A 259,560-nucleotide genomic window follows, 5' to 3' on the forward strand; every position below is an offset into this window, starting at 1 on the left:
TCAAGAATAAAGAAGCTTGTGAAAGAATGTGTTGATGTCTGTGATGTTTACTTGAAATTCAGATGAATCTGAATGAAATCACAAGAAGAGATGTCTTCTTTATCAATTCTCAAAAAGTCTTGAAAACACATCACAATGAATGTGATTATGAATCTTCTGTTAAGTCAGAATTTTGAGAGAGTGGAATTCAACTGTATTCTGATCATTATGAATCAGTTTACAAAGATGTCTCACTTTGTTTCAGTCAGAAAAGAGCTGACATCTGAACAACTTGCTGAATTAATTATGCATGAGCTAGTCAGATTGCATGAACTTCTCTCAAGCATAGTCTCTGATTATGAGTCAATATTCATAAGTGAGTTCTGAGAAGATCTGTTATATTTTCTTAAAGTTAATAGAAGAATGAGCACAGCATTTCATTCTCAAATAGATGATCAGATTGAAAGACTGAATAGTACTCTTGAACAGTACTTACAAAGCTTCATCAATTATGAACAAGATGACTGAATTGAGAAATTGTCTCATGCAGAGTTTGCTTACAACAACTCTAGACAATTCTCAACAGAAAAGAGTCTCTTTGAGCTTTTGATGACAAGTCATCTATGAATGGATTTTCTGAAAGCAGAAATATCAGTGCCAGTCACAACTGAGTCTCATAAACTGACAGATCAGTTGGAAGAGCTGCATAAGACAGCTCAGAAGAGTCTTACAAAGATGCAAGTCTATCAAAAGAGCTACTATGACAAGAAACATACTGTGATATCATTTTACAAAGATGATCAGATGTGGTTAGATCTTCATAACATTAGAACAGTACATTCTAGCAAGAAGTTGAATGTTCTTCAGCACAGATCATGCTGAATTGTGAAAAAATTGAAGTCTCAAATCTATCAATTAAAACTATCATCAGAACTGAAAGTACACAATGTGTTTCATGTGTCTCTCTTAATTAAACACAAGAAATGAAAGGGAGTGAATAGTCAATCACATCACTCAATTCATGAGATATTCTCTGTGAAGCAAGAGTATCAGATACAGAAGATTGTTGACTCTCATAAGAATGACTGAGTGATTGAATATCTTGTGCAGTGATAGAGATATGAGAAAAGAACTTGAAAGTCTTCAAAGAATGTGAGACATCTAGATAAGAAGCTGTTTAAGTTTCATAGAAAGCATTTAGATAAGTTCAGTCTACACTGTATTCTGAGAATGTGCACTTAGAGAGATCTTGTTAGATTCATAAAGACATTTATGAAGCAGTTAGAGATTGATTCATGAAGCAGAAGAGCAGTGACTTGAGTAGTGAATTAATTTAGAAGAAAACTCAGTCTGTAAAAGCATTTACAACTGTCAAGAAGTAGTTCATGAAGCAGAAGTAGTGAATTTACTCTAAGATAAAAGAAAGAACTAGACTATTAATGACTGAAGTCTGCAAGAGAAAGAGAAAACTAGACTATTAGTGATCAAAGCTCACAGTAACAAAAGAAAGAAAACAAGAGAGCAACTCTAAGAATTGAAAGAATAAATTTTGTGTGTCTGATAGACACAGTTATTACATCTGTCTCTATTAAGAGAATTTGTGACACACTGTCTCAATGAGAGATTTGAGTTACTTCAGCATGCTGTACATGACTGCTAAAGATAATTGTCTGTCATGGTGATCAGAACTTCTTTTCAGAGCTGGACTCTATTTCTCAGCCAAACAGAGTCTGTTGGATCAGTAAGAGTTGCAGATCAAAGAGAAAGAAAAGCAAGAAGTCATCTCTCACAATCAGATGAATTCTGATCTGAAATTAAGAGTGAAAGATGGCTCATAGTAATCAGTGTCCTGGCTGGCAAGTTAACAGCCAGAGCAGGGGCCAGGGGAGCAGAAGCAGAAGCAGAAGCAGAAGCAGAAGCAGACACAGTAGACAGAGAAGAAGTTGATGAGGTCAACTTCTAGAGAAAGAAAAAGCATTAGCTGAGACTCTCAATATCACTTCATAAATGAATTTATGAAGCAGAAACTGTCTTATAAGTCATGTAACAAAGCAACTTAACATATCTTGGGTGCATTGAAGACAGAACCAATGCTTGAGAATGAGCACAGCATAGAAAAGAGCACAGATCAAGAACATGAATGTGATAGAAATGAATCAGACTGAGAAAAACAGAGTGGTGCATTATTAACAAGAATTTTAGATTTGGAAGATGAGTAATCATTCTCTCACAAGATCTGACCAACTGAGACAACAGAGCTAGTAGTCAAAAAAGAATTATTACTAGACATAGTAGACATCATTGAGTGTTCTCATCAAGCTCAAATATTAGTGCCCTGAATATGCCATCAGTCATGCACACAGAAAAGAGAATTATGGAGTGAGAAAACACTTCATAAAGAATATTTCAGACTTCATAAAAGTAATTACAAAGCATTAAAAGAAGAAGAAATGGAAGAATATTACTTACATCATCATAATCAGAATCAGACTGACTGAGTCATAATGTCTGAAAAGAAATCTCAAAGTCTTCAGAGACATAACTCTCTGTTGCATAAATAAAAACTGACAGCAATGATGTCTCTCCACTTTAATTTTCTTAAGAAATAGAAGTAGTTGAGAACTCTGCTTCAGATGAAGTAGAAGATTCTAAAGACATCTCTTGCATTGTCTCTGAAGAGAGTCTTGGACAATGACTGATTGAGATTTTATCTTCAAACTTATTGAGTCATTGTTGCTCACATTTTGACATCTTAATTTAAATGAAAGAGAGACATGGCAAATTATCTCTCTGCATAATGTATTAGCACTGAGAAAAGTCTCTACAAAGCCTCTCAAGATTTATAACCATCAAGAAGAGAATGCTTGTCTAGAACTTTTATCAAAATAAAGAAGAATGTTGTTGAAAAAGAAAAAGAAAGAGAGAGAGAGAGAAGATCAAGAAAGAGATATTTATATTCAAGAGATTGCTGAGTATCACTAGATGAATCATAAAAAATGACAGTCACTACAGCAACTACATTACAATCACAGAGAAGCTGTCACTCTTGCTGTGATCTTACTGTCACATCTACATCTAGAAACTGAGATTGAATTAAGACTCTGTGCTGTGGTCTTCTTACATTCATCACACCAAAAAGAGATTTTGTATAAAATTGTTACAATCACAGTGAAGCTGTCACTCTCACTGTGATCTTGATCACATTAACATCTTGAGAATCAAGACTTGTGAAGAGAAGAAAATTTGTAAGACTTCACACTGCAGTCTTCTTACATTCATCTCATCATCTAAAAGAGATTCATAAAATCTTCTTGATGCTTAGATGATCATACTTCATGACATCTGAAATTCATAAACTTCATGACTGATTATATAATCACACTAGCAAAGCTGAACACACAAAATCTGTCACAGATGCTTCTTTACAAAAATCAGTGACAATATATCTAGAGATTCTAGATACTGTTGTAGCAATATAAGTTATCTCTCTCTCTCTCATGCTTAGATCTCTTTGTAATCACTTCTCACTCAATCTAATCTCATTTATGAAGACTGTAAGCTATTGCCACATTACCTGCAACCATCTGATCCTCACAGAGAGCAAATGAAGAAGAAAAATAAAGGCAAAGATAGAGATAATGGTGAGTCTTCTAAGACTTTAAATGTGCCTTCTTCAAACACTGCTTCTACTGTGGTTTTTGGGCCTCCAGCTCCTACTAATGACATGAATTTAAATCTCATGCAAATCATGCTGTTAAAGCATTTTACTAGCAACTCTAATCAGTGAAATGCAGTGTCTATCTACTCATACTATTCTTCTTCTTCAGTATCTGCTCCAATGCCAGTGCCAGATTCAGCTCAATATACAATGAACTGGACTTCTCCAGACAATTCTATAACCCCCAAATGAGAGCCTGCCAGCATAGAATTCCTACATATGTCACAGTTAATTAGCAATTTGCTCATGGCAAGTATTTCTTATTTCTCTGGCATGGAATCTTCAAATTCTCCAAGTGTGGAAGAGTTGTCTGCACAGTCTGCACCTGTATTGGAGGATTCAACAAGCAAAATTGCTGCTTTGTGGCAGAATATTCCATTTTGACCCAGCAGTTCTGTATCACACTATGAAGAGTATAATGACAGTATATTTGATGCCTACACTCAGTGACTTATAGCAAAGAGATCTGCACAAAAGCAGGCAATATTGAAGACTCAGGCATCTCTACAGGCACAAAATTATGAATTAGATCAAGTATGAGGCCTGAAACCTGAGCAGCTTATCTGATTAGGCATTTGCATGGGCACATTTAACATTCTATGTGCAGATTTGAAGGATCCAACATGGAAGGCTCTTGCATGGGCTAGATTTGTTGAAATGGAGGCATGATTGGAGGCACAAATAACTACTCAGGAGAAAGAGAATTCAATGGACAATATGATGGTGTAAATTACTATAAATTCTGTCTGTATATATCAGATTATTCAACTAATCAATGTGGCTATTCTTGAAGAATTCTCAAGCATCCTTCCTCTCCATGAAACTCTGTACAGCATGGTGTAGGAAGGCTTCAAAATCTTCATCAAATGTGCCTGTAACTGCCATATTCTTATTTCTCCATAACCATGCTTTTAATGAGTGAAATGACTGTTCAATTGGATTGTAATCTGGTGAATATGGAGATAGGAATAACAGCTTTACCTCTGCTTCACTGCACATTATATGGAGCTCATTTGAACAGTGGATTGCACAGTTATCCATTACTAGAACCAAGAAATCATGCTGACACTGAGATAGAACTCTGTGCTGAACAAATTCATTGAACCTCTCTGTTGTGTAGAAGTCATGGAAGATATTGTACACCCTGTAATCTTCTATATTCAATGCTGGCAGAATGCTCCAACACCTGGATTGAGTACAGAGTCTTTGAACACAGCAAGAAAACTCTCTAGAAGATCATTCATAATGTCTATCAACTGTATGTTCATTGGCAGCACTTTCATCAATAAAAATAAAGAATTCAGATGCATATTGAGCAATAGTAACCATTCAGTTCAACTGAAGAGTCTCATTTCATTGGCTTGCAATAGGGTGGATCTATAAATGCAATAACAGATCAGTAATCTTCTACAATTCTACTACTATAGGAAATTCACTCTTTTATGTGTTATTTGATGAGATTCCAGAGCTCTGCTGATTGTGGAAGTGCTAACTTTGACATCATATTCTTCACTAACAAAAGCTGCTGCCTTGTTCAAATAGGAAGTGGAATATTCAGCAAAGAAATCCTCCAAACCATCAATTATATTCTTAGTGAGCTTTCTAGGTCTTCCAATTACAGATTTTGGTCTGTATGGCACCTGGAAATGACAAATATGCTGTGCTATGTGATATACTGTTGTGATGTGGCATCTGGCTACTCTAGAGATCTCTCGGATGTTAGTTTTAACGCGTAGGAGCTCAAGAATAAGCCGTAAGGTTGAGTCTGATAATCTAGGTGCCATTGAAACAGTTTTACTAACAAAATATATGAGAAATAGATCGCAGTTGATCGTACAAGCCGAATTCGAGCAAAATCGGGTTTCTACATATCTACGTTTTGTGTGGAGTTCCTAGGGCACGCTAAAAAACGCGAATTTGGCACATTTCGCAATACTTTTGCAACCAACTGTATCTGAGATGATACAGAGCCGGGTTTTCACCAACTGCTGGGCCGTTGCTCCCGCCATAGCTGTGCTGCTGGAGCGGAGAGTCTGAAGGCTGTTCTGGGTCACGCTTGGGAGGCTGGAAACGCTCGACTCTGAAGACGGGTTGCGGAACTGTGCTAGCTTCCAGCTGTATACTGGGCAAAATCTATGTAGAACCGCTCGTGATGGAGCGAGCCTCTGGAGCATGGTGGCTGAGACCTCGCCAGCAGCTGAGGATGTCCAAAGACGCTTGACTACAAGGAGAACTGTGCTGCCTAGGAGCTGCAGCGTTGGCTGAGATGCAAACAAACATGCAATTGTCTCAGCAGAACAGCCAGATTGGCCGTCTACTCTACACAGCGTAAAGGGGCCCTCGTCATTGAAAGAACAAGGAAAATTTCATTCCGATCGATAATTCAAAGTAGCCCAGAGTTCTACAAACCATGCATTTGGTACTGCTCATTCAACATAATTTTTGCAAGTAAATGCAGGAACTCCGACCGAAAAACCCCCATTCATCCTTCTCATCAAAAAGCCCTTTACTTTCTGATAGCACGCTGGTAGAAAGCCAACTCCTCGCCCTCAAGAATGTATCCGTCTACTCGGCCACTTTGTCCGGGTCTCGAGGAGATAACGGCGTACAAACGACCAGCCTCAAACTGCTTCTCAAGAGCCTGCTCGACCTTGCCTTGGGCGGCGAATCGGGCGGCCTGCTTCTTCTCAACGCTCTTGGACTTCTTCACTTCCTCCTCGGCGGCCTTGGCCTGGCGTCTTCGGCCGAGGGGTTGGCCGTAGTGTGCCTCGTACCATTGCCTGAAGGGGGTGGCGTCAACCTGAACGACAGCGGACTTGGTGAGGGTGTTGGTGCGGACGAGTTCGTTGTTGGAAGGGTGGTAGGCGACAACGATGACACGGACTTTGCGGGCCACGCCCTCAGAACCCCACGAAAAGTTGCCGGATTCGAGACGGAGACCGCGGAACTTCTGGTTGCCACCACGGGTGCGGACGAGATGGATTCTCTTGGGGCCAATACGGGTGTTGGCTGGCTGGCGACCCTTCTCGAAAGCTCTGTGTTGAAGAAAAAAAAGTGTAAGAATGATATTGTAGTGTTTTCAAAGCGGAATGCGTAGATTCGGCGGGAAAGTAAATCGTTTACCTCTTCTTTCGGTAGTGAGCGCGCTTTGCACCGGTGGCCGAACGCTTGTGGCGTGAATCTCTGGAGATACCCATGATTGCGGTTTCTGGACTGGACTACTCTGCAGCATCGAACAAAACAACGTCAGCGCATCCCGCAACGGTCAAGAAAAAAAAAAGGCGCCAATCTTTTCCAGTAGCAACAGCGTGCGCCATCGCCCGAATTGCACTCCAGCACATCTTCTTCACAAAATCGAATATCCACCGGCTTGCACACAGCGAAAGTCACATCCCCTCCTGACTTAAATTGGTCCTCCACCAGAAAAGAAAAAACGGGCGAAATGCGGCAGCAGCAGCTGGGACGGGGAATATTCCTCACCTCGGATCTCTGCAGTCCTCGCCAAAGCAACGCGGTGGGTGGTGTCGATGGGTTGTCGGGTTGAGTGCAGCTTGTCGTCGACGGCAAAGCGAGAATTTCGCACAGTGGCTCGCTTGTTCGAAATTGCCCTACCCTAAAAACACGCTAGTCTAAATAGGTCCTAGCGCGGCTACCCCGACCCAAACGACTTTGGCTTCATCCCCAACAAGGCTCTTCATTGATTCATCGCAACATACTCCGTAATTTGTTCATTTTCAAGATACGTCTTGGTCGTCAAGTTTTTTGGTCTCATGCTAACTCTGTACAACAACTTTACGAAATTTTCCGGCAAAAACAGACTCATATGCTAAATGTTCATCATCATATTTCTACCATGGAAGTCTTGCTTTCTACATTCTAACAGTTCTACGATGCACCTTGAGAAGCATTTAGATATACATAGGGGGTCATTCTGATAACATGATAAATTATTAACGCGTCACAACTTTCACATCAAAATTGCTTCCAGCTAATGGTCAATTCATTCGAGTGGTTTTCCGTATAAATAGGAACCTGGGTTGTTCCTGTTGGGATTTTGTCCGCGAAAAAGGTCATCTTGCCGTCAACAGCAAGATTTCCATCAACAGCCTGTTTCGAAGATCATAAATTAGCCGTCAACTCCATCGGGGCAATTTTGCATTTATCAAACTAAATGAAAAAAATAAATAATGGGAGAAAGCTTACTGTAAACACGCTAGACTTGGTATTCGTATCACACGCGAACACAGAGTCAGCGATACCGCAGTCGCCTTTGGTGGTGCTCAAGGTGAACCCATTGCCAGAAGGAGTGGCATGGAACATTGCACAAGTGCCCGTGCTGTACCAGGTCCCGTAGCTGATCAAACAGCCAGTCTTTTTGCCTCCAGTGGTTACTTCGAGATGTCCTTTGCCAGAGAATGCACCATTAGTCCCTGTGGGTGCAGGAGAGCTTTTTGTCGGGGTAGGCCCTGGGTTGTTTGTTGGGTTTGGGCGTGCTTTGCCGTTTTTAGGGGTATACTTGATGCCCGTGGCTGGGCAGTTTGACGGGGAACCGGCTTATGAAGATTAGACGACCATGCTTTAAGTTGTCTCAGCGTAAGAGATACACACCAGGAAGCGTTGGCACATATTTGCCAGTCTGCACACTGCCCTTAACATTGAAAAAGTACCAGACTTCTTTCAACTCCGAATTCTTGCAGTTCAGAGTAACCTCCATACCATGGGCCTTTGATATCGCAGCCTGAAGCTGCTTGAGCTCGTAGGTTTTCGACGCATGCGGTGTAATACCGGCCGCGGCTAGCGTCTAGTGGAGTACATTAGCTATAGTTGACACAAATGCTTGAGGTACTAACCTTATAAGTATCCAGTTTCTTGAACAGTTGAGTTGCTGTTTCTAAGTAATCGACCATTTCTGCATATTGCTTGTAACCTGGATAACAAGCCGTCTCCAGCGTGCTCACACAAGTGCCGTGTTTGTTCCATTCATGCTCCCAGAGATTGGGGTCGTTTCCCTGCCAGTCTTTCCAATATGTTCTCATATACTGGAGTAAATCTGACTTCCCAAACGACTGTAAAATGCCTGGTATGTCCTTGTAGTACCGCTTGCTGTCACAATACTGCTCGTAGGAACCGTCACAGTTATCGGGCCTAGTTGGGAAAAATAGAAAGCAATCTCTCAGTCATGCCCATACCCACAATCTGCCACAAACTGGAACCTTTGAAGAGAACAATGATATGAATGGAGTAAACCCACCACAGCCCATGAAGAGTCCACGAATCACCCGGCCCCGTAGCCGGATTCGCATCCCAGAACTGCGTCAAGAGGAGAAGACCGCCGGGCTGATTGAAGCAGCAGCGGTCCTGCACAGGCCCCTTATTGTGGCAACTGAGCTCACTATCTATCGGACACTGCTTGGAGCTAGTATCCTCCAGCACCAGCTGACTGGAGGCGAACGCGGCAGTGGTGTGGAACCACGCTGCGGTCAGCAAGACGGCCGCAGTCGTCTTCATGGCGAGAATGAGGATATGTAGAGGGTTGCGCAGAAGGGTTAGGACGAACGGGAGAGCGTTTTGAAACGAAAGACTGGCAGGCGTCCGTTCCCTGGGGCGCGCGCGAGCCTTTTAAACTAGTTAACTATGTAGTTAGTTGATGCTGCGGAGGCAACGGGGGAGGTCATCTGCCGGTGATCTGCACACCCCAGGTTCGGCAGGCCCATCACGAGCGAAGGCATGGAAGGCGGCGAAGCTTAGGTTGGCCAGGGGGAGAGCACGGGTGATGTCCATTGGCAGTGCTTGTCGTCGCTGCTGGCCGAGCTTGTTTTGCCACCCGCCAGGCACGCCGCAGCCAACCACAGCCAATCCCTGGCGAGGGGGCGGGAGCTATGTGCACGACTAGCCTTGTGCAGCCTTACCGCAGGGGCTGCAGCGCTCTCAGCCCTGGAGTGCTTCACCACACACGGAGTACTCCGTACGGCTGAATATATTTGAATGTGCACTAGTAACTAACGATAGCATTCTGACCGCTGTGCAGGCTGCGAGATCATTCTATCTAATGAGTATTCGCATTTCCAAGCAACTAGCAAGATTTGTCACCATCTACCTCACGCGAGTCCATTCTTTCATACAGACAGTGTTATATCCCAGGAAACGCCATGCCATTTATGTATAGCCGCAGACAGACAAGGAAAAGTGAAAAATCAACGCAATGGCCCGTATTTTAAAGTCCAAGCATGCAAATGATTCTGGAAAGCAGGGGCAAAAAGCAGGGAGAGGGATCCAGCGAGGAACCTAGTATTTACAATCCCGCAACAATCATTAATCCATATCCAACTGTAACGACAACTGCAAAGGATATCAAACTGGCCGGTATGCCACGAGAAATAAAGTGTTTTACACGGAGATACCGTTGCCCGGTCTCCGGAACTTCCATCATAATAGCGGCTACAAAGAGTATTGTGAGTACAATTTCGTCAATACGAAGTAAAAAAAAAGGAAGACTCACTCATATTTGGGAAGCCACTTGTAGGTAAGCCCATAGCAACGGAGCACATCAATGCGGACCCCATGACCAACAAATTAGGATGAGGATGGTCCATGGCGACACCAACTTCTCGCACAAGGGGCAGCAGAATCAGCGCCGCAACCGTATGCGAGATAAAGGTGGCGATGACTAGAATCAAGGACGCGAAAACAAACATCACGCCATACAAACTGAAACTTCCAACATTCTCTGTGATACTCCGAGCAATTGTATGTAATAAGCCAGAGGAAGTAACGGCTTTTCCAAGACACAGACCACCGGATGCAAGAATTATGATGGTCCATAGAAAGTTGTTGAAGTCTTCCTTGTTCAATACTCCAGTGCCGAAAAAGAGAACTAACGGGATGATAGCGATGACGCCCATGTCTCCGAATGTACCCTCCATTTCATGGCTGAAACACCATAGTATGATGGTAGCAAGTGTCACAATTGTGACAAACCACTGGACCCCGGAGAATTTATCCTTGACCTGTCGAATAGGAACAATAACGGTGCCTCTACCGGGACGGAATGTAATAACGAGGAGAATCCAGATAAGAATAATACAGATGACGCAAACGGGTATTGCAATGAAAAACCATGTACCCCAGCTGATGGGAGGAGACATGTTCTGTAGCGCAATGATATTCTGAGGAGAAGCAATGGGAGAAGCCGCACCGCCGACATTCGAAGCTAGGGCAATACCTAGCACCAACGCCTTGGAAAAGCGCGAGTCTGGTGGTAAATTTCGAAGCATAGGCTATATGCGTGTCAGTTACTTATGCAGGCATATTTGCATGGAAAGATACCGGGAGAACACGGGCAATATCACCAGCACAACATACCTGTATTATCGAAAAGCACAGAACCGGCGCCGCAACGTTACTAATCCACATGCTCAAAACCATGCTGACGAACATGTTCGTTACCAACACCGTTCGCGGTTTTGTCCCGGCTTTACTTAGCACAAAAGTTGCCATACGACGAGCAATGTCATGCTTGGAGAGTGCGGCAGCAATGGTGAAACCGCCCAGAAGCAACATAATAACTGACGTCCACATCGACGCAAAGACGTACGTCGCGGCATCTTTAGCTTGCAACCGGAGCTCGCCATCATCAGATTTGAGCACCCGAAGAACAACAACGAGAAAAGGGACTAGAATGGATGTGACGAAGAGAGGAATCACCTATACCTGAGTTAGTCAAAAATACCGGGTGAGAAGAAGGGTGCTGCGTTGCACATACTTCAGTAGCCCAGAGCAGACTGACAAACACCAGCATCGCCAGACAATTCTGCTGTTCAGGTTTCTTCATAATAGGCACCGACAGCATTGCCCCAAACACCACCAGTATTATAATCAACGTAGTAAAATTTGACGTCAGCATCCAACGCGGGACAGGACATCTCCCAACAGGCGTCCTGATCTCCTTCGTCGCAGGCTCTTGCTCGTCGCCTTGCCGCCGCGCAGCCTCAGCATCTTGGGCTCCGCCCAGCAGCGTGCTGCGGATACCCATATTTGCAGCCTGGGCTTTCCTTTCGATGCCAATCATCTCTCGCCAAACCGTATTTCTCTCCCATACAACGTGTTCTCGGAGATGTAATCGCAGTTCGCGTTTTGAGAGCGGGAGGTCTCCCTTGGTGACTGTATCGGCGTACAGGCGCTCGATCCTGGCGATTTTCTCGTCAAGCAGCGATATTGTTGGGTTCGTGAACGGATAGGCAGTAGAGACGGTAGTATTCATGTATCCCCGCCTTAGGCTTCGATCCAAGGTTTTATCATATTTTTTTAGGGCCTTTGAAAAGCCGGTGCGGTTGAGTTGAATAAACGACTTTAGCCCGCAGAGGGAGACGTAGACACCAATAATATGTTTTTTCAAACTGACACCAGCATTATACAGAGCTAATAAATGGGGGTCCCCATCACAGACGTGCTCCGAGCCCATCCCAAAATACCTTGAATCACTCATATCGCTTACGGCTCGTCCATCGAGAGCCTCGTGGTCCCGCAATAGCATCGAGCGTCTCCGGATGTCGCGCGTAGGCAGCTCAGAGATATCTACATCGTCATCACTGTCGGCATCCGCATTGCTATCCTCGTCTGCAGGGGGGGAAGTATTTGCCCTGCTTCCAGCAGATGGGCCAATGCCAAAGGAGCTGGCTCGGCGGACGCCGTTTCCGAAGCTGAGCGTTCTTGATTTGGCCATGGGGTCTCCCAGGGGATCCATGTTAAAACCAGTGCTCTCAGACACATATGACTCGGCCTGGTTGACAACGTCGTCCACCTCCTTGTACAGGTCGATCTCTTTGGCGTGGTAAAACGAGCATATTTTCTCCAGCTCGCCATCTAGCATGCGCGCAAATATCGAATCGGTATCCAGCACCCGGTCGAGTAAGGGAGCGTCCTCGACTTCGTCATCGTGGGCCTCTGGGTTGTTGATCTGCTTTTCAAGGGAATATATTCTACCAGCGAAAAAAAGGCCCAACATGTTAGCACAACAGCACTGAAACGCGACGAGCGGCAGGCCGTCCGTCCGCTACGAAAACTCACAGTTTTTTCAAATTGCTGTAGGCGATATAATTGTCGCTCCACTCAGGCACCGCGTTGAACTGGATGCTGTGCGAGAACTTCATGGTTTCCTCTTCAGTCGCTAACCGGAGCAGCGGCGACGACGACGGGCGTCCAAGAAAAGGCCAGCAGCGACGCGGCAGACGGGGCGAAAGGCTATGCTCGGCGCGGCCTCCACCTCCAGCGGCATGGATCTCACGGTCCTTCTCCGTGCACCCACCAGCGGCACTCGCGTCGTCACGCTGTGTGTTCGGCTGCGCGAGCCGGGCCCAGCTGGAGACTGTCCCCGCACGCTCAGCGGAGTGGCCGGCGGAGGAGGAGGAGGAGGAGGAGGAGGAGGAGGAGGAGGTCCGAGGACGAGCAGCAACAGCACCAGCACCAGCAGTAGTGGCGTGGTGGGATACTTCGACGAGCTCGATGCTGCTACGCGGGAGTGGAGGAGGAGCCAGGGTTGCAGGCGCACGGCAGGATTTGGGTGGGCGCGGCTCCACCGAGTATATAGGAATAATAATCCACGAGAACCCCGCGGGACGTTCTCTCGTCGCAGGCAGGCGCGAACCGGGCCAGAAACGCTGGCGTGAAGCGCTTGGCTGTTTTCTGACGGGCGGCGCGCCAGACGTAGGCCGGGCAGGCTGGCAGGCAGACAGGTTAGGCAGGGCGCTCTGGGGGCGCGGAGCTGGTCAGCCGAGACTCAACGCACTAGGTAGTTAGTTAAACTAAGGCGTGCCCAGACGGGCTCTCGAAGGTGAACGTGCGAGGCGAGCGGGTGCGGCGGATTGGCGACGTGCGGCGATGGGCTTCACTGATTGGAAACCGCAAGATGGTCAGCCCGCAGTCGGGCGTGCGGGACGTCGTCGTCGTGGACGTCTCGCGCGTTGGTCTTGCTCTCGAACTGCAACCCGGGGCAGCCTGGCCCGGCCGCTCCCCCCGGTCATCTACATAACTCACTGCTGCAGGGTCTGGCTGGCTCAACCGCCGTACTGGGGCCGGCTTGGGCTCTTGGGCAATCGCCTAACTAACGCGCAGCCTGGGTGACGCGCAGAGATGGCTACACTGCCATACAGGATACTTCTTACATTCATTTCTCTCTATAGCAACCTATGTATGTACATACATGCATACAGGTCTTGTCTACGCATCAGCTGCACTCCTGCCCCCCGTGGGGCCGGGAGTGTTCTCGCCCAGCCTAGGCTGCGTGACCAGATCCTGGTTTCTTCACCGATGTGTGTGCTGCGTGACCGTGTCTAGTGATGCTCGCGCTCCCAGTCTAGGCGTGCATCGATCCTCCCGGTTAGCGTTCCCTTCAACGCAAGAAGGCCCGGCGATTCTAAGACTCACCTTTCAACCACTTCTTCACAAACTCGATCTCCTGCGCCTGCACCTTCTGGATGCGTGGCGGTGGGAAGGTGGGCGTCGTCTCGTTGGGGAATACGCCATTCTCGTCCCCTGCTTGCTCGTTAGCCACTACTTCTCCCGAAAAGCAGACCAGCTTCCAGATAGGGTGATACGTACAGTGGTGCACGGCGTCTTTGATCAGGATAAATGGCTTGTCGAGAGTATGCTTTCGTGGTTTGGCAGCTGTCGCATGCGGCGAGGCTTCCACCCACGGGTCGGCTTCTCCATCGACAAATGCAAGACGGAGATATTCAATGTCGTACCCGCCCCATTTGTTGACGCGATCGGTTTCGGCCTCCTTGTGGATGCCAAAGGCTTCGCGGCAGATAAGACTGGTGTATTCTAGATCAATCACCCGAGAAATAAGGGGCTGGATGTGCTTGGGGACACCGCTGCCGGTCTGGAGGAAACCCCATCTAAAACAATCATTAGTATACCCTGAATCCCTTTCCGTAGAGGAGGAACCATTGCTTACTCCGTGCAGAACTGGTAGGGCCACAGTCGCCAGTCCTGTTCTAGGTCATCCTGCTTATAGAAAGCTGGGTCATGGGTGCCATAGCACTTCTCCAGCGTGCTTCCTCGGCGGAGGCAAGGAGCAACATAAGTAGCGTTGGCCCAACCAGCGTAGTTAAGGAATCTGGTGAGGAGTTTTCGTCCCTCGTGGCCATATTTGCCGGCCTTGATAAGAGTAGTTGCGAGCTCCTTCTGGGCGTCGGAAACCGGGTACAACAGTTTATCAGACGTGATCTTGTCGCAGTACTGGCTAAATCCGGGCCGGTTGACGGCGGGATCCCAGTTGGTGCCTTGCCAGCCCGAAATACCGTTGGCCAAAACGTTGACGACATCGTCCATGTGGGCCAAGTCGCTGAGACTGAAGAACTCCTTTACCTTGTCGTTCATTTTGGGGTCCTTTCCACGCAGGATAATGTTGTCAACCAGGTCAACAAAGATCTGCGTTTGCTTAACGCAGTGTTGAGGAGCATGCTTGCGCGTGGCTTCGTAGTATTCCCAGTAGTGGTAGATCGCCTTAGGCACACCTGACGACGAAATAGCTCCCCAGAAGACGTCGGGGTATTCAACGCGGAGGAAAGCCTAAAAAATGTAAGTTTAGCAGCCCACATCTGTGCGCCATACAAGCTTAACACGGCCGACTTACCACCTGCGCACCAGCATATGACCCTCCGTAAAGAATGTGTGGAGTCTTCGGTGCCCTCAAATCCTTCTTCTCAAGTCCCTTGAAAACAACATTCTTAGAGAAAAACGCAGAATCAGCCATTGCTTGCTCCGTAGACAGGAATCGCAAGTTCTTGGTGGAAAAGTCTGGGGTTGGGATGCTGGTTCCGTAGTAGCGGTGCTCCAATACAACACCAACGCCGTTGGTGGCACGAGCAAGCTGAGCTAACATTCCCTTTTGAAGGAAGGGCAGTCGGCCTATGGGGTATATCTTCAGTAATGGGTTCACTTTAGCTTCCTAGTTGCCTTGTTTCTTCTAACCTTTGCCATCTGTTTCTCCACCGTGCAAAACAATCACTGGGCCGCCGTCCTTGTAGTTGCTGGCATCAAACCAGTAGCGGAGCTTGAACGTGTCATTGGAATGCGGCTCATAGCGCTTATCCTTCTGGAAGTGGTCGATAGGAACCGAAATCGTATGCTCCGGGTATAACTTCGACAAATCATCCTTCTCAACATCGGACGGTATCTCGGACTGATAGAGGATATAATCAGTGTCTGGTCAACGAGAATGCCAGACAGGCCACTTACCTGAAGTCCGAATTCACCGAGAGGGACGGCGGGCAGACGGGCCTGGATGGCCGTCGCCAGAAAAAGGAGACAGGCGCCAACTTTGAACACCATCGTGAACAGCAAAAAGGGCCCTGGCAGGAGACTTTCACAGCACCCCGCTGACGCTCAGGAAACAGGGCTCCCGGTTCTTTAAATATCACCGCCGGCAAGCTGCCCATGATTCCGCCGTCCAAAGTAACCCTATAACATTACCCATTATCTGCGCGGGGATCTCGAGCCCAGCTGCACGGCGCATCCTGCACTATGCTTACGGGTTTGTTTATTATTTAGGTCGTATCCACCAAGGTCGCACCGCGACGATCCTTGCGAGAACCGCCGGCTATGTTTGGAGGAGTAATGTTCCTGGATCCCTTCAGGCACGGGGGCCCTCCCGGCCCTGTGTGATGGCCTCGCACAACCGTTTCCTTCCGGGAATTCGCACACCGCGTAGCCGAATCAGATCGATCTCAAGCGCCCCCCTCTGCGATCGCAAAATTTGGCATGTCGATCTGTCAGTCACTAGTTTACTAGATAACTAGCATTCCGGTCCCGCGGCGCAGACAGACACGCGCCCTGCGCCGGTTTTGGTAAACCAACTGAGACACTAGACCTGCAATTCGTGGCATAGCGTTTGCGACACAAACTTCGCGTGTCTCCAAAAAAAGGACACATGGCGGATCAAGAGCCAGCTGGGTTTCTGACCATGCCTGACATTCCAACAAGAAGAACGGCAAAAGAAGGTTCTTCACGGGGATCATGTGCAAGAGTGGCGGTCTTGAAGGTTGGGGAACCCCTGCGCCCCCCGGCTGCGGATTTCATTCCAGAACTCGGTTTCCAGCCAGCTTTGGAATAAATAATAAATAATAATGTCGGGAGAATCTGGTCTGGTTATGTCTTTCTCGTATCAGCCTGGCGTGCTCATAGCGCACCACGCAGCGAGAGCGGACCACACCGACCACGGAGAATTACGAGCATCCTCATGGCTCGCCGTTCGTGGCTGCAGATCAAAAAGGAAAAATAAAGCAGCGAACAATAACAAATGCAGGTTCAGACAAGCTAACGCCACGTCGTCCTCCTCACCGAGACCCGTTTTTGGCCGAGTAAAGGGCCTGGTTGTATGCTCGACGGCTCTCAATTCTTCCGAGAGCCCCCATCTGATCTCCAACGCCAGTTCGATCGGCTGGGAGACCAAGCGTCTCAGCATATGCGAGCTGTGGGCACTACTCCGTAGTTAGGCTGCTAACAAAAAAAAAATCAACAAAGACGGCGCCTCTCCTATGCTTTCTGAATTGCTGTGTGAGTCTGGCCCTTGCAAGTAAAAAACAAATGACAGGTAAATCCGTTAGGTGTTGAACAAAGCGGGGAAGATCCCGCCTCCTCACCCGCATCCCGGATTATGCTCGTAAAGAATAGTGCTGATTTTCCAACAAGTAGTAGTGGTGCCTCCCAGGACATCGAAGGACTTAAGCGAAATACCGGGGAAGATCAAGCAAACGAACCATCCCTGCCTCCCTCAACATAAGTCGTGATTAGCCAGGAAAACTGGGATTGGGGAATCGCCTGCTCCGCCGTCACACGTTTTCTCAAATATGGGCGAGCTCACGTCCGATGAGAAGCCTGGAAATATGCAAGAAAGCGCATCTATCGGTTCTTTTCATTATTGCTTGATATTTGGCGGCTAAGAACCTATACGACATGCAGACATGAGCAAGTCGCCAAGTCGTTGCCCAGGCCAATGAATACTGCCATGGAATAAAGGATCGTTAACACCCCCTCAGACAGCGACTGAGATGAGATATCGTTGATTTGTACTCCGTAGCGCAGCGAACTTCTACGCTTTTCTTGCGACAACACGGACGAGAGGCCCTTATAGGTTATCTTATCTGATTGCCAAGTATGAGCAAGAATGACTCATTGTGCATAAGCCCGGCAGGCACCGTTTGTGATTGGCCATCACCCTCTCGCCAAGGAAACTGCGTAATATTTCCTTTCATTACGAGTTACGTACGGTATGCTGTTGTCTGCGGGGCCGACTGCCGCTTTGGCGGCGCTTTGGCGAAGGCACACGACATTCCGGGGGCAACATTTCAATGCTCAAAGGTCATAGCAGGAGTATTCATTCCAGCCTTGGGAATTACTCATGGTTGATGATCTATTCAGCCGCATTGCTAATTGTTTCTCATTCAGCATCATCAATTGCTGTAAAATTGGTTGAACAGTCCAACCTACGTGCATAAGTGTAGAGTAGACAGATATATAGATGCTTCGAGCTGCAGTTTATGAATATGGTGTAGAAGTAGACAACTTGAAGATGTTAGGGATAGGGATGGGTGGGGCACAGAGATGGATGCGAGGTTAGGCGTTTAGTAGCCGCCAGACAAGGCAAGTTGTTATTGTTCCTCTCAAGGAAGGCTGGCGGCGTAAAGCACCCGAGGCGGATATGAAGACATTCTCCAGATTGCCGATATTTGATACCATGAAACGAGTTCGCCGCAAAGGTGGAAAAATACAGGAAGAGCACCAATCTGCGAACTTTCGAAACCCGGAGCCGACATCATCTGAAGCCCTCTGGCACGCCGAATTCAAGACATGTGGAGGCCGAAATACTGTTATTGATATACTATAGATGCTGACAAAAATTATTTTTCAATACAACGCAGAATTCCCACTCAATCAAGAAACTACTCGCGGCTTGACCTCTTTCCAAGTATGCCTCTGAGGGCCGTCGCTTCGCCTTCCCACTTTGCAACCTGCATTTTCAATTCGTCTCGTTCTTGAGCAACCTGTTCTAACGCCCGCTCCAACTGTGCAATTCGATCTTGTTGTCGTTGTCGGAACCGCCTCGCGGCGAGCGTGTTACGGCGACGCTTCTCAGCGGCAGCGTCAGACGGATCGGACGAAGTGGTTTGTTCTCTTTTGCGACGTGGAGCGACTGAGTGTGCGGAAGATCCTGGTGGACTCTGTGTGACTGAAGAAGATGAAGACGATGAAGATACAGAGTGCAGAGTGTTGGTATCGAGAGCAGGATGGGAGGTAACGGGCTGAGTTGCGAGCTGTGGAGGAGATATATATTGACTGCCAACTTCTTGAAGATGTCTCGGAAGACTGAGAGAAGAAGGCGAGTAGGTATGACTAGAAACAGCTGGCACGGCAGCTTGGGTGGTAGTTGAAAGGTGTAGAAGATCTAACATATAGTTAGCAAGTCAACTCACACCTCATATAGACACAAGACCTTACCATTCTCAAAATCCATTGCAAACTTCGGATCAAACTGATAAGCACATCCTCCAGCGTCCATTAGCTCGGCGATACCCAAATCATCCGTCTGGCCTTGATTTGCGCCCATCACACTGACGTCCGAGGTAGGGACAACCAAGCCGGAAACAATACCACCCCCCAAAGCGTCAACGTTGTCAAAGTGCAGCAAATCACTCCACGACGGTGTCGACGTAACCGAGCTCCCCGACGACCCCTGCATTATCCCCACCCCATCGGCCACAGCCATTTCTGCCATGCACGATGTGTGGTCCGATATAAGTCGTCCATCCTGCAAGAATCCCCCTCCCCCTTCTTCTTCTCTCAAAAGCGAACATAACCCCCCCTCATCCAAATCCTCGTAGGGCACCAGCCGGCTACCATGGCGGCTTACGGATGCCCAGCTGTTTGGCCGGCTGGTAGGAAATAGATTCCCGTTGGCATGGAGCGGCAGAAGATCCCATGGCGGCTGACCAGATTGAATAGTTGGGGGGAAAGAAAATTAGCCCGTGCTGGGCGTGGGAAGGACAAATCGCCTTTGAACTGTTGGTGAAGAAAAGAAAAGGACGGGTCAGATTGGGGGAGAAATGGTCCGTTTTATGTATGGTGAAGGAGGCGGAGTGTGGAGCCGCGGCTCGTATTGCGCCAATGAGGTATTGTATCGTAAGACTAGTTAACATACATACCAGCTGAACTCAGTTAACTATCCAGCAAAAGGTATTTAGCAAATATGCATGAGAGCTGAAAGATCGTCTCGAGGCGGCATTTTCAAGTCGCACAGTGGTGCATCGGAACGTAACAGAAATACTACTTCAAACGATGGATTGCCAAAGAACACGGGGCATATTGTGTAATTCGCAGAGAGCTGAAAATAATGTACAAGTCACCTCCCTCCTCGCCAATCAACAGCACAACTTGATTTCTAGCGCCTTCTCGCACCCGATCGGATATTCGCCCTGGCCGCTACCGCCTGCTTGTGGATTTGATTTCTCTTCTCCCACACAGCACTTCTACCTTCCGCAACGGCAACAAGCTCGTTGGAAAGCCTAGTCGAGAACTTAGAATCCTTTCTCTTCATTGATGCTTCAATGATCCAATTGATCGCAATGCGCCGCCGTTGGCGTTTATTGAGTGCCCGAGGGATAGGCAGGGACATTCCACCACCCATAATACCCTTTAACTGAACAACTTTGAATAATGGAGCAACTGAGTCAACGGTTTTGCGAAGGTAGACAAGGGGGTACAGTGGCAGTTGAGGGCTTGGTGGGCTTTCGATAAGACCGCGGGTCGGATTAATCGCTGGTGGAGGTGCAGTACGCAGATGATCAAGAACAAGTCCCATGTGCTATTTATTTGAATTCATGTTAGATGCTGCAGGCAATTGAGAAGATACCAAGGAAGGATATAATACCTTTTGCGCAAGACTCAGCTTCCCATGCTTCATAATTAACTTTGTAAATAGGTTCATGACACCATCATATCGGTACCTCAGTTTATAACTTTTTCCCAATCTGAACTTGATGAGCTCCTCCTCTTCCTCTCCATCCTCCTTTTGAACGACACTTTCCTGGCCTTCATTAGCAGCCTTGAACATATTGAAAACAACAGATGAATCGCCGTGCCCTGCAGGAGCTATCTGGCGATCCTGCTGACCGAGCCGGGCGTGGGTAGAAAACGACCGTGATGATCCGCCACCGTTATTTGCAGACGAAATTTGATCACGAAGAACTTTTGGCATTGTCTTCAAAGCTTCTTTATCACGTTTGAAAATCTATCCGGCGAAAATAAAACAGTAAGAAAATAGCTCATCCTTAACAAGGAATATAAAAAGGGTTAGGTATCACTTACTTCCTCAACGGGTGTCCCCTGTTCCAACTCTGGTCCCCCGACTTCACCACATTTCTTTCCTTCAAGTATCCTAGCAGTTTGAGCCGCCTCTTCACTTACATGAGGTAATTGGTCCTGATTCGGCCCCTTCGCCTCATCTTCAACCACATCTGTTAATGGCCCCTTCGACGATGTAGAGTTCAGCCGTCTTTGACATGGCCATATCCGCACTATGGCAATCGTATTAAATGTGGAGTCGGGACCGCCCGAAATGCTATCTCGAACTCGAAGTGGAGAGCCGCTATGTACTGTTGTGGGAGGGCGAGTCCGCCGAATGGCCGTGAGGAGATTTATGCGCGGTGGCATGGCTGCTTCGCTTTTTATTATGAAATTTTGTAAGTGATGCTGGAGCTTAAGAGATAGTTGAAAAAAAAAAGGGCAGATCAGCTGCCCTTTGAAGCGAACGCTCTAGAGAAAAATCGTGAGAGCCAGACGGTTCTAGAGCTCGAAAAATAGAGGGATGGCTCCGAGGATGCTGAATATCCTCGTTCCCTAGAACACTCTAATTCTGCCACGAAATCCTAGAATTCAATCCAAAACACCACTGCCCCAAGGTTGGTAGGTCTGTCGTCGCAAAATTACAAGTCAAGCTTTCCGACACCAAGAGTTCTCTTCACGTGACATGTTATTAAGAACATTATTTAACCAATGAGAATGAAAGACAGCACAATCCTTCTGACCAATAGAGTCCGTCGTCATCATGAAATCTCAGTCAACCTGTTTCGTACGGAGTTCTTTAAAGTAACAACTAGTATGAAAGAATTATAGAATAAAAGAGGGTTAAGTCTTGCATAAGTATGCAGTTACACTACAAAACAAGCAAGAAAAGAAGAAAAATCCTCCCCTTCCCGGAAATAAGAGATACATAGTAAACTATTCGCCAAAGCAGGTTGCTGTGAATTAAAAACATGGGAATCTGTGGGACATGGAGTTAAGTAGCTGATGTGTTCTGAAAAAGAAATGAAGCTAGAAAAAAGAAAGTATCGGGTAGGCAGATCCTGTTGGATCCTAAGACGAGATGAGAGAGTTTACAGGAGATGGGAGGCCGGAGGCATCATCGGGATACACAAAAAAGGCCAACGCAATTATTACATACCTATTAAAATGCGGTTAGTTAAAAGCTGTAAATAGAACGAGGTAAGTGGAGTAACACTCAGGGGACATACATTCCAAGACACAATCCTCCTTCAAGGTAATTGGATTTTCCATCCTGAATAAGAAGCGTGACGACCAGTCCTGACACAAAGAAAGCAACCGTTTCGAATATCTGAAAATGAAGCGTCATATCACGATCTAATATCCATCCGAGGATAACCAAGAAAGGAGTAACGAAAAGTGCAATTTGAAGACTGCTTCCTATCGCAACTCCAATGGCGAGGTCCATCTTGTTCTTGTAAGCTACCACTATAGCGGTGACATGCTCTGCAGCGTTCCCCACAATTGGGATGAGAATCAGACCGATAAAAGTCCTGCTAATATGCGCAGATTCCACGATACTGTCAATGGTGCCAACCAGGTATTCTGCACAAATAGCGACAGCAATTGTGACCACCAGTAAGGCAATACTAGCAGCCCAGGGGTTGAGAATCTGTTCTTCCTCCTCACTCTCATCTTGATTATTCTGAGCTTCTAAAGTAGCGCCAGAGTGACTCTCAAAAAGATCGGAGTGCGATTTCAGCTGGAAATACAGATACATAACGTAGACGATAAGCAAGATAATCGCGGTGCCATGCGATAGAATCAAAATGTTGCCTAACTTGTCTGACTTTGAACCTGATAAGGCGGCATAGAGCGTTGCAGGGATAATTAAAGATGCGGATGCAACTGCCATGAGGGAAGACATTGTTGAAGCGACAGTACAGTTGAATGTCTGTTCATGGTGTTTGAGGCCACCAATGAAGAAACAACAACCCAGGACTAGCAGGATATTGGACAGAATGCTACCGAGCATACTTGCTTGGACAATCCGAATTTCGTTTTTCTGAAGGGCAATGATGCTGACCTACTTCCTTTATGAGTAACATGCGTCGCATGGCATGGGAGGTTTGAAACAAGGGTTGTACGTACAATGAGTTCTACAGCGTTGCCAAATGTTGCATTCAGTAAGCCACCCAAAGTTTCACCAAGAGTAGCAGAGAGCTCTTCGGTTGCAAAGCTCAAAATCGAGGCTAAAGGCATAATAGCCAAAAAGTTGAGGATGAAGGTAGTTGTAGGGTTCCATCCAAGCATTCCCGAAATAATGCCTAGTGGCACAAAAACCAGCAGGATGTTGACATAGTTGCTAACAAGAGTAGCATAACTTAGATAGAAGGCCTCTGATGGAAGGCGAACCCAGACGCGCCTGTCGGACCGGTACCACATCAGTTTATTCATCACACCAGCAGGAGCACCGGAGTTGGAACCGCTCAGGAGGCCGGTGTTCTCGTTAGGCATAGCAGAGCCATTACTGGCGGCCGCGCCATGGTCACTCTGAAGTGGCATTGGAGAATTCGATCGACGAAGGGTATTAAAAGAACCGTGTCGGCGGAATTCTGATTGAAAATTCGACCCAGCTAGTCGCGGTAAGTTAGCTTGGAATCTCGGGCCTAGAGGTCTTTTTCTAGGGCATGCTGACACTGAAAATAATGGACTGATAAATCATGCGCTTCGCGTTCAACAACAGTCTGGGGCAAACAAACAAGCAAAACAAAGGGAACGGAAGGGTGGTCAGCAAGCGCGACTCCCGGACGCTGCCAGGCGCCCTGAATATGACGTAGCTCAGGGTAGGGGGAACAAACAGGCAGGGACAACAGCCGTTTACAATGCAACGACAGATACAGATGGAAGACTCGATCGCAACGTACCCATGCTTTTCGGGTCGACACCGAAAATTGGAAAGAGAGGAGCGTGGAGGGCTCGAAAGGACTTGTGTGTGGGTGCGACGTCTCCCTGGCGGGTGGATGAACCAAATCAGGTGCAAAACTGAACCAAGGCTGTTTCTCCGCTCAATCAAACCCTGATACTAAGCTCAGAACTTCGGAGGCGATCGCCTGGGCAGTTTCAGCGAAGCTAAAAACCACGCAGGCTTTCGAGCAACCGTGGCGGACTTCGCTTGGCTTGAAGCTTGGGATTGAGCACAGAGCTGCTGCCGGTGACGGGGGTTAAATTGAGGCGGTGCTTGTGACACTGAGTCGCCGGTCATTGATATGGGAGATTGTGCACCCACTCTGGGCAGCCATGCGGGCGCGTGGAAGCAAAATCAGGATATTATTGTTGGCCCCAAACACACGAGTCTGCAGGGAGGTGGCGGCAGCCGGGGGCCGGAAGAAGTCACTCCAGGGCGGAATTTGGCTGGGTGGATACCTCGGGATCGTGGCTGGGAGGCAACCACTTTCTGTGGCTTGCACAGCCTCAATGTTCTGGGCGGCCGGATGCGTCGCTTGTAATCAAGCTTGCCAGCAGGAGCTCGGCGATCAGGAGCGCGATGGACATTGGATCTCTTACCCCGCTACCAGGGGGCGGTCTGGCAGGCAGTCTGATGCTCATTTGCTTGGGCGAATCGACCTCTCGCACACACTTGGAATTCACCGTTACATAGAGATGCCATCCACTTGGCGCTTGCAGTAATCACAGTCGACGATGCTCTGTCTGCGGAGATTGTTAGTAGCATCCAGTGCTCTATGCGCATAGCCATGGAGAATATCCATGTACGGATCATGGGTCGAGATACACAGTCTGCGCTCCGGACGTACCTGGCACACGTACCAACATCCCGCGAAGTCGACGGAAGGGCTCGGGCGTCTTCCCAGCCTGTACTTTCCTGGTTTGTTTCTTCCTCGTGTCCCGCATGTCTTGCTTCAACAAACGCCGATGGTGGCCGGAGCTGTGAATATTCATCCTAGAGTCCGAGCCGGGTTTCGTGGGCCGATGGGCACTTGGGTGCATTCAACAGAAAATGTGGTATTTTCAACGCTTGAAAATTCCGCCCAGAGACCTCAAGGAAATTGTCATCCTACAAAGTGGGAAAAAATGGGTGCCAGCAGTCGATGTTTTTCAATCATTCTGGAAGTGCGCTTAGGTGGAGCGTACCCTGCTGGTGAACGCGTAAGCTCAGCCGTTGCTGTGCTGTCCAATAGTGTCTCGGATCAATCAGATCAACGCACCTTTTGCTGTTTTTAGAGGAATTAACTACGGCATCACTGATACATTACTCTGTACAGATAGATATGATCTTATGCTGAGTGAGTAGCCCATCTTTAGCTCAAGACGATTACTCCAAGGCTCTGTGGAGGCCTTCCTCCTCTCCATCTACGAAGCAAAGTGGATCGCAATCGATCCGAAATCAAGGAGCCCACGTCTATCCTTCCACATCCGCATCGTTAACCCAGGAGAGCCCAGGTGATGCACATAAGTGGTATGGACTATTCTCTCACTCACCTTAAGGAGATCAGCCGTGAAATACCGTGCTCCGTCATTATTATTGTACTCCGTAGTCTTGAGGCGAAGATCGTTACCCGCAATAATGATAGTAGCTCGTGAAAAAGAAAGGAATGCATATTTCAACCAGAAAGTGTTACGAGGATGATATATGGAGTCGCAGTCGCCAGGCACTGTACTCATGAAGCCAACAAAAGATATTTTTCTTTCTAGCAAGAATCTAGTTGATTCTTTTCAATATTGGCTTTGTGTGATCCTTTGGAGAATTAGTAACGTTAGGCTGTTCCGGTGATTCATGGGGGCGATAGCAGGATTTTACTGAGCATTGATACATGAACTTCATATGCCTAACCGATGGCTACGTTTCAAAATCCGTACTCCTTAAGGAGTACTCCATACAATTTTCCAGCAAGGCCCAGCAAGGTCTGGCCAGGTTCACCAGTGAGCAAACGCTTAGGTAAGAGACAACAGGATTAATGATAATCCCCAATAAAGTTTTAGATTCGGTAGCTAGTTAACTCCCAACGTGGTAAGCAAGAACTCCTTCAAGGGGCCATTAGACTTTAGCCCTGATTCACATTGAATATCTTCAAAGTATCTGTTCCCCATTTAGCACGAACCAAAGCTAAGCCCCAGCTAAACCCTACGGTGCAAGACATTGTTAAAGTCATTTTTTACTCTGCCAACGGGAAACTGCGTTGATAGTAGGAGAGAGTTATCGATGAAGAGCAAGAAGACTGGCGAAACATCTCAATTGCTAAGCTTGACTATTAGATAACAACCAAATGTTTCAAGATACCAGCGATTTTCGCAATCCCAAAATCCCGCTCACCCCACAACTTCCACCATCGACCATCACAATTCAAAATCCTCCAAAAGAAATAAAAAAGTAAGGAGTGATACTAGGAAAGCGGGTCCTTCAATTATCCACTCTATCTAGTGTCCAGATGTCGACTCTTTGCGTTTTTTTTTCACCCAAAGCCTTTGAGTGGAGCGAAGTGAAACCAGAGATGCTCCAACCTTTCCGCCCTTAAAAAATTTGAAGTGATCGAGGCGAAAGAAATTTTTATGCTCGTGGGGAAGATGCCCTCGCAAATATCGCTTAGACGTTGATGTACTGGACGGGCTGGGACATGGTGGCAGAGCAAGATTGGACCTTTTGATTCCGGGTTAATACCTTCTACCGGATCTATCCGATCAGGATTCAAGATACTTACGCCGTTCATGTTGTTGCAGCAGACGATGAGGCTGTTGCAGCTGACGGAGCTACCGCTGAGCTTGGTGCAGGTGGTTCCCTTGGACTCGGAGGGAGCACAGCAGTAAGCATCACCAGAGGAGCAGGTAACCTGCTGGATGCGGGGAGCTGGGCGCTCGTAGCGAGCAGAGACACCGACAACGGTGACGGCAAGGAGGGTGGCGACCTTGATGAACTGCATGTTGATTGATTTGGGAATTTGGAGTCAAAAAAAGACTGATTAAAAAGTTGAAGAAGGTATTTGTTGCCGTGGATTGAATTGCTTGCTTGATCGATGATGGAGAAAGAAAGAACAGATTTGGGCGGGTGAGATGGGTCTATTTATGTCTTTTCTGGGAGGGTCTCATTCACGCATGAATGAAGCTGGAGGCACAGAGAAAAATGCTTTACGGAGTACCAGTGGCTCTGATGCTGAGCTGTGAACCTTGAGCATGGTTTGCCATGCGTAAAAGGTAACTAGCTGTCCACGTATCTCGCTGGCCCATTGCAGCCCAGCCTTGTGGCGGCCATATGCTTCCTATTGTCAAGGACCTTTAGCGAATCTGCAGGCGTTATGGTTCAATTATTGTCTGTACGCCATTTTCAACCTCAATGGACTGCTCAATACTCTGCATTGAGACATGGCTTCAGAGGCTTGCTTCAGCTGAAAGCCCGGAGTATTCGACATGCTGTCGTTTGACTAACTTTCCGAAAATGCGAAGTGACAAATCATGAGTGGAAACAAAATTCATCGGTTCAATGAAACAACGCCAGCGACGTCCTGACGCCCTTCATTCGTTTGCCACAAGACTTCATCACATATCTGTGTACAGGTTTGTCAAAAACAGGAACAGAACCTAAACCCCTGGCTAGATCAAAGGTCACTAACAGCTCATAGCCTCGAGCAGATAACTTCCCATGTCATGAGGTATATCAGCCTTGTCTGTTTTTCTTTAAGGTTTTACATTGGAGCACGTTTGGGTTCACTCGGGCGTCATCGACCAGCCCTATGGCGTGGCTCCAATATTCGCATAAACTTCGCAATTAAAGAATTGCCCTTTCCCGATAGTGAATGGTTTCATTGCCTAGGCGTGCAAAAATTTCCATAGTATCGAGTAAGATTTCCGAACGGGAAACAAATATGCTCAGCTGGAAAACACCATTGCAAAATGGCTGAGCGTGCATGAGGCGTTTGCACCAGGCGTGAGAACTGGGTACCTGTCCTTTCACACTGACATCGGGCGTTTGGCATCACGGACTGCTGCATCCTTGAACTTACTGAATAGGCCTAGCTACAGGACTCTCAGAAAATGTGTGAAATCGGATGATACCTGCGGAGTAGGTTTGACTATTATTAAACTAAACCTGGACCTTGGACTCCTGGGCCGCGTCAACATGCAAGATACAAGGCGTTCAATAGAAGGTATACATATTTATTACGGGCAGGAATTCATGCAAAAGCCATGTGCTGAGAGAATAATATAATACAAACACGTTGCTATCAGATCCGCCCGGCTCGCGGGTTAAGGTACGTAACCAAGCTTTCCCCAGCTCCCCACGCTGCTCATCAACGCATATTGGGAGCGGCTCTATGTATAGCGCAGCCAATAGCAACAGCAAGAACACCGCTGAACGCCACCTGCTGCAGGCCGGGTCCAGACCAAAACGGAGCCAAGCGAAACAAGCTCTGATTAGCTTGGAGTCTCTTGTCGCAAGCCATGCGCATATATGGGTGAAATGTGGCTTCCAGTGAAGGCGGCTCAGAAAAGGAGATTTAGGCGAGGGGCAGTGCCAAGGTGCTGAAACATCTCGGTTGCGACATGCTGGTCGAATCACCTGTGCCGTGCCTGGCTTGAGGGCTGATGCAAGCCCCAGAGCATAAGGCTACCCAGTCACGAGTCGGCAGCAAAGGCCCAGGCCACACCCAAATGCTTTTTGATGCCCTCGCCCTGGCCTTGGCGTCAATGCAGAGCTTAAAGCTCAAAGAGGGCAATGTCGTCGGAAGAGTCAATCGCAGTGGGAGAAACGCCCCACGGGGGTTGGGACGGGCTGCGCTGCCGTCGCTTGGGCGGTCGCAGGCGGTGAACGGCTGGAAACGGCCTGTTCTTCCCAGCCGCACGGTCGTCCTATGCAAATGCAGGCTAGACTTATGACGCTGGGTTCAACCAGCGACCCGGATTTCAGCCTTTCGAGCCTTTTGGGAAAAGGGCGTTGCTCTCATGAAGAGGAGCAGAGGCCGTGGCCCCAATGAAGACCCCCAGCTTACCCCCTCCCTTGTTTCCTTTTGTCGTTTGTTGATACTATTTGAGCGCCTTTCCCGCTAGTATTTCGTTGAGCTGGCTGTTCCCTCTTTTGTTCCTTTGGAAGCTGTTTTCAAGAGCACCGGAAAACAAAAATGAAGTTCTTCACCAGCTCCACTGTCCTTTCGTTCGTGTTCTTTTTCTCCTATGGGCTTGCTGTGCCCGTCGCAGATGCGGAACCTCAGCCTGTTCCAAATCCAGGTCCAGGGCCTGTCCCGGCGTCCGAACCTGGGAACAATTTGATGTCTCGAGATCCAGCGAACATCCTCTCGAGCCTTGTTCCTGCTCTTAATGCCCCAAGCAATTGCCCTACTCAAACCAACCAGTGTTCCAGCGGTACTCCATTTTGCTGCAGTACCGATTCTGGATGTAAGCTCCCTTTTCACTTTATTTCTATACTATCATCCCTAACTTGCCCTTCTAGCACATAACTGCGTCAAATCTACGGTCAATTGCCAACAAAAGGTCATCTGTTGTAACAATAACTTCGGGGTAAGGTGATCAGCCCACGCGTTAAACAATTCGGATTTCTGACATTCGTTTAGTTTCAAATGTGTATCGGTGATATTGACTTTAATATGCCGATTACCATCAACATCAACCTGAACAAGGGGCGAGGCCTCCCGGAGTCACCGTCCGAGTGATAGGGCTGTATACAGGAACAATATGAAGGGGAATTGAACTGCAACTTCCCTCTCTTACCCCATCAGCGGTACATCCTGGCTCGTTTTTGGCGATTGTATTCTTCCTTCTTAATTTCTCTTCTTTTAATCTCGGATATTCTTTCAATGCTGCGAACAGAACTAGCACTAGTAATGCTCGAAAGCAACTCAACTTTTTCAGAGTCCGTATCCTACTTCAGGCCGTTTACATCCACGTCATAAGTCTTACCGGCCCTGCAGCAGACCGAGACGTGGGTCTCTAAACCACACTCTAATGCTACGCATTCATAACAGGATAATATGAACATTGAACGTAGGATACAACTTGTAGATTCTATTAATAATACAACTGTTTCTGCTTGTCAACCCTAAGTCCGTATCTCATGCCCTTCACCTTCTTCCGTATCTAGATATGAAAGATATGGATTATGACATCAGAACAATCTGTAAATAGCCTTAGTACCATAATTTAATATGCGCCACTATGGGATCTGAGTACAGATCTGTGCGGAGTACGCGCACCTTATCCATTTGGTTGGCATGCCGTCTGAAAAGGGCCTTGGATTATTTCGCGCCCATTCTTAGCACCTGCACAGCATTTCTCACCCTGCCATTTCAATTCTTATATAACAATCAGACTATTCAAAAAAGTAAAATTAAGTCCTGCTAGAAATATCGCTTTGTGATACACTCCCGAGTTGACAGCCTGGGCTCCGGTGAGGGTTACATATACGTGTAAAAAGGGTTCCTGAAACCCCTCATCTTATTCCTCTGCAGATCAGTCTAGTACATGATGACGTCTGTAGTGTCGCACACTGTACAGCTTATCTATACTGCACATACTATACCAAGTGGTATCTGTATATAATCCTCATCCACTATGGCGGATACGCGGTGTAGTTGTATCTATTTCCATAGGCCAACCGCTGGCTATATTCCGGGGTGAATGCGGCAAACTCAATCCCTTGAATTCCGGAGCAATATTTGGTAAGGGGTACTCTGCACTTCATATTCGTTGGTGCATTCGCGTCGTCGCCCTTCCATTGGCACACGTTTCTCTGGGGATCAGCTCTGTTTCTGTATACTGGCAAGCAATTGACTAGCACCCAAGGGTTCGCTAGGCGGAGTGGTCAACTCCATTATTGACTTGCCAATAACTCAGCTTTTAAATTCTCCGTACTCCATCATCAACAAGCCCAGGGGATTAACCTGCTGCACGGATCCTGTCGTCCTGTCTTTCTAAATTGTCAAGGGCAATTCGGCCACGCCGGCGGTCCGTACCTATCCGCCCGCTCGTCAGATTACGTATATTTCCAGCTGCTTCAAAATCTGCACATGGAATCTAACTCTGTCGGACTGTATGTGATTATATCTAACTATTATATACACTGAGAAAGTCATCATAAATATATGTACAGATATACAAAGTAAGTGCAAAGAGAAGAATATTGCCCGAAAAGGTACATACACATGTAATCTATTCAATAATAGTACATCAAAAATATTGCAGAACGATTAAGGAATGTCGGACAAGGGTTGCTGATATGTGATAAACGAATGTGAAGGGTAAGTCTTAGATGCTATCATCGAGGGGTATATTTCCAAGGCGCAGTTGTCAGGTTTGATCTGGGGCCTCCACCAAGACCTAAACTGACGTTAGTTGAAATGCTACTTTGTGGATGTATCGACGTATGCGCAAGGCTTGTCTATATCTGCTCATACGGGGTAGTTGAAGCCAAATTTACTTACCGGCTGCATATGCAAGGGACCAAGTTCGACTGGCACCTCCATCGAGCCAAGCCCCACTAAAATTTTGCTGGGCAAAGAAGTCCCACGAGGCCGTTGGGTCAATCAACGCGAGGTTTGAATAGAGAATGCCTCTCCAGCCGCCCTCTGCAGTTTGAGCGGGTAAAGTGGCATTTGGGGCAAACATCGCATCCCATTCTTCTCTAACAAAGCCTTTGTCTCGAATGTAGGCTGATACAGGGAGAATAGGAAGCATGTGGATTCTAAGAAAGTATTTAGTGATTAAACTCGGATGCCCAGGCGGGAAGAAGGACCGCACTTACCCTTGGATGTACTCAAGCTTCGCGCCAAAATATGTGGTGTGGTCACATTTATTTTCAAAAAGCTGTCGAACATATAATATTAGTATGGGAGCAGTGCTTCGGAGACCAGGGTACTAACAATGCCTGTCACTTTGTTTGCAATAAATTCTTTCGGCTGGTGGATATTGCTGCTGTGCATCAAAAAGTAATCATTCAGCGACCGCTTTAGAATGCCCAGCATCAAGTTTCCTCGTGCCTCCATGCTAGCGTCGCCGGTAGTTGCACCCCACATCTTAATAGCGTATGTGCACATACTGTCTTCAGAAGTAGATTCTTGATCTTTCCCATCGCCGGAAGGGAATATGCCCTTTGCCCAAGAATGTCCATTGTACCAATCAAAGCCTCGAGAGAATGGGAATTGTTCATCGGAAACTGGGTTGGCATAATCGCGAACTAACGTATTGACCCAGGCCTTATTTGCTGGAAGCCAGGACGGATCCAGCTTTCCAATTATCGCAGCGGCTAAAACGAAATAGCCGTAATGGAAATGATGATCGTTATAAAGGCTGTTTCCAAAATCCGCATTTAGGTCGCCGGTAGTATATGCTGCAGAAGACACCACGCCTTTCCAAACCGCATCGTAGACCAGGGGATGTTTCTGCTTGTTTTGAACAAAGGATGCAAAGCTGTCCTTTAGATTTTGCAATGCACTGGCTGCAAACTTAGGGTCTTGTAGCATCTCATGGACTGTATACACGATAATTGCAAATTTTGCGAGAGCCTTTCCACTGAAATACATGCTGTCCAAGTCTGTTTGAGATCTCATGTTTTGGGACATCTCAGAGGCTGCGGCTTCTCGGATTATCTTCTGTGAAGCAGGCGGTAGGCAACACCTGACAGATGTAGACGATTGCCAAGGCTCAAATCCCATGTTGATAGGTAGATTCTGCTCAACCATAGTCCATGAATCCCCAAGGCAAGCTGTGGCAATGCCTTTTGTCGGTGTTTGTAATCGAAGGTCAGTCTGGGACTTCTTGGAAGAGTCATCAAAAGCTTCAACATGATGTGGCAAAGCAAACATTAACAAAGGGGTGTCTTTACTGTTTCCTGCCTTGGCCCAAGAGAATTGATATGTACCTGTGGCGCCAGTGACAAGTCCAGAGACAGATACGGAGGTTGGGTAAACACCCGAAGTTCGGTCGTAGAGCGCGTCTGCATTACCTGGGTCCTTGGCAACTTGTATAGTTCCTTTGAATGCTCTCGGGCCTTCAATAGTATGGTTCGACAGAAGTTTGAACTTTGGATCAACTCCATTCGCAGGAGTAACGTAAATAACCCACCTCGCTCCATTTTCAAGAATCGTAATATATTTATATATTCCCCTTCTAGCACACGTAACAGCACTGACCGTCCGGAAAAAGATACCGGTCTGCACCAACGGTTGCAAATTGTCGTAAATAGCAGTGACGAATCCCATGCCCTGGACTAATGGAAAAGATACGGTTCCATTACTACCGCTTGGCTGAGGCTTCAGTAAAACATTGGCAGATCCAGCCTGGGGTTCTGCAACGCTGAGCGTGGTAGAGTTTCCAAGTTCTGTGGCAGACAAAATGATTGACTGGAGGCGAGCGGGGCTATAAAAGAACCTAGCAGGATTTCCGGGAATGCTTGGGACTCGTTCTCCCAATACTCTTTGGTTTGCATCAACATGAGAGATTGCCATTCCATAGCTGTTTGCCGGACCTGTTCCTTTAGACCAACCGACTGAATAGGGTAGGGTGAACGTATACTCCTGCTGGTTACCAAGAAAGAAATTGGCAAAAAATTTGTTGGTAGATATTGGTGCTGTGGGGTTTATCTAGGTCGTGTATCAGCCCCCGTACACATGAGACAAAACTAGAGATATATACTTACAATGTGGTTGGGCTTGATAGGATGGTCTCCCCTTTTTGGAATGCTTAACGGAACCCGCCCGTCGGAGACGGGTAGGAAGACATTTTGACCCATGCCGAGCGGACGAAAAGGAGGTGCTGGTCTATAGGGGACGTACGGTAGGGCTTCGGGGTTGAATCCAGGGGGCGTATAAGTAGAGATCTCGCTGGATGTGTTGAAATAACCGCGTTCTGAGGGCACTTGCTTGGTGCCTAGTCTGGTGGGCTTTGGCGGGTACCGCAAAGGGGCAGAGGGTGTCGCCTCTAGACTTTGGACTGGAAAACTGGGATACGGGCTGCGTGGTGACGGGGAGTGCTGGGCGTCTGCAGGATCGGGATTCGGGGAATACGGAAGGGACTGTACACCGGCAAAAAGGCCGGAAGATATTAGCATGGCCTGGGTAAGCCATCTTGCCAGAGGCAAGGCCATGGTGCATGCAAGCCAACGAGCGGGAAGACGAAGAAAGAAAGAAAGAAAAAGAAAAAAGAAAAAAAAGAAAGAACAAAACAAACACAAGGTAAAGAACGGCGGCCCAGGACGACAAGCAGGAGAAGAGAGAAAAACGGCGGGCGCGACGCCAGTTTTGACATACAACCAATATGCCCTAGTGGCTGCCGCCAAAGGAGCGACAGGGGGGTGGATTTTATACAGGCAGGAAGCGGGCCCGCCGTCCTCGGATGACGGCGTGTGCCAGGCACGGCGGGGAACGCATGGGCGTGCAGTAGTACCCCACGACCAGTGAAGCACACGGCTGGCACAGCAGGCCAAGCATGGCCATGGTGGCGGGCGTCCGATAGCAGAGGAGAGCCTCCATAGCAACCACTAGGCGATGATGGCTGGATCGCACAAAAAACAGAAAAAAGGCAAAATGAAGGAAAATCCAGCGAAGCGGAAAGCTTACCTTCGCGGCAGATAGTAATTCTCCGAATACTCCGTACAGGTAACAGGAGGAATATTGGCGGTATATTGGTTCAGGAGATGAGCCGTCTGCTGTCGCGAAGATCCCGGATGGTGCTGATCCTGTTCCCTTATATAGGTATAATTGCCGGCATGCGAGCTGTCGCAGGCACGATCTGAAGCCACGCGCAGCCAACACCCAAACAGTAGTACACGATGTCTGTCAGCCAGCGGCACGGCTCACCTTCGCGCCGCCTCGAGCGTCTTGGTGATGCACCAGCAGGCGGCGGGTGACGCCTGCGGGGCCGGAGCCTTGACTGACCCGACGATGCAGGACGAAGGATCATGAGGAGCACAAAATCGAAAAGCCAATCCCAAAAACAAAGGAAAACTGGTGGATAAGCAAGCCGCTGATCACGGCGCAATCATATTGGGCTCAGCACACGGCCCGGCGACGCTGATGACAGCCTCTGATGCCAGCCGTGGTCTCGATCAACACCGCCAGCCAGTCAGGTCACGGGCCGGCGCCCGCCACGTGACGAGCGCGTCATAGGCCCAACTACACGCGCGGCAAACGTGAACAGTGCGGTTGCGCCGGAGACGACGGCTGCAGCGCCAGCCAGCGCCGTCTCCGGCGGTCATGCCGATTCTACGGTCCTCGTGGCGTCGGCCATGCGTCGCACCAAAACTGTCCCGCCCAGACAATGTGGAACTGTTACTTTTCTTGTCCTCCCAGCCTCTAATTTACATGTGCGGCCGCTGAATGGGCTTGATGACACCTTGCTTCACCATCACGCGCGGCTTTGTGCGGCTCTGGAACACCTCTTTCGTTGTCCATTCAGGCCCAATAGGCAGCCGGAGTGATCGTTCGTACTGCTGCCGTGACTCAAACGGGTGGGGGAGCTGCGACGCTAGATACTTGGTATTCTGTCTCGCGATCATTAGCATCATCGAGCAGAATAATGGACATGCCTGGTCATCATGCCAGCAGGGAGATCATCATACCTTTCGGATGCGCTTCTCGTTGATGATAACACGTTCTAGTTTCGAGTCCTTCCTCCTCTCAGGACTGATGCCCTCCTTCGTTGTGAAGCTTCTCTTAGCTCTAGCGTCTCGCTGCTCCCTCTTACTGAGCCCGGATCCCGTCCAGGCACCCCATCCCGGCAGCGTGTCTTCAATGACTTGATCGCCTTCATCCTCCACAACATCCCGTTTTTCCTGCTTGAACGCTTCGAGGACCTCGTCCCCCGCGAACGCTCGCTGGACAAGCTCTTCGTTTCGAAGGAGCACTGTACCACCTGAAACATCTTCGTCAGACGTGTCATCGCCGTTCTGAATGTTTGGTACATGGGAGCCTCCATCTCGAAAAGCGTGCCTTGGATTGGGTGCTCCCGTACATCGCCCGCTGTTGTCGATGAGTGTAACATCTGCATTACCGTCTCCTACACGTTTCATTTTCCGTGGTAGTTTTGTTCCTTCTGATAACCACGGGTTATCTATTGGCTCCTTGTAATTAGCGTTGCTGCCATGCGGGCTGCCTTCGTGCGGAACTGAATTTCGCAATCGCCTCTTTTGTGTTTTATCTGTTTTACTGTTTATAAGATTCTCGATCGACTGACCAACGTTAAGACGTTCCAACTGTTCAATCTCGGAATCGGGCTCTTCAAAATCATGTTTCAAGACAGCCGGTGCCGGCTTAGAGGGTTTCATCTCTTTCTTTCCGTAATGCTGACGGCCGCCAGTTTCTTCGTCGCCTTCTTCCGGTGCTGAAGTGTTACCATCAAGCTGCCTGCTAAGCTTCCTTATTTCGGCATCGTTGGCCGCTTTTCGGGAAGCTTCAGCATTTTGCATGAATCTCATGGAAAACAATTTTGCATGCGGACCGTTCGAATCTTCCTCGTCTGCCGTTGCACCCAGTTTCTTAAGTTTCTCTTTTAGTCTCTGGGACTCATTTTCTGACCCAAGTTCGTCAAAGGGATCTATATCATCCTCCTCAGATTCCGAACTCGACGAATCCAGGTACTCTTCATTCTCAACTCGTTTCCCTTCTATCCTCCTTTGAAGCTCATCTTTTCGTCGAGCCTGTTCGGCCATACCAGCACGTGCATCGTCATCCCACGCCGCACGACCGGATTCTTTAACACTCTTCGCCCACTTACTCTCCCGATGCTTGGCACCCATTCTCATCTCTGCTCGCAATCTATCGGCTTTCTCGCGATCATCCTCATCCATTTCAACCCCAGCAGCAGCCAATGCCTCTCTTTCTCGTAGTTCCATTCGCTCTCTCTCCTTGCGATGAACACGGCGGTAGGCTTTACTCTTGATCTTTTTAATTCGCTTTGCTCGAACCTCTTCCCGGAAGAGTAACTCTCGCGCCTTGCGGAGCTCGATGCGACGGGCTTGTATTTCCTCGATGGAGAGCTTATTCGCCTGTAATTCTTCTACTTCTTGGATCCGATTCTCCCCATCTTTGCCATTGGAGCTCGCTAGACCACTCTCAACTAGAATATTTTGAATTGTAGTTTCAAGGTCAGTCCTGGGCTTCGATTCTGCGATTTTGCGATCTTGCACAGGAGCGATCTCAGGGAGCGGAAATGTTAGATGTTCTGCACGTCTATTATCTTTGACGGTGTCTATCCACCGGTCTAATGTTTCCTTGCTCTTCTGATAAGCGGCTGCACGGTCTAGACGATCCTGCTCGCGCTTGGATAGTGGTACATCCAATTTCCCCGGAATACCGCTGCTCTGAGTATTCTTCGGAACACTTTCGGTGTGAAGATGCTTTAAAGAACCTTTCATACGAGAATCCGATAATGTAGGCAACAGATCCGCAACCGTGAGTTTTTGGCGGGACACCACACCGAATTCGGTTGGCTCATTACCCTGGAGCGTCATAGAAGGTCCATGACCGGATTTGTTCTCATCCATAGATTCTGGTTTTAAGGCAGTCACAAATCTCTGTAGTTTTGAGAGGCCACGGGATTCTGTAGCGTCATCGTTGTCAGAAAAAGATAGTTGCGACTCCCCATCAGATTCATCTTCACTGCCTGTCTCCGAGGCGGATTTATCTTCATCACTTTCCTCTTGTTCTGCTGCTTGTCTTCCCGCCTTCGAAGCCGCCTTTGACTTCTCTTCCTCTGACTCTTCTGCGTTCATGTCCCATGCTGCGGCCAAATCTACTGCATCATCTCCAAGATCGTCATCTATCTCATCATTCGATCCGTAATCGTTCCCATCCTCGGATAAGCCTTCATCCCGCTTCTTGCGGCGTGTATCTGCATTTGTCTTTGAGGAACTGGCTCTGAAAGTGAATCCCTCAAATCTCTCTTCATCGCTGGAGCCAAAAGCGTTGTCGCTATCGATATCACTATCTTCATCGCTATCCACTTCACCTAATTTCCACTCGTTTCCATCACTGTCGCTGCCTCCATCTTCGTCCAGTGCTGAGTGGGCTGTCCTTCTCCGTTTTGAAGGGGCATCTTCGTCATTGGTATCCTGCCCAAATTCTCTCTTACGGCCTGATTCTTGTTCCTCATCCTCGCCAAGTCTATGTTTTTTGATGCCTGACTTTTGTGGGTATTCCCGTTCTGCGACCGTTAGAGCGTCAAGGCCTCTCCCAAGCTTTCGTTTCCCTCTCGTGGTTTTGTTCTTTAAGCCATCAGTTTTCTGGTTATTAAGAACATGAGATTGTCTTCCAGGCATCGTGAAATACTGTTTCTCAGTTGAAGAGGAATCTGCGGTGTGCGAGAGTCCTGCTTAAAACCTCCCGCATCTTTTTTTACTTGTGGAACTAATACTGCATCCCTGTTGGCCGTTTAGTTAAACTTTCGCTGGCTGGCCAAAAGTTAATCCGCGAAAGTTTCACCTGGGAAATCTTCCATGTCACAAAACAAATCCATGTCGAAAGCCTGAGTCTGGAGAATGATCTATTCCTCTCCATCGACTATTCGTATCGCACCAGCGATTTGCAGATATGTTCAAGCCTTCGCAATGTTTACAAGCGCGTTTGCGCTTGACCACAAAACAAGTGAACGGGGGTTACTACAAAGGTAATCGCACCGGTTCTATGGGTTTTTTCGCGCCCCAGAAGGGCAAATATGTGATCAATTGGACCAAAGTACGAACATATGTTGTACCCGAGACCCTCTCGGAATTCAAGGTCGGTGTGGTTATTGCAATTTCTACACCGTACGGAAGCTAACCCGAGCTTTGTTATAGCTTACCCCCTTCGTAACCCGGCGGATGGAGCCAACCCGTAACGCCTTTACAAAAATACTCCAAGCGAAGAGCGGTAGAGAAGTAGTCGTACCGAGAGCATATACCGGTAAAGACTTCCTGCAAGAATGGGTGGAAGAGAACGACGAGGAGGTGGTGGAGCTTCGACGACGCGAGGAAGAATTGGGCGAACAATCTGAACCGTCGACCGAAGAAACGATCAGAATCGAGCGATGAAAATCTACGTGGACCGGGGCGACTCTTCTGTGAATCGACGCCTCAGCATATGTTCTGCTGTTGGCTGACTTGGACAACACCGGTGACCGGTCCCTGGACTACGCTAGAGCTCGGCCTCCCTACAGTCCATTTGTACGATAGCGTTGATTATTGGGGGCATACGGCGATGTTAGCGTTTGCAGTGTTGTTTTTCCGGCTTTTGATTTAAGTTTTGCAATGGCGCAGGCATCAGATCGAGCTTCTAGAGTGATGAAGTAATGGTCTTCGTGTACATATATAGATACATCCATCTTCAGGGCAGGGTTTGCTGTCTCACATATCTTGAAGATTTACTCCGCCATAGGCAAGAATGCTATTGGAGACACCCATCCCTTTTATGCGGATTTTGCTTGGTCGTTTCAAACACAGTAGTTAAGCTATCTGCAGAACTTTGTGGCAAGCTTCATTTTCACCCTAGCATCATCAAATCCACCTACCAATAAAAGCCCAGGCACCACGATTCTCTCTTCCATCGTTTATGGATATTATGAAAAGAGCAAACTCCGCTCCTCAGGCTACTGAAGTTTTCCCACTCAACTCGACGACTGAGATGACCAAAGGCAGCTGAACGCCACGATCTCACCTGTTCACAGGCACGACCCTCCCCCACATTCGGAGCTGCAGACTCGCCATGTTCACATCATTTACCGGTAGCTCGCGCAGGCCCCGGCAGGTGAACCTTTCTAACCGATCACTGGCGAACCCCTTCACCGCCCACCCACCCTCGAAACGTCATCCCGCATCGGGACCTCAGGCGACTCTGGCAATCGCCCAGCAAGAAAGACTTCAGCGACAGTTAGATAGGGATAAGCTACGGGCTACACAGGTGATTCAGCGTACGTGGAGAGGATACAGAAGCAGAAAAGCTACACGTTTTACCTGGAGACAAAAATGGGACCAAGCTGAAAGTAAACGAGACCCGCATTATCGGCCAGTCAATAGTGTCGCAGAAATATGTTCACTCCCACCCGTGGTAGGATACCGGGACTCCATCGAATGTATCGGACAACTTAAAACTCTCTTGGCTTTCATGGAAATTGACAATGAAGGAGATCTTCTGCGGCTTTGTCGACTTGCTCGGGCATTTCAGGAGGCCTCTGAAGAGATCACCTTGCAGCTCAAGGAATACCCAGTTTTGCTCACCCGATTAATGCTTTCTACTCTCCATGCGTTATCAGCAAGACGCGATCGCCGGTTTGAGTATGCCTTGAACGACATGCTACAGCTTCTGATATTTCTTACAACGCTCATTCCTCGCCAGATGTCACAACATGCCCACGAGTTCTATCTAACTATGGCTCGGTTAACCACATACTCGCAGAAATTTACGGATATGTCTGTTATAAGATCAGTCGTTCAAACTGTTCTTGCACTTTTACAACCTATTACTTCTAATACTTTGGAAGTGTATGAATGGTTTGCCCGTGCCTATCTCACTATTCCCTTTCTAAACAGCCATCTGCCTTCCTTGCCCGATCTTGCGTCTGGAGTTAATTATAAGCTACTGGCATCGGCTCTCAATTCAAAAATATCCTCCCAGACGCCTCTCAATTCAACTGATATGATTGGCCGAATCTGGCTCCTTGCATACTTTATCTATATCTACAAGCATGCTCTAGGGTCTATGTTCTCCGACCATGCCCCGGATATCTTGTTCGTAAGAGCCTTATCGCTTTTATTGAGCCCTGTTGCGACAGAAATCTTCCAGAGAATTGACGTCGACGAAGAAACTACTGATCCTAAACCACTTCCCCCCTTCATTCGAAATGAGCTCTTAAGCCTCGTGAACCAAGGCAGCATAACCCGGCTTTTATCTCATGTTGACGTCGGTAATGTATCAGGGACAGATACTGACGCTGAATCTGAAGCTAAATATCTTGCCACTTATGCATTAACTCTCCTTCGAATTTTTCCTCGTCGGGGCGACGAGATTCGTATGTGGTTGTATCTTGGGTCAGCCTCCACTGCTGATCGAGGATTTTCTTCTACTCGAATACCAGCCATAAAATATTTCTGGAAGGCCACGAGGTTAACAAGAGTTTACCGCACTGTAACTGAGCGTACTGAGGATATTTTAGCGATGTTAAAGTCGTCATCAACAAATGCCACGCCTGGGTCATCAAATTTTGTTCGGCCTGGACGCGAACAGGAGTGGACTGTAATTTTTCTTTTCCTTGAACTGTATACCTTTTTATTGAAAGTTCTAGACGACGACGAATTCTTCTTCGTTCCCTCATGTGACATTGGAGGCTCTCCTGCTTCATGGACGAAGGAAAGCACCTTACCCCTGGAAGAAGTCAGAGACTTGACTGTATTTTTGAAGAATCTGGCTTTCCCTTTATATTGGAATTTAGCAGAGTTGACGTCCGAAGGGTCCAAAGATGGGAATCTTGGAATCCGAGATTATTTCAACCTCAACACTTTACAACACCTACCAACAACAGAACCAGTTGTGAGATCAACGAGAAAGGAGTTAGTCGCCGTGGCTGGGGTCCCACTGGAATATTTCAGGGGGTTAGTTACTGGGTTACTGAGAATGGTTCATGAGCGAGAGTACGTCTTTAAATTCACTATTGTCCGCATTTGAATCGCTAACACCCTGGGTCAGCTCGCGTAGAAGATTCTTACCCGAAGGCCACTGGTTGATGACTGATCGATTTGATATGGAAGGGTTTATTCCTTCTGTTGTTGCTGAGGAAGAAAATAGACATCGATTACTTAACGAAGACGAATCTGACATCGAAGATGAAAGTATGGAAGATGAATATATCAACCGTTCTCCTGGATTAGTAGGTACTGGTCGGGCACAGCAGCTTCGTCGGATAGAATTGTTAAGAAAACGACAGCACCAGGCGGCACGCAGGAAAGAACTCGAAGCTGTGGCTCCTCGACTAGAAATTCTACGAAATATGCCATTTTTCATTCCATTTTATACACGAGTACAGATATTCAGGGAGTTTATTTACAGAGACCAGGTACGAAGGCGGGGCGGAAACGTCGACCCTGATTTTTGGCGATTTTCGATATCTCAAGGTACTGAAGTTGGCCAACGCAGCGAAATACTAGCTCGACATCATGCAAACATAAGGCGTGGGCATTTGTTTGAAGATGCATTTCAACAATTCTACCCACTTGGAGAAGGCCTAAAAGAACCCATACAGATCACTTTTATTGACCAATTTGACACCGTCGAAGCCGGAATAGACGGCGGAGGGGTAATGAAGGAATTTCTGACGAGCATTATCAGTGACGCATTTGATCCTTCCCGTGTTTTGAGCTTTTTTTCGGAAAATGATCAACATTTGCTGTACCCGAAGCCAAGTGCTGTGGAACAGCGGAGAGCTTTATTGCGACAGGCTGGCGTTTCTGAGAGGAGTGCAACTTGGAATGAAGAAATTAGAGGCTTATTAAAACGGTACGAGTTCCTCGGTCGGATTATTGGTAAATGTCTTTACGAAGGCATTTTGGTGGATGTCAATTTTGCAGGGTTTTTCTTATTGAAATGGGCTCTCACAGGCGGCTCGAGTTCCGCTTCTCGGGAGTCAGCGTACCGTGCAAACCTCAACGATCTCCGAGATTTAGATGAGAGCTTGTATCAAGGTTTGGTAAGCCTATTCGCCCGTACCCGATTGCTAATCAGCTATTGACCCTCCTCTAGTTGCAACTCAAGAACTACACTGGCGATGTGGAAGACTTCTCTCTCAATTTTACCGTCACAGACACCATTACCCTACCTGCCAACCCCCCTGACAGCCAGATAAAAACACAATCCATCACAAAGGACCTCAAGCCGGACGGTTCCAAACTTGCCGTGACAAACCAGAATCGGTTGGTGTATATCTCATATATCGCACGTCACAGGCTCCAAGTCCAGCCATACCTACAGACAAATGCCTTCCTCCAGGGCATGGGTCAAATCATTCAACCTTCATGGCTCTCGATGTTTAACCAAGTCGAACTTCAGCGCCTGGTGGGCGGGGATGCCACCGAAATCGACATTGCTGATCTCCGACAAAACACCGTGTACAGCGGGGTGTATGTCCTTGGCGATGATAGACAAGAGCACATTACAATACAGCTTTTCTGGCAGGTTCTCGCAGCAATGGCGAATTCAGACAAACAGAAGGTCCTTAAGTTCGTCACATCCACGCCTCGTGCCCCGCTTCTAGGGTTTAGCCACCTGAATCCGCGGTTCAGCATTCGAGATTCTACCTCTGATGAAGAGCGGCTGCCCAGTGCCAGCACCTGTGCAAATCTTTTAAAGCTGCCACGCTATACCAGCGCAAAGACTCTGCGCGAGAAACTGATGTATGCGATCAACTCCGGGGCAGGGTTCGACCTGAGCTAGGACGGTCCGCAGCCCCGTATGTAACTATGTATTGTTGTGTAGTTACGTAGTTCATAGCCTTCACGTAACGTTCTTCCACTACTACCTCGTCCTTCATACTCCGTACCAGCGATCCAGATCAGGCCCCCCAGCAAACATTCCGCCGTGAAAACTCTGAAGACAAACAACACCCGAAGCGGACTAGCGCCAACTCTCCCCAATTCGAAATTTCGGCTTTTTTGGCCCAAAAAACGGCGTGCAGCTCTTCCTCTCTTCTTCCTTTCCATCCACCGTCGTCTCTGCGATTTCTCACACCCTCTGCTGCGTGCTTGACGATTCCTACAGGCTGCGTTGACTGTTCTTTCATCGTTGTTCGCCTGCCCCCTTCCCCTTCTCGAAAATTACTCGTAACTTCTTCAAAAAAAGATTGCCTCTCTGAGGTTTTCGTGGTAAGTCGTCGCTAGCTCTCTTTGTGGCTTCTCGCACTGTCGCCTCGCCTCCGTCGCCCGCCATCTACACAGTCCTCGCGTCGCAAATCAATCGTACCGACGGCTCCCGTCACCTCCCTGGGATTTGGCATCTTTTTGACCAGGTTTGTTGGTCTCTTCTGTCTCACATGACTTTTTTGAAGCCGCACACATCATGATAAATATATCTTTTTTTATTCTATTCCCCTCGCAAACGACTCAGTGTTGCTGATGCTTCTATTCCACCAGACTCTCCACCATAAATAAAAAATAAAAAATCAAAATGTCCGCAGAAACCGCTACCAACCCTCCAGTCGACACGCTCCCTGGTGCCGCTCCTGAGCCTGCAGCAAACGGTAGCAATGCCAACACAACCGCTGAAGATACCGCTGGCGAGGCTGGCCAGGCTCCCGGTAGTGCGAATGCTCAACCTCACTCTGCATCACTCTATGTTGGCGAGCTAGACCCCTCGGTTACCGAGGCCATGCTTTTCGAACTTTTCTCTTCCATTGGCCAAGTTGCATCTATTCGTGTTTGCCGTGATGCTGTTACTAGACGATCGCTTGGATATGCCTACGTCAACTACAACAACACTGCCGACGGTGAGCGTGCGTTGGAAGACCTCAACTACACCCTGATCAAAGGCCGCCCCTGCCGTATCATGTGGTCTCAGCGTGACCCAGCTCTTCGCAAGACTGGCCAGGGCAACGTGTTCATTAAAAATTTGGATACAGCTATTGATAACAAAGCTCTTCACGACACATTCGCTGCTTTCGGCAATATTCTGAGCTGCAAGGTTGCCCAGGATGAATTTGGCAACTCCAAGGGCTATGGCTTTGTTCATTACGAAACCGCCGAAGCTGCACAAAATGCAATTAAGCATGTCAATGGCATGCTATTGAATGATAAGAAAGTCTTCGTTGGTCATCATATCGCCAAGAAAGATCGCCAGAGCAAATTTGAAGAGATGAAGGCAAACTTCACCAACGTCTACGTCAAAAATATCTCTGAAGGTACTACAGATGAAGAATTCCGTCAACTCTTTGAGAAGTTCGGAGATATAACTTCCGCAACCCTTGCCCACAACTCAGAAACTGGGAAGACCCGCGGGTTTGGATTCGTTAATTTTACAAACCATGAGAGTGCCGCCGCTGCTGTTGATGACTTAAATGACAAAGATTTCAAAGGTCAGAAGCTGTATGTTGGTCGCGCTCAAAAGAAACATGAGCGTGAAGAGGAACTTCGCAAGCAATATGAGGCTGCACGTATCGAGAAGGCCTCGAAATACCAAGGAGTTAATCTTTACATCAAGAATTTAACTGACGACGTTGACGATGAAAAACTCCGAGAACTCTTCATAAACTATGGCACCATTACCTCTGCTAAGGTTATGCGTGATAGCTTCGCCCCCGAATCCTCTGATTCAGAAAAAGATACAAAGAAAGAAACCAAAGAATTAGAGAAGGATGAATCTAAGGATGAGTCGACCGAAAAGCCAGATATTAAGGATGGTAAAGAAAATAAATCTGACACCAAGAAACCTGAAAAGAAGTTTGGCAAGAGTAAAGGTTTTGGATTTGTGTGTTTCAGCAGCCCCGAGGAGGCTTCGAAGGCCGTCGCGGAAATGAATCAGCGTATGATTGGAGGTAAACCTTTGTATGTTGCTTTGGCTCAACGCAAAGATGTCCGTAGAAGTCAAGTAAGTCCGCGTTTGCTCATTGATTTTGTGTGAAGCTACTAACAGTTCCCTGAAGCTTGAAGCAAGTATACAAGCTCGAAATACTATTCGACAACAACAAGCAGCAGCGGCAGCTGGAATGCCACAACCCGTAAGCTTTTAACTTTTGATAGCCTTGGAATATCTTCTAATATACCCCAGTTCATGCAGGCAGCGGTATTTTATGGTCCCGGCCAGCAAAATTTCCTTCCAAACCAACGTGGCGGCATGCCATTCCAACAGCAGCCTGGCATGGTTATCCCAGGTATGCCCGGCGGCCGTCATGGTCAGTTCGGCGGTTTCCCGGGACAACAGGGCGGTCGTGGCATGAACCCAAATCAACCAATGCCTCCCAATGCGTATGGTATGGGCGCACAAGGCATGCCCATGGGTATGCAGGGCGCTGGAATTCCCAACGGTCTTAACTTTCCACAAATGGCCCAGGTCCAAGCTCCGTTCGGTCGGGGACGTGGTCAAGCTCCCAATGTTCAAGGTATACCTCCAAATGTTCCTGGAATGGCTCCTGCTCAGTTTGGACGTGGTATGCAAATTCCACAGGGTATGGGTCGCCCCGGACAAGGAGGTCGTGGACAAGGAGCGGCAGGTCAGCCAGGGCGCGATGAAGCTGCCGGGCCTAATGGCCTCACTCTTCAAGTTTTGAATGCTGCACCGCCTGCGCAGCAGAAACAGATGCTTGGTGAAGCAATTTATCCCAAGATTGCAGCCCAACAACCAGAACTTGCTGGTAAGATTACGGGTATGCTTTTGGAAATGGACAACGCCGAGCTACTCGCTTTGTAAGTTTCTTATATGCTATCACGGCTTTAATATTGTGGCTAATATCTATCAGGGTCGATGATGAGGCGGCTTTAAAAATCAAGGTTGACGAAGCGCTTACTGTTTATGATGAATATGTCAAGAGCAAAGGTGGCGAAGCTGGCGAACCCATTGAAGATCCTTCCAAGCCAAAAGACACTACACATGAAACAGCAGAGGAAATAAAGTCCTAAATACAAACAGGCTTAACCGATGGCTTTGGACTTGGGGGCTTTCTTGATATGATGTGCTTTATGATTACGTCCCATATGTGATTTACTTCTTTTTCCTCTTTCAAGCCTCATATGTTCTTGTCTTGCTCTGATATTGTGCTGTTTCGGAGCTTCATGTTAAGGAAGGCGTTGTTAATGGATATCCACGAGGTCTTTTGTCGCTCGATGCAGAGATGCCTATCCATCCTCCGCTCGACATTTTCTTCACCTCACTTTTCCTTTTTTGCATGCCCATTTCCTAACTCGTGCGTCTCCCGCTTCTCGTGTTCTTCTTTTCTCTTTCTGGGTTGGTACGCAACCTTCGGATTCGGGTGCATGATTTTCTATCTTTTCCAACGTTCGGACGGAAGGGACGGCAAAAGTTCTTGGGCTGGACGGTTTCTTTTCTATTTCTTCACCCTCTGCTTGCTTTCCCTGTTCTTTTTCTGTTTGCTTGATACATATCAGTCAGTGTTGAAAGTAGTTAACAGATTGTTACATTTTAATCTCGTCCTTTTCCTGCAACTTTCGAAGGCTCTTTTTATTTTCTAAGTGCGGGCTAGCCACTCACAAGATTGTATGTATATTAACTGCTATAGAGCACTTTTGCTATTATTCATATGTTTTCTATTATGCCTAGTACTCACCCTCAGCGTACATAGTCATAACATGGGAAATAACTTTGATTGTTAGATTACGTTTTTGGTTAAACCAGGATGAGTTCTTTTTGTTTGTCATGGAGCTCCTACTCTCCGGCGGACTTTTTTGGAATGTGCCGAGTAGTTACTTGCTTGAAAATGCACTAAGAAATAAGACGCTATGCTCTGGAAAATCTTATATGCCCTCAGGTTCTCTGGTGTGTCTAGGCTTCAGCATAGAGCTGCCGGTGGTGTTTTCTTTCTTTCCGAGTCCAGTTCATTAAGTTTTTTGCAAGTATAAAAACTTTCGATCAATGGTAACTAATCCAATCCAAGTTATTGTGAAATCAGACGAAACCAGTATGTGTATATAGCAGATGAGCTAGGTTAACGTCATCTATACACCAAACCTTCAACCATCTCTCCAATAGCCAAGCTACTTGTTAGCCCTGGGCTTTCAATACCAAGTAAATTGATAAAGCCAGGGAACCCCTCCTCTCTTTGGATCACAAAGTCTTGGAACCCTTTCGCCTTGACTACCGACGCCATGTTGGACAGTTTAGGCCGAATCCCACAGTAGTCTGTTCCTATCGCATTGACATCTACTCCAGGTAGGAAGGCTTGAATTTCCGGTATCGCCTCTTGCAGCCTCGCCGGATTTGGTTTGAAATCATTCGGGTTATCTATCCATTCCACATCAGGACCAAATCGTACACGCCCGGTCATGTCAAGTGTTAAATGCGTCCCGAGTCCACCGAGTCCTGGCTTTGGAGCGGGGTATAATAATATATTTGGTCTCGGCTGTGATGCCGAATAGGAGAAATATGACCCCTTCGTAAAATAGGGCACCCTATGCCGGGTTTTGGGCAGTACCATATTGCTTATATCGCACGCGTAGAGACCAGCACAGTTGACCAGCACCTCTGTTGTGACTGAATCTTCCTCCCCGCTATGGGACTTGGTAAATATCTTATAACCCTCCTTTCCACTGTCCAATGGCTCGATATCAATCACCTCAGTTTTTAAGACACAGTCACCACCCCTATCTTCAAAATCACCATGTAAAAACGTCATCAGCGCGTGGCTATCCACTATGCCTGTTGTTGGTGATTCTAGGATCCCTGCTTGCGCCCGCACATCAGGTTCTCGTCTCTGCGCCTCCTGACGCCCAACGAAGTGCGTTGGCACGCCAATGCTTTGCGCATGCGAATGGACCTTTTGGCATTCCGCCCATTGCCCATCATCCTGGGCAACAATCCACTTTCCAGTGTTGCGATGTGGAATATCATGCTTCCGGCAGAGTGAATAAAGAAGTTCTCGACCCTTAATACACAGGGTAGTCTTCAGAGTATCATGGCCGTAGTAAAGACCTGCATGGATAACCTGCGAACGCAGTCCAATATCAGATACTTTATCATCATGTAGCTGATGGGGAAATTGGACTATACTTCTGAATTTCGACTACTCGTTTCTGTTCCGACTACACCATGGCGCTCAATTAGAAGTGTTGAGGTGCGTTCTCTGCGCGCCAGCTGCCGGGCCACCGCCAGTCCTACAACACCGGCACCCACGATCTGAACTATAGTCAGATATAGCGTATCGATGATGTGAGATGCAAGAGGCGCTTACCACATGCGTGAAATCTGCACCTGCTGGCCTTGACGTTGAGAGGCGTCTGCCCGCCCAAGATATGCCATGCAAGACCGTCGAACCTACCCGGGGCCGCATTTTGTTTTTAGCTTTGCGCCTTTCTTGATCAATGGACAAGTTGACTTATCGCATGTCAAGTGTACATACGTATAGGCAGGAATCCTAACCAATACTTCGTGTTTTGGCGCGGGTAACTATTGAAGTGTAAAGCATCTAGACGCATTAAGCATGGCCTTCTGCTGATCACGCAGTTTCGTAGTTAGCTACCAGCACTCTAAAGGTTTCCTGCCTCGCATGCACCACCGAAGCTGACTACGAAAAAAGGGTGCCCTGTACGGAATAGTTTCACGGAATATGCAATAACTTTATGGTATATCTAGGTGATCTATATTCACAGAACGAAGCTGTGGCACGGCAGCCAACAGTAAGAATACTGCGCCTCTATAATCTAGAACTAAATAGAATGGTCTAAGCGATGTGCATAGGTTCCAAGGACGAAAAGCCGTGTCCAACGAATATATGTATGTCAACCAAGACCCTGTTCCCAGTACCGGCCCGGTTGCTTTAACGATCTGACAACTAGAATTCTCAAACACCAGCCCAATGGGTAATTACTCGATATTTGTAGTAAATCGCACGACTATATGAATACCGCGGCGTTTTCTATCATAGCTTTTTATGTAGGAGCAATTACTTGCCACCGACTTTTCTGATCATCAAGTTGAAGTGCTGTAGCTCTTAGCAACAACTTAACAAGGTGGCAGCATAGGGGAGCACTTACAGTCTGTTGCTCTTCAGCAAGTTTCCCTTCAGTGTCCTAGAGGCATTTCTCAGTGTCGCAGAATATATCGATATTTAAAGGGTGGCTTACACTGATTATGGTAAGGAGTAATGAATAATTATTGAATAGGAAGCGCTCCTTTCTCTTCGCTTCGCCACAGGCTTTGCTAAGCTTGGTCAAAAGTGCTTCAAATTCCGTGGTCAACCGGCCCAGGCTGTTAGAAATCGGCTCGTTATCTCCAGCCTCGCTGCTTAGCTGAAGTATACTATGGAGAAATTGCCCAAACCGCTGCGTTAGAAAATGTGGAGCTAGTGACTGCTTGTCGCCACCGGTGAGTGATAACGCTGAGATGTTCCCTCGACTAGACGATGCCACTCTTTTAAGAGATTCATGATGCATGTCCATAACAATCTGGAATCTAGGCCAGAGGAGCATGTTGATGCCATTAATATATGAATCGGCAACAGGAACTTTACGTCGTTGTAGCTCGAAAGCAAACTGTTGATTCAGCCGTACACACAGAAGAATCCCAAGGCAGTCTGCTGTATTTTCGATTAACTGCTTTGTTAGATTGTGGCCTAAATTGAAAATAGGTTCGAATATTGCCACTACTCTTCGTGATGCCTGCTGTACCGACTTAGCCGCGAACGTTTCTGTCATGAAGGAAAACTCCGCAGATATATTGTCGATCAAAGCGAGATTAAAATTTCTAAAAGGAACTTCAACTCCATGATAGGACTTATCTTCTTCTGCAAGATATGAAGATAAGGCCATCGGGCTGCTCGATTTCAGGATATCTATTCGACGCCCAAGAGTAAAAGGGTCGTGTGATGAATGGAGATTACGAACGCTAGGGAAAGGGTGTGCTAGACGATGTCAAAACAGTGGCGAAAGATGAGAATAGTTATACGCACAGCTTTTTTGAGAGGCAGTTTCGCCACCTAAGAGATCGTTGCGATCCATGAAATGGATTTTCAGCTTATCAAGAGCCTGATTATAACGAGTAAAGTTCGAAAGGTTATACCATTTCATGGTATTGACATACGCCAGCAGAATTTCCTCTGCTAACTGTGGTTGGTGCCGAGAGAGGAAACTATAGATTTCCTTGTACCTGGCTAGAGACTGCTGTTGAAGTATTTGCGCATTTATATTGGGGGATCGTATGGCCCTAATTTGGGCGACTAGATAATCGCGAATTCTTTCCACAGCCTTTGCTTTAAGATTAGGGGTGATAGCCACGTTTTCGGAATACTGATATTCTCACCTTATTTTTCAAGTCCAAAAGTAGGGGTTTCACATCTTCCACGGCTTTAACATTTTTAACAGAATCAGCTTCAACGCTGGCGGAATGGCATTCGAGTTCGTTTAGTGCCTGAATCCAATCCGAATTTATAGGCCCCTCCGATATCATCCGGACTGTTCGAGGAGATATGGCGATGCCTTCAACAGCTGGACCCAGAAGCTGTTCGACATTTTTCCGGTTTTCAAGTTGAGAACCTAAGTGCGTTGAACGCGATTGAAGTGTTTCGATTTCTGCGGAAACGGCACTCAGTTCAGCCTGAAATTTTAAGAGGTACGCCTCTACGGATTTCAAAACATCGTCGCAGCCCTGTATAGTAAACCGACGTAAGAATCTGCGGTAGTTAAAGCTGGTAGTCTAGCTCACTGCAATTGAACCGTGGAGTTCTTGGAAGCGTTGTTTTTCCTTCTCATCTGTGTATTTAGGTCAATATATTTCCTAAGAGTAGAGTACTCATATGGCATGAAACTCACATTGATCAGCAGACTGGGATACCACAGAGTCATTAGGAAACTCCATCAGCTCATTATTCTGGTATGCAAATTGTTCTAGGCTCCGATCTCTGAAGTCAATAGCCTTTACTAATTGCTCTGGTTTTGCAACAGTAAAGGTATCTGAGCTAAAGCTGCACGGCTCTTCATCTAGCTGGCCTTTGTTTCCAATTATGCCCTGTAGAACTTCGACGGGGTCAGTACCAGGCGTGGCGGCCGGTGTTGATTTCCCTAGAGGGGCATTTCCCGGGCGTAGTGAGCCTGCTAAAGAGCTTGTGGAAGCATTTGCGACTGAAGCAAGAGATAGTGATGACGAGCGCTTGTTAAATGGGGGGCGAGAGGGCGGGTTACCCGCATTGTGCTGGGACTGTCGCGGGATGGGCGAAGCTTGTCGCTGGAAGGGAGCAGGATTGCCAGCACCAGAATGCCCTGAGAAGCGGTCGAGCCACATGTTCAGCGACCATTCAGTCCAAGGGTTCTGTTGAAGACTGTTGCCAGATTGAAGGCTACATCGTATGGGAAATATGGCTCTGGGGTACAGCTAGCTCTGGGGTGGATGGCTACGGCGGGCTATCCGTTATCAGATCGCTGGTTCGGCTGACCATAGCCATCATTTCCGCTAGCGCGAAGTATGGGGTGTAAACTGCACAAACATACTTCCAAAGTAGGTTAAGCGTCGGCTACCCCTCCTAAGGCCACAGCGAATGAATCTCCACTCATTTTTATTTTCAATCCAGTCCTCATCAGAATTGCTCTGCTCGATCCATCCTTCACACCCCCCTCCCATTCTTCTGCATTTTTTGTCGGCCGCTCTTCGACCTCAATCTTTTTATCTTTCACCGGTTTTACCTATATCTATAAGCATGGCCGACGACGCTCAGGTAGGCACCTTACCGTCCATCCCACTTTTTGAGGGGCATGTGACCCCTCTGCTACTGGGAGATACCTGTCCTTTCACTCGTTACGATTTTTACGGTATTGACGTTTAGTCTTGCTGATATCGCCTTCTATGTAGCACGAGCACACCTTCGAGAGCGCCGACGCCGGCGCCTCGGCCACCTACCCAATGCAGTGCTCTGCGTTGAGGAAGAATGGCTTCGTCGTCATCAAAGGCCGCCCCTGCAAGATCGTTGAAATGTCTACTTCAAAGACTGGCAAGCACGGTCACGCGAAAGTTCATCTCGTGGCGATCGACATCTTCACTGGCAAAAAACTCGAAGATTTGTCTCCCTCAACCCATAACATGGAGGTGCCAAACGTCACTCGCAAGGAATACCAGCTCGTATGTTTCCTTTAAAATTCTTTTCTTCTAAGCACCTCTAATACGATTTTAGATCGACATTTCTGAGGATGGGTTTCTTTCTCTTATGGCCGATGATGGCTCCACCAAAGATGATGTCAAGCTTCCAGATGGCGAAGTTGGTGAAAAGATTGACAAGCTCTTCCGTGTCGAGGAGAAAGATATCAGTATGTTTAGTCTCAAGTTTCGACATCTACTTTATAATAAGACTAATAACTTCCAGACGTTGTTGTTTTGACTGCGATGGGCGAAGAAGTCGCCATGGATGCTAAGGAAGCTCCCAAATAAGCATCTTGTATACAGTTTTCCATTTTGCCTGTTAGAAACCGCTCTATAGCGCCCTCGAATTTTACTTGGGGTGTCGTTGGGAAAATATGGGCTTTTGCTAGTTCTTGTCCCTCTTGGGAACGGTGCTAGGTTTTCGAAGACTGCTTGCCAGTAGTGATGATGTGTCTTCATTGTATGTACTTAAGCAGACATTTCGATGTTAGCTTCTGCATGACAGGTTAATGATAAAATATTAAAAAGACCTGATGTGATCTTTTGGTCGTCCATGTTGTGTGAACCTCTATTGGCACAAAAAGATTATTCGTGGTTATTATTAGAGTTTTGTAGTGGCAATGAGCGACCTAGGACATCACCCTTCCAAGTAGTTATGTATGTATTATTCACATGATGCAAGGATTGCTTTCAACCAATAGGTATTTAGATGGATGAGATAAACCGCGGAGCCTGCGGGCAAGACGGTTGCCGTGAGACGCGCTATTATTTGGAGAATGGCCTATGGTTCTGCAGACAGGGGCACCAGCAAGAAGTCAATATTCCAATGCCCGTGAAATGTCACCACGTTTGATCGCTAACGACACAATCACCTCGCTCTTATAGGGCCGACAAGTGATCGCAGATGATGAAGATTTCGGCACTCAAGGGCGGACTATTCGGCAGAAAAAAGAAGCAACTCAGAGGGTATCAAAGAGTTGAGTCTTTCGCTCCAAGAATCAGATACATACGCTGATTCTTATATTAGAATACTATGGTAGTCAGGCGTATCAGCTCTTTTTAGAGGCATATCAGCTGGTTCTTTGGAAGCAATGTTATGCTTTTATTCATGAAAAGGGTTTACCTACGGAGCTTGAGGTGCGAAGGACAATCCATTCACTACATCTGGTCCAAGCTCTAAAATTATTGATAGATAATCGTAAAGGATTTATGGACCCTGCGTCTGCAAAGACTTTACAAAAGAGGGGATGATAGCTACCCGTCTGGTGACAATACCTCTGAGATTTTCAGCTCCCAGACCGAGCAAACTGAGCTAGATGATGAGGAGTACATATATCATAGGCGAAAGCTGAGCGATTCACCGAAAGCAATTGATTCTGTGGCACTGTGCTACATAGCAGCCCTATTTCTTAGAATACCCATTAGCTTGGGATACGTTCAAAGGTACTTTCAAATGGCTGCTCATGACTATACTGGACTAACTGGCTACTGTGAAGATGGATTGCTAGGGATGATGTTCCCCTTTTAAAGCTGACCCGGTATATCCCACCAGACATGAAAGAAAGGCTCCCTGCGTTGTACTATAATGTTTTAGACCCTAGGGTATGTATACGCCTACTCGTTCCTTGAAAATCTACCTGATGCCGGCTATAGAATATTCCAACTGGTGACCAACTTCATCGAGCAGTTGCCGATTTAACGGTCTTATATTTCCGAGAGTTTGGAGTTACCGTCCCCCCCATAAATTCGCCAATATTGCTATTATCCTACATCAAGCAGCTCGCTTTACCGCGTGCGACCCCCAAATCTATGAGGCTGAGATAGATCAACTAACAATTAGTCTAGTAGAGGTATATGTTGCCACCAATCGTCTGAGAGAAATAGTAGATTTTTCTTTCTCGTTCACAACCAAACCTGGAAGGTTTAATAAACTTCTCTTGCCAGAGGTTCAATTGATGAGCCTCGTCGTTGTTGCTACTAAGTTGCTCTACCCGTTTGATGACAAAAAAAGATACCCAAATTCCCTGAAAGATCCAGCCGCACAATTGGTTGATTGGGATTTATGGTCCGAGGTTCGTGAGGACTTCAATACTAGAGGGAAATTTGGACAGAGAATTGGAAAAGGGTTTGAAATTGACGTGAATGAGAAGGATGCACTGCACATGACGCATGTGCAGCTTGATGACTATATGGATTGGTATAGTAAAATGTGGATAGATACCAAAAAAGGTATGCTTCTGAGGCGGCTCTTGACTCTGTGATTGCACAATTTTAGAACTAAGTAAAAGCCACAGGGGCGAACCCCTTTGCAGACATGTTTCCAACGGAACGAGTAGACAATACAACATTGCCTTCCCCAGACTCCGACGATGATAGCCTTATTTCGACAAATTTGCATAAAATTATGTCAAAAATGAAAATGAGAAGGGTGCTGAGTGATGACGATACAAGTAAGGTAAGCGAAACTATTGCTCGGCCCGGAAGCACATATAATCGCTATCGATACGAAGAACAGCTTTCAAAAATCGCTAGAGACTTTTATAATGCCGCAGCCACAGTCATCGGCGTGTCCTTAGGGACCATAGTTTTTGCAGTTTACCAGGCTGAATGCAGGATTAACGGCCAGGATAGAACCAAAAGCAAAAGGAGAGACAAGTCAAGATCGCGGAGTCAGGGTGATTCTAAACCCAAATATAGTCAAGATATAGGTCAATGAAAGTACTCTGTATAGCAAGCGTTTACGGAGTACGGAGTACAATCATTGAACATGGATGTTCGCCAATCGTAAGAATCCACTAGTTATGGAGTAATAAACGCGGCGTAAATTAAGATCAACATTGAATTTCGAGAGCCATATCTGGAAATTAGGGTTTAGGGCTAGCGCGCCTCCCCTTGTCCCGCTAAGCGAACGACTCTCCAAATCCCGGACCTTCTTGACGACGAAGCAAAGGACTGTGAGATAACAGCAGATAACTCCGTAATCAGTAAGTTCTTCTACTAACAGCCCTCTTATTTTTAATACCTGAACCAATGATCTGACATTCTACCCCCCTTTTTTTAGTGCAGATGTAGGTCAACCTCGACGCGAAGCCTTGCCACTCAACCATTGTCGCATTAATCCATAGCCAGCAAATAAGCAATACTGACAGTTGTTCTCGTTGCGAGTAGCTTCGTTAAGACCCTCACCGGCAAGACCATCACTCTTGAGGTCGAGTCGAGCGATACAATTGATAATGTCAAGAGCAAGATTCAGGACAAGGAGGGTATTCCGCCAGACCAACAGCGATTGATTTTCGCCGGAAAGCAGCTTGAGGATGGTCGCACTTTGAGCGATTATAATATCCAAAAGGTACATAAACCTGCCATCTCCGAATACTGGTGTACGAAGTCTGCTTGATACGAATATTGGCGACATAACCAGAAAGGGAAGAATGGTTGAAGTTGAAACATCGCTGACTGTGAACCTGGATTCACTATAGGAATCGACACTTCACCTTGTCCTTCGCCTTCGTGGAGGAATCATCGAGCCTTCCCTCAAGGCCTTGGCCAGCAAATACAACTGCGATAAAATGATCTGCCGAAAATGCTATGTATGTGTTATTACAATTATGTAGGAGCTATCGACAAACGGACTTGGGACTGAACTTTTTTTCATTTAGGCTCGCCTTCCTCCACGTGCCACCAACTGCAGAAAGAAGAAATGCGGACACACGAACCAGCTCCGACCAAAGAAGAAGTTGAAGTAGATATATGTTACGGTTTTGTTGGTGATAAATACGTGTGGAAATCCAGAGTACTGGCTTGTTGTGACGATGATCTCGATGTCGGGCGTTTAGAAGGGGACCTTGATCATGTTTTTATAATGTCTTTTCACGTCCCTCATAGCCTCGAAAACCAACAAGTTCAATTTTCTTCTTGTACCGCAGTGCTATGAAGTATCTATGAATTTCATATGCCATCTGCAGCTACAGTCTACACTTAAAATACAGGGTCATGAAATGGAGATGGGAAGCAACACGACAAGGATATAGGATGCGGTTTCAAACTAAAAGAGCATGCGGGCCAGTTTATCTTTATCATCATGGTCATCCTTGCCTTTGTCTTTATTTGTCTTGACAGGGCTAGCATGGCTGTTGGTGGAATATTAGCATATGTGACAAGGGAAAGGAAAGAGCACTCACGCAAAAAAGAGAATTTTAATCGCAATCGCCAGCCCTGCGTGTAGTGCGATGACTAGAATCAATAAAATCTTACTTGTCCTTGTATCTGCCGTGCTGAGTACTGGGTACAGGTTTCGTAGGAGGAAGAATACCGTCCATCCGAAACCAACGCCTACAAGAACCCAGTTGAGAATAGTAAGCGGGCTCCAACTCACCAGGGCTACGGCAATCCAGATTAAATTCGCATAGCCATAGAGAGCCCAACATTCGACCAAATCTGCGCTGGTACTCCCAAACCAACGCAAAGCAGCCCACAACGCAATGGGAATCACCCCCGTATATCCATATATCAGTCCAGCTGCACCAGACAACAAACGGAAATCATATTCAAAGTGGCGTTTCTTCTCATGAGCAAGGTACTGAGATATCGTTCCTGTAAGAAAAAGAATAACGACGACTGTTGTAGCAATCCAAAATGGACCATAGAGATCTGCATTTCCGTCCAGAACATCTAGGAAGTTCGAGCGTGGGTATAAGGTTGCTGTACACCGACGGAAGACTTCGCTAGTATCAACATCGAAATATTGCGCGTAATATGTAAGAGTCCATAAGCGATGTTTCGAGGGAGTTCCTCCAGGGGATGTGCCACGGCGAGAGGAAGAAGCACCCCCTATGAATGGAGCTGAGGCTGAATGAGGTTTGTTGGCGCTTCTAGGGTTTTCGTCGAAGTCTACCAAGACAAAACGTGTTCCAGTTAGCCTTATACACTTTTATGTCAATAGATACAGCCCTCTGCCTACTTGAATTGTGAAATTCCAGGTCTTCTTGGAGATCAGTATGTCCGAGGTCGCCCTAGAACGGCAGGCATCTGTCAATTGAAATCCCCAAAACTCAGCAGATAGGGGAGAGGAAAGCAGATAGTTATCTTACCTCAGCATCTACATCCACAACAACATCGTAGCCGCGATTAGCCATGGTGGACACTGAAGCATGGAAAGCTGTAGTGAATTTGCCAAAGTTGTGCCTGAGTGAGTGCTCCGTAGTCACCAGATGAAGACAGATTAGTTTGAGTCTGTTATCGCCACGCACTTTCCGTGGCCGTAACATCATTTTATCTACGGAGCACGGGGTGGTCCGGACATACACAAATTACACTACAGTTTACTTTCGCTGTATAGAATGGAAATAGTATTCACAATGTTTAGATTGCTTACGCAAGATTACTTTATAATATATTAAGAAAAAGAAACAAGGGTAATGGCGGCCTATTTGTATACCTATATTATATACCTAGAAGAATATCGACCTTATCTGCGCCACCGTGCCCACTAAAGGCGCGGGAACATGGTGATTACAGGATGGCCATCTTATTAAGGTGTGATAATTGTTCTTCATAATCCAGTATGACAGAATCCCAACAAAAATACTAAGCGCAACCGACCGGAATGTTCGTGAATGACTTTTCAAGAGAGCAACAGCCTTCTGCTTCATCTCTTCCCGGCGAAGTTCGTCGGCCTGCTTTTCAAACAAGTCTCGTGCAACAAGAGTTGTCGTGTGTAAGGATAAATCTCTAGATGTTTTCAAAACACTATGTTGAGAAATCTTCTTCCAGGCACGAAACGGAAGGGATTCGGGAGAATGGTGAAGATATAGCTTCATTGCGTTACCAATCAGCATCTCAAGATCAAGGGGCTGTGGAAGTTTCGAAAGCGTGAAATGGATCATTTCTGGTTCATCAGTAGGAATTTCAAGCAGCTCTTTCCTTCTCGAAAGTATAATTGACGCGAATAGGTAGATCGATACAACTGGCTCGTGGGAAAGGATGAAGTCATACAGTCGTGCTATATCACTGTATTCTTGAATATCATGGGCGTAGAGCGTAAGGGTTGCGGCCAGGGCAAAAAATGGCTGTGTTCCAGACAAGTGACTATAAAGAACCGGGTCTGCAAGGCTAATAAGGGCGGGAAGTAGCTGAAGATGTTTAATGGAAGGAGAGAGGGAAGGTAGCATATAGTCCCTGATCCGGAAAAGGGAAATTCGCTCCACTGCAGATGCGGAGTCTTTTGGGCCGAGCACAAGAAGTAGAACTTGTGCAATATCGTGATATCCTTGGAAGTAACACAACATAGGGTGTTTTCTGAGGATAGATATGATTAGATCAAACAGTTCTTTTTTTTTAAATTCCAATTGTTCAGCAGTCCGGTCTGGGTTGCACATAGGTATTATATTAGTAAATTCTTCTTGGTGCGGCAAGGACTAGAGGTACGCTATGTAACTCACAATTTGGATAATGTACAAAGGCTCGGTTAACGTCTAACTTTACTTGTTCTTCATCACGATGCCTAGGAAGGTCATCGACTCTTGAATTCTTGCCGGTAGGTTCCCGTTCACACCCAAGTAATAGTGGCCCTTAGGACGTATACATAGTTATATTATAAGCCCAAAACTTTTGCACAACATGTGTTGGAAGATATTCTTACAGGCTAATTTGCGAAGGTCGTCGCGTAATAAGCCACCATCTGAGCATGCTAAAGCTACCAGAGTATCGATATCTTTCTGGTTGCAGCAGCGCAGTATATCACATTCTTTCATTCGATAGGACTCAGAGGCCGAAGTGCCTTCATTGCTAGACATTGCTCCGTCCGATTCCGGCGACAGTTGTCTCTTTCTAACCCTCAGAGTGGCTGTACATGCATACATACATCCATGCATGCAATAATGAACTGAATACAGCTCCAACTATCTTCCTGGCGAAATTAATTTCAACAGGTAATACTGACACAGGTTGTTTGGGTCCCACGAAGTAGTGTATTTACTCTGTGTGGCAGTTTGAAATGGCGCAAATTGTTCTTTGGAATTTGAAAGAATCATAAACAGTAGCAAACAATTTCTTTTGAACAGTCTACTCCGTAGAATAAGTCTGTCTATTATCTAACATCTTAATATGGCTGCCTGTGTGGTTGTGTTAACTGTGTACCTGTTAACTGGGCTCAAAGTGTTCCTGAAAAGGTTTAGACTGTCTAACTACGTCAGACCTAACTGCTCCATACAGTGCCATGTCACCTAGTACTGTATAACTTTCCTTTTGAGCACGGTGAAAGATGACCTCTAGTTCTAGAAACTCAGTGGTAATAACTGTATTTTGAGGGCGCATAATAACTGTCATTTTCTACACTTCTCTTCTCATCTTTATTCTTGCTGATCAATGGGTCACTGATGTGAGCACTTTTTCAGGAATCCCATTGCCAAACAAACATTGGGCATTTAAGACATGGCATGATACTGTGGTTGCATGGTTCTTAGCTGATATTACAATGTCCTTCAACTATTCCGATAAATTGTTGGAATAAACACGAGTCACAAACTGCTTCATTTCCAATAGTTGTGAGTTTTGCATACACATGACTGCCAGGATTCTCCATTCGCTGAATTTTTCCCCAGCATCCACAATGTCCGAACGTTGATATGTGCAATTGTCGAGCAGTTGCAAAGCTTCTATTGCTAGCTTGTTTTATTAGTAGCCTCTGATCCGAATTTTGGAACATCCCACCTTCGAGACCGAGCTACTCGATGTTTTTGTTTTTCAAAGCGTATTATTTCTTCTCTGGTAACCTTCGGAGACCTACAGACTCGCCCCCTGCAAGCTCCCGCCCCGGAAAGGCGCCACTTTCCTAAAGTATTGGGAACACACAGGGTGCTTTGCTGAGCACGTCAATCCAGCGTTAGTCACCCCATAACGTTTGTTTTTATTTTGTTTGTTTGTTTCTAATTTTGTAGCGCCCTATTCTTCTTTTTTTTCAAGTACCCAGTGGCACCATGTCAGTGCAAACCACATATCTTGAAAATGGTGAATGGGCCACCAGAAGCGTTAATATTGGAGAAATCTTGGCTAGAAATCGGGAACTCAACATGCCGGCCAATACACCTGTTTTCAAACCTCCATCCATAGGTCTTCTTTCAAGGACACTTGTGTGTGGCCCTGCAATCCAGTGGGTATTGCCAGCACGAATTCGACATCCTAAAAAGAATGATGTTGTTTTTGTTGGAGATAGTTTCATTCAAGTCAAAGAGCTTGTTCCTAGTGGGCACTTGGAAGAAATTATTACCAAGGCAGATTTTGATGCTAAAATTGTGGCCGCAAAAGTTATCAATACGCGCCCCGAGCTTGGTTTAGAAGATCAAGGCAATATTCGCGATTTGGTGCAAGACATGGAAAATGTACCACCTCAAATTCTTGTGCTGATTTTGTCATCCAAGGAGATCATATTTATGTACGCTAGAGAGTTACCTCGAGGGCGATATGAATTCATACATGCGCGGCGGCCGTTGCCAGCAGAAGTCAGCTCCCTAGAAGAATACGGCAGAATCCTTGCAATCGATCCTCGGTGAGCAAGCACTGCAAGACAATATGGGCAACATAACTAACAATCGGCAGATCTAGAGCAATGACTATCTCCACAACTCATCAGTTTTTTGGTGTGTTCGCACTAAAGCCCCCTCGGGTCATGCAATGTGAAATGAAAAACGGGCCAGTGAATCCAATTTTAGAGGTATTACATTCCTCATCTTTCCTATCTCAAGACTAATCCAAACTTCATTTAGGAAGAATTTTTCAGAACTGAAGGTGATATTCTGAAAATGGAGTTTTTATATCCAAAAGCAAACAATCCTAACAGCATCGTTCTTATGCTTGTTACATCACGGCGTACAGGCATTCATGTTGAGATCTACGATTGGGCAGTGAAACAAGATGTTCTCTGCTTTAATATGCTGAAAATCACAATGATGAGAAGACTTCCATCAGAGTGGGGAGCTCCACCAATTTTAATACCCTTGATTCAATCTATGTCTGTGCTCTTTGTAACCCCTGGTGCTGTGCACATTTTTAAAGACATTTTGGAGCCAGACTGCACCATCAGAAAATATGTGCTTCCACCAAGAGATGATCTTCAGTTGACAGATCTGATTTGGACACAATGGACAAGACCCATGCGGCATGAAGTTCATAACAAAGAATTTGATGATATTTACCTATGCCGTGAGGATGGTGAAGTTTTATATCTTGAAATAAAAGAGGGTGCTGTGCAACGAAACTCGGTTCTTGGCTATCTTGGCTGCAGCCTTGACAGTGGATTTGCCATCTTAGATGGAGGGTTTGAAGCTGGAGATTTGTTTGTTGCAACTGGTAGCTTGAGTAGTGGCGGTTTATTCATCACTGAACCAAGAAAGCCACCAAAATGTGTTCAAAAAATCCCTAACTGGGCTCCAACTTTGGACTCCGTAATTATCGCCGGACAAAACCAAGATGATTCCCCTTCCAAAACAAATGTTCGAGTTATCAGGCCGCCATACGACCGGATTTTCGCCTGTTCTGGTGCGGGTAATCGTCATGGTGCTATTACGGAATTTAGATACGGGCTTGAAGCGCGAATTGGGTTGGTGGTTGATCAGGAAGATTCGGCGGGTATTACAAATCTCTGGACTTTACCAAACCTAATGACTGCAGGTACATATTGCTTGATATCGAGCCCGTTGTCATCCTCGTTAATCTTCATACCACTTGCTGCTACGGAGGAACTGTACACTTTGGATGAAGAAACCTGTGGCCTTAACCTCAGCGCGCAAACTTTGGCGGCATCTTGTACAGCTGACCAAGTCATGGTCCAAATCACAGATATTTCCATTCAATTGACCGTGCTTGGAAATAAATCCCTTCGATTCTCAGTAAGGCTCGGGTCTTTAGAGAAAATAATTGCTGCTACAGTCTACAGCCGCCTCTCGTTGTTAGCCACAGCAATCTGCTACGATGACAAAGTTCATATAGTTGTACGAACATCAGAATTAAGTACTACTGGCCTACGCTGTGACATGTTTGCTGAGCCATACCTCACTGCTTACGTACCCCTTTGCCTTCTCATTGAGGAGATAGAGTCCTACTTTTTTCTCTTCATTGGCACACGCGAAGGCAAAATCCTGGTTATCGAGATCAACTATACCCGAGGGTTAATTCTGGCCCTTGAACAAGAGATACTACCTGCTGTAGAACACGGTGATTCAACAGCATGTGAGTCTCTCAGAATAATATCTGCACTCAAAAATGGGATTCGGAAATCTACTTTATTTTGTGGGTTACGCAACGGGATGTTAGTCCCACTTGACATTGAGAAAAGTCAAGGGTCTGCACTAGGTATGTCTTATCTATTAGATCCCTGGGAATATAGGAAAGCAACTGTTAAGCACCTTGAATTTAGAGCTAAAACAGAATGCCCCATATAAACTTGGGGACACCTCTGCCCGCGTTCGTGGCTACGAGTCTGATATGTCGACAGCCATCATCGCCTGTGGAACTGGGCTGTGGCGATTGTCATTTATCGGAAACGATGACTGCTTGAGTCATACACTAGACAAAATCCTCATTACGGACCAAAATAACGTGCGTTATCCCGTTGCTGCTATGTTTCTACTGCTTGACTTACACTCAATAGCCAGCCCGTATGCAAGATACAATTGATGTGTTCTGCTGTGCCGATTTACAGCCCAACGCCCCTCCAGGAGGACTTGGAGGCTCGTTGATTTGCTTCGCTGACAATCAACTATTTGCATGCACGTTGGAAAAGTCACCAAAGCCGATTCCTCGGCAAATCCATGTCCCTGGGGATCCAAAGCGAATTATCTACTCTAAATATTTGCAGAAACTTGTTGTAGCATACAATTTTGTGAGCTACGAAAAGGATGGCGAATATACACGACGTTATACCCGCCCCAAAATCTGTTTTATTGACCCAGATGACCAGTCAGCTACACCCCCAGCTTTAAATATGGATGAAGGTACTATCCAGCAATTTGACAATTCCCGACATGCAGCTATGCCAACAGGAGCATCTGGTGAAAAGGTGACAGCACTATTTGATTGGAATTTTTCTAGCGGTGAGCATGCCTACAATATGATAGTTGTTGGAACGTCACAGTCACGAAGTACTTACACAGGGCGACTGATTTATATCTCCGCGCGCACAAACCCCCACAGCCCACGCCAGGTGCTGGCGACCATCAAGTATATTCATACATATATGCAGCCCATCAGAGCGGTTGCTTCCTATGCTGCCACGTCCCTGGTTCTTGGAGTTGGCGACGAAATATTTTTTCAGACTTTGAACCCTTCAACAAAAAAATGGAGAACACTACCAGCCTACAAAATGGAGTCCACACCACTTTCGATTACGGTGAAAACGCCATTTATATATGTCTTGACAGCACGACATTCACTCTGCATTCTTACACTGGCGAACGACCGCCTTGTGCTTCATGCCCAAGACGGGACTGATAGAGAAGGGTTGGCGCATGTGAACCTAGAAGGCGAATCGAAAATCACACTGACGTCTAACAGAGGTGGTGCCCTGGTTGGACTCTCAGAGCTACAGCTTTTACAGGATGAGAAGCTCATAAAACCACTGTTTGCTGCCCATACTCCTCAGTCGGTCATTCGACTCAGCCTGAGCCACAGGCCTTACAAGTCTGGGCGTTCCGAAATCATATATGGCACAGCACTTGATGGCACAATCTACAGATTCACGACTCTCAAAGAACATGAATGGCGACTTCTTCGATTCATCCAAAATCTGTGCCTCAGCCATCCCATCGTATGTCAGTACCGAGCCCGATGGAAGCTGGTTTCAGAGGACCTAGCGCCCGTGGTGCTCAAACCAGAGTCAATGCACGTTGATGGTGATGTTCTGAGTCGGGTTGTAGAACATGGCGCTTGGATTCTGGAAGACATAATGAAGCAGAACTCTGCAAATTTTTATACAAGCAGCCCTCGAGAGAATAGTGGGAGGATGGACTATTTCTTAGATTTTGCAACCCCTGTGGTGGGAAACGTGAAAAATCCTTTTGTAGCTGTTATCTCGTGGATGGAAGAGCTGCTCCGTATTGAGCTTTGAGAGGATCGACATGGGGTTCGTCTTGCAATCATCGGAAAGATTGTTGTGTACGGAGTACTCCGTACATCGTATACATCTGATCAGCGTATGGATGGATGTAGATACATAGATTCACTTTCAAAATAGAGGTCGGTCATTTTACATAAGACAAAGCTACCACCTTGTGTTTAGATATGGAGTGGTTGTGGAGTAGTTACAGTACATACATGTAGTGTTTGCAGTGGCTCGCTTGGCCCTAGGCTTCCCACTGTCAAAAAAGTTTCAATGCGGGTTGGTCGCTGCAAACTTCAGCAAAACCTACTTTCACGCGAGGGGTATCACATCAACAAGGTGGAAATTTCCCTGAATCAGTTATCATTGAAACAATACATTTCCCGATATCGCCTCTCTGGGCCTTAAGTCGGACTGGCGAGTTTTGCTGATGTCACTCAAGGGCTCCATCATCTCGACTTTCCTCCCGCGCCACCACGACTCCCCCATATCGATACATCCTCGTTTCAGAACTAGCTCCGGATAGACAGTTTGTCTGCCTGGATTAAAGTGCTTCGTGAAAATGGCCCCGAAAAAGAAGTCAGCTAAGAAGCAAGCTGACGACTGGGAAGCGGATCTCGGCGAGTCTATTACACCTACAAACGGCCCGACTGAGGTTACCGCCGAGCCAAATGCTGCACCTGATACCCAAGAGGATGAAATGGGAGGCGGACTCTTAGCTGCTCTGAGGAAGAATAAAAACAGGAAAGCAAAGAAGGGGAAGGCAGCCGATAACGATTTTGTCGAAGGCGAAGGCCCGACCTCTAATACGGCTACAGACCTTGCTTCCAAACAACCGGAGGAGGCTACATTTGACGAGGATGATGTCTTTGCCGGGTATGCTAAGAAGGGTAAGGGAGCGGCTAAGAAAGAGACGCTGCCGACGAAGGCTGAGGTTGAAGAAGAAGAAGAGGGCAGCAGAATGAAGTCAAAGAAAGAGAAAGAGCGGGAAAAAAAGGAGAAAGAGAAGCAGCGGAAAAAGGAACAGGTAGATTTTGATTGTTTATTCTCAAGAAGTGGTTTATCAATGGGCTATAATGCTTATGTATCTCGGTTTTTAGGCAGCGAAAAAGAAGTCTCAAGCGCCCACCGTGAAGGCAGAACCCGTTAAACCCGCTGCACCGGAACCCACGGCCGAGCCCATCCCCGCTCCCGAGACATCTGGAAAGAAGAAAAAGCTGCCCGCACACCTTGCAGCCATTCAGAAGCAACAGGAACTGCTCCGGAAGCAACAGGAAGAGCGTGAGAGGGCTGAATCAGAAAATAAGGCTCGTGAAGAGGAGAGATTGCGTAAAATAGAAGAGGAGGAGCGTAAAAAGGAAGAAGCTCGTCAACGAAAGAAAGAAAAGGAACGAGAAAAAAAAGAACAACTCCGAAAAGAGGGAAAATTGCTTACAAAGTCCCAGAGGGAGACAAAGGAACGTAATGAAATCCGTATGAAGCAATTGTTGGCTGCAGGTGGAAAAGTTGCTGGCCTGGAGAACGAAGGTGAGACGGTAGAGAAGAGAAAGCCAGTTTATGATAACAGAAAGAAACGGGGCCCTAAAAAACAAGAAGACGACCTGGAAGCCGCTGCTGCTAGGGCCGAAGCACAACGCCAGGCTGATGAAGAGGAAAAGAAGAGGCAAGAGAAAGAAGAGAAAGCTCGGGCGGCTGCTGAAGCAGCAGCGAAAGCTGAAGAGGAAGAAATAGATGATGGTATTAAGGACAGCTGGGATGCTCCCTCGTCTGATGAAGAGGGCGAAGAAAAGACTTCACGGGGATCAGAAGAAAATGCAGAAACGTCTACTGAGTTACATAAATCTACCGAATCGGCAGACGAATCTGAATCCGACGAATCCGACGACGAGGAGGAGACAACAGCTGCCCAACGAGCGATTGCGCAGAGAAAAGCCGAAGCTGCTGAGCGAAGGAGGAAACAGCACGAGGAGGCTCTTGCAGCTAGGTCTAAAGACGACTTGCGATCGCCTATTTGTTGTATTCTTGGACATGTCGATACCGGCAAGACAAAGCTTCTCGATAAGATTAGACAAACGAATGTCCAAGAAGGAGAAGCCGGCGGTATCACTCAACAAATCGGTGCTACGTACTTTCCGACTGAAGCGATTCGCCAAAAGACTGCAGTTGTAAACAAAGATGGGTCATTCGAATTCAAAGTGCCCGGTTTATTGGTTATTGATACCCCAGGTCACGAGTCGTTCTCTAACCTACGCTCCCGAGGCTCATCTCTTTGCAATATTGCCATTCTCGTGGTCGATATCATGCACGGTTTGGAGCCACAAACTCTGGAGTCTATGAGGTTGCTTAGGGATAGAAAAACCCCATTTATAGTCGCGCTAAATAAGATTGATCGTCTTTATGGCTGGAAGAAAATCGATAACAATGGCTTCCGGGACAGTCTAGAACTCCAAAACAAAGGTGTCCAGAACGAATTCCGGGATCGCCTTGATAAAACAAAGCTTGCATTCGCAGAACAAGGGTTCAACTCTGAACTATTCTGGGAAAACAAATCCCTTGCCCGTAATGTCTCCTTGGTGCCAACATCAGCTCATACCGGCGAAGGTGTGCCGGACCTTCTAAAACTGCTTGTTTCGCTTACACAGGAACGCATGACGAATAAGTTGATGTATTTGTCAGAGGTCGAGTGTACTGTTCTTGAAGTGAAGGTTATTGAAGGCTTAGGTACCACTATTGATGTTGTTCTGTCGAATGGCATTCTTCGTGAAGGCGATCGTATAGTTTTGTGTGGCCTTAACGGTGCGATCACGACGAACATTCGAGCACTTCTGACACCGGCTCCTCTTAAGGAACTACGTATTAAATCACAGTACGTCCATAACAAGGAAGTCAAAGCTGCTTTGGGTGTTAAGATTGCAGCAAACGATCTTGAGCATGCCATTGCTGGATCTAGATTGATGGTTGTCGGTCCTGATGATGACGAAGAAGACTTAGAAGACGAGGTCATGTCTGATCTAGAGAATCTTCTCAGCAAAGTATCCAAAGATAACCGTGGTGTCAGCGTCCAGGCTTCTACCCTCGGCTCACTCGAAGCTCTTCTCGAGTTCCTGCGAGTCTCTAAAATTCCAGTGGCAAACATTTCTATCGGCCCTGTGTATAAACGAGATGTGATGCGCGCAGGAACAATGTTGGAAAAGGCAAAACAATTTGCCGTCATGCTATGTTTCGATGTTAAAGTTGACAAGGAAGCGCAGGCCTACGCAGATGAGGTTGGAATTAAGATCTTCAAAGCGGATATTATTTATCATTTATTTGATGATTTCACGAAGCACATGGAGGAATTGTCGGCCCAGAAAAAGGAAGAGAGCAAACTCCTTGCTGTCTTCCCGTGCGTTTTACAACCCGTCGCTGTTTTCAATAAGAAAGACCCTATTGTCATTGGTGTGGATGTGATTGAAGGTAATTTGCGATTGCTCACCCCGATTGCTGCGGTCAAGACCAATGCATCCGGCGCAAAGGAAATATTCAATTTGGGAAGAGTGTAAGTGGAACAGCATTGGCCTACGTTTTGTTTTTCGTTTTGCTGATGGATTCCCGTAGACAATCTATTGAGCGTGAGCATAAACAAATCCCAATGTGCAAAAAGGGCCAGCCTTCTGTTGCTATCAAAATCGAAGGACCCAACCAACCACTATATGGACGTCAATTGGAAGAAGGCGACACGCTGTATTCCCTTATTTCTCGACAAAGTATTGATACCCTAAAAGAATTCTATCGGTCAGAGGTCTCTATGGAGGAATGGGCGTTGATCAAGAAGATGAAGCCCATGTTTGATATCCCGTGATTACGTTGATACACGTAAACCCTTTGACTACCACTCATCATTCATATTGATTATTGGCATGTGCTTCGTAACGATTTACTTTCTAGTGTTGGGTTCCTTTTCTTCTTTCTTCTTCCCCTCCTTCCAATGTATTCTGCCCTGCGTTTGCTGAATTTGACACTGGTTGGAATACCAAAATTAAAAAAATGGAAAAATCCCACGGTGCCATTGAATATAGATAGAGCGAAATGCCCTTATGGCAGCGTTTTGACATACGAATCATAGTACTACTCAAGTGTTTCATTTGACTTGTATATCAAGGCTCGACAACTCATCCCAAACCCTCTCACTAGTTTTTCTTATCCCATTTCTCTACCTTACCACCCTTTTTCTCCCAGTCCAACCACGACCCGCTATACACACCAACCCTTTCCCTCTGGTAGCCCGCCTGAACCGCAAAGTCGGCCGCGGTTTGTGCCCGAACTCCAGCTCTACAGTAGAATACTATATTTGCATTGACCGACTTCTCTGAGTTATTGGAGGCGGTCATTGGCTTTGCGAAGCCGAAGCGAGTGAGAAATTCGTCGGGTGTAAGGAAGAAAGCATCAGGCTGCAAGCTGAGAGGTATGGATAGGGAGGTGGGGATAATGCCGGTGGAGACAAGTTCTTTGGGTTCGCGGACATCGATAAGGATAGTTGGAATAGCAGTAGGTGTCGTGAGAGTGTTGCTTATCTGAAACGGTCAGTTTTCTTCGTTATATGGAAGCTTGAACGTAGGAGGGTGGGGTGTATGGTGTTTATGGTGTTTAAGCATGTACATACATCGTCGAATGTCCACTGCTTGAAGGGAGGGCTGGATTTCGGCTCGTTGGAGCTAGAATCGCATCGTACACTAGCAGAAGAGAATTGGTGGACATGTAGAGCTCTAGCGACAAGATCTGCTTTGCATGCGACCCTCCATGGCTGGTTTTGATTTGGAGAGAGTGAGCAGACGGTGCGAACAGCAACGCGAGATGTTGCTCGCGGAGCGAATATGATGCTCCTTGAGGATAAGAAAGGCGTAATCAAGCGTTTAGATGCCATTGTAAATCTTTCGCGTACTCAACTAAAGATGAAAGAGGACGTCTCGTCACTGGAAGTCGAGTTTTGAGACAAGACATGAGTGCCCGGAAATGATGTCAGGTGCATAACACCTATTTATAGGCCGCTACAACAAGACTTTACTGGGAATAAATGCTTGAATTTGTTCTTCATTAACGATTAAAAACTATATTAAGATATTTCATATGTTCACCACCGATCATAAACCCCCATAACCAGAAACTTTAAAAAAATGGCAAGAATGAATGAAAAGAAAATGAAAGAAGATGAGAAGAGAGATAAAAACGCTGCCATCCGGGACCTCGTCTAATTTACTCTTCAGGTTGATGGAGGTTGAGGAAAACAAAAAATAGTCAAAATAATTGAACAGAAATTTCAAGAGCGCAAGGCCAAGGCAAAAAAGATGAAATTAGGTGCTCCAGGTAATGAACTATAATGCGAAATGAGCTCCAAGGGTCGAAGTGAAATGCAAATGTTTCATAGAACCATTCAACTAGAATAATAGTCAGAATTTCAATGCTTTTAAGTTAATAGGTCAGGAACGAGAACGGAAAACAAGAGGACAATCATCCTATCACAAAAGAGTCAGTAAATTATGCAAGAATATGGGGTAGAAAATGGACTGACCTGCGGGAAAATAGTGGCAAAGACTTTGATATCCTCTGAAATAGGAGTAGCATGATGCTCCCAGTCCATCAGGATGCTGGCCTTACCAACCATCGCCATCAGGTTTAATTGGGCGTAAGTTTGGCCTAGGCAATAATGGGCACCAGTACCGAATACTAGCCAGTTCTTGGACGCCTTCTCAGCGTCTCCAGTGATCCATCGATCGGGGTCGAACGTCTCAGGGTCGGTGTAAGCTTCTGGGTCATGCGTTGCTGGCCAGACAGATGGAACAATCATGCAGCCTTTGGGAAGGGTATAATTTGGTGTGATGGGGAAGTCCTTTTTCGTCATATATGGGACCATAATAACTGGAGGACGGTAGCGAAGAGTTTCTTTGATAACAGCGCGGGTGTATGTCATTTGGTCAAGCATTTCAAGTGTGATTTTGCCATTAGGGTCGCCATTCCTTACAGCCAAATTTTCCTCCCTGACCTTATTAAGGATGTCCGGGCGGTCTGCCATGATTTGGAATAACCAGGTACTGGCGCTGGACGTAGCGTCCTGAGAAGCAAATAAGAAAGTGAAAACAGTCTGGGCAATTTCATAATCGGTGAAGTCGCGCAATAGATGAGACGGCTTATCGGAGTCGGTAACTTGAACACCTTGGGCGAGCTTTTCCCGATACCTGGCTGAGTCGATCATCTGTTTAACCCAAGCATCCATGATACACGTAACGTCACCACCTGCGGCCATGCGAACTTTGCTTTTCGCAGCGCATTTGCTGAACTCTCCTAGTACCATATCCGCAGCTTTTTTTCCATACCAGGACTTTGTGAAAGGTAAAATAATTGGGAAGTTGACCAATTCCAATGCCGCAGTTATCAGATAATAGTCGTCTGCAATCTTCTTTACGGCCGCATCGGTCATATAGTGTCCAATGAAGGTTCGGCACGAAAGAGCACACATCAGCTCGCGCAGGTATGGCATCCAGGGGCGTGGCTGAAAATCGTTCTTTTTGGATTCTTCGAGAAAAAGGTGGAAATATCGTTCGTATACTTCGTCCAATTGGGGCATATACATGGACAATGCGGACCGAGTAAAAAGGCCGTTCAAACCTTTACGATACTCGACATGTTCTTTGCCGTCCAAAAAGACCCAGTTTGTCTTGCCCAAGAGCTTATGCGCAGAGTCTACGACACACGGCTTGACATATGCGGGCGAGTTGAAGACTTTTCGGGCCATGTCACGGGTTGACGCAATAACGACGAATCTGTGCAGTGACACAATATCTGATGTTAGGCTGGACTCCATATCAAGAGCATTCATCAGGCAGAAGGAACATACTTGTGAAAAACGGAAACGCAGCTCAATTCGCCGCTATCCCATTTGGCCTTATATTTGGTGAATTGTGGGTTAACGGATTCTAGAAATGGTCCCATAAATGGAATTTTGAACTTCGGGCCAACTATCGACCCTTTGAGCCAGATGTATTTGACTATTGATATATGTTTGTTAGCATGGCGAGTCCCCTTGAAGAGATTTAAAACTGGGGGCTCGGATCGCACTCACTTTGATCGTAGGCGATAAGTAGCATCAAGAGAGCCAAGATAGCTGTGAAGCCGGTGAAATTGTTGTAAACAGCCATCACCAAGCCCGACGAATCAGCCGCCACCGAAGAAATCGATGCATCGGCAGAAGGCGATGCCATATTTCCCCGTACGGTCGCCATGGAGAGAACAGATGAGCAGATAAAAAAGGGGGGGCGTCGCAACGTCGGATTCCCAGGCTTCAGATGGATCCCACAGTCGGCATGAAGATCGTGGAGCAGCGGCAGAGAAAGCACGGGCAAAGTCCCACAGGCATGCAAACCCCAGCGGCGGGCAGAGGAACGAGGTCGAAGGGGATTCGACCCGACTGCTGAATTCTGCAGGCACATTAATAATTTCGCGATGCTTGCGATCCCCAACATCCTCGTACGATGCGTACCGCGCGTACGGCGGGCCCTGAAACGGCCCACTCGCCGAGCCGCGGTAACAGCCAATGACCATGCGGAAGTGCCTAAAATCAGCCAATCAACAGCCGCGACGCCGACAGAAACAAGTGGTCACATGATAGCGCGGTACGATACGATACCCGCCTGCGACCGCTCGACCAGCCGTTCCCCGCTGAGCAGCTTTGACCGCAGGCGCAGGGCGCACTGGGGCTGGTCTTGGAGCGACGATGGGACCGCCAGACTGTGGCAGCTGTCCCCCGACGGCCCTGAGAGCTGATCTGTGACCTACTCGTTCAGCCCCTGGCCAATCTTACCGCTAGCTGCTTTCGTGCGTGGTCCGGCCATACGGTGTTGTGTGATAGGAGCGTCCCTGAACAGTCCAGATCGGAATAATTTTTTTTTTTCGCAGCGGAAATACGGAGCGGGAACTTTATACGTTGCCTGGGCTGCTCTCTCGTGGTTCCTAGGCCTGTTTTTTTTTGGCTACCTTCCGCCTATGCAAAGCCTAGCCTTTGGGTTGATGGGAGTGTGCAAGTGTGTCCGCATGCCCCGACCCCATCGACAACGACATCAGTGCGAAACACGGACTCGAAAAAAGGTTTGTTCATACTCCGTACAGCGTACAATCATACGGTACACCGTATGATCGGCAGAATAAGCCGTGACGCGGATCACAGGGAGCCGGAAGCTGACAGGCAGCCACATGATCTCGTCAACGGGCGCAACCTTGTCGATTTGCTTATAAGGCCATCAAGCTTGTGCTCCGTGCTCCGTATTCTGCACAGAGTACGGAGTACGGGGGTCAAAGTGTCCGCTCGACTGTCTCTGTGCTAGTTGCCCCGGGAAAAGGACCCAGCTCATGCCATGGGTAGTTAACCCTTGCTGGAAGGTACAGTACTCCGTATAGGGTACCTGCATCACCAGCCCTGCTCAGAACCCTGCATCCCCATGGCACCCTATGAATTTCGCTGGCGCTGGGATTCGGTGAGGCAGAGGCTGAGACTCGTTACAGCGCACAGGATGCATTTCATGGCAATGTTACCGGGAGAAAGGATCTTGTGAGCCGGCCGGAGTTGCCATCTATGGACCAGCTCAGCCGTCGTACCATTCAGCAATTCATATTTGTCATCGGAATTCTAGACTCTGACGATGAAGATGGCATATAACTAACTAAGCATCGCCTTATCCACTGAGTACTCCATACGCGGCGCATCGCCTGGCCCATCAACGCGAAAACGAAACAATAGCCCCCCTACTTTATGACCAAGAAATCATGTGCAGCTCCAACTCTCCGCCAGTCCTCGCCCCTGCTGGCACAGGCGTATCCCCCTCGGCACTTAGCCACATTCGCATTGCTCGCCCATCGCGCAGCATTGACCGCGCTGAACACTTCTATGTAACCGGCTTGGGCCTCAAACTCCTCTGGAAATCAGACACCAACGTTACTGGGGGGCACGCCTTGCTGATGGTTGGCTGGCCGGACGCAGCATGGCATCTCGAACTAGTTGATGATCCACACGGGGAATTCCCGCCAGCACCAACGGAGGAGGATTTACTGGTGATATACGTAGGAGAAGCCATTGATCCAGGGGTAATTGATAAGCTAGAAGATGCCGGGGGAAAGAGGGTGAAGGCGAAGAATCCGTATTGGGATGAGTGGGGGGTTACAGTAGAAGATCCGGACGGGTATCGGTTGGTTTTGTGTAGGAAGAGCTGGAAAAATGAGTGAGCTGGGCTGTGGTTGAAGAATGGGAGCGGGCATACGGGGGACGGAGTGCGGGTACGTTCCTTCTTTTTTATGCTATGAGGTCCACAAATGTTGCTAACTACAGAAGAGTGCAATTCTATTTATCTACCAAAGCCAAACCATCCTTTCCTTTTCGTCTCTGGCTTCACCTCAGCAGCTGGAGTACTCGGCTGCTGCGTATTCACAGCCTTCTTCGCCTCTCTCGGATAGTCGATGTAATTCCAGGCCAGGTCTAGAAAAAGAGGTTTCACCGGAACCGGTTCAAGTTTGGGGGGATAGGCCACCAAGTTGGACACATCTGCACCACTGGGTGGGTACTCGCTCAATCGCTCTAGCAAGGGTGGGAGAACAGTATCCGAATTCTCGGCTTCAGCGCAGAGTCTCTCGATTTCAACAATCCCACGATACTGCCAGACAAGGTGCTGGAGTTGGACTGAAACGGCGTTGACTTGCAAGCTTGAAAGCTCGAGTCTCAAGGGCTTTTCTTCTGTTTTTGTGGTATCTGGAAAAGCATAAGCAGACTCGCTCTGGGAGCAGAGGTCTGACGCTCGAACGAAAAGGGCTAATGCATTTTTGGTGTTGGCAAGAAGTGCATGTGATCGACCAATAGAGAGGCATCTTTACTAGATATCAGCGAAGTTTGATACCAACAGAATGGGTAGAACAAACCTCAGTGCCGTGAAATACTGATGAATTGCCTGGAGTTCTTTCATAAACTCCGAATCTCCGGCCACGCCTGGAAGTTCCTTGATGGAGTCCAAGCTTTGCAAAGTCGCATCATAGAGAACAACTCGCTCACGTAATCTCGCAAGTTTCTTCCCGGTGCTCTCAGCTTGGGGGGTTTTAGAGCCCTGCTGTGTTTTAGATCTTTTCGAACTTCTTGGCTTCTCCGGTTCGAATTGTAACCCATCTTCTAGACCACACAGTACTCTATTACGGCCAACGCGCCACCCAACTAACGCATAATTCACGGCGGTACGGGTGACCTGGAGAGATTGCATTCTCTGGTCTCCCTGGTCCACTCCTTCATTGGAGAGTTCATCGATAGCTGTTTTTGTTGCGTCAACGGCATCTTGACTAGCAATGATAACGTTGTCATATTTAGCCGCCTTAGCCTTAGCGGATGCGTTTTGTCCCTCAGGGCTTGACATCCAAGCAGAAAGCTGAGATTCGGCGGCGAAGGCAGCCCCCAAAGCCTGTGATATAGAGGCATCCTCAATATTTACGGTTCTAGACCTCCATTTTATGGTTGTAGGGTGCTCCTGAGCACTCCCATCCGCAGTAACCATATTCTCACCACCTTTGTCTGAGAGGGCCTCCGAGTCAACAGCTTTCACCTCTGCTCGCAGCTCTGGGCTGGCCGGGAAACGTTCAACACTGATAGTATGCAGAGGTGTAGAACGAGGGATTTTAAGCTGATATGCTGCGTATCGAATGCCAGGGTCAATGGTGCCAGACAAGAGGTCCCGAAAGACCTCTCGATCGGTATTTTTTTGGGCGGCTGCGTATATAATGCGGGCCGTTGAATTCTCGCGCAGGCATTGCTCCCATCTTTGCTTCTCCATCCAAAAAGATGCACATAGGGAAGCGAGGTACGCGCGAGCCTCTAATAAGTCAATGTTCGACGCTCCGGATGTGGATCGATCCTCCAGAAGCTGAACGAGCTGTCTTGAATAGATAGTGGCTTTGTTGAGACGAGAAATTATATGTCGTCTTGTGGAACCCACGATACCTTTAGTAGACGGGTCTGCAGAGTGCACAGACTTCATGTGCATGGCAGATGCCCATCCTCGTTCTGCGCTTAGGAGTAAGAGGTGAACGAATCTAAGTCGGGGTCAGGACATTGACGATTTCAAAATCAGAGAAGGCAAAGTATTACTCCAAATTCGCCGCAACATCTTCCGCAGTCACTGACACCTTTGTCGTATATTTCTTACCCTTTGGTGTCGTCCTACCAAGTCGCTTACGAATAGTGTGTATTCTGCGGGAGAGTTGAGCTCGATAGGCATTGTAGTCTCCAATCAAGAGGGCATCGGTCCTATGGGAAACAACAAAGTTCGTTATGTCCATTCTTGCATCACCGCTCGCTGCAGTCGTTCTCTTAAAGCCTAAGAGAAAGGCTCTATTCCCTGCCGCAAGTCACAAATTGTCAGAATCGTGTGGTCGTGCTTACATAAGCGCTTGGAGAAATGCCGAAGTTTTGTCACTTCAAATTCAGTACCAACACGCCATGCTTTGAAGGTGCTGGTTTGCCTTCACTTGCGCTTAATTGTTTAGGAGCAGTGCCAAAAATTACGCCTTTTGTTCATGTCTTATTCACAGTGGTTTTGGAGTGGGTCAATTTTGAAGAGTTGATTGGTAAGTTTATCTTCTAGCACTACGACCAACTTCTGACATCGTATGAGAAGGCACGAGCCCCTGCTAACAGCTGATGGGTACGGATTAGATATGTCGGAAACCTCTTGACTTCGACTTCCTTTCCTCCCCATTTTGTTCGGAGCAATGCTAGAGCGGGCGGCACGATGCATCGAGACCGCCAGCCAACAAGTCCTTCTCTACTCCAAACCTCCTTTGCGATCACGGAACATTTTACATCCTGGCTTCTGGCACCATGGTATGGCTGATATTGATTTTCCTTTTTGGTGTTTCAGTCTGCTTTGCCTGCCCACAGAGACTGAACGTCAAGGGCAAAGGAATGCTGCACACCGTTTTTCTTCACCCATACGCCTTGATTTTCTTTATACTCCCCAAACCCGATCCTGGGCGCGATCCTTTCTACGGTCCCGGGTATTTAATAAGTGCGCTGGCTTTCGTCGAGGAAAACGAATCTCATACCGAGCTTTTGCATCCTCGGCAGATGAGTCAACGAGAACCAAAACTCAAGTCCAGCATGAAACACCAGAAATGCTTCAGGGAACAGATAAGCCTCAAAGCGACAACACTGTAATTGATATGCTATTACAGCTACTAGAAAGCGAGAATGCGCCGAAGTACAACGAAGCCTGGAGCCTTTTCCAGGCTGTGGGGGCTTCTGATGAACTAGCCTCCAAAATGCTTACATACCTTTCTACGTCCGATCGGCGCGTTGATGCTGAACGAGCAAGACTCATTTTTGAAAAGCTCCCTATCTCAAAGAGGACTGCAAATGACTATCTGTGCGCGGTAAAGGTGGCTCTGGTTTGGAATTTTCAAGATTTTGCTGTACGGGAAATTTACAACGAAGCGGCGTCAAGGGGACAGGAAGAATCGTCATGGAAATTTGCCCTTTCCTTTTGGATAAATCGAAAGAATTGGCCTCAGGCTCTCGAAATCTGGGACCTTCGGAGAAATTCAGCCTGCGCATCAGAATCCCAAACAAAGCCGGTCGAATTGGTGTTTTTACCACAGAGAGTTTTTCCTCTTCTAAAAGCGATACAGTCTGGCCAATTCACCCAAGAAACGCGGTTGTATGAATTTACAAAATTTATAACACTTCAGATATTTTCCAGCCAAAAGTTAATGATGGATTTATCCGCCCGGTCGATAATATCTCTTCTCGAAAAGCTTGACTCATTACAAATGCTTGAGGCTAGATTTTATTTTAAAGGGCTCTCCACTCTACAGCCATTGAAGCTGCGGTCGGCAGGCACTCGGTCTCTATTGCTTTATCGTAATCTTCGATGGCGCTTACCAAATGAGCCTATTCCTGAAAACCTACTTCTCCGCCTCATTCGAAGCCTCTCTACATTAGAGATGGTCGAGGGAGTGAGCTTTTTGTTAGACGAGTACCGATCTATCTATACTAAACTGTCGCCAGAAGCATATCGTCGTGCCCTAGTCACCTATTCGAGGCAAGGCGAGCAGTCAAAAGTTCACCATCTTTTCAAATCCTACGTTGATGACTATGGTGTGCCATCAGACTTAAACATCATCTCACCACTTCTTTACGTCTATGCTAGACTTGGCCAAGTCGAAAAGACTCGACAACAGTTCGATAGGCTGCTGCAAGAATTCAAAGTATCTCCGAATTTACTATGCTGGAATATACTTCTGACTGCTCATTCCAGAGCTAATGACCTGGACGGTGCGCTGGCCACTTTCAAAAACATGGTTAGCGCGAACGCCGGCCCCGACGCCTACAGCTTTGGTATTTTAATGGGATTGCTTTCTAGCAAAGGTGATATAAACGCCGTCATTGATTTATTTAACATTGCCAAACAAAACAGTGTTCGAATCCGTACTGCTATGGTGGATACGGTTGTCAGTGCGCTGTGCCGAAACCGGAGGTATAGTGATGCCGAGAAAGTAGCGGATGAAGCCTTTAACTTGTGTTTGTCTGGTTCTCTGACAAGAATGTGGAACATTTTGCTCTGGAACCATGCTTTCACAGCGGATATTACTTCTGTTTCAAGGATTCAGGCGTCAATGCAAGAGAAAGGCATAGAATTCGATGGGATGACATATGCTGCTCTAATGCTTAGTCTTGTTCGTATTGGAAAGATTGATCCTGCTCGTCAAATTCTTAGAAAGCTCCATCGAAGTCGCCACGTGAATATAGCGGAACTTCATTATGCGATCTTACTACGTGGGTATCTTACAGAGGGAAACCGTGATATGATATCAGTCCTATATGGAGAGATGGTTCAAAGATTCGGTTCCCTCGGCCTTAGCGGGAACCTGTCCATGCTGAGAGTATTTGTCAAGCGTGACCTACAAAGATTCTACGAAAAAGGTGACATCGATGATAAGCTTTCTTTAGAATTGACCCGCGCAGAGCAATTTCTCGATGCCATTCTGAATTCCTTTGAGACCTCTTCACTTGCGACTAAACAGCCCCAACCTGGCACGGAAAGGAGGTCGGCTACTGATGCGTTCCCTTCCGCATACTATGAACCCCTTTTAGTAGCATACGGTTCGCAAGGTGAATTTGAAAAAGTCAAAAATTTGCTTGACAAACGCAAGTCAACACTAAAGGAGCTCTCTCGCAACGAGCAGCAACCATCCCTGAAACTCATGCACCTTGAAATGCTTACCTTCCTTCGAGAAGGGAAGCATGACAAGGTTGAATCGTGCTGGAATACGGTTCTTGGTAGTACCATAAACACGGCTCGCCCTATGGATTTCAAAACTTTGATACCTCCGTCTAACGACGATTCAAATAGCCCAAAATCAACAGGTGTATCGGAAACGCCCCCTGGTATCCTACCATCCTACCGATATGCCCTCTCTCGCTGCATTTCTGTTCTGATGCAGTCACTGTCATACCGAAACCTTCACTATAAAATCGCGGATGTTATCTCAAGGGTTGAAAACTTAGGCTTTGTCTTGACTACCTTCAACTGGTCTCTTTATGTAAAGCTTTTGTGTCTGTCTCGGCGACCCGATGATCAACTACGTGCCTTCACCGTCTTTGAGGACAAGTTTATATCAAATTTCCTTGGATGGGGGAACCTTAAACGGGGCCGCACAAAACGGCCAGACAATGCGCATGACGGGCTTGACTTCCTTGAACGTCGATACACTCCCTTACAAAGGAACGGAGTGCTGGGAAAAGCTGGACGCCGTGCCTGGGCGAGAATTCAACCGGATTCCCTACAGCCAACATATCTTACAATGCTTTACTTGGGTTCAGCCCTGATTGATTTCAGATCCCGCTCAATTGCAAGTGGATCAGATGAAATGGGCGTACTTCTTTCGAAAGCCCCAAATACTGTAAGTGCGGTTGCAGAACTTCCATTTCTTCGTGAAAAATTCCAAGGAGTTATACTTCGCGGTCGTCAGCTCATAGACGACCCACCATCGCCCATTGATACCAAAGATCATGTTGTCTGGACCGGTGGTGTTCTTGGCATCGATGGAGAATCCCGCATTGACACCAGTCCGGAAATTCAAGATCTTAGCGATATGGATATGGATGACTTGAAAGCTTATCGTGAATCTCCACCACTATTCCCTCCTGGGGAAGATAATTCAGAACCGGAAGTGGGCGTTCTGGAGAATATGCTGGCTCAGGACTTGGAATGGAGAGCTTTGCTTTCTAATGATAGAAGTCAAGAGTCTGATTCTGATGCCCCACCACCCCGGCAAGTCTTTGAAGCCCAGGACGAGCTCGATCTAGAGCTCGAAGCCCATGATGAAAAGCAGGGCGATAAAGAGTGATTTATATGCATTATCTTATGGCCTAGAGACTCCCCCAAATACTCATATATAGCTATACTATGTACTGTACAAATATAAAATCTACATAATATTTTCAGGCCCTATGAGCACTTCTGCGATGTTCTGAGACCGACCTAGGAATATAAAAGGTGTCGCACAACTACTTCATATACATACTTTTCGTCGCGTATTAAGAATGGTTTCTAATGTATTAGTTATATAAGCCGTACAATAATGGTTGATTCCGATTGGCCAGCAGTTAGTTAACTAACTCTACGCTAATGCAACCACTTTACGCGTTAAACGCGTTGTTTCGCGTTCCTGCGCGCCACCATTTCAATGCAATCGTCTCCATCTCCAACAATCGATTTGCTCAGTAGTTCTCTGCAAGAGGCCTGCTATTTTTTATCAATGAGAACACTGGTTTTGTCCGTTTCTTGAAACTTCGCTTTTACTTCCTGAAGATGGATTTCACCTTACGAGATGAAGCGGTTCGAGATCGTGTTCGCGCTGCAGCGGAATTTCTTGACCCCAGTAAGTATGCCATTGATGAACTGCCTGGTATTTTTGACTAATTATTTGCTTATGTAGGCGACCAGCGATTACGAAGGTTGCTAAGCTTGCCTCCTGATTTTGCTCATGCTGACGTTGTTTTCAGTTACCGTGCAGATATAGTCTTGATGCTAAATCGTGGCCTGCGGCGTCTTACAGTAAGCTATTGATGCTTCCCAACAAACAAGATGTAGAAACCTGATCAGAATCTTCGGCAGGTCAGCTTGGACGAAATCAGAGCCCATAATGGAGACCTTGCGAATGGGTTAGCCGAAAACCAATACTCTTCACTACTACAGTACTGACACTCGATAGCCTATTAACCCATCCATTCGATTACTCCCAGGCTTTCGATCAAGCTTTGAAAGAGGTGATCCAAACTTTAGACACAGAGTCGACAAGGCTAAGCAAAGAAGAAGTCGAGGATACAGTTCGTCTGTCTTCCGTTGTTAAGTGATATTTGAAACTGACCATTAGCTAGGCATGGTATTGTGCCTATGTTGGAGCTTTTGGCGAATATGCCTGTAACCCGCGTACCTTGAGCTCGTCGCATTTGAATCGAATGGTAGCTTTAGACGGCATTGTTACAAAATGTTCTTTAGTCAGGCCAAAGGTGATTCGGAGCGTCCACTACAATGAGAAAAAGGAAAATTTCCTCGTTCGAGAATACAGAGACCAAACCATGACCGCCACCGGAGCTACGAATTTGAATGTGTATCCACAAGAAGACGACCAAGGAAATCCGGTAAGCTTCGGTGCGAATTGTGTTGTTTGATCGTCGTGGCTTACAACTCGAAGTTGATCACAGAGTATGGCTATTGCAAGTACCGCGACCACCAAATGGTTTCCATTCAGGAAATGCCAGAAAGAGCTCCCGCCGGACAGCTTCCGAGAGGCGTCGATGTCATCCTTGATGATGATATGGTGGATAAGGTAAAGCCAGGCGACAGAATTCAGCTTGTCGGGATATACCGATCACTTGGAAATAGAAACGTAAACTCCGGCAGTTCAACTTTTCGTACCGTGATTCTCGCTAACAACATAATACATCTTGCCTCGAAATCCGGTGGTGGCATCGCGCAAGCTATAATTACCGATACTGATATTCGCAACATAAACAAGCTTTCGAAAAAGAAGAAGGTTTTTGAATTGCTCTCTCAATCTCTGGCCCCAAGTATATATGGGCATGATCACATTAAAAAGGCCATTTTATTAATGCTGCTTGGTGGTATGGAAAAGAACTTAGATAACGGAACGCATTTGCGTGGAGATATTAATATTCTAATGGTCGGCGATCCGTCGACTGCTAAATCCCAGCTTCTTCGTTTTGTTCTCAATACTGCTCCTTTGGCTATCGCAACTACTGGAAGAGGGTCGTCAGGTGTCGGTCTTACAGCAGCAGTTACCACCGACAAAGAGACTGGCGAGAGAAGGCTTGAAGCTGGTGCTATGGTCCTTGGAGACAGAGGTGTAGTATGTATTGATGAGTTCGACAAGATGAGCGACATTGATCGAGTCGCTATCCACGAAGTTATGGAACAGCAAACAGTCACTATCGCCAAAGCTGGTATTCATACAACACTCAACGCAAGATGCAGCGTTATCGCAGCCGCTAACCCTATCTATGGACAATATGACACACACAAGGATCCTCATAAAAACATTGCCCTCCCAGATTCGTTATTATCACGTTTTGATTTACTCTTCGTGGTGACAGATGACATTGAGGACACCAGAGACAGATTGGTTTCCGAGCATGTTCTACGAATGCATCAGTACCGTCAGCCTGGGACTGAAGAAGGTGCTCCTGTTCAAGAGCAAGTCAACAACAGTCTAGGTGTTGGGCTTGAAACTACTAGAAATTCGAACGCGCCTACAGATGTGTATGAAAAGTACAACGTCATGCTCCATGCAGGTATGACGGCCACATCAGGCAAAGGAGCGGGAAGAAAAGTGGAAGTAGTCAGTCTTCCGTTTGTTAAGAAATATATTCAATACGCAAAGACTAGAATAAAGCCAGTCCTGACCAAAGGCGCTGCGGATCACATCGTCGCTACATATTCTGCTCTTCGAAACGATGAATTAACAGGGAACCAACGGAGAACATCACCAATGACTGCACGTACTCTTGAGACATTGATTCGTTTATCGACGGCCCATGCAAAAGCCCGTCTTTCCAATAGAGTAGATGAAAAGGATGCCAAGGTCGCAGAATCCATTCTTCGTTTTGCCCTCTTCAAGGAAGTTGTGGAGGATGAGAGACGCAAGCGACGGAAGACGGCAAATATACCCGAATCTGATTCTGATTCCAGTGATTCTGATGACGATGTTGATCCTACCCAGAGGACGGCACGGGGTTCAACGACTGCTGGCTCGCATGCTCCCATGCGTCGCGGACCACAAGGAAGGTCGAGGAATACACCTGAGCTTGACAATGATGACGAATATTCAGGGAATATTAGCAGTCTGAATCTCGGTAGCTCCTCCCGCCTGACTCGCAGTCAGGGAACCGTTCAGGAGGAGTCTCAGATGTCAATTGCGTCATCTCAGCCGGCATCTCAACTGCTTCAAACACAAACAGAAGAGCTGGACTCTCAGGAAGACATTATTGCGGCAGCGGCAGCCACAGCAGCTTCATTACCTCAGCTACACATAAACAGAGTAAATGCATTCCGAGTCGCCCTTGGGCCTCTGATGAGATCCGAACTGTTCCAGGGCGATTCCGCGAATGTGATGAATGTGATAGATGCTGTAAATGCGTCAATACGAGCCTTGAGCACGCAAACAAGCACGTTTGAGTTGACCGAAGCACTACAGGCCTTGAAGGTGATGAATGACAAGAATGAAATTATGTAAGTCTTTTCTTTGCACTTTGAACATATAAATAGAATGCTGACATTTGCAATAGGTACCTTGGAGAGGAGACGGTTTATCGCATATAGAAGGTTGCTTGCTGGTCTTACTTTCCGAACCCTGACACAAATTGATCAGGCGAATTTAAGCAGAATTTCGCGTCCTACATTTATTTCCATGATTCCCCTTTTCTTATGATTAAATGCCGGTGTCAAAAGGTAGTCAGTTTGCAACGCAAGATATTTAATGCCAGACATGAGTGGCTTTTCTAGAACTTGAAATGACTCGTTGATTTATGAGTAGAGGTGCCCACAGAATTGCCTTTGAGCCCTTGTTGAGAAATTCTATTCATATGTACACAATGAGATGCTAGGTCCATCCGTACCAAATGAGCATAACATCACGCCTCCGAACTTAAACCATACAGCCTTATAGTTCATTTACATTATCTTGTTTAGTTGCGTTTCCATCTTGCGTCTCAATCTGCATTAAAGGGGATGAGGCTCGAACAGAACTCCCGCCTGATACGGACGATTTACTTTTCCGACTCCGCTCAAAGCCGGGTGGAGCTGTAGCACTACTGCGGCGCCGACGAGTCCTCTCGCGATCCGAATTCGTAGTTTTGTCGTCCGCGTCCGATAAGGGGTTTGGTGTTGTGCTACGAGACGAGGTTCTTGAATGCGATTCGACAGGTCGACGGGGTTTTAAATCCCTATCAATAGACTGACGCGACTGCCGATGTCGGTGGCTATGGGGCCCATGCTGTTGATGGCGATGCGGCTTCTCCAAGTCACGGCCAATCTTTGCACCACTGTGCCTCCGCTTCCAGCCCTGCCATCTAGTCCACCACAGCCAGCCACCCTCTTGCTTCGCCAGATGGCGTTCACGGCTCTGGGTCTTCTCGCGGAGACGCGCACGCCGCTCGTTCTCACGTTCCCAGTATTCCGTGCGATATTCGTCCCAATTTTCGCGGAAGGCGGGAGAAAAGGATTTTGGTAACAAGAGAAGCCGTATGTAGTCTCCCCCCGGAGAGAGGTCCTCTTCAATCCCCGTATCACTATCATCCTCGTAGGGCGAACGGTTAGTCGCTGCATGGCGTCTAGGCCGGTCGTGAAGGCCACTGTGCCGTCGCTCAACATAGTGGAATGAGGGCACGGTTGGAAAGAGATCCGAAAAGGGGAACAAGAATGAAAACCAGAGAATCAATTCCTTCCACCATGGGCCTCGAATCACCACAACCTTTGCATTGAAGCCTCTCAGGCCCCTATTGGCGACCGCCAGCCACCGGCGAGGCCATCGAACTCCTCTCTCCCATTGTCCTGTTCCCCAGACTAGAATCCCAGTTACAGCACCGCCCATTAGAGCAATTTTCTCCCCCATTTCAACAATCCAGTAGGGAGAGCCGCCTACACCCCCATCCTCCCTCGGCCGTAGAAAAAGGGCGTAGAAAAAGTATGTGATCCACAACGCAAGCAGGAAAAGGAAAAAGGTATTCTGTCGCCTTCGTGCACGCAGCGCTAGGTACTGTGAGCGCAAAGAGCTCTCGAGTATGAGGAGGTTCAAGTAGATCTGCGGCGGCGAGGAGGGGAGGGTCGAGAGCGGATCCGGGTTCACAGAAGCAACTGCTGGAGTAGACGCAAGCGATGGTTCGGAGGAGTCACTGGGGAGGTGTGGTGAAGGGGTTCTCGAGAGGGTCTCTGGTATATGCACGCTGGGCGCAGGAGTGCCTTTAACGATCTGGTCAAGGCGAGACATCGCAGCTTGGGAGAAGCCGTCGGCGCATCCTCAAGACGCGTGAAGAGCAGTTCAAGTTAAGCTCCGGCGATGGGTTGGCTGTCAAGCTTGACAGAACAAAAATTAGAATGCTGGAAGGACTCTTGTGTCGGCCTGGAGGAGCGAATAATATGTACGTAGTTTCGGAGAAGTTATGGGAGCGAGCGAAGCTTTGCCTGGCGGGAACGATGGTGGTTCAACAGCTCAAGCCACCAGCCAGCCAATCCCCGATCCCGTGCCGCCCGTGCATCCTCGTCGTCAGAACAAACACGCTTCGTTCGGTTGCTGCGCAGAGCCAGGCGGACAAGCACCGTTTCTCTACCTACTGGCCTGTGTCTGACCCGTTTCTAGCTTTCTCTCAACTCTTGTTTGGTTCCGTTGAACCGGAAATTCATTCTGTCCTCGCCACGCTGACGCGGTTGGCGCCCCAGAAAAAGGCTGCCTGCAACACGCCCCGTATCGGCCAAAACATCTCCTAACCCCGACCCGCGAAGCTGAGAGAACAGCCCTAGCTATATAACGGCTTCGGTGACGCCTATGACACCTACCCTGCCCCCCGCCTTGAGTGACAGGTGTCGACTGTCACTCTGCCCACCATCCTCAAGGTGCATCCAGGACCAGTGTCGGCCATACCACTGCTACAGGCCGCTCGATCCAGGCCGTTCCTCGACGCCACCACAGGACTCTCGCTAGACCTGCCTGCGTGGCTCAATAATCCTCGCAGTCTGCGCAGTCGCGTCCAGCTGGAGTCTTCTCTCGCACAATCGAACCCCTCCGCCTCTCCTGCTTCTCGATTCTCCCCGATCATGAGCTCAACCACCGCATCGCAGCCGTCGGAAGATGCGCAGAATCGTCCGCAACAGGCCCCGCTAGCTTCGACAAGGCCGGAGGCCAGACCTCCCGCACCGCTCTCCCGACTCTTCCCTCTGGGCTATAAGGAGGGGTTTAGCCAATGGGTATGGACGCCGTTTTTGAATAAAGTGCATTCTTATGCCGGTACTTTAAAGCTGACAGCTATTTCATAATAATGTATACAGTGGGCAAGTATTCCTGCTGCTGCTGCAGAGCATAAGGTACTTTCATTTATCCCATACCTCCAAAAACCACCTACACACACTCAGACCGGTAAAAGACCTGCGACCCCCAATGAACAACCCGACCCTTTAGCCTCTGCAGATCATACCGAGCCAGGCCTTGTTTCTGAGAACTCAACAAATGACCCATTTGGCCCCCGGAGATGGCAGTCCTCCATGGTAGAACTCAGCGGCAAAGACCGCGAGCTGAATGAATTCTCAGTCGAGCGCCTCGGCGAGAAAGTCGAAAATAACCTTGTGGTTTTACATGGCTATGGCGCAGGACTGGGGTTCTTTTATAAGAACTATGAAGCTCTGAGTCGCGCCAAAGGATGGCAATTATATGCTCTGGACTTGCTAGGCATGGGCCGCAGTACCCGGCCACCGTTTAAGATTGCTGCCAAAAAGCGGGAGGATGCAATCGCGGAAGCAGAGGATTGGTTTGTCGATGCTCTGGAAGAATGGCGCGTGAAGCGAAGGATTGAGCGATTCACTCTCCTGGGCCACAGTCTAGGCGGATATCTCGCCGTCGCATATGCACTGAAGTACCCCGGCCGTCTTAACAAGCTTATTCTTGCTTCCCCTGTTGGCATCCCGGAGGACCCTTATGCCGTCAATGCTGACGTTGCAGAGCCAGCATCGTCAACAATGGCAAATGAGTTCACGCAAGATCAGGCCGGGGAGGCCACTGTTGTCGATAACAACAACTTCCTGAACGCCCGGGGTAAAGCAGCCGCTGCAAACGCTAAAAATGGCGATTCCACGAAACCTCCCACCAGAACCCTACCGAAATGGCTCGTCTATCTCTGGGATTCAAATGTCTCCCCTTTCAGTTTAGTTCGATGGTCTGGCCCCCTCGGCCCACGCCTTGTATCTGGCTGGACGTCTCGGCGATTCTCTCATCTGCCCCAAGAGGAAGCTGGCGCCCTACATGATTATGCGTATTCTCTATTTAGACTACGGGGCAGCGGGGAGTATGCCCTCGCATACATTCTTGCCCCCGGAGCATACGCCCGCAGTCCCATGATTAGGCGCATCCATGGAGTTGGGCGGCAGATGTTACTGCATAATCCAGCGCCGCCCAGCTCATATTTGCAGAGTGAAACTGGCTGTTCTACCAGCGAAACGCCACAGGCCCAATCCGTATCCGCCTCTGATTCTAGCTCTTTTGTTTCTGTACCATCACCGCCTCGTCGTGAACCTGGAATTCCCATTGTTTTCATGTATGGTGAAAATGACTGGATGGATGCCAAAGGTGGTTATACTGCGAAGGAAAAAATTGACCAAGAGAAAGAGCGTGTTCTTAAAGAAGCATCTCCCGAGGAGCGACAATCAGATAAGGGGTCAGCAAAAGTTGTTATTATCAAGAAAGCTGGGCACCATTTATATTTGGATGGGTGGCAGGAGTTCAATGATGTGATCCTGGATGAGATGAAAGATGTTGCCGACAATCATTCGATTCCTTCGTCGTCTTAATATCGGGGAACATTGCTTTACAAATAACTTTATGTCATGTTCTTTGTACACCTTTTGTCATATCAGATGCTTGGGTCTTTTATCTGCACATAGAATTTGATGATAGAAATACAATACGGCCATGGAAAGTTCTTTTAATCATTCTGATGGCTAGTTATTCGCATTAGCATCCCAGATGCGTATCTAACATTTTTAATATCAATTACTTTGAAAGCGTGCAGTTAAAATTTTGGGAGGCGAGCCGTTGCTTGCCAGCGCAAAATTGCAACTTTGATCGGATGTAAGGCCAAAGAAAATCATAACCTATGATAATAAAAGTAGAAAGTCAGTATGAATCTTACGGTTATAGCTCACAAACTCAGTCCTCGATGGGCGACGAGTCAAAGCGTCGTACCAAATACGATTCATTGATAGTCGGCGGTATATGCAGGTCCATGTTTCCCGGTACTGTGACTCCTCTTTCGTGGATGTGGTGGTATATCAAAATGTAGCCGCGGACCTGTAGGGAGCACACCATCAACATCTCCTTCATATTGTCCCACAAAAAAAGTGGAGCTCAACGAGGGAGAGGACGTCTGCTTGGACCCCCCAAGACGGCCACCGCCAAGCCCGCTTGTGGAGTGGGTTTGGCGATCCTCTAGAAGCTCGTGGTCGTCCTTCACATCCTCCCACTCCCCCCAATCCCCAGACCCGAGAATGCCTTCGCTAGGGGGGAAAGTCTTGTACGCGCTGGGGGACACTTTTGCGGATTGGGAAAGCTTTGGCAGCCCCCGCCTTACTCCTGCTTTTTCAGAAGAAGCGGAAGATCGACGAGAATGGTGTGTGGAGTGTTGTTTTCTTGCCGAATTGGCTGATTCTAGGGGGTGTTGAGCGTTGGTAAGTCTCTGAAATTTGCTGTTTACGGGAGGGACTTCTTCTGGAAGCAGCTCCGCAGGAAATATGCTGGAGAAAAATCTGTCAGGAGACACCGACTCGCTGAGATACAATCCGTCCGAAATGCACCTGAGGGCGTGGCGAGTCAGGAGATAGAGACTAAAATATGTGAGTATGACACAGTTGTAGAGAAGAACTGGGATAGACACAACGAATGTTAATGGAGTAAGAAAAAATGACCTAGAGATTGGCATCGAGAATAGCTTTCATTTGCGAGAATCAATGACCGATGGGGAGCAATTCTGGAGGTTGGGACGATGGTCATTGATCTGCTTAGTCATCACCCAATTGACTCGTTTAACTTGTTCCAAGTACAGGCAACCAGTTGAACAGACGAAGTAAAGTTGACAGTATCCCTAAGATAAACCCCAGTATGGAATCACAGTCTCAAGCTTTCCCCTGGGACCTGGGCGTCTTCGATGCCCACTGCCACCCAACAGACACCATGTCGTCCATTGACGACATTCCCACGATGAAAGCCAGAACGCTCGCCATTATGGCCACTCGAGAACAAGATCAACATTTGGTCGCCGAAGTTGCCACTAGACTTGATGACATAGATTTACTTGATCACTCTGATCCCAAGCAGTCCCGTCCGGAAAAAAAGATCATACCCTGTTTTGGTTGGCACCCTTGGGTCTCTCACTTAGTATTTGACGATACACATGTCCCCGGGAAAACGCCAATAGACAAAATCGAACATTACAAAGCAGTTTTAACCCCTCCTATCCAGGATGAACTTCTTCTCGCTGAACTTCCCTCCCCCCGCCCACTCTCTACTATCCTTCAAGAAACTAGACAATATCTCACCCAATTCCCTCACGCACTCGTCGGTGAGGTTGGTCTCGATCGCTCATTTCGTATACCGAATGCATGGTTTTCGCATGAACTAGAGAGTCGTGATTTGTCTCGCACCCCTGGCTTTCGGGAGGGCAGGACACTATCCCCTCATCGTGTGCCGTTGAGTCACCAAAAGGCGATTTTAAAGGCCCAGCTACGGTTAGCTGGTGAGCTACAGCGGCCTGTATCTGTGCATAGCGTTCAGGCACATGGTGCAGTACTAGAAATTTTGCGTGACCTCTGGAAAGGCTACGAGATACCTGTCCTGTCTAAACGACAACGACACCGACGCGGCAGTGCTGTGAATGCGCATGGAGACGAAAGTGAGGAAGAAATCGATAGGAATCAACACCCTACCTCTTCCGAGCCCTATCCGTTCCCGCCAAGAGTATGCATGCATTCATATTCCGGCCCGGCAGATCCATTAAAGCTTTTTTTGCACCCTTCCAATCCGGCAGACGTGTATTTTTCCTTTTCCAGCACAATCAATTTTCCCAATGGATCGGTAAGTAAAGCTGTAGAGGTTATGAAAGCTGTTCCTGATGATAGGATCTTGGTGGAGAGCGATTTGCACATAGCTGGAGAAAAAATGGACTACATGTTGGAAGTGATCGTACGGACCATTTGCGATGTTCGGTCTTGGAAACTAGAAGATGGAATTAAAAGGCTAGGCAACAATTGGAAGAGGTTCATCCATGGCTGATAGTGCCTCGCCTTCGGAATGGCAAGTAAGCAGGCAAGGGTTTCGGGCAAAATATAACACCAATCAGTTTTCGTATCTTTATGTTGGTTTCATTGTCTGCCCGAGTTTGTTTTGAAATACAAAATCGGTTGAATACATAACCGGACATCTAATTCCCGGCGTATTTTCCGTCTTTTCCATTTAGCTGCGCCTCTAAAACAGCACCCTTCCCATCCAGAACACTTCGAACCGCCTCTGGCAATAGTTTGGCTAATTCCTCCACAGTTCCCGCACGGCCGGCCCAAAGTTTACCACCAGCAGCCGCTTTTGCAATTCCAGCATAGTCTGGTGTTGGTGCAAACGAAATATTCAACTCCTCATTAGTGGCACGAGAGCCAGCCTCATCTGGATGCACAAGCAATAAACTGTTTCTAGGTGCATTCCAACCTTTGTTATTGAGAACGATTGTCAAAACAGGGATCTCGTATCGGCGGGCGATCCAGTACACCGACCCAGGAACGCTAAAAAGGAACGTTCCGTCTCCAACAACTTGACAAACAAATTTTCCCTTTCCACGCCCACCGTGTTGGTCATCCGTTGCGAGTTTAATACCAAGCGCACCACCACCAGACCAGCCGAGACCTCCTCCTCCGCAGTTAATCCAGGATTTGGGGAACGTGGCTTGGATGTGGGCAGAAACACGCTCAGCGAGAGTGACGGCTTCCACTGCCCAAATAGTATCTTCTGGGCACGCGCTTCGAACCTGCGAGAAAAGGTATTCTGGATTAAAAGGAGCGTCGACCCCCTGTGGTCTAGCAGCCTTTTCTGCCAGCAATCGCAGACGTTCCGAATAAGATTCTCTCACGGCAATAGACCGTTTCACATAAGCCTCTGTGGACATCATATCGGTGAGCGTATTCTGCGATGAGATGTATGTGTTTAGCTGTTCCAGGGCTGTTCCAGCATCGGCCCGGAACGTTGCCAGTGAGGGAATATAAAACAAAGGCATCTGTTGCTTTAATGGGTCCACATCGATATGAAATATCTTGGCGTACGAAAGTGGTTTTCCTTGTGTAGGTATCCATGGAACATCACAGTCTATTACCAGAATAACGTCTGCAGTTTTGATTGCCTCATGGCCGCTGACACGCAAGCCAAGCCAGCCAGGATGGTTTGCAGGAAAAGACATGTCGCTACCACCTGCATCAAGGACACGAAGGCCAGGAATAATGTCGGCAAGATGGACAAGCTGCTTGACCGCTCTCTCGTGGCGGCCTAAATACCCTACAATGACGAGGGGTAGTTGAGCCGAGACGATGGCTTCTGAAATTTGCTCCACACCGCTTATTGGGAGTGCTGCTGGATAGACAGCCCCCCAATGCTTCTGCTCAATGGAATATGGTTCGATTTCTTCCTCCATTACCTCTCTTGCGCCCACTAAATAGACAGGGCCAGTGGGGGCGCTTGTGGCAAATTGAAGAGCTCGATTGACCATCTGCTTGATGTTTTTCCCGGTTTTAATCTCAGCAGTATATCGGCAGTATTGAGAAACAATCTGCCTTTGATCTGGTACATCCTGTATCCAGTGAATATATTCCGTGCGAGATCCTCGCATTTCTCCCTCCGCGGTGAAAGGAGACAGACCAGCGAAAATGAGCACGGGGCAACGACCACACGAGGCATTGTGAATAGCAGAGCTCAGTGCTTGAGTACCCACGTCCACATGAACGATCACACATTGCGGTTTGTTTGTGAGACGTGCGTATCCGTCAGCCATCGAAAGTGCAACCATCTGTTAGGGTAAACCAGGGTAAGCCGCTCATCACTGTTCACGTGGTGTGGGAAAAAGCCAAGATGTCACCACAGCGACATCAACAACGCGACAAGGGTTGCTGCAGGGGAACTTTGCAATGAGATCGAGGTGTAAGACGAAGACCAGGACATACCTCGTTTGGGCATGTGATCACCTTCGGAAACGCGCCATTTCTTTCGGCCTGGCCCTTGATGAAAGCCTCCAGAATTGACGGATGATCAGATCCCAAATTCGCGAAGACATAGCGAATTCCAGCCTGGTTTTGCGCATGTCAATTCTAATCGTATGTGGTAAGTTAAGGGTCTCATACATCCCAAATCGCTTCAAGGAATGCGAATGAAGCAGTGTACCCCCTGTGAAAAACGTACCCGCATTAGTACTGGTATAGCAAATATGGTGTTATATACGCACATCTTTCTCGATTTTCAAGTTCCAGACCAGAGAAAGCCGAGAAAAATGCCGAGATCTAGAGAGTTGTTTATGGAAGCCGGTTGAATGTGAATAATAACCCTGGGAAAACAGCTACGAAATGTCAATTGTTTCAAATATGTGATTTTTGTGCCATGCAGGTATGAAGGATAGTAACAACAAGACTTGAAGCTGATAATCAGTTAATAAAGACCCCATGAGAACCGAATTCGGCCCGCTTGAGAACCCCGCGGCCAATCAGAATAAGCTCAAGGAACAGCCAAGCTAGTCCGTTCTAGGACTAGAGCCCACATACATAACTACCGGTCGAGGCTCCGGCTTGGCGTTATGACATAACAATGACGCAGTTTGCCCCTTCCAGAACAGCAGGAGCTGCACAGCTTTTCCCCTCCAAAACTCCACGAACAAGAACGGAAGCTTGAGGAGTTCTACACCGCTGAAGCATACAAATTGGCCCAGAAGTCTGTTCGATACTGGCCAGGCATCGATTGTGCACTATCAACAAGGTTTTAGCAGAGTTGTCTTGACTCCTATCATTTTCTACTGACTTGGGACTGGCCTTGCCATTACTGTTGTATAAAATGAACACACTACTGGTGATTTTTTTGTTCTAAAATCTTATCATTTTTCCCTAATGCAAATATGGCATACCTTTGTGTCGATATTTGGCGTCTCTCTCAATATCCCTCCTTGAAACCATATATCTGGACATTTGCAAAAGCATTGTTCGGCGTATCAGTTACTTTTTACTGCGTCGTGCTGGCTATTTCTTCACTTCAGCCGATCAGTCGACACCGAACCTGCTTTAAAATGATTTCTGAGCGTGTTGTCCAACTCTGCCAAGAAGGCACCACAGTCAGCTCCGAAATGGCAAAAGACCAGAACACAATTCCTCATGATACAATTGTGCGGGTTCTCTCGGAGAAATCGAGGAACCTTGACGAATATCCTAACTCCAGGATCCAACACCATTTTGCAAAGGATTTGAACACTGCTCTACAGTGCGGAAAATGGGGTTCACAGCGACCCAGTGATCTCTTCCTCAAAGTACAGTATTGAGTACCCCTGGTGGACTAGAATACTGAAGTCAGGGCAGATATATCATGATGCGCTTTGTCCACTTATGCAAGACCCTATGTCTGGCCTGGTGTCACCTCCTCTGATGGGTAGCTCCGGTGTGGTGCCCTTGACAATAATTGGTACCCTGCCAGATATTTGTCACCATTTAGCCAACTGTATTGTAAGAGCGGAGAAAGAAATAATTTTTCTTACAAGCTACTGGATATATTCAAATAACTCTCAACTTCTGACTAATGCAATGAGAGAATTATCGAAGCGCACTGCTCTGCGAGGAACAAGAGTGGTAATGAAGATGATGTATGACCGGGGGAACGTGAAACAAGTAAGTTGCAGAATGCTTAGTGGCTAACTAATCTGCACTCGACTTATGTTCTAACAGTAACACAACAAGGTCTTAAATAATCGCCAGCCGGTTAGCCGAAACGAGGCTCTGAGCGAGAGGGTTCGACTTCCTTCACCGGAAGAGATTCCTAACATTGATCTACAAGTGCTCAATTACCATCGTCCTGTGGTCGGAACTCTTCACTCTAAAGTTATGATTGTAGATAGAAAAATGGCTCTTCTCATGAGCAATAATATACAGGTTCTGAGCCCGTTGTGTGAGTTGATGCTTCGGCTAACTACCTTTAGGATAACGATAACCTCGAGATGATGGTTAGATTTGAGGGCTCTATTGTTGATTCGTTTTACGATATGGCCTTGATTTCCTGGGATATATCGCTTCAACCGCCACTGCCCATGATCGAATCCCCGGCTTCACTTGAAGAACCTCCAAGCTTTGCAAACAATATTCAAGTAAATGAGAGCAATGAAGCGTATAATACGTATAGAATGGCCTCAAAGTTTTAGTCAGATTGGTACTAATAGATTTCCGCAGCGTCGAACTCCCTCAAAAAGGCGATAATGCAAGTGACTCGGGGCACTTCCCTGGAAATATAGCATATGATATAGACATTGCTTCTGAAACAGAAAGAGTAAAAATAAGACTTACACCAGTCTTAGGAGAAACTCGAAGGGACTGTGTATCGCGGCATTTAAGTCTGTAATCACTCCTTCAACAATAAAGCATTGTCTCCGTTAACATTGGCTATTATTAGATGTCCCGGCAATCCCTAGCGCTATTGGGGATGCACCAGAATGGGAGGCAGATGATCACATGCTGCCCTACTTCTTACATCCGCACCACCAGCCATTTCCAATGGCAATGGTAAACCGTGAGCCTTGGGGAGGTGAGCCGATTGGCCCATGGCCTTTTTTAAACTGTCATACTGACTGCTTGTAGCGTTAAATCACTCAAGCATATATACCCCTCAAAATACAGCATTTCTTGCCGCAATCGAAAGTGCTGAGTACAGTATTTTTATCCAGACGCCAGATCTAAACGCCGAACCTTTACTCAAGCCACTTATTGATGCGGTTCGTCGCGGAGTAGTAGTAACCTGCTATCTTTGTCTCGGCTACAACGACGCAGGTCAGCTGCTACCTTTTCAGAACGGGACCAATGAAATGATCTGTAATCGTCTCTATAACTCATTATCCTGTGATGAAGAGAAAGTTAGGTTACGTATATATAATTACGTTGCAAAAGATCAGACAAAACCGATACATAATTCATTCAAAAAGCGAAGTTGCCATATCAAATTAATGATTATTGACGAGAAGGTTGCCATTCAAGGTACGTTTAATACTATCCCTACCATTCCCCAAACATATAACTTCGATCTCACGCGAGCAAAATATCTGTAAACAGGCAGTGGAAATTTGGATACCCAATCGTTCTTTCATAGCCAGGAAACAAATGTGCTCCTTGACTCTGCGCTAATCTGCCAAAATTGGCTGGAAGCCCTTCGAAAAAACCAAAACACTTCAATATATGGCGCTGTCAGCACCAGAGATGGATGTTGGCATGACCCAAAAACAGGAGAGTTGGCCGTTGGCTCAATTGGGACAAATCCTGGGAAATTTAGCTGGTTAAGGGGTGTGATTGGTGCAGTAAAAAGGGTTAGGGGGGTTGGAGGATTTTGAGAAGCTACACGGAGTATAGAGGATGTCAATATTGGTGGATATACTCCGTACAGTATGGCTCTGTTGCCCCTTCTTGCACAAAGTATATGATAAGCCCAAAAGTGTTCTGTATGAGTGAGAACCAACAGTGTAATATCACGAATTCTGGCGTATGTTTTATTATATGTACACTGAGAAAAAGGCGGACAAAAACTTGAAAGCAGTGAAATATCAAATGAGGAATTGTTTTCACCTCTTCACCAAGGCTACACTCGAAAATATTCACGCCACAGAGCCCCCAGCTAAAAAGGGTATGAGAGACAGGAGAGTTAGAAAACAGACGCAGGGTAGGGACACTCCTTAGCAGAATTATTAAAACAAATAAATTATCCAGGCGTATGGTGTGCCGTTTCATTCCCTGGCCCTCAAAAACAGATGTCTCCAGAATATCGGCCAAAAATTATTATTTTTAATGTTAAAAAGATGACCCCCAAGAAACGAAAGATGGAAAAAATACAAAATATCAACACACCATGCATAGGTAATTCTCATGCTTATCCAAAACAAGAACAATAAATGACAAAGATCTGGTTCACTTTTAGGGAAGAAAGTGTAGCCGAGCAGGGATCAGGCCGTAGTAAGCATTTCTGACAAGATTACATATTTGCCAGTTCGTGGTCGATTTGGCGGTCAAGGAACGATTTCTTATCGCCAGTCAATGTAGTCTGAAGGCGTTGTTCAACAAGTGCACGAACTAAATATCTCTTAGCATCAATGATTAAAACATGATACTCTATCTTCGAAAATACATACCTTGTTTCTTGGTCACGCTGTCCAAATCAACTTCAGCAAGACAAGTGCGGATAGCAGCGGTAATAGCGGTTTCATCTGGTCCCTGATTCGGCGGGTTTCTAAAATCTATCATTGTGCTGGTAGGTCGGGACAATGGGCTACGTAAACTCTGTCGTTGACCTGCTTGACTATCTGGTGACAACATCCCAATTCCACTCAAGCGGCTGGCGTTTGCAGAACTTTCCTGATAATGGCTCAAGTTTGCGACGGAAAGATGTTGCGAGTTTCGAGCCTGAGGATTATCAGTGTACGGAGTGAATTGAGTCATGTGGGAGTTCCGGTTTCCAGGAATAGCCAAAGTAGATGTTGATTGTGGAAGAACGTAAGGAGTGTGGTGTGGTCCTTGGTTCGGGAATCCGGTGAGAATAGTGGACGCTGGCTTGACTGAAGAATATGTCGAATGCATGTCATCCATCTCCATACCGACGTCATCGGAATATTGCTGATATTGTTTCTCTTGTCCACCCCGTCGGCCAGGTAGGTTATTTATAAGAGCATAGTCGTCCCAGCGTTGAAGAGGGATGCTTCGGGGATCAAATCCTTCATCTTCCACAGCAACTACACGTTTATCGCCCTTTTCGCCAATAACGATACGAGTGTTTCCCCAAGAGAAGTTATCCTGATTCCAGAAGGAATAAACCGGAAGAACAAAGCTGTAGATTGGATAGGCCAATATATAAATGATCATCCATCCAATATGCTGCCACTGACGTTTGATAATAAAAATAATTGCTTGTAGACCATAAACGGCTGCGAGGATTGCAATTGAGATTGTTGGGAAAGGACCGGTTCTGCTTGCTACGCGATAAATCAAGTAGCCCAAGTACACAGTTGTTGCTGGAAGAATAATAGTTCCGAACAAGTCAATAAAGACGACGAAACGCATACTGAAACAACAGAAGCCGCACAAGTCCTTGAGGAACATCAGCTCTGCTAGATTGTGAATCGTAGAGTTAATCCAGCGACGTCTCTGAGAAAGAAGGACGCTCCAGGTTTCAGGGGCTGCTGTGCTCGCATATGCGTCGGGTATAAATTTATAGGACATATTTGGGAAATGCTTGGTCATCAATGTCGTGAGATATCGATCTTCACCAAGAGACAAGAGATTCTTTTTGTGCAGCGTATCGACATCACCGTCAGAGTATTCGTTAATGACCTTGTCAGAGATAATTAATGGTCGCCCTTTGTCGGCACTTCTCAGGCGGTACATGCAAAAGCTATTTAGAAGTCAGTGTCGTGTTCACAGATAGACATAAGAGAACTCTTAAGAGTCATTCTTACCATCCGGGAAGGCAGGTAACGCTGCCAAAAAGGGATTCAAAGGCCTTTGCCAAATGGTGGGAGATGTAGTATTCGTAGACCTGTATCATAGTCCACCAAGAACGCTCCTCATTCTGCAAACTGGTTTCACCACAGATTCCAGCAATTTTGGCGTCATTCGCACAGCTTGCAACAAGACGATTAAGTGAATCCTCCTTAACACTGGTATCAGCATCAACCATGAGCACATATTCGTATAACTCAGGGTCAACACCAATTACATTATTGATCTGATGGAACATTTCTAACTCCAATGGAGACATCATCGAGCGATGGTGGACGCGATTCAGAAAGTTGAGAAGCATAACTTGTGAATCACGTTTTCCACGATTTCCTGGTTTTGATTTGATTTGCTCTGATTCTTTTCCAACTTTGACAACAACAATGTAAGGGACAACGTTTCCTTCATATTCATAAAGACCAGAGTAGACCTTTCCATAATTTAGCTGTTCACTCCCCACGCCAACGGATTTGAATGGAAGAGCTGGTGGATCGATTTTTGGATCAACGCCCAAAATGTCCAGGACGATCTTTGGGGTGGGTCTATCATTACCTCCACCAACGATCATGCCGTCACAAATGACAAAAATGAGCTTCCTTTTGTTATCATATTGAAGAGCTGTGAGGGAATCAAGTCCTTTTCGCAGCTGATCTTCTCCTTCTGTGTAAGCTGGCACATGGCAGATAACAAATTTGTCTTGTGGGGAAGGCTTTCGTTTGGTTCCAAGTTGGAGAGCAGCCAAGAATTTAATCAAGATGACGGAACAGAGAATAATCGTAAACGCCAGAAGAATGTAGTTGTTCGCCTGGCATCTAGCCGTCTCTCGAAAATCCAATTTACCAACGTAAAATTGGTTGTTGAGACAATTCAGACTATTAACGAACTCACGGGTGTCTTTCCATTGGCTTGTTATGTCCGTGCCGGCATTTTTCTTGAATAGATCGGTCACTGCGGCAGGAAGAAAGTCATATTGTTTCAATTCGTTCTGAACCTTAACAGTATAGAAGTAGTCTGTCAAATCGTAGATGTTGTTCCTGATGACTACCCACTGTCTAGAACGGTCCGCAGCTTCTTTTGGTAGTGCTTTTCTTGAGTGTACCAAGTCTCCCTTATAGTATTCCTTCATCCTAGGAAGAAATGTGTTGCCATACCAATCAATCTTATTCATAGTAAGGGTGCGGTCGGGTTGGAATATCGGCCCGGAGTTGTGGATAGCTTCTCTGCGCTCAATAGCCTCCGAATTATTATATTGCAATTGAATACTGGTACCAATATCGAACCCGGGGCAAGCATAAGTGAGGGGTAACGGAAAGTAGGCGTCCATATTCATACCGGCAAATGGCCTCATTTGATCCCTGCCAGTAGGATATTTGTTATTAGCATGAGTGGATTTCCAAAATTTGCTGATATCGTAGACTTTTCCATGAACGCTGACGAAAAAATCATTGTCGCCCTGATGAAAACCAACTTCTCTGTTCGTCCAGACTTTGTCTTTGTTAGGGCAAAGTAAGTCACCAAAGAAAATAATGTAGAAAATAACAATAGCATTCAGTAAGAAAATCAGAAGCATAAGAACAACCTTTTCTCGCCATGCCATACGGACATCTGGGCGCTTCATTCGACCAACGTAACGAAGTACGAACGATGGAATCCAGAATGTGATTCCCCAAACAAAACCAGTCCAGATACGACGATTGAGAGGTATCTTCTTTTGCTCAATCTTTTTCGGATCTGCAAGTTCAGGGTCGAGGGCAGTCCATCTGCCAAGATCTTGATCATAGTACACGTTTTCATGCTGTCGATCGTCGCCTTTCGGTCCCAGGCCATAATCACCAGTTGCTACTTGTACTGGCTGAGACATCATAGTAGGCGCAATTGAGCGAGCCGGACCACCTAAAGCACTAGGAGCCCTGGGTCCCATTGATTGCCGATTCAAGCTCATCAAATTCTCCCGGCTGCCCAAGGTGCTCATGTTATCCGGGGGAAAGAATCCACTGCCATTGGCAGGCGATGGAGCACCATAGCCACCATCAAATGGTGTAGCGTCAGGAGTACTGAAAGGGTTAACAGGCACCGCAGGCTTCAGATCAAGCATCGATTCTGCACCCCACCACGCGGATTCCCGCATCCAAATCCGTTCCTTCGCAACAACGACGTCACCGTTACTCCATCCCCGTTCAATAATCCAGTTCTCAACGCCGTCTTTTCCTTCTAAACATCCAAGAGGGGCATATCGGCCAACGAATTCTTCTATGTCGAAGTCTGCTGTGAAGTCCAGGTGTTTATTCCGACGGTTGGCCCATTCAGCGAGTCTCCAAGAACGAAGTTGTCGAGACACGGCACCTGCAGACCACGCCGATGTAGGCGAGGATAAGGAAAAAATCTCGGCCGGCAAATCATCTGTTGGGTGAACTGAAATATGATACCAAACCCTGCTGCTACCAAGGGTGGCATTAAGATCGAAGCGGCCTCGTTGACCGAAGTTCAGATCACCTCCATTGACGGGATACAGAACCCTTTTCAAAAATGCTGTAGAATCTAATTCAACTCCAACCTTTTCAAGAGCCCCTTGTATCCTGTCTCGCTCTCGCTCACGCAATCGGCCAGCAGAGCCATTCAAGATACCAAAATCGACTTCCACCTCTGCAACGGCATTTTCCATTTCCTTGATGACCGAATGTCCTGGGTTTACCATGTTGATACCGTCATCTTTCATTTCCGCATTAATACCAATAGAGTCGTCGAAAACGCCTCTAAGAGAGACCGCTTTGCCTAACGGTTCACCTGGAATCTCAACAACAGTGATACTCACCGTGTCTTCTTCTGAAAGTGGGCTTGGAGTCTCGGGTAGACTATCAATAGAGCCATTGTTATGAGAGCCCTGAAGTTCGGCGCGAATGGTGTTATTAGCTTTAGAAATGACCCAGTCCAAAAGAGTTTCGTATAGTCCCAGAATTAACGACTCCCGCTCTTCTGTCGAGCAATTTTTCAGGAGAATAATGGGGTCAATATCTAGAAGGCCACCAATGTCTTCACATAAGTCTTCCAGTTCCTCTTCTTCAACCAGAAAACCTGCAGTGTTGCCAAGTTTAAGCAAGCCAGCAAGAACAGAGAGGAGGCCACGGAGCTCAGCGCCTTTAATACCAAGGGCCCTAAGATTGGCTCGAAAGTCCTCAGCTGCGGCACCATCGTCTGTGGTGGGAAGGTAAGAGGGAGGGTCGTATGACTGTGATCTGTTAAGTAACGAGTATGTCTCTGGGTGTTTAAGGCTTAAGAATTCCCGTTCTGCAGGAGTAGAAGCTGACGACAAGAGATAATAGAAAACATCAAAAACACGATATCCGCGCTCAGAAGGAATACTCGTCAGCCCACCGGCAATATTAACACCGGATGTAGACAAAGCTAGAGTTACATCGGTGACTGTTCCGGTAAGAGTGAATGTGTAGGTGACAGCGAATGATGAGTACTGTAAACAGGAGGGGTTAAAAGGCGTGACATGAGAAACGAATGGCCGAATTGCGGCTAAGGCTATGTGGAGGATCTCTGGAGTAGATAAAGGTAGAGACAGGAGGAAGGGGGATAAAACAGATGGCGTATTGTGATGAGAAGAACTAGATTAGAAGAGGCGTCAGTAAACAAGAATGATAAATGGATGCTAGAGCAACAACAGACCATAGCACAATGCATCCGTCTTCTGCTCTCCGTCGAGCATGCTCCCAGGCTCTCCTTGCAATAGAGGCATCGATGGTACCGCCTAGCTCTCCATTGGGTCCTGGGTTCAGGCTCGTTGACACTGTGTTCACGACGATACTGGTTGTGGCATCATGCTGGTAAGGTTGTCCGGAAAGGAAAGCGTTGTGGAGGGAGTTTAGTAGCGTTGTAGTCGAGACCTGTGTGGCTTGCTGCAAGGCAGAGCGAGGGCCAGCAGGAGATGAGGTCGTAGAATATATCGACATCCGGTTCGTCATGGTTAAAGACCAAGCAGTCTTCCTGGGAGAACCAGGGTCGAAAGATCTGGGTAGAAACGGTCGAGATGTATCTAGACCGCTCGTTCAAGTATAGAGACCAAATATGGCTTGACTATCGTTGGTGAAAAGATAACGAAGAGCAGGGGCGATCAGAATGCTCTCCCAATTCTGATGCCCGATGGCAAACTGGACATTCCTTGACAGCCCTGAAACACTACAGCAATGGGCCAAAATGCAGGAAGTGAGGGAGATGGATGGCCAGAACGAAAATGTAGGCAAAATTCCCCCTCCGCTAAATCAACGAACGAAGGTAGAAAAGTAGCAAGCAACGAACGAGAGACTGGAAGACAAAGCGTGATCGCAAGTGACAGCGAGGTTGTGGATGATCTGCTGTCAGGAATTGCTTGTCTCACTTCTCACTGCTTTGTTGACGGTGTTCCGTCGACGTACGGTATTGGACAGAACATGGCGTTACAATACAATCGCTTACATAAGCGGCTTTTAGGCAGATCGTCGCCCACGCCGCAAACCACCGCTCGCGGCCGCTGATCATGGGGGAAAGGAGAACGATCCGAGGGGGCAAGCGTTCGATATGGTATGCTGTGTGTACATGCATTACGCGTTGAGATAGGGTAGGTATGCGAAAGTCACCCGATCCTCATGCACAGGGTGGGTGATCTAAATATGGCAGCAAGGTTTCAGCGGAAAAAGTCAAGATTCTGGTGTGTCTGCACCGCGGCGCGGGAAGGGCACCGGAGGAAAGCTGTATGTTTCAGTTGCGCTGGATCCTGCCATCGGCGAGTGGAGGCTCTAAGGAGAATCCATCCCACCATCTTCAACGGATGCCTCAAAGAAGCTGCCTCAGCCGCATTCTCGCCGCCAACTGGCCTGGCATCGACAGTGCACTCTCCGGACGCCCCCTTTTTTGTCCCGATGCGACCGGGAAGAGAGCAGCCCTGATTTTCTCTATGATCGGAGGGCGATGAAACGCCTCCCTGCCCATGTCCCGCCCGTGCCAAGCCCGCCTGCACACCTCGCGAGCGAGGGTTCTGTCACGTGCGCAGGTGCGGCGCGAGGCGGAAGCGAGGCCCTGATTGGTTGGCATGGCAATTGACCCACGCTAGCCCCGAAAGGAATGCGATGGACCAGCAGCCGCGCACAGACCAGCGCCCGCCAACCTGGCGTCAATTGGCTGGCTGAGCAGCGCCACCGTCGACGGACTGGCCGTGTCCTGGTTGATGCCAGCAGGGGAGCGAGCGAAGGTTTTTCAGACGGACGCAAAAAGGGGCGCGGGACCGATGGCGGAAGGGCAAGAGATATCATCCGCTGTCTTCTTCATAACGCAGGATATGCGCATCACTGGGCGTCCAACAGCCTCCTGATTGTTCCTTCGGGGGCGTCAAGCTTGCCGTACAGCTTGTCTGGCTTGCTCCGTCCTCCGTACCAGGATCCATTTATTACCGCGGCAGCGCGCCAATGGGACGCCCTTGCGAACCTAAATGAGATCCACTCCTTACCGCTTGCCAGCCAATGGCTGCAGCCAAAATGAAATGCGCCGTTAGTTTCCTGACACCGTATATTCACGTACCAATACGCGTTTCAAGACCACTTGGCTTCGTTCGGCTTCGCTCCGCATTATCACCGACGACATTCGAATTTCTCCTCCATCGACATCACCTCTCACGCCAGGTCGACAGAACAGCCTTCGTTTGTCCTTTCTCCTCGACTTCCACCTCCAGGGGAACGTTCTTTTTCTCCTGGTTCCCTTCTCTCGTTACCGTTGCGTGCTTTTGGGCCCCTTGTTTTTGCACAACATCAACATTTACCTTGTGCTTGACAAGCTGTCGTTCTGATCATACGAGACTCCTCCTTGCTATTCCATTCTTTGGCTAGCAGCTTCGCAGACCCCCTCTTCCACCAACCTCTATTCATGTCTTGAAACGTTACCTGCTTGGTCTCGAATCGCTTCCGCCCATTTGCTCCCGGCTTCCGCGACCAAGTCTGCAAGCGTGGTCTGTTGATCAAGCATGGCGACAAGCTCGCAGGGGCCGTCTGCCCCATCTCACAACCAGTCATCACTACCTTCTCTACCCCAACATCTTCAAACAGATGCCCATTTGGCTGCTCATCTAGCGAGCCGGTAAGACGCCCACGCTGTGTCTCAAACAGTACTTCTACCAAGGCCATCTCGAACTAACAACTATTTTCGGTTTCTGGCAGATTTCATGTCTCCCTTCCTACAGCTAGACTGTCTTCACATGCTTTAATATGTTTGAATACATATACGTCGTCAACAAGAGGCCCCGATGGCCTCAAGGCTGGCAGTGCGATGGGGGAGGCGGATGATTTGGCAAAACGTGCCTGGACAAGACTCGGGGCTAGAGGAGAAAATCAGGCCGTTGTTTTCTTGTATGTGACTCTTTGTAGGTCCTCTGAGTCTTGAGTCTGCGTACTAACCTCCTTAGGGGCGAGTCTGGCTCGGGCAAAACAACGATTCGTTCTCACCTTGTGTCCTCTTTACTTTCATTCTCATCCACTCCACTTTCCACCAAATTGTCTTTGGCAGCCTTCGTTTTCGACACGCTTACAACCACCAAAACCGTGACGACCCCAACTGCATCGAAAGCAGGTCTATTCTTCGAACTACAATACGATGGTTCTTCCACTGTTAACCCGACCTTAATTGGCGGCAAACTTCTAGACCACCGGTTGGAACGGAGTAGGATTGCGTCCGTACCCACCGGCGAGCGTAGTTTTCATGTTCTATATTATCTATTAGCCGGAACCAGTGCCGCCGAAAAGACACATCTCGGGTTGGACACATCAGACAACGCCCTTGCGACTGCACCGACAAAACTAGCCTCAGGACATGTTGCGCATAAGCGTTGGCGATATCTCGGACACCCAACTCAGTTGAAAGTTGGCATTAATGACACGGAAGGGTTTCAACATTTTAAGACCGCATTGCGGAAACTAGAGTTCCCTCGAAGTGAGATAGCAGAAATTTGCCAAATCCTTGCCTGTATTTTGCACATTGGGCAGCTGGAATTTACCACCGGCCAGGCAACACGGACTGGCGCTGACGAGAGCGGCGGATATTCCCATGAGGGGGGTGAGACTGTGACAGTGGTTAAAAATAAGGACGTTCTGAATATTGTGTCTGCATTCCTTGGTTTGAGCGTTGACGAGCTAGAAATGAGTCTTGGATACAAGACGAAGACGATTCATAAAGAACGAGTTACTGTCATGCTGGACCCAAAGGGCGCTCGAACAAACGCGGATGGGTTTGCCCGGACACTTTACGCTCTTCTTGTCGCCTATGTGATTGAACATATCAACCAGCGGGTCTGTGCTCCTGAAGATACCGTTGCAAACACAATCTCTATCATCGACTTCCCTGGCTTCGCACAGGCATCCACCACGAATTCCACCCTTGATCAACTGTTAAATAATGCCGCAGCAGAGTCTCTTTATCATTACTGCCTGCAAAATTTCTTCGAGCGCCAAGCAGATATGCTAGAAACTGAGGAGGTTAATGTTCCAGCTACTAGCTATTTTGATAACTCCGATGCCGTAAAAGGACTTCTCAAGCATGGTAATGGTCTTCTTTCTATCTTAGATGACCAAACCAAACGTGCTCGAAGCGATATGCAATTTTTGGAAAGCATCAGAAAGAGATTCGACAATAAAAATACGGCTATCGCCGTGGGTAGCTCCACGGCAGTTCTACCGGGGAGTAATTTCGCCAGTGAAAATGCGGACCCGATTTTCACTGTGAAGCATTTTGCGGGAGAAGTTGATTACCCTGTCAAAGGCCTCATTGAGGAAAATGGTGATTTGGTGTCAGGGGATCTACTTAATATAATTAATTCTACCAAGAGTGGATTCGTTCGGGAGCTGTTCGGTCAAGAAGCCTTGCAGACAATTTGCCACCCTAAAGAAAAGAATACCATCATGCAAGCTCAAGTCAGCTCTAAGCCACTAAGAATGCCCAGCATGGCACGACGGAAAATGAGTAAACCCTCAAGATTTGCATCTTTCGGGTCACAGTCAGAGCCAGATGAAACCGATGATGCCAGCACGTCTACAATTGCCAAAAAAATTGGTTCCGGTGGGAAGAAGGGGCAGGTAGCCGGTGCCCCCAAACAGGGCGCAGCGGGTCAATTCCTCGCTGGTCTTGACAATATCACCAAATCTCTCTCCGCTACAAATGTCAATCCATATTTTGTCTTTTGTCTCAAACCGAACGATCGACGAATTGCGAATCAGTTCGATAGCAAGTGCGTGAGAACCCAGGTTCAGACTTTGGGAATTGCTGAAATTAGTCAACGTCTTCGAAATGCGGACTTTTCCATCTTTTTGCCATTCGCAGAATTCCTTGGACTTGCAGAGGCTGAATCAGTTATTGTTGGCAGTGACCGGGAAAAATCTGCTCTAATTGTAGAAGAAAAAAGATGGCCGCAGAACGAGGCCCGCGTTGGCAGCACAGGCGTTTTCCTAAGTGAAAGGTGCTGGGCAGACCTTGCTAAGGTCGGCGAAAGAGTTGTTCCAAGTTATAGTGGGGAAGGGACAGATGATGGCAGAGACGCCGCTTTGCCTACCGGAGCCAATCCGTATGGTGACTCCAAGGTTCGTTTACTGCCCTCTGGAGAATCAACTCCTGGAGCATTTATCTATGGGGATGATAAGCAAGGGTATTTCGGAAGCCGGGAATTGGATGGCCGGTCAGATGCCGGCGCTTCCGCTTTCAATTCCGGTGATATGTTCAAGAATCTAGAGACCCGAGAGCAAATGGCGGAGCGAAGTAACGAAAAGCAAATGGTTGAGGTTGAGGATGTTATCGTCTCAGGCAGCCGTAAGCGCTGGCTTGCTCTCGTTTACCTTCTTACTTTCTATATTCCCGATATCTTGATTAAATGGGTCGGCAAAATGAAAAGAAAGGATGTTCGCATTGCTTGGCGGGAGAAGCTTGCTATCAACATCCTCATTTGGCTCTGCTGTGGGCTTGCTGTTTTTTTCATTGTCCTGTTCCCGCGCTTGATTTGTCCGACGCAACATGTTTTTTCTGCCGCAGAACTTTCATCCCATGATGGCAAGGGAAAGAATGGGGCCTATACTGCCATTCGAGGAGAAGTCTTTGACCTCGGGGCATTTCTTCCCGCCCATTACCCCGGCATCATTCCTCGACAAGCCTTACTTAAATATGCCGGCGTCGACGCCACACGCTTGTTTCCTGTTCAAGTTTCAGCGCTTTGTAAGGGCAAGGGTGGTGACGCTCAGCCACTTGACCCTTCAGTCATATTCGATTTTACACCTGTTAATGTATCTGGTTCCGCTAATGTCGTGAGCGGCAACGATAAAAACTTCCAATACCACGACTTCCGATCTTTCAAAAATGATTCTCGTCCAGCTTGGTACTATCAAAAAATGCGGTATCTTCGCTCGAATTATAAGAAAGGAGAGCTGGGTTACACTATGAAGCATCTTAAAACACTTGCAGAAAAGAGATCACAGTACATTGCTGTCCTACATCAAGGAGTATATGATTTAACGAATTACATCGCAGGTGGTCGGTATACAAGACTCCAGGACGGAAATAATAATCCAGGCGTGGATGTGGATTTCATGGAGCCCCGTGTGGTTGAATTGTTCCAGCAAAAGTCTGGATTTGATATTACTGAATACTGGAACAGGCTCCCAATCAGCGGAACCCAACGTTATGATATGGAGGTATGCCTAAACAATTTATTCAAGGTTGGAAAGGTGGACACCAGAAACTCTACACAATGCCTCTTTTCTCAATATTTCGTGCTCGCCATCTCAATATTGTTGGCAAGTATAATTGGTTTCAAGTTCTTAGCCGCACTACAATTTGGGAGGAAGAATACTCCAGAAAATCTCGATAAATTTATTATATGCCAGGTACCGGCGTATACCGAAGATGAGGATTCTCTTCGCCGTGCAATGGACTCTATGGCTAGAATGAAATATGATGACAAGCGAAAGCTCCTGGTTGTTATTTGCGATGGTATGATTATTGGACAAGGCAATGATCGGCCCACACCTCGCATTGTTCTTGATATTCTAGGCGTCCCAGATACTGTTGATCCGGAGCCATTGAGTTTTGAAAGTTTAGGAGAAGGAATGAGACAGCACAACATGGGCAAGGTCTATTCTGGCCTGTACGAAGTCCAGGGCCATATTGTCCCATTTTTGGTTGTTGTGAAAGTTGGTAAACCGTCTGAAGTCTCCCGCCCTGGTAATCGTGGAAAACGTGACTCTCAGATGCTTTTGATGCGGTTCCTCAACCGTGTTCACTACAATGCGCCAATGAGCCCCCTTGAATTGGAGATGCATCATCAGATCCGAAATATCATTGGAGTGAACCCAACCTTTTATGAGTTCATCCTACAAGTTGATGCAGATACCATTGTTGCAGCAGACTCTGGTACTCGAATGGTGGCTTCCTTCTTACACGATACCAAAATTATTGGGCTTTGTGGGGAAACAGCTCTCAATAACGCCAAATCATCTATGATCACCATGATTCAGGTTTACGAGTACTGGATTTCTCACAATTTAACTAAAGCTTTTGAAAGCTTGTTCGGCTCCGTGACCTGTTTACCCGGTTGTTTTAGTATGTACCGAATCCGCGCTGCGGACACGGGAAAGCCTCTGTTTGTGAGCAAAGAAGTCGTAGATGCTTATGGGGAAATTCGTGTTGATACCCTTCATATGAAGAACCTTCTTCATTTGGGTGAGGATCGATATCTCACAACACTACTGCTGAAGCATCATCCAAAATACAAGACTAAATATATTTTCAATGCGCATGCATGGACCGTCGCACCTGATAGTTGGACTGTTTTCTTATCACAACGACGCAGATGGATTAACTCCACTATCCATAACTTGATCGAACTTATCCCACTCCAACAACTTTGTGGATTCTGCTGCTTCAGCATGAGATTTGTTGTTTTCGTCGATCTTCTTAGCACAATTGTCCAGCCGGTTACTGTCGCCTATATTGTCTACCTTATCGTCCTTGTGGCAATGAATCCAACTCTGATTCCAATCACAGCCTTCATTTTGCTTGGTGCTATCTACGGTCTGCAGGCGCTTATTTTCATTCTCCGTCGAAAATGGGAGATGATTGGTTGGATGATTATCTATCTCCTTGCTATGCCTATATTTTCCCTAGGTCTTCCTCTCTACGCTTTTTGGCATATGGATGACTTCACATGGGGTAATACACGTATTGTCACTGGGGAAAAGGGCCGTAAGATCGTCATCACAGACGAAGGCAAATTTGATCCATCTTCAATTCCAAAAAAGAAGTGGGAGGAATATCAGGTTGAACTTTGGGAAGCCCAAACGTACCGTGATGATCAGTCCGAAGCATCCGGATACTCTTATCGAACCAAGTCGTACCACCCAGCGATGTCTGAATATGGATATCCGCCCGTACGACCAGCCTCTCAGCTCGATTATAATCGCCAATCCCGAATGTCTCTTACTGCCTCTGAACTCCTTGGCCGCGGTTCGGAGCTCGAGATGACTGATTTCTCTGGTCTCCCAACTGACGATGCCCTGTTGGCGGAGATCCGAGACATCTTAAAAACAGCCGATTTGATGACCGTCACGAAGAAGAGTGTGAAGCAGGAGCTCGAACGAAGATTCAATACCAACCTGGATGCCAAACGAGCGTACATTAACTCTGGTATGTTCTCTTGACAATCCGAGCTTGTTAGTTACTGACCCGACTTTTCTTTGCAGCTACGGAGGCCGTCCTTGCAGGCCAACTCTAAAAGTAATTGATTTACAAAGACGTCTTCCCCATCACACCTCATCGACTTCAGTACATATAATTTATAATTCCCTTCCCCCCTTGTGTAGCTTATCATTGGAAAGCAAACGGTGTTCAACGGGGTGCCGCCATTCTGTTTAAGCACTTTTCAGACAATTTTGGCATACGTTAATAATTCTCATGTGCATTGTTTTCATTATTCTGCTCGATCTTTGGGGTGTATCTGGGTATCATTTTTGTACACTGAAGAGCTCTCTTAGGCCTGGTTTTTTTTGGTTGTTAAATACCTAGTGGCTATATTCAAGTTATTCCAAGTGCTTGTTATGATTTCACATGAGATTAAACAACGTAGCGGTGAGCAGTCATGTTGTTATTGAAGTCGTCATCCTACTTTTTGGTATGCCTCCTTACTATTGATTCCATAACGGATGGAATCTTCCTATTTCTTCATCCGTCTGCACATTCTTTCATGGGACTAGTCTTCTTCTTACTCACCACTGAGTATAGTTCTATTACTATGAGAAAGGAAGTTCAAAAATGGCAGCACCCTGCCACCCGTCCGTCCTGATTCCAAAAGCCATTTACCCATGATCCTGCCAAGCCCGGGGCGCCTGATTACATAAGTCAGATCCTGCTTAATCAGCTTCGTTTTAGGGCTTTGCCCTACGCAGTCACGTTCCCTCGCTGAGCGCGTCTCTTAATTGGCGGGAATTCGTGCAGTCACATGAAATGGTTCCTATTGGCTTACTCTTAAACCCTCTTGGCCTGGCTTGAATACCATAAAAAGTTGGGCTGCCATATAGTTACAACTAACTACTACTGTAGTAGCAGGTGAACACTGAGCTGAATGCGAGATGTGAGCTTGTATGCTTCATATCAATAGCTTTGCTTATAGAGTTGAGGTCGGAGCACTTGGCAACTAAGAGTGGAACAGCAGACGAAGTGAGCGAGTTCTGCCCATGTATATACATACATTAAAGCAAACACTCTGAAGCATAATAGCATATGCCTGTATGACATCAGCTCGGTACTACTTTCAAGCCTCGATGACCCAAATCTTGGCAGGAATAGCACATGTGGGTAGAAAGAAAAATGTATTGTAATAATGGGACAATAACTATTTTCAACCGAAAGCAAAAAAAGAAAGAAAGCAACCTTGGTAACACAATTTGACAAAAAGTAGCCTTTGCTCGCATCTATCCTTCAATCACTAAGCCAGCTGAATCAAGGGAGGAAGAAGAGGTGTGAAGACAACAGGATACAAAATAAGCATTGACTGAGAAAGAAAAATAATGGTATCATTTGTGGTGTTCAATATAGATATAGTGGGGAAGAGTTCAAGTCTGATGAACCTTTAAAAAAGTCGGCCGTAGGGTAAAAGTGGGCCGTCAAATATGTAGGAAAACTAGGGTGTTTTTTTATCGCCTTTAGCAGTAATGATGTGAAGGGGAAAAGAGAATAAAAGGCACCGGAACCAACACCAGTGACTCCTTTAACGAAATACAAAATGACTCTTTGCCTCGTCCCTCCCATCCAGGCGACCTTTATGTTAGCTGTAGACTTGCTTTTCGGACTGACTGAAAGAGGAATCATATAAACGATGGCAAACCGGGTCAAAAATGGGTATATTGCTGGCAATGGATAGTTCTGAGAATAAAATTCTTTGATTTAACGAGGTGGCCCGATAGGGGCCGGGTATCCAGAAGCAGAATTGGAAGTACTAGGGCGGGCACTGTCAAGTGAGGCGCGGGAATCGTGTCGTGGAGTCATGTCGCCCGGCGCAACACCAATAGGAAATGCACTATCAAATCGAGATGGCCACCCATTATTGGAGCTGAAGACATCTTCTCCGGGAAGATTTACGCCGGAGTCGTTCCAAGGGTTGCGGTAGCCACTGTCCCGCGATTCCATTGAAACAAGTGAAGCTTTCGATGCATTACTGGATGCATGTTTGAAGAAAGACCCAGGGGAGCCGGAATGATTCTTCCGACCAATAAAGGAGGAGAATGAAGATATACTACCAGGTTTACGGAGTCGCTCAAAAATCGAACCGCGGTCGCCGGCGTCGTCGGTGAAGTTGATACGTGTGGGGGAGTCCGTTGGAAGTAGTGTGGGAGCATTTTGCAATACTCTCGCGTTGAAAAACGGTAACGAGTCTTCAAACGAATCTGATTTTGGCCGGGGAATGGAGCCTTTAACAGTTGTGGCGTCGAGTCCGTGGGATACAAGTCGAGACACGAGAAAGTCGATAGCGTCCTTTAGTCCTCCGGCATTGTTCTGGGTATAGCCTAAAATAAGAGTATTTTCAAGGGGTGGGGATTGATCCTCCAGTGGTGGCTCATCCATATCTTCAACAAAAATGTCCACCTCATACCGATCCTTTAGCATTTGTCGAACCTCGTTTGCAAATTCGGGAGTTTTGAAGTACTCTTGAAGTTGTTCAGAGCTATGAAATGAAATCTCGTGGGTTTCAGGAACCATGCCCTGTGAAGATGTTAGATGTATTGTACAGATTTTTTCGTTTCCATCACCCTACCAAGAAAGCATCCACAGCTTGTGCAACCTGATATTCAGGCCCCGAAATAGTGACAAAATCGCTGGCGGTTTCAGTACTGGGGAAATCGATTTTGCAGTTCCACTTTTTTTCCAGCTCGTCAAGCTCGTTCATTCGGGAGATAAGTTCCCGATGGTAGAGGCGGTTCACAAGTACATTCTCGGAGACAAACTCGGCATCCTAAAAACCTTGTTAGCGCGGAAAATATATAGGATACCAATAGAGCTTACAACTTTCTCTACCATATCCATGATTTCTTGCTTCACATATTCTAAACTCTGTGCGTTCCTGGCTGGTGTACGGCATATGACATTCTCGACTCGAATATCATCGTCGTCCTTGCTAACACCGCCGCGATCCATGGCATTCGAAAATTTCACGAATACAGAATATTTCTTCATGATTCGTTGAATGTGTTGACCACCAATGCCGATAATGCGCTTGTGGTACTGATCAGGAACATGAAATGAGATAGATGCCGGCATTTCTTGCTCGACAAGCTCTAAACCATGCCGCGTTGAACCGTACTGCGTACCACAGACATCGATGTGGAAGTTGTATTCATTGAAACCGTCAAAAATTATTTGAACGTTACCTTGAATCAATGTAAGCCAGCTGAATTTCGAAAAAGGTTTAAAAAAAGAACTCTCACTTTGACTCATTATTTTGTTTATTTTCCCATTCTTTTTGCCACTAACGAATTCTTTATGCTCGTTGGCCAGCTCAATCTTCACTCGCATCTGAAATGGTGAGCGCTTGACAAACGGAATTTGATGGATGACTGTCATTGCGGATTTGACAGAATCATCAGACCCACTGATCGTGAAAGTCAATTTTTCAAAACTGACTTCTGCACCAGAATTAGCACAAATATCTGATAGCATCACTCTAGTCTCTGATAATGACGGAAGACGGGTCTGTGGTCCGTCTTCAGGAACAATGATCCACCAACTAGCTTCGTAGAATTGACTAGCCTACACAATATTAGCACTTGTAGGGATAGCAACCCAGGATTAAAGGACCCTACCAAAGTCATCAATTCTCGAATAGTCCTCTCCACATGCAGGATCTCGGTTCCCTGGACACGCAGCTTATTACGCCGGCCCGCAAGTGGAGGAAATAAAATATAGCAACCATTTGCCTCCATTACTTTACGAATCTTATCTAGTCGATCAAGCAAGATGCTGTCAATTTTTTCCGGGGTGACGGTAGCATCTTTGATATAGACTTTGACGCCTCGAACCAAATCGAGAAGCTTTTGCTTTGCCCTAGCAATGTCTTCTTGGGTGGCGCCAGTTATGTAGACTTCATCTTCGCAGCGCCTATAAGAACCAGGCGGGGTATAGCCATAAAGACGAGGGAATGAAGGCGGGAAATAGATTGCAGTATTCGTGACTGCTTCGATGTGCTTAATATTTCTTTTGCCGCGGCCGCAGATTAGGGTATGGAGAGTCAATTCAAGCTTTATCACATCCACTTGTCGTTTCAGCTACGGAGAATTAGTTCTTGCCGACGCAATCAAACAGCTTCACAACTCACAATCTGATCAATCATAATCAAAACTCTTGTTTTTGCATGCTCCGCACTCTCTTCATCGCCATATATCGCAATTCTAAAACGACGGTCAAGCCCATTCTCGGTCGAGTATCCATAAGAAGAAACGTTATCAGCATCAACGATTTTTGGGCTCAACAGAAAAATATCCACGCCAGTATAGCTGGCAAGGGTATTGAGATGAGTTAAAACAGTCTGCCGAACCAAGTTGGTAATTGGGTCCATGACCATGTTGACATCAATATCTACTATAGCACATTGCTTTGGTAGTCTGTCAGCAAAGTTCGACAAGATGATAACAAGGTATTAGTTTCAACATACAAAAGAAAATGGAGTCTCTCTCAGAATCCTTGCTCTTATTTTATGTACCAGGTCATGTTCCCCGGATATACAGACATTAGTGACCAGACCTTGAGGACGTCGCTGTAGCGAAGACACAGCTTTCGGCTCTGTGGACGTTACGGTTGCTTCGAGCCGTCCGCTATAACTCTCTGTGATCTGGCGGCACAATTTTCTCAATGAATCCACATGATGAGAGTGAATTGGCAATTTATGGACCGGAGTTCCGGACGGGATACCGTCAGGATACGTCCACCGGACAAGCGCGCCAGGTGTTGAGTGTAACACATCATCGGGATCGGGACCTGGGATATTCGAAGATAGCGGAACGTTGAAGGATAAGCATATTATCGGATCGACGGCGGGAGGGTTAGGCATAGTCTGGGGAGGAGGTCTGCGATACACCTGGGAGCCTGTCATATCTTGTTGGGGGCGGGACATGCCGAAAGCCGGGGTCATTCTCTCCCAGCCATGACGGGCCTGGCCTGTGAAATTTGAAATCTTATGCATGATGCCAGCTTGAAGCGCCGAAGTCCGCTCTGGGGCGGGGAGTTAGGAGACGAAAGGGCGGAGGATCACTGGTGTGGCCGGTCGCGAGAAGAGGCCGGTCGAGGACGGCGGAGGGAAAAGAAGGCGAAATGGTACAGCAAGCAAAGAACCAAGGAACGGACGACAACGCAGAACAAGCACGCAACGCAAATCAAACAGCAGCTCACAGTCGACAGGGGAGGGTGTTGTGGTGTTGTGTGGAGGAGCGCAAGGCACGGTCAAGCAAAGGCAGGTCTGGGCTGGGCGGAGGCTTTGAGTGGCTCGTTTGCAGTACGAGCCGCGGGTGGCGCTAGGCTGGATTGGGGCTGGTCGTGGTGGCCGTAGCCTAATCGGGCGGTGGAGCGGCTGCGCCTTCGGCGGTGATGATGAAACTTCAGTCCTCAGCAGTGGTGCTGACGCTCCTGGTGCTGCAGAGGGTGCTGCAGGACATTTTATGTCCGGCCGGGGAAAAGCTGGCATTCACTTTCTCGCCTTGATATGACGTTATTCACGGACCTCGACGACTGGGCTTGAGGAATGCCATGGTTTGCTCATAAACCAACTCCCACTCGTGTGAATTGGAGACTTATCGCTGTTTTACGGGCTCTCCTCGCACATGGCATGCCAGCAGGTGGCAGCGGCAGCTTCGGATACGACCAGGGAAATGCCTGTAAACGCCTGGTTTTAGTTTTATGGATGGCTGCTAACCAGGTAACGATCTTAATAGAAAGTGGCTTTCTGAGCAACTCCCCAGTTTTTCAAGCCAACTCTGTCCTATTATGTCTCCTGCAAAGTCCCGCCTTTTCAAATCACACCTCACCCATGGATTTACTCGGCATACAACTATCACTCCATCCATGGTTAATTCGAAATATCATCGGGATAAAAGGTAAACACCCCATAGTTTCTATGTTGTGGTTGAATTTACAGTTATTGAACGCCATTCTAGGCCTCCATTTTCAGTGAGCCAGGATTCTTGGATATCTCTATTTAAGTTGGACATACGACCTTTCAGAGTGATTCAACCAGGATCGAGCTGTCCATGCTTTGGAGTCTTTTTTGCCATGTTAATTGAAATGCGTTAAAAACAGCTGGGCAATGCTGTCATATTTGCTTTGCTGCAAACTTTCAGAACAATAAACAATATTCTCAGCATTCAGGTCCAGGCAGCATTAATACTTGATAAATAACCGGTTAACTAGCCCCAGAACATGTCCTGTTTTCACATCACAAAATCCAACCAACAAAGTGAATTGCACATGTAGTGACAACATTAAGAATCTGGCAATCATGAGAAGAAATATGTAGTAGGTGCCAAAATGTGCTTATGGGCATCTTATAAACATCATCTTATACTTATACAAGGTATTAGTCAACAAAGACACAACAGCTCTTGCAATAGCAACAGCATAGTATTAATATCTCCGAGAAACCCGGCGAACCATTCCCTGGGTATTTTCGACACCTAATCTGGAAGTGTCGTCGCTATCAAAATATCTTTCCCTCGCAACAGGATAGCTTACTCGGTCCACAGGAGGATATTCACGGGAAGTATGAGGTTCATCCTCAATATACACACTTACTTCACGTCGTACCGGTCTGACACTCTGCATACGCATGGGTGGTTCCACAGGATCTTCAAAGCGGGTGCCGGAAGGTCGTACGCTTGACATCCTTACCAGCTCTTCTCTTGGGTAAACAGGCTCCTCAACATATGTCGGCTGTCGATGGGGATAGTCGATGAGCTGGACGCTGGACCCTCTAGGAACACGGGTTCGTTCATCTAGTTCTCTATCATACATGGCGTGATCTCCGGGTGCAATCCGAGGATACTCTGGAATGCGTCGATAGGTGATGGGTGGAGGAGGCATTTCCTGGACGTACCTTCTTCCTGGGTAGGGATTCTCCAGCACAGAAACTGCTCGAGAGGGCGCTGTGCGGACAGCAGGTCCTTCATCATATGGCTCAGCATGTGTCACACGTGCAGAAGCAGGAACAATTCTTGACGAAGGCGCAACGGCTTCATAATACCGGTTTCCATCAGCGTCAATCACAATTCTACGCTGCGGAGGGGGTGGCCCCATAGAACGAGAGTCTGAAAGCGCCTCAATATATTCATCATGGATACGAGGAGACGCCGGTCTAACTCCCGTGGCGAATGATTTGGGATATGGCGCAATTTCATCATAATATCTTGGTTTTTCTGTTTGAATAGGCCTATCTGTAACGGCATAAGACGCAGCTCGCAGATAACGTGGTGAAACGGCCGGTTCATGATAGTCGCGAACAATTTCGGATTGCCGTGCATGTTGCATAGTTGCGACTCGGCGAAGATCCCGTTCGTCCATGACTGGCCTCTTGTAAGCCAGTCTTGAGGCTGAACGAGGGGTATTGATATTTGCAGAAACTTCCGTATCATACGTGGGAACATCATAATATCCGGCACGACCAGCGCCACTCTCACGTCGATCACCAAGGGCTGAATATTGAGGCGAGTCAATCTCAACATAATTACTACCAGGTTGTGGAATTCGAGGCCTGACATAAGCCGGTGCGGCCACCTCGATGAAGGGGGGTGGGGATACGGGCTCTGGTTTTATATAAGGCTCTGGCGATACCGCTGGCCTTCGTTCTTCCTTTTCATGCTCACGTCGACGTTTCCGAGAAACCAAAGGCTGGGTTGGACCCTCAGGGCTTGTACGGTCTGCAGGCTGGGCAGCTAATCGTCTTTCTGCTCTCCTTTGGCGACGATTCTGCCGAGTTAAACCGGGGGCCTTTGAAACTGCAAGAGGGGATACCCTCGATGGTTGGGGCGCAGCGGGAGATGTGATATGGTTTCTGACCACTCTTACATCCGGGGTCGGATACTGTTGACGCTGGGGTTCCTGTTCAGGTCGGGACGCTCTATGATGGTTGGGTGCGGTATTGGTGCGATCTGAAACTGGTATATTACTTCCGCTTTCCCGCCGGCTACTCACAATGTTGGGGCCGGGTGGTGAGTATTCTGGTTCATCAAATGACTGCCGTTCCTCACGAGGCTCCAATAGATCAGGCAGCACCAGTGGAATATCCGTTGTCCTTGCAGTGGTGGTTTTCTCAATAATTTCTTCAAACGATGATGGGTGCGATTCTGAATATACAAAGTTCCGGCCCCTATCATCCAAGTATCGATTTCCTTCTGCCTGGCGAGCTACATCATTATCAGCATCAGCATCGTCAATGAGCATCGGCTGGGGCTGTCGTCCGGTATGAGGCGATACTGCCGCTGGCTCGGCGGGGGGTGAATCCGGAGCTTTACTCGAATAGAAAGAATTCTCATCAAAGGAATCACTGGCTGCGACATTCCCATTAGCCTTCTGTGTGTTAATCTGTGAAATAGGCTTAACATTTTCCATAATTTTTGCAAAAATCTCTGCAACATCGAAATCAGGATTGAGTTCTTGAGGAAGTGGTTTTCTTTTAGAATTGATCCTTTTTTGTTCCACCTGATCACGTAAAGCTCGCTCAATCCTCTGTCGCTGTAGCTGTATCTCAGCCCTGATCAGGTCATCAGATTTGGTCAAAAAGATAGGATCAATTTCTGATGCCGGTTTCACTGTAGCAGTTGCAGGTACAATATTACTAGGGTACGGAGCACTGCTTCCAGGCATCGTGGTCACCTCCACTGGGGAGTCATTAGCTGCAGAAGATTTGTGAGAGCTGGAAGAAAAATGGGTTTCCTTTGGATGTATGGACACAGTCGTCTCGTGTGGACCGGAGGGAGTAGAAGGGATTGAGGGGCTTTGAACTGATCGAGGAGTGAAATTGCGGATAACATGTTGAGGGACCTTCAACCTAGGATGATTTCCAGAGAAAATCTGGTCCCGGATATTTAAGATCTTCTCGTACTCAAGGAGCTCTTTGGAACCAGAGAGTGGCGCAACATGGCCAGTCTCCGGCTTCCGCAGAAGGTCCGACGCGATCATTGCTGGCCGATTAGCCGATAGAGTACACAGGTCTTACAGAGAAGAAAGATTCTGCATTACTCCAATCTGTACTGCTTTAAAAAAGACAGCAGATTTTCGTCCCAGGCGAAGACCATGAGGAAGCGTGTTGCAAATCAACAACCCTGAGTTTTCGGCGAGGATTTCGTGTGTCCCCAACCTCAGCGCTAAGCCGGATTCGCAGTAGCGTTGTGCTTGTTGGACATGGGGGGAACAACCACCGATCACGCAGATTAAGGCCACGTCCGCCAGTCTTGACACAGCAAAACGCGTTGCTGCTATTACTTCGTACGGCTGGCTAAGATCCGCAGCGTCTTTATTGAACGGTCTAGCCGCTCAATCTTAGTCAGTTAACTAGCTAGTACTGTAGAATAGAGTTTTCGTGGCTCTAACCCTGGCATGAAAGAAGTCATCTGAGATGCCACGCTTCAACGTAGCCCAGCATGGTTTCTCCCTTTGCCCCTCCTTTGGCGTCCACCCTGTATATCAATCGTCTATAAGGAAAAAGTACATCATACAAGCAGACTAATTCTCTCCCTATCACTACTACTGCAATGGAGCCGCCAGCTGATACTGACTCGCGCCCGGTCTTTTTCTTTGATATTGATAATTGTGTATGTCCACGCAAGTACCAAGCCATTACTAGCTAGGTTATGTCACAGGAGGTTTTGGTAACCTTTCTATTGTTGAGCTGACATACGTATCTCTTGCTCCATGAAACAGCTATATTCTCGCGGTATTGCATATGTTTCTGTGTCGAAGGCCAAAGCTACAGCTAACAAACCGGGCACACTACTAGATAGTAAGATCCATGATCTAATGCAGGAGCTTATCGGTCTGTGAACACTAGTTTTGTGTTTACAAAGTATGGTTTCCTAATATGCTGATACCCAGACAAATTTTTTGCCCAGCACCTATCTCTCAGCTTCGAGGATGCAGTTATGCTCCATCATAAATACTACAAGGAATATGGTCTTGCCATAGAAGGCCTAACACGGCACCATAAGATTGACCCCTTGGAGTTTAATAGTGGAGTAGACGATGCTCTGCCGCTAGATTCTATCCTGAGTTTCAACCCGGCCCTACGCCAGTTTTTGGAGGATTTTGACACCTCAAAAGTGAAGCTATGGCTGTTTACCAATGCCTATATCAGCCATGGTAAAAGAGTAGTTAAACTACTTGGGGTAGAAGATCTTTTTGAGGGCATCACCTATTGTGACTATGGTAGCCAACCGCTTATATGTAAACCAAACATAAAAATGTTCGAGAAGGCAGAGAGGGAGGCAAACGTGCCAGGCATTGACAAATGCTACTTTGTTGGTGAGATTCCACTGCTTTTTATATCACTGGCTTCATTGGTTAGTTGACAAAATGGTAGATGATTCGCATTTAAATTGTTACCATGCGCAAAACCGCGGCTGGAATACAGTTCACTTTGTTGAACCTCACCTTACGACTCCACAAACTCCTGCATCGAATTTCATGATCCATAACCTTGAGGAGTTACGAGAGCTGTTCCCGCAATTTTTTAAATCAAAAGTGTATTAGTAGACGTATATACGATATGCAATGGATAGAAGGACACCGTGTCTATACCATGCATATATAAAGAGCTTGTCCCTTAGAAACATGCTAGTTCATTGTGATGTTTTTATGAGCAAAGTGCATTTAACTGAGTGCATTTCATTAGAGTATTTCGTTAGAGCCGTAATGGTAAAAAAACATATAACGCGCTTTAGTCTCAAGGTAGAGTCTCAAACTTGACGGAATCTAACACCCAATTTTACGGATAAAGACCCAGTATGGCGAGGCGTGCCTAGTATTCAACATGCTGATTCCAGTACGCAGTACTGAGTGCTAGAGACATAATATGACAGGCTCTGGAGCCGATGTCTATAGTACTCAGCCCGCACGGACTGGAGTAAGTTACTACTCATAAATAACCACCAGTTAAAATCGAAACAATCTCATTTCTACATTCTCCGCAGTATGGACCTCCATGGAGGGCATAAATATCATCAGCAACTCTTCCTGAATGTCCTATGTACAGTCTGTACTGAGCACAAAGTGTACTCCGTACATTCATAGGAGAACATAACTAGTCCTGGTTTTGAGAGTGGTGCCCGTGACCTTGCACCATGGGAGAGGTACTTCGTAAACCTCATAAACAGCCCGGCTAGAAGGGCCTTGGCAAGGTCACGGGCAAGGTTGAACTAGACTCGATTAGTCATAAGCTTCGAGAGCTGACGCTAGGCCAGTTCCTGGCGTTCGACCCACTTCAGCCTGGCGGCCTAAAGAGGCACTTTGTTATGTAGGGCTCATCCGTGGATTCAACGCGATACCGTGCGTTGCCTCTCAGTAGAGTTCCGCAGCTATGGCAGGCTACACTGTAGGCCAAATTGTTTCATTGCCCGACAATCGACGTGCCATTATTCGCTTTATCGGAAAGACACATTTTGCTCCTGAGGAGTGGATTGGAATTGAACTTGAAGAGCCGACAGGAAAAAACGATGGCGCTATCCAGGGAGAGCGCTACTTCGACTGCGAGCAAAACTATGGAATGTTTATCCGTCCCAAAGCAGTGACAGCGATACTCGAGCAGCCAAAGAAGGACGATTCGAAGCCGGGTCCCACGCCTGCCCAGCGGCCCGTCGACATCAGAGGAAGAGCATCCAGCACTACAGCAGCGGCCGGCATTAAAGCAAGGAGAGCAAGCGTGGTATCCATGAAAAGGCAAAGCTCGAATACCTCTAGTCCATCACCCATCCCTAAATCAACAGTGCCTAGCCGGACTCTGAGGGTAATTTCCTTTTTTTTTTTTTTGGGTTTTGTATCTCGCACCATCTAACGCAGTATTCATGTATAGTCTCCTACGAAGTCGCCCGTAAAACAGTTATCAGAAAGATCTATCACCGCTCCCCGAACGACCTCGGCATCCAAACCCCCTTTACCCTCCGCCAAAACTAGATCCTCCGTATCAAATCGTGCCTCAATACCGCCTCTGACTCCTGCTACTACAACCGTAAAGAGTCAGCGACAGCCAGCAATAACCACGCCCAACAGGATATCCAGGCTCGGACTTCAGCCACGGCCAGGACAAGCCACGACCAGAAGGGCATCCCCGAAACTAGCGGGTGTTGCTTCAGATAGCTCGGGAAGCCCTGCAAGTGAACTAAACGATGCTTCTGTAAGAATCAATTCTTCATATCTTCAACCACAAGATGGGTCTCCCCATTCCACTGGCGTCTCGCGAGCGTCTCTGTCACCCACCGCTCCTCGGCAAGTAACACCCAATAATGGTTCGACCGTCAAAGAGTTAGAGGATCTAAAAGCAAAGTACCATCTCTTGGAAAAGAAACGAGCAGAGGATAGGGAGAAAATGAAAGGACTGGAAACAATACAAGCTGAAAAGGAGAAGTACGAGGGGATAATACAGAAACTTCAAGCGAAATACCAGCCCCAACAACAAGAAATCGTGCACCTTCGCAAACAGCTCAAAGAGGCGGAGGCAAGAGTAGGAGAAATCGAAAGACTTCAAGCTGAAAATGATTCTATTCTGGAGATGGCGACTTTGGATCGAGAAATGGCGGAAGAAGTTTCAGAAGCTGTCAAAGCCGAATATGAGGCATTAAAAATTAAAGCAGAGGAATTAGAGCTAGAAATAGATATTCTCAGGGAAGAAAACCAGGAGCTAGGTCAAGTTACTGGCCCGGAAGAACGGTCAAGCCAAGGATGGTTACAGATGGAAAGAACCAACGAGAGACTCAAAGAAGCCTTGATCCGCCTTCGTGATATGACACAACAGCAAGAAGCAGACTTGAAAAGCCAAATAAAAGAGCTCGAAGAAGACTTGGAAGGCTATAATACGCTGAAAGCCAAGTTTGAACGAACAATGGAACAGCTTGTGACTACTGAAGCGAATATGGAAGAGCTAAAGCAACAAATAGAAGCATTAGGTGCCGAAGAGATGATAGAAGAGCTTTCGGAGAAAAACATGCATTACCAGGAACAGATTGGTGAACTAAAAGCTACCATAGAAGATTTAGAGAGCCTAAAAGAGCTAAGCGATGAGCTTGAAGCTACTCACCTGGAGACTGAAAAGCAACTTCAAGAAGAGATTGATTACAGGGATGGCGTTTATCTTGAACAAAGTCGCAAGCTCGCCCACCAAGATGAGGTCATTGAGGATTTGGAGTATACCTTATCGAAATTCAGAGAGTTGGTGACGAATCTTCAAAGTGATCTTGAGGACATGCGAGCCTCTCAGCAAATTTCAGAGACAGAAGCAAGCGACTTATCTGTTCGCTCAAGAGCAATGATTGATCTGAACTTGAAACTTCAAGCCTCTGCCGCGAAAGCCCAAGTCAAGGCCATTGACATTGAATTGGGACGGATGGAAGCTGAGGAATCTGCTCAGCACTTAGCAATTATCAAGGAGTATCTCCCGGCCTATTTTGACACAGAGCGAAATCCAGTTCTTGCTCTACTCAATTTTAAACGGATATCCTACAAGGCTTTAATAATGGGTAACGCTGTACGAGAAAAGTTAGCCGAACCATCAGCTTCGACATCCTTGGATCCAGATAGCTTCTTATCCTATGACCTAATAGAGAAACTCACTTGGATATCTTTTCTCTGTGATAGGTTTGTGCGTTTTATGCATGGCTGTTCCAGTGAAGAATTCACCACATTCGAGGGTGCCCTTCATGAGTTGGACCCCGTCGAACGAATCCTGAATTCTTCTATTGATAGTTTAAAAAAGGCTGAGTTAAATGAAAAAAAATGTACAGATGAGCTGCAACGATCAATTTCACTTCTTTCCCATCTTGCAGAGACTCTTATCCCAGCAAACACGGCATCTCATGCAGATGATGTTTATATGCGATGTGCCTTAGCACAAACATATATGGACCATACTGCTTCCTGTTTGTCCCACATGAGTTCCATATTGCAGGTAAACTCTTTTATCAAAGAGGAAAATGATGAATGGCCGGTATTATTTCAAAAAATAGATTCACTGACGACTCAGACAAGAAGCCTGAAGGTTGCGACGGGGAAAATTACCCGATCTCTGGATGATTTGAGATCAAGTTCTCTGTCTTTGTCGGATACATCTGCAGAGATCTTCGAAAAGATTGAACAGGTAGGCAAAAGAATATCGGAAATCGCAAGACGAACAGGCGAAAGCACGCTGTTACTAATCACCGAAGAAGGCCGTTTGGAGCCCGTTTCGTACCGTGAAGTCGTTATTTCCATGTCGAAAACAGTTTCATCTATTTACAAGTTATCTGCGACTCAGGCTGATGCCACTAACGCACTTGCCGTCCTTGAAAACGAGGTTCGAACCTTTGGGGCCTGCATAGAAGATGCTAGCTCTGTTTCTTCCGACCTTTCCCAGACTATCGAGTTTGAACGTCAGCCAGCGCCATGGACATTCCGTTCCAAAGAGCTGAAGTCCAACCAAACAGTATCAGCCGATACTGAGGAGGAGGTTCGTCGACTAAAGACTGAACTTAGCAAAGCATCAACTTCCCTTGGCCTCAAGGATAGGACTTTCGAGGAGCAGTCTATCAAAATTGAACTCCTAGAATCTCGAATGCGCGAAGCTGGGAAGAAAGCTACATTGGTTAAAGAGATGGAGTCAAAGCTTGAATTATCCCACTCCAAGGAATCAGAGTTACTGGATATCATGGATAGGCAGTCCAAAGATATACAAACAGTTGAAAAAGAGCGCGATGAGTATCGAAACAAATTAGAAAAGTTAAAACGGGCTTCTGGTTCAGATGGAAGCACAGCAGGTGCAGGTGGCATTGTTCCTGGAAATGCCATAGCCTCCCTAGCAGTCATGCGAGAAAATGATGCACTTCGCGAAGAAGTCGCAAATCTTCAGGCTGCAGTGAGGTTTCTCCGTGATGACAATAGACGAGCTCATCTTCTTGACCCATACTCGGTGCAAAGGGCGAACCACTTAAAATCCTGGCTTGATGTACCTTTGCTTCGCTTGAAAGCTTCATCTCAGGAATCACACGCACATCGCTTGGCAACTTCGGAGAGTCAAGATGTGTTTACATACCTCATCAAGCTGAGCAAAGAATCTAAATTTGTTGATTTGGAATATACGCTGCCGCCAGACGGCTTCAGTCGGTTTGCTTGGAGACCCCTCAAGACTACTTCCCGTTACGCTGCCATCAAGCAACGGGAGCATTACGAGCAATGGAATCAATGGAAGGATGATGTTATCTTTGATGCCGCGATACAAAGCCGAGGACAGAGTAAGAAGCCCAATCCCAGTTTAGAGCGACGAGCGAGACGCGTTCCGTCCTTAGACCAAATTCGAATGCAACAATCTTTATCTAGTCACGGCTCCAAGGTTTCCTTGGCTTTTCAAGCGGTATCAGAAACAGAACAAGCCGAAAGTTTGAAAAATCCGCCAGCATATGGTCTATCTGGAAGTGTTGAAATTGCTGAATCATGAGAATCATTTTGTCGAGGCCTTTGTAATCTGACTTATATGACTTATACTCGGATGGCTTTCAGATTTGTGCTTTCATATTTGTTTCGATCAATATATCCAACTTACAGCCACCCATTTTGATCTAGCGAGTTAATTTCCATGGTGGGAACATTTATGGCGTCTTTAGTTTTCTGTATCAGATCTCACACGACATAGTTGCTGTCCTGTGCTATCCTCTTAAAGATGGTAACATGCGGAGCATTATATTATAGGTTCAGGCCGGGGCGCCAGTATCTCGGAGGCTTGAGATCCGGAAGCCTATACTATGTTTCCTAGAGTACCAGAAAATTATACACGCGGGCCACCTAGTGGCTTTATCCCAGCCTGCTTCACGCAGTCTGCTACTTCAACAATGCCCTACCAGAAGGTCTATCTGTTCCAACTTCTTGGCTTGTTGTCTACGTGCTACAGGATCCTAGAGGCCGACACATCGTTTGGGAAATATTTGTTACTTTTTCGAAGGCTGGCTTCAGTACAGTATTTCGTGTAGTCAAGTGAACACAATCCATGATCCCATAGTAAAGTTTTACCTATTTTTCCTGTTGCCATAGAAATCTTGGAGAATTCAGGGAGCCCATTGGCCCATCAATATGGCACCGACTATCATTACTTGACTTTGACACCTTCCGCCTGAGACACATCGCGACCCATTTAATTTTAATCTAGAAAAGACTGGGGTGGCAATTCTCTTCTCTTGTTTGGTGGTTTCACGCAAGAGATACCTGTGACGTGCTTCTTTTCCCCTTCTTCACCTAGTCAAGTTGGCGACCTGAAACGTTTTGTGCTTTGGGAGTAGGTGCCCAAAGCACCTTGTGTCTCGCAAGATCGTGATGGCCACTTTCTTTTCCAATTAAGATCTAGTAGGATTTCGAGTGGTGTGCAGTTTTACACCGTATTCCGACTCAGGGCTGGCTTGAAGCTTGATCTGTCCTCGCCCTCAAAGTATGTATGTAGTTAACTATTAGCGCCTAAATCTTGCAGGGATAAGTAACTAACCGCCAGCACTGCGGAAAATTAGCAGTATTGGTTTAAACGAACTTTGTGGAGTACGGAGTACAGAGTACAGATCCCAGAGTAGTAGCCATTTGAACTCATTTTTCGTTATCCATGTAGCCTCAACACCGGTTATAACATTTGTTGGTATCACGCTCCCAAAAAAACAGGCCCCATAAAAAGCCGACAGGAATATAGTAAAAACAAACACAAATATACCTCAATGTCCGTCCCAATGCAATCGATCTTTCCCACCATCAACCCCATTTATGCACTAGGTGTTAAAACGCCAGCCCAATATCATTAACGTTAACCATTCGCGGAGAGTTTGACATCGGCGGTGTGAAATGGTACTGTTCACTTTCGTAGATGGTCGGATAGGTCTCCTCGTATCGCGGATTGCCAGTCTTGGGTCTCATAGCGTTGTCCAGGGCTATCTCATACGTTTTTTCACTGGCTTCTGGGAATGGTGTTGGTTGGTAAAGTGTGCCAGCAGATGTCAAGGAACTGGCTAGCGAGGGTGTTCTTCGGGAAGCAGCAGTAAGGGTATTAGTTGATATGATCGTAGAGTCGCTAGGCTTTCGAGACCTTGTTCCACGCGAACTGAAAGACGTAGGAGGAGTTTGTAGTCCGCTTGGTGAGCCCAGAGCCCAGTTCCCAAGTGAATCAGAGCGAGGCATCGGGGCACGGTAGGTGTCAGCGAGGACAAACTCCGGAAAGGCGGAGGACGATTCCGTTCTGGACGAATACCGCATGGATGGCACATGCGATCTGCCGTCAGTAGTTGAATCAGCAGGAAAGGTCCGCGGCGTAGGGGACATTATCGGGGTACTTCTGGCCCGATTATGACGCCGGCTGTTTTCTCGATAGATGGTAGCAGGCCGCGACAACCTCGATTCGGAGCGTGCACTCCGGTGCCCAAGGAAAGCGTCTTGATTATCAACCGGGGACGATTTTCGTCTCAAGGAGCCAACCGGCTTGCGAGGAATAGTGAATGTTGATGGGGTGTCAGAATACCGTCGATAATACGGATTATCATGCGCCCTGGATGGAATACTTGGGTACTCGACGTCAAATTTGCTGAATTCTGGCAAATCTGGAAGCTGGTTTCCAGGCATATATATGCTCAACTCCAATGGTCGAAAAGATACACGCCGTCTGGCAGGTTGTACTCGTCTGAAATTAGTGGGTGCGCTTATAGTGCGCTTTTGTCGACGGCTCAGCCGTGAAGATGGCCCGTTCAACAGGCTTTTTCGCTTTTGTAACTTGGACGAGCGGTCCCTGCCCTCTCCTAACCAACTGGACATGCGCAATGAGGATGGTTTAGGCGCTCTCGGACTGGGCAGTTCGTCGTAAATTGTCAGCTTCATCGGCGCAATGGCCCTCGGCTGCTGATTATGGTAGATTGGGACGACTCTCTCAACAACTGAAGGTGGCAGGTTAGCGAAATCAATTCCATTGTTGAGAATGGTGTACAAAGGACTTGCCTGGCCGTCGCGCCCGATGAAGCCGGGTGCGTGGCTTACTCTCGTCCGGCCAAACGCACCCAAAGCATGCCTTTAATGTAGAGCCAACCCACTCCATCGACACCAACTAGTTATATCCGGCAGGCCAGTTCCATTGCAGCCCCGTCAACGAAACGGCGTCTAAAAGCGTCGCTATGGCAGCGCAAGAGGCCCAAAACAAGCGAGAGCGAGTGGTGGGGGGCCGGCGGGCACAGCATTGCATATAAACCTCTGGGGAGAGACGGGGGCGTCCCAGGCTTACCAGGAATTTGCTTGGATGGCGGAGAGTCTCACTGGGCCCAAGCTGGCTGGCATGGTTTGCAGGGTAACTAAGTTAGGCCACCCGCCAATTGCAGCGCTCACTATGGCCCATTCCAAGAGCATCATGCGCCAAACAAAGCTTCTAGCCACCGCGAAGGCCTGCAACGGCGACTAATGTGGCCGACCGAGTGGAGGGCGACTAACAGGCTTTCTTTAGCGTGCGTTCCGCGGCACATTGATTGGCTGTCATGGAAGTGCGTTGATGTGACGAAGACGCAAATCGCTCTGAACCCTGTAGCTAACTAGAGCGGATGGGCCACTTCAACGGATCACAAGCTCAAGTCGTCGCTGGAACCCCGTGAAGGCAGTGTTCGCTGTTTAATGAAAGGATGGGGGTTTGTCTGCACCAGTGCCCGGGGAGATTTAAGCTCTTGAGTTCGGTGTATCATCGTCAGGGGCCATTTGGCGGACCCTGTCAAACCCGTCAAGCCAAAATCGCCGTTAACCCCTGGTTTCATGTACATGTGGAACGGCCAGTTCCAGCTGGAGCCATGGGTTTCTGGGCCAAGAGATCCCCTTCAGACTGAAAAAAAAAAGACCAGAAGATCAAAATTCAACAGAGGTGAGGGTCAACCTGAGAACTCGCAGATTGCCACTCAAGCAACTAATACTGAATGCTCAAAAACACCTATGTAGTTTGATAATGTCCAAAACGCTGACTAGCTAAGAGAGTAAGATATATAGTCAGATCTGCAAAAGAAAAAAAAAAAAAAAGGCCAGCTTGCAGGCATAACTCCTCGGGAAGATTCCCATGTGACTAACTCCAAGCATTCCGCTCTTCGTCAAAGACACCATCCCCAATATGTCTAAGAAGCCGCTGTCTTTCATCGTCCGAGTCCTTGTCATCATCACTAACTAGGTGCCCTACTTGACAGCTGTTACTGTGACGTATATGACTCTCAGGAATCATTGAGTTGTTGCTAGAAGATTGGGGCCTACTAGGCGCCCATATTAGCATTGAATACGAGATTGAGAGCCTGTACTCTGTACCAACTTACATTAGGTGAGCTTCTACCGAATGTCTTGCCTCTCCGTCCCATTGCCCATTTTCACTTTCTTTCCGCGCCCCTGCAACTTCGTTCCGAATTTCAGCGTTGCTAGACGAATGAGGGTTGTGTACGAGGCTGGGTTCGTTTTCGGCCCGGCGGTTTTTGGAGCCCTGTTTATTACTACCAGCCGATGAACTTGACTTTTTGGTCTCCTTATTTTGGCGTCGCGCCGCCCTTCTCACCTGACTGGCCTCTGTTCGGCTCTGGTATGAAGATTCAATGCCCAAAGTGGGCGGAAATGAGGGGATTTGGTCCCTAGGAACTTCATTCGCTGTAATGACGGGATACTAGTAGTGATCTTAGTGTACTGCGCAGACGTTTAACTAATGTTCCACTTACATTCCAATCACCAAATTCCAGCTCACGGGCTTTTATGAAGAGTTTTTCATCCTCATCGTCAAGATTAATTTGTGCCATATCTGTATAAGGTCCATGGATATTGTCCCCGCTACTGCTTCTTGACCATGGCTGCGATCCTCGCCGGCTTGATGCCGGCGAATGAAGTAGAGGTGTCCTGCTATTGATCTGACCAGGTTTGGGGATCCAGTATTTTGCCTTTCCGCCCCGCTCGTACCTCATCCCGGCCATTACTCGCGCTACGCGGGAGTTCGATTCTTCATGAGCAATGACATTGTCCCCGGAGTCGAATTTCCTATATTGGTAATTCTCTCCCCGGAATGTTTCCTTTGAGTCTTGGATAAGATCCTTTATGCCGAATGCATCCCGTGTAGCATATTTAATTGGCATTCGGGCAGCTGATATCCTTGGATCCGCATAGTCATGCCATGAAAATGCATACCAGTGAAAAGCAGCAAATATAGGCATTTCGAAGCAAATCAAGCTGTCTTGAATCGCTGCAGCCAAATTGTCAGGAGTGTAACCCGGGGGACCATTTGATAACGCCCCCAACCACTGAAGTATTGACAGAAAAAATCCCTGCCAGTAAGATGCAAAAATAACCAGCTTTACGCAAAGAAATTTGGGAACGGGTCTAAAGGGTTTCAGATCGTTGTGCATGCAAACCCAGAATAGCGCAAGAGAATAAAGGCTGACAGTGACACTCATATTGTATACAATTCCCGTCCAAAGGTAGCCTGAAGATAAGCCAAGGTAGCCCTCTTGGTATGTACTCGTTGCTTTCATAATAATAGTGACTAGTGTAAGGATGGGCTTGAGCCATACGTACTGGAGAATACCGCGCTTGATTGCAAGGAAGGTGTGGGGATCAGAAATGTCAACTTTCGAGAGACACTGGTTTAGTGGCCATGTGTGTTGCACTGGTGGGCGGCCATGGGTCATGATAATAAGGGCCCTTTCACCACCCAGGAAGTTGATAAGGAGTTGAAAGAATGTGTAAATTGTGAATGCCTGGAAGCCCGGGTTAGGAGTAAACTAAGTACGGAGCAGCCAATTTACCTCATAGATATCTCGTATTGGGGCAATCCAAGAGGATGCCTTCAACGAAACGATGCTCGTCCAAGATGAGACAGAATAAATCGGAACCCTGAGAAAATTAGAGTCATCATGGGCACATAGACCATCGGCGATGCACATACATGAGGAGTATTCGAACCACATATCTCTGTAACAGGGGCTTTCGATAATTTTTCCTATAACAAATGTTATTATGCTGAATATTCCTGCAGCCACACGATGCTCATACAACTGAAGCCAGATAGACCTAGCGAAAACAGAGTTAGTAGAGGTTCATCGGCCCGATGGAAGGGTACACATACACGAAAGATAGCACGGATGCTACTAACGAAGCAACGCCCGCAACTATCACAGTCACCTTTGCCAGGCTGGTGCCCGTACCCCCAGATGATACCTGGAGCTCCATTGTTGAACTTAGGTGTAAAGGAATGTACTGGGGGCGGCGGGTCGCAAATAGTCCATGTCTAAGAAAAAGAGAGGACTTCTATATCATTAGCCGAGCTTGATTGGAAGAATTGTAATGTATTTCTGATATGATACAAAGCAAATGGACATGGAAGCTCCAGCTCACACGCGTGCCTGCGTCATTCACGTGCCAAGAACCAACTAACATGAACGCGATTCTGACTGCAAACTCTCCCAAAGGCTCTCTTAACAGAATCTACCTGGCAGAAGCCCATCTCTGTCTCTCAGCGATGTATGTAGCGCGAAATTTACGCGCCTAATGGCGTCAACAACCCGGCTGCCAATAATCGCAGAGGGCAAGCTTACTGCTCAACCCCTAGAAGCCGTTCCTCAGTTTAACTGGTACGTCTTGGTGTCGATATCAACTAAAGGCAACTCAGCTAACAGAGCTTTGTAGGGTATTCCTAGTTGAGCTGATTGTGTGCGGTATTCTGTGAGTCGTTTCCGGGGCACTCCATAGAGTATTGCCCAATAGTTACTAACTGCCTCATGCCTAAGCACCCTTTTCTTCCTCTTCTATTTCAATAGATTGTTTGCGACGCTACTTTCTTATGGCCTCCGGGCATATACGTGGCATTACTATCGTATCTACATAGACATCCACGCCCTCCAGGTATCGCTCTTAGGTGGAAGGATATTTTTCAAGGGTGTGCGATACCATGGGGAAAATGAAACGGTCCTGGTTCAATCAGGCTATGTCACTTGGAGATACTGGCTGCGTTCCGTCCAGGGCAGCCGATTGACTCAAGAGCGCAGTAGGCAAAATACCCCCAGCCTGAATTCTAAGAGGCGGGGAGGAAAATGCAAGGAGAGCAATACCAGCGAAAATGACGGTACTGGAAATGTCACCCTGCTTCCTTGTCGAATGGAAATTAAACTGCATGGCGTCGAATGGTTCGTTTATAATAGAAGTGCGGCGTATGATGCCATTCTGTCTGGATTCCATGACTCCGTCCGAGCCGGGTCGATGGGTGCTGAAAATGAAGATGGTAGGCGGGCGGGCACTGCATCAAGGGAGGCCAACATAGTTGCCCCTGACTCCTTTAGAGAAACGGGTGCTGGGTCACAGGTTACTGACCGAAAAGCGCGAATGAATTGTGAAAGGAGTTCAGCCTCCCAGTCCGAGTCTGTACCCGACACCGGAAGACCAGCGCTACCTACATTCATTTCTTTGCTTCCTATATGGGTCAGCTGTCATAAAGGAGCCCTGATAGTGGGCAACCAATATACCAAAAGCATTCTAACGTTTACTTTTGGAAAATGTGCTGGAAAAATAGATGCCGCCTCCTCAGGTCCCCTCGATCTCTACAAACAATGCTTTGAATTCGAACTGTTTCACCCGCTTGTACAAATGAAACCTAATCCGGACTTCAAGCAATCTCAACTCTCTGCTTTAAACACTGCTACTGGGGGCCGAAGAACACACCACTTCAATTGGACCCGTTCCCATCGTAAGCAAAAAATCTGGCACAAGCTGCGTGACCTAATACCATATTACCAGAGGTCGGTAGAATCATTTCGTAAAGGGACTAATCGGCCCAAATCCGCGCGCCCAATGCCGGAAGATCTCACATCAGAGCCCCACTGGCTGGGCCTTACGCGTTATCTTGACGAGGAAAGTCGCAATGAGCATGAAGGCTGGAATGCTATTGAATATGGGCGCTTTTCGACACTGCTAGACTGTCCTGCTATCACGTTGAAATATCATTGGGATATTCCAGGAACAGTGTCAGGACAGCAGAACCATCCTGGATCATCTGACCGGAGAATGGCAAATGACATTAATGGAGCAGTACCGCCTGAGTGGGGTATGCATTTGATAGTGAAAGGAGGAATGATCAACTACGGCCCCTGGGCGGACCGGGAGCGAGTCAACCTGCAGGCGATGCTGTTCCCTAACTTTTACCGTGACTCAAGAGCAGCAAGCCACCTCAATATTGGAGAATCGCGGCAAAGCAGTAGTTTTAATTTCTTGGTTGACTTTGAAAATGAAACCAATATTCGTGTTCCTACAAGGGAAGCCTCCAAAGACTGGAAATGGAAAAATAGATCCCAAGCGACGAACGGCGCTTCGCGCCTAAAGAAGACAAAAGAGAAGAGCCATCCGCGAGGTAACGACACCGATAAAGGAGCCCATGGCCCTGATATTCGACCATTTGGTTGGATTGCTTTGCAAGTAGGCCACGGGTCGAGAATCGAATACCAGATGGACATGTTTGCAACCTCAAGTGGCTACCGCAATACCTTATTGCTTGAATTCCAAAGTGCGAAAATGACCACCAGCGTGAATCACGCTATTTTATGGCAGGCTACCTACCATAAAATATCTTGTGATTTATCTAACCCCTTGGAATGGAACACCATGCGCACCTGGTCGTTCGACATCGACAGCCCTGACCTAGACTTGTTTGTTCTCCGGGAACACATATTTCTATTTACTGACCTTGTTAATGACTGGACTTCGGGGCCATTTTCCGAATTTTACACCTTTTTACCATTTCAATATAATATTCGTCTCTCGGCTGCCAATGCCAAACTCTTTTTGAATGTTAACGATTCGAATATAATTAATGACCCTACCGACACTGATGACAACTCTTTCCTTATCTTCAAATCAGAGACTTTAATTTCTAATGTATGCATTCCAACCGTCAATTACCGGCCAAAACAGAATTCTATTCCATTCGACCTCAATCTAAGTCATACCACCGTGGAGCTTTCAGCTCCCCTGTGGAATACCCACCGCTCATTTATCCAACAGTCCTCTATAGCTTCCCTAGATAACCTCGTAATGACTGGGAACTATTCATTTAATACCCTTTCTTCTTCTACATTAACAGATGTTCTCACTCTCGACATTTTCGGGGCGTCTGCTAGCTTATATATGTATGGGTTTCTCGTGAACGACCTTCTTAAACTCAAAGAAAATTACTTTGGTGAACATGTTCACTTCAAAACACTTGAGGAGTATCAAGACCTTGCAAATTCAGACAGCAAAGCCAACCCCACCATAACCTCGACTAATTCTAATGATCTCGATGTTATTATACACATTCGTGGAAACAGCTACAAGGTTTTGTTCCCTGGAAACGTTTACGATACACTAAATTGCGTGGCCTTTAAAGCTGCCACCCTTGAAACTGATGTCAGGTTTACCAATTATTATATGGATCTTCAAGCTTCATTTAGCCCTTTGACAGCTTCACTGGAGATGTTGAATCCTAGTGCTTCAGTCTCCGAGCCGGACCTATTCATAGATGGATTGAATATATACGGACACAGGCTATTCGGATTACCACCAGCCGAACCGACCTACGTTTGCAACTGGGACTTTGATGTGGGTCGTATTGTAGGACAATTCTCTTCCAACTTTTTGAAAAACATCATTTCCGCACTTAGATCTTTTGCTTATTCTATCGATGACGAGGAAAACTCTTTGCCCCCGCTCTACCCTTTTGTGTTGCATGATATTATATTCTTGCGTGCAAGGATTACTTCTATCGAAGTCTGGGTGGTATTGGATGCAGCTGCATTACTTTTCAGCTCAGGAACTGTGGATATTGATCTCAATGACTGGATAGGCAGGGCTTTTTCAATGCGCCTCAATTTAACCATTCCAGATATCACCGCTGCCGTCATCGACCAAAATTCAGCCACAAAGCAAGACACTAGACCGACCCACCCCGTTAAGACATATTCTATATTTGAAACTTCTATCAAACTGAAAGTCGTGGAACGTAAAGCAGATATCTCAACAAAGCTAGCGCTTCAACAACATCATATTAGAGTGCATGACCAACGCACTCAGAGAACTCCATGGCTTGTACGGGAAGCTGAAGAACAGGTGGGTAGCCCACTTAATATAAGCGAGGGGCATAGAATGGCGGCGATGCCAGTCCCACGTATGCCGCCCCCTATCCGAGACAATTTAACCTCCTCGAGGTCCTCCCTATCATCTATGTCAGTCGGTCCTAACAAATGCAACTTACCTAAATATGAGAACGTGAGCAAAGAAGAAAACAATACCACGCGCCAGGTCAGAAGCAGTTTTTTAGGATCAAACTCAACGGGTATAGACTCTGACGCTCGCTCAAACCGCCCTGCGAGCCAAATGAGCTCTACTGATGCATACCATGCCATATCCAAAGACAATACAGGCAAAATATTGGTATCTAATAGTTCGAACTTAACCCTGTGGTCAATGCCGCATTTTCCTCTGCATAGAGTTGCTCTAGATCGAGGCGATCTTCCCTCTCCAACCCCTCTTGTTGTACATGATAGAGATGAAAAATTTGAAAACGACACTCCTGATTTGATCCTCAGTGGCAACGACATCAAAACTAACCATCTATTTTTCTCCGTTGGCTTTGTATCTGGAATACATGGCTTTTGTCGGCCAGAAGCTCTTTTCGCAGTAACCTCGCTTCTAGAAAGCATTCAGCCCATTCACCCCATTGAGGTACTAGACGATCTACAGGCAGCAGTTGTCTCAGATATTCTAACCTATACCAAACGTTTAACAAGCCCGAAAGAATCCATGAATCTGGGCCTTACATTGCCCATCTGTCGAATCAGGTTGATTAATACATTTCCTCAACCCGAGGGACAAGGAATGGATATGTCTCGGGATCAATTTGATTTAAAAGCGTCCGGAATGCGGGTGGTGTTCAGTAGAAGAACAAAAACAGAAAAAGACTATGTGAAACCAAAACAAGAAGGGCTTACCGTGCACTTCACAGCCAAATCTATATCGCTAGCTGTTGTGGTGAAAGGTTTATTCAATGACCCATGGGAGCACATGATACTTTCCTTCCAAACCGAGGAATTTTTATTCTGGTTAATGATTGAAAAGGCAATATCAGCACGTATACAAATTCAGGATATTAACCTGCTTTTTCCAAGTGAAAATATTAAGTGTTTGGCCTCTTTCTTCCAACGTCTAGATGCTTTTACCAGTTCGATTTCTAACTCCATGGCTACTATAACGCACCGAAGAAGGCTGCATACGCTGATTTACCACCTTACCAAGTTTGGCTCCAGGACTCCTGACCCTCAGTTTCTGACCAGGCCATCGTACGTGCTACGAGCGGCTGAAGAGCATTTGCGAGTGCATGACTCTTGGAAAATCCTTTCCAGACTCCGCAATATCTATAAATGCCTACCGCAAGAACAATTACAGCAACTCACGTCGAAATGCATCGACAATAACTTCTCTTACCCGGCAGATTGTGAATCAGTCGTATTATCAAATTTTGATCAATGGAGAACTTGGGATCTTGCTCATGTTAAGAAGAGCCATGTGATGAATATGATCTGGGGCCCAAGCAAAATAAAGCCAGTTACCGACAAGATGTTACAAAACATATCAGTCTTTGTGAGATCATCTCAGCTGTTTCTACATCCACCCCCAAACGAAGCACTTCTTCTATTAGAAGACCTATCGACACAGATCCAGGTTACATTTGATACACAACAAGGCATCCTACCTACGAAAGGGTTACTTACAGTTGAAAACCGTTGTTCTAATGCTATATTGAAGTTACGGTGGGAGCTTATCAAAATTTTCGAGGAAAATTTGGATAATTTTATGAGTATCTTCTTGCAGCCTAACAGCTGTGATGCCCCGTCCAACATACCCAACAAGAAGAAAGAAACTAAAGATTTCCATGTCCTTATAGTGGTCGATAAGGCGTCTGCTATATTAGATAGCATTAACTTAACGGCGTCTTATTTGGGAGAAGGCCTAAAGAGCTCTATTGTCTTCACGCAGACCTCTGTAAATCAACAAGAAAAATTAAGTATCCTTTTCGGCTCCGAAACCGCGTTTGCAGAGCTTAGAAGCAGAACAACACGGCTTATGCTGTGGAGACTTTTTAACTCACATGCGTTCCTGTCCCATTCTTTCACCAAAGTGGACTCTCATGAAATCCATGAATGGAAATGCCACGCTAAATGCCGCAGTCTACAATATGACATGATTGAAGATCCTCTCGGGTTGATACAGGTTGCTGATCGCTTTCTGGAAGACGAAGTGAAAGGTATCTTGGGTATTGTCACAAACCTTGATGCGAAAAGTAAATCGAAAGAAAGAATTGCTAAACCGGATGTTCATCGATTCTATATGACTGCTTTCTTGGATGACTATGAGCTTCGCTTCTTATTACTTCCGTCTATTACGTACTGGATGTCTGGAGGTGTTGTCAGGTTATCCCTTTCCCCGAAAACAACTTCTTCGTTTCAGATCGATTTTGATATCAAAAACAATACTCATACTCTTCAGTCTAACAAGGAGGGCAGAGAACGCATCATCTCATCCCTTGCCATTCCCCCAATCAATGGACGTCTTGTAAAATTCACCTCGAATAGCCGAAGTGCGTTTGACATATATTCAACCATTGAGCTTATCAAGGTGGATGCCGATTCAGTGAGGAATATTTTAGGTACCATTAGAGGGCCAGAAATATCTCATTTTACGTCTGATTTGCAACATGATATAAAAATTTTGAAAAGAAACATTGACGATCTACTGCGGCAACCGGACCCTGCTCCTGTGGATTTCAGTCCAACGGAGCCAACACCCATCTACAGACTGCAACTTACTCTTGCAGGTCTAAGTATCCATTCTAGTGCCCCTAGTCTGGGATCTAAAAACTCATTTGCTGACATGGACCTAAACTTTGGTGTTGTTCAGATTAATGTTGAAAACACAAACATTGACGGTTCGCTTCTTGATTTGCCCCAGCTAGAAGTGATTCTTTCTCAGATGATTTTTGATGTGAGAAAGCGTGAAAAAGACCAAACCCAGTCATTTGGAAAGTTGAAGCTATGCGCCAAATTATCTGGTACGTCTAGCAAAAATGACAGGGGAGAGACCTTGCGATATTATCATCTATCAAGTAGATGCTTTCATGTCGATTTATCCGCAGAGACCGCCTCTGTGATACTCGACATTGCCACACATCTTCAAGAACGGTTCAAAATGCTTGATGTGTCCGAGGAAATCAAACAGCTGCGAAAATTGCGGCGCATCAGATCCCGGGCTAAAGTTCAAGGCTCGCTTGTTCCTGCAATCAGCGTTGACGGCCCATCGGAGGGTCTTTTCAACACTATATTTTCCGTCGATCTTCTCAACATTCAACTTAGCTGGCTGGTGTCGGCATGCACCGAAATTCCTCAAGGAAAGGAGACTGAAGACCTTGTTTTTTCTATCCAGAGAATCGAGATAGTTACCGGTAGGCAAAGTGCCGCACGGCTTCGTATTGAAGGAATGCAGCTCCAAATGGTACATATGTCGAAAGACAAGAGAAAACGATCCCAAAACTCTGCGCTTCTTCCAGAAGTGGTGTTCGACGTTGCATACCTCTCCCTTGGTAACCAAGGTAGGCTCGCCTTCCAGGCCGCCGGAAAAGTCTTGGATATTCGGATGACGTCCGATTTCATTCTTCCTGCAAGCATTCTTCAACGTTCGTTAGCTTCAGCCAGCGAACGTGTTCGAGAAGCCAAGTCTCGATGGAATATAGGCGTGCCCTCTGAGAAAAAGCCGAAATCCCGCGGCTCTGGTATTGGCCAGCTATCGTCGCTCCTGGTTGACGCGGATTTTGCTGGCGCTGAGGTTAGTTTACAAAGCAGGGATGGTCACCGTATTGAAGGTCATATTGACCCTTCAAATTCGAATGTTCCACAGAGTGGTGCCAAATATGGCCAATACTTCGCGTCCGATGCAGCATCTATCGCAACTTTTCGAGCTCCTGGAGTAGCCGTCAAAGTCCAATTTGAGGATGCTGAAGGAAAAGATCCAACACTAAACGCGGAAATCAAAGTTGCCGCGTCCACTAATGTTCTCCATCCTACTGTAGTACCTCTTATTACGGAAATTACATCAAGTATTACTGAGGTTGTCGGAGAGTCTGGAAATGAGACTACTGGAACCCTTGATGCACCAGTTAGTGAGAAGGGGGCCCAGGCAAAATCCATTGAAGCGAATGACCCTACGACCATCCTTGGCCGTTGTAAACTCAATATCGGTCTTAGGATTTGCAAGCAGGAATTCACCCTCAGCTGCCAACCAATTGCTCGCGTTGCTGCCAGCGCTCGTTTCGAAGATAGCTATATTACGATAAATACCGTGCAATCTGAGGAACAGAGACGATTTTTCGCGATCTTGATGTCTTTTAATAAGCTGCAAGCTTCCATCAAGCATGTTTACTCGAGTGAATCCACGGCAAATTTTGATATCGATTCGATTGTCGTATCGATGATGAATAGCAAACATGTTAGCTCCAGCAATGGCATTTCGGCTATTCTTAAGGTTAATCCCGTAGGACTTCGAATTAATGCCAAACAAGTACAGGATTTCCTTTTGTTTCAAGAGATATGGGCGCCACATAAACGTCCATCTAAGCCACAAAAGACAAAGCCATCGCCTACAGAGGCTCAACCTTACATAGTACAGCAATATCAACAAATGGCGTCAGCGGAATCGTTCCCATGGAATTCTACAATTTCTATTGAACAGCTGGATGTTCAGCTTGACTTGGGTCAGACTCTAGGAAAGTCAGAATTTAGTATTAAAAAACTCTGGCTTTCGTCAAAGAAATCTTCTGATTGGGAGCAGAACCTCTGCATTGGTTTCGATGCCATCAACGTTCAAAGTTCCGGGCGGTTAAGCGGTTTCGTGAAACTCTCTCAGTTCAAAATTAGGACGTCTATTGAATGGATAGATCATGGGTCCAATTTAGAATACCACACTCCTCTCATCCAGGCTGCTATCGGGTTTAACCAGTTACAATCGAAGATCTCCTTTGAATACCAGCCATTTTTGGTGGCAGACATCACATCCTTTGAGTTTCTAATGTATAACGTTCGCGATACAGTAGAATTGCACAATGATCGCCTGGTGAGCACCCTCGATGGAGGAAAATTCCAGCTCTTCTGCACGACTTTGACGGCTTCCCAAGGTTTGGGTCTCTTCCAAACTCTGCGGCGATTAGTTCAAGATAAGCAAGCGGCGTACGAATCTTCGATTAAAGAGATCGAAGCTTTTATTCAACGAAAGTCCTCCGTGGGTTCATCTCCCTTAGATGTACAGCCTGAATTAGCAGCAGTAACCAACGAGTCGAATGAAGCGAAAATGCCCATATCTCTCCAAACAAACGTGGTTGTAAATTTACAAGAAATAAAAGTTGGCGCATTTCCGAATACTTTCCAAGACAATCAAATTTTCAAACTCGAAGCTCTAGATGCTGAGGCACGCTTCTCCGTGGTCATTCAAGCAGGAAAGATACACAGTGGTTTGGGACTAACGCTTGGGCAACTCCGTGTGGCTCTCTCCAACGTTAGCCGTCCTACCGAGATTGTTCTTGAGGAGCTCTCGGCTACTGATATCGCTCATCGTGCGGCTGGTTCACGCGGCGGAACGATCTTGAAAGTACCGCGACTTGTTGCCATCATGGAGACCTGGCAAGTCCCAGCATCAAATCATATTGATTACATTTTCAAGAGTTTCTTCGAAGGCAAGGTTGATGTTGGCTGGAATTATTCACGTATCGCCTTCATCCGAGGCATGTGGGATACACACTCACGGGCACTGGCAAACCGGCTCGGCAAGCCCCTTCCTCAGGCAGCTGTTCAAATTACAGGAGAGCCTAAAGGCGAAGACGGGAAGTACAGCGGCCAGGAAAAGATCACTGCTGTGGTAAACGTCCCACAATCAAAGTACACATACACAGCGCTAGAACCCCCAGTGATTGAAACGCCCCAGCTGCGAGACATGGGCGAGGCGACCCCACCACTGGAGTGGATTGGATTACACAGGGATAAACTCCCTAATATCACGCATCAGATTATTATTGTGACGTTAATGGAGGTGGCAAAGGATGTAGAAGATGCATACTCTAAAATTTTGGGGTCATAAAAGAGGGAGCTGCAGAGTCCATGGGTCTAGTCATCGGCGCTATTTATTATTATTCCAGGATATCATCAGTGTATTTATATAGTTACCATAGATTTGAAGAGTTAAAAAAGTATTTTTCGATCCCAAATCTTTTGAAAGCTGAGCCTCGTACGGAGTTGGTTGGTCGTGATTAGGGTTAGGGTCAGCCGGGGAGCCGTTTAGGGTAGCTTTCCTTAACGATCTGCCCGCCCACTCTCTGGGTGATGTTGCGGTGAGCGCATCAGGCTCGGAGAGCTCTCATTCGTTGCTTAGGCATTTAGCTTGCAGTTGACTCAATCTGCATATTGGGGTTGGGAACAGCAACTATTCTGGCTGGCGGTACGGAGTATGCGGCTCAGGTCTGCTCCAGGTCAACAATCGGCTTCATTAGAAGACAATTGCAAGTCAACAATATACTCTGTAGCAACTGAGATGCTCAACGCGAAGCCAGCCATACGCTCAAGTCAAAAGAATGTACCATTTGGCGTGCTGTCCCAGCGAGGGGTACACGGCAGGTACATCCAGACAAATAAGTGCGGGGGAGGCGGCAGGTAAGGTGTTGCTGACTAACACAGCTGCGCCAATCAGGGCACACTAGTGACCCCTCCACCCACGCAAGATTTGAAATCGGCAAAAAATCTCAATTAGTAACGCCCACCACCCCTCGCTTCTCCCACTTCGCTTCTTCTCCTCCACCCCCCGAGCCATCCTCAGTCTGTCGTCAACTCCCACTGAGCTGATCTTTGACTTTATAGGGCTTTTGCTTCAACTAGAAATCTGATCAGGTCGAGGTTCTTCTCGATCCTGATTACTTTTTAGTTGATATTTTCTTTTTGGGCCACAAAACAAACCCCGCCTCGAAGGCATTGAAAATTTAGAACACCGTCAAGATGGTCAAGTAAGTCGCTGCATATCTTTCGATCTTACATCTTGCGAAGATACTTCTTGGTTCTTGCCCGCTGTTTTAAACATGTAGCGTTTTGCTAACTCTTGCTGTTGTATAGCTTCACGGTCGAGGAGGTATGTAAGGACACGTACCGCTATTGGCGTTACACACTCGAAGCATACACACCTCATGCTGACAATGTCTTATTTAGATCCGTCAACTGATGGATCGTCCTTCCAATATCCGTAACATGTCCGTCATTGCTCACGGTATGTATAGCCGATTCCAGGGGAACGTATAGGCTGGAAACACACACTAATCGTCGCCACCATAGTCGATCACGGAAAATCTACTTTGACCGATTCTTTGGTTCAAAGAGCTGGTATCATTTCTGCTGCTAAGGCTGGTGAAGCGCGATTTACAGATACTCGTCAAGATGAGCAGGACAGATGTATTACCATCAAGTCTACTGCTATCTCCCTTTATGCCCACCTGCCGGACCCGGACGATATCAAGGATATCCCACAGAAGGTCGACGGCAACGAATTTTTGATCAACTTGATCGATTCGCCTGGCCACGTTGATTTCTCTTCTGAAGTTACTGCTGCTTTGCGTGTCACCGACGGTGCTCTCGTCGTCGTTGACTGTGTTTCTGGTGTTTGTGTTCAAACCGAGACTGTCTTGCGTCAGGCTCTTAGTGAACGTATTAAGCCTGTTTGTATCATTAACAAAGTTGACCGTGCTCTTCTTGAACTTCAAGTTTCGAAGGAGGACCTTTACCAATCCTTCTCGCGTACTGTTGAGTCCGTCAACGTCATCATCGCCACCTACTTTGACCCGGCCCTTGGTGATGTCCAAGTCTACCCTTACAAAGGTACTGTTGCTTTCGGATCCGGTCTTCATGGATGGGCTTTCACTGTCCGACAATTCGCTGTCAAGTATGCCAAGAAATTCGGTGTTGACAGAAATAAGATGATGGAACGTCTTTGGGTAAGTCAAGCCAAAATCTAACCAGTGATGATTTTGTACTAATGATGCTTGCAGGGTGACAACTACTTCAACCCCGCCACCAAGAAGTGGACTAAGAACGGAGAATACGAAGGCAAGCAGCTCGAGCGTGCTTTCAACCAGTTTATCCTTGATCCTATTTTCAAGATCTTCAATGCCATCACTCACTCAAAGAAGGATGACATTGCAAACCTCCTCGAGAAGCTTGAGATTAAGTTGTCTAGTGAAGAGAAGGAATTGGAGGGCAAGCCCCTCCTTAAGATCATCATGAAGAAGTTCCTTCCAGCTGCTGATGCTCTCATGGAAATGATGGTTCTTCATCTTCCGTCTCCTGTCACAGCTCAGAAGTACCGTGCCGATACTTTGTATGAGGGTCCCGCCGACGATGAGGCTTGCATCGGTATCCGTGACTGTGATTCCAAGGCACCTCTCATGCTTTACGTCTCCAAAATGGTACCGACCTCTGATAAGGGTCGTTTCTACGCCTTCGGTCGTGTCTTTGCTGGTACCGTCCGCTCTGGTCTTAAGGTCCGTATTCAGGGCCCAAATTACACCCCTGGCAAAAAGGAAGATTTGCACATCAAGGCAATCCAGCGTACTATTCTTATGATGGGCCGTTTCATCGAGCCCATTGAGGATGTTCCTGCTGGTAACATTGTTGGCTTGGTTGGTGTTGACCAGTTCTTGCTTAAATCTGGTACCCTCACCACCAGCGAAACCGCCCACAACTTGAAGGTCATGAAGTTCTCCGTCTCTCCTGTTGTTCAGCGCTCCGTTGAAGTCAAAAACGCCAATGACTTGCCCAAACTCGTTGAAGGTCTCAAGCGTCTCTCCAAATCGGATCCTTGCGTGCTGACTTACATCTCTGAGTCTGGTGAACACGTTATTGCTGGTGCTGGTGAATTGCATTTGGAAATTTGCTTGAAGGATCTTGAAGAAGATCACGCTGGCGTTCCTCTCCGTGTTTCTGACCCAGTCGTCTCATACCGAGAAACTGTTGGTGCCGAGTCCAGCATTACCGCTTTGTCCAAATCTCCAAACAAGCACAATCGTCTCTATGTCAAGGCCGAACCCTTGGGTGAAGATGTTGCAAAGGCCATTGAGTCTGGCAAGATCAGCCCTCGTGATGATTTCAAGGCGCGCGCCCGCATCTTGGCTGATGATTTCGGCTGGGATGTCACTGACGCAAGAAAGATTTGGTGCTTCGGCCCTGACACTAATGGAGCTAACTTGGTTGTCGATCAAACTAAAGCTGTTCAATACCTCAATGAAATCAAGGACTCCGTTGTGTCCGGTTTCCAATGGGCATCTAGAGATGGTCCTATTGCCGAAGAGCCAATGAGATCCGTTCGCTTCAACATCTTGGATGTCACTCTTCACGCTGATGCCATCCATCGTGGCGGTGGCCAGATCATTCCTACTGCTCGTCGTGTTATCTATGCTGCCACCCTTTTGGCTGAACCTGGAATGCTTGAGCCTGTCTTCTTGGTCGAGATTCAAGTTCCCGAGCAAGCCATGGGTGGTATTTATGGTGTACTTACCCGCCGCCGTGGTCACGTTTTCGCTGAAGAGCAAAGACCCGGAACTCCTCTGTTCACTGTCAAGGCTTACTTGCCTGTCAACGAGTCCTTCGGTTTCTCTGCCGACCTCCGTTCCGCCACTGGTGGACAAGCCTTCCCACAGTCCGTGTTTGACCACTGGCAGATTCTTCCCGGCGGTTCCCCGCTTGACCCAACAACGAAACCAGGTCAAGTCGTGCAAGAGCTGCGTAAGCGCAAGGGTATCAAGGACGTCGTTCCTGGCGTTGAGAACGTAAGTTTGCATGTCTTTTTAGGGCACTGCAATTTAATCTGTACTGACCTTTTTCTTAGTATTACGATAAATTGTAAAAAGCTTGTTGCGATGATTAGACTCTTGAAGAGGATTTCATTTTTGATGGTCCGTTTTATGAGTTCGATGATCTGGGATTTGCATCTGGTAACGAAGACATGATAAAAAAGAGCCAGGGATGTCTCGATTTTCGTATGACATGGGTTTTCAAAGCACCAAAAAGGCAGATTGCTCGCTTGGGTGGTCCTCCAAATACCCATGGACGGGGCAGAAAGAATACCAGGAGCTGGGGTGGTTTATGGTTATTTTTTGCCTTTTTCCCTTATGTATTTCCTTGAAGTTCAGATTGTCGATAGTCACTGTTTTCTCTATTTTGTTGCTGTTAATTTGAAAGAATCGAGATGTTCAATACAGTGGTTATCATCAGAACTTTTTTTTGGCAAATCATGCAGTAATCCGTACGGGTGGTTTTTAACACTGCGACGTTCAAATTTTGTAATACCTTTTCACTAAAGGCAGCCCAAGTCAAAACCTCCGATTCCAGTCAAAAAAAAAAAGGAAAAAAGATATTTGGCGGTACTGGGAATCGAACCCAGGCTGGCGCGGCCACAACGCGACGTCATACCACTAGACCATACCACCCTGTTGTGATATTAGTGCCGGTACCAAGAAGGGTTATCAACATAAGCAAAGAAACTTCAGACTAGGTGGGGGCAGCATGGCGCTTTCAATTATCGATTACAACACAGCCATGACTTCTGAAACCTAAACAAACAGAGTGTTAGAATGTAGAAGAAGCATACGGCAGACACACTAAGAGATGATGCACAAAAGTCAAACAGCCTCGTTCATCTGCAAAAAGTATCTTTCGCGGGTAACCATCTTAATTTTATACCCACCAAGTTATGTATGGATGTGCTTACATAGCATCTATGTTTCTCTACCTAGATCCCTTTACATTGCCCCTGAACCTCCAAATTTTGCCGGAATAAAGAAAATATCACTACAGGCTCAGCGTCAATGTGTATCTCTCTGGTTGCCGACATAGAAGAGCTGGAAGGACTTGCAGTGCCATCGAGCGTTTATTACGAATACTGCGTATGGTCTGGCACTTACGGCCTCATCTCGTGATGAAGAAGAGGAACGTGATTCTAGAAGATTCAAGGCTTAAAAGAGGGATGATAGCAGGGTGCAGCTGAAGTACATAGAATAAAATCGTGATCTTGGCCCTCGATTTCACCTAAGTAGCGTAAGAGATTAAAGGAGCCTCACTTGTGGCATAATGCTCCCGTATAGGAGGCGATCGAAGTATTATACAAGGACGCTCACGCATAGCAGTGTTGTTAGTGCCAGCGCAATAACCAATTCCATTTTCACCACGAATCGTCGACTTCGGCAACGTCGTAATCAACGTCGTGGCCGGTGTCTTTCCTCATTGATAAAAGCTCAGAATCATCCCCATCCATAGCCGTGTCGCCATCGGTCTGCTTGGTTGTTGGCTGTGCGGAAAGGGAGACCGGCACCTTGGCGACCCACGTCATTTCAACTTGACCAACGCCCGGGATGTTGGAAGATCCGTAGATAAGCTGTTCTGCTATGTACCGATCCTTGAAAGTCACAATCTGAGAGTCGGACCGGTCTGGGTTTGATTCAATATTCTCGTATTCTCCGATTGTCTGAAGATAATTAGGCCACGCAACATGCAAACGGGAAAGAGGACGATTATCATTCATACCAGAAGATACTGCCTTAATGCCTCATCACGGTTGGCATCAAACTCCACCCCAGACACTGCGACTCGTTTAGGCCTGTTATCCAGCCGCATAACTCCTCCGCGGCCACGAAAGCTTCCCCTGCCACGGTACCCACCTCGACTAGCAGACGGGTCATATCCACGACCTCGCGGTGCAAACCCTCCACGGCTACGATAGCCTGCCCAGCCGCGTCCACGTCCCCGAGAAAATTCCGAAGACGCATTCGGATCAAGGCCAAGGCTCTGAGCCTCAACCTCTAAAGCTGCCAGCTGTGCACGAAGCTGTTTTGTCTTCTCGCTCTCATTACTTTTTAATGCCGACGCATCCACTCCCTCAAGTTGATTCTCATTTAATGCCACTTCTTCCCCATTTTCAGCATTGTTGGTGGTTTTAATCCCAAGTCTTTCCATCAGTTTTGCTTTTTCTTCCTGCTGTCTCTTAAATAGCTGCTCTTTTTGTTTTTCAAGAGCTTGCATGGCTTCTTCAGTTTCCTTCCGTTTCTTCGCCTTGTCCTCGTACAACTTTTGAGCTTCGGCTTGCTGCTTTTCGAATTCTTCTTGATCAAACGGTGTTTCTGGCACTGTACCGCCGTTGGTCTCGTCGTTTCCAGGTTTGTACCAATATACCTTAACAAATCGGTTATCAAAAATGACCTTTGGGCTACTCCATGCACTCTTCGCTGCGGTGAAGTCATCGTACTTAACAAGCGCAATATGTCGATAAGGCTTCAAGGTAACTTCGCTGATATTGCCAAACTCAGAGAAAAACTCCCTGATCGTTTGCTCATCAAACTTGTCTTCCGGTATCTGTTCAATAACAATAGTGGTGATTGATTGATCCTCATTTGGGCCGACCTGTGAGAATTCGGCGCGACCTCGTTTCTGACTATTAAAACCTTCTCTATCACCCCGCCCACGGCCTCGGGCGCGACCACGAAGTCTCCCTCTATCAATACCACGAGAAGAACTAGTGTGGCCAGCTGTTCCATTGGCAGACGCCGGTCGTTCTGTTACGATATTCGATTTGGTCGGGTCATACTCTATAAGTCCATTAAGTAATCCATCACATGCTCCTACAGAAATCAAACGACTCACCATCGTCCTTGGATGGGGCCACTAAATGATCCGGGCCATGCTGATAGGGGCAGGTGCTTCCTAGCACGCAAAAGCCTTGAGTATCGTAGCTCGTACACCGTTCTGCCAGCTTGGCGGGTGGGGCGCCACCTTGCGCAGGTACTTGGGGGAGATGCGGCATGTCGGGCAATTGCGGGAATCCCATGGTCTGTAAGGCAAGCATTGTAGCCATGGGATTGTTGGCATCAAACGGTGGGAATCCTGGCGGAGGAGCTTGGACGTTCGGAAAACCGTTGCGTTGACCCTGTGGGAACGGCGGCTGAGAAGCCGGCACAGCTCGCCGATTGTCCCATCCGCCTCCCATTCGGTCAGCTCGACCACCGCGTCTGCCACGCATTGCCTTGAAGGGGCGGTCGTGGCTTCGGTGGTACGAATCACTTTCATCGGGCCCTTGAGATACATCATTAAAGCTTCGTTTCCTGCTACCAAAATCCAATCCCAATTCTTGAGAGGCGGCGCTTTTGCCGGGAGAGTCTGAATTTCCAGCCACAGATGTGACGAACTGTGCATCTTGCATTGAAGATGAGGGTTGAGAGAACGGAACGTTCTGGGATGGCGTTGATAACACAGTATCCAACGGCGCTTGCTTGGGCTTGGAATTGTATTTCTTAAATATTTCATCCACAAAGCTGACAGTGTCTATGGGGGTGGTAAACAGAATTAGTACCGTTTAGCGAACGGGGCACTGTCATCTCTACTCCCCGGGGCGGACGTACTCTCTTTTAAGAAATCCTCCAGGTTATCAATCGACGCCTGGCGAATCTCTTCATCAGGCGCGTCGGAGCGGATCAGCGCCAGCACGTAGTCGGCGAGAACGTCTGAATCTGCATCGGAGCTGGTCGCGGCGCGTGGTAGTTAGTTAACTGGTTGACTGACTGCTTGCATCGGGTGTAGCAGGAGTGAGAGCTTACATATCCTCCAGCCGCCTCACCACCCATGATTTCACATCCACTGCTTCGTCTTCCGTGAAGTGCATTGTTGTGTGGAGTCTCGTTGCTGGCGAGTGTGTGTGGTTGACGGAGTGCGGGCTGGCCCAGCTTTTTTGTCGGATTTAGCGTCATCATCCAACCACGCCAACTGATCTAGAAGCGGTGCTGGGAATGGTTGCGTGCCAAGAACTAGCGTTAAGCAAGTTATCTAGTTAACTAAGCCTTCAGAGTGCTGGACCTCCAGTCGCCCTCTGCACAGATGCCACTATGCGCCGGATTTACCGTTCTAGTGTCCGGCTACTGCTTGTCCTTTCCGCTTTTCTCTTTCTATACACTATCATACGCTCCTCGAGCAACCCCCGTGTCATAGCACCCGCCGCGAAGCAGCTTGTTGTAGCCAGCCTGAAGTCGGACAATACATCGTGGGTGCAGGAGCATCTACCGGGATGGCATGCGAACATATACATTGCCGACGATTCCCACGCCCATTTCAGGGTACCGGTGAATAAAGGGAGAGAATCAATGGTCTATTTAACGTGAGGACGTTGCCTTGACCTTCGAGCCTGGTTGGTTGCCAGACTCTGTATGGCGTAGTGCTAGTTTCCACCTGGTTCTTGCTGATAGGAAGCCCACTATGACAGATATATAATAGACCATTATCACAATCTCCCAGACTTCATCGTCTTTATCCACGGGCGACGATACCAGTGGCATAATGATGATCCTATCTATGGTACCTCACGACTGCTGCCCCGTCTTGTAAGCGTGCGAACTGAATCAAATACTAGACGGCGTACCGATGATCCGCAATCTTCGTCTCCCTTACGTTCAAAGCGTAGGCTATGCTCCTCTCCGATGTACTTGGGTTCCCGGGTGCCCGGCCGAGTTGCATCCTCTTGACCCAAGCCCGGATGGCGTGCCAGCACGGGTGGCCGCTGAACGTGCTTATAAATCCGCCTTCAAAGCTTTACTTCCTGACATGAGTGTCCCGGGAAGCGTTGGCGTAACTTGCTCGTCACAGTTTGCCGTTACCCGTGAACGAGTGCGAGCACGGCGCAGATCAGACTATGAGCGGATGCGCCGGTGGCTCGCCAGAACAAACCTCGAAGATGCAATCAGTGGTAGAGTAATGGAATATACATGGCATAGTATGTTTCTTGTTCCTTCGCATCATCACCGTCTTTTAGGCTTGTTGTTGATGTGTGGCAGTTATTATGGGAATGCCGCCGGTGTATTGCCCTCCCGCAGGAGAATGCTACTGTATTACGTTTGGGGTATGCAAATTGAACTGCACCATTGCACGATGTGAGAAACGATATATACTTCCTACGTATGCGAAAATCCCAGACGGCTGGCCGGATCGAGGTGGAGGGGACAATGGATGGCCAATGCCAGGCTGGAATGATTGATCCACTGGGGACTCTATTACTGCAATCCATTCGTGCCTTTTGGGAGGAAGACCTATTCCCAACTGAGAAAGCAACTCTAAGATCTCAACTGCCCACCATCGCTCTGCTGATGGATGACTGCAGTCGATTTGAGCACTACATAGCTAGTGCTGGATGGAGGACAAGCCGCGTTTTACAAGACGATGAGACACATATTGTTTAACAGGTCGAAGGCACCTTTCTTAAATAGACCAGAATTAAAACTTGGGATGAAAAAAGTGATGGTAGTAAGTTGCTTTATTCTTTGTTAGACAAGGGACTGATTTAAAATGTAGTTATATAACTAACCACTAGTTATAGCATATGGTTTGGCTGCCATTCGCTTAGTGGTCTGGAAGTCTACTGCGGCAGTTCTATAGTTAAAGGGGCATGTTCGGATGCCTTCTTTGCAAAACCAGTTTTGCAAAAAATGATATTCAAAAGACGAGCTCCCAATCGTATTCGCCAAGTAGATAGAGCTGTATCACAGCCCAGCTACAAGGAATAGTAATTTGCCGTGAAAGGAGGCAGTGGGCGGTCAGCGTGAAGTGAAATTGGTACGTCGCTGGTATAAAGACATGACCACATTCACGGATCATCTCCGCTGGCATGGTTACCAAGGCTCTTCAGCTCAATGCCATTCCACGCCAATGCCATCTCTTTTTTCGCTGCATTTGTCCCCAGCCTATGCTTTACCCGTACTTCGAGGCCCTGTAGTCCCACCTCGCTGGCCCTGCCATTCCACAAAATCTGTCGAACAGCACCATCTGCGGCATCTGCTAGAATCCACATCAATGGAGATCTGCTCTTTGCCAGAGCATCTCTCACCCCTTTCGTCGCCTCTCGAGGACTAACTAGCACGCCCAGGATTCCATCACCTCTCCACCCTACCGGTGCGCCGGCGAATGTGCCCTCCAGTTCACGGATGATATTTGGGCCTAGTTTGTTGCGCAGTGCCTTGCATTGTACAATGACGCGCAAGGGGTGTGGGTGTGCCGGTAACGACCAGGTGCCCACCAAGTCGATTCCTGAGTCCGCGCGGCCACCAATGCGACTCAGGTCGACGGCGTAGGAGCGGAGGGCCTGGAGAACGGTATACTCGTAGTGCGTACCGATGTAGGTTGTGCTAGAGGGGGATAGTGAGGTTCGGGTCGCGTATGCGAGGAATGACGGGAGATCATTGTGCTGCGAAGTTGGCGCGGGCGGAGGAATGGGTAGAGAGGGCGAACGGCCTGTTGAGCTACAGCGGGAGAGAAAGCGACTCGGGACCGGCTCTCGAGCCAAGCGATATAGCTGAGTGAGCGCGCATCGTAGGTATTGCGAGTGTTTCATGGGTGTTGATGGCGATGAGAGGAAGCGGGCTCCGCATTGGAGCTTTTCGGGTCGAGTCTTGAAACTGAACTCCGTAGGCTCAGGAATCATTCAACCTACATACATACCCTCCTCTCACCTCCCTGCATTTCTTCAGAAGCCTTACTGTTCACTGCTTCTCTCGGAGAGGCTTGGAAAAGTTCCAGAGCTGCGCAGCTTTCTATGGCCGACATCCTCACCCAGCTTCAGACCTGCCTGGACCAGGCGCGTATTCTCAACAACTTGTCCGTTACAACACAGCTAACCGGTGTCTCCAGCTCGCGACGCAATTCTACGCAACAGTTGCCTACCTGACAACCTATCATGACCACTCGCCCGCTCTCCCGCCGCCCAACGACTCCAACGCCGCTCCGCTCAAAAAGATCCCCAAGAACCCGCCTCCCACGGCATCTACCACCGCGGTAAACACCCCCAGTGGAGCCCAGCCTGCGGACGCCGCTGCCACAAATGCGTCTAATTCACCGCCTCCTGACCCCCCAAACACATTTCTTATGCGCCAGCGCGAACTGGCCCGAGACCTGATCATCAAGGAACAGCAGATCGAGTACCTGATCACTGTCCTGCCGGGGATCAAGTCTACAGAGGCGGAGCAGGTAGAGCGGATCAAGCAGCTGGCGCAAGAGCTGAGAATAGTTGAGGAGGAGCGGAGAGTGAAGATGAGAGAAATGAAGAAGTTGGCGGAGAAAGTCGACGGCTTGCTGGGTGCGGTGAGTCGTGGGACAGGCATCTCCAACGCTCAAGGACATTAAGGGTGAATACGTCTTTGATACACTGCATTTTCTGGGTCATTTGCGACGGTGCTGGTTTGGAAGACTTGACGATACTTAGATTCCCAAAAAAAAAGTTTATGAAACTTCATCTCCCTTGCTATCGCTATGTATATTACTATCTATACGGCTGCCAAAAACACCCCTCACCCAAACTCCATGCTATTCGTTGCGAACCAGGCAGGCCGAATTAATTTAGGTCAAGAAGCAAAATCAAAAAAAGTCTCTGGGTATCACCTGGCATAAAGCTGTAAAATCCATGACCTAAAACTCCCGGCCCATCCTTTCCCGTATGGATCCCAACGATTCGCTATGATGATGATATTTCCTGCGCCCGTTACTTGAAGGTAATAAAATATCCGAAAAGCTGGAAGCCTATCCCTCTTTATTTGAATAGAGCTCTATATTCCTTCATTCTCTCCTCCATCGTCTCTCTTCGATCCATCTTTCCTCGGTTCAAACTAATATTAGCCAATGTCTGCTTTTTCTTTGCCAATTCCGCAATCTTCTCCTCGATACTGTCTTTCATGATAAACTGAAATGTTGTAACTTCTCTCGTCTGGCCCAGTCGGTGAACTCGATCGACTGCCTGGGCGACTGCCGCAGGGTTATACTGCGGCTCCATGACGTAAACTCGTGAAGCGGAGGTAAGATTCAAGCCAACACCGCCAGCTCCTAATGTTGCCAGCAGGATCGTGATGCTATTGTCACTGCGAAATTTATCGAGTGCGGCATTGCGCTGTTTAAGCACCATTGTGCCATCCAGCCGAGTAAAGCCAGTGATTCCACTGTCTTGCAGAGCAATCTCGATAAGGTCAAGATGAGACGTCCATGACGAGAATACAACACTCTTGATTGGGGGTTGGTCCGGTGCGAGATTGCTCTCTTCGATATTTCCGAGAAGATAGGTCATCAAGGCTTTAGTCTTAGTGTGAGGTCCTTCATATTGTCCCAGCGACTTGACCTGTTTGCGATTCTGTTTCGCTGCAAGCTGCGTGGACTGATAATTTTCAAACCCAGAGGGAGTAATGACAGTATACGCGGGTGGGATCAAGTTCTTACAGAACACGCACTTGAGATGCAAAGACTTTCCCACGTTGCCATCGAAAACACCTTTATACTGAGAAAAGCAGCTTGTACAGAGCAGATCATAGCATGGTAAAATGCAAGCAACCATGGCATTTTTATCGGTCGGGCTCTCATCACCCAACTGAGTGATGAAACCGCCGCATTTGACGCAGACATTTGCTGAAGATTCCTTCATCAAAGAAAGCATCTCGTAAGCCTTCCTTTCAGCAGCGTCGGTAGCATTGATCTCAAACTCCTCCAGGTCAATAGCGTCGTTTGCTGTCAGGCCTTTGAATCTTTCGCGGTCCTCTTGGTTGAGAAGCTCCTTGCCATGGGCACTAATTTGTCGTAGAACCATCATGGCTTTCAATACAAGGTGATACATGTTCCCACCGAGGGTATTTTTAGCCCGACCAGCTATGACATTCATCATGACATTAGATTCCTTCCTAAAGAACTCATGGAGAGCCTTTTCGCTTTCTGTAAACATGAGATGGACAGTATGATCATGACGAGGCGGCAGATCAATTCGATCTTTGACTCGTCGCAGTGTAAAGGAATCTATAAACACCCTTAATGTAGTAATTGCGTTTGGGTTCTCGGACTTGAAAGGAGAGATGATATGTGCTGCGAACCGTCCTTTTTCATTATATGGGTATAATCTTAAGAACCTGGCAACAGATCCTAGATCTTCAAGCCGGTTTTGAATGGGAGTCCCTGTGACGGACCATCGACGTTGGGCGTTCAAGGAGAATATTGCCTGGCTCTGGGCTGCAAACTGTTCTCGTATAGCATGTGCCTCGTCCAATACAATTCGAAAGAAATTCAACTGGGAAAGGGGGCTTGCATTTCTCTTGGAGCTCTTACAAGATAAATCACTCAAAACCGTACTGTAAGTGGTGATGACTATATCATATTTTACCAGTTCCGTAGGATCTTCAGTTCTAGATGGCCCATGGAAAACGTAGTAGGAAAGGGCGTTTTCATGTAAATGCTCTTTGATCTGGCTCACCCAGTTTCCCACGGCGCTAAGTGGCGACAGTAATAAAGTTGTTTTTGCCCGTAACGGCTCATTTGAAACATGTGTTGCAGCCCACTCTACCGACTGCGGTAATAAGGAACACACCAAAGATAGAATGCTTAGGGTCTTGCCTAAGCCCATTACGTCGGCCAGTAAACCGCCAAGGACTTGAGGAGGCTCTTCAGCGGAGGTAATGCCACTAATAATCTCGCGGTAGACCTTTCGCCCTTGCGATTCCAGCCTCCAGAGCGAATTGTTATCTCCCTCATTGGGACCCAGACGACGCGGTTGCTCTTTTTCTGTCATGTACCATAGGGCTTGCTTCTGATGTGGCAACAGTTGCGTTTTCACCAAACTGGATGGCTCCATCTCTGGAAGATTTTGAGTATTAAGCTGGTCGAACATTTTTGTCACTGCACTATTAATCTCCTCAGCGGTACGTGTCTCTGATTGAACAGAAAGGCGGTTTGTATTTTGAACGGAATGCCTGTTAGTATGAGGATTGCATACTGCTAGTCCTGCATCAACTGTATTTGGCACTCCTAGCCATAAGTTTTTCTGACCAAGGAACCTGCCTGTACTCTCCGAGAGCCGTCGAGGACCATATAGATTGACTGAGATATGAAAACTACTATGACACGATTGGCCGGGCCATTCATTGGACAATCTTTTGCGAACATCTAGGCGCGCTTGGGCACGAAATCTGGCAATGGAGTTATCAAGCAAGGGAGCTAGTCCTGCGGCTGTTTGTGGATCGATGAGGCCAAATGTTTTTTGTGCAGTATCTTTCACCTCGATTCTTATATCCTGGGAACGCTGCCTGACTAGCTCACACTTGATAGATGGCCAGTCGTGGGTCATATCGCCAAATACGGCCCTTGGAGGGGTGGGTACTTGATGGGCAAGAACGGTGGCACCCTCAATTTTTCCATAACACACCTCTTCCTCGCCCAGGGGACGATTAGCAACGAATACTACATCATCATCATCATCATCATCATCATCATCCTCGTTATCTAGACAACTTGTCAACGAAGTTCCGTAAATGTAAAAGGAGGAAAAAAGGGGTGAGTATGTTACCCAAAGTAAGGTCAATGGTGTTCGGAATTTGGGGAGCAGGCGTAGGCGTAGAATTGTCTGACGACCCATTAATGATATATCCTCCAAGGGATGTGTGTGTGGTGTTTGCTCTCTTCTGTGCATTCGTGCTGCTTGCGTCGTTGGCCCTAAATTTTTTAATTGGAGCAACGCCGCGCCTCTCGACGCCGTAGATATCTTCAATCATTCTGGAATGTCCTTCACGAAATTGACTGAACGTCCGTTTCGAGTCAGCCCCGGATACAGTGCCATCCTTCGGAGCGTTGCCGGACTGAGGGGCTGTGAGTCGGAGTAATCAGAATCATGACTACAGAATGAGGTGATAGAAAGTAAGTAGTACTTGCTGCGGACTGCCTTCTAAAACCTTTGGGGTCGAGCAGCAACGCTGCTGAAGGACCGCTCATCCCGACGCACGTACCCGGTCTAGCGATGGAGTTCGGCGATTCTCGAGAAGCGCGTCCTTGTAAGGATGGAGGACATAAGAAAACGTGGAGGACGTGGAGGAAGCGAGACCAATAATGGAGGGAAGGAGAATAATGAGTGAAAGAGGCACAAAAAAACTACATGAAGAAAAGAACCCTGGCTGAGGCAGAACTCAAGTACGCGATGAATGAAGAACCGCAGGTGGCAATAAGCTTTGGCCGAGGGGAGCTTAACAGGTGGAAGTGAGAAGCAAACTATGTACATAGGAACTATCGAATCCCAACACGTCATGAAAGAGTGAAATGAGTCTACCACACTTGCTCAAATATCAATGTCTCTAATCACACACAATAAACTCCGTATGCCTCATGCTATTCAAAATAGTTCATACAGAAGTTCGAATGAATGCCGCCTAAAGGTATCAGAAACACATAACGGTCAAATATTAAACATTATCATAGCCAAAGGTAGAGAAGAAGGCAGTAATGCAGCGCTGAGAAAGTAGGTAGAGGGTAGAGAGAAAATCAGCACCATGTAAACACCGGATTCTTGCTTTTCACAGCCTCGAGCCGCTCAACAATGACTTTCCGCTCGTGGCCATCCATCTCCTCTGCTGCCGCATAGCCAAGATCCCCTTCTAGATCATCACCGCCAAAGGCAACAGTACTATTCCGATGTTGCGATAGAGATACACCCTTCTTATGCTTGCCAAATCGCTGGCGTCCGTACGATCGGGGGCCTGGCACCGCCCAGCTGCTTGCAAGTTCTCGGCCACGCTCACCAAGGCTGTCCGGGTTGCCATAGTTCACCTGGCTAAAAGAGATTGGGCTGGTGCTTCGCTCTCGCGCGGGGCCAGACTCGAAGGACGTCGTGTCTCTTGAGAGCTCAAATCGGTTGGGATTAGGGAGTTCGTGAGTTGGAGAACCAAAACTCAATAGATCAGGATGGGGACGCGGTGATGCCATAGCGGTGCTGATGTCCATTTCTTCCTGTGACTCCTGCCGCACACGCGCGGCTCGTCGTTGCACCTCTGAAGAGGGCACACGTAGAGGAATCGCAACAGGGATGTCCACCAAATCGTCCCAGACGCAAACTCTTGTTCTACGAGTTAACTCTAAGGGGCCATGGTCGGGTTGCTTTAATGTCTCCACGACATTCCAAGCTTGTCCTTTCATAACAGCAATCTGTCTTGCGAACATGCTCTCTTTGAAATCCGAATCTTGGCTGAAGACACGCCGAAGTGCCGTTTGCGTGCCGCTCCACCAGGCTGTCGATGTGAGAAGGGGTAAGAAATGGTCTCGAGTTTTCTTCGAAAACGGCTGGCCAATGAGAGAAACCGGGAGAAAGAGCCAGCCAAAAGGAAAACTACGCCACTGTATGACTGTTAGCAGCGGGCAGCAGAATAATACCAAGAGAAACTTACGGCATCAGGGTGCTTCCAGGGCCAAGATAAACTATTATCAATGGCTCCGATGGATATTGTGGCATTAGAAAGTTCCATTGCATTCAGTGGTGTTCCAGATCGACTTATGGCTGCCATGACCTCGTGCCGCCTGTAAGGGTACATAGGAGAGCTCGTGCGCGCTGAATTGACAGATACCGGTCGGACAGGAGGCATCTGCTCTTCTTCAGCCTCGAGGTGATTCACTCCATTCATCTTTGGCGGCTCCGACATGATGGAGACTTCCTCGGTATTCCAATCCACCCTAACCATCCAATTATCAAGTCCTCGGTCCGTATTTCGCATTATATAATCTAATATGACCAATTTTTCAAGCTCTTCTCTAAATGACTGTTGTAAGTTTTCTGTCCATTGAAACTTGCGCTGCCTGTCGTCCTGGGGAGGCGTAGCCACGCGAGCACTCCGATAGTCATCCTCATCATCCGAATGGATTCCAGATGGCTGACAGGCCTCATTCCAGGGTCGTTTCTTTCTTCGGGGTGCATCCTCTGGGTGAAACCCTGTATTGGCTTGGTCCGGCCATGGGTGCTCGCGTAAAAATATATTTGCATCCTTAAACCCTTTCAAAAAAACTTGGAAACTGCCTTGTTTAGCTGGTAATTGCTTTTTACCTCTCCATGCACGTCTTCGATCCCAAAAATCGTAATAGAAAGATTTAGAAGACAGCCGTACAATATCAGTGTAAGGAACAAGGTTAGTTTTTAATCGTGTATCGAGTACATAAGCTGCGGCCTCAGAGACATATGACAAGTTTGGGATAAGGCAGGCGCGGCCGAAGAAACAAGGAAATAGATTTCGATGTATCCATTTGGTCCATTTGGGATTTCGGGATGCGTATGGTTCCTCGTCTTTTGGTTTGAATACTCCTACCACCTTTCCTTCACTGTTTCTTGCGAAGTAGCTCCCAGAGCTGCCTTGAGAGATCATTTTTGGATGCACTCCGAGCTCTATTGCGACCTGAACGCTTTCTACGATCTCGTCGAACTCCGCTTCGGTCATTCGTCCGGTCTCGGGGGGGTCTGCCTCAAGAGAAGCAGCGGTTACCGGTCGAATGCCCTCTGGAGCTTGGAATACGGTATGGTGAATTTCTAATTGCTCTTCCTCATTCGTCTTTCCCCTAACTCGGTTGATCTTGAACTTGGACGCGATTTCTTCGGCCCATTTTTCCAATCTCATATTAATGGCCTTAATATCTACACCGGAAGAGTCCGTGCGACCTCTCCGAGCTTTTCCATAGTAGGGTCTTCTATTGTGATGACCAGGCGATGCTTGTCTAGGCGATTGCGCCTGGCCTGCTGGGCGGATTGGAGCGTAGCGAGGGACGGAGGACGATAACGTCGGAGGAGCATTGTATGGATCTTCGTCGGATTCGTACTCATATTCCCGGTCCTCATCTGCCTGGGAGAGGCGGGCATAACCCGACGTAGCCGGCCGATTCTTTGAAGGGGGCATCGTGTATGAAGCGAAAAGCGGGCGACCTGGTACCGGAAGGGTCGGAGCTCAAATAAAGACGGAAAGGAGGTATCTGTTGGGGGCGAAGAGCCTGGCGCGTTCAGCGCATTCTCGCGCTTTCGATGAATTAATTAGAAGAGGGGCGTCTGCTATCACCATTCAGGCACTCTAGCGGAGCAATCGGAAATCAGACCGGCGGCCGTTTTGCCATTAAGGGTGAGGAAGAACAACTACCTACCTGGCTCGAGCGATGCTACGTCTGGCGGCCTTACGTAAGCACAGCGTGATCGGCAGTTTCATACCCGTTGACGACATCCCAACTTAATTGTTGCCTGCAAATGACAATAGTGTGGATGCTCGGATGCTATACATTTTATGCGCTTTATTTGTTTTATGGGCCAGTACCCACATATCTGATATGATTCGCTTTGGAAGCCGAAAATTTTGGGACATTTATATGAGCTCGCAACAGTAGCGCTTCCCTAATAAGTGCAGCAGCAGAAAAGGAAGAGGATAACGACAAACAAAACAAAAAGAAAGGAAAGAAAATGAAATCGAGCAACAAAAAGTTTCACATCCACTCCTACCAGCGGGGGCAAGCCAGCAGCAGACCGGATGTTACATCCTTCCCCGGCTCTGCCTCAAAAGACTCCATGCCTGAGGTCACCAAATCAATTATATACTTTGTTGAATTGTTCTTACCCATTAGCTACCACCGTTGTTCAGGCCTCTATGCACACTTCGGGCTATCGTATGCTCGGATGATAGCCCTCCCCCGTCCCATTGGTTCCAACGTAACTTCCATACTCATTAGCACTCTGCCATGGAACACTTACTCTACCGTAAGGGAAGATTTACTAGTAAAGTTTCGATCCCAACTCTGTTGTATAGGACTATCATCGTCAGGCTAGCCTAGGCACTTTTTACCTGCAGCTTGATTTCTCCTCCAGTTTATTTCTACTCTTCACGCAATGCCCCTAGCTCAATTTGGTCAATATATTTATATTGTATAACTATTCATCAGCCACGGCGTTTTAGTCTGTCAATGCTTGCTTTGTAGATTTAAGCCGTCTTCTCGTAATCTCGTGGCAGCCGTACGCCCTAAAAAACCACACTTTTATGTCTAGCAGCTAGCAACTACCACGGAGAAGGAAAACTGGGCGACAATGTTGAAAACACTGATGGAGCGAGCAAGCAACTGAGATTAGGGACATGGCAATAGTACAGCATTTTTTGCGATGGACAGGAGACCGTTCATACCCTTCAAACCATGTTCAAGTATGACACGGGCGGGATGTTGTAATCTAGCGGTAGCACTCCATACTGCCATCGAAATATCTCGAACCTTTTACAGGTAGCCAACCTAGCGCCAAGAACATGCTGGGTTGTTAATAGAATTAATTCGGTATTCTATAGAATTCGATTCCAGGCGGTACTGAAATCGCCAATGCTAACACACAGCAGATCTTTCCGTTCTACCCCTTTGGTTCTAAAAGTAAGATGCCTTGGACCGCGTCGTTCAACACTCTACTTTGTTGTATAGAGAACAAAGCCCAGCTATAGTTTGTTGGTAGCCGCCTTGGCGTAGTTATCATCACCGATAATTTGACTAGTTGCGGAGTACGGAGTAGTTACCTATTAACTAACTAGTACTCCGTACCAGAAACTCGTAACAACCATTGAGCTCTCCAAATACCAGCAATTAAAATATATAATATCCCTGGTTTTTCATACTTAAATCCATTTTTTTTATTTTTCGTTCTTGTACTACTATTCTAACGGAGTAGATCGCTTATTTTCACTCTCATCTTAATCTCCCTTTGCATCGCCGGCCCGATCCTTCGAAAATGACATCTGCCGTAGCATCTCTCGCGCTCGGTTCTTCTGCAGTCAGCCCTGGGCTCGGGACCGGGTCGCATCAGACCGATATCCTTGCGTTCCCTTCTTCGCAAGACGGAGAGCGCGTGGCCTCCGCCCCTTTGCCGTCAATGGAAATATCAACCACGACTGATGGCAATGAGAGTTCGACTACCTATCCTGCCGGCCAGAATATTTCCAATACAGGTTCTTTGGGTTCAAGAGATTCTTCTCACAATACCGGCCTCTCTACCCTAGCTTCTGCTGCGTCGGCGCCGACGCCATACCTCCGGTCAGTACTCCGTGTTCATGTGCCCGGGCTCAGGTAGATCCATGGATTCGCTGGGATACCTATAACATGGCATTAGGTGAGGTTAAGCTGACAGCCTTGTATTTTTTTGCTATCACAGACCGTATGACACCGCCGCAAACACATGCAGTAACCACAACGCTACCCAGAGCGTTAACTATGCCACCCCATCCCCAACTGCAACATCTGGCGGTCATGGAACACTCTCGGTAAGTCAATTGGGCCCATCTGCTCTGAATGCAGTCGAGCATCCTGGTTTCCTCGCGTGTTTTTGTGTATCTCGAAGCTGGCGCGTTCGTCTGCGCGCGACCAGACTGGCGTCCCAATCGGGTTTAGCGGCTTCCAATTAGCGTTTCATCTCCTTATCACTGCCGAATCCCGTCAACCGTTTCCCTTATCAACAGACACTCGAATATCCCATCGTCCCATCATCCGCCCAGTTCACACCTCGCGTCCCCCCAATTGCCGCGTCCACCATGCTAACTGCAAATGTGGCCGATCAGGGCTCCCAGTACCAATCTGTTTGCCAGAATTGCGGCACATCTAAAACCCCATTATGGCGAAGAGATGGAATGGGTGCCGTGCTATGTAATGCCTGTGGCCTTTTCCTCAAACTCCACGGTCGCCCACGGCCTTTAAACCTGAAAACCGACGTTATTAAAAGCCGCAACAGGGTCAAGACATCTGGTCAAGGCTCAAAGCGCAAGGTAGCTTAACTTCTCCTACATCTCCTAACCCCCGATGTCTAACTGGAGCTGATTGCTTGTAGTCTGCCGCCGAAGCAAATACTTTTCCCCAATCAAAACCGGACGGAACAATATCGAATGGAACCTATGGATTTCCTCGTGGCCAGCGGTCCTCCCCACCGTCTGATCGCTCGAAATCACCTGTCTCTCGAACCGATACTCCTAATTTTGTCCACAACAGCAATATCGCCCCCCAGAATGTGTTTGATAGTGTCACATTATCAGATCACGGGATAAACACCTCGAATTCAGGTCTTTCTGTTATACAGTTACAGCAGCCCTCTCCTGGGTCAAGCACGTCATCCAGTGATCGTCATATAGATATGACGCAGACATACGAAGGGTTGCTGGCTGCGAATACCGCGTTAAAAACTCGAGTTAGCGAACTGGAAGTCATCAACGAACTCTTCCGCGGAAGAGTCACCCAATTAGAGCAGAGTGAAGAAGCCTCTAGGAGGTCTGGCAGCAATGCTAGCGATTCTGAGTTGGAGCTCCGGCGAGCTCTGGAAGATGCCGCAAAGCGAGAATCAGATTTAATCCACAAAGTTAGCAAATTAGAACGTTTGCTGGATGGATATAAACAATTTCAGCTTGCACCTGACTCAACCGAACCACAAACAAAACGACGACGCCTTTCAGATGGCATGTCATTTCCTTCAGACACACCCGTCGAGTCTTCATAGCATCTATAAACCTAATTAGACGTCCCGGAACCAAAAACCATAGCTCACCAAAATCCCTTCCCTTCATGGCATACACTGACCTTTCTCCTTACCACTTGAAACCCTCGTTTTTCTTCTTTTTTCTCCCGAAGCACTGGGCTGCTCAAAATACCCGCTTGTAATTCCTAATCTGACCAATTGTATTTTTCTAATCTGCATGTTAATCTGTTCACTCTCTACTATCACGGCGTACTTGGACTCTGGTATTTATCTCGCTATTGATACCGACCTCATCTTCAACTTTGGGCTTCTCCTCCTTGTAGTGTTCTGTCCTCCAATCTCTGTTCGGGAATCTCACTCCTTTGTACTTTTAACTCGGGCCTGTGGATGGGTTTCTGTCGCTTCTTTTATTTGATTTACAAAATATCTGAATTCCGAAAGGAGCCTCTTGATCTAAGCTGGCCTTTGCGGCGGCTTGTACTGGAACATCGACGACTTTGCCGTTCGCGCGATATACGTACGGGTTTGTCTAGCTAACTTCCTTACCATTCCATCATGTATTACTATATTTTGTGTTTAACAATATGAACCAGAATGGTATGGTGACCGTTGCCCGATAGTTTCATTGTTTAGGATAATAAGGAATCGACCGAAATGAATTATTACCTAACTCCCTTAATATAAATATACTCCTGAAAATGCATCTTCTATAGCTTAAAAGCGAACTCAAATCAGCGTGTGACCGGTTGGCTGGCACGTAAACGGCTCTTCTTCCCGGTCTTCATTTGCATGACAATGGATCTTTCATGCCAAATACTCCACAGCGCGATCACCGTTCCCAGAAGTCCTGCAGAAAAGGTCACCCAGTATGCTGCACGATAGCATCGTAGACCTTCTCTGCAGTCTCGATCGCCATCTGGTGAAATGTAGGAGTTGCGGTCGAAAATGAATCCATAGATGAGATTAAAGATATTCCCACCAATCACAGCCGCAAGTGTCATGACACCCCAGTTTTGTGATATGCCCCCAATACCAAAGGTGTGAGCAACGATGGAGGGGAACACACCAAACAACATTCCATACGCCAAACCAGTCATTCCGGAAACGAAAAGAAGCTGATGTGGATCAGAAATCCGGGTAGCAGCAAATTGTGCACTGCAAAAACATAGTGAAGATATGAAAAGACACCATATTCGGGACATTTGGAGTTGTTTGACGAGAAGGTCAGAGCCGATGCCTGGGCGAGAGGTTAGTCGAACATTTCTGAAAAGAATATGGTGACGCTGAATAATACCGCTCAAAAGGCGTCCAACACAGCTAAGCACGGAGAGTGTGGAAACATGAATCGCCTGCTGCTTCTGAAGGAACCCTGAAGTCACGTTGCGATCATAGTAAGTCCATAGAGCCTTAGCCTATTTTAATCATTAGGAGCATGCAAAACTAAAACCGTGCGATAAAGCCAAAGCTTACATCATAACCAATGTTACTAGAAAATAATATTAGCAGGTGAGGGAAACTACTGGTAAGAGTGCATCCCTACTTTATTGTCATTAAGCCAATTCCAGTTAAGACGCCAAGCATCGTAAATAGTTGCCAAAATTCGACTGTAAGCAACATGTAAATTCCGCGTAAATCGGCATACAGCGAGTCGCCGGTTTCATGTAACCTTGTTTCTTCATCGTACAGGGAGTCTGGAGAGTTCGTAGATGACCGTGCCATCAATGAAGAGGTCTCCTCAATCTCAGCGTTCGGAATGGTGAATTCGTCGCGGCGCTGCACTGGCGATGTTGTCGTATCATTACCGTCTACAACTTGCTCTCTTGGCTCAGGGGCGCGGTGTGTCTCCGTTGACCTTGTTCTATGCAGCTGGCTTGATTGAGAGATGCTCTCCGACTCATTTTCAGATACCAAGGAATATGCAGATGAGTATGGAAGGACACGAATAAAAAAGGATGAAACAAATATTAATGATGAGGTCCCAACAGCAAGAACAAGTAAAAATAGGGATGTGTCATCATGAAATGCAAAGGCTGCTATGGTTGAAAAGAAAAAGGCGCTCAATCCGTATGCTGCAAGTGGAAACGCAGTAGCCGAACCTCGGTGATTTGGAAAATTGGACGCGGCTACGAGAGTGTCAGTGCCAGATGTCTAATAGACACGAATGCGAGCCCCAACGAACCTGTTTTAATAGATGCAAAGAAGGCAGAACAGCTCCCCATACCAGTAAGAAATGAGAAAAGGCATAGGAGAGGCACACTTATTGAGCCAGGTCCGGAAGCATACGCTGTGTGAATGTTAGTTTTATGTATTTTGGCCAAGGAACCACCTGGTGGGAGCGTTAACCTCGATGGATAGGAAAATACCCAACAAACAACGCTACAGTTCCAATCAAGGTCGCGGGCCACGGCCCCTTTGAGTCAACAAGAAAGCCAATTGGAATGCCGCTAGCATAAGTTCCCAAATTACCGGCGGTACCCTGTTTGTTTTAGTATACGCTGAGGATGAGACGAGGAAATACTTACAATCAAGTTACTTTCTGTTGACGACAGCTTCATGCGATCCATGAACTGGGGTGACCATGCCGAGTAGGCATACTGACTACATGTCAACCTAGATCAACGGTCGGAATGAAAGCCGGGGAAAATAGATACATTGGTTCCGCTCGCGAGAGCGATAGTTGTGGCCGCAACCACGGTGAGTAACCGCTCGGTGGTTGTCACCGGAGGAGCCATTGGTCGCGATATGTGGGATTAGGTACTCCGTACAGGGAGCTATTTCAAGTTTTCCTCCAGGCCCATGGGATGATATTAAAGTTGTGAGGTCTTGAGATCAAGAACCCCGAAACCTGGCGTAGGGGAACGATCAGTGATGCAAGCGTCACGATGTAGATGGCTCTTAAAGTATAAAAATATTCAAAATCCTGTCAGGAGGGTATACTGTGCAGCAATCATGCATATCAACCTGTTGCTGGCGCGAATTCAGTAACAATCACGATTTCGCCAACGGTTAGCAAACTGACTTACTCCGTACTCCGTATCACTACGGAGTACGGAGTAACTACGGAGTAGTTAATTAACTACTGACTAATCGGCAACTCCTCATAACACCGCCAAGATGTGTCATGTTACTCCGGAGATTACGTAATTCCGCCGCTCGCATCAACTGCAGACCCGTGAGATGGAACTCGCAAGGGAACTATTACTAACCTATAATATTGAAAGTACGACTACATAGGGACTCATCATGGGTGCTCTACTCTCTCTGCCTTTGATGGCAGTTCCCAGCATCGGAACGGTGAGAAAATTGTCTGCGAGCCCCAAACCAACGTTCACTAACCATCCCAGGTTGTTGGATGCCTGGCATCATGCTGCGGAGCTGCAACTTGTTCGGCACTCTGCAGGACCTGTGGGAAGTTTCAAAGCAGGTATATTTCTCTGTCTGTTGGATAAAGATTAAGCACTGACCTCAGACAGTATGGCTACGAGAATCGCCTACGCCTTTATTCTCCTAATCAACTCTATCCTTTCGTGGATTATGCTCACTCGGTGGGCGCTGAATAAACTCGAACACCTCACATTTGACTTCCTACCTATTAGCTGCGATGGTGAAAAATGCCATGGTTGGGTTGCCGTTCATCGTATCAACTTCGCCCTTGGCCTGTTCCATATTATCCTCGCTGGATTATTACTTGGAGTGCGCTCGTCGAAGGACCAACGGGCGGGTATACAAAATGGCTATTGGGGCCCTAAAATTATAGCCTGGGCAGCCCTTATAGTACTTTCTTTCTTCATCCCGGAGAGCTTTTTCTTCGTTTGGGGAAGTTATTTTGCCTTTGTTGGTGCCATTCTCTTCCTCCTTCTCGGCCTTATTCTCCTTGTCGACCTTGCGCACACTTGGGCAGAATTATGCTTGGAGAAGATAGAAGATGGTCGCTCGCGGGTTTGGCAGGTTCTGTTGATCGGCTCTACCGTGGGAATGTATATCGCCTCATTCGCGATGACCATCATCATGTATATCTTCTTCGCTCGAGGAAACTGCACGATGAACCAAGTTGCCATATCCGTAAGCACTTCCTTTATAAACTCGCGTTATTCGATGCTCATTTATATACCTCCTTTAGATCAATTTGGTGGTGTTCCTGGTCATGTCAGTGGTTTCTGTGCAGCCCGCCGTACAGGCTGCAAACCCTCGCGCCGGTTTAGCCCAAGCGGCTATGGTTACTGTTTACTGCACCTACTTGACTATGTCTGCAGTCTCTATGGAACCGGACGATAAACAGTGCAATCCCCTGATTAGAGCGCGCAGTACTCGCTCCGCTTCAATCGTCCTAGGGGCTATCGTTACCATGTTGACTATTGCATATACAACCACCCGTGCCGCGACTCAGGGTATTGCACTCGGGTCGAACGGCGCGCACAGCAATTACTCTCGCCTTGAGCAAGACGAAATGGAGCATGGCTTGGTGACACAGCAACCTGGCCGTTCCCGTCGAGAGATGCGAGCAGAAGCCTTGCGAGCTGCAGTTGAGAGTGGAAGCCTCCCTGCAAGTGCCCTAGATGATAGCGACGATGAGTCAGACGACGGTGATTCAAAGGACGACGAGCGAAACTCTACTCAATACAATTACTCGCTGTTCCATGTCATCTTTTTGTTGGCAACCATGTGGGTTGCTACATTGCTTACCCAAAATCTTGACCCCGACGCAAAAGATGACCTAGCGCCGGTTGGTCGAACCTATTGGGCTACTTGGGTAAAGATTATCAGTTCTTGGGTTTGCTATGTAATTTACCTGTGGACTCTTGTTGCCCCAGTTTTGATGCCAGACAGATTTGATAATTGATTTGGGTTTTTGATGCCTCAGACATCCGAGTTGTATGGTGGTTCTGATGGTTTGTGATGGGATGTTGTTTGAGCCCTTGTTTCGGCGTTTTGGCTGGGGGAACTGTAAATTTGTATTAGTTATGATACCTCAAGTTGCACATAAGATACGAATAAAATGAGTATTCCGGAGTATGGATTATCGTGCGTTCGTCGTAGAGGGAAGATAGTTGTGAAGTCCATACTCCGTACTCCGCACGGAGTACTCTAGTTACTTCGTACAGCTGGTGACGTCAAAGTCAGACCTTTGAGTTAATCGTACTCCGTACTCCGTAGTTAGTTAACTGGTTAACTAACTAGTTGTTACTCCATACTGTACGGAGTAGCTGGTTAGCTAGTTAGATAGTTAACTATCGGATAGTTAGGTTGGGGCTGATCAGCTGAAATTAAATTAACTACGGAGGAGTTAGTTAACGCGTTCATCTGACGCGACGCCAACCATCAGCATAGTTAACCCAACGCAACAGTGCATAAAACCTCGCCATGGGATGAACATGGCGACAATAAAGGCCATCGAGGCCCGTTCAGTTAGTTTATATTGCAGTGGGCTTTCCTGTTGTCTATATGTATACTGATGATTAATTTTAGGTCCACCAAATCCAGTCTGGACAGGTAATCGTCGACCTTTGCTCCGTGGTTAAGGAATTGGTCGAGAATAGTTTAGATGCAGGTTCTTCATCCATCGGTATAGGCTCCTCGCCGTTTTTTTTTTTTTTTTTTATTGTTAATCTTCTGACCGCGATGCATCTTAGACATTCGATTTAAGAATAATGGTTTGGATCTCATTGAAGTTCAGGATAACGGCGATGGGATTTCACCCAAAGACTACGAAAATATCGGTATGAACTGACAAAGTAGTTGTCATTAAGAGATATTTCTGACTTCGTGCAGCTTTGAAACATTACACCTCCAAGCTCTCTACCTTCGAAGACCTATCCTCCCTCGAAACATTCGGATTTCGTGGCGAAGCTCTCTCTTCGCTTTGCGGCCTTTCTCGGCTCCATATCGTTACTGCTCAGGCAACCCAAGCACCGAAAGCTAGACGGTTAGAATTTGAGATTTCTGGTAAACTAAAAAGCACCCAGGTAGTTGCTGGCCAGAAAGGCACTACTGTCTCAATCGAAGGACTTTTTGAACGGCTTCCTGTTCGACGGCGAACACTGGAAAAGAATATTAAGAGGGAATATGGCAAAGTTCTGGGTCTCTTGCATGCTTACGCATGCATAAGTACTGGAGTCCGTTTCAGTGTCAAAAATCTGATGCCAAAAGGGAAAAGCGTAGTGGTATTTGCCACAAAATCTAACCCAACGACCAAAGAGAATATTGCCAACGTCTATGGTGCAAAGACACTCCTTGCTCTGATACCACTTGATCTGGAACTGGAATTCCAACCGAGTGTATGCTCAAGAGCCTTGCATCAAGAGCACCCTGAAAATTTAAATAAAATATTCGTACATGGTTATATATCAAAGCCAATCTTTGGTGAAGGGAGACAAACCCCAGATCGCCAGATGTTTTTTGTAAACTCTCGCCCATGTGGCTTGCCACAAATCGCGAGAGCATTCAATGAAGTGTATAGGTCCTTCAACATTTCTCAGTCGCCTTTTATATTTGCAAATTTTGAAATGGATACTCGCGCATATGACGTTAACGTCTCACCGGACAAACGTACAATCCTGTTACACGACGCAGGCGCGCTGATTGAATCTCTCAAAGCGACATTGACGGAGATGTTTGAAAGCCAGGAACAAACTGTTCCTCAATCTCACTTATTAGGGAAACAAGGTACAGCGAAACAAATAGCAAATGGAAGCTTTACCTCAGCTTTGACTCATCTAAGGGCGGGAAACATTCCTTTGACCCCCAAAGAAGATATACAAAACGGACAAGGGGCGGATACTTCCATCTGTCGCACTGAAAACGTAACCATTAGATCAAGCAGAGATGAAGGACCAAGTATGTCCAATTTAAGCCACTCTATAGAGGTACGCGCTTCAATGTCGCGTAATATCAATGACGCCGATGACTTGTTTGTGTCCGCTGCTAGTCCACCATCCAGTGTTCAAGACCTTAGCGAAGTTCATCAGGAATTTCCTTCGACTTGTCACGAAACATCTAAAATATCGTCTTTAAGCAGTCAAAGGTCACCAAATATCATTCAAAATGCCTTTGACCGTATGCGTCCAACGAGACCTGCTGCTGAAACTGCAACCATCACGATTGGTGGCAAAACAGTTACATCGACTATTGGATATACATCGCCGCGGAAACGGAAAGGACGCCAGGAAGATTCTATCTCAGCACCACTCTCCAAACGACGAACGCGAGCAACATTTGCGAAAAGCAAGCTTGGGCAAACGTTGAAGTCTTTTTCTGCTCCAACTACTCAGGCTGGGAGGCCTTCACAATCAGATAATAGCGAGGAAACGGATAATGGATATACTAGCTCCGAGGATGAGGAGCAAGCTGATCTTAGCGACGCTAGCGACATAACATACGTTACAGTAGATAATGGGAGTGATTCTGCTTCTTTGGATGAAATCGATGCAGGTGATCGAGAACAAAAGGCCATGGACGAGCAGAAAATAGTTGAACTGATTCAAGCTGCAGAGGACGCTGCTCAAGTCCCCTCCGAATACACCACTGAGAGAGCTAATAAGATATCTAAGCGGTCTCGGGGAAATGATGCTACCGTGGAATTAATGTGTTCCATTGATGGAGCACTTGCAAAGATCAAGGCTCAGCTAAAGTCACTTGAAGACAGCCTTCGGTCTTTTCAGGGTCATAAGGAATCCGATATCTCCGTTGCTGAGGCAAATCAGGAGCTTGAGTCCCCCGAGGCCAAACTATCCCTTACGGTATCTAAAAGAGATTTTGGGAAGATGCGAATTGTAGGGCAATTTAATCTTGGATTTATTCTGGCTGTGAGGGAGGGATATGCGAAAAGCAATCAAGAAAATGAGGGCCTTCATCTTGTTGAAGATGAACTATTCATAATTGATCAGCATGCTTCGGATGAGAAGTACAACTTCGAACGACTTCAAGCCGAGACCGTGGTTCAAAACCAGCGCCTTGTCAAACCAAAAACGCTCGATCTTACAGCAGTGGAAGAAGAAGTCATCCTTGATAATATTCCCCTGTTAGAAAAGAACGGATTTTTGTTTGATATTGACGAGAGTGGCGACGAACCCATTGGGCGAAGGTGCAAATTAGTTAGCCTCCCGCTGAGTAAAGAGGTGGTTTTCAATACCCAGGACTTGGAAGAATTAATTGCTCTGCTCTCGGAATCGCCCCACCACGATCGTATCTCGCAGCTCGTTGACTACGATGATATTTCCAAATCATCACCTTTTGCAAGCCGCTATGTTCCTCGACCCAGTAAAGTCCGAAAAATGTTTGCCATGCGTGCATGCCGCTCTAGCATTATGGTAGGTAATACACTCACTATTAAACAAATGGAGAAAGTTGTTCGACACATGGGACTGATAGACAAGCCATGGAACTGCCCCCATGGCCGGCCAACAATGAGGCATTTAGTAAGCCTTGGAGGTTGGCAAGAATGGTCAGAGTGGCCCGAGATGGAGATAACGGACAGTGGTGATGATAGCTGTAGTCTTGGGAGCAACGAATGTGGGGTTTGGAGACGCTTTTTGGAAGAGTATGGCCATTTAGAATAGTGATTTCTTCATAGACATGTACCTAGAAAGGATGGATTTTAACATGTATTTGGTTATTACCTTGAGGACACGAGCATCGAAAGGAAAGAAGGAGCATTTGTAGCCATAATATCTTCACCAAATTCGATCCGTTCTACCGTGCCCATAGCGCAGGGAATTAAACCATCTCAGAGTCGGGAACTTCAGAACCACCGCCTTAGCCTACTCCGCTGTGATCCATCCTGATGTGCCTTCATTCGTCCATTTCTCAGGTCTTCTTCCTCTGCAAGCCGAAGTGTTTCCTCAACAACCAAGAGGTCGCGCTCCATCATTTCAGCCCAATTTTGCAAATCTCCAACTTCTTTTAAGCCGTGATGACCCTGGTCTGCCAGTTTTTCCAGCTCATTTCCTTGTTTGAAGAGTTGCTTTGTTGTTCGTTTTAGCTCGTCCTCTTGTTTTTGAAGAATGGCAGCGTTTTCATGGAGATTCGTGGCCCGAGAACGTAGATCCGAGTCTAGATTTGAACCAACGGATTTCAGGGAGGCAAGGAAGGCAGCACGGGCTTCTGAGGTAGCATCGGGGGAATTAGAGGGGCGCACGGTAGTCTCAGTGGCCATTGTAAATATGCGAAGGCTTGTCCGTTGCGATTCGTTCTGGCAAGATAAGCTGGATGAATGTGGTTATGTATGTAGCAAGGATTTTCAAGAGCTGAGCAGTCCACACACTATCTCGGACTGACGATATACGTTAAAGATATAATCCAAATTAACACGTCGGTAGTATCAAAAATGCTGTTGAACAACGGGTAATTGGGATAACAGAAGAAAATCAGAAGAAGCTCGATGCCTTCTTCCATCGAAACCCCACTTCCCACGTCATACACGCTAGAAACCTTCTTCGGGCACTCCTGGGTTGGGCATTACTTCATACACTGTAACTATGCCTGATACTTGTCTGGGGTGTCCTGGACACCCCGGAAGACCAACATAGCTTATTAGGTAGACACCTCAATGGTACCTATCTATCCATTCTTCAGCAAGGAAAATATCCAGATAAAGCCACACAACACAATGCTTTAGTTTGCTTGGGCTCTCCCTTATACAAAAGCTTGGTGTACCTTCAGCCGCCATAGGCCAGCTGACAAGGGCTTAGCGTTCTCCGGCAGTAGCGAAACGTGTCACCAATGGAGCTTCGTTCTCGAAAGGGGCGAAACATCGTCGCGGGGTAACGTTCGGCGGGTTTCGAGGTAGTGCCGATGATCGGGCTCGGGTTCGCCTTGGTAAAGAATGCGGTGCAAGATCGATTGAGGTCCAGGTGGCGGATAAGCGCAGCACGTGATCACTTCAATCGGCCAGGGATTCGAGATGGCAACAAGCCTTCGATAAGAGGCGTCATGCAAACAGACTGCTATTTTAGCCAACCAGTAAAACATATCGGTGTATGTAATTCAACCGTACTGCTTCTAAGTACTTCACAGTTATTTTCAATTTCCTAAAGAAACCTTTCTTACCACTGTGCTTTCAATTTTGTACGCCAGATCGGCTTGTTTCTTATCTATGGATGTATCTGGGTACTCAATACAATGTTTTCTGTATTGCTTGGGTTGATCCTTACTTATGTATTATCAACGAGACTCCTCCATGAAATTGGTGGTCTCGGCCTATAGATATAGAAGCAACAATATAAGGCCTGAATCTCTACATTCGCCGAGCGAGCAACATAAATAGCTAAATAGTTCTACTCCGTACTATGAATCAATCATCACCTCCATTTATTTTTCCTTGTTTGATTTATTTAGCGGTCTAGGCCAGACGTCTCAGCATAGAGTGCTCCTATTGTCCCATTTAAAATAATCTTGACGGCTGATAATGACTCTGCCCGCGCTGCCAAATCTACACATTCGTCTGCATCCAGGTATTTTCCAGGATTCTTTACATACATACCTTTTAACACCAGAATTGGCATCTTCCAAACACTCTCAAAGCGAATGAACTATATCAAGGATTCGACGGGAGTCTCAAACCCTTCAATTTGAAACATTTATGGTTCGCTGTATATACTCGCCTTTATGTAAGTACACACCTCCCTTTTGGGTTCTTCCAAGATGTTGCAATGCAGTTTTATGTTTCAGATATTCTAACTTTCGAACCCGTGGGTGAATTCTCCACATTAACCATTCAGCTACCGTAAAGTTGAAATATCACTCCAGCCATGCACCTTATGTATAAATGTCCCACATACATAGATTCGCCACTGGCTCACTGGCGGTTCCAGGACCACGAAAATATAATCCTAGTCTTCTTGCGGAACTGTCCAGATGTTTCAATATCTTTTAGTGTTGCTCCACTGACCTCATGGAGTATTTCTTCCCCAAGTTGTTCGAGACCTAATGGTAGGCTGAGTAGTCAGCTGCGAGTATTGAGTAGGTAATATCTTGTGGTTTGGCTTTTCCATGGGATGAATGTTTCGACAGCATGCTTGCGAACTCCGGATTCGAAGACTGGCGAGGCGAAGCAATATACTCATATCTATGTAATTGTCTGACCCCAAAAGAGCTGCAGTCATGGCAATTAGAAATATTGAAAATCCCAAATTACTTCACTCTTGCAACAAAAATACATGTCAAGAAAGACACCATAGGCCAAAGTCAGCATATCTGTTGTGGGGACACTTTCACTTTTCTAAATTCCATGTAATAAGTAGTTACCGATTCACAACAGCAACCACTCTGAGTTCTCCGTACTCTGTCCTCAGTAGTTAATGAAGGTTTCAGTTAGTTAGCTATCACACAAGCTCATAGGCGGGTCATAGTTAATCCGATTATGATATCGGCTTGGGATAATATTATTCCGGCTATCAAATTATCCACTACGAATTCCATTCAAGCAGTCAAGAAGCGAAACAAGAATTCTCAGATATGTCCCCTATGGGGTTTTCAGTATCGTGTTATGGGACACAGTCGAGTTTGTTCTAATGGATTATTAAATATTCTCGGTGCTACACAGTATATTAGAACGTGAGGAAAGACAGCTCAACAGCTGGATAACATCGAAATGACAGCGAGTCAGATGATGCGCATCGATTATTAACCATACGAAAGAGCTAGCTATGATCCCGGTATCAGTTGCCCTATAAAATACGCAATCTTCCCCCGCTAGGGCGTTGAACTCCCCCACCTATCTCGCATTGCCTCTTTTCTCTTTCTCTTCCATAAATACTCTAAGTTGGCCATCATGGCATCTAACCCTTCTAGTCAGGTATATTTCGTGACCGGAGCAAATAGAGGGCTTGGTTTTGGTTTTGTTTCGGCTCTTCTCTCCCGCCCAAACACCACTGTTATTGCAACTGTCCGCAATGACGAAGCTGCACAGAGCCTCGAGACACAGGCTCAAGATATCCCTCTCGTTGACAGTACCGCTCTTCACATCATAAAACTAGATTTTTCTACCGCAGTTCCACCTGAGAAAATTAGTGAGGCGATTACTGCTCTCCCTGCTGTCGATCACATTGATGTCCTAATCTCCAATGCGGGCTGCGTCCCCCCAATGGCACCAGCTGCCATGACTTCTGCCGCACACCTTCGCGCTGCCTTTGAAGTCAACACCATTGCTCCGCTACTCCTCTTTCAGGCTGCTTGGCCACTTCTTCAAAAGGCTGCGATACCCAAGATGATTTCTATCACCTCTTCTGTAGGTTCAATTGGCGGCCAAGAGCCCTTTTTTGGCGGAGCCTACGGGCCTAGTCGCGCTGCGGGGAACTGGATAACTCGTGCCCTCCACATTCAGCACGAGGGCCTGGTTACAATAGCTCTCCACCCAGGCTGGGTGCAGACAAGGGCAGGGTACTTTGTTGCAGACCAATGGAACTATGCGACTGGCCCACCAGAAACAATCGAAAATAGTGTCACGAAAATGCTCCAGGTCATCGATGATGCGACTCGCGAAACGACCTCCGGCAAGTTCCTTTCTTACACAAGTCACGAGATACCGTGGTGATCTCCGTAATTATCAAGGCCACGGCTGATGCAAGCTCATTCTTCTCGCGAGATTTGATCGTTGTCGAATGGTGTTCAATGTAACATACAGAGAGGACGATGTTATTTTATAATACTTACAATATATCATGTTAGCTGAATTCGGCGACAAATATTTGATTGTATACATAGCAATGTTCTGATGGTATAGTAAACCCCATCCCTCTCTATTTAGACAGACAACTACATGGTCCTAGGTAGAATTATGTTTATAGGAAAGAAAGAAGACTAGATATCCTAGGAATATTACACAAAAACTCTGATCTGGAAGGTTCACTGGCCAGCAACGCTAGTAAAAGCTGAAATATTATATATATTCAAAGTGAATATAATGGGACAGAAGCATGCCTCACCAGCCCGGTGCTCATTTTTTACTTCCTACCCATGTTATGAAATAAGAAGCTTTTCAAGTCGAACATTTATCTTATACGACCCAAATCCGCACTTTTAACGCAGCAGGGTTTACCCTCCCATCTTCAATTTCTTCGATCTGCCATGTTGATGCTTGTCTCATAGTTACTCAGCGTTGGAGCTGTCACGAGAATTCAACGTTGCGAGCTACATCAAAGGTATCGATGGCTCACTCAGAAAAATCAAGCATGATGAACTGGTACTGGAGTTTCTCTATTTAACGCTTGTTCCGTTTGAAGCCGGAATTTATAGTACGAAATGCGGAGAGAAAGTTTATTACGACACTCTCAATCAGAATTCCTGACAACCAACGGTTGTGAACTATAAAATGGGCTTGCAAATCTGTATAGTGTGGTCAGTGATGGTCTCTAAAGGACTGCCGACCTTGGTCCACAATTAGGAAAGCCTACGCAACATGGCGGTCCCTGATGCAAAGTGGTCACAGCTCGCAGATAATTCAATTCGATCTCCATTGCATCGACAAGATCCATATTCATAGGGAGCATATATTGAAAGATTATAAGTCTGAATTTCGAGAGCGTACTGCAAATCAGAGATGGGACATCTTCATACTTTTTTAAGATTTTCGGCCGCACTCCCCGGGCATGCATTCGATAAGTACGGAGTACTCCATACGCACCTTCACTGCGTAAAACCTAGCAATCCCCCGACTTTCCTGGTTGGACGTCTTGGTATTGGGGCGAGCAGGGGTTGTGGATTGACCGGCAAGCTTATGACCACCCCAACAAAGGGGAACTAGGGTAGGATTTAGTTGCTGCGGGAGGACAGCTCGCCTTTTCAAGAAGGATTAGGGCGCAGGCCCCCACCATATGTTAAATCATGGAAGAGAATGGCGTGGGATCAAGCAATGATATCAGCCCGGCTAACCGACCAAGCATCACATTGGCCAAATCTCTTGTTTACAATTGCCGACTACAATATGACTGGGCAGTGTAGTTACATGCTTTCCACAGGTCCAAATGCAATAGACAGTCGCTGTTACTGACATTAGATCAATCCCGTATATAGACCCTTGCATATCTCCAGTCCTCTTTTCCATAGAGTGAGTACTCAGGTGAACTTCGTATGCTGCGATGGAAGCCGGCCGGCTTATTCATGGGTTTGCTCACTGTACAAGCTGATAGCTCTGGTTCTGAGACAGTGAGAATTGATGTCTATGGAAGGAGCCAATAGAGTATTTCGACGGCGGTCGAGAGCGGCCATTGTAGCTTAGAGAGAACTGGAGGCACGAAGCGGTCGCCGAGGGTCACCGGTTGCCGGGAGGGGCCGAGAATGGAAGCACGTATCAATTGGTACATGGAAGGCTCTCAGGGTCTCATTCACAGCATTGATTGCACGAAATTAGTCTGCTTTCTGCTTTTACACTGCGGGTCACGAAGCATGGCGGCTTGATATTTGCCTCGCCTTATGACAAGGGCCGCGGACGGCCGTGGTAAAATAAGAAGCCATGGCAAGGGTGAGGAGTGGCAATCGCGGGTGGCGAGCCGTTGCAGGGAGGAGCCAAGCTTAACAAGAGCCAGCGCGCCAGGGTCTCAGGAGACGGCGTTACAAACATGCCTCGAGCAGCTGTAGCGCCGTTTCCTATGGTCGATATTTGTATGTATGTCTGGCAACGCACGCTCCCTGACTGTATGCCGGGCAGCGGATAGGCCCCGCAATGTCAAATAGCGGCGGCACGGGGGTGAATCCTGCTCTCCCGACTGAGCAGCCGCCCGGAGGATTGACCCCGACAGGCAACCCAAGAACCAGGGACAAGGAACTAACAGGTTGTGAGTTAGCTACCAAGCTTTTAAGGGTCAAGATGCTGTCAATACATCTATAAGTGCTTATCAAGATCGGGCCTCCTCTGTCTGAGAGCACAAGAAGCCCTGGAAGCAAGAAGCCTCAGTCACCCTCTATATTCAGTGGAATATATATATATATATATATTTGACATTTTGCGGATACAACATTGCAGCTGGATATCTCCAAGACATGGCGCCTTCGACAGCGGACTGGACGAACATCAGAGACATGAGTGAACGCAGGAAAGCACAAAACAGAGTGGCTCAGAAAAACTACCGTACATTCCCCTTCCTATCAAGCTACCAGGCGGGGGGTCTAACTTGAAGCACTAGGGACGCGGCAGAAACAGCGAATGGAGCTCGCAGAGGCAATCTTGATGGAGATGCCACATCTGCGTCCAGCCGCAACGATCATAGCTCAGAAGAAAGGGCGACGCCCAATTGCACACAGTCTAGATGACAGGCGCGAGATCTCTCCCGTGGAGTCAGATGGGGGTGCGGAGACTCTGCACTCTGGTAACAGCTGCGCAGGCAGCGGACAGAGTTCCTCTCCGGATGCCTCGCAGACAACGACAGCAACCCTATGTCAAGTCGAGCAGAACACCAACATTGGCCATAGCTACAATCTTCAGCTTTGGCATGGCCATCCAAAATCAAATCACGAATGTATTGATCCTACCCTGGATAGAACCGATTGGATACATCTCCAGGTGGCTCAGTCGCCGCCTAGCCGCTTGGGACCCAAACTTGATGACCAGTTCATGGGAGTGGGCTCGCCATCTAGGCATGAAGAGCTAGGTCGGGATGCTGATTCGACCATAATCGAGCCCAATTCTACGCAAATCTTAGGAAGTTGGTCACCTCCGTACTGCTTGACGCCTTGCTCAGTCGGGCATCCAGCATCTGCGGCATTTCATGCTGCAACGCCGTTGCCACACGGCGATCCGGGGAACTTCACGGTCAACCACGTTTTTGATGGAAGTGGTACTGCAATTGGAAGTTTAAAGAGTCCTGTTCTTACTGCTATTTCTCGGGGAAATTTGCAAATCGCTCGCTTGCTTGTACATTCTGGAGCGCAGCTGGATGTACCAGACCATAGCGGATACACACCGCTCCAGCTAGCGGTCCAGGAGGGCGACTTGAGCGCGGCCCGGGTTCTGCTTGACTTGGGGGCGGATGTTTCAGTAACTGATGCCCGCGGCCGAGGCCTGTTGCACCTAGCAGTGGAAGGCGACAAGCGAGAGATGGCCAAGATGCTGCTGGCGTGGTGCGAGCGGCAAAATACCCACCCCATGTCACCGTCTCACAGTTGCAGGGGGGACGGTGAGGAGCCCCGGGAAGTGAGGAGCCTGGTGCAGTGGTGTCTCAACATCCAGGACCAGCAGAAGCTGACGGCAGTGCATCTGTGCGTGCTGCTTGAACGCGTGGAAATGCTGAAGACCCTGCTAGAGTACGGCGCTGACGTCAACATCGGATGCGGCTAGCCTAATAGAGTTAGAGTCGGCACGTCGGCGGGCCGGAGCGGCGAGCCGCTGGACTTGGCGATATCTGATTAGATAATCCGGAGCGGGAGTGGGCGGGATGAGGGCTTGAGGCTTGGCGTGTATATGGACCAATCACGTCGACGAAAACTAAACAAACTATTCCACCCTGGGTTAGCGTTTTTTCCTGTAAAACGTTCTTCTCGACTTGCCCATCACCTCTCACCAACAGTTGGAAAAGTGCTTCTGCCGTCCAAGACTGAATTAGCGGTCCCCCGGGATCCAACTTTTGGTGTTCTACTGACAATACCCTGCTTCTTCGTGGAACAGCCCCGTCTCTTGCCATGAAAATCCATGCCGCACTGGCGTTGACCCCAAGCGCGTTGCCAATCATACCACCAAAACAGCAGTCTAGCATAACCTAAATCATGAAGAAACGACGGCCTTTGTGGAAGCTTGAGTTTGTCATGTGTATGCCTTGCCTTACTACCCCAGACTTCTACATCTTCCTTGATCCCCTTGACGAGGGTACCTTTCGCACGTCGAACTTCAACATGAGCATCAGCTCTAAAGCATCTATTTTAAGGAAGTGCACGGGATTATCTTCCTTGAGCCCCACTCCAAACATTTCTTGAAAAGGATTCCAGCTCGGCAATCCCTGCTCCCGGGCCGTTCATCGGAGCAAACCTACTACTACTTACTATTCTTGCTTCTTTTTGTTTTTTTTCCTCCCACAATTTAAATTTTGCTTCACCGTACGGACTACTCGGAGCACTAACTAATGGCTATCACCGCTCGATGGAGCATGCTGCAAAGTCGGCCGACTATTGTATGTCTTCTGTTGACTTTTCCTCGCGAATTCTCCTGGGACTAATTAGAATCCGATAATTGTTTTCAACGCTCTCACAATAGAGTTTGTTAAACCGCGAACTCCCGATACTGAAAAGGTACTATCTTTCGAAAAACTCCATCCCCAGGTGTACAGCATGGAATGAACAAAATTTTACTACCGAATTCCTTACTTGTCACTATGTTAATATATTCTCTCTCTTATTTCCAACTCTGCCTTCTTAGTATCTACTAGAGTTGCACGCTATTGGCTAAGCAAATGGAAATGCATACATGCAGAGATCATTTGCCAGATGATAAGTACAGCTACCGATGTTTACAGACACAATGAATTGCTACTTTACCGATCATACTAACTGGAAATAAATTCCCAGGTGGTCCCTGACAAGTATTTCCTGCTGCTAAACCATCCCTCTGTCACAAGCGGCAGGTTGGCGGATTTAGTATCCGTGACCTTGCCAAGCCTTCTAACCTGCTCTCGAGGTTCACCTGCGTTTGGCAAGGCCACAGGTATGGAGCAATATGCACATGCATCTCCATGAGAGAGACGAACTTAGATATCGAATTCCTGTTTAATCTTTTGGTGTAAGGATTGGACCCTGTCTCAGGAGGGATCGCTAACTTCCGATCTATGGCCACTACTCTGTGCTTCACATTCCCTGTGTAATGGTTGGTCTCGCCTTCTCAATACAAACTTAAAGACACTGTCTAGCTATTAAGTGAATAAAGATTCAGATCCTATGGCTGTATTCTTATACACCTTGACGCTGATCAAGTCGCGAAAGTCTATCCAACACGAATCTTGACGATGTCTTGAGTCCAAAATTACCAAAAAAGTATAGAAAGGATGTCCTTCTGTATCCCATGATCTAAGTATCAATGAGCAGAGGGTCGGTTTGCTGCTCGGCTTCCAGCAACGACACAAAAGAATTTTGGGTCTCTGGTCCCTCTCTTTTGTCGTCGCTACCTACGATTGAAATGATAGGTGTTGAGTTTAATGCCGATGAAATTGTTCGAAGCATTCTAGCACAAAGCTTCGACCAAACTCCATAGGCTTCAAGTCGACAAGACCGTCAATGACCTTAATGCTCGTTGTTCAGGATCAAGGATCTAATTCAATAATAGGCAGGTATATTTACATTCTCCAATGAGGTTGCAGGGATCTTCATGTCGAATTCCAAATCCTTTGACTGGTTAAGCAGAGGACCGGGCCTTGAATTCTCTCTATTGGGTAACTTGATAAATTGTCTAGCTCTCTAGCTACGATTCAAAAGATTTTGTGATTATGATGTGTCTTGAAGACGTCGAACTAAATGAATAAAGAGGGGATAACTTGACCTCATACTCTAGGATACCACACAATTCCTTATTCCTGCCAAGAAAAAGATCTTGCATACACATTGAAACTACAGGACAAAGCTTATATTTTGGAACTGAATTGTGACCTTTGCGTCTATGAGTGTGAATGGAGGCCTCTATGGATCACCCTTAAAGCTCTATAGCCGAGATAAAAATAGAGACTATGCCAGTATTAAATAAAGGGCAGGTATTGGTATTGAATATACCGTAGAAGCACTCTACGTTCACTTGAAGTCCCCAAAAATACTACTTATTGGGAATCTTACCGAAGCACTACATCTTTGATCGTTTGATCTCTAATTACAAACCCCTGAACTGAGCATAAGAAACAGCTTAAACTATTCTCTGCTGGCATTGTGACTTGAGCATGTGATGGTTTACTTTGGCCTCCTTAAGTACATGTTCCATATACCCTGAAAGGAGAGCAAAAGCTACTACCTTGCAAACTCTTCCTATTAGAGTCAGACAGTCATAACCACGTCTCTAAGTGTTAAAAACCATGCGGTTGATTAGAAATTCGAAGATTTTGTGGTCATGCGCTATGGGAGATCTCCTTATGCTAAGGCCTCGATGTTCCTACTCCGTGCTTCCGCGACTTGGCCACCAGAAGCTTCTTAGGCTGTAGTTGATTTGCGTTAAGAGATCTCTGGAACCGCCAGCTTCTCAGGGTTGATCTTTGATAGCTGAAATAACTTGATGGTAGGAGCTGACAGTAGCGCCATCCAGAGGTTATACCCTCTAAATATCCTGGGCTGCAGTCGGTACAGACTTTTGACACCAGATAAAAGGCAAATCACAGTGTATCGGCGATGGAAGGCAATCTGCCAACCCTTCATGCGAATGGCCGCTTGGGTGGCGATGGTGAAAGCTGTCCTAACTTCTACACAGTCACAGCCACGGGCCCCGGCTGCGTTAGTTATCTTGACCGCTTTGTGGTCACCCCCGGACTTCTCCAACTAACCTGTCATAGCAACAGCTGGGCTTGTCATAAAAGAGAAGTGAAGACAAGAGCTTTCTGTCTCTGGATTCAAAAATACTATCTCTAGCTGCCGAGGAAGAGGAGCAGGTACTTAATACATATAGTACATGGAACTACCTAAGATTATTCCAAAAGTCGTCTAGAATACATCCAGTCATAACAGGACTTTATTTTCCAAGACATTGTACTTTAACAAGATACGTAGAAATTTGAGGCATCCTCAGGAGTCTCTGACGACCTTTGCAATAGAAATGGTGACTCTACCACAATACTGCGGTCTCAAATCGAGATTTGTATGGCGATCGCGGCGGCTTGTATGTCTCGCCTCGATAAATACAATATGGTGTAACTCTGACTGCTTTAACCTACATTGTCAAAAGTCTCCCTACAATCAAGGGTTCTTGATCTATATGATTGGAACCAGCACATTTATTTTTCTTCACAGGCAAACAGGGTTGGATGTATAATTGGTGGCGTGTCATCTTTGCGGACAACGCATCGTACCCGCCTTGAGCGGCATTTCGGCGAGTATCTTCTACCATTTTCATCAGCGCAACAAGTGCATGAGACAAAAATACAACTAACTGATCAGAACGGCGAATTACATATATTTAACGTCTCTCCAGAGTAGAGTCATTCGATACGGGGATTATTCTGGCACCCAAATAGATATTGTGCAGGGTATCGAGTGAAGGCCTTAGACTCTTCCACAGGGTACGGAGTAGTTTTTTACCGCCTCGTCACACTGTGAATTTGCCGAGGGGCAGTCTGCGATACACAGATACTCATAGTGCCTGATATAGGGGGATATTGGGCTTGCCCGTCTAAAGTATCGTTCCATACAACAAAATATCCGTGGACAAGATGCGTTGTTTTAGTTCCTCCAGTTAGTTAGTTAGTTAGTCAAGGGTGCCCTAGTCAATGCTTGCGGATGGGCCTCCATAGTGTCATTTCCTAGCTTCGGTACAGGGCACCACTGTCGACCGCTTTTCCATCGCAAAGACCAGATTGTGCTGTTTCTTGCGATAACATAGCTCCCTCGGTAGAAGAGCTTACATTACACTTAATCGACTCGGAACCCCGATGTACCGCTGGTGACGCCATGTCTAACCTTGGTGACTACTTCCGACGAAATTGCAACATATTATTCTCTCCCGGCCGAGGGGTCCTGGTTAGTTACCCGAAGGCCAAGATTTGGGTACTTCATTACCATTTTTCATCTCACGTCTAGGTTGCCGAAGGACCCTTTATGGGCCAATTCAATTCGCCTTTTGTGACTCAAAACTTGGGTAACTAAGGTACGTTGGGCTGAAAACCGGGAACATCCTGCCGAAGAACTGGGAGCTTCAAGAGATCCGCAGATTGGCCTAGAGATTATTGGACATTAGTGGTCCTCATGCCTGGGGCTCGGAGCCTAAGGGATGCATATTTTCTTGAAAGAGTGATTAGCTAGGGCGCAAAGCATGTCAAAGGGCTCTGAGCCCCCTAAATAAGTAGTTCAGGGGAGTCTGGAGTCCGACTGCAGTCTACAGCTGCCCTGTGCAGCACATTGCAAAGACGCACCACTCTGTAGCCAACACTTTTGGCCTAGTACTGTATGATCGCAGCGGATCTAGTTGTAAGTTATGCCAAGGTGCAGAGCGGGTCAAGTTACTGAACTAGGCCCAATATGGACTAGCCCATTAGAAGGTCTTGGCATGGGACGCGCCGTAGCTTAGTAATTACCTAATGCCGCAAGACCTGGTGATGGAACGAATTCGTCAAAAATAGTAATCTTGGCTTATAACTAAGGTCATAGCTCATAGCTTCCCACGAATCTCGACAATACTTCGCTCTCCCTCAAGTTCCGCAAGCAGCACCCCCTCCGGGACGTCATCTCCATCCTCTGACTCCAGCTCAAGTACCCATGCCACTCTCCCAGCCCGTGGGCTACGCACTTCGATTTCCATCTTCATCTGTTTCACAAACGCAATGACTGCGTTTTCCCCGACTTGGTCGCCCTCTGATACAAGCATCTCAATCAGTTTTCCGCTTATTGGTAGCACTATGTGGGAGCTGTTATTTGGGTCTCCCAACCGATGAGTGGATGATAGGGAACTGGCCAAGGTCGATGTCGTCGAGATAGTGATTTTATACGGGACAGTATTTGCTGGGGCTGACACTGATGCTGGCGTGGTGTATTCGATCTCGGCACTGAGGGAAGATGGAAATTCGTTGCGCAAAACGCGACTCAGCAGCAAATGATGCGGCAACTGGGGCTGGGATGATGTCGCGTTAAGGGGCTGCACGTCGATGGACCATGCATCACCCTTGCGGAAGGCTGTGTTGGCGACTGATGCAGACAAAATGTGTGGTGCAGAGGATGCAGGTAACACTGGCCTTTTTGATCGAACAAGCTGGGATATTTTTCGTCCTTCCGCGATTATGTCATTCAAATTATTTTCGAGCCACCGCGTGTCTGCCCGCCAATCCTGAAAGTCGGCACTGGCAATCACTGCACGCAATATATCAATATTTGTCTTAATACCGGATATTCTTGTGTCTTCAAGAACTCGTCTGGCTTTGGAAAGTGTGCTATCCCAGCTCGCAGCTGTTACAATGATCTTCGCAAACATATTGTCAAAATCCGACCCCACTACGACAGGCGACAGAGCTGAGATGCTCGTGTCTACTCTGACGCCGTTACCTCCAGGGATATGGAACTCTGTTATTTTTCCGATGCTGAGAGCGAAATTGGCATTCGGGTCTTCAGCACATAAACGTAACTGAATAGAATGTGACCCAGGCGGCATCTCTGGATTTTGATCTTGAGCAAACCCAATATCTTGGAGTGATGTACCCTGAGCAAGCAGTAACTGAGTCCGTACGAGATCGACAGACGTGATACTCTCCGTTATGGTATGTTCTACTTGCAGCCGAGGGTTTATTTCCAGAAAATAGAACTCGGATAATTTTTCGTTGACAAGGAATTCGAATGTTCCCAATGACAGGTACTTTATCTGTTACCATTTATCAGTACTGTTATGCGTGAAGGAATAGTCCTTTTACCTGACTGGCGATCCGTAACGCCGCTTCGATCACTTGCCGAATCAATTCACGGTCTTTCATGAGCGCGGGGGCGCATTCGATGATTTTCTGAAACCGTCGTTGAATGCTGCAGTCTCTCTCCCATAAGTGTCTGACAGCTCCAGTCCCATCTCCCACTATTTGAACTTCAACGTGATGGTATCCGTCTACCGCAGCTTTTTCCACAAAAACTTTTTTGGAAGGCGATTCGCCAGTAGCCCGATCAACAGACTTTTGTAACATGTCTTCATTTTGGACAAGTCGTATTCCTCGACCTCCACCTCCATCTACTGCCTTGATCATCACTGGGTATCCGACCTCTGTAGCGAAAGCCTTGATAGCATTGATATCGCCTGTTGGGCGCGCCATCGCCCTCAAGACGGGAACACCACAGGTACTGGCAAGACTCTTGGCTTGTAATTTATCGCCTGTTTGCGATAGTACCTCCCAGCCCGGGCCAATGACCCTGGCGCCAGCGTCTTCCCACATTCGCTGGGCAAACTCTGGACTTTCACTCAAGAATCCATAACCAGGATGGACGGCGTCTATAGAATGTTCCTGGACCAATTTCACGAGTAAAGTAATATCCATGTACGCTGCCGGAGAAGGCAGTGCCAGGGCATGGTGAGGGCCGCCCAAGTCACAGTGAGATCTGTCATCAGGGGTGTAGAGTGCATAGGTTTCGACCGGGGCTGGGAGTTCTCTGGCCGCCTGGAGGATTCGGACCGCGATTTCACCTCTATAACAGCCGTAGACGTGTCAGTACTACTTGATTCCTCTCTAAGAAACGCAGTTCTGTAAACATACCTGTTGGCCACCAACAGCTTTTTTATCGCCTGTGCTGGAGGCACCATTTTGTCAATTTGTTCTCTAATTCCCTTTCGGCGCAGTTATAGACCGGTGAAATTCAAGGAGACCAAGTCCAAAAGGTACGGTCTCTCATCTACGTCTGCATCTCCATCTGTCATGTTCAATTCCATATCAAATAATACGTCCAAAGACAATAGCTGCCTATCAGAATAGATCCCTCGGCGTTGTCCCGGCAGTTCCAGCGTATGCTGCTTACCCCAGGCTATACTTCGGCCACTAGAGAGCTGGTGCGGGGGTCAGCTTTTCTCCACACAGCTCCAACATGGCGAGATGCCGAGGCTGTTCTTAAAACGTGCCTTGAACGGCAGTCTGTGCGCTAGAGACCTAATTACTCCCCGAGGATAAATATTTGATTAAACATATCTACTCTGAGCGGCTAGCAAATGGGCTACGTACTCCTACTTCTTCTAGGGTCAGTGCGTGACGGGACAACCTGGGCAGCTTCATTCATGACGGCAACAACAATCGCAGAAGAAAGGTAAAGGAGTTGCTGTCTAGAATTGGGGGGGTTCTATAAATTCGTTTCTAGCCTCTCAACATTTGCACGGTTAATCCTGTAATACTAATCTACAAACCATGGCCAAAGATGAACAAAGAGAAGACGGTGTAAATGCCTCTCGTAAAGCAACCGAGCGTCTCAACCAGCTCTCGTCCCACCTCGAGTCCAGCTCTGACAAGGCGAAAAAGCGCAAACCAAAATCTTCAGGTTCCCTTCCTGCCGACTACTCTGACGTGCTCGGCCAAATAGCCAGCCTACGGTCTCTCGCAGCCAATCCTGACCCCAAGAACCGGGGTTATATTCGACAAAAGCAAGCTGGGAAACTATGGGTCCGCGAACGGATAGACCTGCTCCTTGATCCGAATTCGTTTCAGGAAGTTGGATCTGTGAGCGGCACAGTTAAGTGGAAACAGACCGGGCCGTTAACGGAAGAGCCAGTGGCATTTACACCGAGTAATAACGTGCAGGGTAAGGGTAAACTAAATGGGAGAGATATCATATTTACTGCGGATGATTTTAGTATCCGAGGTGGGCATGCAGATGGAGCGATTGCGGAGAAGACGGTATACATGGAGAAGCTGGCGATTGCGCTGAAGATGCCTATGATAAAGCTTGTCGATGGGAGCTCTGGAGGGGGCAGCGTAACGACAATTAAGACTGAGGGGTGGTCATATATCCCTCATGTGAAGCCGTTCGAGTACGTGGTCCAGCAGTTGAACATGGGAATACCAAATTTGGGTGCTGTGCTTGGGCCTGCAGTAAGCTGCATCTACTCTCGATTGTCTCTTTCGCATAGACTGACACCATTATTCAGATCGGTCTTGGTGCTGCTAGAGTGGTAGCCTGTCACTTTTCGGTAATGGCAGCCGACGTTGGAGCGCTGTTCAACGCTGGCCCAAAAGTGGTCGAAGGCGCAACTTTTGAGGAAGGCTTAGACTTTCAGGAATTAGGTGGCCCCGCGATGCATTGTACCAATGGAACAATTGACAATCTAGCGGCCAATGAGGCAGAATGCTTCGAACAGATACGTACTGTCTTGGGCTACCTGCCGAATTCAGGAGCAGAAGCCCCACCGGCAATTCCCTGCGATGATCCTGAAAACAGGGAGGATATTTCGCTTCGAAGCGTAATTCCCAGACGACAGCAAAGAATGTATAATCCATGGACGATTATCAAGTCGGTGGTAGACCGTGATTCGTGGTTCGAAATTGGCCCACTATGGGGGAGAACATCGATCACTGGCCTTGCTCGTCTCGGTGGCCGACCGGTGGGGATAATATCTTTGAATTGTGAAGTCAACAGTGGAGCATTGGATGCCGCTGGAAGCCAAAAACTGACTAGGTTACTGAAGCTCTGCGACGTGATGAATATCCCTATTCTGCAATTTATTGACGTCCGTAAGTTGAATGTCTTTTAATCCCCCGGAAAGGATATTTAGGTATGCTAATGGCTTATAAGCTGGATACGCGATCGGTACTGTCGCCGAACGAACAGCAACGATGCGCTGGGGAGTAGAGTTGGCCAAAGCATATTATTCCACAACCATGCCAGTGTTCAACGTCATTACTAGAAGAGCGTTCGGAGTTGCTGGCGCAATTATGGCTGGCTGTCGTGACCCAACCATGCAGGTTGCATGGCCCTCGGGCCAGTGGGGTTCATTACCTTTAGATGGCGGTATAGAAGTCGGGCATCGGCATGAACTGCGAGAGGCCGAAAAGGCGGGCAAGAAAGCTGAACGGTATAAAGAATTGGAAAATGAATACCTGAGGCTTATGAATCCAGTTCGAACAGCCAATGCATTTGGGGTGGAGGAGATTATCGATCCAAAAGACACGCGCACCATTGTATGTGCTTGGGCAAAACGAGTCTACCAGACTCTCATGCCAGAGAGGCTGGCGCAGAGGGCCAGTGGAAAAATCCAACCTAGTTTTTCATAATTAATAGACCCCGCACCAACAAATAGAGCATCAGTATAGAAACTCTTGGGCTAAGGCAGTTACTTGACCTTGCCAACGCCTTGTAAAGTGAGGTATACATCTGTTCCCCAGCCCCACATACTCTGAAGATGAACACTACCGCCAAAATATTCGGCATATGCACGTCCCAAAGGAAGGCCATAACCTAGGCCGGCGATAGTGCTGTTGTTAATGTTACTGCTAGAGAGTGCGTTAAGTCCGTCAACGTTGCCATTGTCGTCTGAAGGAATCTCATCGTCTGAATAAGTCGTAAAACTGTATGACCAAACATGTGGAAGAATTTCGGCAGGAATGCCACCCCCACGGTCACGGAATCGGATTGTAATGCTCTGGGTTGGAGAGTCGATTGAGCCAAAAAGGCCATTGCTATTATTCCCAGAATATTCCCCGGGCTCATTTGAGGTCTGAAAGTCAACGTCACTCTTTGCCGGTCTACAAAACTGGCACATAGTGAGGGACGCTTTGCCGTTATGCTCGATCACATCGGGAGCTGCCGCGATGGTTACTTCGACGGGTTCTCGCTCGTTTCCACTCTCCACAACAGCACGGAAAGCGTTTTTCAAGAGCTCGGTGATGATATATTCTAGATGAACCGGTATATGCGCAAAGGTAGCATCAACTTCACCGTTGATAATTAGGCGAGGTCGAACACCATATTTCAGCTCACAAATTTCTGCAACAAATTCCTCGCAGCTTCGAATAAGTCGTGCGGGCTGTAGAGCCGTGTCTATGACGCCAATATAGTTAGACGGAATGGGTGGCCTTCCCTCCTCAGTGGGCTGAGATGCCATATGTAAGGCCAAATGTTGCTGAGCAATTAACCGCGTCCCTATCCTCGCGCGGAGGTGTTCATCTAAGAAGGTAGTAACCTCTTCAGGAATTATGTATTTTCGACACTCAAGGAAGCCTCTCGCCAGGATAGGTATTGTGTTAGTATGGGTCTGAACAAGCTCAGCCATGATCTCTGTGAATTTTTTTTCATCCTCTACAGTTGTAATCTTCTTCTTCTGATACGGGAGCAACGTCGACAGCGAATGCACGTAGTTGTTATAGATTTGTGAAACATGAGGATTGGAGACGACAATGAAGGGAAGGTTTCTGAGAGCTTGAATCCGATATGCGAGTCTAGCAGGGAGTAAAGAAAGAGTAAAGTTCGCTGACGCCAAAAGTGCCTCCCTAGACAGGGGAGGGCAGCCGTGTCTTTAAACATTCCACGCGTCAGCTCTAGGTATACCCATAGCCGTCCGGCATCATTCACAATGCGCTCGGACTTACCTGAGAAGATCATTTAATGTCAACGGGCGTTTCGGCCTAGAAGCCAACTGTGTAACTTCGTCCGTAGCAACATCCGCAGGAGAGGGAGGGTAGGACCATGAGTTTGTATCAAGGGATGTAAACGAGCGCCACTGCGCTGGTTGGAGCAGCGGGTTAGAGTGAGAAAGACACCGAGATCTGCGGGCATGTCGAAGAAAAGACATTGCGAGGCTGTCCCATTCTCATCCAGAAACCTGATGGGCGAGCGATTCGGAGCGAGAGGTTATGATGAAGCCCGGCCTGGTAGCACAGCCGGCGGGTTCGGCGGTTAGGGGCGGCTGGAGCGGCTTCAGGAAGCCTACCGCGCGAAAGCGGGAGATATCCTGCTTAGTCAGTGAATGAAGATGATGTCATTCACTTTTGTGATTTCGGCGGCGAGGTACGGAGTAGAGGATGACGAGCACAATTATAAGGTAGAAGTAGTGGTAGGCTGAGAGACTAGGTGGCTATTCGACGGAGTTTCATCAAGCAATAACATGACACCCGCTACTTGCAGAAACATTAACCTTATGCTTGGCCCATCTGATGTGAAAACATAACATTGCTTCATCGATAACCATAACAGCAAAATGGCCTATAAAATGATATGTCCGACAGATATAAAGACTCTCATATCATTACAGTTACTCAAAATATAATAATCTTCGCCATCTATTCAAGAATCAAATTTTCAAGTCAATCAATCCACTTTGTTCAAAATGCCTCGTTTCAGTAGCCCTTTCTTTTTGTAGCAGCAGCCATAGGCCCTGGTGAGACGGCAGAGCCAAGTATGCAAGAGAGAACTGTGGTAAGTTCGAACAGCAATCTAATAGCTAAAGCTAGCTCTCAATTTCGCTAAGAGCTAATAGATTCTATGGTCTCTTCTGGGTCGGGCGAGCATTGCCATGCCTATTGCAATCGCTTGAAAATCCAAAGGCTGTTAGCCAGGAGGTAGTTATGGGGTGGAATTATCCAGGGTCTGTGAGGCTCCAGGGCGAAATTTATCCACAGGCAATGCCGGGGCCACTAGGTCCGGATGGTAGGTGCGATCTGCCAAAGGACATTCTTTAGCAATATATCCAGGTCGCGCTAAATGCCGACTCTTTCTGCTTGGTGCGCTCAAATCATAACTTCGACAGATTTCACAAAAAAGCTGATACGAATCAGCGAGGAGACGAATATTCTGGTCATGACAATCAAGGTTAATAAAGACGTCGGAAGTCCGACATAAGTAACCCTTACAAAGATTTAGGAGCTGATTCCTAGGTCAAGAATAAAGGAATACCAGAACGGTGCCCATGGTAGGTTTTGCCGTTATCCTCAGGTTTCTTAGCAGAAAGAGGTACAGGTCCACTCTTCATTCATCCAATCGAGGTGCTAAAGGACTTCCTGGGCTTTGTGACATCTTTGAGCATTGTATGATTTCATTTGGCCCGCTGGATATTTGCGGCCATTTTGGATGAGGTTAGGCTAGGTGGTTTTTGTTCAGCGGTCGTGGACAAAGGGGAAAAGATCGAGGAATTCGTTACATTGTCAAGTAAGAGGAGTCCTCCTCTATAAAATCATTTCTTGGTTTTCTATCTTTCGCACTTTGTCTGGAGGCTATGATATAAGCCTGCAATTGATTTCTCGCTCGTCAGTTCGTTCGTTTGGTCATCTCCGGGCTTGGCGTGGGCAGCATAACGTTATGCTTGTCCTTGGCAGGCTCGACAGGATTGGCTGGCGCTCCAGGACTCAACAACCTCGTATCAGCATCAGATGGCAGGCCTTGACTAGTCCAGCTTTATAAAGCAGCTGGCAACGTCGTGATTCCCAATGGTTCGTTTTCGGCCGAATGCCGCAACCCTAGGCCCCAAGGCTCGAGCACAGATGACCGCTAGTGTCAGTAAGACGTGAAAAGGGATATTTATACATCATGGCTACCAAGCGCAAGCGACAAACAAAAGACCTTGAGATCCCAGAGCTCTCCCGGGATGCAGGAGAACGGAAAAGAGTCCTCAACGTTTTGGCTCAGCGACGATATAGTAAGCCTGGACCATAAGGGCTAGACATGGTAGCGTACTGATTCCTATCCAGGAGAACGAAAGCGAGAACGTCTCGCGGCCCTGGAAAAGGAACTGAAACAAAAGAATAGCGATGGTAACTCGCCTGGCGGAATATCCACGGATAGTGAGGCAGGCCAATTATTATCAAACTCGACAGACTCCTTTCACTCGTCTGCGCAGTCAAGAAGTGCTGATGACCATGAAAAGCTCTTGCCGCCCACACCGCCTTCAGAACGCCTACAATCGCAAGGGCCTTTACTAGATTTGTTTGTCAACCAGACCTTATCAGAGTGCGTATCTGATATCTTAGAGGAATCGGATTTCTTGGATCTATCCCCAGAAGACACACTTCTGGATCTAGAACTCACCAACGATACCCTGAGTCTAGATTCTGTGTTTGCCTTGTCGCCGCCGCTTCCCAGTTCGTCTATCATGACAGAGCAGCTTCTCTCGAATCCTAACAATCCGGTTGAGGAGATTAATTCGAACCTCTTGGGTGATCTACAGACGCATCAGGCTTCTACTTTCACGTTTCCAGATGAGAGAATCATAGAAATACCTACCTTCGCGCTTTTGAATGCTGTGTTAACAATTGCTTCTCGCCTTGACCTAATGGATAACCTTTGGGATGTTGAGAGCATAAGTCCGATCTTCACCGGCTGTAGGGGAAATCAGCTAGGTAGCTTGAACCAGAACCCTCCACTTCTACTTGACCTACCAGAGAACTTTCGGCCAACTCCAACACAACGGTTGATTCCACATCATTCTGTTCTTGACCTCTTACCTTGGCCAACAGTACGTGATAAACTAATACAAGTATTCAGCCTGCCGCCACATCTACGGCCAGCGCCTGCTGCGGATCCAATGGGCCTTGTCTCACTGGTATATGATATAGAGGACCCTACCGAAGGTCTCAGAGTCTCTGGACCGGATCCCTTCATGGCAAATATGTGGGAAGTTGGACAGCATGTCTTTCAGCGCTGGTGGTGGGCATTTGAAGGTAGTATAGTGGAGAGGAGCAATAGATTGAGACGAGAGAGAGGCCTGCAAGGCCTCGTTATAGGAACTATCGAGTGAAAGAGCATATAGGTACACATGATATCTATATAAGAATCACGTGTAGCAAGATCCCACCCAAGTGGGATTCTCCTTTCGGTTAGCAGGAGAGGCTGCTGGGCTAATTGATAGCTCCTGTTGTGTTCGTGGCCATTTTTTTCCTGCTTTGCTCACTTCATCGTTGCAAGTGAGGTTTCATACCCGTCTTCTCTTCCACTTCGCTCCGCCAATACTCTCTGGATACATTCTCAATCTCTCACCTACTCTTTTAAGACCGTTCAATCTCATTTGAGAAGCCTTATAACTGCCCACCACACCGCTTGTGCGCGCGTTTGTCGAGATGGGGGTAAGTTCTTTGGTTTTCTTCTTATGTGGGAGGGGAGGGTCACTAAGCAACTCGCAGTACATGAGCAAGCCGATGATTCCGCATTACTACAAGGCTCTCATAGAATCTAGAACGGAGAAGAACTCGTCCTTTCTCTGGTGGAGCATCTTGACGTACTACTTTGAGCTTCATAATGGCTACGGCCAGAAGATGAGCTTTAAGTACTGCGACGGTGAATGGCAACCCTATGTTGTCGTTAGTCGCCTTGAATCCGGAGCATTTAGCCCGGTCATCCTCCTAGACTTCGAAAGGGAGAACCGTTTTGGATTTGTCCCCCCAGTGGACGACCCGTGGAGAGAGGTGAAGGCGCGTCTCGAGGACTGCCTCGATGACATGCGTATCGAGCGTGGAGACCAGACCACTCTCTACGCCATTGGGACTGTCGGGTCTCACTCCCGTTTCTACTGCCTCAAGCCGAACGCCAATAAACTGTCTAGCTACCCGGGGCTCGAGGAAAAGACATTCGAAATCAAAGAGGACGAGGAGCAAATCGAACGGATCGTGCTCCAGTTGATTCGGGACAGCTCTCGCGAGGTCACTCTTTTCGGGATCGCTGGCAACAAAATCGCTCGACTCATCGGGTCGATGCGATGCCATCGCGAGGGCTAGAAGGAAAGAGGACAAGTTTAAGGAGTGAAATTTGATCAGCACAAGGGGTTCTAGGTCTACAGTGTGAAGGAGAATATGCCTCTCGTCTCAACTTTGTTTCTACTATGTTAAACAACCCTGTGCTACTCCACTGTGTATGTACTACTTGCAAGAAGCACCATGCAGTCTGACGTCAGTCCCTGTTCTGTAGCCTTCTCAGCCTACCCACACAGGCACACACACACACACAAGAGGCACACAAATAGAGGGGTTGCTCTCTCAACAAACACGCTTCCCAGCGTATTTTATGCTGTTTGTTGTTGTTCGGCTGTTTCGCCAAAAAAACCCACTTTTGGTGGGCAGCAAGTGGGTCGTGACAAAGCTGCGACGGAAAACTTCTTTTCCTTTCCGTGTCTGCAGGCCGCTTCCCTCCCCTTCCGTGCACCACTACCCCCCCAACACTCTTTGTCGTCTTCACGCCTCTTCACTTTCTCTCCTTCATCTTCTTCCAATTGCCCGACCACCGCTCGAGCAACTCGTCTTTTGTTTACCGCAAATTTCCTCGACAGCTCTACGCTTCGCTTCGCTACTCTTCCACACCTACACTTTAGTTTACGCAAGACCGTATCTTGCTAACTAACCTCTTCAAAATGGTTATGTTTAACGTGAGTCTATCCGTTTTATAGCCCCGCTTTGCTGTAACTCGCTGGAGAATCGACTCTAAACGCGCGTTTACAGGTTACTCTTAAGAAAGAGGCCACCAACGAGGACCTCGAAAAGTAGAGGCTCTCCCTTCTCCGGCAATAACTATGACTCATACTGATTATTTCCTAGGGCCAAAGAGGAAGCCAGGAAAACTGGTGGTACCATTCGCCATGAGTACAAACTGATCAAAGGCTTCACGTATGAACATCTTATCCCCTCCATTGACCTGTTTGGCAAAGCACTCACCACAAGCCTATTGTTCAGTGTTGAGTATCCTGATGACCATGTTCACGTCCTTCAGAGTACCAGCCTTGTCAACGTTGAGCAGGATGGGCCAGCAAAGACTCAGAAGTAATGAGCCCGCTCAACTGGCTGGCTACTCTACGGAGTATCACTCTCGACACGCGTCCTTTTCTCCTATTACTCGGATCTCCTTTTATGACTGCGAATATCCAGCAAAATAATAAAAAAAATTAATGGCGCACGAGCCTTTTGCTCAGAAAGCGAAGGAGCTAAAGGTGTTCTACTGCGGAGTACTTCTACACGGTTTATTCGGACATAAGCTAGTATTCCTTGCCTATCTGTGTTTGCTGATTCCTACTTGTCGCGTATTTTCCTGGGGCTTTCATTGAACAGGACGGGGGTTAAGACCAGCAGTGCTACCAGGGTGCCTAGGCGGGTCAACTTTGACTGGTAGTTTTGCGGGGTTCTTTGACTTCCGGGTAGATTGATATGGAATCATAGCTATTACAAATGCATACTTTGCTATCATACCCACCTTCTCCCCTCCCTGCATGATACCACCCTCATCATTTCACAGTAGTAGCCTGCCCTTACCACCGCTGGCCTCGTGGTGCCTTGCCAGCCTCTCTGGCTTGCTGTCTGAAGTTGTGACTCCCAATGACGACATGGCGGGTGTAACCCCACCTTGTTATCTGTGCAGCCAATCACTGCCAGGCACACCAAACAAGCTCAAATTTACGCTTATCGCGCGATGTCGTCATACTGGGGCTAGGTTCCGCTTAACTATGCCATCACTATTCGGACATCCGTCAGCCCACAAAGCCGGCACTTTAAATTAGCTATAAGCTGCAGTCAAGCCAATACTCTCAGCATAGTTGGGTGTTCGAGCTGGTACATGAACTACTGTTCGGTGTCTCAGGACGTCTTCAGAGGCGGCTTAAGAGAGCTAGAGACTTAAACGGTACCAACGTCGTGAGCCGAAAGATCGGCTTCTTTTAGATAAAGTCACCGCATTATCTATCAGGTCTTTTCCCTTCTCAGATAGTATCTATTGATGCTGGTTAAAAAATCCGAAACAGAATTTCCATACTATTTGGCCCCCGTTTAAGCTATGAATCCTGCCTTGCTTAGTGTTAGCATTCTTTTTTTTTTGCTCCATACTAAGCATTGAGACATGAGGATTATTTATTGACTAACCTTGCTCTCCACTGTTCCTATTGCTTTTGACTTACTCTTCTTGGCTGGTTGGTTTTAACTACCAAACCTCGAAAACACCGATATATAACTATACGGTGAAGCCTGGCTGCCTGAGTTGCTCCAGTCTGGCGGTGAGGAGCTTATATCGCCAACCGGCTAGATACCTTTAACAGGGGTATACTTATATAATATTTTCCAACCAACCTTTCACCTGGAAAATGAATACTCCTCATGAGTTCGGTTTATGCGCGCATTCGTTCTTCAAGGTACCCCGTGCATACGTTCTAGAACAGCAACTTGGCATTCCTTCATACCATAGTTTCCTTTTGGCTAACAGCACTATCAGAAGCCCAGATGCTGCAATTCCATTTTCTTCCACTCCATGGAGTCCTGCATATGGAGTACAGTAGCTGATTGGGCTGATTTCCAAAAAGCAAACATGCATGTATTGTGGCTTTCTCTTATTTTCTCTATATGATGCCGTCGTTGGTGATCGGCAACAAACTATTGAAGCTGATCCAACCAAGGCGGCAGCAACGGCTGTCAATGATGGTGTTGTATTGTGTGACTCGTATGTACTCCGTATTCCGTACGAGAATAGAGTACGTTCTGGACTTGAACTCACTTGTCAAAATTTTGCTGGCATGGAAGTTAACAAACTATAGTTAGTTGGTCCCGCTGGTAAGAGAATGTTGAATCTAAGAGAGCTTTTTTGTATGCCCAGATCATCAGTCTTTTTTTCAGCAGCGGGTGCAGGTGGCTTAATTCGCTTACAGATGAGCATAAGTGCCTGTAACATGCTCCTATTAAAGGACTCGGAGGCCCATCGATTTTAAATAGGGTCTTGGGTTTGGAGTACATATTTAACCTCAAATATTCACTATGCAGTATTCCGGATTGCTCCCCCTCTTTCTCCTGCAGTTTGCTGGGACTGTTTTCGCAGTTGAGCCTGAAGCGGTGTATGACGGTGGTTATAGCTCTGCCAACTCGCCCGTACGACTGAGAATTGGCAATGGCGGAGCTGGACAGAGTGGTTTGGTTAAGGGTAAACGGGCCTGAATTTCCATCTAATAATGGCTACAGATACTTACATGTATTTGTGCTAGCACTTGCGGATGCATTTATTCAATCCGAAATCGAAGCAGGATCGAAACCATTCCGCGTTGCCTGGTACAAGAGTGACACTACCGTGACCATCAACTATCTCAAAATTGGCACCGTTGATGTTGGTATCACCTATAGCGCGGTAGCGGAAAATATTTCTATACAGCAAGGAATTGCTGAGTCAAGACACTATGCCTTCCGAGACCACTTCATGCTCACAGGGCCTCCGTCTAATCCGGCAAATCTGACGAAGAGTGATGATATAATGAACATGTTCTCTTCCATGCACACTGCAGCTGAAGCTGGCAAAAGCGACCCACCTGTTCGCTTTTTGAGTCGCTATGATAAATCTGCCACAAATATTAAAGAAGCTTCGCTTTGGCTTAGCATTGGACAGGTAACATCACTCTAGGGCAGGAAATCGAGGGACGTGTTTCTTTAATTAACATAGTAGTAGGTGCCGTGGGCAACAGCATATTCTACCTGGTATCACCAATACATCACTTTCCCTATCCAAGCTCTTGCCGCGGCCATTCAACTTAAGGAGTACACGATCACCGATTTTGGCACGTACCTCTCACTTCCACGCGGACTCCGAGATCAAATGGTTATTTACAAAAAAAGCACTGATAACGCCGATGATCTGTTACTTAACCCCGCTTACCTACTTGTAGGGACACGAGCAAGTGATGGAGATATAGCCAAGTTATTTGCAAAATGGCTCGTCAGTCAAAATGGCGGGCAAAAGGTTATTAGAGTGTTCAAAAAGGATGGGCAGGTTCTGTATAGCCCTGCACCATGATATGCGTTCCTTGATGGCAAGGACACCATACTGTCTAACGAGAAACTGTATTAAGCCTTCAAAAGTGTTATTTCAATGGTATTGTAGCTAACTTAATGTAATAATGTTCAAAAGAGTTGAGAATATGTAAAATGAATCATGGGTTGTCGTTAAAATGTCCATGGGATGCCAAGTCACAAATTTCACCTCCTTTCTGTTCAGCTGCAGGTAATTGCATGTTTGCTTGACTATAGATAACTACACTTAGCGCATGTACTCATATTTGGCCCATTGCTACTCCGTACTTATAATCCTACTACGACTGGGTCCGAAGCTCGAGCAGGTACAGTCATACCATGCATCCCCTTGTATTTAGACGGTTCGGGCGAGCTCCACCCTTTCAGAATATTTGGATCAGTCAGGGTATAGACCTCTACACCCAGTGGTCGGGTGGTATCTCGCATCTCACCACTACCATCCCAGCCCCAATTCGACAAATCGCCGCCAGGACATGTAGAAAGGGCACACAGCAGATCAACCTCCGCGAAGAACTCTAAAAAATCTCCTTTCTCAGCGGGGGATGTGCCCATAAAGTATCTCCCTTTCTCATCTAAGCCCGTGACCTGGAACAAGTTGATAACGTCGTGGACATCGAATTCCGTGAGTCCATAAGGCGCAACCGCCCGGGTGAGATTCGAATGACAATGGAAATCATCGCTCTTGCCACCCATCAGTAAGTTTACGTACGGATCACAGCGAGTACCCAAGAGATCATGTATTCTACCGCCAAATTGATCCACCCCATAGTTTGCCAACGAGTCATTGGTGATGGTAAGAAGGGGTCGCATGTATGGTAGGCAGGACCATAGACGGTCGAATACAGAGACATGGCTTTGATGAATCTGACGAGACCGCGCTGCCCAAAATCTTTCGCGGGGATTGTGTAGGTTCCAGATATTCAGATCGCCCACTTGAGGTCCTTCTGGGGTGGTGATCCTGCAAACCTGTCCAGCGCGAACAACCCAGGCATGTCCAGCGCGGGGTCGAATAGTTACAGCGTAGTCAAGATTACGCTCGCCACACACATTTGCGGTTTCGGCTATGCGAGTATAAAATACCTTGTCGGCATGAACTGGGGAGTCCGTCGGGGCATCGTAGGCTGGAGGGGGTCGACGTGCAGTCATGGTACCTGAAACCAAAGTCAATCATGGCGTATACAGAAGCGTGATGGATGCCACACTTGCCTGACAACTCTTTGTTGCCTTTTTGTCAGTCTGGGGTACTTGGGGGACAGGAAGATGGGGTTTTCCGACAGCCAAGGCAAAAAACAGTATTTATAAGCTCAACGTCCTCTCCTCCTTTCGTTACCCCACACGGGTGTTGACGGCAATTTTGGGTTCAGCTGTTTCAATATGACTTTCATCTGTATATGGAGTACAAGGGAGTCCTTCTCCATATTGCTATAGAAATCAGCCGATGAGTGGTGTTGAACGCTGGTTAGATATAAAACAGAGTGTCAGTATTCCAATCTAACTAGTGGGTAAATTATACAGGAAATCCTAAAGTGCATATAAGATATATTCCTGCAATACAGTGAAAAGACCTGGCTGATGCGTCTCAGCCACTTTCTACAGATGCCGTCGAAGTTTCGCTGGGGACCACTGCGACCCGCATGGTTCTAAATGCATAGTTATCCCCGCGGCCTATAGTTAGTTAGGTAGTTAATTTAACTAGTTAGTAATGCCGAAAGAATTGGCAAGCATAGAGATTGGCTCATTAGGTACACTCCATATTACAGAGTGGAGGTCATATTCACTGTCAAACTGCCCATTATCTAGAGCATGTTTTGAAGTAGTCTGCTTTTTATTCCATATTTGAATGGACCCGCCCGCTTAGCATATTGTCACGTGGGAGGTGCAGGTGCCAGAGGTTTCAGCTTGATTATATAATCATATGGCTTCTTTAACGTTGTGTGTCTGGATCAGGTATTTTTATTGCCTCATACCCTCAGACCTTCCACTTCGGATGAGTCAGAAATGGGCTAGGCCCAATGTAGTGTAGCATAATTATAAGCTTTGGAGCTAGACTCTTATGGATAATTTCTGCCACATTCTGTGGAAGATCTGAGTCAGTTTTTCACATTTTATTAGAGTTCTCTGATCAGATGTTGAACTTAGTGAAATTTTGAATCTTCAAAACAGTCTGTCCAACATCTTTAATCATTCACTCTTCACACAGCTTACATTTTATCATCAGAATACTTTCATAGTTATCTTTATTGAATCTTAAATCAGTTATTTATCTTCAATGTCTCACTCTCTCACTCAGAGTCATCTGACAAAATAGTCATGCATCATCTCTCTTCACTTCAGTTCTCAGATATTTTCAGATCTAATCATCAGTAAACAGCTTCTCACTTAATCAGCAGTCAGAGCTTAGTGTGCTCTGATATCAGAAATTTCTTGCTCTATTGTCTGAGAAGACAGATGATGTTAAGACAACATGCTGACATCTAAATGTCACTTATCAGTTACATCTGCACATCTGAAACTGTCTGTTGATATGATTATTTTCTCCAACAGTGACTTGACCAAATGTGAAGAATCTGATAAGACTAGTGAAGCTGAACAGACAGCTGATCAATTAGCTTTGAATCTCTGATAAATTCAGAATTTTGTTGAGAATCTGCTTATGTGCAGTGAGAGCAGTGGCTCTGATAGTCTGAATTCAGATATCATTGTGTCTAAGTTGAAGAAGAAGAACTTAAATCTGCCCAGCATGCAGATCAGTTTCAATAGTTTTGTGAATAGCTTATTTAATGAGAGTTTCTTTTAGACAGAGTCATAATTCTTGAAAGATGCTCTTCAGCATCTGTTGAAGTTAAGTAAGTGTTTATTAGAGCACAAAAAGATTGACATTGTATTTTAACTGCTTCAGTGTCTTTAAGTGTCTGTTTCTTCACTAATTCAGTAATAAATTCAGAATGATGAATCAAAGTCATTCTATATATTTAAATGAAGAGTTAATAATCTAATCAGTGTGCTAGAAAGAAATGACTTCTTCTGAATTGCAGTGATTCATAGTCAGAGTCTTCAGCACATAATGTTGAATTAAATAGTGCATCTTATTCATCAGAAGTTGACAGTTCTTCAGAGTCAGAGTCTCTTCTTCTATTACTTTCATACAATCTGTTTAACTGACAACATCAGCATTGATAATCTTACTTTCATAATTGAGCAGATGATGTCTGTGTTGACACATGTGATTAAAAAGTTTGCTCACTCAAGTCATCATCAGCATACTTATAAATGTTGTCTGCATTGAGACTAACTGATTCTAATTGCTTTCATTCTGCAGTTGAATCACATTCAGAACACTGCTAACACTTTCACTCAATTATTGAGTCTTTATTTCATGGACATGAAAGTTAAACAAAGAGTTCTTGCTGTTCTGCACAGTCTAGAAGTTATTGATAGTTACACAACTCTTTATGATGAGTGACTGAACATGACTACTATTGTTAAGATTAGTGAATGATTGTTTGATCATCATTGTAAGTGGCAACTGATCAGTTGCCACAGCATCAGCTTTAAGAAGACTTTGAGTCAACTAGTGTTGTCATAATTGATAATTTTAAGTTTCAAGAAAATGTTCAGCATCAGATCATTGATGATAAGAGTTCATTTCACTCTTATATCACTAATCTTCATGTTCAGAGTCAGATTTCATCAGATGAACTTTGTCAGAGCATGTTGAATCTGTCTTCTTTAAATCAACTTAACTATATTCATTTCTTGCAGCAAAATCAGAATCAGATTGAGATTGAATTGTGTCACTATTTCATTTCTGAAACTCTGTTTGCAGTCTATCTGAATGAACTGATCAATGTGTTTGAAACAGAAAGTGATTTGTATAGTTGACTTATTCTACTGAAGATTAATAAACTGCATCTGTTAGAGCTGATGTGTACATCACTCTTGAATTCTATATTGATGTTCAAGAGCACATATGATGATCTTTATGAGATCTTTCATATCATCTTTGCTGAGCAGTTTAACATGAATGAGAATAAGAATTTTCATGAGTTGCTATATTTAGTTTATGGTGATCAGAAAATGTCAGCATTCATCTGAGACTGTCAGTGCTGATGGTGTGAGACTCAGAGAATATATGATACTCACTGTTGAACATTGTCAGTGTCAGCAATGTGGCATCTTTGGCTCAACTTCTTATATATGATGATGAAGATCTTCTATAAGAGAGTTGAGTTCTCTCAGCAGACAACATCTGCTCAGTGAGAAGACATCATTTCATCATCTTGAAGAACTTGTTCTTCATAGCTTTGATGTCTGTATAACAGCAATGTTTTTGCAACTGATCAGAGACATTCATACTGTGCTGGATACTACAGATTCTGATGCAGTGCAAGCAGTGGTTTTGAATCTGCAGATCAGTAAGTTTGATGATCTAATCAGTTATATATACTTCATGACATTTGCACCAGAGTCAGTATGTCAATCTGGCAAGTTGATGAAGAGAATGAAAGATCACAGTGCACATTGTTTGAAGATTAATTTTAAGACTCAATTCAATGTTCAGAACTCTGATGTGCCACAGTCATCTGATAAGAATTGTGCAGATGTTATCATGACAGTTCATACATAGTTTCTTCATCTTGTTAAAATCTATAAGCTGATCAAGACTGACACTAAACATAAAGATGTTAAGTTGCTGTCTCAGAAAGTTGAGCAGTCTATTTTGCATTTCATCTGACAACATCACTTCAATTATGCAGTTGAGATGTTGTATTTCTGATGACTGACAAACTTTTCTACACATGATCAGCTGCTCTGAGATGCTGTTCTAACTAACAGTCTCATCACTGTATATCAGAGCACTGAACATTTCATGAAGACTGATAAACTCAATGAGCTGCTCAATCTGAAGTTGAAGAAATTGCTGCAATCTCAGAGAACATCAACATTTGAGATTCAGAAGCTTTTTCAGAAGTCTATCTATACTTTAAAATATACACATCAGCTTCATCAGGCAGTTGAGCAAGCTTATGAAAAGTATACTGATGCAAAACATATTAAAAAGTCTGCTAGTGAGGATATCTGCAGTCTTGCTTCTCTAATATCAGAGCAGTTGTGTGTTAGTGTAGAGAGTAATTCTGAGTTCTTACTCAATATGAAGCTGTCTGAAGTCTTTCAAAATCTATTCTTCCATGTAGCCACTGTCAACACATATATTGTGAAGGTTTTGGAGACTGGTGGGGTGGGTGTTGGTGAAGAGAACAATAAAGATTTGAATGAAGTTGATTCATGTAGAGAAGATGCTGTTGAGATTGATTATTCAATTAATTATCTTCTGTGATCAAAAATCTAACAATCTTGATACTTAGAGAAGTGAATCTGATCAGATTTTATGTATGAGTGTTTCTACATAGATTATACTCATATATAGTGAAATTGGTCATTTTCATTGCTATGTACATATTCTATTTACATACATGAGCTCACCAGACATCTGACCCAGTGACAGAGTAATTCTGTCACAACATCATTCAAAACAATATATCCTGGACAAGTTATCAATTAAGGTGGATACCATGTCAGTTAATGTAGCCAGTTGGTTTTCAAGCTGTGTGAGACATGCATTAATCTCCAACAAATCTCTGTTCTCTGCTGATCACATGAAGTCAAACATTTGAGTGAGTCTCTCTGTGAATTGTGCAAGATTAAGTTGATCTTGATTATTGATTCTGCAATGGGTTTCTGCTGCAGGGGGATTCTGTTGCTGGTCAGAGTGAATATTTTTTGGAATGCAAGGGTCATAAATCTGATGACTCTTTTTTTGAAACAAAGATTCTTCACTTTCAGATGCACCATGTTTATTAGCAGAGCTGTCTGTAAACTTGCATTTGATTGCATTCATCTGACAGTGGAAATAAGTACTGTCCAGACATTTCTTATTTTTGTGCACTGATGATTTGTAGATCCTGCACTGCCAATCATCATGTTTGTTGCAGTATGTACATGTCAGTATCTGCTCAATATCATTCACATCTTCAATTCTGTTGACATGATATAGCATATCAATGATTTTCAGAGATATTTCATTTCAAGCAGACTCATCATGAGAAGTATATCACTGACTCTTTGTAATTTAATTCCATGTTATTTTGGAATTTGTCAAAGTTTGTTTAACTGACACATTGGCCAGATCACCTTCTTTCAGATTTGAAAATTTTAATTGAAGTATTCAATTGGAAGATGGTGTTGCTGGCAATATGTCAACTATGATCCAACTGTCAGTACATACAATGTTTCACCACTGAGCAGACAACTTATCAGCTTGCTCTGTGATAGTGAATCTTTTAGAAGCATCAGCCTGTTCTATGCCACATCTGTTTTGATTATCTGCACCAGAGTAAATAGAAGCAGACTCATGATCAGAGATGTTGAGTATATCTGAAATGTTATTGATCAGATAATTGGTCAGAAGTTGCTTCTGGGCAGCATCTGCAGAGAAAGTTGCAGATTCATCACAAAACATATCAACATCACTAGAGTTTGGCTGAGCATTGAATTCAGACTCAGATTGAGTGATAAGTGTATTGCTGTGATCAGATTCAGACATGCCATGGAAATGATCCATGTCTTGATTAGAATATTTTTCCAAGAGAGCTGGATTGATGTCATTATTGAGAGCATTGCATTCAGTAAGACTTGCCAAATAATTGAGAGACTGATGGGCAGTAAGATACTCATTGATTGAGAGGAAATCTGAAGAGTCTCTTGATCTTATGTGATTTTGAATTTAGTCAGAATTCAACATCTGGACTTCTGAATGGAGTGAAATTTCATCAGATTCAAGCAATTCAGCTTCTGAGAGCAAGAATGTATCATGAGCAGAAGAGACAGACATTGCAATTTTTGGATGATATTAATTCAAAAAAGATTAACCTAAATGGGCATATCAAAAAGAATTATGTGAACAAACAGACAGAGGAGAGAGTGAGTGAGCAGATGTTGAGTCAGTGTGAACAGTTGGCCTGATAGATAAGAGAAGATGAAGAGGGAATAGAGGCTGAAGTTGTTGATATCTGACATGTATTAAATGTGTTGTGGGTCAGGTGATTTTGCCAGATATGGCCATTGTCAGATAGTTTGCCAGAGATAAGTGAATATATGCATATATGTGCTACAAAACAACATGATACTCTTAATTACAGTCTACTGTACAGACAGAGTTGTTGATCTAAGAATCAACTGGTCAGAATGACTCTTGAAACTATATCAGAAGTTAAGAGAATGAAAGAGAACATGAAAATGATATATGAACACATATATGGACATCTGAAGTTGTTCAGAAATGTCAACAGAAGTTGATCATTTCTGAACAGAATCTTGCCTGATGAATGTGGCTCATGCACAAGTTCATATAAGAAGAAATAGGGGATCTGCTCAGTTGAATATGATTTTATATTGTATTCAGTGGAAAAATAAATATCACACTCCACCCCAATAACATGAACCTGATGTGAGATCTGGTCACTGGAGGTAAGTGAATGAACTACATTGTCCAGATATCTAAGAACACACTCACCAGATGGAAGAGTGGGAGAGAGATTGGAGAAACAGTTATGATGATGGTTTGCTGTTGAGAATATACCTCTGATACTGAGTTATTATCAGACAAATGTTTGTTGAGCTGAGTTTAGAGCTTTCATATGTGAATAGCTGTTATCTGTCAGATTATTGGATTCCAAGGCCCCCCTCTTTGAAAACCATGTTTCCCACCAAAATGGTGTTCAGAGAACCAATCATCTGTCCAGATTGATGAGTCATCTATAATATGACTATGACAAAAGATATAATTTCAATTATTTGACATTAAACTGATGAGATCTCTGTTTTATAGATTCACAAATGTGTTTCTTGGCTGATGATCAAAGTTCTGGCCAACTGGGTATACACTTTATATACATACTGGCCAGAAAATAACAAGATCTATATAATACTTCCACTGATCAATGTACAGACTCACACAACTCAAGAAACAGTTGCTCAATTCTTCATCTGTTTCTGTTTCTTCACTCTGGAACTGAGTCTCTTGTTTGAATCCCAAGTCTTTCAGATGTGGGCATTGATGAATAAGTTAGTCAGAGATGTTTATGGATCAGAGTTGAACAGTTGATCAGATATATGCTGAAAGTGACTATCTGTACTGAATGATGAATCAGATATTATATAAGAATCTATCAGAGATGTCAGTTGAATACTATGCTAGAAGATTGACACAGATGTTAAGAGTAATGTGAGTGTCATTAAGTCTCTGAATATGCTGAACTGAGAATATGACAATTGAACTGAAGCAGAAATCTGACAATATGAATGAGTCTTGACAGTAGCATGCTGACTGTTGAACAACAGCACATTTAATTAAATTTCTGGAGCAAAGAACTGACTATTTAAGATGAGAACATCTATCTGAATCACTGAAATGAACTAACTATCTGACATCAGTATGTCTGTCTGATCATTATTGAGATTCTGACTAACTGACAGTTTCAATTCATCTCTTGACATGCAGTTATGAAGACAAGACTCTGAGATTCTTAGAGTTCAATTGATCTGAACTGCTAAAGTCTGAATAGTTCATATGAGCTGAGTGACAGACTCTGATGTAAGTCTGCTCAACTCTCTGATAAACTTCTCACTGTCTGAATGAATAGACTTTCACTTAATTCAATGAAAAAGCTGTTTCAACAACTGAGCTTCATTTAATATCAACTGATTCAAACACAAATCTATAAGTTCATTCTTTGACATCAGAATCAAATATGTGGGCTTTCATGACATTTCTTGATAATAGAAATTAATTCAAGAGTTCAATCAGATCTGCATCTGAAGAACAACATTGTGATGATGCTTAACTCTTATTTTCTGAACAACAACAGAGAACTTAAATATATTCAGCAATTTAGAATCACACATGAAGCAGCACACAAAGTCTTACTGATCAACTGTTGACTGTTCAAAGTGATTCAGAATGAGATGATGAAGACAGTCATGATCAGAGTTGATCAGCTTGTACAGTACATCTTAAATATGATCTCATCTCTCAGCTCAGCTACTTTTAGTGTCACTGACAGACTTCATTTCCAGCTCAGATGATAATTGAGCATCTCTGACTGAATCATCTTCTACAAAGAGACTGTCCATACTGATTGTCACTGATCTGACAATGATGGCAGTCACACTGACAGTTATGGTTGAGAGACTAGAGATCTGTGAATTAGAATCAGAATCTGATTTAAGAAGCTGTTCATATACTGATTTAATCTTACTGTCATCTGAAATCTGAGACTCTTTATAATTCTTCTTGACTAACAACACAAATGTTTCAGACCAACCACTGACCCAAGCAGTCTGATCCAATTGCTGTTATAGCATGTTGACTGATGACTTAACAAACATGTCATATTGAACACTGATCTTGATATCAGAGACATCTGTGCCATGTGTTATGATGTCTGATATGATCAGCATCTGAATCTGACTATTAATCTTACAGAACTTCTCATACAGACTGATCTTGTCATATTTCATCAGACTGACATGGTATAATTTGACAGTGAAGTGAGTCAGAGTAATGAAATACTCAAAGTGACTGATCAGTCATTCTCTGATCACATCAAGAGTGCTCTCCAGAACATTCTTTTTCATCATAAAGACTATGATTTTAGAGATTCTATCTGATGTTGGCTCATGGTTCTGAACTGATGATTCAACAGTTGTGGCAGTGGCTTCACCAGAAGTCTGTTTAATTATGAAGAAAAGTGACTCAAAAGTATTGAACTGTAAGGTGGCAGCCTATAAGATAGATGCTAAAGAACAATGTATCAAGTCTACAGTGTAAGAAAGATAACTAAGTTGCACTTATAGTATCAAAGTAGTATTGCTATATATGCAGTAAGAGAAGAACTCATCACTGATCTTCTGTGAAAGAAGACCAGTGTGGCTTTAAGTACTAGTGAGATTAGAGCTACACTAACTAATAAGATACTAGCTCTTAGAGCAGATCTAGTCTACAGTGAGCATGACAATTATCTCTCTTTCTTGTAGACATTGTTCTTGAGACCCTAAAATGTAGCATAGTGATATAATTAAACATCAGATTGCACTATTGATGTTCTAATTTTGGAATATTACAGCATATGATTAATAATTTGCAATAGTGTTGAATGTTGATGTGGATGGAGTCTGCAGTGTTGTGATGTTGAAGTGTGGTGTCAGTGTTTTGTTGTACTGATGTCAATCAGGCATCAGTGTTTTGTTGCACTGACATCAATTGAATAATTAGTGGTGCCACACCACCAGCATTAGCACAAGCATTAGCATGATTGGTGATTGTGTAGTCATCAGCATTAGCATGACACTAACACTTAGTAAATATCAATAACATCAGTGTGCAAGCTTTTTCTTCTTCTTTCTTCACTTGAGCATCATCACATCATCATCATCATCATGTCTTACTGCTTCTCTTGCCATGCTGCCTCATCACTCATCATTCTTCATGTTGTGTGAGTACTGAATTGATCTGTTCACATCACTTTGACACTCTTATTGATGCTAAGCAGTGCAACAGAGATTTTGCTTTTGCACATTGTGAATTGTCAATTCACAACATTATTGCACAGTAGCATTTACTACTGTTATTTTAATTTTGCTAATGGCTCTTGACTCATCTATGCTATTCATCATTAGCATTAATCTTTTTGCAATATACCCACTTTTGCTTTTGTTTATGTTCTTCATGATGTTTTTAACATCTTGATTTTTGAACTTGTGTGAACATTCACTAATCAATTTTGATGTAGTCACACTTCATGCTTTCACTGTCTTCCTCTGCTCATCAATTCTGACAACTCATGTATTGTTATGTTCAGACATCACTGTTGTGAAGTGTGCTGAAGGGCACATCATTCATGTACTTAAGTAAGAACTCTATATCTTTTGCATGCATGAAGATTTTTGATGATCACTTATTGATGCATTTTTGACACTAAGTTGTGCTGATGCTCTAGAGTTTGTTAAGTTTCATGCACTTCTGACATCTAGATTGTTCTGTTTCTTACTGACACAGACTTTAGATTATTGGTTTGAAGAGTGAGCTTCAGCAGATCTTCAATTTACAGAGTCTGATCTACTATGCTGATAGATTGAACATGACTGTCTTCACTGAGCATTCAGATCTCTGACATAAGATGCAACATCTGATCACTTCTACTGCAAGACAGTGCAGTAAGCATGCACATGTGACTGTTTTGATCAGTATTGAAAGACATCAGATCTGTAAAGCTGCTGCCACAGTCAATGTCAAATGTAAGACTGTCACTCATAAACAAATTTCATTAGTAATAAAAGTCTGTGTGTCTGCACTGTCTCTGTCTGCAGCCACCCCTGATGCCCTTCTGTGTTTGCAGAGAAGTAGAGTCAGAGAAGAGAGAGAAGAAGAAGAGCAGATTAAGTCAGTGCAGACATATTTAAAACATCATCTCACTCATCATGTTCATCATCTTGTTCATCAAGCTGCTCACACTGTCACTGTTCATCATGCTGTCTGCCATGCTGTTCATGTTGCTGTCTGTGATGAGCAGAAGATCCCCAACTCTCAGAAAGATTGAGCTTTGACTTAAAAAAGAGTTATTTTTTGCACACTTTGATGCTTTTTTCTGTATCTAGTTTCTTAAGTTCATGTAGTGGTCATCTTCAGATGTTTAATCAATAAAGAAGTCTTCCATTACACTTCTTTTTCTTTTCTTCATTGAATAACAAGAACAAAAGTCTTTGAAAGTTTCATTTTTCATATTTCTTATGCAACATGAAGTACTTTCTTGCATTTTTTGCAGCAATTATGCTGTTTTTCTTTTCTGTCAGCACTTTTTTGGGCATTCTTCTTTGGATGTTTCTTGTTGTTCAAAGAAGTCTAGTACTTCTGTATTCTGAACATGTTTTTCTGATTCCCAGATGTCATTTTCTGGTCTCCATTCTTTCCAACAGACTAAATATTCAATTTTGTTTTTGTGTATCTGTTTGTTCAGAATATCTTCTACTTGATATTCTTCATGACCATCCATCAGTTCTGGACCTGGTGATGGTAATTTATTTTCTCTTTTATTGTATTTCTCTAGCATGGAAATATGAAATACTGGGTGAATACTTCTAAATGAGAGTGGTAATTGGAGCTTATAGAATTGTTTCCCCCATTTTTCAATGATTTCAAATGATCCTATATACTTATGGTCCAGTTTTTGGGCTGGACAAAGCATGCTTAAGTTTTTTGCATTGAGGAGTACCCATTCTTCTACATTGAATACTTGTGATATGTGCTTTGAATCATAATACTTTTTCTGTGCTTCATGGGCAACATGGAGTGTTTTTTCAAGACATTTGTGCATCTTTTGCAATGACTCTGCCCTTTCTGTGGCTTTTGGAGCCATGTGTTTCAATGATTTGTCCACATTTATACATAATTCTGGTCTATACCCCATTAATGCAACTGCTGGTATTTCTCCCATTGAGCTATGTTTTGATTGATTGTATGTGTGTTGAGCCATAGATAGCCATTGCACCCAATCATCTTGATGGTAATTAATAAACTCTTGTAAGTAATGTTCCAGAGTTTGGTTTTGTCTTTCTGTTTGACCATCTGTTTGAGGATGGTAAGTGGTGCTTAATCTTTGTTTTGCACCAAAGTAGAAGCATAGAATTGACCAATAGTTGCTTGTAAATAGAAATCTCCTGTCAGAAATCAAATTCTTGAATGTATCATAGATAGTAAAGATGCACTCATAGCATAGTTCTGCTAAGTCTTCTGTGTTGATGTCTTTTCTACATGGTAGATATAGGGCAAATTTCATATAGATGTCCACCACTACTAGAATGGCATCAAAGATATTGTCTCTTCAATTGAAGAAAGATAATTCTGTGATGAAGTTCATTGAGATTGACTTCATAAGTTGTGAAGATATTGAAATAGTTTCTAATTTCTCATATGTTTTATGTCTTCTGGGTTTGATTCTCTGACAGATATCACATGTCTTGACATAATCTGCTACATTCTTGGTAAGTCCATGCCAATAGTACTTATTTTGAATGACTTCAATGATACATTTCATTTCAAAGTGACCTCTCTGTGGGTCATCATGATTTGAGTGTATAATCTCATTGATTAATGCTGATTGACTAGATACATATGCTCTATTATTTGTTCATAGCACATTGTCTTTGAAAATTGTTCATGTTACATCTCCAGTCATGAAGACATCTTTCTTCTCCACCTCTCTTCTTTGAGTGGACACAAATGTGTCCAGCCCTTGGAGCTGCAGCAATAGAGAGATTAAGAATTCAGACATTTCAGTGTAGACTGTCTCAGACTTCATAACAGCATTAATCATGAGTCTTGACACAAGAATTGATTCTCTAACATCTTCCAGCAGTGTTATTGTCTGTATTGAGTGCAACACAAGAGAAGAATTTGTGCCAACATCTGTGTTTTTATTTGTTTCTTGCACTTTTAGTGTTTGATCATGCACTCTGACACAGTTTACTATAGGAGCCAACTGTTTGTTGTTCTCTAGATTTCATTCTAGTTGAACATCATGTCTGATCTTCTGTTGCAGAGTAGATAGAAGAGTCTTATCATGGTAAATGTCTTTGTAATTTGATCAATGACTTGATGCATCTGCTGAGTTTAATTTACCCAGACAGTGCAGTAATATGAAGTCATATGTGCTAAGTGCTTCCACTCATCTTGCCTGACATCTGTTTAAGCTCTTGGTTGTCATAAAGAACTGTAGATTGACATGATCAGACAAGACATGTACTGATTTCTGACTTTTCTTCAGATAGTGTCTTCAGTGTTTGAATGCAGCTACTATAGCTAAAAGTTCTTTGTCATGGATATCATAGCAGATTTCCACATCAATTAGCTTTCTACTTCAGAAGGCAACTGGGTGCCATAGTCCATCTTCTTGAAGTCATGTAAGAATAGCTGCTACTGCATAATCAGATGCATCTAGTTCTAACTGAATGCACTGTCAGTTGTCAAAGTGTGCTAGATAAGATGCTGAGATAAAGCTTCTTTTTAGTTCTTCAAATGCACTTTGAACATCTTTTGTTCAGTCAAAGTTGCACTGTTTCTTCTTTGTATCCTCTTTGGTGAGCTCAAAGAGTGCATTTGCTATGCATGAATAGACATGAATAAAGTGGTGATAGAAATTTGCAAACCCAAGAAAGAATTGAACTTTCTTAATGCTTTTGAAAGTTGGTCAGTCTAGAATGGTCAACACTCTATTCATTTTCATTGAAATACTCTTGAGTTCTATGACAAATCTCAAGAAGGAGACTTTTTCTGTTGCAAACTTGCATTTGAATTGTTTGACAAACAGTACTGCATGCTTCAAGCACTCTAATATCATACATGTGTGCATCTTATGTTCTTTCATGCTATTTGAATATATAAGAATGTCATCCAGATAGACTACACAGCACACATCTAGTAAATCCACAAGAGCTTCATTTATGTAAGCTTGAAAAGTGGCAGATGCATTGATAAGATCAAAGAGCATGTAAGACTCTGTGCTGCAGCCTTCTTACATTCATCCCATCATCTAAAAGAGGTTTGTAAAACCTTCTTGATGCTTAGATGATCATGCTTCATGGCATCTGGGGTTTGTAAACTCCATGACTGATCACATGATCACACTAGCAAAGCTGAACACACAAAACCTGCCACAGACACTTCTTTATGAAGATCAGTGGCAACATATCTAGAGATTCTAGATACTGTTGTAGCAATATAAGTTATCTCTCTCTCTCTCATGCTTAGATCTCTTTGTAACCACTTCTCACTCAACCTAACCTCATTTATGAAGACTGTAAGCCATTGCCATGTTATCTGCAACCACTCAATTCTCACAGTTTGCCACTCAAATAAGCAGATGGCCTAACAATGATTTCCACAAGGCAGAACAACTGAGACCAAACTGAATCCTCAACTCTTTTCTCAGTATCAGAGTTAGCTGAGACACCAAGTGCAACAATAAATCTCAATGAAAGCATAACCCAGGCTGAAAAATCATCTTCAGAGAATACAGAATCTCTTGAGAACTTAAGAGAGTGGATACATCTCATGGAAAGAATTCAAGAACTACAGCAGAGTTTACAAACTCTGAATAGAAAGTATGAGCAAACAGAATTACTTGATGTCCTGACCTCTAACTCAAATTCTTCAAAGAAGAGTTCAGTCATCAAGCCTCCACAACACAAGATCAACTACCAGATCAAGAACTATGCAGTCTACTGACAGTTTACCTTTCAAATAGAATTCATCTAAGATGCTAGTGGTCTGGATGACAATGAAACTCTGAAGTATGCAGTCACAGAGTTGGACTATAATGAGAAAGATCTTTGGAAATCATACTCAGCTCAGAACTCTACTCTGAACATCTGGACTGGACTTAAATAATTTCTACTTTTACAACTAGATGATTCTGAAAACCAAACCCAATTGGCCTGGAGAAACCTTTTCCACCTTCATAAAAGAGATGATGCATCAGACTTTGACTGATTGCAACAATTTCAACAACATTTGCAACAAGTGAATGAAGAGACACAGAGTGTGGATAAGTTCATCAAACATCTTTTTCTATGATAATACAACAAACCTATGCACAACAAGCTGGATGAACAGAAGAATCTCCCAGAGAAACTGAATGAGATTCAGACAGTTGTGATGTGATTATGATCTAGTGTCAAGAGCTTCACTTCCAACCCAAAGTCACAATTCATCTCAGAGACAAATATCAACTGTGGTGGAACATCATCCTATTCAAATCAAGCCCATGGACCACAAGGTCAGAATTATAGAAACAAGATCTGAATCTCATTGTGACAGAGAGAAAACCAACATCAGAGAATCTTCAATTCTCAGTTTACAAATTCAAAGTGGGGTGAAAAATCAGATAAGAATACTTGCTACAATTGTGATGAGACTGATCACTATGCAGATAAGTGCATCAAGCTGAAGAAGAAATAGGGGTTTGAAAAGCAGTCTGTAGATAGAATGAATATCAAGCAATTGAAGTTGTCTGAGCTATAAGCTGTTCTCTTAATCACATTGTTCATCAGAGTTCATAACTCTGAAGTAGAAAAAGAAGTTAAGTGAACTGCTGTGGCAGATTCACTATGTTTCTTTCTGATCATAAGTCTGAAGCTTGCAGTAAGACTGGGTCTGAAAATTCATAAGATGAATGTTGAGATGGAGACTGCAGAAAAGAATCATTCAAAGTTAGTATCTGAAGAAATTACAAACATTTTCTTTGAGACACAAGATACTATGAGTAATTGACAGATGTTTAATGAGCAAGCATTGATTGCTGATATATCTGAGAACATGATGTTAGATCTTTTCTGGCTACATTATCATGATTCTGTTGTTTCATTTGGAAATCTGTCACTTGAGTTTTGTAAACAGAGTGGATTAGACTCTATGACAAAAATCAAGTCAGTTTCTCTAAATGAACTTGTCAATGGTGGTAAACCCTTCTATGTAATGAGGGTTCATAAAAGTGAACAAGTCATCACCATGAATGTGAATCTGCAGATACCAAACAGTTATAAAGATTTAATTGATGCATTCAGTGATGCAAAAGATGCTTTCTTATCTTCTCACTGAAAGAATGATCTAGACATTGAGTTGTTGCCAGAGACAGTGTCAAAGTTTGGCCCCATTTATCAGCTTTCAGAAACAGAGACAGAGACTTTATGAGAGTATGTCAACTTCATCTTGTCAAATGAATTCATCAAACCCTCCAGATCATCAGCTGGATCATCCATTCTGTTTGCAAAGAAGAAGAATGAGGGGTTACAAATGTGTGTGGACTATCAGAACTTAAATTCAAAGACAGTAAAGAACTGATATCCACTCTCACTGATTGAAGACATTCTAAATCAGATTGGGAAAGCTAAGATCTATATCCAGCTGGATGTGAAGAATGTGTATCATTGTTTATGAATAAAAAAGAGAGATGAATGGAAAACAGTCTTTTAGACTCCACTGAAAATGTTTAAATATCAGATGGTTTCATTTAGACTTACAAATGCATCAGCAGCATTTCAGTCATACATTAACAAGACACTGAGAGAGTACTTAGATGTCTTTGTGATGGTGTATCTGAATAATGTTGTGGTGTACTCTGAGAATGAGAAAGAACACACTGAACATGTTCATAAAGTGCTCAAGACACTGAAAGAGACTGAACTCTATTGCAAGAGATTTAAGTGCTGATTCAGTGTTACAGAGATAGACTTTCTGAAGTATATGGTATCACCAGAAGATGTCTCAATGGAAAAAGTCTGAATGAACACAATCATTTCTTGGTCAGAGTTCAAGAGTTGCCAGAATATTCAAGTCTTTCTGAAATTTGCTAACTTCTATCAATGGTTCATTCCCAAGTTCTCCAAGCTCGCGCTTGATTTGACTAGCATGTTAAAGGGTGGGAAGTCAGGGAAGAAGCAATTCAGAAAGAAAAGAAGAAGAAGTGAAGAAGTGGGCAGTTCATTCAGCTTTCTCACAGAAGAGACTCATAAATTCTTCTATGACTTGAAGAAGGCATTTATAAAGCAAGTGGTGATATATCACTTTAATTCAAAGAAGAAAATCAAGCTGGAAACAGATGCATCTGAATTTACTGTGTGTGAAATTCTCTCTCAGCTACAGAAGAATGACATGTGAAGACCAGTGGGATTCTATTCAAGAAAGATGATTTCAGCTGAGTACAACTATGGCATTCATGATCAAGAATTGCTGATCATAGTTGAGTCATTCTGTCAATGGAGATGCTAGCTGAAGAGATCAATTCAACCCATTTCTGTTCTGACTGATCATGACAGTCTCAGACATTTTGAAATCATGCAAGAGCTGTCAAGATGACAAGTGCAGTGGGTCCAGAAGTTGTCAGCTTTCTGATTTAAGATTGATTATGTGAAAGAATCAAAGAATTCAGCAGATGATTCTTTGTGAAGACCAAACTATGCTGAAGCATTGAGATATGAGAATATTCAAGAATGTGAAGCAGCTGAACAGCTCTGTTTCATGCTGATCTGTTCTGATCAGTAAGCTGAGAAGAAAGACTCAGAACATGTCTTGCCTAACAGAAATGCACACTCTGTGAACAGAAAAACATGTTATGAATCAGAGCAGACTTACACAAAGCTGCTTCTGAGTGATACTTACAGTATTCAAAGATTTGAGAATGAGTTATGAGATGTTAAGCAGCTCATTCTCAGTAATGCTCTGAATGAAACAGACTCATAAGAAACTGCATCTCTGAATCTAATGACAATGTTATCTGAGATGCTTACTGATGACAACCACACAATAGAAATTAGAAAGAATCTTCAGTTAGACTCAATCAAATTTGCAGACTGAATAGAGAAGAAAGACTGTCTCTTTATGAAAGAGCATCTCTATATACTCACAAGTGAAGTTCTGTGAATTGAATTGATTAAAAGACACCATGATTTATCTCTGGCAGATCACTTCATGAGTGAAAGAACTTATGAACTGCTAGCACATAGATTCTATTGATCAAGAATGAAGAAGCTTGTGAAAGAATGTGTTGATGTCTGTGATGTTTGCTTAAAATTCAGATGAATTCAGATGAAACCACAAGAAGAGATGTCTTCTTTGCCAATTCTCAAAAAGTCTTGAAAACACATTGCAATGAATGTGATTACAGACCTTCTGTCAAGTCAAAATTTTGAGAGAGTGGAATTCAACTGTATTCTGATCATTGTGGATCAGTTTATGAAGATGTCTCACTTTATTCCAGTCAGAAAAGAGCTGACATCTGAACAACTTGCTGAATTAATTATGCATGAGTTAGTCAGATTGCATGAACTTCTCTTAAGCATAGTCTCTGATCATGAATCAATATTCACAAATGAGTTCTGGGGAGATCTGTTATATCTCCTCAAAGTTGATAGAAGAATGAGCATGGCATTTCATTCTTAAATAGATGATCAGACTGAAAGACTGAATAGTACTCTTGAACAGTACTTACAAAGCTTCATCAATTATGAACAAGATGACTGAATTGGGAAATTGTCTCATGCAGAGTTTGCTTACAACAACTCTAGACAATTCTCAACAGAAAAGAGTCTCTTTGAGTTTTTGATGACAAGTCATTCATGAATGGATTTTCTGAAAGCAGAAATATCAGCACCAGTCACAACTGAATCTCATAAACTAACAGATCAGTTGAAAGAGCTGCATAAGACAGCTTGAAAGAGTCTTACAAAGATGCAAGTCTATTAAAAGAGCTACTATGACAAGAAACATACTGCAGTATCATTTTACAAAGATGATCAGATGTGATTAGATCTTCATAACATTAGAACAGCACATTCTAGTAAGAAGTTGAATGTTCTTCAGCATGAATCATGCTGAATTGTGGAAAAATTGAAGCCCCAAATCTATTGATTGAAATTATCATCAGAGCTGAAAGTACACAATGTGTTTCATGTGTCTCTCTTAACCAAACACAAGAAATGGAAGAGAGTGGATAGTCAATCACACCACTCAATTCATGAGACATTCTCTGTGAAGCAAGAGTATCAGGTACAGAAGATTGTTGACTCCCATAAGAATGACTAAGTGATTGAATATCTTGTGCAGTGGCAGAAATATGAGGAAAGAACTTAAAAGTCTTCAAAGAATGTGAGACATCTAGATAAGAAGCTGTTTGAGTTTCATAGAAAGCATTCAGACAAGTCTGATCTACACTGTATTCTGAGAATGTGCACTTAGAGAGATCTTATTAGATTCATAAAGATATTTACAAAGCAGTTAGAGATTGATTCATGAAGCAGAAGAGCAGTGACCCAAGTAGTGAATCAATTTAGAAGAAAACTCAGTCTGTAAAAGCATTTACAACTGTCAAGAAGTAGTTCATGAAGTGAAAGTAGTGAATTTACTCTAAGATAAAAGAAAGAACTAGACTATTAATGACTGAAGCCCACAAAAGAAAGAGGAAACTAGACTATTAGTGGTCAAAGTCTGCAGTAACAAAAGAAAGAAAACAAAAGAGTAATTCTAAGAATTGAAAGAATAAGTTTTGTGTGTCTGATAGACACAGTTATTACATCTGTCTCTATCAAGAGAACTTGTGACACATTGTCTCAATGGGGAATTTGAGTTATTCCAGCATGCTGTACATGGCTGCTGAAGATAATTGTCTGTCATGATGATCAGAACTTCTTCCCAGAGCTGAGCTCTATTTCTCAGCTGAACAGAATCTGTTGGATCAGTAAGAGTTGCAGATCAAAGAGAGGGAAAAGTAAGAAGTCATCTCTCACAATCAGATGAATTCTGATCTGAGATTAAGAGCAGAAGATGGCTCATAGTAATCAGTGTTCTGACCAGTAAGTTAACAGCTGAGACAGAGACTGGGGGAGCAGAAGCAGAAGCAGAAGCAGACATAGCAAATAGAGAAGAAGTTGATGAGACTGACTTCTAGAGAAAGAAAAAGCATTAGCTGGAACTCTCAATATTACTTCATAAATGGATTTATGAAGCAGAAACTGTCTTATAAGTCATGTTACAAAGCAACTCAACATATCTTGAATGCATCAGAGACAGAATCAATGCTTGAGAATGAATGCAGCATAGAAAAGAGCACAGACTGAGAATGTGAATGTGATAGAAATGAATCAGATCAAGAAAAATGAAGTGATGCATTATCAACAAGAGTTCCAGATTTGAGAGACAGATGGTCACTCTCTCTCAAAACCTAATCAATCAAGACAACAGAGCTAGTAGTTGAAAAAGAATCATTACTAGACACAGTAGACATCATTGAGTGTTTCCACCAAGCTTGAATATTAGCACTCTGGATATGCCATCAGCCATGCACACAGAAAAGAGGATTATGGAGTGAGAAAACACTTCATAAAGAATATTTCAGACTTCATAAAAGTAATTACAAAGCATTAAAAGAAGAAGAAATGGAAGAATATCACTTACATCATCATAATCAGAATCAGACTGACTGAATCATGACATCTGAGAAGAGATCTCAAAGTCTTCAGAGACATAACTCTCTGTTGCATAAATGAAAATTAACAGCAATGATGTCTCTCCACTTTAATTTTCTTGAGAAACAGCAGTAGTTGAGAACTCTGCTTCAGATGAAGCAGAAGATTCTGAAGACATCTCTTGCATTGTCTCTGAAGAAAGTCTTGAACAACAACTGATTGAGATTTTACCTCTAAACTTATTGAGTCATTGTTGCTCATGTTTTGACATCTTAATTTAAATGGAAGAAAGACACAGTAAATTATCTCTCTGCATAATGTGTTAGCACTGAGAAAAGTCTCTATAAAGTCTCTCAAGATTCATAATTATCAAGAAGAGAATGCTTGTCTAGAACTCTTATCAAAATAAAGAAGAATGTTGTTGAAAAAGAAAAAAAAAGAGAGAGAGAGAGGAGATCAAGAAAGAGATATTTATATTTAAGAGATTGTTAAGTATCACTAGATGAATCATGAGAAATGACAGTCACTACAGCAACTACATTACAATCACAGAGAAGCTGTCACTTTTGCTGTGATCTTACTGTCACATCTACATCTAGAAACTGAGATTGAATTAAGACTCCACACTGCAGTCTTCTTACATTCATCACATCAAAAAGAGATTTTGTACAAAATTGTTACAATCACAGTGAAGCTGTCACTCTCACTGTGATCTTGATCACATCAACATCTTGAAGATCAAGACTTGTGAAGAGAGAGAAATCTGTAAGACTCTGTGCTGCAGTCTTCTTACATTCATCTCATCATCTAAAAGAGATTTGTAAAATCTTCTTGATGCTTAGATGATCATGCTCCATGGCATCTGGAATTTGTAAATCTCATAACTGATCACATGATCACACTAGTAAAGCTGAACACACAAAACCTGCCACAGATGCTTCTTTATGAAGATCAGTGGCAACATATCTAGAAACTCTAGATACTGTTGTAGCAATATAAGTTATCTCTCTCTCTCTCATGCTTAGATCTCTTCATAACCACTTCTCACTCAACCTAATCTCATTTACAAAGACTGTAAGCCATTGTCATGTTATCTGCAACCACCTGATCCTCACAGAGCATTACTCTATATTCATAATGGTCATAATGAGTGCAGAATGCAGTCTTCCATCTATCAGTTTTGTGTATTGAGATACAATGATAAGCATCTCTGAGATCAAGCTTTGTGTAGATCTTAGCATCAGACAATCTGTCTAACATTTCACTAACTAATAGTAATGGATATCTATTCTTTAGTGTAATGTGATTAAGATCTCTATAGTCTACACAGAGTCTGAGATCTCCATTCTTCTTTGGTGCAAAGAGTATAGATGCTCCAGCTGAGCTCTTTAAGAATTGAATTCATTTCTTCTTTAGTGCATCAGTTATGTATTTCTGAAGTACTGCAAGCTCTGTTTCTGACAGATTATAGATTGACATGAATGGTGGTTTCTTCTCTTTCTTCAGATTTATGGCATGTTCAGCATTTGATGATCTGGACAGATTGACAGCATTTTCTTCAGAGAAGATGTGTGCATATGGTGTAACATAGTCAGATAATGTCAACATGAAATTCACAACATTTACATCATTAATTGTGATGCCAGTGTTATCTTTGAAGAGACTTTGTGCAAGTGGCATAACATGGTCAGAAGATCTCAACATGATATCTGCAATGTTTGTGCTGTAGAGTGTGCTGATATCTCAATCATTGTCTGTGGTAAGAAGTTCATCAATCAAGATTATATAAGTTCAAGTCTCTGTGATAACTTTCATCATAGCTTCTTCAGTCAAGATAATCTCTGATTCTTGAAGATCTTCAGAGATGTTTTGTCAGTATGTTCAGTTGTTCTTCTGTTAGTTAATCAGTGAATTCATTTCTTTGAGCCAAGAGTAGTCTAAGATCATATTGTAATTGATTAGGTCAACACTTTCAAACTCTTGACTTGCTGACTGCATAATCTCATTACTGTCAGTTGTGCTGACAGCAAGATGATGGGTTCCATAGATGCATATTTTATGTTCATCAATTGCTTTGGCTAGCTTGGGGAATTTTCTGTCATTAATCAGTTCTTTTGATTTAGTTCAGTATCAGTCAATGAAGTTTGCTTCTGCTTCTGAGTTCACTAAGATCAGAACTGTTTCTTTCTCTGTTATTGATTGAATCTGTACTGTGATCAGAAAAGACATGAGGCTTTGCTGCTTCTTGCATAAATTTAGAGTCATTGTGGCATTAATGAACTCTTTTATTCATTTTTTGACATAATGTCTGTCAATTTCTGTTTCTTCAGAATCAAGCAATCTTTGATTGTGTGCCCTTTTCACTTGTGAAAAGTACAATATAATATCAGTTTGTTATCAAACTTACACTTTCTGCTGCTTTTGTCTGCTGAGAAATTATCATACTCTGAGTTTTGATCTGTTTTATTGTTTCATGACTTGCTCTTTTTCTTCTCTTTGTAGTAGATTTTCTTACTACCTTTCTGATGAAAGAAGAATGAAGAAAATGTTTTGGGCTTTGATTTCTTATACTTTTCTGAGATGTTTCTCTCTGCAGTGGCAAGTCTTTGTATCAGTGTGTCATAGTTAAGTGCATCAAAGTTATCTGCATACTTATCATATTCAGCATGTACTTCACTAAGCATCTTTGAATAGAGATGTGACTTTCTCTGATGTTCATCATATTTATGTTTCAGTCTGTGTTCTAGAGTCTTTAATTGCATGGCAAAGTCATGCACTTTTTAATTTTCCTTCTGCATCAGTGTCAGATATTCACATTCTGCATCTCTAAGAGCATGTTCTGGATTCACAATTTAATATTTCAATCATACTTTTAAGTCTTTTCATGAGATTCTTTCCTCAGGATCCTTAAAGTTATGTGACCACTTGGTCAATAACTTTGGTTCAAAGTGTTGAATGACTTTCAACATCTTGTGTTTATCATTGTTCTTGAAGTATCTCTCTTGATAGAGGTGGAAGACTTCAGAGACAGTGATAAACTCTTCTAAATTCTTGAGAGTCTGGGCAATGAATCTTTTTTCCACTTTTTGAATTGAAGCACACACAGAATCTATGTCTTTTGCACTTTCATCACAGAAAGAGTTCTCTCATTGCACTTTCAGCACTGTCACTTGTGCATCTGTTGTGCCTTTGGCATTCTTCATGATTAATTCTGAAGAAATTGGTTGTGTTCTGAGTGTCAGATTGAAGAAAGATGTAGAGAATATTGTTTCTTGATTTCATTCAGTTCTTTTCTTCAGTGGAGAATTGTTGGAGATTTTATTGTTCTTAATAAGATTTTCCAATCTTTGAATATCTTGTTTTTTCTTGATGAGATTGAGCTTTGTCTCAAGCTTCATGATGATTTGATCTGCATTATAAAGAAGATTCTGAACTGTAATGTTCTTTTTCTGATTTAAAATGACAGCTTCTGATGTCTGTTCTCTTGAAGTTGCTCTCTCTAAGATGTCAACATTCATTGACTCATTAAAAGCATCAATTAAGTGTTCAACTTGCACTACTGACACTTCTTGATTATTTATTGAAGAAGTTTCAGCTATAGTCTCTGATGCTATAGTCTGACTCATCTGTTCTCTCTGAAAGACAGTGATAGAGACTTCAATCTGTGAATTATTGTCAGAGTTCACATCTGTTTGTCTCTTTCTGTTTCCACTTCTGATTCCAGCCATAGTATCTAATTGTATCTAACAGCATGGAATTGCATTTGTTGTTGTGTAAAATGCATCAATATTGAAGAGGTAGAATAGAAAGAAGTTTTTTAACAGAGTAGCTTAATGAATCATTCCACATTTTTAGCAATGAGAACTGTAAGATGGCAGTCTATAAGATAGATGCTAAAGAACAATGTATCAAGTCTACAGTGTAAGAAAAATAACTAAGTTGCACTTATAGTATCAAAGTAGTATTGCTATATGCACAGTAAGAGAAGAACTCATCACTGATCTTCTGTGGAAGAAGACCAGCATGGCTTTAAGTACTAGTGAGATTAGGGCTATGCTAACTAATAAGATACTAGCTCTTAGAGCAGATCTAGTCTACAGTGAGCATGACATGAACTTTCTACATTCAATATAACTGACCAGAATAGCTATCTCAGGCTGATTCACATCAGTATGAATAATATCATAATCTGAGTGCAATGAAATAGAGTTGAACATAACTTTCATGATGATCTGATCACATGTAACAGTGACTTCAGTTCATAATATCTGATTTAGTAGTGCTTTGATCATATAGAGACATGAAAATGAACATTGAAACTTCTGTTCTCAATCTGACATTAAATGCAACTCATTTATGACCACAGCAGTCAAACAATTTTGAAAAACAGAATCTTTGAGAATTGACTGCAGCTTTGAGTCAATCAGCAACTCAGAACTTATGTACAGATAAGTATATAAACTCTGCAGTAATTCTGATGTCAGATTTAACTGATCAATGTTATCATCATATATATGCAGTGAATGAGCTTCAGACAGAGACTGCATCTTTTGAATCTATTTAATCTCAATAATATTGAGAGAAAGCATACATATAATCATCTTTTCAGACAACAGAATCAGAGAAGTCTGGGCAATCATACTTTTATTAAATAAGATCTTTGCAATGAGAAGAAGATCATTTCTTTGATAGAGAAGCACAGTAAGTGCATTCAACTGACACTTTCTGAACTGATAATTAAAGACTGATTTAATGATACTGATCACATGTGCACATCATTCTGTTTCATTCATGAAGATTGTTAATGAAATCTGACATTCATCATTATGAGCAGAATCTGTTTTCAGTGCTAGAAGATCAGACTGTTGAACAATTCTAAATCATCTTAAATAAGTTTATCTCTTCTTTGCTGCTTTCTGCAAACTCTTGTGACACAATGTGTACTTCATTTTTAATCAACTCAGAAGTAGACAGCACAACAGACATAGATCAGAAAGTGAAAAAAAGAATGCATACTTTAATGAAGAAATCACTTATCTAGTTGATCAGAGAATTTAAATAATATCAAGTTGAAAGTGATGATGTTATAAGAATTGAGTAAGACAGAGTCAAAAAGTTCATGTAAAAACAGATAATATGAAATCTCAACAACAAAGACTCAGATCAGTCTACAAAGAAGACAGATAAGTAATGAAAGATTACTGATCTGAAGAGAAGACACATTTATGTACATACTGCTCTTATAGAATAACTAGAGCTGATCAATCAGTATTTCTTAATTAAGTAATTAAATGAAAAAATCTGATGATGTGAAGCAGATTGAATGAGAAGCTCTATAGTAAATTTAAACATAATTATAGATGAAGTCTATATAAAAAAACATTGTATCAAGTTCTCAGAGCAGTAAATTCAATGTGCATGGCTCTGATCTGATTTGCAATTCTTAAATTTGTATGGTGATTTCTGACTTCCTGCAAAAAAGCTGAAAATCAGCTCAGATGCTGTGCTGGTCAGGTTCTGGCTGAATTACCTGAATGGGTTAGCTCAAAACACTAAATTCGCGCTAAAGAACCTTAACAGCACGCGTCTGAGATGATGAGGTAAGTATTTTTAGGGCCAGTGATTAGGGTGTTGTACCGGCGCTTAGTCAGCAAAGTTTAAGCTCGAGGAACATTTTTTGGGAATATCCAGAAATGGTTCGACTGCGTCGTGTTGTGTTGCGAGAGCTGCTTCAACATGGACGACCAGGCAAATAAGCCTCATAGGAAGTCGAAGGACAAAGGGAGGAAAGCAAAGGACAAGAGCGGTGGGTGTGCTTGTCCTTCTGTTAGAATGCAATTGTTTCTAATGGGGAGCGCATGTTTAGGTCCGAATGTCAAAGCCTTCGCCGTCTCCCGCCCAGGCCGTACACAAAGACAAGCAGCTAGGTCGCATGATGTGTGTTATACTTTATCGCTGATTAGTACTGTTGAGACTCCGAATCCGCCCGCTAACCTCAAGTGCGCATTAGGTCAATGAAAAAAGATTGCATGTTCCTCTCGTGGACCGTCTTCCAGAAGAGGCACCGCCCATTGTTGTGGCGGTAGTTGGCCCTCCAGGTGTACGTGCATAGCAACTAGTGGTTACTAAGAGGTGGCCAAATGATTACTGACGCTTTTTGTCTGAGCATAGGTTGGAAAAACGACCCTGATCAAGTCGCTAATCAAAAGATACTCGAAGCAAACCCTTAGCTCTCCGACAGGCCCGCTAACCGTTGTAACTTCGAAACGGAGACGACTTACGTTTTTAGAATGCCCATCGGACTCCTTGGCCAGTATGATCGATGTTGCAAAAATTGCGGATATCGTGCTACTCATGATAGACGGAAATTATGGCTTTGAGATGGAGACTATGGAATTTCTCAATGCACTGTCCGCAAGTGGAATGCCAGGAAATGTTTTTGGGATTCTTACACACTTGGACTTATTCAAAAAACTGAGTACCTTGCGGCAGGCCAAAAAACGACTAAAACACCGGTTCTGGAGTGAACTTTACCAGGGTGCAAAACTATTCTACTTGTCGGGTGTGATTAACGGACGGTATCCAGATCGTGAAATTCACAATCTATCCCGGTTCTTGTCCGTCATGAAGAATCCTCGCCCGTTGATTTGGAGAAATTCCCATCCATACTGCTTGGCAGATAGATTTCTTGATATTACGCCACCAACCACTATAGAAGAGAATCCGAAATGCGATAGATCGATTGCCCTTTATGGGTATTTACGTGGCACTAATTTTCCTGCTATTGGAGCCAGAGTTCATGTACCAGGTGTTGGGGATCTCAATGTCGCATCTATCGAAGCACTACCGGACCCATGTCCAACGCCGCACATGGACCAAGCAGTGGCCAAAGCTACAGGAAAATCTAACCGAAGGAGGTTGGGAGAAAAGCAAAAACTGCTTTTTGCACCTATGTCAGATGTCGGCGGCGTTCTAGTTGACAAAGATGCAGTCTATATCGAAATAAAAACGGCCACATTTAATAATGAAGATGAAAATGATAATGAAGAGAGAGGTCTAGGTGAGCAGCTAGTAATGGGGCTGCAAGGTGAAAGAAAACTACTGGGAGAGGCGACTGCTGGTGTGCGACTCTTTCGGGATGGTGACACCCTTACAGAAGTTGGAACAGGGTCGAAAGGGAGAAACGAAAGGCGTAAGGTGCGCCTTGTGAGTGATGAGGTGGGCGAAAATGATGTGGTTGACGAGGATGAGGGGTTTGAAAGTGTGGAGGACGACGCAGAGGAGGGTGATGAGGACGGTGACAATGTAATACCGCCACTCGATTTTGACGCACGCTTTATGGAGAACCAGACTGCTACGGCTCACGAGAAGGATAGTGATATCGAATTTGCGGATAGTGACTCGGATCTTGGGTCTGTATCATCTGTTGAGGATCAGGACTTGGAGAGCGCGCCTAGCGACTATGATGACGACGGTAATGAAGACGGCGATGGAACTCTAAAGTGGAAAGGGAACCTTGCAGCTCGAGCGAAAGCTTTATTCAAGAAACCAGCCTATCGAATCGCAGAACTAACGCGTATGCTATATGATGAATCAATACCCGCAGAAGATGTTGCAAGTAGATGGCGTGGGGACGATATGCCAGAGGATGATCAGGCCACCGAAGATGTGGATGATTTCTTCAGGAAAACTAACGCTGAGAAACAAGAGCTTGATGATCGAATAATTCCAGTTTACAATTATGAAGAACTTGAGAAGAAGTGGCGGGACGAAGAGAATTTAGAGACATTACGGCAGAGATTTGCTAGTGTCAAATTCTCGAAGCATGCATCCGACGATGGAGAGAATTTTGATGAAGAGGACGACAGCGACTCTGAAGGTGACGGCGCTTTTGAAGACCTTGAAACTGGTGAGGTTATGACAGGAAACCGGACAAATGATGAAATCGAGAAGGTTGGCGAGGGCAATAGTGAGGGTGAGAGCGAGTCCAATAATATTGAAATGGAGCGCGAAAAGAACGCGAAACGAAAAGAAGAATTAAAACTTCGATTTGAAGAAGAAGATAGGGAAGGATTTGCTAATGCAAAAGATAATGTGCGGGCGGATGAAGGCGAAGAGCAGTTTGGTGAAGATGAGTGGTATGATGCTCAGAAAGCTGCGCTTCAAAAGCAGCTCGATATAAATCGAGCCGAATTCGATAACCTCGACGCTCTCTCAAGAGCGAGAGCAGAAGGCTATAGAGCTGGAACATATGCACGCATTGTTTTGGAAAATGTTCCTTGCGAGTTTTCAACGGGCTTTAACCCACGGTTTCCTGTCATAATAGGAGGTTTAGCTCCGACAGAAAATCGATTTGGATTTGTTCAGGTTAGGATTAAGAGGCATCGCTGGCACAAGAAGATTCTCAAGACAAATGATCCTTTGATCTTTTCCCTTGGATGGCGACGATTTCAGACATTACCCATTTACAGTATATCAGACTCACGTACCCGAAATAGGATGCTAAAGTATACCCCTGAGCACATGCATTGTTTTGGAACATTCTACGGCCCTCTTGTTGCACCTAATACTGGTTTCTGTTGTGTTCAATCTTTTTCCAACAAAAACCCGGGGTTTAGGATAGCCGCAACTGGAGTGGTGTTGAGTGTCGATGAAGGGAGCGAGATCGTGAAGAAACTCAAACTCACTGGCCACCCGTACAAAATCTTTCGCAATACTGCATTTATTAAAGACATGTTCAACTCAGCCCTCGAAATTGCAAAATTTGAAGGTGCAGCTATCCGAACTGTCTCCGGTATTCGAGGCCAGATTAAGCGCGCTCTCAGTAAACCTGAGGGTCATTTCAGGGCAACATTCGAAGATAAGATTTTAATGAGCGACATCATCTTCCTTCGCACCTGGTATCCAATAAAACCAGTACGATTTTACAATCCCGTTACCAATCTTCTCGATGCCGAAGACGAAGAAGGAAATGGTGGATGGAAAGCCATGCGTCTCACCGGTGAAGTACGAAGAGACCAAGGAATCCCTACACCCCTTCAAAAGGATTCCGCATACCGCCCTATAGAACGACAGACAAGACACTTCAATCCCCTCCGCGTACCACGACAGCTTGCCGCCAACCTCCCTTTTAAATCTCAGATTGTAAAAATGCGGCCGCGCAAGCAGGAGACATATATACAAAAAAGAGCTGTCGTCCTAGGCGGCGAAGAGAAGAAAGCTCGAGATTTGTTGCAGAAATTGACGACAATGCGGAACGAAAAGGTGGCGAAACGGCACGCAGCACAGGAGGAGCGTAGACAAGTCTATAGAGCCAAGGTTGCGGACAGTTTGGAGAAGAAGGCAGCACGAGAGAAAAGAGAGAAGCAAGAGTTTTGGAACCGCGAGGGTAGAAAGCGGAAGAATGAAAACGGAGATGGCGGCAGCCGCAAAAAGAGGGGGTAATTATTGAGCAGCTTTGTATTATACTTCGTCTTGATTAATTGGCGCTGGTTGCTACGGAGAATACCAAAAAAGGCTCTGGGTGTATAGGTTTGTGGGAATACTTTTGGAATAAGCATGAATGGCATTTTCTTCGACCTTAGACCATAGAATTGATATCTTCAAAAAACACATGTACTCCGTAAACAACATGCGTTGGTTACCACCAGAACCCCAAAACACATATTCAAAACCACCAACTCCGCCAACAGATACCAATACCAAAAGCCCGAGCACTCCACCTTTCCACGCCATGGAAACCTTCATCCTTGCATCGTTTGCCAGAAGTAATTTGCATAAAAAAACCGAGAAAACTTGGGATCAATGTTCACCACATGAACGTCCCCCTTTCGACTGTTGCGAATGATAGCCTTGTTGTAATTTCCAGCGTCGTCGGCCTCAATATCAATGCCTAGGGAACGATAAATCTTCAATCGCAATCTGCCCAGGTAATGTTAACAATTCCAAATCTTCTCAATATGCGGGGATAGTTGCTTGCATTGTTGCATCATCTGCCTCTCGCTGCCTCCTAGCCTGCTCGTCTCCCTCCAGCCCTTGGGCATCCAAATCCGCCAGCCGGTGTTTCAGCGCCTCTAGCTCCGCTTCCAGCCGCTCACTTTCCATCTCCAGCTCGGAAGCGGTTTTCGCAATTCTGAACTTCTTCGTATCCAGTTCTACTATGGATGCAGCATGACGCGCAGGGTCATGGGACGCTATAGTTTCGTTGTGCTGGGCGGTGAGGGTGTTGAGGCTGCGGGAAAGCTTGCGGAGGGAGATTTCAGCATCGCGGGCGCGGAGATCGCGGGATTGCTGGAGGGAAGAGAGGGAGTCATTAATACGGGCAACTGTTTGTTTGTCAGGTTGGATATTGAAGTTTGTGACGGTGTGGTTGATCAGCTGGAGAGAATAGAGTTAGCCATATCGCGACGTTAATGTTTAGCAGTGAGAGGCCGTGTCATACTGTCGCCGGGTCCTCCTCAAGAAGCATTATGGCTGGTCTTTAAACAAGCCGTCCTCCTTGTCTGGAATCGCAGCGATTCGACCCTGATATTGTTGTTCGTTCAGGCGGCTGAATTTGCAAGAGGGTCACGAAAGCGGCATCGTGTTGACGATTAGCCTAATTGGGCAAAGCCGCGCCCGAAAACACCGCCACCGCCAGCCAGTGTGGCTTGACCGCGATTATCATCAAAACCTCGCTCTCCTCGCCTTCAAATCATCTTTGAATTTCACAGAATATCGCAGGATTTTGTCAAAAAGCATCTCCTACGCAGTGAAATCTCTATTGATAGTATCATGGCCTCACAACTTCCATGTATGTTTCTTCTGCTCAGTCCCCCTAGGCAACATAATTTGGTTTGCGATCACTGACCAACTCCATAGATGCGGCGGACGCAGAAAGGTACGAGTGTGGGGGCCGACATGGGCATTGACTCAAACTATCGGTTGCAAGACATATATAGCTGCTAACTAGTCATAGCCCGTTGAAGCCAGCCGAATTACAAGTCCTTCGAGCCCAGTATGAGAAAGAGGGTGAATACGTAGGAGTACAGACCAAATTCAACTATGCCTGGGTAGGCCTTCGTCATATTCTATGCATATTTCTCTGTGATTAACTAGCCGGCTGGCAGGGCTTGATCAAATCCAACTCCCGGCCAGAACAACAAGAAGGTGTACGGTTACTTTCGGAGATCTTTCGTACTGCCCCCGAACGAAGACGCGAGTGTCTTTACTACCTTGCCCTTGGAAATTATAAGCTAGGCAACTATGGCGAAGCGCGCAGATATAACGATCTCCTCCTCGACCATGAGCCTCAGAATCTACAAGCCGCGAGCCTACGGTCTCTGATTGACGACAAAGTTGCCAAAGAAGGCTTAATGGGGGTCGCGATTTTAGGCGGGGTTGCCCTGGCGGCTGGGCTTGTCGGCGGTCTTATCATGAAGGGTACAAAGAGACGCTAAGCGGACCTAGATATATATTTTCTGTTTTACCTATGTGTACCACGGCCTGTTCTTTTGGGCTTTGGGCAGTGGAATTGGCATTTGAAAGGCGTTTTATGGTTTATCTTTTGCCATTGTGTTTCATCAGCTGTGAATACTTTTATGCCTGGGTTTGTTTTAGCTCTTTTACAATACTGATAAGACCGTTCGCGCCTGCTGAGTCATCCCGCCACACTAGCTATCAAGGATCGCTGACTCAGCAGCCACCTGGTTAACGTCATGCGGGACTCACTCACTCAGTCATTGTCTGTTGGCTTCTTTTTCTTTCTTCACTCTATCTTGCACAAACGCAACTGCTTGTAGGCAAAGGTTGTGCACTCCTTTACTGCTGGAAGTTTCCCAGTTTGTTCTTGTCTGCTGCATTTGTGTTTATAGTTTTATGTGCTGATGAGAATGCTCCTGATTCCTGACACCAACGCCTAAGCCATAGTAGACATCTGTCTCTCTCTTCCGTCACTTAATAGATCATTGAAGACTGAAGGCTATTGTATGCCACATTCAATACATGTCTCATAAACTTATTTCTGTTTTATCGAGACAATCTATTTTGAACCACACCTGCCACCCTGATATTCTATCCAGATCTGATTCACAGCCCTTCTGCTCAGACATAGCCTTTGTTATCAGCTACTAGCTTTTAAAAAAGGGTTCCATCTGCCATGGCAGAAACAACCCTTTTTTGCCATGAATGCATGCGGCAATGGCCCAGGGATGTGCATGGATTAATGTGCCCGCGTTGCAGCTCAGAATTTGTTGAAATTCTTGTAAGTGGGATTTCTTCGACTTTTAAATTGCTATGAAAAAAGTGCTGATTTTTGAGAAGCAAGGCGAGCCGCCTGTGCCAGACCCTATGCCAATGCCTGCATATTCTGGACTTCCTTTATTTTCCTCGCCAAGAGAATCCGAACAGTCTCTTGTATTTCGCAGAGATGAACAATATTTTTACCCACCTCATAATCAGAATCAAAATCAGAATCAAAATCAAAATATTATCCATCACCATTTCACTGCCGGGAATGGACGCTTTTCATTCACCAGCACAACTTATCGGTCTCCTAGATCTTCCCACCAAGTTCTACGCAACCGAAATACCCTGCCCACAGATCTCAACACCCTTTTAAGAGGCTCCTGGAGGGAACAGCGGGCTCCAGAACCTGGCGAAAACCCCCTACCTAATTTTCCAGAACGACGACCTGTGACTATGGAGGAGTAGGTTTTGCCACCATCATCCACTAATCATTTGATATCTAACCAGCTATTAGGGTTTTTAGAATTGTCCATAGGGATCTTGCTGAGCGTTCGGGTGTGTATGGTGGGCCTCAAACCCGTGTAGGGGGAACGACTATTATTGCGCCCAACCCGATAGATATCGTTGCACAAATTATGGGGTTTGGCCCCAATGGGGACGCTGTTTACTCTCAAGAAGAACTCGATTTCGTAGTGACGCAGCTAATTAACCAAACAACAATAAACAATGCCCCCGGTCCTGCCTCGGAAGAAGCTATTCGTGCTCTGCCAAAGAAACCTGTCGATAAAACGATGTTAGATAGTGAGGGCAGGGCGGAGTGCTCTATTTGCATGGATAGCGTGGAGCTCAAGGAAGAGGTCGCCGAGTTACCATGCAAACACTGGTTCCATGAGCTTTGCATTTCGTCATGGTTAAAGGAACATGATACGTGCCCCCATTGCCGCAGAGGAATAATGCCTCCTCAAATGGTTCCTCTTGGCCACGTTGCGGAAATGCCCTCACTGGACAACACGGAGGGGTTCACGCTACCAGGTAATAACTCTACACGGCAATCAGGTAGCACCGGAACGAATCGTTTCTCCGATTGGATGAGAAATCGGTTTGGGGGCGGAGGGAGCAACGGTGGCTAATAGTGAGGCTTATGAAATTAACGATTTTTGGGCCTCCAGTTCTATGCATTTGAGCGATCTGATTTTCTTTTGAGACATGGATTTTCCGAACGGCATAGCACGGAAATGGTTGGTATCAGGTAGGTATGGTTCGGTTTTACGGCGCATTTTTATCATGACTTAGTCAGAGCACGATTTACAAGAAAAAAATACCTGTCTGACCTGAAAATAGCTTTACTCTGCAAGTCATGTTCTCTCCGACTGGCACTTTCGTGGATCATAGGTAGCTGAATTCTTTGCTCTGTTTCTATATCTAATGCAACTAGATGCGGTACTGGTGGACTAGCTGATCGTGAGGTTCCCAACACCATTTTCTATTTCCAGTCCTTCAGGCCCTTGCCCTTTTCCTATTCTCTCGCAGATGTCCTTTAGCGTGTGTCCTGTCGACTCAAAGTCCTCCAGATCTAAATAAACCTGTGCACTCAGGCGAGTCCACATCCAGCCGCCCAGCTGAAATACAGGAACGTAAGTATTGTATGTGAACAGGAGCTCCTTTTCGATCCATTGGCCTAGGACTCCAGCATCCTCCGACTTGAGAACAGGATAGGACCTCTCTTTTCCATCGTGCTGCCCATTTTCATCGTCCACACCAATTGGCAAACGCACGTTAACCAAGGCGCAACGACGAATCGCGCTCGCACCGCGTACGGTCTGGTTCTCGGCACCTGGCTCACAAAGGACTTCTGTTCCAAGAATCTTTGCCACGAGGTTGCCCCCATCAAAAGCCAGGCTCTCACAGTACTCCATGATGCGTGCCTCCCCGCCGCAGACGTTTTGTCGGAACTCCAGCGCCGCAGGGATGCAGGAGTAAGGTGTATCATCGTTTGTGCCGACGTATTCGAAAAGCATTTCAAACTCTGATTTGGTGCCGGTACTTGGAAGGCCACCACGGAAGCGTACAGCATTTTTATGGCCCGGAGCTGCGTGGTTGAGGACGTCGGGGGCGGGCAAGAAGCCCCAGGATGTGGGCATCGTCGAACGCAGGAGATGCTGGTTACGGACAGGAACGTGGAAGACGGCGCTTCCCAGCGGCGTGAAGAGCCATCTGTCGCAATTTAGTAGTGCATTCAACGATAAGGGTAAATGTCCATCCTTACTTATGGCAATTACTCACGAAGAAGTCTGCGTCCAAGGCTGCCAGATCTAGTGTAATCTGGCCGGCTCCGTGAGCGCCATCGATGCACGATAGGATGCCCTCTTCGCGACATATTTCCACCAGTCTCTCAAATGGGAGACGGATGCCCGGTTGGCTAGAGATAGTATCAAACAGCGCAACCTTGACGTTCAATCCCTCAGCTTTCACCTGCTTCACGACGTCCATGAACCGCTGTACCATATCGTCGTGGGTGCACGGGAAGTCCAGCATCACTTTCCTCGCCTTAACACACGTAGTCTCAACAACATAAGCCACAGTCCGCTCGCACCCGCCGTATACCCCATAGAAGTACACGATCACATCGCCGGGCTGATACTGCAGGTTACGCAGCACCAGATTGACGCCCGTCGTGGCATTCTTGACAAACACCACCTCGTTTGTCGGCACGTTAAGGTATTTTGCAATAGCAGCGCGAGAGGCATCGATATGTACGGGGGCTGTGAAGCGGATGTATATGTCCGGATTATGCTTGAGCTCAGCCTGGAATTTCTGTTGTGCTTTGAGAACGACATTCGGACATGAGCCGAAGGAACCTGAGGGTGTTGTGTCAGCGCTGAAGACCTACCGATGCCAAGGCAGATAGGAAGAAAAGCACGAGATATTCACCATGATTCATGCTCCTAAAAGCTGGATCCAGCGGGAACTGCTCCTTCATCTGGCGTCCCAGGGGGATAACCTGCCCCTCATCCGGTGCTGGCGTGGACATTTTCACGTCTTCAGCAACCTGTCTTCCTTTAATATGGATAGAGCCGTCGACCTGATCGACTCAATTGCCCGGCAGGCGAGAATATAGTTATACAAAATGCCCTGGAAATCAATGAGTTAGTCCAGGTCTTAACTCGCGGCGGGGAAGTAGATACTTTTATACCAAAACCCGCTCTCCCCGCTCGCCCACCCCAAGGGCTATTTCCCCGAACTTGATTTTGGCCCAGCCCATCTTGCGGGTGCGCTGCCGTAGGGCGTGGAGCTTAATCGACAACGGCCGGCAAGCTAACTTGGCCGGTGGCGGTTGGACTCGGAGCAATCGAAGCCTAAAAAAAAAAGCCAAAGTGCCGACTTGCGAACTTGCGACTAAATGTCAACGTTGGAGCAACAGCTTGGTGGTTGGATACGTTGGATGGCTAGGGGGAAAGGATCTCGTGTTCAAGCCGCAATGCGATCGTGGGCTGAGAGCATGATCGTTTGCGGTTTAGAGTACGATGGGCATGAGCTAATATAGTTACATAACTACGTGGGCTAGAAGAAAAAGGCATCGAAGCATCATAAAACTCAGTCCAATACAGCTAACTAGTCAATAGGGCGTGCATACATATTCACATCACAGTAGAAAGGAGGAAAATCTTCAATATTCTTACAATGAGTCGACGGCATATTATTATCTACCAGACGGCGACCCACGAATGCCATATGAAATCTTTTTTGTCTTTTTTTGTGCTCGCTGCCGAATAACACGCAGATAATAACCAGGTTTCTCCGCGTAGTCCAGTGCTAGGTTCAACACCATAAGCCCCTTTACCGCTTCCCCTTCTTCTTAGACACAACCTTAAATGGCGCGGTGGTATCTTCTCGGTGTGCGTTAGTAGATCCTTTCTTAGCAACCTCGTTCCATCCGTCAGAAGCACCCTTGGAATCGCCAGAACCTGCGCCGAACATATTACCACCCGTGCTTGGGGCGGACTCGATTATCCCCTTGTCCGCAAGCTTGCGACGGCGGATGAACTCATCGGCGAATCGGCGGCCATCAAGAGTCTGGGAGTTAGCGTACACGGAATCCGAGATTATCTCCGTCTCTGGGGGCAAAAGAAGTAGTTGCTGCACGAAATCATCCACTACAATGACGAGTCAGCAAAAAAAAAAGTTACATAGATATTATCCGGGGTTCCACAGTACTTACCATTGATAGCACTATTCAAACCTTTGCCCAATGACACCTTGGCCCATTTTAAAAGCTCTTCCGTAGCTTTGCTTGGGTTGGTGGCTGCCGCCGCGGCTGCGGATCTAGGGGCCGTCATGGGCCTGGCCTTTACAGCAGAGGCTGCAGGCAAGGTATTCACAACCGCTCGTGCCGGTGCTGCCGGCGCAACTGGCGCCTTTGCCTTGCCACCGGCTCCAACCGTGGTCCATGCACCTCCAACCGGCGCCGTATTCGTAGGACTGACTTTACTCGCTAGGTCTGCATACCGCTTACCACCGGAGGTGGCTGCGACAGCTGTTGCGGTCACTTGAGCGCTGGCAGCTGCGAGTCGCTGCTTACGCATCTCCTCTTCTTTCTGAATCTGTGCTAGTGTCTTCTTTGGTGCTGTGGAGGTGGGAGTAGGGGTTTTGCCGGTCACCGATTTGGCCCACACAGAGCCTGGTGGAGTGGGAGAAGCAGGAGACCCCGTACTCGCCCAATTGGCCGTTGAAGGGAGTCCAGGAGCTGGCGGTGCCGGCTGGTTTGCACGTTCCTGTTCGGCGATCGCACGACGAGCAGCGGCGGCAACTTCTTCGAGCTTTGCAGCCTTCCGTGCCTCAGCTTCTTGGATTTCCTTCAGGGATGGGCCCTTCGGCATGTCAGTAGCTTGTGCAGCCCAGGGAGCAATAGATGCTGTTTGAGCTTCCGCCGCAGGAGTTTGACTTTGGGATCTGGATCCAGCAACCAAGGTGTCGGCAATATTCTGCTTACGTTGCGCCGCAGGTGCCGGCAGAGGAGACTGAGATGGTGGCGGAGGGAATGGCTGAGGCATGCTGGTGTCGATCTTGGCCCATGGTGATTCTTGTTGGGTCGGTGCTTGGGCTTGCATTTGTAGTCGCTGGGAGGTAGCGGCGTTTTGCACTTGTTGAGTGAGAGAAAGTTCGCCCTGGGTGTGCTGGAATTTCATATTACGTGCAGAGATATCATCATGGACGCCAGGCTCTTGGTCTAAAGAAGGGGCTGGTGGGTGAGTCGGAAGGCCCTCGACCTTGCGCGCAGAGGCCTCCTCATCCGCATTTCTCAAGGCGTGGAATTGGCGAAGACGTTCTTCGCGGGCTTGTTGATCAAAAATTGAATCGCTTTGCGTTTGATTAAACTGTTCCTGCTCTTGCTCAAGGTGTGACCGATCTTGTAGCATAGTCGTCACAGCATCGGGGTGCATGCCTGCTTCAGCCTGTCTTGCTCCAAAAGAGGGTACACCAAAAGGGTACTGTGCATTGCGATTGATATTTATGCGATCAAGCATAGCAGGCAATTGATCTTGTGTGTTTATTGGTTCTTGAATAGGCATTTGGGGAGCCACGCCTGGCATTGTCGTGGATCCAATCCGCGAATCGAAGAATCCTGGTAGCGGCTGCGGGGGCTGAATTGGAGCTTGAATTGAAGACGGCTGGAAGGTTGCAGGAGAAGCAATGCTGCCATAACTCGGCTGGCTCTGAAGACTATGAGCACTAGAGTGATGCTGGAGTTGAGGATGCACCGAATGACCAGGGGCTTGGAATTGCATCTGTTTCATCATTGCCTGCTGTTGGGCGAGATGCTCTTTCTGGCGGGCCATCATGTATTGCTCTTCCTGCTTTCGTCGTTCCAGTGCGTTTTGCTGATCAGCAGTTAAGGTAGTGCCAAAACTGGGGAAGCTACTGGCAAATGGAGGCTGGACAGCACCGCCCTGCGATGATGCGGGCCACGGAGTTTGAGGCACAGGGGGGCCATGAGGAACGCCAATTTGGGGAACAAGGAAAGGTTCTCGAGAATTGCCAATTCGTCGAACAAGTTGACCCAACGGTTCATACTCCGTATCTTCAAGCTTTTTAACCTGGAGCTCTGCGGTGAAGAAACCAGCCTTGAACCAGTCGTGCATTTCAAGGCCAGACCAGGGTCCCTGCGTGTTTCCTTTATGGTCACGGTAGATCCAACGCATTCGATCCGGCATCACCATTTGGCGCTGCTGGGCCGGTGGGAGCTGAGTTGTCGATGAACTGCCACTAGACTGACCTGATGCTTGAGCACCAGCTTCTGGCGCTGGCTGATTCACGACCTGATTTACTCCTAGGCTCGCAGAGGGCGCCTGCGAGGATTGAACAGCACCTGGGGCTTTCTCGGAAACCATAAAAGGATCTGTAGTAGGTCAGAATATGGAGTAAAGTGGCAGGTTTTAAAGGGTGTATAGAGTAACTTACCTTGAGCTCTTGTTCCTTCTAGCCCAGCAAAAGATTGAGAATTATCCCGCATCTGGTCTTGCATTGCGGGAGGGAAAAGTGAACCAAGCTTGCTAGGACGAGTGCTTGTGCCAGCATTAGAAAGACTGGTGTGCGACCCGAAAAATCCCCCGCCCCCTAAGGCGGATAAACTAGGAGACTGAAGCTCAGGCATTGGCGCGAAAAGAGGGTCACCAAATGCACCCATGAAGGCAGACCTTTCCCGAGTCGGCGTTCCAGTGGCAGCAGATGGTGGCCAACCCGTTGATGTGCCGAGTGGAGCAAGGCCACCGAGGCCGCCTAGCCCTGAAAAGCTTCGTGAACCGCCTACGCTCGATGTTTGGCTTCGATCTCCTGACGTAATGTCACCAGTGCCTCTTGGGAAAGTTCCAAAGGTTGAAGGTCCTGAATCCTCACGCAGCTCACTAAGACCCGGCAGATGGTTGTGATGTATATCAGATCCATTGGTAGCAATTTCATCTGGGTCAGCACGCTCTCCATGGGGACTTTGATACGGGTTGGTGTGGGTGGGACTCATGGGTTCGTTTCCAAGAATATGGCCCGAGACATGTTGCTGTCCTCCAGAAATCATCTCACGTATCGCGGAAGGTCCAGTTGGCATGCCGAAGGACAGTCCAAACTGATCGATTCCAGCACTGGAAGCACTCAAATCCTGCCCACCAAGGGCAGCGCTTCCGCTACGTGATTCTTCAAAAGGATTCGTTTCACTGCGGGTTGGGCGGTTCTTCAAGCCATCCGCCTGAGTTTGTGGGGGGTTGTCAGTATCTGTTTCAGGAAGACGATCAAGAATGGACGGTTTCTCTTTGGAGCTGGCACCGAAGTCCTCTGTGCTACTCTTAGATAGTAAATTTTTGAAGCGACTCTCTCCACGCAAACTACCAAAACTAGTTTTCTTTTCTGCAGGTGGAGACGCGATGGTTCCAAGGGAAAAGTTACCGAACGAGCCCATGGGAGAGAATGAGGAGCCCGTCGGCCAAGGTGAGGTGGTAGAAGTCCCAAGGGGATTGGTCGAACTACGCTTCAGCGCTGCAAACGGAGAGCTGATGTCCAGCGGCACATCACGATCTGCATTATCATTCCCCTCTTCCTCTAACTTCGAGTCTTTAAAATCGGTTTTTCGACGCAGGAGGGATGGGGGAGGTGTTGACGCGTTGGGCTCATCGCGAAAAAATCGCGAGTTCCCAGTGGGCGACATCGTGTTTGCTACTGAGTCTCCAGTACCACGTCTTCGAGGTCCAGGTCGTGCGGATCCCGGAGACGAGGCATTAAAGGAGCTCATGTGACCTTGCGAATGAGAAAAAGATGACTTGCGGCCCATTGAACTGCTGGGGGCACTGCCATCCTTCGCATTCTGGGGTGGGGGCTTGAGCGGGGAGTTGACAGACGTAGAAAATAACTTTTTCAAAATCAAGTCAGCAATACCAAAACATAACAGGAGTTAAATGGAAACTCAAACCTCTTTTTCTTCCTGGTTCATATCAATTAAAGCTAGCGGCTCAATCTTCCCATCGTGATCCCAGCACACCTCTGGTCCCGCGTGGCTATCTTTAAAATCTTCGCGTTTGCCCCAACCACCGTTGGTGGTTGGACTTTCCTCCAATGGGTTCCAGTCAGCCATAAAGTGGTCAGTGACATTCTTACCCCAGTCCTTGGACTCCTTTTGGCTTCTGTACAGATGGAGGAGCTGGTCTTTCGAGTATCGATTGTCACCTGTACTCCCACCTCGTAGGGCACCGGATTGGTAATTCGAATTGAGGTGGGGTGGTATGTAGGCCGGGACGGTGGGAGTCGATACATTCGAAGATACCTGTGTAGTTTCCCGAGTGTGAGACGTGTTGGTTGCGACGGAGGGCCGGCGAAAAGTTTGCGTGGCTCCATTCAAGCGATTTCGAGACCTGGCGACGTGAAGTTAGCTGGTTGGACGAGGAATGATCTCGTGCCCCTCCAACACGTCGACCCGACGATAGGGACGCGTTGAGTGGCCATGATAGGTGATGTGTTTGAAATTTTTTTTATATATTTTTCATGTATTTCGAAGACGGGGGGGATTTCTTACCATTCTCCACTGCCGGCTGTTTCTCGTCTCGTCGAGTCAGTATTGCCGGCGGCGGCAGAGGCAAAAGTGGAGGGAAGTGGTGAAGGCATGGTTTCAATGGAGTTCCGAGGATACTGTCCCAGCGATAACGAGGGAATTCAAGCAGACAAAGCTGGAGATGTCGGCTATGTGGCGGTGAATCAGAACACACGACAATGGATGCGAGGGCGAAAAAACAGGCGCTGCGGAACGGCTGATGAAGCAACGGTTAGGACAAAAGGCTGCAGATGCGGGCTGGTGCGGTAGCTGGGCTGGGGGTCATAAAATACGGTCGATCCAAGCGGAAGAGGAGCTCAGGGACTGTGTGTTTCTCGTGCCTGTTGATGGCGAGCAGCTGGAAGGTCGTGGTGGTTGGTTGGCGGGAGACGAAAAATTGGCTGTTCTGGGCGAATCGCCGCGTCCGCGTGGCATTAGCAACCCGCGCCTCTGCGCCGCGCTGCCGGTAGCGCGCGCCCCCCGGCCTGGTGCGTGGCAATGTGCGCCTCCAGCCGCCAAACACAAGGAATTCCCAGCCGCTGCCGTGTGGAGAGAAACGGTCGCGCTGACCAAGGCGCCAGAAGCCACGTCGATATCGCGTCGTCAGGCTTACATACGTTCGCTGGACACTGTCGCCCGGATGTCTGCTTTTGCAGCCTATTATTCCGTGCTGCTGATATCCTGATGCAGAATCCAGTGCAGCTTGATATCTGCCTCACTATACCCTCGTACTGGCTCCAACGCCCCGCTGTTCCAAGGCTTGCTGTGCCAGTTGCCGTCTCGGGTGTTTGCTGATTCGGAGTGTTTGACGGCCAGCAGGAAATGGTTGGGGGCCTGCACTTGTTCGCTCGCTTCCTGCCAGCCTCTGGCATGTGGCAGCTGTGCAAGGCGGCAAGATTGAAGCAAACATGGCTTCCACCGTGTCACCGGATGGCCCTTGTGAAAGATATAAATACTTGGAGAAGCCTCCTTCCACGCAGTGGCTTCTGCTTCTCTGCCTATTTCTGTTGAGCGGTATTCCTATGTCGCCAAAGAGCCATACTTCTAGTCTTCGAACAAAGCTCTTGCAAGCACATAAAACGGGGACTACGTCTCTATATACCCATTTTCTAGTAACTATCATTCAACAAGATGATGATTCCCGGCCGCCCGTCGCCCAACAGCCTGGGATGGAGAGAGCGGCTGACCGGTCCCGCCGCCCTTAGCCGGCGCAGCCCCCAGGCCAACCTCCCCTACATGCAGCCCGAGTTCGGTTTCTTCAGCGGCGAAAACCTGGTCAGACAACGCATACAGCAGGCCCAGCAGGCAGCCGTCGCAGCTCAGCAGCATCAGCAAACCCCGTGCGGCGGCCTGTGCCAGCTGGGCTGCCTCCCGATGGCGCACTCCCATGCCCGCAGCAGATGCCCCATGATGATGGCGCCGCCACACAGCCCCGAAAACAACGCTCTGGTCCATCGGCCCCCTCCCATGAGACACGCCGGCGACCACCATCATCACCACCACCACCATCATGGCCACCCGCGGCTCCCCCCACAGCTCCATGGGCAAGCATTGCCGCCCATGAGGTGCGCCGGGCCGCTCGGGGCCAGACATCACGGCGGTCACCGTGCATCGCCCGTACGACATTTCTCCGATGACGACGACGAGTACGACGACGACGACCCCCTTGGCCTGAACGACCGAGGACGTAGGGGTTGTTGCGGCACGCCGTTTGGCTCGGATGACGACGGCTTCCGTCGTGGTCAGCGTCGTCCCCGATCGGTCTCTGTTTCGTCTGAGAGTTCTGATGGCACGTCAGCATGGTCATTGCTGCCTCGTCCGCGGCGACGCCGAGGCAGCAGGAACTGGGATGATGCTGCTTCATGGACGAGAGAGAGGCGGGGCGCACGCTGGTTTGATGCGATGCGGCGCCATTGAGTTGGAGGGGGTTTTTTTTTTTCCAATTGGAAGATTCTCTTTGTGATGTTGTACGTATGTACATACATACAAAATCAATTCACTTACTTGTCACAGTGTTTGATATCCGCTAGGGTAATCTTGATGGGGACAGATTGTTGTTGGGTTCTTCATTTGTTACTTCTCCAATATTTCTGACGAAGGTATGACATGTGAGCAACCCCTTTCAGTATATTACATTCTTTTCTGTGCCGAAGGCCTTTCTCAAAAGAAAATGCTTCTTGAAGTGCAGAGCCTTGACGTCTGCATGCCCGTATTTTTAAGAGGATACTCTACAAAATAATCACATTTGTTAGGGACAGTTGCTGTGCACAGAGAGAGGGCGACAACTTGGAAAGTCGAAACCCCATCTCGTCTCGGTTTTCTCAGCCCAAGTCTTATCATTGGTGTGCAACTTTCCCAAGAACTGTTGAGGGATTGTCACTACTATACTTTCCTTCACATGAACAACAAGAAAAGAGCTAAAAACTCAATAATATAGCAATCAATTCCCCTGATTAAAGTTTCCGCAAGTTTTGACCTTCCGCATCCAGGCTAGCGGGCACCCCACGGCGTCATGATAATTAAACGAATAAAAATAAATAGATAGATAGCAACAACATCAAAAAAAATTGGCGTGGCTGGGACGGCCAGCATGGGCATGCCATGTGCGGCCAGGGATGCGAAGGGAAGTGGGATGTTGAGAGAGCTACTCCGTATGCAGGAAGGGATTCGCCACTCCGCAGAGATTCTGGCTCCATGGGTGTATCTATGCAGCTTACGGAGTATTCTTGCTGGCTACCCCCCCGTAAGCTATTGAAATTCTTTGCGATGCCTGGTTCCTGGCCTGCGCAGGTCCATTGCTGGGCCGAACCTTGGGCGGAGAGGCCGCAGGCTGCTGCTTGTTGCTGCTCTGGCCCAACGACGGACTGGCTGGGAAGCAGGTAAAAGGGTCTGGGGCAGCGGAATCCACGCCGCCCCCCCCCCCTTCCCCCGTTTCTGTAGCAGCTGGGACTAGGAAACAAACACAATTCGACGCCAAAATTCTAATATATTGATACCATTGCGTGACGAGAGGCAGCGGTAACATACTATGCAGCGAGGATGGAGCACAGCTCTAAGAGTGATAGGCAGGCTGCCCACTCCTCCCCCTTCTCCCTCTCCACCCGGGCACGTTCTTGTTCTCCCCGTCCATGCTTTTTTGATATCTAAGAAGTCTGAAGATTCAATAACCCAGCCCTAGCGCCAAACCTCCTGGCAAGCCAGCAAGCGCAAAAAAACGCAAGATCCAAGCGTTGATCAGCCCATCCTTCTTCGCCCGGGCCCCGCGCAGCGATGCCCACGCTTGCCTCGGCTAGTCAACTTAGTCAGGCCCAGCCCGGTGCGGAAACCGTGGTTGGTGGTCGCAACCACGCTGTACAGCGCGCATCGAAGGATTTCCGCTCGTCTTGTTGAGGAAGAAAAGCGCCCAAGCTCCCTCGATAGCCGAGATTTTCCTATTTGTTGTTTTTGCGTTCGTCGCAATATATACGCTGCAGCTAGCTTGCTGGGAAAGGGTTGGCGCAAAAGGTACTTTCTGTAAGCTTTGTTTTTCTTGTTTGCCGCGGGGGTGTTTCTTGGGCCGAGAGCTGGGATCGTCACGCCGTCGATAGTAATATTGCTTCCTTTTTAGAAGGCAAGGAGGGTTGCACGGCCGAGAGAGAGAGGCAGGATCTAGGCTTGGGGATTATTTGCATTGCATCCGTGGGTACGTGCAGCGTCCGCCGCGGACCTTGGAGGGCCAGCCGCGGAGGGCAGTTAGCCGGCGCCGGCTGTTCCCCGATTGGGGCATCAAGTGACGAGGCACGGCCATCGCATCTAGACTGCACTTCCCATCCATCTAACTATCTAACTTCATCCCCCGACGACGACGACGACGACGACGCCGCCACTGCCATTCCTACGACAATCACTACGACTACTACTTCTACGGACAGCCACTCATCATGCGCGCCATCACCATCACCTCGCCCGATGGCAAGTTCGGCAAGCCCGGCCAAGTCTACTACCCGCTGGCGCTGCGCGACGTGCCCCAGCCCACGCCGCAAGGCAACGAGCTGCTCATCCAGATAACCGCGGCGGCGCTCAACCACCGCGACCTGTTCATCCGGCAGCACCTGTACCCGGGCGTCTCGTTCGACACGCCGCTGCTGGCCGACGGCGTGGGCACGGTGGTCGGCGCGGGGCCCGATGTCGCGCACCCCGAGACCTGGCTGCACCAGCGTGTCGTGCTGAACCCCGGCTTTGGCTGGCAGGATAGCCCCGACGGGCCCGAGACCGCGGCGGGCTACGCCATCATGGGCGGCACGTGGCTCACGCCCAAGGGCACGCTACAGGAATTCATCGCGCTGGACGCCCGCGAGGTCGAGCGGGCGCCCACGCACCTCAGCGACGCCGAGGCCGCCGCGCTGCCGCTGACGGGGCTCACCGCCTGGCGCGCGCTGGTCACCAAGGCCGGCGAGCGCAACTCGCGCGCCGGCGCGGCCGTCCTGATCACGGGCATCGGCGGCGGCGTGGCCCTGATGGCCCTGCGCTTCGCCGTCGCGCGCGGCGCCGATGTGTATGTGACCAGCTCGAGCGCGCAGAAGCTGCAGCAGGCGCGCGACCTGGGCGCGCGCGGCGGCGCCAACTACAAGGAAGCGGGGTGGGAGAAGCAGCTGCTGGCGCAACTGCCGCCCGGCAAAACGCACTTTGATGCCATCATCGACGGGGCCGGGGGAGATGTGGTGGACAAGGCCGTCAAACTGCTCAAGGTTCGCTTGCGTCAACTGATCGGCCCTTTTTGCTGCGTCGTCGTCCTTTTTTTTCTTGTGTAGTAGTTTGACGATGTATCTCTCTGCTGCTTGTTGGTTGGGTTGCGTGCGCACTAACACCTAAGACAACCTCTCACAGGCTGGCGGCGTGCTCTCCGTGTATGGCATGACGGTCGGGCCCAAGATGCCGTTCACCATGTCGGCGGTGCTGAAGAACATTGACGTCAAGGGCTCGACGATGGGCTCGCGCAAGGAGTTCAGAGACATGGTGCAGTTTGTGGCCGAGCAGCAACTCCACCCGATCGTGTGGCGGGTGGTTCAGGGCCTCGATAACATCCAAGCTATCGATAGTCTCTTTGACGACATGAAAGCCGGAAGCCAGTTCGGAAAACTGGTTATCCAGATTGCGAACGGCGGCGGATCTGAAAGTAAGTTGTAAACACAAAAAAGGATAAAGAAAAAGCCTTCGTGCCTATTTTGCTGTGCTTGCTCGCTCCCTCCCCCTCTCCGTCTGGGCTTGTCTCTCCCTGTGTGCTGGCGCAAAACGATAAACGCCTTGTTTTTTCTTGTTTGTGTTGAAACCTCCTTGGTAAGTTGAGCTTCCCCTGAAAATCCCTCGCAGGCTGGGGGATCCCTGGGAACGGGGCCCAGTCAGGTCCGCGCAGAGTTGGGGGAGGTTCCCGCGAAAAAAAAAGCCAAAACGCACGATCTCTCGTTCTAACTGAAACGCTGTTCTTTGGGCGTAGGCCCGTAGCTCGAGTTTGTTCTCTTGCCGAGGAGCTATCTCGCTGAAACAGGGTAGCAGGACCAACCGAGGGGGATAGGCGTGGTGGTGAACATGGGACGGGCAATCATTATTGTCAATAATAATAATGTTGTGCACATCTGAATGTGAATAAGAATAAATTGCTTGTGTGATGTAACTAGTTAGCTCGTCTAATAACAATCCTCACGACACCGAGATTGGATTTAAGATTTCAGGAACGGGCTTTTGCAAGAATAATATAACACAACCTTGTCGGGTCAATTTCGAGGGCCCGGCGGGCGTTGGGCACATGAACGTGAATGGACAGCGGACATCCCCGCAAGCGCCAAACCCTGGGAAGGGGAGTATTATTCTTGCAGCGGCGGCGGGCCAGAGTGTATCGAGGGGAAACAGGAGACAGCGCGATTCACGGCGATAAACTTCTGTCAGGCCGGGCGGCGGGCGGCGGCGGCGGCGGGCGGGTAGGGAGTGTCTGACTGTGATCGCAAGGCCGGGCTTGGAGGGGGAGGGGAGGGGAGTGGAGGGGGGGGCGCGGCGCTGGTGTTTGGAGAACGCCCAAGCGCAACCTACCCCGGTTTAGCAGTGGTCGCGAGCCCAGCAACGACAACAACGAGCGACGGACATGCGCCAGAGCCAGCACGCGCGCCAAGTGAGGTGAAACGGACGGCGGGCAGGGTGTTTTGGCGCAGAGCGTAGTAGTGTAGTTAGTGTAGGTTAGCGGGAAAACAGAACGATAGAGGAGGAGGCCGAGCGAACGACGTCGCCCAGGCTCTGCGCGCGCGCGCGCGAGGAGATGAGAAGGAAGATTATCGAGCAGGGCACGACAGCAATTAATCGTCGTGCCGCGAGAAGAAAAGCAACGCAGGCCGCTGCAGCAGCTCGGCTGCTGAAACTCGCGCGGGCAGGCTGCAGCTGGGAGGGTGCTGGTCGGACAAGCACACCCAAGAGAACGCAGCTGTCAGCGGCCATGTAACCGTGGGAGCGGCGCGGACAGCACCCCATGCCCGCCAGCGTTTCACGCGCAGGACACACAGCAACGACAACAACAATAATCACAGCAACAGCACTGAGCGAGCGAGCGAGCTGGCTGCTGGCTGGTAGAGGCTGCTGCGCCTCGGGCCTAAAAATAGGGCGCGCGCATTTGTTTCTGGCTGCGACAGCGCCCGCGCAGCGCACACCAAACAACACACCCGCCAAAACCGCCGGCGCCTATAAATAGACAGGCTGGCGAGCTAACCAGCTAGCCGACCAGCAGACCAGCAGACCAGCGCAGCAGACCCGCGGATACAGTACTGTGTGTATGTATGGGCCGTACGGCCAGCTCGGGCCTTTCTCGGCTGGGCAGCGGGCTCTTGACTGCGACTCCAGCGTCCTACGCTGAGACGGCGCCGGCGCCCACGCGCTGCTCGGCAGTCGGATCGCGCTGCTAAATATAGCCGTTGGTCTGTGTGCAGCATCCGCCGTGCCGCCCGCCGCACACGCTCGCCCACCGTCCACCGTCCGTCGTCCATCGTCCATCGCCCATCCTCCATCGGGCGCAGAGAGCAAGCCCTCTGTTATTCCGCCGCTCACCGCCCGCCGTCCCGTATCGCCCACACGCCCCGTGACCTCGCCGGCCCCGCGCAGGGCGTGCGCGAGGGTGGTGCTGCGGCGGCGTACGGTACCGGCGATACTAGCGTGGACGCGGGCTGCCCAGGCGCTAGGGCGCGATCCTGCCAGCGCGGTACGCAGCCGTGACGCCCGGCCGTACCGCCCACACCGGCTGACTCACGCGCGCCGCCCGGCCCGGTCACGTGCGCGGCCTGAAACCGCGATCCCTGCGCGCATCGAGTGCGATCGACGGGCGGCGAGCCGGGCGACGCTGGCCCGCACAACTCCACGGCCGGCTGCAGTGCCAGCCCGGCCTCGGAGCAAGTAGCAGCAGCAGCAGCAGTGGTAGTGGTAGTACTAGCTGGTTGGCGTTGTTGGTGGCAGCAGCAGCCAGCACCAGCACCACCAGCCCACGCCCTCGCCTAGTTCCGCAGCCCGCCATCTACCTCCGCCCGGCCCTCCAGGGGTTGCTCTTAGCCTCGCGCTGGCGTGTCGCAGGTCGTGCGCTGGCCGGCTGGCGTCGCCCATCCCTGCCCGCCCGTCGAAGCTGGTGGCGGGGGTTGGCTTGCTTGCCCTCGCATCCCGGCGTCATCATAACTTCTCCTCCTCGTCCGCCTTTTCTTCCTCTTCTTCTTCTGCCGCTGCTTTGCTCTCTTCTCTCCTCTTCTCTCTCTCTCCCGCCTCGCCGTCCTACCCCCCCTCCTCCTCCTCTCCGCTTCGCTTCCGTCATGCCGTGCTGACCGACTTGTCCTTCGTTCGCTCTACCCAACATCACACTCGCTTGTCCCAACACTCGCTATTGTTGCGCTGATACTGTTGCTTTGCCGTCCCGCTGCTCTAATCGCTCCCCCTCGCCCACCGCATATACATATATAATAATATATATCTCTCTCCGCTCGCCCATTAATACCGTACTGCTAATCCATTGCGCCGTCGATCCTGCACGGTCTACGTTCGCTCTCGCTCGCTCGCTACTCCGCCTGTGTTTTCTCTGTTGAAACGTCAGAACAACAATAGAAACCACCCCGAGACGTTGAAACACCGATCAATAGACCACCTTAATCTATCGTCGCAACAAACCAAGAAACAAAAGAGAGACAAGAGTTCAGCATCGCGCGCTCCCGTCCGCTCTGCTCTGTCAAAGGACTTCCTCTCCCAACGTGAGCTCTCCCCTGCCCGTCCACCTCCAACCCCCCCATCGGCCCTGCTTCGCCCCATTGGCTGGTAGCCGCCGTCTGTGTCCCAGGCGCATCTTCTCCTGGACGCCGTTTTTCTCCCTTCTCTTTCTTTTCTTTCATCCGAAGCTCCTGTTTGTGTGCGCGCCGTGTTTTGTTTCCCGCCAGCATGCCTGCGCCCAAAGAAAGACCATGCGCTGTGCCGACCAGACCCAGAGGCTAACCGCTTGTTTCCCAGTCCACCCTTCCCGAGACACGCTGTCCGTGTCTCCATTTCTTTCTTGACGACATTCAACGGCCTGCGGGACTGCGAGCGTCTGCTCCCTAGCCAGAGACCTCCGCCATCGCCATTGCTGACCGACCAACTGTGTTTTTTTGTTTGATCTGCTGGATGTCAATTCGCCGCTGCTGCTGTCGTTGTGCCCTGTGTGTTCTGGAGACTGTATAACCGTCTCCCCACGTCGCTCGTTTCTCTGCCTTTTTACTGCCTTGTTTCGGATCGCTTCAATCGCTTTCGAAACAGCTCTTAATTTCGGGAGATTTTCTGAATCTCAGTCACTCGCTTATCACCCCAAGTCTGTTCTCGTTGCCTGCCGTGCAACACCGTCACTCTGGCGTACTCAAAGGGCCTCAATATCCATGTAGGTCCTTCTTCCTTCCGCTTCACCGCTCCATTGCCACTCCCACGCTAACTGTTACCCCCCATGCAGTCCGACTTGGAATTCCAGTCGCCCTTGATATTCGACGAATCAGTGGACTTTTCTGACCCGGAGGAATCCAGATTCGCAGGAACCTTCTCGGACGGCCTCCTGGCCAAGTCAGGAGGAGCTTTGTCCATGGCGACCTACGGAAAATGTCCTCCTGCCAATTTATTGGGTAAATTGAACCCGGTCATGAACCCTGCTCCTTTCACTTAAGCTGACGTCTACATGTCTCAGACTTTAATGGCACCACTGGCGGCTTCTCTCATGAGGCATTGTCTTCCTATCCTCAGGGTTCCTACTCAGGACAAATCTACACCCCTGTGCTGGAAAGTCATCCGGTTTCGGACGACGAGAGCATCCACTATGTCGCCAATAATAGTGGATATGCGGGTTCTCCCGTAGACTTCCCGCGCTCTCCCAGTCTGGATGTCTCTGCCCGGCCAGCACCCGAGATTATTTCCTGCGACCCGTCCAACGGTGCGGAAGGCACCAAATTCTCCGCTCAAATCCGCGCCGGCTTCGACGTCGTTGACCCCGTCCCCTGGAGCTTCGCCTTCATCTTCGGATCTTGCCGTCGTGACTGTTCCATTGCTCGCCTACGCACCGCCAAAGCTTCTTATGAATACGTTCTCATGGCTGACGCTCCCCCATTCTCGGCTACCCAGTCTACCTCCCTCAAAGTGCCTGTCCAGCTGATCATGGATGACCCTGAAGGCCCCACCGCTCATGTTGTCCAGGTCTGTGTGTTCAATTACCAACAGTGTCTCGACGCCATTTCCCCTGCATCGCGCAAACGGAGAATGTCTTGTGGCTCAGATGATACCTCGGCCTCAACCAATTCCACTTCTGTGAAACATCTGAGGGTCAAGGACAGCCCTAGGAGCTCGGTCTACGCCGAGAGCCTATCGGCTTCGCCCTATTCTCCATATCTGCCAACGCCAACGTCGATGACAAGCTACTCTGGCCCACAACGCATTCCATCGCCGCTTCCACCTACTCAGTTGGAAGTGTACAATGTTTCGCAGTCCAGAGTCAAAGCGCCGTCTCCACTCGCATCCTCTTGGAGCCCCGCCTTCCCAGACAGCACCATTGCTGATTTCAACCCTCGCTTCAGCGTGTCGTCGCTTGCGCAGACTCAGGATCTACCCATGTCTGTCAGAGCTGGTCAGAACCCAACTCTCATTCGCACTTCGACCATTCAGCAGTCGTTGGGAGGCTCCAATGTCATCGGCCAGCCTCAGCCGTTCAATCCCTATGCCATGTACCCCTCCAAGGCAATCTTGAAGCTGAACGGCGATCTCGACACGATGGCTGATAACTGGACCAAGGACGAACAGGAATGCCAAAGACGGCTCGTGCAGTTCACTCGCCAACAGACTGGCAGCACCATCCACGCCGACTTCAAGCCCGTTACTGCAGTCGAGCGCGTCCCCAACAGCATCTGCATCAGCTGCATCTACTGGGCTGGCAAGAAGGAATGCTTCGTCACTAGCGTCGACACCATTTATCTGCTCGAGTCGCTCGTTGGCGTGCGATTTACTGTCGAAGAGAAGAACCGCATTCGCCGGAACCTGGAAGGATTCCGCCCCTTGACTGTTTCCAAGACCAAGGCCGAGAGTGAGGACTTTTTCAAGGTCATTATGGGATTTCCCAACCCCAAGCCAAGAAACATTGAGAAGGACGTGAAAGTATTCCCGTGGAGAATCTTGGCTCATGCGTTGAAAAAGATCATTGGAAAATATGTAAGTTGGACTTCTACTAGTAGTTGGTTACCATCGGCATCTTGCTAATAATATACTCTGCAGTCCGCCAGCTATTCCTCCACTGCCGGAACCCTACAGGCCCCGCTTGCATCCAATTTTCCGGTACACGGCAGCGCGAACGGCACTATGGATTTCCATGCTGGCTCCCAGCAATCTATCGTCGATGTCTCCGCTCCAGGCGTGTCTCCACACCTTCGCGTGCAGATGTACGGCCACGCTCACCAAGGCCCCGCCAACCCGCCTGTCCGCGTCGTCATGCCCTCGATCGAGGGCCCGCAGACTTCGCCCTATCAATTCCACGGCACGCCGGCCCCACATCGCCAGATGCCGTCGCCGGCCATGGTCCATCGACAACACCCGCAGCACCAACACCAGCACCCGCACCAGCACCAGCACCACCCTTTTGACTTCAACACCTTTGTCAGCAACAACTCCGTCTCGGCGCCGCCCAATGTCCCTCATGACCTGGCGTATTCGTATCCTGGTAGCTTTGCTGCTGTCAACCGCGATGGCGTCCCGTCGCCGTACGTCCTGGGCCACCACCCAAGTACAAGCGCATAAGACTGCTGCAGGTATTATCGAACTGAGCTCTCTACCCCTCTCCGTCCGTCATTTTCTCCCTCAAGCCGTCTGCCGCTCTTGAGTGGCTTAATCTAATTCTTCACTGCATCGCGGCTTGAACGCGCGTGTGTTTCCGCTTCCTGAATTACGTCTGTCTTATTGCGAGCGAAATCTGTTTTAGTGCTGTTAGTATTTACATCTTTGGAAGATGCTGGTCCCGTCAGTCGCTCCTTTAGAACACATCCGATGCACACACCCACACATTACCGACACACACGTCCCCAGAAACTATAATAATTACGGTTATGAATTTTTTACCGGTCTGCCACTCCTTTGACGAAATCCTGTCAAGAAACAAGCGCGGCGTTGGTTGGTTTATCCTTTACAAATGATTCCCCCTGGTCATGGCTCTCTCCTTTACGTGATGGCAGGCGGATGAACGGCGGGCTCTATAGTTCTCGCCTCCCCTCCTTATTAATACTAATCAACCCCCTTTACCCAATCTAACCTGTCCCTTCCTCTCCCCCCCCGCTTTTACTTTGGCGCCGAGACAGCACTCATTAATGTCTTAACCCCCTCCTGTCTCTCCCTGGCTTGTCTACGGCGACCTAACTGTTTAATTACAGCATTTGGCGTTGATATTTTAACTTTTCTTTTCTTTATTTTTGCGGGGGAGAATGTAATTTTTTTTTACAGCTTGTTTCTGGGAATGGCTGGGTTTTGTTAAACGCATTTCTTTTTAACTTGCATGGGATACCCCCTGGGCATGTTGTCACTCCTTTTTTCTGCTTGATACCACGATGAGTATGCTTTTGATCTCTAGCGATCAGCCACTCCTTTGTTGTTGTGTGTTGGAACACGCATTATTTGTTCTTTTTTGCATCGGATCTGGGTAACGGGACTGATTCCATTGGGCGTCCTTGGGAAAAAGCGTTTTTTGTATCTTTTTTGGTCTTTTTGATTTACTTATGGTTTTGAACTGTGAGTTGTTTTGATGTGTGATTTGATTTGATTTGTATTTTTTTTGGGCTGTGATATCTCTCGAGTCTTAACTGTTGTTGAAGTGCTTTGTTTTTTGATTTTACTGACTGTGAACGTGTTTTGAGTGTGATATCCTACGATAACCGAGTTAGAATCAGCATCGACAATTAGTTAATATAGCCCTACTTATTATTTTACTTTGGCTCTCTCTCCCTGATCTGTCTGATCGTATCCCATGTAGAACTAGTTGACATTTGAATGCACGGTGGCGCTCTGACAGCGATATCGGATAGTTGTCTATGGAAGAACTCGGTCCTGGTTGGTTTCACGATCGGCCTGCTGGCCTCCCTCACGGCGGGCTGATCGGTCATCAGAATAAAAATATACTTACAGCTAGCTAGGTCGAATTCAAAGAGAAGCGCCTTCAGCTCCGCTCGTGCAAGCCCCAGAGCGGGGCTCGGGAGTTCGGTGTCGTCAGACGTTAGTTCGAAGACCGTGGGTGAGTGAGTGACTCAGAGTTTCGATCCACCAAAAAAAAACGGCCAACCATTCTCTACATACTCTGTCCTTCCCTTGTCACTCTTGAATACTCGATTCTTTTCTTTTTTCATATAGTTACCTGGAACAGCAATTGTAGCACTCTACCTCTCTTCATACCCAAATTCGCTGTACTATCCCGTATTGGCACCTCCGATAATCACCCCCGCAATCGAGCAGGGACAACAGCAACCTTGCCGACCTAGTTGTCGCCCAATCCAACACCCGTTTTAGACGGAGGAATAAGCATACAGAATACATACAGCACTTCACAATGGACGGCATAAAGCAGACGTTTGCGCAATGCAAGAAAGAGAACCGCTCGGCCCTGGTGGCCTATGTCACCGCGGGGTACCCGCACCCCGACGAGTCGGTTGATATCATGCTCGGCCTGGAGGAGGGGGGCGCCGGTGAGAGACTCCCTGATACTCCATCATGCTGACTCCCTCTCGCTCGTCTACGAAGAGCCTATGATCTAACAAGTCCGCCTTCCTGTGTTTTTTTCAGATATCATCGAACTCGGCGTGCCCTTCACGGACCCCATCGCCGACGGCCCGACCATCCAGCGCGCAAACACCCAGGCCCTGCAGCATGGCGTCACGATGACCTTGGTTCTGCAAATGATCCGCTCGGCGCGCGATCGGGGCCTGCGGGCGCCCGTCATTCTGATGGGATACTACAACCCACTGCTGCGGTACGGCGAGGAGCGCGCGCTGAGGGACGCCAAAGCCGCCGGGGCCAATGGCTTTATTATGGTTGATTTGCCGCCCGAGGAAGCTGTGCGCTTTCGGGATTTGTGCAAATATGAAGGGTAGGTGGCTAGACGGGGGCGAGTGGTGGGGGTTTTTGGACCTTTGGGGCTGATGGAATATAGATTGTCGTATATCCCCCTGATCGCGCCGTCGACGTCAGAGTCTCGGATGAAGCTTCTATGTGAGATTGCGGATTCGTTTATCTATGTTGTCTCGAGAATGGGTGTTACTGGTGCCACGGGACAGTTGAGTGCTGGTTTGCCAGAGCTTCTTGGTCGGGTACATAAATACTCGGGAAATATTCCCGCCGCACTCGGTTTCGGAGTCAGCACGCGAGAGCACTTCTTGGGTCTCCAGGATATTGCAGAAGGGGTTGTTATTGGAAGCCAAATTATCAATGTCTTGGGGACTGCGCCAGATGGTCAACGTCGTCAGAAGGTTAAAGAATACTGTTCAAGTATCACAGGAAGAACTGTGGACCGCAGCACACTTCCGGATTCGCTGACGAGGGAGGTTGGTCTTACCGAAGCTCTTGCTGGAGCCCAGGAGCCAGAAGGGGCCCATGCGACAAAAGTTATCAAAGAGTCCTCGACTGCTGGACCTGGACTAGGGGATCAACTTGAAGCCCTCAATATCACCAAGAACCCAGCAGCCATTCCAGCACGGTTCGGAGAGTTTGGTGGACAATACGTTCCGGAATCTCTCATGGACTGCCTGGCCGAGTTAGAGGCCGGATTTGAACAAGCTAAGAATGATCCCAAGTTCTGGGAGGAATTCCGCTCATACTACCCCTATATGGGCCGACCAAGCAGTTTACATTTCGCCTCACGCTTGACGGAACATGCTGGCGGGGCGAATATCTACATCAAACGAGAAGACCTGAACCATACAGGAAGTCACAAAATCAACAATGCCCTGGGGCAAGTCTTGCTTGCCCGCCGTCTTGGGAAAACAAGAATCATCGCTGAGACGGGCGCCGGACAGCACGGCGTAGCCACTGCGACCGTCTGCGCGAAGTTTGGCATGGAGTGTGTGATTTACATGGGTGCAGAGGACGTTCGTCGCCAGGCATTGAACGTGTTCCGTATCAAACTGCTCGGCGCCTCTGTCGTTGCCGTCGAGGCTGGCTCTCGGACTCTCCGTGATGCCGTGAACGAGGCCCTCCGCGCCTGGGTCGTCGATTTGCAGAGCACGCATTACGTGATCGGCTCTGCGATCGGGCCTCATCCCTTCCCCACTATTGTCCGCACGTTCCAGTCCGTCATTGGCGAGGAGACGAAGAAACAAATGCTGGAATTGACTGGCAGACTCCCCGATGCCGTCGTAGCCTGCGTTGGCGGCGGCAGTAATGCCGTTGGCATGTTTTATCCCTTCTCAAACGACACAGAAGTCAAACTCCTCGGCATCGAGGCCGGTGGAGATGGCGTTGAGACGGGCAAACACTCGGCCACGCTGTCCAGCGGAAGCAAAGGCGTATTACACGGTGTGCGTACCTACGTCTTGCAAGACGAACACGGGCAGATCTCCGACACCCATTCCATCTCCGCTGGTCTCGATTATCCTGGCGTTGGTCCTGAGTTGAGCTCCTGGAAGGATAGCTCGAGAGCCGAGTTTATCGCTGCCACGGATGCCCAAGCCCTGATTGGTTTCCGGACCATCTCCCAGCTAGAAGGTATCATCCCTGCGCTGGAGTCGTCTCATGCGGTCTATGGAGTGCTCGAGCTGGCGAAGAAGATGGAGAAAGGCAAGAATATTGTTCTAAACTTGAGTGGTCGCGGTGATAAAGATGTTCAGAGTGTTGCGGATGCGTTACCCGTCATTGGGCCACAGATCGGGTGGGATTTGAGGTTCTAGACTTTTTCTAAAAGAAGAGGCTTTATGTTACGGTGTCAGTCTGGGGTGCCAGATTAGAATCTTTCGGACTATGAAAAATATCAAAAGCGAAGATTGTTTGGGATGGTGGAGAATTATACCATTATTGGGTGACAGATGGGTGAATTTATGGCCTTCTTTGTTTTCCACATTGGAACTTGACAGAATCTGAATATCAGTTAATAAATCTAGGTCTGCCATGAAACCGTCCTAGACAGGGAATTTCAGAACAAACATCACCATTCGAGTTTCGTTTCGTTGCCTGCTTCTCAGGATTATGGATGCCCTTTAACCACGCCACGCGCCCATTGCTCCTTGGGAAATGTGAAAAGCAACCCATGACTGACATGAATTTTGAAGACAGGTAACTTATTGTCTCATCGAACGCCCTGCCTGATCAGTTCTAGATTGACACATGGTCTTAACTGAAATCCGCGAGCGTTGAAAATGGCGACAAGAGTAACTGCCTATCCAGATTACAATATGGTCCTTGAGTGATGCTACAATTACAAAAACTTGGACTTGTACTTTTATAGGTTCTTACATAGAACCCAAGGTTATTCATTCACTACTGCGGAGATGACAATCTGAATTCTAAGGTGCGATAAGTAGAAATATCAAGCCTATATACCTCTTATTTTTTAAATATACCTTTAATCCAAGCTTCATTTGCCTGGGGCTATTGTAATAAAGACTTACTCTCTTTTAAATGATTCAGCAACTTAATATAATTCATACGTTCCGATGAAATTTTCTCGACAACGAAACGAGATGGTATGTAACTTACACATGAAGTGAGAGATCGATGTTACAGACAACAACAAAACCTGCATACACAAAAACAAACTACACCTCCATAACAGCATCATGGAAGTACTGCGTCGAATTGGGCGTTGTCTGATACCCAGAGCCCCGTCACCTCCCAGAGTCCTCAAAGAGGGCGAATTTACTGTCTTAGACCCGGCCGTGAAACTGGAAGAGGAGAATATGCCGGCATTTGATCAACACGCATATTATCCTGTTCGTTTTGGCGAAGTATTCAACGAAAGATACCAGGTGTTAAGCAAGCTTGGCTATGGGACCAATTCTACTGTTTGGTTCTGTCGAGATCTACTGTAAGTGTTCATGGCTGCAAAGTTGTCTACATGACTAGGCATCTAATCCTGGAAACTCATAGCGAGCACCAGTATTCAGCTGTGAAGGTTTATACCCACAATACCAACTCGCAACGTGAAGTAAAGGTGCTGGAGCAGATAGCATCGACAAAATCGCAGCATCCAGGAAAAGCGAAGATCCGGAATGCCTTGGACTCGTTTGAGATTGACGGGCCGCGTGGCCGGCACCAGTGCCTTGTTCAGGAACCGCTGTTAATGAACTTTCAGCAACTGCAGTACTCGTTTAAACACCGTACTATCAGCGAGGATATGCTCAAGATCCTGCTGCGGGAACTCTTTGTGGCGCTTGACTACTTGCATACGGAAGCTCATGTGGTTCATACTGGTCTGGAACTAATAGATACTCTGAGGGATGACTGGCCGCTTACTACTTCCAGATATACAATCGGGAAACATCATGCTTGTTTCTTTAGATTCATCTATTTTCGATGAATGGGACACACTTGAGCAAGAAGAGCCCAGCCCCCGCAAGATTATTGAAGGTCATACCATTTACAAATCACGGACATTTCAGCGGCAGGATGACTATCGATCTGTAGGTCCCCCCTTACTTTCAGACTTCGGGGAAGCGCGTGCCGGCTGTAGAGAGTATAGTGGCTTGATCCAGCCAAACCAGTATCGAGCTCCCGAGGTGGTATTAGGGATGAAGTGGACATCGAAGGTAGATATTTGGAATGTGGGAGCCATGGTATATCCAGTAGTCTTTGTACTTCTACCGCGTGTACTGACCTGATCATGCCATAGATATCGAGTGTTTTGGAAAATAATTTCCTATTCAAGGGCACGGGCCCGGATGGCGAGCATTCTGATGCCCACCTTCTCGCAGAAATGATATCCGTAATTGGGCCACCGCCTATCAAATTTCTTGAAAAAAGCGAGAAAAGTTGGCAGTATTGGACCACAGACGGTATGTTGCACGCCACGTTCACTTCTTACCTACTCCGTACCCCGTAACATTGTCTTCTGCTAACCTGAAACAAATTAAAAGGAGACTGGAGAAGTCTCGCCCCCATTCCCCCGCGCCCCATAGGGTTATCAGAAGCACAGGACAGGAACCAGGAGCTTTTCGTGCAGTTTTTGTGGAAAATGCTGGCTTGGGTGCCCGAGGAGCGGCGCTGCGCGAAGGAGCTCCTGCAGGACGAGTGGCTCAACAGCAAGCCAATGAGCGTCCGGCAATAGGTAACATTACGCCTCGATCGACATATCTCATCTCAAAGCTCGTATGTAGGACAACAACCAGATGTAACATTATAAATGGCGTTAGATTCAAGAATTCACCTCATTATTATTGTCGTCGGATGGATAATAGAGAGCCCGATTACGTATATAGTTCTTGATTACATAATAAGCTCAGTTCATCGGAATGACAATATTCCGAAATATTTCAAAGTCACCTGACTGCTTACGTCAGTGGGGGCGCTGCATGATTGGCAGACGAACCTCATCAGAGCTGTCGCGGTGACCAAGTAGAGCGGACAGGGCTGGGCTGAGCATTGGAGCCCCTCGAGCACGGCCACATACATTTCATTCTCTCAGACATCAAGCACTATAAAGGCTAGCTGCTCTGCAATCATGGCGCCGGGGCTGGAAGATCCCCGGATGACCTCGGTCCAACCCCGAATCCGATACAATACCATTCAGGGCATCAACGGCCCTCTGGTTATCCTTGAAAATGTATGAAGATACAAATGATATTTTGAGATAGACCGAGCTAACTCAGTGTCTGGTGCTAGGTTAAATTCCCTAGATATAATGAAATCGTGTCGATAACGCTGCCTGATGGGTCGGAGCGATCTGGCCAAGTTTTGGAGGCTAGGGGTACGTGCAGAGCTATAGTGGGAGTATATGGGAAGTCTTGCTGATTGTAATGGGATATGCAGGTGATAGAGCCGTCGTACAGGTACAGCCATACGAGTCTTGAATCCGTGCCCACCTTGATGGAGACTGACATGGGATGGTATACTATAGGTCTTTGAGGGAACTACTGGCATTGATGTGAAAAAGGTACTGCACCCAGCGTAGTGTACTTAAGTTAACAGCAGCGGCTGATATCTCAGGAAGACGAAAGTCGAATTTTCCGGTCACAGTCTTAAACTCGGCGTGTCCGAGGACATGTTGGGTCGAGTGTTCGACGGATCGGGCCGTGCGATTGATAAGGGACCCAAGGTGCTGGCTGAGGACTACCTTGATATTAACGGTAGTCCTATCAACCCATACTCCCGAGTGAGTTTGGAGATTATATCTTTTGTCTCTAGTAGGGTGTCTGTGCTAAGCAGCTTCATAGGTGTATCCGGAAGAAATGATCTCGACGGGTATCTCAGCCATCGACACCATGAACTCTATTGCACGAGGGCAGAAGATTCCAATTTTCTCTGCGGCCGGTCTGCCACACAATGAGATTGCAGCCCAGATTTGTCGCCAAGCTGGCCTTGTAAAGCCGACGAAGGATGTTCATGACGGCCACGAAGAAAACTTTTCCATTGTCTTTGCAGCCATGGGTGTTAACATGGAGACTAGCCGCTTTTTCACGAGAGATTTCGAGGAGAACGGCAGTATGGAGCGGGTCACGCTGTTTTTGAATCTTGCCAATGACCCTACGTAGGTTCCCCCGCCTGAACGCTAGTGCAAAGGACGGAAACTAACGAGTTATGAAGAATCGAGCGCATCATTACGCCTCGTTTGGCGCTTACTACAGCTGAATACTATGCCTACCAGCTGGAGAAGCACGTTCTTGTTATCCTGACTGATCTTTCTGCCTACTGTGATGCGTTGCGTGAGGTGTCGGCGGCCCGTGAAGAGGTGCCCGGACGACGTGGGTATCCAGGTTACATGTATACAGATTTGTCAACGATCTACGAACGAGCTGGCCGTGTTGAAGGCCGCAATGGGTCCATCACGCAGATTCCGATCCTGACTATGCCTAACGACGGTAGGCGACCCCATTGTTTGAGCGGGTGGTGTTCTGGCTGATGCTGGATGCGAGTGCTAACATGGGGCTAGATATCACGCATCCGATTCCCGACTTGACGGGATATATCACGGAGGGACAGATCTTCATTGACCGCCAGCTGTACAACAAGGGTATCTACCCGCCAATCAACGTGCTCCCGTCTCTGTCCCGTCTTATGAAGTCAGCCATCGGCGAAGGAAGGACACGCAAGGACCACGGCGATGTGTCGAACCAGCTCTATGCCAAGTACGCGATCGGGCGTGATGCCGGTTTGTCTTCCTCCCCATTTTTCCCCATCTTCCCCGTGCTGGTAGCGGAGCAGAGGCGTGTGGGCTAACTACGGGGGTGCGTGCGCGACACACAGCGGCGATGAAGGCGGTGGTTGGCGAGGAAGCGCTGTCGGCCGAAGACAAGCTTTCGTTGGAGTTCCTTGACAAGTTCGAGCGCACGTTCATCGCGCAGTCGCCGTATGAATCGCGGACGATCTACGACTCGCTGGACATCGCGTGGAATCTGCTGCGCATCTACCCCAAGGACCTGCTCAACCGCATTCCGAAGAAGGTAATTGACGAGTACTACCAGCGGGCGGCGAAAAGCCGGCCCACGCGCCAGGCGACGAAGGACACGCGGGACACTAGCGGCGCAGAGGGCACGCTGATCGACGCGTGAGGGCAAGGGGTGTGGCGGGGGAGGGCGGTGGGGGGGTTTTGCGGGGGGAGGTGGGCGGGGGGGGGGGGGG

General features: G+C 46.7%; 72 protein-coding genes and 1 non-coding gene across 73 annotated transcripts; 39 read left to right on the forward strand and 34 right to left on the reverse strand.

Moving 5' to 3' along the window:
• Positions 1 to 6,203: 6,203 nt before the first annotated feature.
• On the reverse strand, positions 6,204 to 6,894 carry RPS8A (ribosomal protein S8A; the record flags this gene model as incomplete). Its single annotated transcript, XM_049254160.1, has 2 exons — positions 6,204 to 6,732; positions 6,821 to 6,894. 2 exons carry the CDS (start codon positions 6,892 to 6,894, stop codon positions 6,204 to 6,206), a joined length of 603 nt encoding a protein of 200 aa, XP_049106813.1.
• A 775-nt stretch (positions 6,895 to 7,669) lies between these two features.
• Positions 7,670 to 9,205, reverse strand: RBT7 (Ribonuclease T2 precursor (RNase T2); the record flags this gene model as incomplete). Its single annotated transcript, XM_049254161.1, has 5 exons — positions 7,670 to 7,804; positions 7,901 to 8,250; positions 8,306 to 8,498; positions 8,548 to 8,842; positions 8,949 to 9,205. 5 exons carry the CDS (start codon positions 9,203 to 9,205, stop codon positions 7,670 to 7,672), a joined length of 1,230 nt encoding a protein of 409 aa, XP_049106814.1.
• A 784-nt stretch (positions 9,206 to 9,989) lies between these two features.
• Positions 9,990 to 16,030, reverse strand: PHO91 (low-affinity phosphate transporter; the record flags this gene model as incomplete). The annotated part of the gene is made up of 10 exons (XM_049254162.1): positions 9,990 to 10,135; positions 10,197 to 10,974; positions 11,060 to 11,401; positions 11,460 to 12,675; positions 12,764 to 13,061; positions 14,120 to 14,592; positions 14,652 to 15,268; positions 15,333 to 15,607; positions 15,671 to 15,881; positions 15,938 to 16,030. The coding sequence occupies 10 exons, from the start codon at positions 16,028 to 16,030 to the stop codon at positions 9,990 to 9,992; spliced, it is 4,449 nt and encodes a 1,482-aa protein (XP_049106815.1).
• A 2,609-nt stretch (positions 16,031 to 18,639) lies between these two features.
• LOZ57_005131 (uncharacterized protein) lies at positions 18,640 to 19,463 on the reverse strand (the record flags this gene model as incomplete). The annotated part of the gene is made up of 2 exons (XM_049254163.1): positions 18,640 to 19,142; positions 19,196 to 19,463. The coding sequence occupies 2 exons, from the start codon at positions 19,461 to 19,463 to the stop codon at positions 18,640 to 18,642; spliced, it is 771 nt and encodes a 256-aa protein (XP_049106816.1).
• A 672-nt stretch (positions 19,464 to 20,135) lies between these two features.
• Positions 20,136 to 21,406, reverse strand: LOZ57_005132 (uncharacterized protein; the record flags this gene model as incomplete). Its single annotated transcript, XM_049254164.1, has 3 exons — positions 20,136 to 20,558; positions 20,625 to 20,984; positions 21,062 to 21,406. The coding sequence occupies 3 exons, from the start codon at positions 21,404 to 21,406 to the stop codon at positions 20,136 to 20,138; spliced, it is 1,128 nt and encodes a 375-aa protein (XP_049106817.1).
• A 702-nt stretch (positions 21,407 to 22,108) lies between these two features.
• On the reverse strand, positions 22,109 to 23,581 carry VCX1 (Vacuolar membrane antiporter with Ca2+/H+ and K+/H+ exchange activity; the record flags this gene model as incomplete). The annotated part of the gene is made up of 3 exons (XM_049254165.1): positions 22,109 to 22,196; positions 22,267 to 23,102; positions 23,168 to 23,581. The coding sequence occupies 3 exons, from the start codon at positions 23,579 to 23,581 to the stop codon at positions 22,109 to 22,111; spliced, it is 1,338 nt and encodes a 445-aa protein (XP_049106818.1).
• Positions 23,582 to 29,145: 5,564 nt separating this feature from the next.
• On the forward strand, positions 29,146 to 29,694 carry LOZ57_005134 (uncharacterized protein; the record flags this gene model as incomplete). Its single annotated transcript, XM_049254166.1, has 3 exons — positions 29,146 to 29,419; positions 29,475 to 29,542; positions 29,596 to 29,694. The coding sequence occupies 3 exons, from the start codon at positions 29,146 to 29,148 to the stop codon at positions 29,692 to 29,694; spliced, it is 441 nt and encodes a 146-aa protein (XP_049106819.1).
• A 1,601-nt stretch (positions 29,695 to 31,295) lies between these two features.
• ACF2 (endo-1,3-beta glucanase) lies at positions 31,296 to 34,121 on the reverse strand (the record flags this gene model as incomplete). The annotated part of the gene is made up of 5 exons (XM_049254167.1): positions 31,296 to 31,357; positions 31,462 to 31,721; positions 31,782 to 31,843; positions 31,900 to 33,618; positions 33,675 to 34,121. 5 exons carry the CDS (start codon positions 34,119 to 34,121, stop codon positions 31,296 to 31,298), a joined length of 2,550 nt encoding a protein of 849 aa, XP_049106820.1.
• A 1,212-nt stretch (positions 34,122 to 35,333) lies between these two features.
• LOZ57_005136 (uncharacterized protein) lies at positions 35,334 to 38,291 on the reverse strand (the record flags this gene model as incomplete). The annotated part of the gene is made up of 2 exons (XM_049254168.1): positions 35,334 to 35,516; positions 35,595 to 38,291. The coding sequence occupies 2 exons, from the start codon at positions 38,289 to 38,291 to the stop codon at positions 35,334 to 35,336; spliced, it is 2,880 nt and encodes a 959-aa protein (XP_049106821.1).
• Positions 38,292 to 38,562: 271 nt separating this feature from the next.
• Positions 38,563 to 39,041, forward strand: MRPL27 (60S ribosomal protein L27, mitochondrial; the record flags this gene model as incomplete). The annotated part of the gene is made up of 2 exons (XM_049254169.1): positions 38,563 to 38,748; positions 38,808 to 39,041. 2 exons carry the CDS (start codon positions 38,563 to 38,565, stop codon positions 39,039 to 39,041), a joined length of 420 nt encoding a protein of 139 aa, XP_049106822.1.
• Positions 39,042 to 39,711: 670 nt separating this feature from the next.
• HUL5 (ubiquitin-protein ligase (E3)) lies at positions 39,712 to 43,428 on the forward strand (the record flags this gene model as incomplete). The annotated part of the gene is made up of 3 exons (XM_049254170.1): positions 39,712 to 41,633; positions 41,689 to 42,685; positions 42,739 to 43,428. The coding sequence occupies 3 exons, from the start codon at positions 39,712 to 39,714 to the stop codon at positions 43,426 to 43,428; spliced, it is 3,609 nt and encodes a 1,202-aa protein (XP_049106823.1).
• Positions 43,429 to 44,157: 729 nt separating this feature from the next.
• On the forward strand, positions 44,158 to 46,601 carry PAB1 (Protein phosphatase PP2A regulatory subunit B; the record flags this gene model as incomplete). The annotated part of the gene is made up of 4 exons (XM_049254171.1): positions 44,158 to 45,573; positions 45,629 to 45,703; positions 45,754 to 46,388; positions 46,442 to 46,601. 4 exons carry the CDS (start codon positions 44,158 to 44,160, stop codon positions 46,599 to 46,601), a joined length of 2,286 nt encoding a protein of 761 aa, XP_049106824.1.
• A 1,049-nt stretch (positions 46,602 to 47,650) lies between these two features.
• VPS52 (Vacuolar protein sorting-associated protein 52) lies at positions 47,651 to 51,930 on the reverse strand (the record flags this gene model as incomplete). Its single annotated transcript, XM_049254172.1, has 8 exons — positions 47,651 to 48,640; positions 48,706 to 48,831; positions 49,689 to 49,724; positions 49,779 to 50,554; positions 50,603 to 50,897; positions 50,953 to 51,297; positions 51,355 to 51,401; positions 51,462 to 51,930. The coding sequence occupies 8 exons, from the start codon at positions 51,928 to 51,930 to the stop codon at positions 47,651 to 47,653; spliced, it is 3,084 nt and encodes a 1,027-aa protein (XP_049106825.1).
• A 4,894-nt stretch (positions 51,931 to 56,824) lies between these two features.
• Positions 56,825 to 57,914, reverse strand: LOZ57_005141 (uncharacterized protein; the record flags this gene model as incomplete). Its single annotated transcript, XM_049254173.1, has 4 exons — positions 56,825 to 56,909; positions 56,961 to 57,669; positions 57,740 to 57,791; positions 57,870 to 57,914. The coding sequence occupies 4 exons, from the start codon at positions 57,912 to 57,914 to the stop codon at positions 56,825 to 56,827; spliced, it is 891 nt and encodes a 296-aa protein (XP_049106826.1).
• Positions 57,915 to 58,229: 315 nt separating this feature from the next.
• GYP8 (GTPase-activating protein gyp8) lies at positions 58,230 to 59,573 on the reverse strand (the record flags this gene model as incomplete). The annotated part of the gene is made up of 3 exons (XM_049254174.1): positions 58,230 to 59,143; positions 59,220 to 59,348; positions 59,420 to 59,573. 3 exons carry the CDS (start codon positions 59,571 to 59,573, stop codon positions 58,230 to 58,232), a joined length of 1,197 nt encoding a protein of 398 aa, XP_049106827.1.
• A 1,182-nt stretch (positions 59,574 to 60,755) lies between these two features.
• LOZ57_005143 (uncharacterized protein) lies at positions 60,756 to 64,879 on the forward strand (the record flags this gene model as incomplete). The annotated part of the gene is made up of 5 exons (XM_049254175.1): positions 60,756 to 61,324; positions 61,375 to 61,489; positions 61,542 to 63,126; positions 63,191 to 63,372; positions 63,425 to 64,879. The coding sequence occupies 5 exons, from the start codon at positions 60,756 to 60,758 to the stop codon at positions 64,877 to 64,879; spliced, it is 3,906 nt and encodes a 1,301-aa protein (XP_049106828.1).
• Positions 64,880 to 65,432: 553 nt separating this feature from the next.
• On the forward strand, positions 65,433 to 68,711 carry FUN12 (eukaryotic translation initiation factor 5B; the record flags this gene model as incomplete). The annotated part of the gene is made up of 3 exons (XM_049254176.1): positions 65,433 to 65,897; positions 65,971 to 68,408; positions 68,468 to 68,711. The coding sequence occupies 3 exons, from the start codon at positions 65,433 to 65,435 to the stop codon at positions 68,709 to 68,711; spliced, it is 3,147 nt and encodes a 1,048-aa protein (XP_049106829.1).
• Positions 68,712 to 69,039: 328 nt separating this feature from the next.
• Positions 69,040 to 69,773, reverse strand: RDL2 (Thiosulfate sulfurtransferase rdl2, mitochondrial; the record flags this gene model as incomplete). The annotated part of the gene is made up of 2 exons (XM_049254177.1): positions 69,040 to 69,423; positions 69,513 to 69,773. The coding sequence occupies 2 exons, from the start codon at positions 69,771 to 69,773 to the stop codon at positions 69,040 to 69,042; spliced, it is 645 nt and encodes a 214-aa protein (XP_049106830.1).
• Positions 69,774 to 70,326: 553 nt separating this feature from the next.
• On the reverse strand, positions 70,327 to 72,126 carry ERG5 (RNA polymerase C-22 sterol desaturase; the record flags this gene model as incomplete). Its single annotated transcript, XM_049254178.1, has 4 exons — positions 70,327 to 70,362; positions 70,419 to 71,667; positions 71,742 to 71,892; positions 71,967 to 72,126. 4 exons carry the CDS (start codon positions 72,124 to 72,126, stop codon positions 70,327 to 70,329), a joined length of 1,596 nt encoding a protein of 531 aa, XP_049106831.1.
• Positions 72,127 to 73,663: 1,537 nt separating this feature from the next.
• LOZ57_005147 (uncharacterized protein) lies at positions 73,664 to 74,119 on the forward strand (the record flags this gene model as incomplete). The annotated part of the gene is made up of 1 exon (XM_049254179.1): positions 73,664 to 74,119. The coding sequence occupies one exon, from the start codon at positions 73,664 to 73,666 to the stop codon at positions 74,117 to 74,119; it is 456 nt and encodes a 151-aa protein (XP_049106832.1).
• Positions 74,120 to 74,238: 119 nt separating this feature from the next.
• SRP68 (signal recognition particle subunit srp68) lies at positions 74,239 to 76,207 on the reverse strand (the record flags this gene model as incomplete). Its single annotated transcript, XM_049254180.1, has 3 exons — positions 74,239 to 74,755; positions 74,807 to 75,961; positions 76,017 to 76,207. 3 exons carry the CDS (start codon positions 76,205 to 76,207, stop codon positions 74,239 to 74,241), a joined length of 1,863 nt encoding a protein of 620 aa, XP_049106833.1.
• Positions 76,208 to 76,639: 432 nt separating this feature from the next.
• LOZ57_005149 (uncharacterized protein) lies at positions 76,640 to 80,275 on the forward strand (the record flags this gene model as incomplete). The annotated part of the gene is made up of 1 exon (XM_049254181.1): positions 76,640 to 80,275. One exon carries the CDS (start codon positions 76,640 to 76,642, stop codon positions 80,273 to 80,275), a length of 3,636 nt encoding a protein of 1,211 aa, XP_049106834.1.
• Positions 80,276 to 80,739: 464 nt separating this feature from the next.
• On the forward strand, positions 80,740 to 83,769 carry MCM3 (MCM DNA helicase complex subunit; the record flags this gene model as incomplete). The annotated part of the gene is made up of 7 exons (XM_049254182.1): positions 80,740 to 80,809; positions 80,867 to 80,985; positions 81,046 to 81,092; positions 81,143 to 81,257; positions 81,309 to 81,572; positions 81,626 to 83,679; positions 83,736 to 83,769. 7 exons carry the CDS (start codon positions 80,740 to 80,742, stop codon positions 83,767 to 83,769), a joined length of 2,703 nt encoding a protein of 900 aa, XP_049106835.1.
• Positions 83,770 to 84,109: 340 nt separating this feature from the next.
• Positions 84,110 to 85,435, reverse strand: SPO7 (Nem1-Spo7 phosphatase regulatory subunit; the record flags this gene model as incomplete). Its single annotated transcript, XM_049254183.1, has 1 exon — positions 84,110 to 85,435. The coding sequence occupies one exon, from the start codon at positions 85,433 to 85,435 to the stop codon at positions 84,110 to 84,112; it is 1,326 nt and encodes a 441-aa protein (XP_049106836.1).
• Positions 85,436 to 86,259: 824 nt separating this feature from the next.
• On the forward strand, positions 86,260 to 88,002 carry LOZ57_005152 (uncharacterized protein; the record flags this gene model as incomplete). Its single annotated transcript, XM_049254184.1, has 2 exons — positions 86,260 to 86,409; positions 86,491 to 88,002. The coding sequence occupies 2 exons, from the start codon at positions 86,260 to 86,262 to the stop codon at positions 88,000 to 88,002; spliced, it is 1,662 nt and encodes a 553-aa protein (XP_049106837.1).
• Positions 88,003 to 89,308: 1,306 nt separating this feature from the next.
• On the forward strand, positions 89,309 to 90,478 carry scn1 (Cut9-interacting protein scn1; the record flags this gene model as incomplete). Its single annotated transcript, XM_049254185.1, has 1 exon — positions 89,309 to 90,478. The coding sequence occupies one exon, from the start codon at positions 89,309 to 89,311 to the stop codon at positions 90,476 to 90,478; it is 1,170 nt and encodes a 389-aa protein (XP_049106838.1).
• A 148-nt stretch (positions 90,479 to 90,626) lies between these two features.
• Positions 90,627 to 92,234, reverse strand: LOZ57_005154 (uncharacterized protein; the record flags this gene model as incomplete). Its single annotated transcript, XM_049254186.1, has 1 exon — positions 90,627 to 92,234. The coding sequence occupies one exon, from the start codon at positions 92,232 to 92,234 to the stop codon at positions 90,627 to 90,629; it is 1,608 nt and encodes a 535-aa protein (XP_049106839.1).
• Positions 92,235 to 93,566: 1,332 nt separating this feature from the next.
• LOZ57_005155 (uncharacterized protein) lies at positions 93,567 to 94,628 on the forward strand (the record flags this gene model as incomplete). The annotated part of the gene is made up of 4 exons (XM_049254187.1): positions 93,567 to 93,746; positions 93,796 to 94,101; positions 94,171 to 94,362; positions 94,410 to 94,628. 4 exons carry the CDS (start codon positions 93,567 to 93,569, stop codon positions 94,626 to 94,628), a joined length of 897 nt encoding a protein of 298 aa, XP_049106840.1.
• A 1,811-nt stretch (positions 94,629 to 96,439) lies between these two features.
• LOZ57_005156 (uncharacterized protein) lies at positions 96,440 to 101,924 on the reverse strand (the record flags this gene model as incomplete). The annotated part of the gene is made up of 4 exons (XM_049254188.1): positions 96,440 to 96,537; positions 96,597 to 97,852; positions 97,917 to 101,567; positions 101,629 to 101,924. The coding sequence occupies 4 exons, from the start codon at positions 101,922 to 101,924 to the stop codon at positions 96,440 to 96,442; spliced, it is 5,301 nt and encodes a 1,766-aa protein (XP_049106841.1).
• A 2,027-nt stretch (positions 101,925 to 103,951) lies between these two features.
• LOZ57_005157 (uncharacterized protein) lies at positions 103,952 to 109,732 on the forward strand (the record flags this gene model as incomplete). Its single annotated transcript, XM_049254189.1, has 4 exons — positions 103,952 to 104,064; positions 104,145 to 104,333; positions 104,390 to 109,644; positions 109,701 to 109,732. The coding sequence occupies 4 exons, from the start codon at positions 103,952 to 103,954 to the stop codon at positions 109,730 to 109,732; spliced, it is 5,589 nt and encodes a 1,862-aa protein (XP_049106842.1).
• Positions 109,733 to 111,399: 1,667 nt separating this feature from the next.
• Positions 111,400 to 114,688, reverse strand: LOZ57_005158 (uncharacterized protein; the record flags this gene model as incomplete). The annotated part of the gene is made up of 7 exons (XM_049254190.1): positions 111,400 to 112,215; positions 112,268 to 112,465; positions 112,516 to 112,880; positions 112,938 to 113,259; positions 113,313 to 113,774; positions 113,825 to 114,100; positions 114,161 to 114,688. The coding sequence occupies 7 exons, from the start codon at positions 114,686 to 114,688 to the stop codon at positions 111,400 to 111,402; spliced, it is 2,967 nt and encodes a 988-aa protein (XP_049106843.1).
• Positions 114,689 to 116,121: 1,433 nt separating this feature from the next.
• Positions 116,122 to 118,671, reverse strand: LOZ57_005159 (uncharacterized protein; the record flags this gene model as incomplete). The annotated part of the gene is made up of 1 exon (XM_049254191.1): positions 116,122 to 118,671. One exon carries the CDS (start codon positions 118,669 to 118,671, stop codon positions 116,122 to 116,124), a length of 2,550 nt encoding a protein of 849 aa, XP_049106844.1.
• A 732-nt stretch (positions 118,672 to 119,403) lies between these two features.
• SDT1 (suppressor of deletion of TFIIS) lies at positions 119,404 to 120,237 on the forward strand (the record flags this gene model as incomplete). Its single annotated transcript, XM_049254192.1, has 3 exons — positions 119,404 to 119,524; positions 119,584 to 120,009; positions 120,068 to 120,237. The coding sequence occupies 3 exons, from the start codon at positions 119,404 to 119,406 to the stop codon at positions 120,235 to 120,237; spliced, it is 717 nt and encodes a 238-aa protein (XP_049106845.1).
• An 826-nt stretch (positions 120,238 to 121,063) lies between these two features.
• Positions 121,064 to 125,164, forward strand: LOZ57_005161 (uncharacterized protein; the record flags this gene model as incomplete). The annotated part of the gene is made up of 2 exons (XM_049254193.1): positions 121,064 to 121,489; positions 121,556 to 125,164. The coding sequence occupies 2 exons, from the start codon at positions 121,064 to 121,066 to the stop codon at positions 125,162 to 125,164; spliced, it is 4,035 nt and encodes a 1,344-aa protein (XP_049106846.1).
• Positions 125,165 to 131,229: 6,065 nt separating this feature from the next.
• On the forward strand, positions 131,230 to 140,883 carry CSF1 (Macrophage colony-stimulating factor 1 receptor; the record flags this gene model as incomplete). The annotated part of the gene is made up of 3 exons (XM_049254194.1): positions 131,230 to 131,312; positions 131,368 to 131,403; positions 131,469 to 140,883. 3 exons carry the CDS (start codon positions 131,230 to 131,232, stop codon positions 140,881 to 140,883), a joined length of 9,534 nt encoding a protein of 3,177 aa, XP_049106847.1.
• A 908-nt stretch (positions 140,884 to 141,791) lies between these two features.
• On the forward strand, positions 141,792 to 144,684 carry EFT2 (translation elongation factor 2; the record flags this gene model as incomplete). The annotated part of the gene is made up of 6 exons (XM_049254195.1): positions 141,792 to 141,799; positions 141,906 to 141,921; positions 141,999 to 142,056; positions 142,122 to 142,777; positions 142,832 to 144,607; positions 144,667 to 144,684. The coding sequence occupies 6 exons, from the start codon at positions 141,792 to 141,794 to the stop codon at positions 144,682 to 144,684; spliced, it is 2,532 nt and encodes an 843-aa protein (XP_049106848.1).
• A 512-nt stretch (positions 144,685 to 145,196) lies between these two features.
• On the reverse strand, positions 145,197 to 145,267 carry LOZ57_005164. Its single transcript has one exon. It is a non-coding gene; the product is annotated as a tRNA-His (tRNA).
• A 731-nt stretch (positions 145,268 to 145,998) lies between these two features.
• Positions 145,999 to 148,488, reverse strand: LOZ57_005165 (uncharacterized protein; the record flags this gene model as incomplete). The annotated part of the gene is made up of 5 exons (XM_049254196.1): positions 145,999 to 146,301; positions 146,361 to 147,418; positions 147,474 to 148,151; positions 148,229 to 148,347; positions 148,424 to 148,488. 5 exons carry the CDS (start codon positions 148,486 to 148,488, stop codon positions 145,999 to 146,001), a joined length of 2,223 nt encoding a protein of 740 aa, XP_049106849.1.
• A 752-nt stretch (positions 148,489 to 149,240) lies between these two features.
• Positions 149,241 to 150,052, forward strand: LOZ57_005166 (uncharacterized protein; the record flags this gene model as incomplete). The annotated part of the gene is made up of 3 exons (XM_049254197.1): positions 149,241 to 149,589; positions 149,651 to 149,715; positions 149,789 to 150,052. 3 exons carry the CDS (start codon positions 149,241 to 149,243, stop codon positions 150,050 to 150,052), a joined length of 678 nt encoding a protein of 225 aa, XP_049106850.1.
• Positions 150,053 to 150,456: 404 nt separating this feature from the next.
• LOZ57_005167 (uncharacterized protein) lies at positions 150,457 to 151,200 on the reverse strand (the record flags this gene model as incomplete). The annotated part of the gene is made up of 1 exon (XM_049254198.1): positions 150,457 to 151,200. One exon carries the CDS (start codon positions 151,198 to 151,200, stop codon positions 150,457 to 150,459), a length of 744 nt encoding a protein of 247 aa, XP_049106851.1.
• Positions 151,201 to 151,401: 201 nt separating this feature from the next.
• On the forward strand, positions 151,402 to 151,988 carry srb7 (Mediator of RNA polymerase II transcription subunit 21; the record flags this gene model as incomplete). Its single annotated transcript, XM_049254199.1, has 2 exons — positions 151,402 to 151,443; positions 151,497 to 151,988. 2 exons carry the CDS (start codon positions 151,402 to 151,404, stop codon positions 151,986 to 151,988), a joined length of 534 nt encoding a protein of 177 aa, XP_049106852.1.
• Positions 151,989 to 152,391: 403 nt separating this feature from the next.
• Positions 152,392 to 155,597, reverse strand: LOZ57_005169 (uncharacterized protein; the record flags this gene model as incomplete). The annotated part of the gene is made up of 3 exons (XM_049254200.1): positions 152,392 to 155,111; positions 155,176 to 155,472; positions 155,534 to 155,597. 3 exons carry the CDS (start codon positions 155,595 to 155,597, stop codon positions 152,392 to 152,394), a joined length of 3,081 nt encoding a protein of 1,026 aa, XP_049106853.1.
• Positions 155,598 to 156,140: 543 nt separating this feature from the next.
• lsb6 (Phosphatidylinositol 4-kinase LSB6) lies at positions 156,141 to 158,530 on the reverse strand (the record flags this gene model as incomplete). The annotated part of the gene is made up of 2 exons (XM_049254201.1): positions 156,141 to 156,989; positions 157,040 to 158,530. 2 exons carry the CDS (start codon positions 158,528 to 158,530, stop codon positions 156,141 to 156,143), a joined length of 2,340 nt encoding a protein of 779 aa, XP_049106854.1.
• Positions 158,531 to 160,377: 1,847 nt separating this feature from the next.
• Positions 160,378 to 162,126, forward strand: GZF3 (GATA zinc finger protein 3; the record flags this gene model as incomplete). Its single annotated transcript, XM_049254202.1, has 4 exons — positions 160,378 to 160,679; positions 160,798 to 160,906; positions 161,102 to 161,404; positions 161,467 to 162,126. The coding sequence occupies 4 exons, from the start codon at positions 160,378 to 160,380 to the stop codon at positions 162,124 to 162,126; spliced, it is 1,374 nt and encodes a 457-aa protein (XP_049106855.1).
• Positions 162,127 to 162,836: 710 nt separating this feature from the next.
• On the reverse strand, positions 162,837 to 164,324 carry LOZ57_005172 (uncharacterized protein; the record flags this gene model as incomplete). Its single annotated transcript, XM_049254203.1, has 4 exons — positions 162,837 to 163,517; positions 163,576 to 163,591; positions 163,646 to 164,228; positions 164,285 to 164,324. 4 exons carry the CDS (start codon positions 164,322 to 164,324, stop codon positions 162,837 to 162,839), a joined length of 1,320 nt encoding a protein of 439 aa, XP_049106856.1.
• Positions 164,325 to 165,579: 1,255 nt separating this feature from the next.
• On the forward strand, positions 165,580 to 166,945 carry TMS1 (Membrane protein tms1; the record flags this gene model as incomplete). The annotated part of the gene is made up of 2 exons (XM_049254204.1): positions 165,580 to 166,167; positions 166,226 to 166,945. The coding sequence occupies 2 exons, from the start codon at positions 165,580 to 165,582 to the stop codon at positions 166,943 to 166,945; spliced, it is 1,308 nt and encodes a 435-aa protein (XP_049106857.1).
• Positions 166,946 to 167,477: 532 nt separating this feature from the next.
• PMS1 (ATP-binding mismatch repair protein) lies at positions 167,478 to 170,660 on the forward strand (the record flags this gene model as incomplete). Its single annotated transcript, XM_049254205.1, has 4 exons — positions 167,478 to 167,510; positions 167,572 to 167,668; positions 167,736 to 167,822; positions 167,875 to 170,660. 4 exons carry the CDS (start codon positions 167,478 to 167,480, stop codon positions 170,658 to 170,660), a joined length of 3,003 nt encoding a protein of 1,000 aa, XP_049106858.1.
• Positions 170,661 to 170,842: 182 nt separating this feature from the next.
• LOZ57_005175 (uncharacterized protein) lies at positions 170,843 to 171,256 on the reverse strand (the record flags this gene model as incomplete). Its single annotated transcript, XM_049254206.1, has 1 exon — positions 170,843 to 171,256. One exon carries the CDS (start codon positions 171,254 to 171,256, stop codon positions 170,843 to 170,845), a length of 414 nt encoding a protein of 137 aa, XP_049106859.1.
• A 2,616-nt stretch (positions 171,257 to 173,872) lies between these two features.
• On the forward strand, positions 173,873 to 174,634 carry LOZ57_005176 (uncharacterized protein; the record flags this gene model as incomplete). The annotated part of the gene is made up of 1 exon (XM_049254207.1): positions 173,873 to 174,634. One exon carries the CDS (start codon positions 173,873 to 173,875, stop codon positions 174,632 to 174,634), a length of 762 nt encoding a protein of 253 aa, XP_049106860.1.
• Positions 174,635 to 177,078: 2,444 nt separating this feature from the next.
• LOZ57_005177 (uncharacterized protein) lies at positions 177,079 to 178,372 on the forward strand (the record flags this gene model as incomplete). Its single annotated transcript, XM_049254208.1, has 2 exons — positions 177,079 to 177,166; positions 177,222 to 178,372. 2 exons carry the CDS (start codon positions 177,079 to 177,081, stop codon positions 178,370 to 178,372), a joined length of 1,239 nt encoding a protein of 412 aa, XP_049106861.1.
• A 4,983-nt stretch (positions 178,373 to 183,355) lies between these two features.
• LOZ57_005178 (uncharacterized protein) lies at positions 183,356 to 185,476 on the reverse strand (the record flags this gene model as incomplete). The annotated part of the gene is made up of 3 exons (XM_049254209.1): positions 183,356 to 184,555; positions 184,605 to 185,361; positions 185,430 to 185,476. The coding sequence occupies 3 exons, from the start codon at positions 185,474 to 185,476 to the stop codon at positions 183,356 to 183,358; spliced, it is 2,004 nt and encodes a 667-aa protein (XP_049106862.1).
• Positions 185,477 to 186,068: 592 nt separating this feature from the next.
• LOZ57_005179 (uncharacterized protein) lies at positions 186,069 to 187,928 on the forward strand (the record flags this gene model as incomplete). The annotated part of the gene is made up of 3 exons (XM_049254210.1): positions 186,069 to 186,749; positions 186,806 to 187,388; positions 187,450 to 187,928. 3 exons carry the CDS (start codon positions 186,069 to 186,071, stop codon positions 187,926 to 187,928), a joined length of 1,743 nt encoding a protein of 580 aa, XP_049106863.1.
• A 59-nt stretch (positions 187,929 to 187,987) lies between these two features.
• On the reverse strand, positions 187,988 to 189,445 carry LOZ57_005180 (uncharacterized protein; the record flags this gene model as incomplete). The annotated part of the gene is made up of 2 exons (XM_049254211.1): positions 187,988 to 189,167; positions 189,243 to 189,445. The coding sequence occupies 2 exons, from the start codon at positions 189,443 to 189,445 to the stop codon at positions 187,988 to 187,990; spliced, it is 1,383 nt and encodes a 460-aa protein (XP_049106864.1).
• Positions 189,446 to 191,175: 1,730 nt separating this feature from the next.
• On the forward strand, positions 191,176 to 192,382 carry LOZ57_005181 (uncharacterized protein; the record flags this gene model as incomplete). Its single annotated transcript, XM_049254212.1, has 2 exons — positions 191,176 to 191,284; positions 191,337 to 192,382. 2 exons carry the CDS (start codon positions 191,176 to 191,178, stop codon positions 192,380 to 192,382), a joined length of 1,155 nt encoding a protein of 384 aa, XP_049106865.1.
• A 319-nt stretch (positions 192,383 to 192,701) lies between these two features.
• Positions 192,702 to 193,355, forward strand: LOZ57_005182 (uncharacterized protein; the record flags this gene model as incomplete). The annotated part of the gene is made up of 2 exons (XM_049254213.1): positions 192,702 to 192,707; positions 192,765 to 193,355. 2 exons carry the CDS (start codon positions 192,702 to 192,704, stop codon positions 193,353 to 193,355), a joined length of 597 nt encoding a protein of 198 aa, XP_049106866.1.
• A 629-nt stretch (positions 193,356 to 193,984) lies between these two features.
• LOZ57_005183 (uncharacterized protein) lies at positions 193,985 to 194,394 on the forward strand (the record flags this gene model as incomplete). The annotated part of the gene is made up of 3 exons (XM_049254214.1): positions 193,985 to 193,999; positions 194,073 to 194,113; positions 194,169 to 194,394. The coding sequence occupies 3 exons, from the start codon at positions 193,985 to 193,987 to the stop codon at positions 194,392 to 194,394; spliced, it is 282 nt and encodes a 93-aa protein (XP_049106867.1).
• A 1,967-nt stretch (positions 194,395 to 196,361) lies between these two features.
• LOZ57_005184 (uncharacterized protein) lies at positions 196,362 to 197,385 on the forward strand (the record flags this gene model as incomplete). The annotated part of the gene is made up of 3 exons (XM_049254215.1): positions 196,362 to 196,524; positions 196,586 to 196,980; positions 197,041 to 197,385. 3 exons carry the CDS (start codon positions 196,362 to 196,364, stop codon positions 197,383 to 197,385), a joined length of 903 nt encoding a protein of 300 aa, XP_049106868.1.
• Positions 197,386 to 197,669: 284 nt separating this feature from the next.
• On the reverse strand, positions 197,670 to 198,548 carry LOZ57_005185 (uncharacterized protein; the record flags this gene model as incomplete). The annotated part of the gene is made up of 1 exon (XM_049254216.1): positions 197,670 to 198,548. The coding sequence occupies one exon, from the start codon at positions 198,546 to 198,548 to the stop codon at positions 197,670 to 197,672; it is 879 nt and encodes a 292-aa protein (XP_049106869.1).
• Positions 198,549 to 201,726: 3,178 nt separating this feature from the next.
• Positions 201,727 to 202,740, forward strand: LOZ57_005186 (uncharacterized protein; the record flags this gene model as incomplete). Its single annotated transcript, XM_049254217.1, has 3 exons — positions 201,727 to 201,817; positions 201,869 to 202,017; positions 202,258 to 202,740. The coding sequence occupies 3 exons, from the start codon at positions 201,727 to 201,729 to the stop codon at positions 202,738 to 202,740; spliced, it is 723 nt and encodes a 240-aa protein (XP_049106870.1).
• A 954-nt stretch (positions 202,741 to 203,694) lies between these two features.
• Positions 203,695 to 204,024, reverse strand: LOZ57_005187 (uncharacterized protein; the record flags this gene model as incomplete). Its single annotated transcript, XM_049254218.1, has 1 exon — positions 203,695 to 204,024. One exon carries the CDS (start codon positions 204,022 to 204,024, stop codon positions 203,695 to 203,697), a length of 330 nt encoding a protein of 109 aa, XP_049106871.1.
• Positions 204,025 to 206,498: 2,474 nt separating this feature from the next.
• On the reverse strand, positions 206,499 to 206,992 carry LOZ57_005188 (uncharacterized protein; the record flags this gene model as incomplete). The annotated part of the gene is made up of 2 exons (XM_049254219.1): positions 206,499 to 206,813; positions 206,987 to 206,992. 2 exons carry the CDS (start codon positions 206,990 to 206,992, stop codon positions 206,499 to 206,501), a joined length of 321 nt encoding a protein of 106 aa, XP_049106872.1.
• Positions 206,993 to 224,210: 17,218 nt separating this feature from the next.
• BMS1 (Glycoside hydrolase 2 (Mannanase, beta-galactosidase)) lies at positions 224,211 to 227,918 on the forward strand (the record flags this gene model as incomplete). Its single annotated transcript, XM_049254220.1, has 4 exons — positions 224,211 to 224,280; positions 224,341 to 224,411; positions 224,485 to 224,574; positions 224,646 to 227,918. 4 exons carry the CDS (start codon positions 224,211 to 224,213, stop codon positions 227,916 to 227,918), a joined length of 3,504 nt encoding a protein of 1,167 aa, XP_049106873.1.
• Positions 227,919 to 228,428: 510 nt separating this feature from the next.
• On the reverse strand, positions 228,429 to 228,942 carry spc24 (putative kinetochore protein spc24; the record flags this gene model as incomplete). Its single annotated transcript, XM_049254221.1, has 2 exons — positions 228,429 to 228,851; positions 228,916 to 228,942. The coding sequence occupies 2 exons, from the start codon at positions 228,940 to 228,942 to the stop codon at positions 228,429 to 228,431; spliced, it is 450 nt and encodes a 149-aa protein (XP_049106874.1).
• Positions 228,943 to 229,247: 305 nt separating this feature from the next.
• Positions 229,248 to 229,912, forward strand: FIS1 (mitochondrial membrane protein; the record flags this gene model as incomplete). Its single annotated transcript, XM_049254222.1, has 4 exons — positions 229,248 to 229,266; positions 229,335 to 229,353; positions 229,432 to 229,525; positions 229,583 to 229,912. The coding sequence occupies 4 exons, from the start codon at positions 229,248 to 229,250 to the stop codon at positions 229,910 to 229,912; spliced, it is 462 nt and encodes a 153-aa protein (XP_049106875.1).
• Positions 229,913 to 231,152: 1,240 nt separating this feature from the next.
• LOZ57_005192 (uncharacterized protein) lies at positions 231,153 to 231,829 on the forward strand (the record flags this gene model as incomplete). The annotated part of the gene is made up of 2 exons (XM_049254223.1): positions 231,153 to 231,160; positions 231,214 to 231,829. The coding sequence occupies 2 exons, from the start codon at positions 231,153 to 231,155 to the stop codon at positions 231,827 to 231,829; spliced, it is 624 nt and encodes a 207-aa protein (XP_049106876.1).
• Positions 231,830 to 232,150: 321 nt separating this feature from the next.
• On the reverse strand, positions 232,151 to 233,730 carry LOZ57_005193 (uncharacterized protein; the record flags this gene model as incomplete). The annotated part of the gene is made up of 3 exons (XM_049254224.1): positions 232,151 to 232,913; positions 232,966 to 233,557; positions 233,631 to 233,730. 3 exons carry the CDS (start codon positions 233,728 to 233,730, stop codon positions 232,151 to 232,153), a joined length of 1,455 nt encoding a protein of 484 aa, XP_049106877.1.
• Positions 233,731 to 234,536: 806 nt separating this feature from the next.
• SMY2 (kinesin-like protein) lies at positions 234,537 to 239,342 on the reverse strand (the record flags this gene model as incomplete). The annotated part of the gene is made up of 5 exons (XM_049254225.1): positions 234,537 to 234,853; positions 234,919 to 237,096; positions 237,159 to 238,593; positions 238,654 to 239,092; positions 239,254 to 239,342. The coding sequence occupies 5 exons, from the start codon at positions 239,340 to 239,342 to the stop codon at positions 234,537 to 234,539; spliced, it is 4,458 nt and encodes a 1,485-aa protein (XP_049106878.1).
• Positions 239,343 to 243,188: 3,846 nt separating this feature from the next.
• Positions 243,189 to 244,434, forward strand: LOZ57_005195 (uncharacterized protein; the record flags this gene model as incomplete). The annotated part of the gene is made up of 2 exons (XM_049254226.1): positions 243,189 to 243,995; positions 244,135 to 244,434. The coding sequence occupies 2 exons, from the start codon at positions 243,189 to 243,191 to the stop codon at positions 244,432 to 244,434; spliced, it is 1,107 nt and encodes a 368-aa protein (XP_049106879.1).
• Positions 244,435 to 248,230: 3,796 nt separating this feature from the next.
• LOZ57_005196 (uncharacterized protein) lies at positions 248,231 to 250,554 on the forward strand (the record flags this gene model as incomplete). Its single annotated transcript, XM_049254227.1, has 3 exons — positions 248,231 to 248,402; positions 248,465 to 249,972; positions 250,036 to 250,554. The coding sequence occupies 3 exons, from the start codon at positions 248,231 to 248,233 to the stop codon at positions 250,552 to 250,554; spliced, it is 2,199 nt and encodes a 732-aa protein (XP_049106880.1).
• A 1,792-nt stretch (positions 250,555 to 252,346) lies between these two features.
• On the forward strand, positions 252,347 to 254,678 carry TRP3_2 (anthranilate synthase / indole-3-glycerol phosphate synthase; the record flags this gene model as incomplete). Its single annotated transcript, XM_049254228.1, has 3 exons — positions 252,347 to 252,482; positions 252,580 to 252,883; positions 252,947 to 254,678. The coding sequence occupies 3 exons, from the start codon at positions 252,347 to 252,349 to the stop codon at positions 254,676 to 254,678; spliced, it is 2,172 nt and encodes a 723-aa protein (XP_049106881.1).
• An 885-nt stretch (positions 254,679 to 255,563) lies between these two features.
• Positions 255,564 to 257,050, forward strand: LOZ57_005198 (uncharacterized protein; the record flags this gene model as incomplete). Its single annotated transcript, XM_049254229.1, has 5 exons — positions 255,564 to 255,811; positions 255,874 to 256,196; positions 256,249 to 256,559; positions 256,616 to 256,778; positions 256,860 to 257,050. 5 exons carry the CDS (start codon positions 255,564 to 255,566, stop codon positions 257,048 to 257,050), a joined length of 1,236 nt encoding a protein of 411 aa, XP_049106882.1.
• Positions 257,051 to 257,443: 393 nt separating this feature from the next.
• VMA2_1 (Vacuolar ATP synthase subunit B) lies at positions 257,444 to 259,158 on the forward strand (the record flags this gene model as incomplete). Its single annotated transcript, XM_049254230.1, has 8 exons — positions 257,444 to 257,545; positions 257,605 to 257,689; positions 257,752 to 257,771; positions 257,840 to 257,875; positions 257,933 to 258,094; positions 258,156 to 258,469; positions 258,526 to 258,800; positions 258,872 to 259,158. The coding sequence occupies 8 exons, from the start codon at positions 257,444 to 257,446 to the stop codon at positions 259,156 to 259,158; spliced, it is 1,281 nt and encodes a 426-aa protein (XP_049106883.1).
• A 32-nt stretch (positions 259,159 to 259,190) lies between these two features.
• Positions 259,191 to 259,486, forward strand: VMA2_2 (Vacuolar ATP synthase subunit B; the record flags this gene model as incomplete). Its single annotated transcript, XM_049254231.1, has 1 exon — positions 259,191 to 259,486. A coding segment is annotated over one exon (296 nt), but the record flags the coding sequence as incomplete, so codon positions are not given.
• Between the last annotated feature and the right edge of the window lie 74 nt (positions 259,487 to 259,560).

Source organism: Ophidiomyces ophidiicola, assembly GCF_022830035.1.
Source record: "Ophidiomyces ophidiicola strain CBS 122913 chromosome Unknown scaffold_24, whole genome shotgun sequence".
NCBI lineage: Eukaryota > Fungi > Ascomycota > Eurotiomycetes > Onygenales > Onygenaceae > Ophidiomyces > Ophidiomyces ophidiicola.